This window comes from Mirounga leonina, unplaced genomic scaffold, assembly GCF_011800145.1.
Source record: "Mirounga leonina isolate KUSES-001 unplaced genomic scaffold, KU_Mleo_1.0 Mir_53, whole genome shotgun sequence".
In the NCBI taxonomy this organism is placed as follows: domain Eukaryota; kingdom Metazoa; phylum Chordata; class Mammalia; order Carnivora; family Phocidae; genus Mirounga; species Mirounga leonina.
Window position 1 is genome coordinate 86,974,780 of NW_023270807.1, and position 243,196 is coordinate 87,217,975.

The 243,196-nt window shown below is 40.1% G+C and overlaps 2 protein-coding genes and 2 long non-coding RNA genes across 9 annotated transcripts; all 4 read right to left on the reverse strand.

Annotated features, from left to right (window-relative positions):
• Positions 1 to 93,089: 93,089 nt before the first annotated feature.
• On the reverse strand, positions 93,090 to 94,616 carry LOC118001444. Of its 2 annotated transcripts, none has more exons than XR_004676698.1 (3): positions 94,537 to 94,616; positions 94,124 to 94,201; positions 93,090 to 93,655 (listed from the first exon to the last, which is right to left on the reverse strand). It is a non-coding gene; the product is annotated as an uncharacterized LOC118001444 (long non-coding RNA). The 2 variants fall into 2 exon arrangements; XR_004676697.1 differs by lacking the exon at positions 94,537 to 94,616 and adding an exon at positions 94,365 to 94,453.
• Positions 94,617 to 117,410: 22,794 nt separating this feature from the next.
• On the reverse strand, positions 117,411 to 118,892 carry LOC118000814. The gene is made up of 2 exons (XR_004676569.1): positions 118,691 to 118,892; positions 117,411 to 118,487 (listed from the first exon to the last, which is right to left on the reverse strand). It is a non-coding gene; the product is annotated as an uncharacterized LOC118000814 (long non-coding RNA).
• A 2,293-nt stretch (positions 118,893 to 121,185) lies between these two features.
• Positions 121,186 to 144,171, reverse strand: ALDH8A1 (aldehyde dehydrogenase 8 family member A1). The gene is made up of 7 exons (XM_034990717.1): positions 142,755 to 144,171; positions 138,074 to 138,221; positions 136,618 to 136,773; positions 134,878 to 135,027; positions 130,514 to 130,770; positions 126,684 to 126,845; positions 121,186 to 121,807 (listed from the first exon to the last, which is right to left on the reverse strand). The coding sequence occupies exons 1-7, from the start codon at positions 142,986 to 142,988 to the stop codon at positions 121,355 to 121,357; spliced, it is 1,560 nt and encodes a 519-aa protein (XP_034846608.1). The 5' UTR covers positions 142,989 to 144,171; the 3' UTR covers positions 121,186 to 121,354.
• Positions 144,172 to 152,964: 8,793 nt separating this feature from the next.
• Positions 152,965 to 239,180, reverse strand: HBS1L (HBS1 like translational GTPase). Of its 5 annotated transcripts, XM_034990718.1 has the most exons (18): positions 238,968 to 239,180; positions 235,024 to 235,089; positions 227,535 to 227,663; positions 226,835 to 227,029; positions 188,744 to 188,852; positions 184,006 to 184,265; positions 183,378 to 183,543; positions 180,347 to 180,464; positions 175,750 to 175,896; positions 173,820 to 173,894; positions 173,147 to 173,264; positions 172,446 to 172,514; positions 169,542 to 169,646; positions 165,188 to 165,278; positions 164,660 to 164,768; positions 157,484 to 157,584; positions 154,709 to 154,853; positions 152,965 to 153,625 (listed from the first exon to the last, which is right to left on the reverse strand). In XM_034990718.1, exons 1-18 carry the CDS (start codon positions 239,008 to 239,010, stop codon positions 153,614 to 153,616), a joined length of 2,058 nt encoding a protein of 685 aa, XP_034846609.1. In that variant the 5' UTR covers positions 239,011 to 239,180; the 3' UTR covers positions 152,965 to 153,613. The 5 variants fall into 5 exon arrangements, with proteins under 5 accessions (XP_034846609.1, XP_034846610.1, XP_034846612.1 ...); XM_034990719.1 differs by lacking the exon at positions 227,535 to 227,663 and having other exon boundaries at positions 238,968 to 239,159; XM_034990721.1 differs by lacking the exons at positions 226,835 to 227,029; positions 227,535 to 227,663 and having other exon boundaries at positions 238,968 to 239,159.
• Between the last annotated feature and the right edge of the window lie 4,016 nt (positions 239,181 to 243,196).

Sequence of the window (243,196 nt, forward strand, 5' to 3'; positions counted from 1 at the left end):
CATCCAAGTCTGAAATAGTGGGGCAATGAGGTTCCGACAGGACACCAGCCAAGTGAGACGAGGGAGGAGGCAACTGGGAGGATCTGAAAAATCATACAAGGTCTGTGCTCCAATAGAGAGGAGGCCAAGCCCCAAAGCAGCACTGTTTATAAAGACAGTTGCAAGCAGGCTTCAAAGTCTCATTGCAGGTCCACGTGTGATCCCAGGCATCCAAAACTTGACTGCTCAGAGACTGGAAGCTCAGAGTCAGATCTGATTTTTTTAAAGTAAAGCAATGTGACATCGCTTCTCATTGACATGTGTTATCAACAATACTAGGAAAAACGTAGCGTAATCACATAACATATAGCAACTGCTCATTTTACTAATCCAAATTTCTTCCAAATTCATTAACTTTCCCAAAATTTTGTCTAAGTCTACTGACAAAGAATTTTGTTGACATTTCTCACTTGGAATTTGAAAGGAGGGAGCAAAAATATCATGAACTTACCTGTGTCTGTTTCTATCCTCACCTTCACTTAACTTTGAGAAGTTACTCCTGCTTTCTAAAGAGCAGTGACTTAGTTCACATTCCACCAACAACTTAATACATACAAGATATTGTATTAAACATTGTCACTTACATTATTTTATTTGATCCTCATAACAATCCCTTGTGGTAGTAATAATAGCCTACATTTTATAGACTCAAAATGTAGAAACCAGAGTCTTAGAGAGATTGAATTGTTCAAAGTCACTTCACTGGTAAAATAGCAAAGACAGATCTTGGAGAAGACACAAGAACCAAAAATAATAAATCATTAATGTTCCTGAAAATATCAAAGTCAAGAAAACACTAAGAACTACATAAACTATTTTCATTTACCTACTATGAACCTTAAGAAATAGTTAATACCTTTATGAATCTTAAGAAAAATTAATAACTTTGTACCCAATATGTCATTAATCATGTGAGACTCTTTTTCCCTCTCAGTGAGACATTAGCATTATTTTTTTAAATAGAATTAGCACTAAGTCACAGATTTTTTAATATTCTAATTAATAAATCCATCACCTGGGGAATTCAAATGTATATCACAACCAGACTCGGGAATTGAAATTTTAGAATTTGATCAAGTTTAATGTTCCTCATTTGCTGCAGATAAATCTGGCATTAAGTGAAACAACCATGTCTCTTCAGCATGCCTCCCTATTTTTCAGTATTTATTGCATAAGTACCTTGTGTCATATTATGGGCTTGATTGAAAATATTCATCATTATTGGATATGATGCTTAAAATGGAGATTTGTTTTCTTTTTTCACGTTTGCTTAGAAAGGGCAGTCACAAACACATGAATGGATCTGAGCATAACAATGAATCATAGAACACAAGGACTATCATTAATATTTAGCACAAGTGGAGCAGGTCCATTTGCATAATTACCTACCATCATTTTTGTCTTGCAACTTTGACATAACACAGAGCAGTCACTGGAATGTTTTTGTTTGTTTGTTTGTTTTTAGAAAATGTCTTCAACTGTAATAAGAACATCTTGGAACTGGCTTAGAGATGCCCTTCAGAGTAGAGCATTTGACCTTTCAGAAAGCAAGACAGGATTTTCATTTTTATATGGATAAGTCTGAGAAAATGACTGCATTATTCGTCAGCACCAACTCTATCACACTTCTTGCTCAACTATCGAAGGTTTTGAGCAAACACAGACAATGTATTAAATTCAGCATATTGTGGGGTGCCTGAGTGGCTCAGTCTTTAAGTGTCTGCCTTCGGCTCAGGTCATGGTCCCGGGGTCCTGGGATCGAGCCCCGCATCGGGCTCCCAGCTCAGCGGGAAGCCTGCTTCTCCCTCTCCACCTTCCCCTGCTTGGGTTCCCTCTCTCTCTGTGTTTCTCTCTGTCAAATAAATAACTAAAATATTTTTTAAAAATACAGCATATTGCTCTGTCCCAAATCCATAAAAAGAGTATTCACTTGAAGCAATTTATGCCATATTGTCCAAACACACACAGAAAACCCAACTCCTCTCTGGTCCCAGGGTCCTGATGCGTTTGTGATAAAGCAAGGAATCTGCTTCTTTCTTTTCTAGTTTTCTGATGAGTATTTACCATGAATGGTATGGAAACAAAGAACATGAAAAACAAAGCCAATAAAGTTTTTGAAATACAGTGTCAAAAGCCTCTTTTTGATCATTGCCTCTGTGGAACAGCCAGGGTGATTTTTCTATAATATAAATCTGATCCCATTACTCTCCTGATTAAAGCCATTTGATAGCTTCCCACTTCTCTTTTCTAGCCAAATCCCAGCTTATTTCTGGCCATAGGCCTTTGAATGAAGATTCTAGTCCTTCTGCCTACCTGACATCCCACAGTACCCCGGCCTCTTTCTTACTTTTGGTCCTTGGCGTTACTTTTGGTGTTTCCCATGCATCCAATGCCCTTTCCCCCACCTCACTTGTTGAGTCTCTGCTTCTGCAGGTCATGGCTTAGATGTTACAGTCTTCTGGATGTCTTGCATGAGCTTTCTCCTCTATGTGCTTCGAAAGTGTCCTCTGTGAAATACAGCATAATCCAGTAGCATATAGACTTTCTTGTCTGTTTCCTTCTCACTTTCTCCCTATAGACTGTAAGTCTCTTGAAGACAAGAACTGGCAGTTGCAGCATGTTATAACCCCAGGGTCTGGCTTAATGCCTCAAATAGAGTAGCCTTTCATTTATTGAGTGGATGAATGAAAATCTTACCAACCTCAAACTAGCTATAAGTGATTAATGTGTGACAGGGCAACCTTTTTTATTGTTATTAATCTGTGACAGACAAATTATATGCTATTTTTAATCTCTGCTATTTTTAATCAGATATAAGCTGATTTGCTTGGCTGATTTGGAGGATGAACGGTTGAGTATTCCTCTCCCCAGACTCCCATGGACTGAAGTAGGATTAGGTATGTGACTTTGAGACGTTATTTCACCTTTCTGTGCCGGAGTGTCCTCAACTGTAAAATGAAGATGCTTACAAATGCTTCCTCACGGTGTTGTTGGGAAGATGAAATATTTATAAAGCATGAATGATGCTCAGCGCTGGGCCAGGCAGAGTAAAAATACCATAAATGTTTGCCATGGTAATTAGTGCTTGTTGAGCCCAACTGACTGCTGGTAACTTATGTTTTATTTGGAGGTTTTCATCTAGACAATTATCTTACCGTCCTTTCTCCTCATTTCCTCTTCAATGAAATGACAGCATTGAAACAGACCCTGTCTGAGGTACTTTCAGCTCTAAAACTGCTTGTAAAATGTGTGCAGAGAACTGTGCGTTTGTAATAACCCGGTGTGAAAAGGTGGGCAGGGTGGGAGAGGGGGATGGAAGGCAGCAAAGATGGATATAAAGAACAAGGAAGGAGTCAGTTCTGAAACAGTTTCCAAAGCACAATTAAGGGGAAACAAAGGCAGGAAAGATGGTCAAACGAACAAACAAAAAACATGGCGTTTTTATTTCTTCCTGTCAACTGTTTCAGATACCAGAGAGGAGATGCTCCCCATGGTAACTTTTGCCTTTGTATATCCCTAAGGCCAGTTCTATGCACAGAAGCAGAGGAGAGCATCGCTGATCTCTAGTCTCACCATGGAAGGAGCAGAAGAGAACCTAAATTGTGGAACTTACAAAACCACCATCTAATTAAGCCAAGTCATTAAGGATTGCATTTGGCTGCACAGGATAGAAACCAACTGGAGCACTCAAACATACAGGATGCTATTGCTTTCATTTTATAAGGACACTAAAGGTGAACGGTCAAGGCTGAGATAACTGTTCAGGGAACCAAGCTCCTCCTATATCATGCTCTGTCACCCTTAACTTGTGACCTTTGGCTTTATGATCACAAGATCGCTGCCGCACCTTCGGGTATAAAGCTGTCATTCCAGGTAGGAAGAAGAGGGAAGGGCTGAGGACAAGAGACACACACCAGCTGACATTTTCCCCCTTTTATTAGAAAAAGTAGTATAATTTCCTGGAAGCTCCACCAGTAAGCTTTCTTTTGCATTTGATTGGCTAAAAGTGGGTTCCTTCCATGATGAGACTAAAGTTGCAAGTAATTCTGGGTTCACTGCCACTCTAAACCAAAGCATGGAATTCTTTTACCAAAGAAGATAGAGAGAAAAAACGTGGTATAAGGAACTAGCATGTCCACCACTTGCCTCCTAGTCAATAAGATAAATTAGGCCTGACTAGCACACAACGAAACATATACTATATGTGTTAATTCGATGGCAGCTGAAAGTAGATTAAGAGACAACACTCTTAGAAATTAAGCAGGTCTAACCTGCCCTCCCCTTCTACTCATTGGTCTCCCTTCCAACTCCTGCCCTTTGCCTAAAAAGAAAGTTCTGTTTAGCACATCAAAAAATCTATTACCACTGAGCCAAAAACTTTGCAAATACATCTATATGCCATGTTATCTAACATTTTTCAAGTTAACAACTTTCAAGTTTTTCTACTCATTTCATCAGATCTTCATAGCACATTTCTATGTTAAATTTGTCACATTGTTTCTCAATTTCTCTTTGCCTTCTACCACCACTATTCTGAGGGCGAGAGAAGTAAATGTGCCCAATCCTTAGGTCCTTAGAGATTCCAGATTGTGGTTTACCACAAGTACTTCTGTATCTTTTCAATAGCTTGTGATACATAGTTTAAAATACAGGATGGCTCAGCATAGACAATGCACAGGATATACAGAGGAGATCTCTGGAATTAAAAATACTCTGTTGACTTTAAAAAGAAAAGAAGTGAGAAAACATGAAAGTCAACAAGTTTCCGATGTGTAGACATGCATCTAACTCAAAATATTTGTACAAGTTATCTAGGAGATACTCAAAATATAACCAGAGGAGATAGTCCTAAATATCTAAGGCTTTAAATTTTCTAAAACAAGAAAATACCCAGGAAACTGAAAGCCAGAGTTCTTGTACCAAAAATTGCCTTTCAACTCAGAAAGTCAAAATAACATCATGAAAACAGGAAAAAGGCTTGGTGTAATCAGCTGAAAGGTAAGAAGAGAATCTGCCAGCTTACCCTCATATTTGGGGTTATTGATCATTTCCAAATAATTTAAGCAAAATTTCCTGTGCAGATCAGATTCTCTGGACTTCAGGGATTATCCAACAGGCTTCAAGTGTTTCTTTACACAATCAAGAAAATTATGTGAAGGGTGAAGAGGTGATAATCACATAGTAACTGGGATCAGGATTTTAGCCTAGGAATAAGGCAATATATTTTATCATTGTTGCAAATCAGTTCCACTAATATAGGTAAAAGTTTCAGATTGATAAAAAGACAAGCAACCATAAAACCAGAGTTTGAGACCTGGACAGACACAAGTTACAAAACCATTCAAACCACTCCTAGTCAGTCTATACCAAGATACACATCCTTGAGCACAAGAGATGTGCTCTGACCTCATGCCTTCAAGGACAAAGAATTGTTTGCTCTTGTTTTTGTTCTTGCTGTTGCTGTTGTTGTTGTTGTTTATTAACCTTTGAATGTTCTCTTGGACTGCTTGCTAAGTACCACGTTTTTAGTTTCTCATTCCATATTCTGGAGGCAAAGTGGATCTGCCGTGAAAACATAATTAGCTAAGTTCCAGGATCAGTTAAAGAAACTAATAACACATTTGTCCAATGCACATGCCAGTATGGCTGGTTGAAACCAGCATCAAGGAAATCATAGAGCTTACTCTGTTAATACAAGTAGGAAAACAAACAAACAAACAATGGGAGCTAACAGTTAAGCCACTAGCCTATTGGAAAGGATACATTTAAACAGGACCAAAAGAAATGCCAATCAGTGAGAACAAAAATCTGAAATTGTTTGACAATTGGCTGAAAAAAACAGAATATACCAGTATATGCAAATGATAGACTCTCTCCTTGCACCTTACCAGATTCCCCCTCGAAAATATAACAAGGTAAATTTTAAACCCCACATCAACATCAATTTTCTGCTGCCAATCTATTGATTCTCACTGTGAAAGATAGTATTCACTACATTTCCCAGGTTTCTTTGCAGTGAGGTAGAAATCATAGGACTGAGCCTCCACCAATGGGGAGGTGAGTTGAAGTGGTATGTCCCTGCTGGTCCAAGGCAATTAAAATGTTTGTGAGTTGTCCACACTCCCTCTCTGCTATCCATGTGGCTGAAAGCCAAGCCCTCCAACATGACAGAGCTTCAAGATGAAAGCCGCCCAGATCCCTGAGTCTGTTGGAAGAGAGGCTCTGAGCACACCTACCTGACTTGTCTCATCCTCTTTCAAGAGCTGGACAGAATTGAATTGCAGTTAGGTTTGAACGTACTTAAATGGGTTCTCACATTTCTCTTCACTTAACGGAATAAATGGTCACATTGTTGAAAGCACAAATCTCCTTTTCTTTTTTTTTCTCTCTTTTTAAGAAAAGAGCAAAAGAAGCCAACAATTTGGCAAGTGAAAAAACAGATTAAATGCCTTTTGTCCTAAAACGATTGAAAAATAATAATTTCTTCTTTTGATGACTTAATAGCATGACTGGTCATATATATTTAAAAAAAATATTCCATTAGTTCATTCAGCAAATATCATTAAACCCCACTGAGTGTCAGCCAGCGTTCTAGGCATTCGGCCCGCATCAGAGAACAAAACAAAGGCCCTGCCCTGAAGGAGCATGCATTTCTGCCAGTGGTCAAATTATCTTAAATCAACTCCCCTTTTAAAACTTTTTCTCTTGATTAAATATTTTAAGAAAGAAGCTATTTCTCCAACAGTTCAAATTTTATGCTCAGTATAATCTTTATCAAATGGCATTATCCACCACGTTTCTACCTCCAAAGAGAAATCTTGCTAAATGTGTGTACCTCTTGATTTTCTATGAAATCAGAACTTTGGCTTAGAGTGGTTATAACCATTTATATTTTCTGACCAAAAAGTCTTTAAAAGCGAGTGCTATTGTTGGTTCCCATAGGTGTTCTTTTCCATGAAGATGTGATAGGAGCCCATGTTGTCAAAGAAATTGAAACAAGTAAGGAGTTTGGGAGATTAGTTATGTGCTTTCCTTATGGGTATTTGAAGAAGGAAAGGGAAGATGGCTCCCACTGTAACACACTCCTTTGCACATGACTATCAAACCTGTCAGGTCACATTTTAATGTACTTAATAACTTCCTCATGTTCTCAATCCTGTTACCAAACTTGCGTATCTCTTTCAATATGGACGGATTCAAATGACCTGGTAGGTGAGTTCACGTACATGAAATTGGCTGTCTGGTAAGACTGGAAATCATAGACTTGCTCTTGACCTCAAATGGTAAGTCCTCAGAGACATTTTTGCCTTACTTCACAGTTCAAGAAAATGGATAAAAGCAATAGAATCATTAACACAACAGATAATCCAGAATTGGGTACCTGATCTTTTGAGGCACATTACTACTTGACTTTATTTGTATAGGTTAATATTAAGATTAGAAAGCTATTGAATTCAGACGATGCATGTTTATATATATATGTGTGTGTGTGTGTGTGTGTATGTGTTTTCCCGGGGATTGTGGCAGAAAGTAGATATTGGAGGAGGTGATGGAGGGAAGCAAAGGTGGAATGCTATAATATTAATAATATTCTCCAGTTATGGGTGTTTACTGTATGCCAGATATTTTATTTCTGCTATCTCATTTAACCCTAAACATTTCTCACTTTTTAGATGAATGAATAGGAGAAAAGTTAAACCTCAGAGAAATAAAACAAGCTCTGGACTCTAAAGCATCTAGCTAATAATTGACAGGGCTGGTATTTGAATCTTGGTCTGACACGATAGCCAATATACTTTCAAATATGCCATCAATCCTTGCATTGCAAGCTCATCTGGGCCAAGATAATTCCCACAAAAGAGAACACAAACCTGGGCAATTGGTCATGGTTGCCTAAGGATATAGACTTTTGGTGAGACGAGGGTTAAAGGTAATGTCACTCTGTAAGGCTAAGTGACAGGCAAACTTACAAGGTGGTGGAAGAATAATCAAGCACTACAAGGTGTCCAAACAGGAGACTCAATGGGATAGAATTACATAAAACTTGAGTCATTATTGGTATGGCATAACTCTTGGAACCTCCAACCTCCTTAAAACAGCATCTTATTCTCCTTTCTAAAGAAGCCCTACACCTGCATTGCTCTGAGTTCAAGGCTTTCCTAGGGAGTCCAGAGGTAAAAACAGACCCCTCTTTTCATTTGAATTCCAGCATTTTAATGGGAACCTAAACCTGCTCAACAGGTTCCGAAGATGTAAAAAGCCCAGCAACAGCAGGACCCTTGACACCATTTTTAAACCCCTATTCAAAATAACCCTCATCCTTGCCTTTCCCTTGATACTCATAGGAAAAGGTAGCTGCAGATCCTCTATAGTAGATAACTACTCTCTGCTATCCAAGAAGCTGGGATGCGCTCCCATACCAGAAGGTTGACTTTTCTACAGCATTCATTAGAATTTAAAGGACCAATTAATTACCATCCTCTCTCTAGGTTTGTAACAAACTGAGAAACATACACAAGATTCAAAGGAAAGATCAGAAGGTGGGTTTTATTGCTGGTGGATCTGGACTGGGAACAATCTTTGGACCCAGTGCCAAAGAGGCTTAGTAATATAAAGCCTCACCAAGTACACTGATTTTCCAGACCAGTCTGCCCTACCAGCAGAAACTTCCCAGGAACTTCGACAGATGGAGAACCTTTCCACCCCTTGGCAGGGCACCTATAAGAGGAGAGGGCAAAAGGGGCGGCCACCTGCATACCACAAGTGGACTCTGCCCCCCATATCTCCCTTGACAAGATGGTCATGGGTGAATAATTGTCATATTCTGGCTACTTCACCAATTAGATAAATCCCTCTTCCTCCCATGGGTGGACTAAGTAATGGAGAAAAAGGCCAAAGTTTAGTGCCTGGGTACTCAAAGTATATCCTTGGGCTAGCATGATGACCTGAAGCTTCTTGGAAATGCCCCCATCCTTACTGAATTACAATCCATGTGGTTTTTTTTGTTTTTTGTTTATTGTTTTTAATTTTTTTTTTTTAAGATTTTATTTATTTGAGAGAGAGAGAATGAGAGACAGAGAGCATGAGAGAAAGGAGGGTCAGAGGGAGAAGCAGACTCCTTGCTGAGCAGGGAGCCCAATGTGGGACTCGATCCCGGGACTCCAGGATCATGACCTGAGCCGAAGGCAGTCGCTTAACCAACTGAGCCACCCAGGCGCCCCTACAATCCATGTTTTAACAAAGTCCCTGGGTGAGTCATAGACACGTGACTGTTTGAGAAGTGGTGCTTAACCGAAGTGCTGTCCCAGAAATCCCAGGACAGGGCAAAAGCATTTCTCAAACAGAACCTTAAGTGAGGTGGCCAGGGTGGCCAAAGGCCATCTTCAACACTTCATAGTGAATTTCACTTGATGCAGGTAACGTAGGATTTTTAACAAATATTAGGAATTTTAAACTAGAGCTAGAGTTTCAATTGCCTCGAACTAAATGAATTAAGTAAGTTCCTGATCTGTCTCTAGTGGGCCTTTGTTGAGGCAAAGACAAGGAAGAGGTCAACAGAATATAATGATTGCATTTCTTCACTTAAAAGCCCTCAGTTTCAAACATTTTAAAAACTGAGAATCACTATCAAATGGAAGGATCTAAAAGAAAATTCCTGCTTCGTGTCCATCATATGGAGAGTTCTTGTGTCCAATTTCTGGCTTCAGTGAATCCATACCATGTGTTTATTTTATAGGCAGCTTAGAGTTGGACATAGTCTTGATGGTGGGGTGCCTGAGTGGTTCAGTCAGTTAGCGTCAACTCCTGATTTCAGCTCAGATCATGATCTCAGGGTTGTGAGCCCCACCCTGGGCTCGCACACTGAGCATGGAGCCTGCTTAAGATTCTCTCCTTCCCTCACCCTCTGCCTTCTCCCAACCTCTCTAAAAAAAAAAAAAAAAAAAAATCTCTTGATGGCAAGTTTAGTGCTTATTGGCAGATTTTATCATATATAAGTGAACCTCAATTATTTACTCACTTCTTTAATAATCCAAATATTTCATTTAACTTTCTATCCCACAGCATGTTCAGAAATGCTATCAGTTTTGTGACTTTCACATATAACCATAACCAAAGAGTAATTTTAACCATGTTTTTTGGTCTCTCCCTCCGATGCTAATGGAAAATTCTTGCCAGCAGGAGGCTCACCCCATGGCCATGATCTGCCCTGTTTGAAACATTTCAATCTCAGGTTGCAAGGGTTGTTTTTAGAACTCCTCTCAGGGCTTAGCGGAAGACACCCTGCTTTGCCAACAACATAGTCTACTCTCTTTCCTCTAGTCTGTACTCCTTGGGAGCTATTGATACTTCTTCCTGACCATCGGTGGCATAGAGTAATAGATGGGAGGATCAAGTCTTCATGGCTGGTGCTGCCTATTAAAGAGAGAGAGAGATTGGAAAGAGTGTTTAGTTGATAAGAAAGGAAATCTCTAACTCTTGCTACCCAGAACTGAACTGGTATAAACTGGCACATTCAAAAGAAGCTGTTCAGTTTACTTAACATTCCTCTCAGTTCCCTGTTAAGTGTTCAAAACATTCTGATATTGTTTATGGCCCTTTCCCACACAGTCTGATGAAAACCAGTCGATAGCAGGGTGCCAAATATCATATGATATATAACTTTTTTTGGTAATAGTATATATTTACACAGAACCTGTTAGCATATCACTGCAAGGCATTTTCACAATAAACTATTTTAGAAGCACACTGGAAAAAGAAGATGAATATGTAATTTTGATTTATTAAATGCTCTTTCTTCTTAAAATGAAAATGTCAAAGGCCCAGATTATCTGGGGGAGAAAAATCATTTTCCATATGTGCTGTTCACTCTGTGTCAATTTTTCTTTGTTCTCAGACAAATTTCACCTTGGAAGCTCTCTCGGCATAGCACAAAGAAAATTTTGTATTTACTCACCAATTATCTGATTTATTATATCAATACAGTCTGTTTGGATAACACAGGGTCCGAAGAGTCTTTTGAATGGTGATTTGAATCAGTACTCAGGAAACTAAAGGCATGCCATGAACTTGAATAAGTGGAGTGCGGTACTACATTATTTGTATTAGTTGTCTGGGTATTTCTGGGGAATGTATCCTTTTCCATTTCATCTCTCGTATAAATGAAGTTAAGTCACCTATGCCAAGCTTTTTTAAAGTGTAAGATGATTGCTTATTATACTGAGATAATTTTGTATAGAGAGAAAACTATTTTTAGCAATAGTAACGAATGCTAATGGTCCATCTTCAAGTACTTTGAGATAATGTATTTCACTTCTCTTTGAGCAGCTACTTCACTAAAGCTGTTACATAGTTTACTGCCATTTCTTGCTGGCCTTTGTAAGCAAACATTGTTATCATGGTTTCATTTAACTATACATTTGACAAAAATACCCTCCAAAGAAAAAGCTATTCTTATTGTAGCCAAGTCCATTTATGATAATAACTAACTATTATTAGTGATGTCAGAGGAATAATGCAGAATGTTATGTTTGAGCAGAATTTTATTATAGCTTACTAAGGGGCGTACGTCCATTTTCTCATTTGCTTTTCACAATAATGCTGTGAGATAAGCAAGTTGGGTAGCACTATTCCTTTTTTTTTTTTTTTTTTTTTTTACTGTTTGAGAAACAAGCTCAGAGAGGTGATAGAATCAGCCCAAAGTCATACAGTTAATGATAGATTTGGACAAAACCCCAGGTCTTCTGGCTCCTTGTCCAAGTCTATGGGGTTGTGACAAAGGCCCAGGGAGACATTTCTCACATGATGATTGCAAAAGCCCTAGAGAAATTAAAACATTCTGGTTCTGCTTTGGAAATTTCCTAACCAGATTACCATGGAATCTTCTTTAAGATAAAGTAGATGTGTCAGAAAAAGGAAATTTTGCAATTCTTATGTAACCTTTTAACATATACACAAGATGAGACTCACTGTAACTTAGAAAAATAATACCTTAAGGCTCCCTGCTCAGCAGGGAGTCTGCTTCTCCCTCTGACCCTCCTCCCTCTCATGCTCTCTGTCTCTCATTCTCTCTCTCGCAAATAAATAAAATCTTAAAAAAAAAAAATTAAAGAAAAATAATACCTTAGACTTATGCAACCTTTTATATTTCACAAAGTAATTATAGATATGTTACATCATTTAATGTTTATGATAATCCTATTGTTCGATAGAGCAGATGGAGAAACTGAGTCTCAGTGTGATTAAGTCATTTGCCCAATGTTTCCAGGTAGCAGAGGTAGGGCCAGAACCCTGATACTCTAATTTCAAGGATGATGATCTTTTCATTGTCCCATAGCTTGTTATCACCTTATAAAAGGGGGAGCCTAATAGAATTAATTAGGCTTACGGTCTGTTCTGTGATTTTACTTATCCCTTCTACTCAGATCTTTCTTGTGCCACTAGGCGACAATCAAACACCTTGTAACAAAGTTGATAGCATGAAAAAGTTCAGCAAGGGAAAATAATCCTATAGGTAGCCCTCCAAAGGGAGTGAGCTACTAACCATATTTTTAGTCCTCTGCTCTGAATTGTCATGGCTTTCTACTCAAAGTTCTTCCTTGAATCATACTGTGATAGACATTTTGCTATACTGTTTTTGGAGACGGCCCAAATCTCACACTCATTTGATAGGGGGATTCAGAAACTTAATTCCTAAGTATCTTATGAATTAATTTTCACTGACAACCCCATTAAAAATGCCTGATTTGGGGGCACGTGCATGGCTCAGTAGGTTAGGCAACCAACTCTTGATTTCAACTCAGGTAATGATCTCAGGGTCCTGGGATTGAACCCCACTTTGGGCTCCATGCTCAGCGGGGAGTCTGCTTGAGGATTCTCTCCCTCTGCCCCTCCCCCCTGCTCATGTATGTTCTCCCATTTTCTCTCTCTCTCTCAAATAAATAAATAAATCTTTTTAAAAAATGCCTGATTTGGAAAAAAAAAATGGTACTTGAGAAAGATTATCACAGCCTACATTCAAGCTTCATTTCTTCATTTGTTTTTCTTTAGTCCTCAAATGTGGTCTGTGACAATTTACAGCTGATAACAGTCTAAAAGTGATCAAGGAATATAACACATTCAAAATAACTTGTACAGTGCTCTAAAATAATGCAGACTTAGGCCATAAAGAGAAAATACTTGTATCTCAATATATAGAAGGGGAAGTTTTCAGGCATTATCTTATCCATAAATAAGGGTTTGAGGCAAACAAGACATAATCAAAGAATGCAAAAAAGAATGTTTCAAATGTCTTTTCTGGCTTGTTTTCCAAATAGTGTCAGCATGCAGAAAGAACATCTACTCTACAGACGATAAACTTGTTAATCAGGTTCCTGCAATAAAGCTTATCTGTATGAGTACATGACTCATTCAAAAAATTCTGATGTAATAACCCTACATGTTAGTTTTATTTTCCCAGTAATCTTAATTATCAGTTTTACTGCTATGTTTTTAACTGTCAGTATACAATGTGAAAAAAAAGGGGGGGGAAGGGGTTTGGAAAACTGTAACTTTCTTGAATTTTAAGGAATTTTATTATTAAATTTTCTCAAAACATTTTTCCCCCTCCTTAACGGTACCTGTTAGCTTACAGCCCTGTTAGTATTTGGTCTCATAGTATTCACTACCAGCTTCCAATCACATTCACAAGCAATTTGGTTGCAAGATGATCCAGTTTTGGCAGGCTATGGGCTGCTACCAGCCTTACCTAAGCCAACCAGAGACCAAACTGTATATTTGGGAAAAAAATTCAAAGGAAAGCATATTGCTTCTCTTCATTTCAAGAAGAGGTATTCTCAAATCTCTCAAAAGTTTTCTTCCATCAATCATCTATTCAATACTTCATTCAAGCATTCATTGAGCACCTACTATATGCCAGGCCAGCCTTAGCCTAAGAAATAGAATACTGAATTAACTACAATTTTGCCTTCTAGACCCTTCACCTCATCCCACACTGATACACCACTTTGCAAAGAGCTGCCAATCCAATGGAAGAGAAAACAGTTAATTACAATGCCATTTCATGAGCACAAATGGGAATATGAGCAGTAATATGATTAGAGCAAAATTAAGTTGAACTTGAAGTATGATCTTAGAATATTTAGAGATGTTCTATATCTAGAATATATAGAGAATTTATTTATATAATTTAGAGAACTTCTCAGAAAAAAAAGATGCTAGTAGGAATCATCTTGAATGATGCATGGCTTAATATTTTTGTAACATTTCACCTGTAAAAATGTTTATTAATTTTATTTTTTGATGCAGAAAGCAGCCAAAAGCCAAAATCATTAGTTATTTTATTACATTTTCCTATTCTTTTAGAATGCTTAAAATTCCCTACATATGGCAAATTCTCTCCCTTTCCTAAGAAAATGAAGAAAGTTTAATTTAAAATTAAAATTATTTTATCTAAATCTGTTTTGTAATAACTCAATTTTGTTTGAAGACTGACATTCTTTTTTTTATGAGTTTTAATATGAGGTAAGAAATGACAGCAAGTGTGTGTGTGAGATCTTCTTATAAAAGCAAGAATGCCTGGTCTAACTCAGTGCCATGAAGAAAATACTTTCATCTGGGTAGTGAGCTTGGTTCATCCAAAGTTGAGGTAAAAGCCAGCCTTAGCCAATGCTTGGTGTTTTGTTGTTGTTGTTTTTAAGATTTTATTTATTTATTTGAGAAAGAGAGAGAGCACATGAGTGGGGAGAGGGGGCAGAAGGAGAGGGACAAGCAGACTCCCCACTGAGTGTGGAGCCCTACACAGGGCTCGATCCCAGAGCCTGAGATCATGACATGAGCCGAAGGCAGACACTTAACCGACTGAGCCACCCAGGCGCCCCAATGCTTGGTTCTTTTCATCATCATCTTATTTCTCATGTTTATTCTCTCCCTCATCCTCTTCCTCATCACCTCCATCAACATCATCATCGCCTTTTATTCAAAACTTTGCTAACTCCAGGCACTGTGCTGGATCCCTTAGACCCAATCCTCACATCAACCCCTCCAGGGAACTGATACTTCAAGGGATGAAACAAACTGCCTGTGTGGCTGGCTAGCTAGAAGGATAGAACTGGAATTGGAATGAAGCCAGGCCCTTCCCACTGGTTCTTAGTGGAGCCAAGCTGCCCTCTCTCTAGGCCCAGCTATAGGACAGTCCACATGCAGGGTGTTAGGGTGGCTTCATTGAGCGCACTGGGCCAGCAAGCCCCACCTCCCAGCAGTGTGATGACTGTGGCCCTGTGCTTGCTTCTGCATCTGCTGGGGCCACTATGAGAGCAGTCTGGGAGAAGAGGAGCGTGTCCTCAGAGAAGGTCATCCTTAATCCTTCAATGGCTTTTCTGTGTCTCTCCGATGCAAAGACTGATTTTGCTTGAGCCCTCATGTTCCCTCTAACTGATTCTTTCTTCCTCTTACTTTTTAAAAGAAAACTTAATTTTGCAGATCAGATGGTGTAACTTAATAGGAACCTAAGAGGTAACTGCAGATGGTCAGAAGGTGCCAGGAGTGGTTTCTACGGGCTCCTCTCCCTCCAGTCCTGTAAAAGACATCACCACCTGTTATCAGGGAGCAGCTCAATAAAAAATTCCATGATTGGAATTAAATTGCTTTCGCTTCACTACAATTACTTCTTTTGTTGGGAAAAGTATATTCAAGTCATGCAGTTTATTGGATTTTTACCAATCTCTTCAACACTTAGGTACTTTTGTATAATGTGTGCTAGATAGGAGGTAAGCGTTAGAAGGAAAATGTGCTGAGTTTTTTCAGTCCAGATTTTAACACTGAAATTATTAGCAATTCCTCTGTATGAAAAGTCTATAAAATTTCATTAAATATAATCCAAAAAGAAGAAAAAATGAAACTTTGTAAGTTTCCTGATCAAGTCACATACCCATTTTCAGACATATTGACTAAAATTAGAAATCACATTCTAAATATTTACCATGGGCGAGGTGATTCAATGCTAATGAGTATTCCTATAGCCCGAAGGGTACCAACTAGGTTTATCTGCTGTGGAAAACAACTTCTACATTTAGTATCTGGCACTTTATTGAAAAGGAAAATATTTAAACTTTATAAATCACTGGGATACCTATTTCAACTCTTGCTGCTTCCCATTTGGCTTCTTTTGATTGATACGGTATAGTTGTACATAAATTACTGTATCTCTCAAAAAGGTTGTTCTCAGGAAGGTGATGGGGATATTCAGTCTGATGGCTCTCAGATATTTTTAATCAAACTGTTTTTGTAATACCCTTCTATTAAATTTTGAAGCCAATGAGCTGTGAACTTTAATGCCCTTAAAGATTTGAGCCAAAATGACACACTGGCAATTTCCAAATCAGTGATGGTTTCATCAATATGTAATAGCATCACTGGGCCATCCATATTTTAAAGAATTCTGGCAATAAATTTCACCAGTTTAATCTCTAAACTGAAGAAAAATGATTACTTTTGTTAGAACTACCAGGCAGATCCGAAAGGTAAAATATTAGGAAATTTAAAAAGTAAAGAGTATTGGGCGCCTGGGTGGCTCAGTCAGTTAAGCGACTGCCTTCGGCTCAGGTCATGATCCTGGAGTCCCGGGATGGAGTCCCGGGATCAAGTCCCACATCGGGCTCCCTGCTCAGCAGAGGGTCTACTTCTCCCTCTGCCCTCTTCCCTCTCGTGCTCTCTGTCTCTCATTCTCTCTCTGTCAAATAAATAAATAAAAATCTTTAAAAAGTAAAGAGTATTTGTTGTAGAAATAAGCAGAGAGTAATAATAAAGGTGATAATACTGCTAATAAATATGCAAAATTGAAATCAAATGGTCAATGTTTTATATTACTAGAAATCTAATTGAAGAATGCAACAAACTAGGTCTTTTCATTAATAATATTGTATTCCCTTTCTCCTGAATCCATTTATACAAACATTTGTCAAGTACTTGCAACATGTCAGATCAGGTGCTGGGAATAAACAGGAAAAAACACAGCATGCATGTCAGAACTATTCTACAATTATTTTGGTTGCACCATACTTCAATTTGGGGAGAGGGGAGATAATTTTTTAAAAATCAGAACAACTAAAAATATTCTTTTTTTTTTTTTTTAAGATTTTATTTATTTATTTGACAGAGAGAGAATGAGTGACAGAGAGCATGAGAGGGAGGAGGGTCAGAGGGAGAAGCAGACTCCCCGCCGAGCAGGGAGCCCGATGCGGGACCCGATCCTGGGACTCCAGGATCATGACCTGAGCCGAAGGCAGTCGCTTAACCAACTGAGCCACCCAGGCGCCCTAAAAATATTCTTAATATGTAACATCTACCAGATAATCTTAATGAGTTATCAAGTAGGTTCCTGGATTACTTCCCTTGTTTCACATTATTGAAAATACCTAAAATATGGGACACTTGATGCAAATGAATTCTAGCCATCATCTCCTCTTTGCCACACTCACTCAGGTTTCCATACCGTTCCATAAACTTCTGACTGGTTGAGCCAGGTGACAATCTTGTGCACAAAACTTCATGGGGTAGGCCTCTCAGCATCCTTAATAAGAAGCAGGGTACTGACCTCACCAAGATTAACCCAATATGAAATCTCCCCTAAATAAGGAAGGTGCTTCATTTTCTAGACAGCTAAAAACACAACAAATGATCACCTCACTTTCTCACCTTTGGCTGCCTGATGTCCTTATAAGCTTTTATGCCCAAACCATTCCTTCAAAAATAATAAGTAACTAATAAATGTTTCTACTAAATATAATGCAACTTGGCCTTAGTACCGTTGCAGGATATAAAATCAGTATACAAAAGTCAGTTGCATTTCTATTAACCAACACTGAGATAGCTGAAAAAGAAATAAAGAAAACAACCCCATTCATAATAGCATCAAAAACAATAAAATACTTAGAAATAAATTTAACCAAGGAGGTGAAATATCTATATACTGAAAACTATAAGATTTTGATGAAAGAAATGGAAAAAAGACATAAATAAATGAAAAGATAGCCCATGTTCATGGATTGGAAGAATTAATACTGTCAAAATGTCCATACTATCCAAAGCCATCTACCAAGTCAATGCAATCCCTACCAAAATTCCAATGGCATTTTGTACAAAAATAGAAAAAAATCCTGAAATTTGTATGGAACCACAAAAGATCCCAAACAGTCAAAGCAATCCTGAGGAAAAGAATAAAGCTGGATTTAATCACAGGTTCTAATTTCAGACAATACCACAAAGCTATATAATAATCAAAACAGTATGGTATTGTCATAAAAAAGACACAGAGACCAATGGAATAGAATCAAGAACCCAGAAATAAACCATGAATATGTTCAATTAATATTTGACAAGTGAGCCAAGAACAATCAGTCAATGAGGAAAAGATAGTCTCTTAACTAATTGGTGTTGGGAAAACTGGATATCCACTTGCAAAAGAATGAAACCGGACCCCTATCTTACACCATTCACAAAAATTAACTTGAAATGGATTAAAGACTTAATTATAAGACCTGAAATCATAAAAGTCCTAGAAAAAAAAACATAAGGAAAGTCCTCCTTGACACTGGTCTTGGCAATGATCTTTTGGATATGACACCAAAAGCACAAGAAATAAAAGCAAAACTAAATAATTAAGTGGGACTACATCAAACTAAAAAGCTTTTACACAGCAAAAGAAACAATCAACAAAATGAAAAGGCAACCTACAGAATGGGAGAAAATATTTGTAAATCATAAATCTGATAAGGGGCTTATATCCAAACTATATTTTAAAACTCATACAATTCAAGAGCAAACAAACATTCTGATTAAAAAATAAGCAAAAGACAGGAATAGATATTTTTCCAAAGAAAATATACAAATGGCCCACAGCTAAATGCAAAGATGATCAATACCACTAATCATCAGGAAAATGCAAATCAAAATCACAATGAAATATCACCAGACACCCGTTAGGATAACTATTCTCAAAAAGACAAGAGACAACAAGTGCTGGTGAAAATGTGGAGAAAAGGGAACCTTTGTGCACTCTTGGTGAATATAAATTGGTGGAGCCACTGTGAAAAACAGTATGGGGTTCCCTCAAAAAATTAAACATAGAACTATCATATTATCCTGTAATCCTACTTCTGGGTATATAGCCAAAAGAAATGAAATCACTATTTTGAAAAGATGTCTGCACCCATATGTTTATTAAAACATTATTTACAATAGCCAAGACATGGAAACAATCTAAATGTCCATCGACAGATGGATGGATAAAGAAAATATCACACACACACACACACACACACACACACACACACAAACACCGGAACATTATCCAGCCATTAAAAAGAAATTCTGTTATTTGGACAACGTGGGTGAACTTTGCCCCATTATATTAAGTGAAATAAGTCAGACAAAGGAAGACAAATACTATATGCTGCCACTTATATTTATATGTGGAATTTACAAAACTGAACTCAAAGAAACAGAGAGTAGATTGATGGTTGCCAGGGGTGGGCATCAGGGGGAAATGGGTGAAAGTTGTCAAAGGGTACCAACTTCCAGTTATAAGACAAGTAAGTTCTGGGGATCCAATGTACAGCATGGTGACTATAATTACTAAGAGGTTAAATCTTTAAATTTCTCACCACACATACATACCAAAAAGGTAACTATATGAGGTGATAGATGCGTTAACTAACCTTATTGTGGTAATCATTTTCCAGTATACATGTATATCAAATCATCACATTGTACACCTTAAACTTACACAATATTATGTGTCAATTATAACTCAATAAAACTGGAGAAAAACATTTTAAAAAGAAGGGCTCAGATAGTCAGGTGAGAGACTAAGCTTTCAATTTAGTGGAAATACTATTGTGTCTCTTAGGATCTGAGATCACAAAATCTATTGAGCCCAGAGTTACAGAGATTAGATGAAAGACCTTTGTAGGTGGTATATCACTAAGAGTTTCATGTAAGGAACCACCTCAACTTACATCCCTTGTACACACACATGTCTTCTGTTTCTAAAAGAATAGAACCATGTACTATTTGCTGATTCATAGTATATGCTGCATCAAGCAAGACAAACACTAACTCGGCAAGACAATATCTTCCATCTGGTGTTTTAAGGTTTTCAGGAAGCTTTTTGATTGTTCTCAGAGGCCATAAGGTACATAAGAACTATGAACCTGCATCAGCTTTACATCTTTTTCTATGTAGTGAGTTCCTGGATCAAAAACAAAGCCTATGGGACACCGAGAATACATAGAAAACATTTGGTTAGTATATGATAGGACTCTAAAAGGCCAAAAAGGCAAATCTAAATCCAGAATAATTGCATATAGAAAGAGGATAAATTGAAGGAGACCTCATTATGGCTGGTTAAGGAATGGGAAGAGAACTAAAAGCTGATGGGCTAAGGGACAAGAAGCTGCCAGACTGGCCCTACTACAAGGAAGTAAGCTTACCATCCATATCCATGTTCAAGAAATTCGGCAACCTATGGATACCGGTACCACTTCCCAAGGGGCCCTAGACCTGGCAGTTGGGCTACAGGAGTGTCTCTTGCCAGAAGCACATTCAGAAATCAAGCAGGAAGAACCATGGGAGTCTCAGGGGCTGTCCCATTTGTTATAGAGCCCAGACTATAGCTGAGTATTTGGGGAACAAGATCATATCCTCAAAAAAGAGGCTAGACCCTAACAAGGGCTCAGGAGCTCAGAGCCAGAATTAAGTATGTCCTCTGAAGAAATTTACCCCAACCTACTCAGTAAGTGACTTCAAGTGACAAGACTTTTCCAGACCACACCTGGTGGTGAGGCCAGGGCTACCAAGGCAGAGCAGGGCTGGGAAAAGGAAGGATTAACACCACTTTTATTTATAGTTCACTTGTGCTTATTAAATTCTCCCCCATTGTGTCTTTCATTTCTTCTCACTCTGCCTCAGCATTTTCTGTAAGAGTGCCCCACTGCCCTGTGCTCAGGAATGGATAAGGCCCTCAATATGAATTTTCCAGCCTTGGTCATCTTTGCATGCTCAGAAGAGTTTAATAATAGGACTTGTCCATAAACTTACTCAACTATTTATTGAACTGCATTCCTTTCATGGTAGTAAGACAAAGTAACAAGGATTTACTTTCTAGAGCCACATGCAATCACTCTGATATAAAGTACTATTGTAAAGGTTGGCCATTTTGACATAAATATAACCGTTCAGACTCACGGAGAGAATTTTATACATGGAGTGGTGTTGCAATTGCTAAGGCAGCTGTATTCTTTCTGGAGAATAGTAAAGATTCTTTGAAGCATTCAAAAATATATAGTCACTGTGCATGTTAGCTCTGCCCTTCAAATAACAAAAGGCCTTTTGATAAGAGTTCTAAGCTACAAGTGTTTCTATGGATGCCTGAGGATAATGGGCAGAGATTCACACTCCTGCATTTACTGACTCATCTCTTTTGTGATTCTTCCCAGTGAACAAAGAAGAATGCAAGTAGACATGAAGTGAACATATACTGAGTCATGTGGGGGACATTTTTGCCTAATTTTCAAAGAAATGGTTTAACGCACTGAGTTCAAATACAAGGAATTGTGGGAGTTAAATGGGTAAGTACCCATGGATGTATTCAACCCAAATTTGAGTCATGGAATCCAACAAAATTCATATTACACTTTTGTTTTCGGTCAAAGAGAATCAAATTATAGCTTTGTAAACTTCTGAGGTCTTTTCAAATTAAATCACCTATTAAAAAGGAGCGAAAAGAAAGAGTTGAATAAATGCCAAAGTAAAATCTTACCAAAAAAACCCATTTTAATAGCAAGCAAACAAAGCAACCGTTTCTGAATCTCTGCTAATCACTTGTTAATCAAATCCCTTACTATGGCCTTTATGACTGCAGGATCTGGGCTTTGACCCACACACCAGCTTCATCCATCACTTTCCTTCTGCCAGACAAGCCACCTTCAGTTTCTCAACTTTGCTAAATGTGTTTTACATTTTGAACCTTCACACACTATGTTTTCTTTGCCCTAGAAAATTCTTTCTCCCCACCCTCTCCTTACATAACTGGCTCTTTTTAATCCTTGAGACCTCAGCTTAAACACAATTTCCTAAGGGAGATCTTCCAAAAATTTTGATTCAAAGCCATCCCCACACCAGCAGGCTTTTTATGGAAACTGACAAGATGATTGTAAAATGTATATGGAGATGCAAAGATCCAACAATACCCAAGAAAGAATCTTAAAGATGTACAAAGTACTAATGATAAAAAAAAAAAGTGGTAGATTGAAATCTAATAAAATAAAAATTTCCCTTCATTTAATGATACCATTAAGACTGAAAAAGCAAGTCACAAATATGTGTGTGTGTTTGTGTAGTCTTGTGTCCAAAGTATGTAAAGAATTCCTACAAATCCATAAGAAAAAGAAAACCCAGGAAAAAAATGGGCAAAAGACTTGAACAAGCACTCCACAGGACAAAATAAACAAATGACCAATTAACACCTGAAAAGTTGCTCAACATCATTTGTCAACAGGGAAATGCAAATTAAAATCACAATAAGAAAAAGAAATATGCAAATCCTTGAACATAGCTAAAATTTAAAACTCTGATAATATCAAATGTTACTAAGTATGTGAAAACAATTAGAACTCTCATTAATTGTTGGTAGGAGTATAAACTGGTACAAATCACTTTGAAAAATAAATTTGAGGGGCGCCTGGGTGGCTCAGTCATTAAGCATCTGCCTTCGGCTCAGGTCATGATCCCAGGGTCCTGGGATCCAGCCCCGCATCGGGCTCCCTGCTCAGCGGGAAGCCTGCTTCTCCCTCTCCCACTCCCCCTGCTTATGTTCCCTCTCTCACTGTGTCTCTCTCTGTCAAATAAATAAATAAAATCTTTTAATAAATAAATAAATAAATAAATAAATAAATAAATAAATAAATTTGACACATGTACTACAGCTGAATATAAACATATACTACAATCCAGCAATTTCTCTTCTAGGTATATAAACAAGAGAAATGTATACATATGCTTCTTATACAGCATGGAAAAATGTACATAGCAGCACTGCTCATAGTAGCCCCAAATTGGAAACTACCCAAGCATCCATCAACAATAGAATGTTAAATAAAATGTGGCATATGCATACAATGGAATCCCGAAGTGTGATGAAAATGAACAAATTGCCCGCAAAAACACAGAGAAATGTCACAAACTTAATGCTGAGTGAAATAAGCCAGACACAAAAGAGTACATGCTGTATGCTTCCTTTTACATAAATTGAGAAACAGGCAAATGAATCTTGGGATGGAAGTCAGGATCGCTGTTCTTGTAGGAGAGGAGGGGCCGCACACAGGCTTCCTGGGGGCTTCTACAGTAGTGGAGAAATGTCTGCCCACATTGAGGACTTTTTGTAAGGCAGCATTATAGAACCATTCAAAGAATTATTTCTCCCTTTGTACATTTTATTTCCATTTCTTTCTTCTCCATTTCCATGTGGTTATTAACCAAATTATTTACAGTTCAGAGCTTCCAAAACAGTGCCAAGGACAAATTCCGGACACATGCTGAGCTCAGGACATGGGTGAATATATTTCCCAGTAAAAGTTGAACTTTCCTTTAAAGAATACGATCCTAGCTGGCCGGTTAGCTCAGTTGGTTAGAGCGTGGTGCTAATAAAGAATATGATCCTATATCTAAAACAAAATGAAACAAAAAATATGCACACACTCATACACCCAAAAACATATGTAGAAATCACTAAACAGGTAAGACAAATTTGCCACTAAATTACAGCTTATAAAGACATAAACAACTTAAAGTGGACTAATAGTGGACATCTGTTGTCTATCTAACCCCATTTTCTCTTTTCTTCTGATAAAAGTACACATTTTGGTACATATGATTTATGTGGTTTTGGGGGGTTTTTTTGTTTTGTTTTGTTTTGTTTTGTTTTATTTATTTATTTGACACAGACACAGCGAGAGAGGGAACACAAGCAGGGGGAGTGGGAGAGGGAGAAGCAGGCTTCCCGAGGAGCAGGGAGCCTGATGTAGGACTACATCCCAGGACCCTGGGACCAGGACCTGAGCCGAAGGCAGACGCTTAATGACTGAGCCAACCAGGTGCCCCAGTTTATGTGGTTTTAATGAGGCTGACCATACCCATTCTCAGTCTCCAGTAGGAGAGGCCAGAGTGAGCCTTCGCCTTTTCATTATGATTGATTCAGGAATAAATCTATGACCCAAGCAGGATCAACCAGGGGTTTTTGCTGAGATTTCCTACATAGAAGTAGTATGAGAAAGGGAAGTTTAGTGTGGGAAGTTTAGGGAGTGGCCTATAGCCATATTTCCTAACCATAAAAAAGAAGCCATTTTGGGGGGTGGGGTGGGAGGGATGGGGTGACTGGGTGATAGACACTGGGGAGGGTATGTGCTCTGGTAAGCGCTGTGAATTGTGCAAGACTTGAATTTCAGATCTGTACCTCTGAAACAAATAATGCAATATATGTTAAGAAGAAGAAGAAGAAGAAGGAGGAGGAGGAGGAGGAGGAGGAGAAGGAGAAGAAGAAGAAGAAGAAGAAGAAGAAGAAGAAGAAGAAGAAGAAGAAGAAGAAGAAGAAGAAGAAGAAGAAGAAGAAGAAGAAGAAGAAGAAGAAGAAGAAGAAGAAGAAGAAGGTAGCGGGAGGGGAAGAATGAAGCGGGGGAAATCGGAGGGGTAGACGAACCATGAGAGATGATGGACTCTGAAAAACAAACAGGGTTCTAGAGGGGAGGGGGGTGGGAGGATGGGTTAGCCTGGTGGTGGGTATTTAGGAGGGCACATTCTGCATGGAGCACTGGGTGTTGTGCACAAACAATGAATCATGGAACACTTCATCTAAAACTAATGATGTAATGTATGGGGATTAACATAAGAATAAAAAAAAAGAAGCCATTTTATTTATTTATTTATTTATTTATTTATTTATTTATTTATTTATTTATTTTTAAAGAGTTTGTTTATTTATTTGAGAGACAGAGAGCACGAGTGGGGGGGGGCGGTGCAGAGGAAAAAGCAGACTCTCTGCTGAGCAGGCAGCCTGACGCATGGGGCTTGATCCCAGGACCCTGAGATCATGACCTGAGCCAAAGGCAGACGCTAACCATCTGAGCCATCCAGGTGCCCCAGAAGCCATTTTATTTGGATAATAGATAAAAATAAGGCCAATACATAAAAAGGAAGTCAAGAGAAGCAGGAGGGAGACAGACCTCTGAGAACAGACTTGGGACCCTGGATTCCTAACATTTCTTTTTCTGCTTTCTAATGCTTATATTGGGTTTCTGTTATTTGCGGCTAAAAGTCTCTATTATAGACCAAAAAACAAATATACCAAAACTCACTCTGGGAAAATTAAAGATATTTGCCTGTGTATACAGTTAAATAGATCTTAGACAGTTTTTAAAGATTTTCCAGATAGTTTAAGACACTATTAAGACAAATTATTTACATTGAGTTGTTTTGATGATGTCTGTCAAGTCTTTCACACTCAATTCTTTTAGATAAACTCTAAATGATTTATTCAAAAAATACATAAGTTCTTTGCATACCTACTAGAGTCCTTTTAAACATTTTACTGATCAATAGTATCTCCATCAATAGAAATTTGTGGGAGGAAGAGGGACAAAATTCAAACCAACCATTTCCACGGTTTTTATTAACTTTTTTAAAACAGTGGGTCAAAAGAGAATACCATGAGATGAAATTTAGGGATTTTGCTTACCCATTATATTAGACATGGTAAATTTTTCACATAACTTCATTTAGGGTGCTTATCATAGATTCCCCAATCAATGTAATTTCCTCTGCAACACTAATATTTGGAAAAATCAGGTATTTTAAAACATCTTCTATGTTATGGGTTGTCCTAAGAAAAGCATATGTATTTCTGGTCATTTTAAGGGATCCTTTTAAAATTATTGGCATATGACTTTGGCTTCTTTGATATAGAAGATCAATTTCTGCCATCCAATAACCTACCATCTGGTTTGTGAAGAGATATCTTCTCAATGTGTTGTGAATAATCATCAAGGTAAAAAATAGTAATTGTTCCGAAGAACAGAGCCATGGGCAGCATCACAGGAAGCATGCCTGGCTTGAAGTGTATAACTGCTCTCTGCTAGAAAGAAAGGGAGGCAAGAGAGTGGTGGGATATTAAATTTAGAACCCAGGAAACATGGAATTCACTTGTGTGTATCTAAAAGAGAAGAGAATATAGTAAAAATATCCTTGAGTATTGAGAATTAACCCCTGTGATCTAAGCCCACACTCAAGAAATAACCTTAAGAAATTTGAACTAAAAAATTCTTGCATTCTCCATGCTCACAATCACTGAGAATTTTTACCCCTGGTTGGGACCAAAACAGGAACAAATAAACAACCATTTGAAGTCGTCCAAACTCTTGAGAAGCAACTCAAAATACGTAACCCGGGGAGGGTTACTTCTGCACATCAATCATGTTTGTCAAGAAGCAAACATATATCGTATTAATCTAGTCAAGACAAATAACTTACTTTACCTTACAGCCGTAAGCTTGGAAACCACAGCATTTCTCCCTGCCAAAGTCCTGACATGTATATACAAGTGTCTATGTGTGTAATATTTCATTATTAACCATTTATGTTTTCTTTCTATTTTTTATCAACTATAAAGAATGGTTTTCAAAAATTAAGAGGAAAATACAACACTTCCATGAGTCACAGCAATCCATCTTCAAACAATATAAATCGAATAACACATGAGTCATCCACCGAGTGAGTCAGTCAAATCCGGGGCTAGGCTAAGCTGGTGATTCATCATTAAACTGAATACATATTCATGTTTTTCTCATCACTTGAAGGCAAACACAAGAGATTAAGTTATTTCTTAAATGCATCTTCTTGACAAACACATCAAACTCACAAATGAAAATGGTAATGTCGTTCGGTGCCAAGTTTGCCTGAAGTAAATCAAATACCTCTGCACCACACACACTGAGTCGGTTAAAACTCAGTGATCTCACACAGGAGAGAAACCTCAAATGCCAAGTCTTGGCCTTTTAACACATCAGGGGCTTATCAGGGTGTCCGAAATAAGGAGGAGGAAGCACTGAGTTCCTGTTACCTTCTTGTGCAATGTGGGCAACTCACTCTATCTCCCTGAACCCCATCTTCATCACAGTGGTGCAAATCAGCCTACATGTCCCATCAGGTTAGGGTGAAGATTGGGCATAGAGGTTGCTATCTATTCCCTCAAAGGGAAAAGAAAAAAGAGAAGCATCTCTATGCTGGCCCTGTCCCAATGCCTATAATTCCCATTTATTACTGCCTTTGAATTAAGGCATTCATTCTCAACCCTGCTTTGTGCTAGAAACCCCCCGGGGAGCTTTTTAAAATATCATTACCTGGGGCGCCTGCCTGGTTCAGTCAGAAGAGCACGTGACTCTTGATCTTTGGGTCGTGGGCTCAAGCCTCCCATTGGGTATAAAGATTACTAAAAAAAATAAATATATAAATGTAAAAAATAAAAGAAAGAAAAGGTAGCTGTTTAAAATAAATAAATAAATAAATATCATTACCTGAGCCACATCCCAAACCAACTAAATTCCAGTTTTTGGAGGCTGGGCTTAGGCACTCCCCAGTGATTTTTTTTTTTTTTAAGTTACCCAGGCAATTCTGATGTACAGCCAGGGTTGGGAACCATGAGAACAGTTGGTCGTATAGTGTGGATTCCACACCAGCAGTTTTTGTTATCACCTGGGAACTTGTTAGAAATGAAATTCTGGGGCCCGGCCTCTGACATACTGAGTCAGACACATTGGGGGCAGGATTCAGCAATCTGATCAACATTTTAACAAGCCCTCTAGGGGATGCTGATGTAAGCTAAGCTTCTAGGAGCCTGCAATGGAATAAGGTACTAAAGATTCCAGTTAAAACTCAGTGATCTCTAGAAATGGTAGCGTATTAAAGTGCTGGGCTGACATGAGCACTTTCCACGGCATTAACTTACCATTTTAATATCGGACTCATTTAACCTGCTCCTGAAAGAAGGTGACAGAGGATATGTAAGCTGAGAAGAAAACAAAAGTAGAAAGGGAGAATCTAACCAGTGCTGTCCAGTACAAATATAATGTGAGCCACAGAGGCAGACCACTATGTAATGTAAAGTTACCTGCTTCCACATTAAAAAAGAAAAGGAAACAGGTAAAATGACAGTAAGTAATATATTGATTTAACCTAACGTCTCCAAATGTTGTCATGTCAACGTTAATCAATATAAAAGTACCTGATGTTTTACATTCTGTTTTCATACTAAGTCTTCAAAACCTGGTATGTTTTTTACACTTAAAGCACATCTCAGTTTGGGCTAGCTACATTTCAAGCACTCGGTAAGCACATGTGGCCAGTGACTCTCATATTGGATAGTACACCACTCGATCGGTGCTTCTCAAACTTTAATGTGCAGGTGAATTACCTAGAAATCTTGGAAATGCACATTCTGATTTAGGTCTAGGATGGGACTGGAGATTCTCTTTTCTTTTAAGTTCCCAGGCCCAGCCAACTACATAATTTGTTGGGTCAAATGCAAAACGAAAATGCCAAGCACCTTGCTATTATCAAAAAGACAAGAAATAACTAGTATTGGTAAGGATGTAGAGGAAAAGGAACCCTTTCTGCACCTCTGGTAGGAATGTAAATTAGTGCGACCACGATAGAAACAGTAAGGAGGTTCCACCAAAAATTAAACACAGAAATACCATAAATCTAGCAATTCCATTTCTAGGTATTGATCCAAAGGAATTGAAAACACTAACTCAAAAAGACATGCACCCCTATGTTCATTGCAGCATTATTCACAATTGCCAAGATAAGGTAGCAACCTAAGTATCAAATGATAGATGAATGGATAAAGATGTGGTATACATACACAATGGAATATTACTTGGCCAAAAAAAGAATGAAATCTTGCCTTTTGCAACAAGATGGATGGACCTAGAGGATATTATGCTCAGTGAAATAAGACAGACAGAGAAAGACAAATACCATATGATTTCACTTACATTTGGAATCTAAAAAACAAAACAAACGAACAAAACAAAACAGTAACAGACTCATAGATACAGGGAACAAACTGGTCCCCAGAGGGAAGGGGTGTGAGTGTATGGAGGAAATAAATGAATAGGATCAAGAGGTTCAATCTTCCAGTCATAAAATAAATAAGACACAGGGATGCAATGCACAGCCTAGAGAATATAGTCACTAATAATACAACAACTTGGTATGTTGACAGATGGCAAACTAGACATGGTGACAACCATTTCATAATGTATCTAAATATCACTTGTAACTAATACAATGTACACTTGTAACTAATACAATGTTGTCTGTCAATTACTCTTCAATTTAAAAACAAAAAGGAAAAAAGAAAATGCAGAGCTCCTTGTTTAAAAAACAGGGGAAAATTACCTTTGAGGGTACTAATATGTAGAATTTTCTCCTTTCTTCTGTGGTCCCCCCTATACCTGCCATGGTATGTTTTATTTGCTATTTAAGTCCCACCCCCTGGGGCATGGGTGGGATGGGGAGGCGGGGAGGGATACTCAGGGATTGAGAGCAGACCTCCCACTCTGGAATCTGTCATGTGCAAATGTGCCTCTTTATCCAGCACCCTTTTTGTTGTTGTTGTTGTTGTTGTTGTTGTTGTTGTTGTTGTTCTTTTTGTTGGAAAACCTGGAACTCTATATACAGAAGGTGTGAAACTATGAAAATAACTCTGATCTTCCCTTCAGACAAATTACAGGTTTTGAATTAGGTTGACTATAGAAATAAGAAAACAAAATACTCCTACGACTTCCAACATTTTATACCACCAAAGTAGGGGGGTTTTTTGCTTCTGTAGGGGAGATAAATTGCCTCTTTCAAACCTCAGGCCCCTTACTTCCAAGAAAAGGAGGCAGGAATCTGAGAATCCTGGCAGTTTGGCTCAGAGACAAATGAGCTGCCCTCTTAAATAGTGGGAGTTGTCAAGAGAAACACATCAGGGAACTCTGACTTTTTCTTCCCAGCCTCCTTCTCCTGACATGATGATCCAAAAACACACAGGACCCGGCCATTTGTCAGAAATGGTACAGGAAAATGACCCATGAGAATAATCCAAAACTCCTATTCTCGCTTTTTTATTAACTGATGGACAAGCTTCCTTAAATCACAAAGGTTCTGAGATGACCTAAAAGTAATATATGCCACATAAGAATAAAATGAAAATAAACACCAAGAAAGATACAAATTGGATTATATTGTTCGAATCAGAGGGAAAAAATAGGACTCCAATTCATAAGCCAAGGGGTCCAACAGAGTAGCAATAGTTTGGTTCTGCAGTGTTTCTGAGCTTCTTGCCACCCAAAGTGAAAATGGAAATATTATCAGTTACATTATTTTCATTGTCCATGAGGAGAAAAACACCAGTTTCCTAGAGAGAGCAAAACATATTCAGTACTTAAGTCTAAAAGAAATTACTCAGCTGGATGCTAAGAATCATGATGGACAGTGTCCTCGATAATATTAGTCAGGGTTGGGGGGAAGATGCCAAAACAGTCTGTTTTGGCTGGTCCTTGTGACTTCTTTCAGTAAAAGGCAAACGCACAACTGAGAATATAAAATGGAAATAATACATCTATACTCCCTGCCAATTCATATCTCTGATTCAATTCCATATCTGGTGTTTCGTGTAGAAAACCACAGTGCATAGTACGTGTTTTTCCACAACTGGGCTTGATAATCGGTGCGGACAGAGAGCAGGTAGACACAGAAGTCAAGACATAGAGGTTTTGCTGGTCAGCATCGTACAATCTCTTTGAGGAGACAAGGTCCACGGTTGATTGGTTATGTGACACTTGGTCAAGCTGCAACAGAAACAGAATTAATAGGCATGGTCCATGATTAAGGAAACAGGATCCCATGGGAAGACCAAATCCTTAAAACCTGTCCTAACTGCTCATGCGGCTGGAAACCATCTTCACCTTCCATCTTTTGGGAAGAAAGTCATTCCTTTCTTTATATGTAGGGTAGAAGTTGGGTAATGCCAAGGACAGTAGGCATTGCCAACCCTTCCCCAGTACAGTGGCTGGTGGCCTCCCGAGACCAGGTGCAGACCTTCTAGATTCATGTAAATGATTCAGCCTATAAATAAAATGTCAGCCTGGCCAGCGTGGAGCTACCAATGCTAAAGAAGTTATTAAACAGAGCCCTGAGACATTACCAAAGAGCTCACCGTAACATATGTAGCTACTGCTTACGCCCTCATTTCAGCACTAAATCAATGCCTCTTACAGACATAGCGTCATTAAGAACTGGAGAGAAATATCAGTAAAGGGTCTACCACTAAAATTAATGACAAATTCCTTTATTGCATTATTAGTTTATAGACCTTCGAAATCAAGGTATACAGATTAGTGGGTGAAACAAGAGGGATAGGTGAACAGTAAAGAGATGGTGGGCATGGGCTTGGATATCAGGAGAAAGGGAAAGTGAAGTTTTGGCAGCCTGAAGAGAAAAATTGATACTGGGAATGTAAATGTGATGAATTTAAAGCTCTAAAATCCTCTGAGACTATGATCATAAAGGAAGTCATAAATTTTAGTCCTCAAATCAACTTTCTCATGTCTGTCTTAGGTATGAAAAATTCTGCCTGACCACTTCCATTTATTGTAAAGTTTATATATAAACTCTGGAATTTAAACAAAATATCATCACTTTTATGTACTTAGAATTTATCATTTTGCCATAAAATTGGAACTCTAATTTCCTGAGAATTTATGGAAGACGTTTTTAAGATCCCATGGAAGGGTTAAAGTATGTGTTTACAGCCACTCTTCTTTTAATTAGATTTTTTTATCATTTTTTTTATTTGGGCTGTTCCAGTAGTTATTTTTTAATTACATTTTTTACTGCTACTGCTCATTTTAATGCACTGAATGTTATTCCTAATGAAAGGAAAGCAGTTTAATATCATCTGAAACTCGGTGGAGTCTTTGTAAAGTTAATTTTTCTCCAAGGATGGATCTTAAAAAGGCCTCAACCTCACAGCCTTGGAGCCAAAGTTAGGTCAGTTTCACTTGGATGCTCAGTGACCCACAAAGAGGATTACCACCAACTTTATGGGGCAAAGCAATATTGCCTGACTCTAATAAAATTCTTACCGTCCATCCAAGTCTGCAGCAATGGAGTTCATCCTCACTCTCCTCTTTCCAACTTCATAGCAGAGAGAATAGTAGGTTTCCATGGAGCCTTGCCTGTTCTATCCAGGACCTGGCATTGCTATGAAATCAGCCCCCCTGTTTCTCGACTCTCCGGGGAAATATGTGTCTGACACTTTCCCTCTGTAGCCCATGTCACGGTTTGTAATCATAGACCGGTACAATTATTTAATCAGTCTCTGTTTCTTCCAACCTGACCTATGTGCCAAAAGGGTGAGCAGAGTGTTTCATTTTCACACCATCGTGCCCTGTGCTGGTCAAGCACTTGCCAAGCATACAATGAATGTTTGTTGACTAAAAAATGAAAATTTAAGCTGGGAACATTATAGCAAGTATCATGATGTCTATCTCACCCTTAATCCAAATGGTGGAAACTAAGAGAGAGTTGGTCGTGATTCTCACTTATAATTTGCTTACCTTTTTTAAATTATATTTTAGATGATATTTTAGTGAAAATCGTTTAGTTAGAAAGGGGTGCTCTGATTTAGTGAGCACTTAGTGTGCTAACCACTATTTGGTAAACAGTGAACAGGAGGAAGCCCCACATAATGCGAAGAAGTGCATTAGCTAAGGAATAAAAACAAGGAAGTAGGACACGGAGACCTGACCCCGAGGAGCCCAGGGGCTTGACAGGGCAATAGGCCTCACAATCAAATTATATCCAATATTGAGAGATTGCTTTTTCACTCTGGGATTGTGCCCACCCTGGAGAATGCCAGAGACTCTCTGATCTTTTCCTCATCTCCTTAACCTTCTCTCTCTCATTTTCTACCTCCTTACACCCAAAACTGGGGGGAGCTAAGGCATAACAAGGGAGACCCCTTTAATGAAGAGCTCGTATGTTCCTGTTTCCTGCCTTAAATTCTCAACAGAGGACCTTGACATTTTCCCTCTTTGATTCTTTTTCCAGTATATATAAAGGAGAATCCCCCCTCAATCTTCAGTCATTTATGTGATAGTTTTTTGGGTTTTTTTTTTTTTTAATGATTAGGTTGTCAAAACTTTAGAATACTTTTCTCACTCCAGGAGAATAAAAAAACCCAGCTAGGGAGTCAGTCGCTCACGTTCATTTAACCTTTCCTACTCTAGAAGAGAAAGGCAGTTTGCAGGGGGGAATTGCGAAGTCAGATCACTCCTTTCTGAAGGGCAGCCATGTCCTCACGGCCTCAGAAAACTCTCCTTCCCCGTGTCCTCACCCTCACGCCAGGGGACAGAGGCACGGTGGGCACATATCGGGTCAATCTTGCAGTCCCTGAGAAGGTGGATTCTGTTGAAGGCGAGGGTGAGGAAGGAGGAGGGGACACTAATGTCACAAACGTGCTACTTTTACGGGGAAGCTTATTCTGTTTTAAACGTTGGGAAGTTGTGTTCGAATCCGTTCATTTGTACGCATTGGTGTACGCTCTCATATGCAATTACTGACCCACACTTTATACCCAACGCTTTGTTTCTGATTCACACTGTCCATTTCTCGGATGGGTTTGAATGCAGTATTCCCTGTCTTAAATGAAGGGGGGGAAGGTGACTCTCTTCTGCCTGGCCCACGTTCCCCACTCTGTGCTCTTTGGCCAGGTTCCCAGGTGCATCTGGCATTCGGTTCTTATGCTGATCACAGCACATTCTGCCCACTTAGCCCTGCACTTTTCATATGAAGATTTCCAGATTTCCAAATTACCTTTCCCTTCCCATTCTCCCCCGCCCATTCTCTCTGTACCCAGATCTGAGATAGCCAGCAAGCTGATTTACAGACATGATAAGCTGAGAAGAGCCAAAGGAGCCTCCTCTGGAAGTTTATATTGGAAACCAGATTCAATGTCTTTAGCACAGAGAAACCACGCTCTAAGGGGGACATTTCAAGGAGTATCGGGTAGGAAGGTGCCCTCAGTCAGGGAAGGTGGAAGGCTAACTAACAATGGGGACTATTGCATGGGGGGAGGGGGGCACAATCCTTGGAATACACAAATACACAGAAGATCAGTTTACTTAGTAGTACATATAAAACTCATGGAACAAAACAAAACAAAGCCAAAAATTGAAATGAGCATTTGGTAAATGCGACCAAAGCAAGCAAATGAGAGCTGTTTTGGCTAATGGTGTTCCCTACACTTTATGTCAGGGGGTGAAAGGGTGCAGCCACCCCCAAATGAATACAGCTTCCCATACTCCAACAGCTGCATACTCACTGCTCAACACTTCAACCACAGCGCCCTTAAATCCTGGTCACTGAAACCTTAAATTCCTCCTCAACATATGCTTTTTCTTAAGACCTGGATCTTAATGTAGGTGGTTTGAACTCTGTTTATGAACTTAAGCTACAGAGAAACTCCCAATTTTCCATCCTCTGAGGGCATGCTAACTTATTTTCCTTTTCCCTTTTCCCTTTCCTCAGTGAATTTTCCCAGTAATCCTTAGGGAGAGGTGGGGGTTACTTTAAATAGCCTGAGAATTACTTGGATTTTCATCTCTCAGTGATCTTTAGCCATGAAGTTAATCATTACTCTTAAAGAAGGTCACTATGACTTAGAATTGGCAATAGAACTGAACTTTTTCTCAAAAGAACCTAAACCCTTCAAACCCGGCCAAGTTTTGCAGCAATCCAAAAAGCTTTCCCTTAGTCAGCAGTGGGAGGCAGGTGACAGGAATGGGCAGGCCCAGGTGAGGTCGCAGTGAGCTAGTTACGGGCCAAGGAATACCAGGGAAAACAGCACCACGGTTATTCCAAGACAGGCCTCATTTTTGTCTTAAGGACAAATAGTGGCCTAGCAGGGGCTTCCTATTTCTTCTTTGCCACAATGCCTCTATCTAACCTCTTCCTCTTCTTCCGCTTTTTTATACAGAAGAAAACATCAGTGATGAACGAACATATCGTATTTTTAATATTTTAGTTTGCCAAACACATATGCTGAGGTAAATGCTCCTGGTGTCAGACATCTTCCCCTCTCTCCAGTTCGGCATCCCCCCAGCCCCCAAATCTCCCCCAGCCTCTCCCTCCAGTGTCCCTGTCTCTTCTTCTCCCTGCCACTGAGATTTGGTCTTAGGTGGCATCTTACCACCTAACCACCACTGACCCAGGGTCTTTCCACCTAACTACTCATTCCTAGGAGGATCAGTCTCAGAGCCACATCAAAAAGCCAGTTTTTAAGAAAGCTTCAGGAAGTCTCCCAAACAAGACGGTTTGATGCAAACAGGAATCAGTTTTCTATATAAATGACTTATGGAGGCAGAGAAATCAAAAAGTTCTAGCTTAGGCATCAGTGTGGGCAGAAGAGGAATCCACCCCTGGGAACAAATGGTCACTGGAGTATGAATTGCCCACCTGCAGTTGTGACAGTCTCGAGAAAGAGCAAGGATAGGCAGAGGGTCACCACCGTAGCTGCATGTGTACTTGGGGTTCCATTTCATTCCACAATATCAAGAGCTGTCCGTGTGCCTGGCACCACAATGTACGCCAGATAAACAAGATATACCTGTTTCCTGTCCTCACAGAGCTTGCTGTTTAATGGGTAAGAGACACAATGTGATATGGCCGAGAAGAGTGATGTTGGGTCCATTGGAGGATTCCTACCCAGTCACAGGGAAGACTTCTGGAAGAGGTGCCATCTCAGCTGGGGCCTGAAAGCTGGGCAGGAGTTATTCAAACAAAACTGAGGACTGGGAGAGAAGGGAAGAGTTTAATCTTGACCTTCTAGAACCCTGTGAAGGATGTGTAACTGGCTCTACCTTCCTGGGAAGATAATCAAGCCTCATTGGGGTGAAAGACCCAAGGTCTCAAATCCAGTCAGTGGTGGGTATGGGCTTGGTCCTCAGGACAATCGAAGCCCAAGGCTGGGCCGGTTCCTTGCGCCACACCAGGCCTCTAGCTGCACCTCACCTCGCTACCTGTTCCCAGCCCTCAGAGAAGCACCTGAAAGGATGGAAGTGTCTGGTCAGAAAGGAGGGCAGGACAACGCTGACCTGTGGGGGTTTTATCACAGAGCAGCCAGGTCTCAGCAGGGATGTGTGTCCTTCAGATCACCTCAGGGTTCCTGTACAAGGACAAGCTCTGGTGTCCAAGCCACACACAGTACGTAAATTTGTTCCTGAAAAAGTGCATGCAAATGATTTTTAAAAGCCAAAGAGAAGCTTTATTTACAACAGGCCTGTCCCAAGTACCTTTAAAGCAAAGGCTTGTAAACACTGTAACATAGCCTTTCTCTTAAAATGAGGCACACCTGGAACCCTGGGAGCTGGCTTTTCCTAGCACAGCAAATCTCAGGAGATCAGAGATGGCCAGAGGCAGTTGGGGGAAAAAAAAGACCTTGATAAAACAGTTGGCTCTCATCCTGGCCCCATTCATAGGCCGGAACAACTCTGAGGAGAAAATTAAGTGACTGACGTAAATGTTCATCCCTAAGTATATTTATTTAAATCCTGAATGGCAAAAGGCAAACAGTGTAGATATTAATGAAGAAATAAGACAAACATTTGACTTTTTTTCTTTACTCAATGATAATAACCTTGTTTGAAAGCCTGCCTGCCAGATCTGAGGCCAGCTTCTTGCAGGTCAGACAGTGGCCTTTCCAGGCGACGGAAATTTCCTTTTTACGTAGCGATGATGGGGATGATACATCCAAGACACGTAGAGGTGGGGGAGACCTCTCTACCAGAAGTCTGTTGGCGGCTGTGCAGTTAACAAAAAGGAACACACCAGTTGCTTTACTTTTCATTCAGAGCCCAGAACATCGGCTTACAGCTCTGCTAGCCAAGCAAGGCAACGGAGCCTTCAGAAGGTTCTGGTTGTGTTTCAAGGGGGGTTAGGTCATGGTGTAATGTGTGCAAGACTCATACACCTGCTGACCGCCTTCGATATTTCTGAAGCCACCGGAAGGCTTCATTTCGGTAAGGCCACTTGGAAAGTTCAATAAGCCCTCTATTGAAGGAATCACTTCAGGCTGCGGCCCTGTTGGCCACTAGGGGCCTGCCGATGTGAGCCTGGCTCCAGACAACCCAGTTGCTTGTTCGTTCTCCTTTCCACAAAACACTTTCTCTTCCAACAGAAATGAGGATTCACCCTCACCAACGCTCACCAACGAGGAGTTTCAACTCCCCTAAACCTGAAAAAAAGATGTTCTTTAGACATGTCTATTTCAGTGTCTTTAGAATAAAGACATTCTTTAGTTCTGCCATTCCAATCCATCCTGGATTTCCCATATGTCTCTGTTCTTGAAGAAATCTGATCTGAATTCCTCCTCTATCAGTTCTTCTCTCTTCCTCTCTCCCTCCCCTCGCCCACCACCACCACCACCAGGGTAAGTCAATGAGCTAAGACCATGCCTGCTACTTATTCAGTTTGGAGGGTTCACATGTTGAATATCATATCCTGGGGCTGACATCTGGTCTGAAGAGTTTTATTAAAGAGCCTCCACCCTGTCCCCCACTCCAGCCCCCAAAGCACATTGGAGCCCTTGACCGAAGAATAATAAGAATGCCCAGTGTCATTTTAGCTCTCACATTTTAACTTTAACTCACTTCTCATTTTTAACAAGACAGAGATAGCCTCTGGAGATAAATGCAGATGTGAGCATAGGAGGGAACTAGCACATAATAACCACCATTTTGCCCCTGTTGCCTCTCCCAGCCTAGGGTAGTGGTCAAGAACACCGACTCTGGGCCCAAGTTGCCCAAGTTCATACCCCCAAACCATACTTTCTAGCATTGAGAACTTGGCCACTTTACTTGGCCTCTGCACCTCTTGGTCCTCATCTGTAAACTAGGGAAAGAAATAGAGCCAGTCTCTTAGGGCTGCCAGGAGGATTATATGATTTAGTATGTGTCAAGCACTTAGCACATGGCAATCCACAGTAAACACTGACTATTACTACACCAGGGGAGACAAGGGCTGATCTCAGCCAGTAAAGGTTGCTGTTTTCCAAATTTAAAAAAGAAAAAAAAAAAAAAAAAGACCAGAAAAGCAGAATTTAAACAGTTCATCTTTTTTTTTTTTTTTACATGTTTTCTTTTAGTTTAATGTTGCGTTAGAGGCATGGAAAGCATTTTGAGGTTTGTGCTCTAGAAAAGCTATGCGTGGTTCAGAGACTTTTACAAAGTAAATATAAAGTTGGATGGATCCTCCATCTGTGGATGTGAAGAGACTAGAAACCAGGCTGATTCTCCAGAGATTTCCTTGTGAAAGATGAATTATCCAGCCAGATCACGAGCCCTGGTAACCTATAAATAAATCTCCTTCTTCAAATCACTGTGTTAGAAGATAGCCTTTTATGTTGTGGCTTTTCATAAAAATTAATTGATGTTGTTACATCTCTAGAATCCATCATCCGAAGAAAAAAAGGCTTCATCTATAACTTGTCCCCATATTTACATCTTGTCCCTGTCTAAATGGTATTAAATGTGGAGTCGCAGGGTAAGAATCAATGCAAATGCAATCTGCAAGTACGAGAAAGCACCATGCCTGTTAGACAGTGAGTGCCCAGATTAAATGTTGAATGAATTGCTGAATGAATGAATGAATGAATGAATGAATGAATGAATGAAACAGTTCAACAGTGAAGCAATGAGCTGTTTTAGCAGAAAGCATATTTCACTTGGGAATAGTAAGAGATGACTTTCCAGATAATATTTAACCTAAGAGTTATTATTTCCGCATATAAAGCCAGGAGGTTATGGAAACCTCTCCCCTCAGTAACCATAGTACAATTTCACAGAGATTGACAGGTATTGGATAGCAGACATCTGAGCAAAAGACACCTATGGCATCAATCTACCTTGCAAAGAGTTGCATTTGCAGCATTCACAATATCTGCTCATTTCAAGCGGTAAGACAACACCTTGTTTAACTAGTAATTCAGTTTTTCTGAAATTAAGAATATTAAACCCTGACATTTCTAAGCCAATGTTTAAAAGCAAGACTCTAGGACCTGTTCTTGGATGCGATTTCCTTCTGTCTCCAACCTACGCTGTCAAGCTTTGGGATGTGGATAAGCTGTAAAAGTCCTAGCTTCCCCATTTTATATGCCTGAGCCTGACCTTGAGAGGCTCTCTGTTACTGCTATTCTGGCTACTAGCCAGGTCAACAGTTCAACTCAACAAACATTTTATTACTCTGTGATGGGCTCAGGCTCCCCTCATGTGCTCTTCTTTGGACCCTCTGAGAAGCATTGACTTTGACCCCTTCCCACCTAAAGACAAATGCCAGGCCACCTGGTCAACCAAAGAGCCCTACCCTTGGCTCCACAGGGTCAAAGTCTTCAGTGATCAAGCTTCTCTGTCTTGCTGGGACACCCCAAATATTCTGCCTGAAATGCATACATAACATACATTGATCCATGTCATCTCAAAACTTGTCTCACATTGTTACCTTCTTCTGATCTGAAAATTCCAGTCTCTGGCATCGTCAGTAACTGGTATGATTCTTCTCTAGACTCTGGGTCCCCATAACCTGCTTGACTCTTCTTAGTATATCTAGAGGTGATGCTTATCTTACCTTTGTGGATTCAGAGAGGAAAAAAAATGCTTTAGTTCAGAGTCTTCTTACAAAGATCATCTGCTCCTTTTTCTGTGTGTGATTCTCCCCCTATTTCTTTTACAAAAATTCTCCCAGGAATGAAAGGCCATCACAGCTGTCTATAGCTGGAGAAGAACCTTATGACATTTTTTAACATCTATCAACATTGTTCTGCTGCATCCAGTATTATGGATCACATGTAGGAAGATGGAGAAGTAACTTCTGAAATGCATAGTAGAACCACCAATAAAAATGGAAGGGTCTATAATATTTGAATTTTTCCAGCCAAAATTATAATTATCTCTCAATAAATAATGAAATAATGTGCTAGTCCATGTTCTGGGTAGGCTTCCCACTTGTTTTGTGCCGTCATATGCAAGAATGCAAATACCACAAGAGGCAGAGGAATCTCCTAAGGGAGGCTTTGAAACAGAAACAGGTGCTAACATCTGCCATTAATGTGCATAGAAGGAAACTGAAATCAAATAGATTTTCTTGGAATTTCAGATTGGCTACCTCAAGGTGTGTATGAACTAATTTGGCATTGTTGGAAGACCAACAATATGAAGATCCTAAGGAGGCAAGACCGGCCTTTCATTAATAATGGTGACTCATTAAAAGCAAGATGCTTACTTAAAACATTCCACAAGAATGCTATGGAAACCTCTTCTACATGCTACTCAAAGTTTAATACTTAACCACATCATGGTCCAGTGCCTTCAGGTCTGTCCTGCCCTACAGCATGTACCCAAGTTTCTCATAAATTAATGGGTCATTCATCACACTAGAGCTCACCCAATTCCCTAGAATTCAGGATTTACTGCTAACATTCTCACTCTTCCACAAAATTAATATAGCACTATTAGGACCCAGTGTACTCTGAAAACATCCAGCAATCATAATTCCACATTTAAACATTTGAATCTAAGAAATATTAATTAAAAAGATAAAAGGTAGAGTAAAAGAGACCACTGTATATAGTTCTAATTAATCTATCTTAACTATTTCCCATTTCCAAACACTTGAGATAGTGACTCAAAATAAATCAAGTATTTAGAAGAGTAGGAAAGAAATGACCTTTTAATAAAGACTTGTTTTTTCCAGCAGCTTTTCATAAGCTATCCAATTTAATTCTCCCAAAGACCCTGCAAGGTATGCATTACTATCCTTACTTTACAGGCAATGAAATTGAAGCTCAGGGAAATTACCCCAACTTAAATTTACTAAATGGATATATAAGCACTAAAAGCTACATATAGAATCAGGATTCAAATTCAGGAACACCCAACCCAGAACTTTTCCACTAAACACATATTGCCTTCCTAAAACCAATTGATAGTACCATTATTAGAACCATCAATCAATATTTTCCCTTTCATGTGAATAATAAAATTAAATATACATTACTGACAGTGCTCACTCTTAAAGGAGAAATTTTCAAAAACCAGTAGTTCTACACCTGGCTAATCACCAAAATTACCTGGAGAGCACTTAAAATATTTCCTAGGCCCTATTGCAGAACTACTGAGTCAGAATCTCTGAAGAGGGGCCCAGGAATCTCCATAAGTAGAATGCTCTCAAGACAATTTTCATAATCAGTCAATTAGGGAAACATTGATCCCTACTGCAGTAGAAACAAACTTGGAGACACACACATTATACTTTTTCAAAGTATTATAACATTCTTTGTTTCATCTCATCCTCATAAACACCTGCTGGGCAGGATGTGGGGCAGATATTTTTATCCTCCTTAGATACAAGCAGAAACCAAGTTCAATAAGGGCGGGAAACTTGAATTATCTTCTTCCAACTTCCTAGGTAAAAATGGATCATCTAGAAAAACCAAACTGGGTTTGGATATACAGCATTAAGAATATAAATGTCACTGTATTTCCCTCCATCTTCTCCTTTCTCTGGGATAATTGGTTGGATAGTGTTAGAGGATGGAAAGTATCCTCACAAAATTCATATGTGGATTTCCTAACCTCAGTACTTCAGGTTATAACCTTATTTGGAAGTAGGGTTGTTGCAGATGTAATTAGTTAAGATGAGGTCAAACTGGAGTAGGGTGGGCCCCTGATCTAATATAACTAGTGTCCTTATAAGAAGGAAAAATTTGGACACACATGGACATACAGAGAATACCATATGAGGATGAAGGCAGAAATTGGGATGACTCTATAAACCAAAGAGATGCTAAAGATTGCCAGCAAACCAACAAAATCAGAGGAAGGAACAGATTCTCCTTCACAATCTCAAAAGGAACCAACCTTGTTGACACCTTGATCTTAGACATCTAGCCTCCAGAACTGTGAGACAATAAATTTTGTAGTTTAAACCATCCAGTTGATGGTACTTTGTTATAGCGCCCCTAGGAAATTAACAGATAGGAAATAACTCCCACCTCCATGAACAGATTTCCAGTTAATATTTCCATTAGAGGAAAAAATCCAATAAATAAGTTTACTTATCAAAATATTTTTGAAAGGCAATTGTGATCGTCATAGTGCTTGGAAGATGTAAGTATCTCTACAATGAATTAACTCAAAGAATAGCTTGCTCAATGTAATTTTTTTCTTATTTGGTGTCTTGAAGAACAATACTAGCAAAAGAATGAAAATGTAGAAAAAGATGTCCTTACATATCCTACCCTTAACATTTTTCTCCCTACTATTTAGTAGAAAAACATCAATGTATAGGTCTCTACCATGGTCAAGGGAGTTGTATAATATAGATAATCATGAACCAAAGCTTCACTCCACTTACCCCCAATGTACCCTGCCACTCCCAGGCTTCTGTGATAACAGGACTCCATGTTTGTTCCTATCTCCCACTCGGGGGTGTAGAAGTAGTTACTCTTTGATTATATAGTAAACATCACATGATGGGTCCCAAAGTCTATGTAGATGTTTCAGAAAGAATTTTGCCTCAGGATACAAATTATTTAATAAAATAAATTGAACCTAACGTATCTTGGTTCAAACAAAAATACTCCAGAGTAAGAGCTGGAGGGGTTTGTCAAATATTTGTCAAGTTCTCTCTCTCTCCCTCAGATAGCTCTGTATGGCTTCTTTGCAACCACACACCCATTGCTTTGGTTGACAAGTCCTTTGGATTGATTTCTCTTCGGATAATAAGCATATTTTCCAGTGTTTAATAAAAATGTTTTGTAAAACCAGCATTTTATGCATACGTGATAATTCACATTATATAACCTATTTTGAAGACACATCTTATGAGCGATTTTTATGATGCAAGTGATTTTTATGATAAGCTATGTAACCAATTAATAACACCTACAGTGTACAAAGATGATGTCAACATAGCTAGTGTTCAGTCGATTATGTAACATTTCCAAATACCTGAATGTTTGGCATTATGTTGACCAAATATACATGTGCTTTCTTTTAGTTTGACATATCATAGTCATGTTGTATTTTAAAGGAACCCAATATGAATTACTAAATCAAAAACACAGTTCACCCAATTCAGTGTTTGATCTCAAATGATGACATAGCAGGGAGGCTGCATAGGAGTCTCAGAACCTGGCTTGAAGTACAAACACTCTCATAATATCACTTCAATCCAGAGTACATTCATACTATTTAATGCTTTATACTTACCTGTGTAATGACAGATCAAGCCTAAATTAGGAGAGCATGTAGAAGAAAAAAACAAAAGAAATAATTTGGAATTATGCCACTGATTTAACACACAGTCCACTGAACAAAGTAAAACTTTCCCATGGAAGAACATAGTCCATGTGTATACAAGTGCAGTTAAATCAAACAGAATTACATTTTTGGGTCCTGGCTGATTCACTGCTGCTTATCTACAAAGCCACAGGATGGCAATAGAGAAATTCCTGTTGTGCAACTATTGTCCAAATGGTTTTATGGAAAAAAAATGTGGCCAAATCCTTTGGTTCTAGTCCAATTTGCCTGTGATCTGGTCATATTCAAGTTTTGGGGAAGCCCATGCTCACGCTGACTACAAGTGCATATAACCATAGTCTTTCATGATCTGACTCTCTCTTTTCAGCCTCCATTCCCACCCTGTCAGTAACCCCTCCCTTCCTCCACTCTCTGGCCTTTAAAAATTAAATAAATAATGGGGGATCTACCAGGAACCAGGAACTATTCTGTGTCCTGGAATTATAAGAGAGATAAACAAAAATATCGCTTCTCCATAGAGTTTCCATTGTAATGAAGGAACACTGAACCTAGACAAGTAAATGTATAATGCGTGCGGTAAAGATGGCCTTTTGTCCACCAACATTTCCAGAGCAGAGTTGTCACTGGCAGGCAGAGGCCCTGCCCCTACATTTCACAGCCTCCCTTGCATCTGTGCCCACATCACTAACTTTTTCCAATATCATATGAACAGAAGTAATGTGTATCATTTCCAGGACAGGGTTTTTAAGAACCTGCTATGCCTTCTCCACTTATTACTCTTCCCCTGGTTCCTGCTGCACACAGAAGACTCTGAGGTCCTGAAAACAGAGCCTCAAGATGAAAAGATCCAGGCACCTGAATCCCAGGTGAAGGTAAACCACCCACTATCTAGAATGTTAGCATTGAATTGTTAAGGGAGTGTGTGTGATGCACCTGGAATATAGTAAGTTACAGAACTGTTGGGACTAATATTTACAGAGTTTATCATTAATCTAACTATTATAGTATATCAGGTGCCATAACGCTATTGAGAAAAATAATCCACAGATGGAGAATGAGGAAGGCAACAGGGAAAGAATTGTTAATTTAAACAGAGTGATTGAGGAAGACCTCGGTGATAAAGTTGCATGAGCAGAGACTGCAAGTGAGGGAACAAGTCTAGGGAAGCTCTTGGGAGAAGTTTTTCAGAAAGAAGGAGTAGTGAGAGCAAGGTTCTGAGAGGGGAACATGCCTGCTATGTCCAGGGAACGTGCACGATGTGAGTGTTCAGGATGCCTGAAGTAGAGGAAACCATGGGGTTTCTGGTAGGAGTTGAGGTCAGAAAGGAAACAGGGGGACCAATTGTATAGGGCTTCACAGGACATTATAAGATCTTTGGATGTTATTCTGAATGAGATGGCATGTTATTGGGAAATTTTGAACAGGAGAGTGACAAGATATTATTTACATTGTGCAAGGATCACTCTGGATGTTGAGTGGAGATTATGTTGTGTAGAGGTGGAAGCAGTTAGGAGACTGTTGCAAAAATCCAGGTGAGAGACACTGATGGCTTAGACTAGGGTCATGGCAGTGGAGGTTACAAGAAATGGTCAGATGTTTGGGGATGTGGGGTCAAGAGAGAGTTATTTTTTTAAGATGGGAGCTATTATAATTTATTTCATGTTTTAATGGAGATGATTCAGTAGAGAGGGGGAAATCAATAATAGAGTAAAGGAACAGAAGAATTGATGGAGCCATGATCCCAAAGAGGAGGAAGGACATGGGCAAGGGCAAGGGAGCTAGCTTTTCACAGGACCTGGGTTGGCAGTTCATCCAGAGCAAGAGGAAGGAAACAATCCTACGGGCTCAGATCCTGGCTTCTGAGTAGATGTGATGTGGGAGCATGTGAGACTCTCTTCTGATTATTTCTGTTTTCTCATTGAAACAAAAGGCTAAGTCATCCACTGAGAGTGAGGATGAAAGTGTGCTATTCTGAGGAGAGAGTAAAAGGTGAACAATGGTCATTTGGGAGGGGGTGGAGTGAACGGTTAAGAAAATGTGCTAAGCTACAGGGTATTTACCCCAAAGATACAAATGTAGTGGTCCAAAGGGGCACATGCACCCCAATGTTTATAGCAGCAATGTCCACAATAGCCAAACTATGGAAAGAGCCTAGATGTTCATCAACAGATGAATGGATAAAGAAGATGTGATATATATATGTATATGTGTGTGTGTGTGTGTGTGTATATATATATATACACACACACACACACACAATGGAATATTATGCAGCCATCAAAAACAATGAAATCTTGCCATTTGCAACGATGTGGATGGAACTAGAGGGTATCATGCTGAGCTAAATAAGTCAATCAGAGAAAGACAAGTATCAAATGATCTCACTGATATGAGGAATTTGAGAAACAAGACAGAGGATCATAGGGGAAGGGAGGGGAAAAATGAAACAAGACAAAACTGGAGAGGGAGACAAACCTTAAGAGACTCTTAATTTCAGGAAATAAACTGAAGGTTGCTGGAGTGGAGGAGGGTGGGAGGGATGGGGTGGCTGAGTGATGGACATTGGGGAGGGTAGGTACTATGGTGATCGCTGTGAATTGTGTAAGACTGATGACTCGCAGACCTGTATCCCTGAAACAAATAATACATTATATGTTAATAAAAAAATTTTTTTTAAAAAAAGAAAGAAATTGTGCTAAGACCGCCAGGCTACTCTGAGTGCTCCCTTGAGTTCAGTGATCCCACAGAGTCCCAGAGCCCATGGACATGAGTTTTTCTCCAGCTAAGAGCAGCTGCTCAAGCAGAGGGTGGAGTAGGCAGACTTAGAGCTAACCAAGGTTGAGAGTCATTGAGTCTTTAAGACAAAGTTAGAGAAGGGCAGTGGAGTTGAGGGTTTATACCAGGAAATGATGCTAATGATGGCTCATGGAATTTAGTTCAGACAATTGAGGACACTAGGGGAGTGAGACAGTGAATATCTGTGGAGGTTGATGGATTCCTGCCCCTGGTGTGATCAAAGAATTACTGAGGTCCAGATACTAGAGGCAGCAATTTGGAAGCATCAGAACTGGGTTGGAAGGAGTGTGGTTATTGGCAATGAGGCAGCCATATCAGACTGCTTACCATTCCCATTCCCTGAGGTTCAGGGCATTTCAAACTACCTTTCAATTTGCACTTGCTATGCCTTCTTGTTGGAATAATTCTGAATCTCCTCTTTGGTCCTTACTCATTTTCAGGGCGCAGATCAGATGATACCTCCTCGTGCAGCTCCTCTGATCCCCCAAGTCATAATTAATTGCCTTAGCCACTGTGCTCACATCATGGGTCTTACCTTCCATATGAAGCTCATCACACTGCATCATCCTATCTGTTTACAAGTCTGACTCCCACAGCTTGTGATCTTGAAGAGGATGGGATAATATTCTACTCACCCCCACATTCCCAAGTGATGGCGAGAGGTTGGCCCTAATCGTTTAATCACCAGGGGCCGCAGGCATGCTTGCCCTACTCTAGTCCATTTTCCAGACTCCAGTCAAAGTGATTTCCTTAAAAGCATAAATCAGATCATGTTATTCCCCCTGCTTAGAACCCTTAATAGACTTTCCAATTGCTCTTAAGATAAAGACCAAATTCTTTCCATGGTGCACGTGGACCTGCGGGACGGAGTTTGAGCTCACCTCTCCGGCTTCGTTGCTCACCATTTTCCCTCTGCCCTTTACACTCCAGCTACCCTGGCTTCTCAGTACTTCCAAAGTGTGCCATGTTGCTTGCTGAAATCAGGGGCTTCTCATGTTCATTTCCCTCAATCTGCCACCTTTTGTACCTTTCAGATGTGAGTTCAAATAGCACCCCCTCGGGGATGTCTTTCCTAACCCCTAGCTCAGTGGGGATGACTTTTACATACTCCCCAAATACCCTGTGCTTTTCTCATAGCACTTGGTGGCATTTGTAATTACATAGTCACGTGGATGGTTATTTAGATTAACATTTGCTCTCATTCTAGTCTGCAAGGCCCATGAAGACAAAAATCACCTGGCTTTGCTCCTTACTGTGTTCATAGCACCTACCACCACTCCAGACACATAAAAGTACTTCATAAATATTTCTTCACTGAATAACTTTATTAAAGTACTAAATCAATGGTTCTGAAGTTTTTCTTAATATTCTGTAAAATATAGCCAATTTGGTTCTCCAAGCACTTAAATTTTCTGTACGAATAGAAAACACAATCAAGGGGTGCCTGGGTGGCTCAGTGGGTTAAGCATCTACCTTCGGTTCAGGTCATGATCCCAGGGTTCATGTCAGGCTCCCTGCTCAGCAGGGAGTCTGCTTCTCCCTTTCCCTCTGCCCCTCACCCCGCTCATGCTCTCTCAAATAAATAAATAAAATCTTTAAAAAAATAACAGAAGAAAACACAAATTCGCACACACACACAACCAGTTGTAATGAGTTTTCACACATCTTTAAAATACATAACCAGACACGAGAGTTCATGGCTTATAATTTATAAGCCATACATAATTATTAAAATGAAGACAATATGTAGGTGGCTATACCAAAGGGCTATTCCCTCTTGAATGAGTTATCAGGAAATCTTGCTGCACTGAATATTTCAGGATATACCCCAAGGTTAGAATCAATGCTCACTGGAGTTTTCCTGCATAAAAATGTCAATATAACGCAAGGCAAGTGTGTGTACATTTGTGTGTGTGTATTTAATTAAGAGCCATTTCCTAAGTCTATTGCATAAAATGGAAAGTGGACTCTAGTTGTCTACTTTCCATATCTTAATGGAATTTTTCAGATCATAAGCACTAGTGTAGTAAGAAAAAAATACATAATGTCTTTAGGGAAAATCCTCATTTGTTCATTTTGTTTCTCTTACACCCTAGAAATATAAATACGATGCAACTAAAATGTGCAAAATAGGCAAAATAATAGGTATCTATAACTAAATCTATTTCTCTTTTTTAAGTTGATTTTCAATGAAGAAAACCAATGAGAATACAAGAATCCCTTAAATCATGTTCTTTTTATTTAAAAAAAATTCCTAGGAACTACTTTGGAGAACTAGTTTAACTTTTATTATAGAAAATTTTAAACAGCAAAGACAGTATAATGAACTCCCTTGACCAACCACCAAGCTTCCATAATTGTCAATCCTCTGCCACTATTTTTCCTCTGAAAAAAAATGTATGGAAGGTGAAATACTGGTAAATTCAAAAAGTTGTTTAAAGTTGCCCGAAACGCCTCCTCATTCTTCATCTCCACCACTAGCACCTCCCTGACCCACCAGCTTTTTGTGAAACAAGATGGACCATGCAGCCATCATCACGTCAGATAGAAGAGGATTTTTCAGGGACCTCTTCAAGAGGGTCCCCTAGTTAGAACATCTTCAAAATAACTCCACTCTTTAGCACAAGATTCATATCAGAAGCATCTTGAGATGACTCTGACATGAATATATTCAAGACCAGTTTTAGAAATTGATGAGCTCCTCACAGTCTGACATAGACATGCTCGTGGCTCATAAGCTCTTGTTGCCCAGGTTGCTCTACAAATCCATGCAAAATGCAGGCCACACGCAGCTGTTAAAACTTACAAATATACTTCCTTTTTATGATGCTGAGTTTGAAGGTAAGTTGGTAATGTTACTTGTTTTTATGTTTAAGGATGATCTCATAATTTATATACTTTGTTTTATATTTTAGGAATTATTCTGAACCCTGGCTATTATACTGATTTTTTAATAGCTTTTGGCCAAGCACATGAAAAATTTGTCTTAACTAATGGAAGACAGAAATGAATATTTGAATCACCCAGCTTTAAAGTAACTCAGGGAGGAGGCGCCTGGGTGGCTCAGTCGGTTAAGCATCAGCCTTCGGCTCAGGCCATGATCCTGGGGTCCTAAGATTGAACCCCACATCAGACTCCCTGCTCAGTGGGAAACCTGATTCTCCCTCCCCCTCACCTGCTCCCCTTGCTTGTGCTCTCTTGCTCTCAAATAAATAAATAAAATCTTTTAAAAAATAAAATAAAATAACTCAGGGAGTAAATATATTTTCTGCATTGTTCCAAGGGTAAAGAGAGGTCATTGGACCTTATTTTGAACTCAGCCTAGCATCCTTATTTTGAACTTGGTCCAGATAAAAATGGTCCTGCTCTGACCTTGAAGTCCACACCAATGGCTGGGCTGTACACCCTGCACTCCAGATCCTAGTGACTAAATCCCTGGCAGGCGCCCAGTCTCCTCGCCACTAACGTTGAGTGTTGTGCCTCAGACTCAGCACTCTCACAGCTCCCTGATGCTTTCTTTTGATTAAATGCATCTGCAGAGATGACCTGCACTGATACCCACTTACCCGTACCTTCATTTGAGCTGTTAGAGCCTTTCAAGCTCAAGGTGCTCCTGTCCTTACCCATTAGAAATTACTGATTTGGTATTCACTTTCTTGAGTTGCTACTGAAAATTTCTTCTTATTTAAATCCTTACTACAACACACAACTGAGCTTTCAACACCTCTTGAAGTCTCTCCAGACTTTGCAGATATACCCCAAGCACCTGCGTCTTGGATAACATGAGGCTTAGAAAGTCCCAAGCCCTAGAGAGGGTCCTTCCAACATCTGCTTGTTTATTCATCCATTACTGGGAATATGTGCAAGGCACGAGATGCTCACTGTTCTCCACCTGACTCTCTAGCAGCAACATGACCTCTTTGCCATAGACTTTCTCGTGGCCTTCTGAGTGAGGCTGAGGCCATGCTGCTTTGTCCGGAAGATAACCTTTCAAGTGGCTAGCTGTTGCCATTTCCACAGCTGTCCAGAAACGACACCTAATGTGGCAGGTGTCCCTCCAAGCATTCCCCAGGAATGTCAGCCCCCCACCGCCACCCTAACCTTGCAATCTCCCCTCTCAGAGCATCAAATCCGCTTGGTCCTAGTGGACTGGGGCACATTCTTTATCTCCCTGAACCTCTGGAAGTGAACACATTTTCCAATATACATGGGAGGGCAGAGTGTGATGATTCAAACAGCCAGTGTGGATGGAGTGCCCCCCATGGTCTAGAGGTGCGGTCGGGCTGCCTTCCTTCCAGGAACGCAGGTCCTGGTGGGAGGGGGGCACCAACCAGGGATCGGGAGTGGATTCTGAGTAACACTGTTCTTTATCTTTTCTCAAGACTGCAAAGAACACAATAAGCACACTGAACTCTCTATCTGGAATGTGAGCCAAAGAGCAACCACAGAACTTTGTCCTCTTCCAGGCTTTGACTCCCTCCCAGCCACAGAAGTCATTGTCCCCAAACCTCTTGGTCCCCGTTGAGGGAAAGAACCAGGCAAGGCGGCAGGTTGCTGGTTTTCTGGAGCTCTGAGTCCTGGCTGAAACAATCTCTGTCACCTGAAGTGTTCCCTCTAGCTCACACGCTTAGAAAGCATTGCCAAGTACATATAGATTTCTTGGATGATTTTCAATTACTAAGAGAAGGTACCAATTGTTAAAGAAAACTAAAAAATACCCAAAATGACTGTGAAATCTTTTCATTCCCCGCTCTTTAGGTAATTTGTTCTGATTGCCACTATTTCAAAAGACAAGATTACACACCAGGGAGGCAGAAAGATAAAAAAGGGAAATCTGTTCCCCCGCTGAGGCCCTATCAGAGCTCAGCTCGTGTTTGGAAGCAAAGGCAAATTTTTTTCCGCCCTAATGAAACCTTGTTAACTCTGAACACTGCAGCTGAACTGATCTACTGAGAGGACTTGCTGGGTCATTGGGAGGTTATTAGGTTATCAGAGGTCACTGCCATTCTTGGCTTTCTTCTTAAAGGAAGAGAACTTAAATATTTACTAAAAATTATTCTCCTTTTGGTATATAAGGAGAGTGGGAGAACAAAATTGAGGCCCATCATCTTTTTCAGATAAAAATCCATATCACCCACCTTTGTAAGATACAGACTAGAACATGTGAGTTTTCAAACCTTGATTCTCACCCCCCCACACACCCCATTTTGCCAATTCTAATAGTCAGGAATTGTCTTGTCTTACTAGGAGAGTGTTTTAACTATTTTTTGTAGGGTCAGGGTATGCTATTTTATTTACAATGAATACAGTCACCATAAGAAACAGCAGACAAATGACCTTCAAGACTCGCCAGAAAGAGTAGTGAACGCTTCTGGGTGTTAAAATTTTCTGGGCTCCACTAAGGGTAAGCAGGAGGCAGAGACATGGAGCTGAATACTTCCTCTGGATTGGGGGAAGGAAGGGGCACAATTACAGCATTTGATCTCCCACCATATTCTCGCCTTGGAGTTGAATTCCCATACAACTGAAAACATCTGAAGAAAACACAGAGCAAGCACGGCTTTCTAGACCCCCGTTCCAAGAGTAGGCAAGAGAAATAGCTCAAACACAACAGCTGGGAGTTCCATGTCATCCATTTATTCAGTGATCCTGGACATTTTAGCAGGGCTTTCAGAATTCATGTGTCATATATAATAAGAGCCTACATAAGAAAATGTAGTGCAGAGCTGACCTGGAGGACAAGTACATAGTTCTAGAACGTCAGCCTCTCAAAAGGAATGATAACAGAAAAAATAAGATTCCCCCTCCCCACCCCCCAAGAAGCTTATGCTTAGATATCAGACAGGAAAAGTAAAGGATAGAACTGTACAGCCTCTAAGATTCTTTCTAGGTCTATAATTCTTTGAGTACAGACCTAAGATTTAACATGAGATTCTTGTTTAGGCCCAGGAAGTATACCAATTCACACAGGCGTGCCACTGTGCATTTGATATAGTATGTAATTATCTAAATGAGATTTGGCTCAATAAAAATATTTGTGTAAAAAGAGCGTGCTTACATAGAAGGCATCTCTAAAGTTTGAATTTTAAAAATAAACAACTGATCCAAAAAGTCATTGAAGAGGCTTCAGAAATCACCAGTCTGGGATTTCTTTGTTTTACAAATGAAGACTCCTTGGAAAACTCAGAGGTTCCTTGCCTCCAGGTCTCTTAGTGAGGGGCAGAGAAGGAACCAGATCCCAGGCCAAGCCCCAGCTCTGGCCTCTGCAGTGTAGGGCCTCGAGGGGGACAAGTTGCTTTTCCCTAATGAGGAAACAGCGTCATCTAGTGGCAATTTATCAAAGTCATCTAAATGAGCTCTGATTCAACCCTCCTATCCTGCTCACCCATTTCTGCTGTTCCTGGCTGCCCAAGACAACACTTTGGGACATTTTCCCTTCCCTAGATTTTCCAAAGCCCAAACGTTTCTCAGCAGGACACTTCCTACAAACCCCTTGCTCATTTGTATTTCTCAGGCTTCTCATGCCAAGCTTTCAACAGGCATCAGGAATCCTTCACCTCAGGTACCATCCCCAGGTGATGTCCTTTGAGTGTTTCCTGATTCAAGTGTTCAGCAAAATAACACTCTTACCCATGATTTCAGGCCTTCTGCCAATTGATGTGTTTAATCAGAGAAATTTCCTCCTTTCTTCCGAAGATCTGGGTTATGCATTTCATTCAGGCGTGCTGATAAAACACTTGCTTTTCCCCTCCTACTGACAGATAAAGGACTTTTTTGTTGCCTTTGAAATAGTTCTGGGTATTGCTCAGGACAGTTCTGTGAATAAGCATGTAGACTAGTTTCAGTCAAGTACATCTATTCATTCATCTTTCATGTTCTCAACCATTTACTAATCTCTTAACAGATTCCAGAGGCCAGACATGTCCCCTGACCTCAGGACCCTACCTTTGGAGGTGAAAAATAAAATATATCAACAAATAATTGCCCTGTATGACAAATGCTGTATTATTAGTAAGCTCAAAGGGAAGGGGAAAATCATTCTGCTGAGGCTAGCACGAGGAATGGCAGAGCAAAAGTGCAGAGTCAGGAAAGTACATGGTATAATAAAGGGTCAGCAAAGAGTCTACCATATTCACAAAAAAGAGCCCAAGAAGAAAAATGGGAAGTGATGTGACAAAGCAGTTAAGAATTAGAACACAAAGATGCTTAGATGCTATCCTCGGGAGCGGGGGCTTTATATGCAATGAGATACCATCACATTATGTGCCACAACAAAAAGACTGTTTTGAGATCTCCAAGAAACAAAGTCCTTTATTTATTCCAGCCATTTTGAAGTTTCCTAAAATGGCACGCTCACTGAAGAGCTGGTGTAACTGAGACTCTGGATGAGAATTATTTGTCACGTTAGGGCAAAAACTCAGACCTATTGAATCTCAATCCATTTTTTTTTTAATAAAGAGCTAATCAAAAGCATGAGATACTTATTAGGAAAATAAAATAATTTTAAATTAGAAACTTTCTGGGGTTTCTTCCAATTTCGTTCTTGTATAAATCCTCTGAAAGCACATTTAAATATTCACAATGTTTCCTTCTAATCATATCATCTTCATTCACCATGTGCTGGCTTTATAAATGAAAAACTAATTTGATAGGCATTCTATTTTGAAACAGTCATAAGAGAAATAGAAACTTTTCAGACTAAAAGATGTGATAAAGGAGAACAAGGCAAATGTAAACCACCACGAGCTAAAGAATAAAAGACGGAGAAAGGTCATCTTAAGCATCAGAGAAGCACCGCTGTGTAAAGATTTCTAGAAAAGTCTATTTCCCTTGGCTTTGTGAAGACACCCGTCCCATTGGTGTTAGAGGAAAAGATAGAATGCCAGTAAGTATCATTACAAGACAATCTTGGCAACCAATTCTAAGTTGGTAATTAAGAGGTCAACGTTTCTTTTCAAGAATTTTGTTTCTGAACTAGCACCAAGGTTTTCTGTTTTGCTTATACAAATAGTCGATCTACCTACTGAAATCTTGACTCAAAAGATAACCCCGCTAATCCTGCTATTGTTTCTTTTATCAACTATGCTCATTGAAGTGTCAGGTCTTACAAAGCTCTTCTCCATTTTCCCGACCTTTACGATAGATAATAGGAGATATGTGTCTGAGCTGACATTCTTCTCCAAATGAATGCCACACATTTCACATAGAGCTAAAAGCTCAAGTCATATGATACAGTGCATTGGCCAATGCTGTTACCATAGTATTTTATGTTGAGGCAGACATTCCATTCATCAAATGAACACCCAGTGGGACTGCCATGCTTCAGAAGCTGCCAGACCACAAAGAATAACTGGACTTACTCAGCTTCTCCTTGGCCCAGCTCAAGAGTCAACTTGTAGATTTGGGCGTGTCATTTCTAAATTCCCCTCCCAGAAAAGTAGTATCCAAGTGGACCACAGGGAGGTGAGAATAACCTACAGCCAGGCTGCCTCCCAGCTTCCCACTCTACTAGGACCAGCTCCCTTGGCACTCTGCCCCTCTCAGAGCTGCCTCAGAGGCCTGAAGCCGGGAATATGTAGACGTCGGCCTGTGGCCATGTTGGCTCACCTCCGTCAGTTGTAAACAGAGCCAGACCATGGAAGCCTCAGCTGTAGAATTTCTTCTCCATACTTGGGCTTCCAAGAGAGGGTATCTGCTCTATGGTTTTCACTGCCTAACAAATAAGAAATGAAAACTGTAAACATTCAAAAGAGAATGTGGGACTGAGGGTAGTGAGATTCTGTGTCTGTTGATAGCCCTGGCCCTACATGATAGCACATGACAAGGCAGAGCCTCCACACCTCAAGGATGGCTGTGACAGGATGGGTGTCATTGCTAAGTAGAATAGTTCACATTCACTGGGACAGCCTTTTGTGAGAAACATTTGTGGGAAATGAGTTCAACTGAACAACTGTAAAAAAAAAAAAAAAAATCCAAACGTAAATGGACATCTACCACGACCCTAGCACTGTGATCAATGTCCTGTTCTCAAACTTAGAGGTCATATACAGCAAAAAAAAAAAAAAGCAATCTGGCCTAGAGTCTGAATCTACTGATCTACTCCAGAAGACTTGGTGTTTATAAACAGACTAGGAGAAAGGGGTAGAGGGAACCAGAGTCCTTAGGGCACAGAAACAAAGGGATGAATTCCAGAAATTATTAGATGTCTTTGATTGACCTCAGCAGGATGACCATTCTAGAACAGCTGACATTCCACCTGTCTGCCATTATATGGCCTGCTTACCTATACAAAATATGGCCCCAAAACACTACTCAATCAAGTCTGATAGCATATTTCTCAGGGGTAATCTGGAAGGGGATTGTAGTATCTCAGCTCTCTGCAAATTATAGATTTTATAGATTACCACCTGATTTTATAAATAAATTTTATAGGAATACAACCACACCCACCATTTACATATTCTCTCTATGGCTGCTTTTGTTCTATAACATCAGAACTAAGTAGTTGCCAGAAAGAAAGTATGGCCCATAAAGCCTAAGATATTAATTATCTGGCTCTTTTTGGAAAGTTTGCCAACCCCTACAATGGCTGACAGACTATGTGAACCAAGTTTATGAAATGTTAGGAAGGCATTCTCAAGTACATCATGGCCCTTCAGACCAGGAGGTCCTATGCCAAACATTAGGCATTGAAGACTCTCAAGGGCAAGCAACCTCACAAGCTGCATGTTTGCTTTAAGAGATGGAGCGCATGATGAACCCCCTCCATGAGCTGGCACTCACATATTTGTGGAAGGCATCAATATCAGACTCAGAAGAGTATATCCACTAGCAGAAAATCCAGCCAGAGTATAGTGTCATTTCACAATAGCACTTGGGACAACCAGTCAATTTTTCTTCCTCTACAACTTATGAGAGACATGCTTGACCAGGATACCCTGGCATGATAATTTCAGTGAGGGTGGAAGCTGCCTGGAGACAGAAGCATCGTTGATGACAGAGGCAAGGATATGGTTTTCCACAAGATAGCTGGGACATTGGAGGGATAAGACAGAAGCATGGGCTGCTCGTGATTAAATCCTGCAACATAGTTTCCCCACAGACCACTGGTTTCCTCACACAGGAGGTAATGGGGTCCATGGCTACCAGCAGGTAGAAACAAAGTCTGACCAGACTTTGGTCAATGATGCTACTATTGTTTCAATGCAATGGGACACACCTCTTCCTGACACTAAGAACTGGGGTATGACCAGGGCAGGAACCATGGAAGTGGGGGAAACTCCAAGGGCTAAGCAATGAAAAAGGGACCCTTACCCAGCAGAGACTGGCCACCCAGCATAGCAAGGGGTCCCTATTTTGGGTGTCAGAAGGCTGTGGGCACTTGTAGCCAGCAAGAAAACCCCTTGTAAGAGGAGAAGGAGCAGGGAATCACCATGCCAAGAGGGAGAAAGGGGGTCAGGAAAAAGGGGTCATCACGTTCTCATTATGTGAGCTTTGGAAAAGCTGGGAAGAAGGGGGCATTGGACCACTCTCTCCGAAGTTTTCAGGAGGTCTTCCCAGGGCTTTACTTGTGGTCCCAGTTTGCATTCAATTTTTATTTCAAGGCTTCATGCCATGGTAATGCATCTGTGCATCCCTGATGGAGCCTGCAGCTGGTATGGTTAGCCATCTCTTGTCAAGGTGAGCCACGGCATTTTGTAGTATTGGAAGCAGCTGGCTGCCCTGTAACTGTTAGGTGCTGGTAAGCCCCTGGCAGCATGAGTTCTATCTTCCTCTCTGGCTCCAGCACAGAAGGGTGGGGACTACATGCCTTGGGTTCCCTTGAGCTTAGAGTACTCAGCTACGCGCAGAACCAGCCAGGTTGAAGGGACTCCAGGCAAGGAATGCTACAACAGCTGCCACAGCCCCAGGCAGTAAATTATGATAAATTCACACAACTGGTGATTCAGGGATTGAACATCTGAACTTCCCTCCTGGACAAGCAAGAGTCCAGCTTGCCAGACACAGGCTATGTAGGGCCAGCAGTGACTTGGTCCTGACCCACAAATCATAGAGCTAAGGAAGACCAGGGCCAAACCAAACACCAAGCAGGCAGTCCATGTGAAACAGCAATTGAAATGGCCAAGGTAGAAACGTGATCCTTAAACATTCAAGGCAAGAGGTTAGAAATCAGACACCAGACGCTGGAAGATAGAGCTAGGAGAGCCTTCCAACCTCTGGGGCAAACCTGTGGCCTCCTCCATAGATGAATGGGCAGGCTCTTAGGGGCAGGGCAAGCCAGATATCTGGGTGAATCATGATCTGCTAAACCTACCTGACATCCTGGGTGTTAGTAGTAAAACTAGTTTCCAGGAGAGGCTGTTATGTGATTTTGGAGAAAATTCTGGACTGTGAATTGGGCTATCTGAGACCTTTCCATACTTACCAGGGACTCTGCATGTCTCACTAAACAAAGAACTTCTGAACCCCGTCTTCATGGTTTCTGACACAGAGATTCAGCCTCATGGGGAAGCTTCACAGAAGATGCAGTCAAGAGTGTCTAAAGGTCAGCTGGAGTGAGCTCCTTGGAGACTTGCTTTTTATTACTGAGCTGTAAGGTTTTATATGTGCATCCAAGGTTCAGATTCTGTTGGTGAAAGATTCAACATACTTTCTTTGCAAAAGGAGTCAGAAAACCTCCCTCTGCCTGTGCCCTCTTGGGGGATTAGGTCCCCCAACTTCCAATCTGTGGTCTCTTCCAGGACTAATATCCTGTGATTATTCATAAATCAATCTGTAGGTTATGATGGAGCATGCTGGCAAAAGCCAGGCCCATATGGGCTTGTACAATTCCCCTAAAATCAATTATTAATGAAGTCTTTGGCTGGCAGATGTTGTATACAAGGACTGGTCTGGTGCCCACAATGTAATCTTCTGTTCCCATGAACAAATCAAGGCTATTGTGATCAATAAAGCCTTGTTAAACATTAGTAAGGGAGTGGGCAAAATGGTGCAGAGTTAATAATCTATTACCCATGCTACTGTTCTTCCCTTGATCCAAAATGCCCCTTTCTTCCTCTGTTGGATCTTGCTTGTAGCACTTGCTTGCACTAAATATACCCTTACCTCTAAAATTAGGCACTATTCATTTATTTATGTTAAAATTCAAAGTTATTTCACATTGATTTCCCGAATAAGCTCCAGTTTTGTTACCAGAGTAGTAATTAGGAGTTTAACCAGCTCAAAAAAACTGGAAAACTTGGTGTTTTAGATGGAACCTACATGTTAACTAGAGTGTTTATTGGCTCATCACGAAAGCAATTCGTTGAACAAGAGTATCGTGCATTTCGTTATCTGTTTAGTCAGAAAAATCATTGTCCACTAATGGAAGAAAAAATTCTCTGGTTAGTCGGTCTGTATTCGGTCTCACAGACTACTGAGGGTTAACTCGGACCAGCCTTCTTAGTAGACTCTCATTCTTCAGGACTCCACAATCCGAATGTGTGGTTACTTGAATTCTGTTCAAGATGCAGGGTGAACTTAGTATATGCAAGCGTCCCGGTGACATAAAAAGTAGCCAACCAATAGAGAGAGGTTCCCTGTGTCGGGCCTTGGTCTAACGGCTCTACAGATACGTCTTGTTGAATCCTTACCACAACCCTATGAGATGCATTCTACTACCCCCCATCTTATACATGTGGAAATTGAGAAGTTAAGTACCTTGTCTCCTAAATAGTAAACCCAGCCAGCCTAGTTCTAGAGCCCCAGAACTTAGACAACGCCTTCCTAATGTACATTTTTTTTTTAAGATTTTATTTATTTATTTGACAGAGAGAGAGCAGGAGAGCATAGGTAGGGGAAGCAGCAGAGGGAGAGGGAGAAGCAAGCCCCCTGCTGAGCAGGGAGCCCGATGCGGGACTCTATCCCAGGACCCTGGGATCATGACCTGAGCCGAAGGCAGTCGCTTAACCAACTGAGCCACCCAGGTGCCCCCAGATCAGGGTTTTAATAACATCATCTGTGATAGAAATCAGCTCCAAAAAATTTAGAAACCAGCGGCTTTCTTTTTTTTTTTTTTTTAAGATTTTATTTATTTATTTGACAGAGAGAGAGAGCGAGAGCAGGAACACAAGCAGGGGGAGTAGGAGAGGGAGAAGCAGACTCCCTGCTGAGCAGGGAGCCTGATGCTGGGCTCGATCCCAGGGCCCTGGGATCATGACCTGAGCCGAAGGCAGACGCTTAACCGACTGAGCCACCCAGGCTCCCTAATGTACATTTTCACTTTGTTTTTGTAAAGTGCCTATTATAAACGAATCTTTACACATTTAGAGGCCCAGAGATTTTGTGTTATCTAACAGACTCAGACTATCTTTGTGCTGAAAGTCTCCACATAGAGCATCCTGTCCAGTCGCCACCGCATCGCCACCCCCCCAGAGGGAGCAGCTGCCCTCTCTCTGCTCATCCCCAGGGATGGGAACTCACTAGATCCTTCAGCACTCCTACTTCCAAGAGCTCGGATCATTAGAAGGAGCTTCCTTTCCTTAAGCTGAAATATACTTTTTTTTATAATTCTACCTGTTGGGCAGAACTCCACTCTCTGAAGCCACAGTGAAGACACGTAACCCCTTGCTCATAGTACCCTTCAAATATTTACAAGAGCAGTTACACACCATCCTAAATTTTATCCTTCCTGGCCCCTTGCTCATCACGCAAGTGCCACTATTTCGAGATCCAATTATCCTGGTCATTCTTCAATGGGCTTTCTAAGTTTGGGGCCAATCTCATTTGAAAGGTAGGGCCTACAAACAAAGACAGTTGTCAGAAGCCCTAAAGGGGCCTCCAGGAATGCCCTACATCTATAGGACGCTTCCCGATGTGCACTTAGAGGCCTGCCCTGCAAAACTGCTAGGCTCCTCCCCACCCTCCTCCCCCTCCCCCCACCCTCCTCACTCACATCTGAGGGGTAACCCACCTCCAGTCCAGAGGGAACCTTTCTTCATATTAAGCTCACATCAAATCAAACTTCCCCAATTGTATATATTTTTAAGCTGTCTTTTTAAACACAATGTAGGATTTAATATTTATCACTAATGAATGGATCCTTCTCTAAGTCCACAGAAAGAGATCCACAGAGACAAAGACAGGGTGATATTACTGTGTTCAGTCCACCCACAGATCGTTTCTATGGACAGTAAAAAATTCAAATGGCCTGTTAATTAGTTCACAGATACAATGAGATATTTTAGAAGGGATAAAGTAAAAAATGCAGTATTAACACAGACCTAAACTGGACCCTAAAATATAAAAAAGGCCAACTGAAGTGAAAGGTCTGGCAGCTTTCAGAGCCTGGGGCTCTTTTCCTATATGGTTTCCCTTGTGGAAAAGTGATCAGTTAGAGGCTATAATTTTAGACATTTGTGGACACAAGAGTCAGCCCAAATGTTAGAGAGGCCACCCCAAAGTTTGTGGTCTGTGGGGTCACGGTTGTGTCATATGTAACACTGTTTCCAAGAATAACAGGTTGAATGTGGGAAAACTCATTAATTGATCTGCTCATGAGGGCTAAAATTCTAACCAAAAAGCAAGACAGAAAACTAGGCTTATAGACAATAAAGTATTCCTCCATGACAGTAGTACCAATGAACTTACAACTCAAAAGGAAGAAAACAATTTTTCATATTTTAGACAATTGTTCTTTATGTTTCATAAACTTTGTTTACATAATTCATAGCTACATAATCAAGATCCCACACACAAACGACAATGGATTTTATCTGTGCATACCAAAGGGGTTTAAAATATTTGAAGTAGTGTATTTTAAGATGTGTTTTTTTTTTTTCCTTCCAAATCTTTTCATATTCTTTATATCACAAAACAGATTTCAAGTTTAAAAATCAACAAAGAAAAAAAATGGAGCATAGATTTTTTTATTATGTTATGTTAATCACCATACATTACATCATTAGTTTTTGATGGAGCATAGATTTTAAATAATAAAGAATAAACTGCCTACCATTTAGAACAACAACCCCCTTCTCCTCTCCCCCTTCCCCCCCCCCCGCCTTTTTTTTTGGCCGCAGGATAGAACTGGCTTGTTGCAAAGCCAAGAGCTAACACTAAATTATGGTGTTAGTGGTTTTTATTAGATATTTTGAACTTTAGTGAGACAATATGAAATGTGAAAGATACATTACAGAAAAGATCTTACTATTGTGTAGACCATTCTCGGTATCAAAGGCATCTAGGTATCTAGCTGACCTTAGATGCCTGTAACTCCTACTATCCCCGAACAAGAGGGAAACTGAGTCAAATACAATTGCCTTTCCAAGGACACTTAAGAGGTTTGTGGAGAAATTATAATGTGCATCTATTATTTTCTGACACCTCATTGTCTTTCTTCAAGGACATTTTGAATAAGGAGTTAATAAAGCTTAACATTCCCTTGTTGAAATAATGAAAGGAACAAGATCACCACCACTGCTGAGCTGATAATCAGGAATGAGTGGTGGGACAGGAGAGAGGCAGCTTTTCCCATGTGTCCCACAGTGATATCGACTAAGACATCAATCTCCTTGGCAAAGATGGACAACCTCTGTTTTCTGTTTCCCTGGGGCACGGCGGCATCAGTGTCTACGCCATCCCACTGGTCACAGTAATAAAAAGGAAGAAAAATGAGAGTAGTACTTAACACACATGATTTATTATAATCATTTAATACAGTGCTCATAAATGTAGCTGGAAAAAAGGAAAACTGTCTTGCTATTATCTAGAGAATTTAATGATCATCACATGGAGGAAAAGATGTACTGAAAATTCATGGTATTTAACAAAAGGGATAGAAGCAGAGCACTTTTCCCTAGAACGGTCTGTCCGTGGGCAGAGAAAGAAAGAAAGAAAGAAAGAAAGGAAGAAAGAAAGAAAGAAAGAAGGAAGGAAGGAAGGAAGGAAGGAAGGAAGGAAGGAAAGAAAGAAAGAAAGAAAGAAAGAAAGAAAGAAAGAAAGAAAGAAGAAAAAGAAAGAAAGAAAAAGAAAGAAAGAAAGAAAGAAAGAAAGAAAGAAAGAAAGAAGGAAGGAAGGAAGGAAAGAAAGAAAGAAAGAAAGAAAGAAAGAAAGAAAGAAAGAAAGAAAGAAACAAGGAAGGAAGGAAGGAAAGAAAGAAAGAAAGAAAGAAAGAAAGAAGAAAGAAAAAATATATATATAAATTTTCTTTCTTATATATATCTCTCTCTCTCTCAGGAAAACAGCACATAACAGATAATACACATATATAAACAGACATAAACATATATCAGAAAAACAGCAATGCATATATGTTTGTACTTCCTATTTAAGGTTGTCCAGCTTTCTACTCTCACTTGTTCTGTCAACCTTCCCTCAACATCTATACCTACTAACTCCACAGGAGCATTTCATTTTAGATACATTTAAGTATCTGAACACTGTCCTAAAGACGCAAATCAGAAGTAGATTGCAAATGCAGCTAGCAAAGCTCTTATTTCCAAAAAAAAATTCGTGGACCCAAAAGTGGTAATATATATATACATATGTGTGTGTGTGTGTCCTAGTCATCTCTTCATATTTAACAAATACATCTCCTTGAGATGAGTGACCTATGAGAAGTTTTGTTTGCTGTCCAAATGATTTAGGGCCCAGGAAGGAATGCCGTCGGGGGAGTTCTTGGCAGGGGTTTCTGAGTACAAAACACAAAAGCACACAATAGGAGTCGGAAAATATTTGGAAAACTCAAAAACAACAGCTTGTGTTCATTCTCGGCGGACCCGTCACTCCTCACCTGCCCGAGACGGAAGGCGGAAGGCAGCGAGGCTCCCGGGACAGGTGGTTTCCTCCAAATCCACTGTTAAGGGGAACCTGGACCATGGCGGGTGAGATGTCTGTTTATCAGGAAACAGAAATCGGTGGCGGTGAAAGCGATCTCATCTGCAGTTAAAGAGCAATCGGGCACAATATACCAGATTTACCAATTTGCGTCTGCTGACGTCATCCACATCTCCCAAGATCGGAACAAACAGGACACAGAACAAACAGAACCGCGCGAAGAAACACCCTGTAACGCAGGACGGCAGCCACGCACGTAGAGTTAACAAAACATATCGCAGGGGTTACTGACATTTAGACTAGTGATTTCAGAGGTAATAAAGCTCCAGAGCTCTTTGGGAAATTCGCACTGTAAGCCCGGTGCTGGAACAAATAAGCGTAGAGGTGCTGTGGTCCGCTGAGCAGAGAGCTGGCCCAGAACTCGGCCTGCTCAGGACTCTCTCGTTCGCAGCGGAGGCGTCGGGGGCCCTAAGACGGAGGAACGTGGGTCAAAGAGCCATTGGTTTAGAGAGATTGACCTGGTCAAAAGGATGGTTGAAACATATGCCTACAACATATGCAAAAAAATAAATAAATAAAATTAAAGAAGGTTTTAAGGGAATGATTTTAGGCAATTAAATGAGTACTTAAAAAAAAAAAATTCTCCAGCCTACAATTGTCTCTGGATCATTATTACTCATGAAGAAATAAAACCACATGCCCCAAGCTCAGTTAATGGCACCAACCTCCAGTTTTCTTCCACATCTCTATGCTGGGCCCACATTTCTTCGCTACCATGTTGTTTGTTCTACCCTGGAGTGTCTCCCAGACCCACCCCTTCTCCATCTCCATTGACCCAGCAGCTGTCCCAACTCAGGCCCTCATCAGTTCTCCCCCCAGATTCTAAGGTGCCCATTCTGCAAGCCAACAACCTTGATCCCTCACTCACTTGCTTACACTCGCTCCTCGAGCGCTCCAGTGTTTAGGGAGTCAAGCCCACACTGCTCGGAGTAGCCCAGATCCGTCTGCACTGGACCCTGGCTATCTCTCCAGGTCTCCCTCCGCTTGGAGAGAGCCTTCTCCCCCCGCACTCCATGAACCCTTTGTATTCATGCTCTGGGTGCTTTAAATGCCCTTCAGTCAAGGCATTTCCACAACCTCAAGTCATTCTCCTTCCTCCCTTATCTGCTCCGAGTCTACACATCCTTCAAGACTCAGCTCCTATGTCCTCTTGTAAAGTGTCCTCAAATGTAGTAGAAACTTCCTTCTTCATGCTATTTACACGTTACATAAAAGCCCTTTCATAGCATATATCTCATTGTATTTAATCCTCTATTAACCAGTTTGCTTCACTCCCCTATCCTGTGTAGCTCTTCAAGGATAGGAGATATTTTTCTTCACCTTTTCATCCCAAGAGTTAAGCTGGGGCTTAGCAGCACTCAATACATGTTCAAAGGCGAAATGAATGAGGGAATGAATGAATACAGGTGCTGGAGAAATCCAGGCACGGAGTTTACCGGGTAAAAAGTAAAGACTTACATCAATTCACTTTAGTGCAGCTGATGGGTAAGTTCAGCCCTGACCCTGGTTCCACACTTGGTTCATTCATGTGCGTACGCATTCAGTTAACAAACATTGGTTGAGTGTCTGCGTGTTTCAGGTGCTGTACCAGGCCCGGGAGTTCCACAGATAAAATCTGCTTGCGACTCTCAAGGAATTTAGAGCCCAGAGGAGGTGCCAGATGGGTGAAACATCAGCACCATAAAGAGCCGTGGGAGCTACAGTGGGGAAGAGGCAGCAAGTTGGGGGCCGAAGAAGGGCACAAGTATCCCGCCGGGGAGGCTTCCTTGTGGAAGTGCAGCCTGGGGAACAGCCTGAAAGGTAGCATGAGGACAAGTCAGAGGAAGGCGTAGCCAACCAAGGGAGACGGCTCATGTCAACGCCATGCAGGTGAACAAGTGGGAGACAGTTAAGAGAAATGGACATCATTTAAGGAAAAATTATTACAAACCCAGGTACTAGAAGTCAGGCCTGTATTCAAATTTCAATACTCTACCTATGTGACCTTGGGAGCACTACACCTGCTGCAAAAGGGAAGTAATGATAGTATCCCCCTGATAGGAGTGTTGTGAACATTAAGCACAGTTAAGTGAAAAGTAAGTGAATTAGTATTTGGAAGGTCCTTGGCACAGTATCTAGAACACAATGACGGTTGATTGCAGGAACTACAGCACAAAGGCATAGTCCAAGACGTGTCTACATAGGCAGGCCTGGCTCCCCTGCAGGAGCATCTACATCATGTCATGGAGAGTGGACTTCAACCTGTAGTCACTGATAGAGAGTCATAGAAGAACTTTAAGTAATAAAGTGCAAAATAATCAGATCTGCATTCCAAGCTCTCATCCTGTGTGAAGGACGTAGTTATAAGTAGCACAGGATGATTGACAAGAGCTGGACCGAGACAGCAGCTGGGGGATGGCGGGGCGGCTGTTACAGATGTAGGACAGCAGGACTTGGTCCCCTGCAGTTGGTGGGGACACAAAGGAGAAGGTTGAAGATGACCCTTCGATTTCCAGCAGAAGTGACTGAAGAGAGGAAACCTGTAGCCAAGAAAGGAAGCACAGGAAGCAGAACCAATTGGAGGGGAAATAAGAGTTTCATCTGAGATGAAGAGTTTCTCAGGCTCTGGGAAGCAGAGCCACGATGGGCTACTAGAAGATGAATGTGGTGCAGGCTGCGCTCAGATGTGGGAAGCGATGGCATATTATTTACTGTGACTTGAAGCTAAGGAAAGAGATCTGTTCATCTGGGAGAGCAAATAAAGTCTGAAGAGAGGAGAAATGAAGGAAAAGAAGAGGAACTTTCAAAGGACAGGCCAAGGAGAAAAGGGACAGAGAAATTACTGTCTTTCAGTGACTAAGTCATGGGGACAAATATCTTACGAATAAATCCTCTTAAGAAGAGACTTCAAGTCAATTTCAAAGATGACTAGAAGAAATACATTCTGTAGCTCCATAGCCAGTTATATTGAGAAAAGACCTTAGAAGGATGATTGTTTTGGGGTCAGCCATAAAATGGCTTTTAAATTGTCGTAGTATCAGAGAATAGATCTGAATAGAGCAAATTTTAGCCCTCATTTTAAGAGTGAGGGTAGCCATGTTTCATGTAGAGATCCTAAGATAATTCTAGAAATAAACCGAATGCCCTAAACTATTTTATTAATATACTTCTATATTTATATCTTACTAATATACTTCATTTAGCTAGTGATCAAAGAAAGTGGTGGAGTATTGAAATGGTTCAAATACGTGAAGTATATGAAGAATGTTGACCTCTAGAGTATTTTAAACAGGGGATAACCATAAATATTCAAGTTATGGGGGGACAATGAAGAAGGGAAAATTGGGTTCATCAGTGGGTAGATCATAAGAAAAAGCAATATATATAAAATATTCCAGAAAAATTTTTTCATATTCTCTCACATAGAAGCTAAATATGATTGAATCAACATGTTCTGTTGCATTAAAGATGTCCTAGTACTATAAACACACATGATATGTAATAAATAAGTGATGATTTTTATTGCACATTTGTATGTTAAAGTGGTCTGCAGATTTTAATTCTGACTTATGCTGGCCGCCCACTTCTCCATCCTCCCCTCCAAAGAGTCACTCTCCTATCATATCCCCCAATTTTATTGTCTATTGCCTTTACATATTTACACTATGAAGTTATCGGCTCATTTATTTGTTTCTATTTCTCTTTCCCCTCCCGTAAGAATAAAAGCTTCATGAAATGGAAGAAATTTGTCAATTTTGTCCACCATTGTATTCCCATCTGTTAGCAAACTACCTAATGCATAGTAGGAACTCAATAAAGGTGCGTTGAGGGCGCCTGGGTGGCTCAGTTGGTTGAGCGACTGCCTTCGGCTCAGGTCATGATCCTGGAGTCCCGGGATCGAGTCCCGCATCAGGCTCCCTGCTCGGCAGGGAGTCTGCTTCTCCCTCTGACCCTCCCCCCTCTCATGTGCTCTCTGTCTCTCTCATTCTCTCTGTCTCAAATAAATAAATAAAATCTTTAAAAAAAAAAAAGGTGCGTTGAAAGAAATGAATAAGGAGGGTTCTTTTAATTCAGTTGTTATCAAAGAGGACTTCCCTGACCACTCTATCTCACATACCACCCCTCAACACTCCCAGTATCTTTGCCTACTTAATTTTTCTCTTAGCATTCATCCTCTGATATATTTTGTATTTCTTTGTTGGTTTTTGTCCGTCTCCCTCTGATTAGCTCACCGGCAGCAGGCTGTTATGTTCCCCTGTGCACATATCCCCCATTTCAGAACAGTGCCTGGCATGGAGAAAGCTCTCGAAAGAAGTGTATAAATAAGTGAATATAAATTCATATCTGGATGACACATTGTAACTATGACATACATTGAGTTCTTTCCAAATGTGTACATTCTTTTTCTCCCACCCTGTGATTAAGTAATGTCATTATCATCTCCATTCTATTAATTCTATTACATACACATCCCTTTGGCATTGTAAGTCTGGTGACACTTGTGTTCAGTGTCCTTTTCCCCTTGTCCCATGCTCTGCCCTTGCCCTCTCCTCTCCCCCGCACCCCCACTCAAGCACCCACGGCATCGTGCTATCTCCCATCTCCCAGAACTTTAGGTCCAGGCAGGAGCCGCTACCCTGGATTTTGCATTCTTCCGTCATAATTTACCTCTCCATTTCTCAGGGTAATGACAACTATGATAAGCAACGGTGTGTTCCCTACACTAAAGTCACCCCATAATTTAATCCCCATGACAACCCTATAGAGTAGCGTATTAGCATCACCCTCATTATAAGCGAGGAAACAACAAGCCCCAGTAACTTGGATAATTTGTAGAGATAATACGATTTTTTGAAGGCCCCGTTGCTAACCCCCCATGTCCTTTCCACCATCCCAATTGCCAATTGTCAAAGACAAACTAAGGTGGCTGTAGCTGGGGATGGCTTAGGGTGCTCTTTCTCTTGAGGTGCTGGGAAGGGAAATGCTCATTTCACATGGCATTGCTGGAAACCCAATACCTCAATGCAAAGGAGTGTGTCTCTAATGGTGCGATCTGTGGGCACCTTGGCAGATTTGTGAGAGACACAATCTTGAGCAGGGACACATGTAAGGCAGCTTCCTTGTAATCTCTCTATGTGAGAAACCACCTTACAGCCATCTTGACGGGCCCGGCAGAAAATAGAGCAGAAGGCAGGTGTTGTGATGCTCTACGTCCCTGGCTGAGCCAGATTATCCTCCAGGCACACGAGAGTCTCGTTAGAATAGACTGGCCAGTGTGAGCCCTGAGCACTTCCCACGTTATGGAAGATTTCTATATTTCAGTGAAATCCAGCCCCACACTCTGAAGCCATCAGTCCTACTTCTACTTTATTCATGGAAGGTCTTGTTTTGTTGGAACATCATTTTTCAATAAGGCCTAAGCAAAGAAGACTAAAGGAACAATCCAAATATTAGTGGGTACTAGACCTTGCTTGTCTCCTCTCAAATTAAGGCTCTGTCTGCACAAGAATTACCCAAAGGGTCATTCTTTTTTTTTTTTTTTTGAAGATTTTATTTATTTATTTGACAGAGAGAAACACAGTGAGAGAGGGATCACAAGCAGGGGAAGTGGGAGAGGGAGAAGCAGGCTTCCTGCGGAGCAGGGAGCCTGATGCGGGGCTCGATCCCAGGACCCTGGGATCATGACCTGAGCCGAAGGCAGGCGCTTAACGACTGAGCCACCCAGGTGCCCACCAAAGAGTCATTCTTAACCAGCTCTTTAATGTCACATGGGTGCAAACTCCTTCCAAAAAAAAAAAAAAAAAAAAAAACTAGACATAACTTCTGGAATAACATTATACAAGCACTGTATGGTCAGAAGCTCTTTGAAGTATCACAACACACTTATGAGGTAAGTTCTGTTTTCTTAATCCTTCATTTTACAAATGATGAAACTAAGCCCAGAGAGATTAAGCAACTCGCCCAAGGTCACACAGCTAATGGACACCAAGGCCAGGATTTGAATCTAGGTAGTCCGATGACATCAGAATTCCAAATCTTAACCCCACTACACTTAACATTATACACATATTATTGATGCTAAGTGGTTAGTAAGCATTTTGCCTTACGTTTATTATTCATTTTATAGCTTTTATTCCTAACTGCCCCATGCATGGATTTTATTTATTGGTGAGAATTCCGGGAAGATGGGAAGGGAGAAGACAGAATATGAAGCAACTAAGTAAATTTCCCAGCTTGACAGCTCTTGGATTTCAGATAAGAACTTGCACAATCCCATATGTTTCAAAATACCGAGTGTCTTATCGCCTGAGCTGCCGGCTTTCCATATTACCAACAAGCCTACTTTTAAAATGTGTTTGTTTTAAAGTGGCCACTGAAGAGGAAATCTCCTGAATGAGTTCTAGATAAAGCTCAAGGTCACTCAGCTCTGCAGAGACATAAGGTGGCTGCACTGGGAACAGATTCAGAGGAAAATGGTCAGATGAATTCACACACTTTGAACAGGAAATACGCTTGAATGATGAGAGAGGGAAGAGTCAGCTTTCTTCCCTGGAGAGGCCTTGAATGACATTCTAGCCTCAGCCCCATCCTGAAGGCAGAGAACAAGACATACTTGGGACTCTGAGAACGTGAACATCTAAAACGGATGGGGCTAGTTGATACCGACTTGTGCGTTCAGCCGGGCAGTTTCTTGATCCATCTTTAGGACCCCCTTCTAAGCACCCAGTGCCATGCTCAGAGTCAAACACTCCATGGTGAGCAAAGAGGAATTGCCCTCCTATAGTTTACCATTTTGGGTTGTTGACAGAATTTAACCAAATAATCTCACACATGAATATATCATATCATCACAAATGCAAACAAGTGCTATGAGGCAAAGAAACTGGACTGTGAGAAAATGGAAAAAAGGCCTCTTGGAAAAAATGACACTTTACTAGAAACATGAGCAGATGTTGACCCCAGGGGGTTGGACTTCCAGGCAGAGGGAAGAGCATGTACAAAAGTCCTGTGGTAGCAAGCCCACCACTGGCCCAGAAGCATCTTTGTGCAAGTTAGAAAAAAGGTACTTCTCCTCAAGACCCTTTGCTTCTTTGAAAAGTTGTCATAATTTGCTAATTTTGCTAGAACAAGATTTTTTACTGTCACCTTTCAGAGACCCTGTTTATCCAATTCTACATTATCTGGACTATTAATGGCACAACCACTTGCTGCCCAACAGTATAGTGACTAGTCGTACTTGGCTCCCGAGCACTCAAAATGTGGCTAGTCTAAGGTGAGATGTGCTCTAGGTATGAAATACACTCTGGATTTCAAAGATTTAGTGTGAGAAAATACAGAATGCCTCAAGTCACCTTATGTTTATTAATTGCATGTTGAAATTGCACCGTTTAAATATATCGGGTCAGGTGAAGTATGTTACTACTTCTGCTTGCTTCTTTTTACAGTTTTTAATGAGGCTACAAGACAATTTAAAATTACACGTGTGGCTCATGTTTGTGGCTCGCATGACATCTCTAGTGGACAACGCTGACACACCCTTTGGTGGAGTGTCCTGTGTGCTACCTGGCAAACCATACTGTGTGCCCCATGTGGCAGGAAAGGACACGATGAGCACGGGGCAGTGAAAGGAGGTCAGAGTCATTGTCCGGCAGAGGGCAAAGGGCAGAGCTGTGTAAGATAAGACAGAGGCCAGGTCACACCAAGTCCTGTCTTCTAAGCCTGGAAAGTTCAATAAGGTTCATCCTTCACTTCCTGTTTATGGATGCCTCCCTTGCTTTGAAGTTTGTCTAATCAGTGATTTATTTTAAAAGCATTTATGGAGCACCTACTGTGTGCTGGGAGCTATCCATACAAAGGTGAACAAGATAATCTCTACTGAGAAGGAGCCCACCATCTGTGGGAGATGCAGGCAAGCGAGCGCATCATTCAGGGGAGTGGGAAAAGTCCTGAAGACTCTGAGCCCTCATGCAAAATAATTGCACGCTGTTGACGATGAGCAGCTGGGTAACAGACTGTGGAGAACTCAGCAGAGACCTGCACAGCCCTCCTGAGAAAAGGCCTCCGTGTGTGCCTTCCCGCTGGGGGGCTCTCCCTCCGCAGGACAGCATGCTGGACGCATGTCACCTGGGAAAATGGAACTTACCTCGCCACTGGTCCTGGACGCCGCTCAGTGTCCTTGGGTGGATGCTTCATTTCAGTAGGAGGCATGCGCAATTCTCTGCAGCATTCTGGATCCGTATGATTCATGGCTCTTACTGTACCTTCTAATCAGAGGAGAAACCAAACCAGTAACTTTGAGGATTCAGCAGAAATGTGCTAGTGAAGTCTTCGCTTGAGGACACTGAGGACTGATGGTGGGTAAACCAAAGAGGAGGAATCCCGGAGACCCAAGCCTAAGGGATGTGGAGCCTGGAGCCAATCTCTTGTCCCCACTGCCACTCGTATTAGAATGAATTCAAAGAGCAGTCCTGAATAATAATAACAATCTCAACCATATGAACTCTATAATAGACGCTGTGCTAAGTCACATGCATTTATTATCTCATTTTACCCTTATGAAATGGGTGGAAATGTACCTGTTTGACAAGCGGGAAAATGGATCTAGAAGGGCTGGGTGCAGAAGAGAAGGGTTTCTCTGTAGCCCCAGAGAGGATTGTCGTGCACCTGCTGCACATATATGAATGTCTCGGGCCTTATAAAGCATCCCCGGCAGATCCCTTGCTTCCTGCAGGCTTCCACCCGGACAGGCTGTAAGAGCAGGGTGCTTAGGAATGGGGAGGAATGAGCAGGGAGGCTGGGAAGGAGGTATCCCCTCATCCTGATGCAGGCAGGTGTGACTTCCTTCACCCATGAGAGGGAATTTGTTAAAACGGGAAGGAGACCAGACTCGGAACTAGACCAGTATGCTGGATTCTCAGGGCTTGTACTCACTTGTTAGCAGTTTCGATACAGTCCTGTCAGCTCTCTGAAAATGGTTCCTAATCCATAAAATGCAGAGTTAACATCGATTAGCCCTAATCACCCTACTACCTTGAACAATCTGTAATCCATGAACAAGTACAGCTGAACCGGGGCTTCTCGAGAGGCTGTGAAACAAACAAGCTGTGGTTCTGGACTCAGGCTCCGTCTCTCGAACAATGCATCTCTGGTTTCGATCTTTAAATATTCTTGACTCTTGAAACGCATTTTCCTTTTGTTAAACTTTCTCACTAAGAAATTAATGATAAATTATATGGAAAGATTCTTTTCAGAGATACGCAAAACTGGCTTAAGAATGAGCAACATTGAGCTCTGGACCCAGCTAAGGCCCAGTGATCTTGAACAGACACCTGTCACTTTTCCCTGTGTGTCAAATGGGAACCATACTGAACCCACTGAAGTAATGAAGGAAGCACACTCCGAAGCACATGAGGGTTGAGACAAATATTCAGCATACTTTAAATGCTTTAAGTGCTAATGGATCGGACTGAAATATCTAGATTTAATATGAGTTGGGGGCATGGTACATGCCTTGTGCTGGCTCTTCTCTAAGTGCTTTGCCCTTGCCAGGCCATTTAAACCCCACACTACCACCATAGTATAGGGTGTGGTGATTGTCCCGTCTTACACTCAAGGAGCAGCACAGAGAAGCTCAATAAAACTGTCCAAGGGAGGGGCGCCTGGGTGGCTCAGTTGGTTAAGCAACTGCCTTCGGCTCAGGTCATGATCCTGGAGTCCTGGGATCGAGTCCCGCATCGGGCTCCCCGCTCAGCGGGGAGTCTGCTTCTCCCTCTGACCCTCCTCCTTCTCATGCTCTCTCTCTCAAATAAATAAAATCTTTAAAAAAAAAAAAAAACTGTCCAAGGGCACCCGGCCACTAAGTGGTCAGACTGGACAATGGGTTCTTACCCACTACTCTATCTCGTCTCTCAGTCCACATGGCCTAGAGCTCTGGATGTTAAGTATGTTCCTACGTTTCACTTGTTAAGCAAAAAAAAAAAAAAAGATTCTAAAGATAAATTAGAACACTGGAAATTAAATTATATTTCTTTAAGTATTCGATCCAACGGAAAGTAGCTAGATCTTTATTTCTATGTATTATTGACTTAAAGTTGGGATCCTTTTAAGATATCCAAGGTGACTCATTTTTCTTTCATTCAGAGATCAGTATGTCTGATTTTTTTTTTTTTATTTTATTATGTTATGTTAATCACCATACATTACATCATTAGTTTTTGATGTAGTGTTCCATGATTTTTAAAAGCATAAAGCAGGACGGAAAATTGTTTTGAAGCTTATTTCTTACCAAAGACCCAAAGCGGATGGTGTTACTTGCACACATTAACCCTCAAGGTCAAGTGCATTGAGACAGCTTGCCAGTATTGCAACAGAAATGAGCGCCAAGCTGCCTCCATCCCACCCACTGAGAGCATCTGGAGAGGCAGAGGTGTGTCTGCACAAACCAATCTGCAGCAAGAGACGCCTGTGTGCCCAGCTCTGAACGAATAGTGGCCGGGGTGGGCTGACGTTAACTGTGGGGGTGGCACGTCAGCCAGGTGGGCTAATCTGTTGAGGCAGATGATCTTTGCTGTGGGCCGAGCCTGTGCCAACATTTCAAGTGGGCCACCCTGAGCTCCTGCACTCACGTAGCCTCACCAGATTTTTGTTTTGGTACGGTTTGCGTTGGGTTGTTTTTGTTTGGTTGGTTTTTTGTTTTTGTTTTTTTAGTATTCTACAGTAACCTCGCTAGAATCCAGACAGGAGCGCAGCCCTGGAGTCCAGATGCAGACTCTAGAGCCAGACTGCCTAGTAGGGAGCCTAGCTCTGCCGTGCCCCAGCTGTGCGACCTTGACCAAGTCACCCAACCTCCCTGTGCCTCAGTGCCCTCATCTGTAAAATGTGGGGAATGATAGCACCCAGCTGGGTGGGGTGCATTGAGGATGAACAGGGTGAAGAACAATGGCTGGGGCACGGTGAACACCAGCTGCAGGCCCTGTCACCGCCAATGACACTTTTCATCAGTCCTCATCTTAAGATGATAGACTGTAGGAGCACCTCGGTGGCTCAGTCGGTTCAGCGTCTGACTCTTGGCTTCAGCTCAGGTCATGATCTCAGGATCTTGAGATCCAGCCCCATGTTGTCACGCTCTGCACTCAGCAGGGAATCTGCTTGAGATTCTCTCCTTCTGTCCCTCTCCTACTCTCTAAAATAAATAAATAAATCTTTAAAAAAATAGAAAAGGTGACGCACTGTACACTAATTTTTTTGAGATATAATTTACGTAACATAAAATTCACCATTTCAAAGTATATTTTCTGTGTTGTGCAACCATCCCCACTGTTTAATCCAAGGTGTTTTTAATTTGCAAAAGAAACCCTCCCCAAAGCAGTCACTCCCCATCCCCCTTCCCATCTTCCCACACCAAGGAATCCACTTTCTGGCTCTGTGGAGTTGCCTATTCAGGAAATTTCATATAAATGGAATCTTAAAATATGTGGCCTTTGGCAAAGATGATTTTATAAAAGAAGCCTTTACACTTCGGAAGGGAAATAAGAGGATCCCACCACCATCCCTCCCCAAAATAATAACGTGTCAGCTGCATCTGCTTGCAGTAACAGCTTCTCAGCAGGCTGTGGGGAGGGGGCTCAGCTTGATGTGGGGATCTGAAATGGTTTAGGCTTGAAGCTCATTTTCCATCCCACATCTCACGCCAGAGACACAAGGCAGCAACCCATTTCATTGTGCTGTCCCCCTTCTTTCCTAGTCTGTCTGCCAAGATCTGCAGAGTTCCCCTGATGACTCCATCTTATTACCAACCCACTTTCTCCCCTGACAGGAGGCCCACTCCTCCAGACCTGACCTGGAGGAGCAGCTTATGATAGCTTCGTAAGATGACCAACTGTTCCTCAAGCTCACAGAAATCCAGGCTGAGAACCCGCATGGGCTTAAATACATGGCAGCAGTTCTTGCTTTAAAATATACTGAGGCCGGAGACGCCTGGGTGGCTCAGTAGGTTAAGCAGCCAACTCTTGATTTCGGCTCAGGGTCTTGGGATTGAGTCCTGAGCCGGGCTCTGCACTCAGTGGAGAGTCTGCTTGAGATTCATTCCCTCTCTCTCAAAAAGTAAATAAATCTTTTTTTAAAAAATAAAATATCCTGAGGCTGTCCTTTGGCTTGAGGGGTGCCATTTAATCGCTTATGAGGAAGAAAACTTCAGCATTGCTCTTAGAAATAAATGATACAGAATAAAGGATGTCCCATTCCCATTTCCAGTTTGAGAAGAAAACAAAGGTACATTTCATTAGTGTCTCAAATCCTTGAGGTCTTATGGCAGAGACTCCCAAGATGGAGGGAGGACGTGGATGTGCATGTCCAGCCTCGGGTTCACAGAGGAGGGCGGCATCCACCTCTGGGCTCTCCCAGTCTAACGGGGACTGGTGGGGCTACTTGTGTTTCTTTGTCCCGCTCTTCTTCAAATATAAAACACTGATGACCCCGTGACCCCGCCAGCTCTAAGAATCAACCAAAGTTTCTCTCACTAATTAATTAATGTGAGAATGTCACAACCACATGAAGTCTCTGTGCTAAGCACTTTGTCGTGGTCAGACTGAAGTCCAAGGAAGGAAAGATTAAGTGGTAACTTCTGGTCTGCCGAGCTCCTGCTCATCAGATCCGACTTTGAGAATTGAATAATAGAGTCCAGAATGCCACTGGTTCGGTCAGACGAGGATATGATTGAAATGGAAAGTGTTTTTTTAATGTCACGATGGGAATACAGAACAAAGATGTATGTATCACCCTTGCTCTTGGATTGTTGGCACCCCGGCCACGTTCTAACATCTTTTTAGGAAAACCAACATCCTTCTGAAGGCTGTAAGCTCCAAGCCCACTAACTGTCAAGCCGCAGAAAGGAGCACAGAACACAAACTGTGGAACTCCACCCCAGTCACAGAGAGCTGATTATAAAACGGCCCTTGTAGTGTCAGGCCCGTTGCTAACAGGTCACTCGCCTGCCTTTTCCTATTGGCTGACTTGGAAAAGGTTCCTTTGTTACCTGAGTGGACTCTGCCTTGTATACCAGTGGCCAAGAGCACCACGGCCCGTGTGGTTTCTCTGATGACGTGATTCCTCAGGCCGACTGCGATTTCTTTCTTCTAGATCAGCCCTTTTTATCAAAGGACCCAGTGATGATCTCTGCACATTCATTCCTTTCCAACACCAAGCCTATCAATAGCAGTGAGGTCACATTACACTCTGGCCCCGGCCGAAAAGGACTAAGAAGCCTGCTGAATGTACTGCACCCACTTCTAAAGCTGGGACTTGCCCAGCTTTAACTTTAACTTTCTCTAGAGCCCAGACTCCAAAGCACTCTGTAAACGTTCGGGAACAGATCTGAAAATCACACATGTGTTTAAACTGCCTTTGGGGATTAAATGCAACTTGCATTTCCAGTTTATAAACGGTGACTTAGATCAATAGAACTCATAAACTAAAAGCAGCCCTAATCCATTTGGGCCTCTTTTCTATCCCCAGATTTTCACATGATTTTGTTTCCCAGTCCATTTGAGCAAAACAAGATAGATCAGCTTTCACCGTAGTCAAAATATTTTTCATGAGCTGACAAGAAATTCTCCTCGTGAGGCAGATGAGAGGGCGTCCATGATGTCAAAACAAGGTCAAGCAACCTTGAAGGTCAACAAATGGTTCTCGGCGGGTTGATTTGAACATCTCTCCTCTTTAATTGTAACAAACACAATTTTTAGTCTTCTAAGAATTGTCTTACTGCAACTGCCCAAAATTGAAAATCTCACTCCCTTTGCTTACGGTCCTAAGTTTCCTTCTCTTGGAGGAGCCCAGGTGGGCTGTGTCAGAGTGACCGTTGTCAGAGGAGAAGGAATTCGAGTCAGAGAAGACTTCACTCCGGGTCTGAAGTCAGTCCGTCAACAATATTTATTGAACCTCCACCGACTGACACCCAATTTGCCATCTGCAGGGAGGCTGCTGTGGTTGCTGCTGGGAAAACAAAACACAAAGGTTCTCCTTGAATCCCGCAAGGACACGGCTTGTGGGTGGGTGTTGCTGTTTACCCTGGAGCAGGTGGTGGGATTTTATGTAAAGCCGGCTCCTTTCTTCAAGGAATCAGGATAATCATTTTTTACTGAGTATCAGATAATTGTCAACAATCCTACAGTAAAGGTCAACAGAGGAAAAGCGCGAAGCACCAAATTGCCTCTTAATGGGGTGTCCATGACTCTGCTATTCTCAGTACTTAGAAACTCCTTAATCAGTTTTCTCCCTCTTGGGGGGGTGGGGGGGGGAAGGCCCCTGTTAATGTTACTTGCAAGCACTGGAGTGATTTAATTTCATTATTTTAAGAGTATTTCCAAGAGGGGTAGCATTTATAATTTGAAACTAAGCTAAATGCTTGCATGCATGTTTTTTTGCTGAGATCACAGATGTTGCCTTTTGTTTTTTAAAGCAAAGAATGCACTGAAAAATGGACAACCAACCAGGCATCTAAAGATTTTTTCTTCTTTTTTTTTTTTAAGATTTTATCTTTATTTATTTATTTGAGAGAGAGAATGAGAGACAGAGAGCACGAGAGGGAAGAGGGTCAGAGGGAGAAGCAGAACCCCCGCTGAGCAGGGAGCCCGATGCGGGACTTGATCCCGGGACTCCAGGATCATGACCTGAGCCGAAGGCAGTCGCTTAACCAACTGAGCCACCCAGGCGCCCCATTTTTTCTTTTTTTAATTCGAGAGAGAGAGAGAAAACACAAGCAGGGAGAGGGAAAGAAGCAGACTCCCTGCTGAGCTTGGAGCCCAATGCAGGGCTTGATCTCACAACCCTAAGATCACCACCTGAGCCAACACCAAGAGTCAGACACGTAACCGACTGAGCCACCCAGGAGCTCCACAACCAGGCTTCTAACACAAAATGACACTTGATAGATCCATTAGGCCAGGCTTTCTCAGCCTTGGGACTATTGTCATTTGGGGCCAGAGAGTTCTTTGACAAGAACTCCCTTGTGCACTGTGGACTACTTAGCAGCATCCTTGCCTCTCTCTCCTAGATGCCCGTTGTGACAGACAGAAGTGTCTCTAGACATTGCCACATACACTCGAAATCCCTCCTGGTTGACACCCACTGATTTAGATGAAAAGATGTTTGGAGATTTTCTTGTTGTTTGTTGGGAGGGAGGTGGGAGGGTGTAGAAATTTAACCTGCTAAAGGATCTGAAACCCATTTCTAGTAATCAAAACATTTTCAATTCTAGAAACAAAGGAAAAGTGAGATTTGTACAGAAAGCTAGGAGTTTCTAAGCCAGAGCCTCTGTTAACACAACACAGTCTTGTTCTGCAAGCTTCTAAGGAACAATTGACTTATCTGAAAGAATGAAATAAATTGTACTTATCCTTCTCTTGATACCGTGTTTCCTATACTCAGTAATCAACTGAATAGTAATTAAAGCCAAATTCTAGACCAAATAATAAAGCTGGTCCAGTTTTTTGCTTTTGGTATTCTAGAACATATTGCTGACAGAAATGAGAAAGACTAAATCATTAATTTCTTGGGCTTCTGCTCTAATCCCACAAAGCTGATGGCTGGTTTGTGACTTTCTGAATATATCTGTACCCCTCATAAAATGTATGATTGTGTTTCATTTTGTGTGTTATAGATATAACAGGTAAGATTCTATATCCAAGGGTTTTGGCAGATCAAATGTTCTCTTTATATCACCTTGTGATCCTTCCCTCCCATCCCAGCACAGGCACACATTTTTCTGAGATTTATTAATCTAGCTTTGATTTGCTGTAACTATTAGTTCTTTCCTATGACAGCAGTTCTTTTTTTTTTTTAAAGATTTTATTTATTTATTTGACAGAGAGAGACACAGCGAGAGAGGGAACACAAACGGGGGGTGGGAGAGGGAGAAGCAGACTCCCCGCCGAGCAGGGAGCCCGATGCGGGACTCGATCCCAGGACCCCAGGATCATGACCTGAGCCGAAGGCAGACGCTTAACCGACTGAGCCACCCAGGCGCCCGACAGTAGTTCTCTTTTAAAAAAAAAATCAGGGAATCTCTCCTTTACCAACCCTTTAGACAGAAACCTAACTTGGGAAATAAGACTCTTCTCTCCCTCTTCCCCTGGAAGCTATTCTTGCAGTGTTTGAAACTACTGACAGAGAGAAGAGGATTAAACTTTTGAATCTACAGTTATTATAGACAACACAAAGTACAGTACTGTAAGCAAGGTTCATGAGGATTTTAAGGTCAAAAGGACTACCTTTATATGTGGCAAGTTCTCAATTAGCTTCAGAAAAAATCATAGATTCTAAGATAGACATAGGCTAACATTATAAGGAAGAACAATTCTCTTAGGTTCTTAAAAGAGCAAAAACGACTGCAGTGAAAATTCTGTTTATTGTACAGAGCTATTATTCCATGTGCTTCAGTTAGAAGTCCTCATTAAATATCAGTTCTCTGCTGTGAGAAGCCACCTCTCAATTCAAAACCTCACAGGAACTACACTGAATTCCTATCTTGCTAATCCATGGCCCATCTACCTAGTTTTTAGTAGCTCTCCAGCCCCCCACCTCCTCAATCACCCAGGCCACGTACTGTGCTTTGGAATTCTCTACAGAGGCTCTATCTGATGGGAATTTCCACCTCCTAGTCTCCATCAAGTCAACTGCCATGTTGTTCTGTTTTATTTTTAATTTAACTTCAAATTCACCTGATGTCTATCCTGAGAATTTCTCTCTGTAAAGAGCTCTACCTCCTTTTAGGGCACTTGGACTTTCTGCATTGAGCTGAACTAAATCATTGCCTTGCCTTTTTATTCTCCTCAAGTTGTTCCAATGAGTAGGTGAGTCACAGGGTCACCCCTAAAGGACAAATTCCCCAAGGACAAGACCCTATTTTTTCTCCTTCATTCCCTACCTTTTGGCTATAAGACATACAATAACTTCAAATAATGCTTGCTAAAATAGAATTGCATATATAGTTACAAAAACAAATAAACAATGGATTATTATGAACCCAGTCATAAACAGGCCAGTCATGGGAATAATAACTCACTCAGTTGAGAATAGAGTATTTATGGTTAATTTTACATAACAACCTGACTAAGCCACAGGGTGTCCAGATGTTTGGCCAAACATTATTCTGGATGTTTCTGTGAGGATCTTTTAGGATGAGATTAACATTCAAATCCGTATGCTGAGTAAAGCCAATTAGACTTTATAATGTGCGTGAGCCTCATCCAATCAGCTGAAGATCTCACTAGAACAAAAGTCTGACCCTGCTCCAAGTATGAGAGAATTCTCCTGCCTGATGGACTTTATAAACTTGGACATCAGCTCTGCAGATTTTGGACTTGACAGTCTCCATAATAGCATAAGCCAACTCGTTACAATTAATTAATTAATTAGAATATGAATGTGAACCTGTTGGTCTGTTTGTCTGGAGAGCCCTGAGTAAATGAAGAAGAGTTACTAACTATTACTGGACCCTATGTGAGCGTGATAGATAGGTCTGTAAACTTAACTCAGTCCCTGAAAAAAGAGCAACAGAAACAATGTATGAGCAACTTCAGCTTTTTAGCCCAAGAGGGACTACCAACATCATAGGAGGAAAATGACACACAGGTCTACGGGTCACCATAGCCACAGGGGCAGAAATGGACTTGGCTTTGTGGGACTTGAAGCTCAGATCATGTGTGCTGGGGGGAGGGAGGCTTTTTTAAGAAAAAGAATCTGAGGGCGCCTGGGTGGCTCAATCGTTAAGCGTCTGCCTTCGGCTCAGGTCATGATCCCGGGGTCCTGGGATCAAGTCCCACATCGGGCTCTCCCTGCTCAGCGGGAAGCCTGCTTCTCCCTCTCCCACTCCCCCTGCTTGTGTTCCTGTTCTCGCTGTCTCTCTCTGTCATATAAATAAATAAAATATTTTAAAAAAAAAAAAGAATCTGAAATAATAAAATTCTTCATAAATATATAAATTCAGGTGGACACATTATTTGGGGACCTTCCACAGGCTTGGAAAGAGCTCATCTAAGGGACAGACCCTGAAGTTTAAGTTTCATTTACTTTATGGTAAATCCATTTCTGCACAGGAAAATTGAGCTGGATGACCCAGAATCCTCCACCTAAAGATTCTGGCTCAGTGCTTACCCAGCTTCAAAGTTGAGGAAGAAAGAAAAACAGAAGGGAGAATGAGAGCCACTGACAAATTTTGACAACTAACTTTTGAAATTATTTCCAGACTGAAATAAAGTAGCAGATGCCCTCCTAAAATAAAAACAAGTCACAAGTAAAAAAGATATATACATTTTTACAAAGAAAAAAAATCCCCTAAATAAATAAAATATGGTTCGTAGATACAAATAAAATGGCAACTGCTTACAATCCTGGCAGATTGTCAATTTCTAGTCAAATGAATGCTAGGGGTATAGACAGTGACTTCATCTCAAATCTGAGACAAGGGCACTAAAATTGGCTCACTTCAAAGTTGCTCAAGCAAATAAATATAACCATTCACATGCTGTATGTGTTGATAAATTCAAGCTGTGGGGGTAAAGAATGCTAGTTTCTTGTTTTTAATGCTTACAATGAAAATAATGGGATTGTTTTCTGGAAAGTCCTAAGGGCTAATAAATGTTATGTTTATACCATGAAAAGACAGTTTAAAAGTTTTGTTTACCTGAGGCTGGGAATTCATTCTGGTGAAAATTGACCCTACCTCTTCAAGAAACAGCATGCTTCCATCCAAATTTCTTCTGAATTTAACACAGGTTATTTCAACTGTGATGGGGAAATAGCTATTTTGTTCTCTGCTGTGGCCATATAGCTTCTTATAGATTCCATTTCTTCATTTTGATCCTCAGAATCTTAATTTATGAATGAAGGATTCACGACTACCAAAACTAGTCACAGATCTTGCCTTTATTACTTCCAAAGATGAGGTGTTCTGGGGCGGGTAAAGACAACATGGCTTATTCCAAGGGACCTCGTTTCTCTGTTCTTGCTGATGAGCTAGTACAGAATGGAAGATTGCCAGGTCCTCTTCTCATCAGCTTTGACCAGCACAACCACCATCACCAAAGAAGAGCAGGCAAGCCCTACTTCTCTCCATGGGAATGTAAAAATGGTGGGCGCTATGTTGGGAAAGGTGATACCATTGAGGAGTGAGGTGTTTATCTTTGTTATAAACCGCCCTGGGATAAACCTAAACGATGGAAGGCTGGCCACGTTTCTGTGCTCCTTACACACTTCAGATGTTCTTTTCACTTGTTCACCATCCCAGAGCCTAAAGGAAAAAGAGCAAGTGTGCAGACCCAGAGCTTCAGGAACAGGAAGGAAGGACTGAAGGAAAATACAAGTGAACTTTAGCGCAGTGATTACAAAGCCATTAGAAATGATGACATATTGCCCCTTAGAACGTCCCCTCACTTCAGTGTCATTACAAGTCCTTTGCTTGAACCAGCCCTTCCCCTGCCTCGGAATAATGTGTATGGTGGACTTATAAAGTAATGACCTTGTTCCATACACCCCACAGACTGTGTGTATATGTGTGCATGCACGTGCATGTGTGTATACATGCATACATGCATACAGATGTATATATCCACACACATACATACAGCATATGCCATCGATTCCCATTATTAATGGTAATTTTGTTCTATAAAATCACCGCAAATGCCAAATTCGTAAATACCGAAGCATTGCTCCAAAGGAGAAATACAGGGTATACAAGGTTAAATTCCTGCAAGCTTCTGGTCACTTTTTCATCAACAGATCAACAGATCAATATATAACATTGTTATATATTGTTGTTGACTCATTAACATTGAACTCACAGCCAACAGCACTATAACTCACAACTGAATAAAGCTTATCGAACACATGTATCTTCTCTGAAAGGCACATCAGCCTTCCTGTGCTTGGAAACATTAGCACTTTAGCACTAAGTTTGGGGGCTGTTTTAAACAGCAAAATCATCAACAAAAAGCACAAAAACATGGCAATAAACAGAGAGTGCAAAGGACACTTGTTTATAGTATGGGAGCTAAAACAGAAGGCAGAACGTTGCCTTTGTTCACCCTCAGTTGGGATGTGAACAATGAGCCACTCAAATTTGTCACCCCTCCATGCATGTCCGTATATGACAATGAAAGCACTGTTACTATCAATTTTGGGGTTACAAATAAATTTTAGTGAATAGGTGAACTCACAAATATAGTATCTGAGAAAAATGAGGGTTACCTGTGTCTGTGTGTATTCATAAAATTGGTGTAATTACCTTATAGTTTTACTATGATTCAATCAATATTTATTGATACCTATGATTGGCTACCAGGTTCTGTGGTGGATGCTCAGAGTACAAAAAAATATATAACTTACAATAGCTTTCCTTAAGGAGTGCATAGATTATTGGGAATCAAACACTTATATATAAAATGATAAAGCCAGAAGAAAGCCAGTGTTGACTGAGTGATGGAGATAATGCATGTTATAAAAAGTTATACAGACTTTATTCCTGTTACGGATATTTCATTAATTATTTTCTATATAGTCTTTGTAGGGAAAATAAATTAAGAGTTTAGATCTGTACCATCCAATTATGGTAGGTACTAGCCACATGTGGCTATTTAAATTAAAATTGAATTAAATTAAAATAAATTAAATTAAATATTCAGTTCTTCAGTCTCACTAGCCACATGTCAAGTGCTTAAGGGTGACATGTGGTGAGTGATTACCATATTGGACGGTGTAGCTACATAACATTTTCATCAACACAGAAAGTTCTGTTGGACAGTGCTCATTCAGATTTTCTAATTTATTCGTGTGGAAAACCAATGAGGGAATCCCCAAAGGCAGAAAATTTCCCATTTGGAATTATTAAAACTATAAATTATATAGAATATTTTAGGGTTTACCCTTACACAATGTGAAAAGGAGAGTTTTAAGCTTATCATTTCTTGTACGTCGGTAATATTTTATGGTGGCAGCCCAGAAACATTGTGAACTTTCGACGAAGTCTTCAGATAACAGTAATATAAGCAATTTCCTGACACTGAGTGCTCAATGAGGGCTTATTACATATCAAAAATGAACATATTCCATGTTTCTGTCTCCCTCATTTGTTAGTTAATTCTCTCAGAGAGGCATGAAAGTTCACATGTACTGTATGAATCCTGGAGAATGAAGCAGAAGACACATGTTTAATCACAATTCCATCAGTTCCTCACTATATAAACTTCACCACACAACGATCAAGAACTTGGGATAGAATTGTGCTTTATTCACTTCTATGAATTTCCCCCAGAAACTTCCAAATGTCTTCCCACCTACTCTGGGTCTCCCAAACTTGGTAGCTTCTCCAACACAGATTCCCCAGGCTATCAGCATAGGAAAGGCCACCATTTTGTGAGGGCACGAGGACAGTCCCCTCAAGGCCTCAGCACTCAGACTTTAACCAGGAATAAGACACAGATTCACTCCATTTTCACAGCTGCAAATAGAAAAGAGCATTCCATAACATGTCAGTGCCCATCCCACCTTTTCATTTCCAATTCTCCCCTCATTCCCACACCAGCTTCAGAGATATTTCTCCTGTCTGGGGGAGACAGGGGAAAAGAAACAATGGTTCACTTCCAATATCTTTCTATCTTGCACTTGGACCTTTAGCTTTTAAGTTTAGAAGATCAAGAACTTGCTGTCGCTGTTCTCAAGTACAATCCCGACAACTTCCCCAAATCCCCCAACCGCAGTGAGGTATGGGCAAAAGAAGAAAAGAGCATCGAGGTTGATTTCTCAAGTTTATTATCCCACCACAGACATCAGCCTATAGAGTGAAAGTTTTTTAAACAGATTAGTTTTCAGTCTTACTTGAACCAGGATATCAGGTTGTCCCAATTCCTGAGCAATTTCCTATCCCATTATCATCAGTAGTCAGAAAGGATATAAAGAAGGAACTAACCTAGAGCCAGAAATGCCTATTTGATCAGATCAACATGACAAATATGGCCATGGTCTATAGTTCAACCTTGGATACTTCTTTCATGCCCTGATCTACATCATACTTCTTTTTAAAAAATTACTTCGTTGAGTCCTGAACTTCTAAATTTACTTTCAGAGACTGCTTGAGGAAAGACGCTAGAGAAATGGAGTTTATACTCCTGAAACCTGTAAGAAATATCGCCTTCCACCCCGTGCTTTAAAAAATAATCTGACACACCAAGAGGCTGAATTTTTTTCTTAATCTCCATTATTCAAGAGATGTTACCAACCTCCGATAGATTTAGTTTTTAGAAAGGAATAATGCAGATTTCATATGTGATTAAATTAAAGCATGCTAAGAGACTCAGGGAAACTGCCTCAACTAGCAGTAAGAATTTAACAACTGCTCTAGAAACAAGCGTTCTTCAAAAGAAAGAATAAAAATTTTTAAACTAAGTCCTGAGTGTAAACTTTCTGAGTATGCAATTTTTTGTTCTGAAAAATGCTTTTAGCACAACTAGCGTTTTTCCAGTAACAGAACACAGCTGTACAGTTAGTTGTAAGCCCTCACCTAGGCCATAAAAAGTGATTTTCATTCAAAAATAGGAGACAACAAATTCAGTAAGCAAATTTAAAATATGATAGTAGCAACCTTTTCATTTTACTGGTTTCTGGTAAGACGATTCACTCCAAGGATGAATTCCATCTCCAGGTATTATATATATCGTGTCGGAAACAACAGATTGAGATGTGATCAGTAGTTTCAGTGAGGAGATAGTCTGATTCTTCATTTTCCTCACTTGTAAATTACAGATGGGCAGAGTTCATTTCGGGTGACAATCTGGCAAAGGAGGAAAAGCTGCTGTCTCACCAAATTTGATTTTGTGTGTCTGTGTCTGTGTGCGTGTGTGCTGCTAAGCAGGTAGACTAGAAGGACATTTTCATGTGCTTCTTTTTTGCTTAGACTCCGCCCATGCGGTATTGGGTTTACAACCTTTGAGGTCTCTGAGCCTGCAGTGACCACTACGTGCAGGAGAAAGAACTCAGGTGCGCACAGGTCTCTTCCAGAGGCTCCTGGGAGTACATATCATTTCTACTTCTGTGTTACTGGAGTCCATTACACTTGGCATCCTTTGGAGTATGATCTTAATGCCTACCATGGACGATTTTCTCTTAAAGAATGTATAAAACATTATAGTAACAAGGCAGACATTTTAGGGGGTGATTTTTTTTTTTTTTTTTAAGATTTTGTTTATTTGACAGAGAGAGAGAGAGCACAAGCCGGGGGAGCAGCAGAGGGAGAGGGAGAAGCAGGCTTCCCGCTGAGCAGGGAGCCCGATGCAGGACTCGATCCCAGGACCCTGGGAGCATGACCTGATCCGAAGGCAGATGCTTAACCGATTGAGCCACCCAGGCGGTACTTTGGGGTGACTTTATACTGATACAAGTCTCTCATATTTACCTAGCATATCTACCTAGTGTACATACCTGGAGTATTTGACTCTCTTCCTCTGTAGGACAAAATCATTTTGAGTACAAATATGAAATGAAATAAATAATAGTAATAATAGTCAGAAAATAAATCCAGAGAGTTAAAAATGTCTTTTATTGAATTTTGTATATATAATCATGCCAATAAAAATTAAAGAAGTGATTTGAATAAAGCTGAAACATCCATAGAAGTTAAAATTTTACTTCTAAATCATACCATCAGTGTTTTATTTTCTTCATTTTTTCATTTGGTTGTGAACAATTAACAATTAAGAAGAAGAAGAAAGGGGCGTCTGGGTGGCTCAGTCGGTTAAGCGGCTGCCTTCGGCTCAGGTCGTGATCCCAGGGTCCTGGGATCGAGTCCCACATTGGGCTTCTTGCTTGGCAGACACCCTGCTTCTCCCTCTCCCTCTGCCTGCCATTCCCCCTACTTGTTTTCTCTCTCTCTGACAAAAATAAATAAATAAATAAAATCTTAAAAAATAAATAAATAAATAAAAATTAAAAAAGAAGAAGAAAATTCTATTTTAAAGCTATTAGTCAAATTCAGAAAACTATATCATGTAGGATGAAATGTGTACCTACCAAACAAAAACAATATACCCCGCAGGCAGCACTGTTTGCTGTTTCTCATTTAAACGCAAATAAATACAAAGTGGTGACAAAGAATAAAGAATTGAAACAATTCAAATTCTGCTTCTCCCTCTTCATAACCTCTGTACCTCATTGTTTATTTCAAATCTACTACTTCAATGCAAGGAGTGTGTAGTACTCGAGGGGTTGGAGACACAAACTTTGTCAGGAGCGAGCTCCAACAAATCCAAACTACTGTGAACTTCATCTAGAAAAAGCATGTGTGGGGCGCCTGGGTGGCTCAGTTGGTTGAGCGACTGCCTTCGGCTCAGGTCATGATCCTGGAGTCCCGGGATTGAGCCCCGCATCGGGCTCCCTGCTCGGCGGGAAGCCTGCTTCTCCCTCTCCCACTCCCCCTGCTTGTGTTCCCTCTCTCGCTGTGTCTCTTTCTGTCAAATAAATAAAATCTTTAAAAAAAAAAAAAAAAGAAAAAGCATGTGTGCTAAACCCACCTATGTTGGGGGCCAATGAGATCCCTGGAAATCCTCCAAATTAATTTCCATGTACAATATAATGTTTATTAAAGGACAAGTAATAAATACTTGTGAATTTAGAGCTAATATATGTATATATTATTAAAACTTAGTAGTAAGCATAAAAATTGTTTGAAACTTAAACCAACAACAGATTTTTTTCCAAGGAGCATTTCATCACTGACATTGTTTAGAATTGCTAGCACATGGTGATGATAAAAAGCAGGCTGACCTATCGTCAGTTTTATTACTGTTTTTAAATTCTCTATACACAATGCACTTCCATATTGCTGCACAGAGAGCTGATTGCTCCTAGCAGCCCAAACTCAGAACGCCACCGGCCGCGACTAACGGATTTAAAACAGCATGTAACTACAGAAACTGAATTTGCACACAAGTTCAAAAATACTGGAATAAATTCCCAAAGGGATAAATTCCCACTGGATTTTTACAGTTTCATTTAATGATATAACATGTAGGGGATCATGGCAGGCACTTCAAGAGGTTTGGAATTAACTGAAAATTTAGCTAGTTTTCCATAATAACTTACAGTACTCCTTTCATCCCAGAATTTCTCTGAACGCTTTTGAAACCTATTTATATTTTCATCACGGCCCCCATTAGAGGGTTAGAAGTACTGTACCTTTATATCTGCTATTTATTTACTACTTCTACTTTTTGTTCTCGTTAGACATTATTCTTTCAAGCTTTAACGGCAATCTTGTGGGTTCTGGATTCCAACATTCAGTTATGTAATCTTGGTCACATTTCAGGAGTATATTCAGAGAATATACCATGTGCCTGGTATATTCAGGAGTATATTCAGTATATTAGCTCCCAGATCTAAAATTATTTTTAGATAATTTTTTCACCTCTACCTCACATTGCTAATTAGACATAAAACTGAACTGAGAAAGGAGAAAAGCCAGCCCCCAGCCATAACTCAGGTTTATTTGCAAAAACACGCCAACACGTTCCATAGTTTAGAGACTGTGACGATGTACCAGGACCCCAGAATCACGAGGCTGCCTCCAATTAGCATTTTAAACCTGGAATGATTGAACAGCAGTTGTCCCCTCCACCGAAAACACAAACACACCTGTGCTTCCTATTTATGTTCACCTGCTAACTAATTAATACCCTCATTTGTCGCATACTGACTTTCCCGACAAACAACTTTACTATGTCTAATATTTTAACCTATTACGTTCCCACTGTAATACCAAAGTGTTTGTCCCAATCTGTCTATAGCTGGATATAAACAATGGGAGGCTGGAGCCGGCTTGTACAAGCTCCCAAGAGCTGATGCTTAAGGAACATCTCTCCCCAATTTACATTCAGTGATGTCACTCTGGTGGTTTGAAATCGGCCATGGTGGAAGTATTTACACCACAGAAAATGACAAATGCCACAAATCAGGAACCCCCTTCACCAAGAGAGTAGTTTTTAATTTTTTTTAAAGATTTTTATTTATTTATTTGAGAGAGAATGAGAGAGCGAGCACATGAGAGGGGGGAGGGTCAGAGGGAGGAGCAGACTCCCTGCCGAGCAGGGAGCCCGATGCGGGACTCGATCCCGGGACTCCAGGATCACGATCTGAGCCGAAGGCAGTCGCTTAACCAACTGAGCCACCCAGGCGCCCCGAGAGCTAGTTTTTAAACACTTACCAGCATACCCCTGGAGATATATATATATATATATGTTTGTTTGTTTGTTTTGTTTTGTTTTGTTTTATTACATCTGTTAATGTCACAGAGGGAACCTCATCCCTACTCCTTCCTAGCCTGGCTTGCATGTGCCTGGGAAGCCACAAGAACGCATGTGCATGAATGATTAAAAAGGTACAAGAGTTCACTGAGAGATGAGCGATGGTGACCTAGACTCTATTTCCTCTCCATAAAGTAGCAGAAGGAGAAAGGATACCAAAGTTTTCCAGAATACATGCTATTGCTTTAGTTAGCTAGTATAAGAAAGCAAATGTCCTCTGAGCCATGAGTGTGGTCAGTGAGGATCCTACTGGCATATTCAAAGGTTTAACTGAGAGAACAGTTTAATGAAGACTATTTGCAAAGTGGCAGGTAGCATTAAAAGAAATGATGAGGAATGATGAAGCAGCAGAAGGATGGGAGCAATTACTACTCCTAAGCCTGAAGGAAAAAGGGAGGAGGTAAGTCTTCCTGGAACCAACACAGGCAGAGAACTGGGACAAGGCCTGCAGGGACCTGGGGAGATAAATACCAGACCTCTCTCTATGCCTCCCTCCCTCCCTCCCTATTCATGGTTCCCATTGGCCACACCAACCAGAAAGCAGAGGGCAAGAGTTCAGGTGACAGGGTCCACTGAGGTCATGTCCCAGGGTTAGAGCAGGGCACCCAAAAGCAGAGGATAAAGCTGGGGAATGGATACGAAGGTAAATAACCCTCCCGGGCTCCTAGGCTCTCCTTTCGCTTCATTCTGCCTTCCCTCCTCTACCTCCCTGTCGTCCCCAAACAAGTAGGGAAGACAATCGCTTAGCTATGCTCTCACATGCTTTTAAAAAAATAAAAAGATGTTTTTTTTTTCATTCTGATGAAAAGAAGTACCCTGAGAGAGAAAGAAGGGGTTTGGAAGAGCTTAGCCTACCATGGCTGTAATTCCAAACAGAACTCCAATCGCAAAGCATTTTTCACATTTTACTTAGAAAAGCCATATAGATTTAAAAGTGAAGAGTAGAAGGACGGTGTCCATGGTGTCAACTCTGGAACCATCCTCAACAGGTGAAAGGTAGCTAAGACAGACCCTTCTTTGACACAGAGGAGCAGTGCTGTTCCAACCATTTTGCAGAGCTTGACAAAGGGACGATTAGGCCAGAATCTGAATCTCTCTGCCTGAATGTGTGAAGGACGTTTTCTTTACTCCCGCTCTCCACGGACTTACGGATGAGCCATTGCAGCTTCCACGTCCCTCCTCCAGGTGCAGAGATAAAGAAGATGCATTTTACGATCATAAAAACCGTTCCCATGTGCTAGCCCTAACACTCAGTAAATGCTTGGTAAAATTGTAACAGCAACCAACTCGGGCGAAAGAATCTCCAGACTACGCAGGCGCTCCCACTCACGCCCTTGGGTCGTGTCTTCATCGGCTGAGGCCACTCACAGTCCTACAGGCTAAGGGCTTCAACAACAGAAATGTATTTCCTCGCTGTTCTGGAAGCTGGAAGCCCAAGATCAAGGCAGGGTTGGTTTCTTCTGAAGCCTCTCCCCTTGGTTTGTGGGGGGCCGCCTTGTCCCCGTGTCTGCCCATGGCCTTCCCTCTGTACGAGGCTGTGCCCTGATCTCTTCCTATGAGGACACTAGTCAGATTAGATTAGAACCCACCCTCACGGCCTCTTTTTAACTTAATCACCTGTTTAAGATTTTTTTTTTTTTTTATTTGAGACAGAGAGAATGAGAGAGAGAGAGCACATGAGAGGGGGGAGGGTCAGAGGCAGAAGCAGACTCCCCGCCTGAGCAGGGAGCCCGATGCGGGACTCGATCCAGGGACTCCAGGACCATGACCTGAGCCGAAGGCAGTCGCTCAACCAACTGAGCCACCCAGGCGCCCTGGGTTTATTTCTTTTTTTAAAAAAGATTTTATTTATTTATTTGAGAGAGAGTGAGCACAAGAGAGGGGAGCAGGAGAGGGAGGAGCAGACTCCCCGCCGAGCAGGGAGCCCGATGCGGGACTCGATCCCGGGACTCCAGGATCACGACCTGAGCCGAAGGCAGTCGCTTAACCAACTGAGCCACCCAGGCGCCCTTAATCACCTGTTTAAAGATCCTGTCTCCAAATACAGTCACAGTCTGAGGTACTGGGGATTAGGACTTCAACATATGAATTTGGAGGGGGACGTAATCAGCCCCTAAGCTGATTGATTGATTGATTTCCTTTCTCCCACCCCACGTGTGCCGCAACCTCCTCCAGAGAGGAAATTTTTGCCCTGGTCACCCACTCAAAATGAATCATTCTTTGGTTCCTGTCTTTCAGTCCACGCTTTCTACTTTCAAGCATCATAGGCAAATTATCCAACAAGTTAGAAACTGCAATTTGGTTTTTTCAATTTGTAAGTATTATCAATCTCCCAGGTAACAGAAACCTTCTGAAGACAATGCTGTTAGTGAAATTTAAAAAAAAAAAAAGGGACTAGCATGGCAAGAATCTTTAAAGCTGGAAATGGGAATGTATGAGGGACAGTGAAGATTTGCACTTGGCTTCCAATAAAGACAAGCATGGATGGTCCCAGTGCAGGACCTGGTACCTGGTGAACTCTGAAGCCTCATCACTTCTCTCCTGCATGAGGGGAGATGTCCGTAGACCCGCCCACCATCCCGGATAGTCAGGCTCTAGCGACTGAGAAGGGTGAGAGAAGCACCCGCACGGCACACCAGCCTGTTTGGGAGCCCTGGTCTGCTGCTGGGTGATGTCCATGGCCAAGCAGGGCTCCCATGGGTCTCAGTCACGTTTCCGGTTCCTCCGTGTTTGGGCTCTGCATGTGCCCAGCTGTCCTGGGGTCCTTATGGTTTTCCTTAGCCATAAGAGCTTCAAATGCAAGAACTGCATATTTAACCTCCTGAAGGGTGAAGAGAAAAATCAAGCATGGTCTTTTAATAATTTAAATGTTATGATTATGATAAAGACTGTGATGTGTAGTGTAATCCTGGTTGGTAACAGTGAGGTCTCCCGAGACTTGCCTTTCTTTAGGCTCAAAGTCATTCATTCATCCCTAAACTGAAAATATACCACCCCTACTTGCCAACACACTCACATTTTCTTGTACACACACACACACACGTACCTTGTGTTAACCCTGATTCCCCCTATGACTACACTCCCTAGTGCCCTTTATTCTAACTGCCTGGTTTCCAAAATAAAACTGGGAGTCACCCTAAATCCGTCCCTCCCCCACTCCATCAGCATTGGGCAGTTACCATTGCTGTGGTCTACGTCCTTTCCAACCCTGAAGCCCATCCACTTCTCTCCCCACCGCCAGCACCCGGCACTGTGCGATTTAATCACCCAAATCGCTGCCTTGTCTCTTCCCTCAAGGTACAGACCTGACTTCACATAATCTCTGTGCCTTAGGCCCTGACAACATAGTGCCTGGCACCTAGCAGGTCTTCAATCATGTTTGCTAAATGGATGATTTTCTGATACAACCTCTTCATGCATTTGCAAGAACATATGGCCGCCCAGGTGGTAGGACAAATGGAGGGCAGGAGTGATTTAAACCCACCTCCCTCCCAACATGATCTAATGCCAGAAATCTCCACTTGCAGAATAGACATAACTCCTGAGCTAAAGCATTATGTTCCCAGGAGGCCTGTGTTTAAAAATCAAATACGTCCCCTAAGACAAGAATTATCACATCATATCAATTTATTTGGTCAATCAGCGAGGTTCTGAATGGGACACAAGACAAATGAGTTTTGACAGCTGGTTAGGTCAAGTGAGATCCATGGCATAAGACGTTACCCCATGCAGGGACTGGATCTGAAGGAAAATCACCAAAATAAAATGCAGCGTTTAGGCTTTGCCTCTAGAATTAGATACATCATAAGAGAGAAAAGCCAATCGTTCATGTTTGAGTGAGAAACAGAGGAGCTGTACTTCCGGTCTCGGGCATCGCTTCCACCAACAGCGATAATTCTCATTCTAGACATGAATCTAATAAAATCATGGGTCTGGATTTCCTGGAATTTTTCTGACTCTGAATATGGACTTGTTCCCCAAACTTTCCGTGTTCCCCGTGCCCTCCTGAAAGGGTCGTTTCGGTGATGTCAGCGGAGGGAACGCACGGAGATGGTGCCCCCTCACTGCCCCGGACGGGACAGCCGAGCTGGGTCAAGATTTAGCCTCAGCCAGAGAAGAGAGCGCGGAATTCACCTTTTAATTTATGGCCTGAGTCAAAATAGGATGAAACGAGAATTAATACAATAATCCAGTTGGCCACATCTTATTTCTAAAAGTGCCCTAAACCACTGTAAATCATCTCAGGATCTACCAGATGTCGCTGGTGATTAGAGTTCCTGCAAGTTCACTGGGCTTCCTCCCCCTTCCCTCCCCCTCCCTCTCCTTCCCCCCATTCTTTCCCCACTGCTCCCCCTCCCTCTGCTCCCCCAACTCCTTCTCCCTCCCTCCCTCTCCTCCCTCCTCCCCCTCCCTCTGCTCTCCCAACTCCATCCCCCTTCCTCTGGCCCCCCCATCCCTCCTCCCTCTCTCCCACTCCTCCCCCTCGCTGGCTCCCTCTCTCTCTCCCTCCCTCCCTCTCCTCCCATTCTTGTTTTCTTTCCCTTCCTTCTTTCCCTACCTTCCTTCCTTCCCTCCCTTCCTTCCCTTCTGTTTCTCCTTCCCTCCCTTCCTTCTTACCTTCTTTTCCTTCTTCATTTCCTTCCATCCTTCATTTATTCAACAAATGCTTGTTGAGGGCTTACCTCAGGTCAGATGCTACAAAGAAGAACGAGAGAAATAATTGTACAAAATCTGTTACACACACACACACTCACTCACACTGGCTCACACACTCTCCTATTTGGGGACTGCCCCTGGCCGCTTCTCGGACTGAAATCAATGCGGACTGTTGTCCCACTGCCCTAGGGGCACCTCATACCTGCGGTCAGGTGGCATTCTAACCTCCACCACGGGATGGGACTGCCAAGACGACTGGGAGGACATCTGAGTTTGACTCCTGACTTTGCCTTTGATTTGACAAATGACCTTGACCAGGGATCTGGGCTAGAAGATCCGCACTGAAGAAAGGAAGGGTGGACTTAGATGCCTACCCAAGTTCCTCAACTGACTACAAGATCTGAAAGATCCTCGGTGTGTGAAGGGCTCAGGGATCACCAGGAACGGGGTCTTCCAAGGTCAGAAATGGGAAAATGAAAGCCATAAAAAAAAAAAAAAAGAAAGAAAGAAAGCCATAAAAAAATAAGTAGGTAAAGACCTGGCTCTTTGAAATCCTTGCCTATCAAGGAATATATAACAAATGTAAGCAAGTCTTATTTCCGGTAGCATAAAATATTCAAACTTCTTTTCTGGGTCAGGCCTTTGCAGGAGCAAAGTGAATGAGCCGGAGGCCAGAGGGCGGATCATGAAAAATTTCCGCAGAGAAGCAGCGCCACCTGCTGCCGTTAAGTGGTGCTGCACTTGGTAAATATAAATCACCAATCTCCAGTGTGGGGCTTCCCTGAATATGGAATTAGGGGCATCAATTTTAATCAGAAGCTGAGCTTTTAAACTTTGACAAGACCACCAGGCTGTGGAAAGATTTCTCCACAGGTTAATTTTAGCCATGGTTTAGAGTTACTTTTGCATCAAACTCTTCAGCCATGCTACATATCTTTCTTTATAAATCAGCCTTGATGATATGTACTCATATAAGCCACTTAGTCAAAATCTGTTATTCCGAGTACATGGCTAGGCTCAAAGATCTAAAGTGTCCTTTAGTTCAGACTCCATTAATCAATCAACCAACCAGTCAGATCTCCAAATCTCCCTCCAGCTCTAAAATTCAGCCTCCTGGAGAAAATCGTGTATCTGTTGAGTTCTATCGAACATGGGACATTTCATATACTGAGAGATAGAGAGACGTGTAAGACACATTCCTGACCTGTCATTGTGGAGAATTGGCATAAAAATATACACAAGTAAATAGCAATTATAACAAGTAAATAATCATGATGGTCAACAAAGAAAATATGTCCCAGGGTAGAATGGACCATAGTTGCTTTGTGAGCCAGGGCTTTGGGCAGGCAGCCAGAGAGGCTTTTATAGAGGAAAACTGTCTTGAGCTGCAGCTGCAGAATTACTAGGATTTGGATAAATTCAGGGATGATGGGAAAAATGCGCAAGCACAAACCATGGAGGCAGAAAACATGTTAAAAGTTTCTGGCTAAAAAGAAAAGGAAAAACCGTGAAATGCCAGATACTTGAGAAATACCAGGAAGATTAACTTAACCTGAGTAAGACTTTTCAGAATAGAATGAGATAAGGCAGGAAAGGGAAATTGAGACATGATTAGATATTTCGTAAATGCGAGGATAGGGAGTTTGAGCTTGTTCCTGTAAGCAACCGAAAAGCACTGTAGATTTCTGGGAAAGAAAATAAAACGATCCAAAGTGTGTTTTAAGAAGACTCACCTAGCAATCAGATACAGGATGGAATGATTCTAAGATGTGAAAAGATGCCCTGAATGTGTAAAAAACACAGAGCTGAAGAAGGAGGGTTTTCAAGGTCACAGATGTGTACCTAAAAGCAGAAAAGGAATCTAGCTCTGTGATAGTTTTCTGTATCAAGGAATACATAATAACTTAAAATTATTCTGAATATCAAACCCAGAGGATGCCCACTATATGGTAAAGAGAAGAAAAGAAGTCACACGCACACCAAAAAAAAAAAAAAAAAGCCAAAAAGGAGCTACTGTAGAGGGAAAAGGATCCCGACCCAAAGCCTAAGACAAGCAATAGCAATGTTAAGTCTCCGGAAATACCTAGAAGGATAAGAACTGGAAAAGAACTGGTTAAACATGGTTACACATTGTAGATAAAGCATAAATAATGAATGAATGAACTGATCTGTTACTTGTTTAATATTTTGTCATTATTCGGGTTTGGGCAGGAAAGAAGCTTGGAAACTATCTCCCTCTTGACGCAGTCACAATTTGTGCTACATCCTCCCAAATAGCTTTCCAACTTCAGGGTTGTGTCCAGTGACCGGAGCTCACTCCCATGCTAGGTGGACCATCCAGAGATTTCTGTGAACACTCAGACGCAGGTATTGGATCTCACTCCCATGCCTCCCAATGCCTGTTCTTTTCCCTAAGGCTAGATATAACCACAATCATTCCAGATAGTCTATTTTGCCAATGTCTTTCTAGAACACTGAGCACACTGCTCTAGAAATGCCCTAAAAATCAGAGCGCCAAACAGGAGAGTAACATCTCCCTGCTTCAGTCCACAGAGCAGAGCCTGTGGTACACTGAGCTGGGGTCTGCGATGGACTCACGGCTGGGATTCTTTTTATTAGCTCCCCCAAATGAGCAAGGTCACCTTAGTCCTGTACTTGGGCCTTTGACTGTACTAAACCTACAGCATATGCTCTTATGTTATTCCCTATAGTTTTTTTTCCTTTTAGACAGCATTTCAGCTCAGACCTAGCACTGGATTTGGTACCTGGTAAATATTTAATAAATATTTAATGTTCCAATTTAGCATTTTAAGTTTGGCTGCTTTGCTATTCCACCAATCACTAACTTTTTTCATTTCTTCCCCTTACATTCTATCTCCCCATAAAAATCTGAGTTTGTTTAGGGCAACGATTATGTCTTAGCATGCCCATTTCACCAAAACCTGGCACAGCAATTGACATGAGCTAATGAATTCATTTTTAAAATAGTAGTGCAAATTCGTGATGGATTAGACAACATATTATAAAATGAATGTTCTATTTCCATTAGAAATATTATCTCAGAGATGTATTTTTATGGTGCTACTAAAATGACAGCAGGTAGATTTTCTTCTTGTTTCTATTACTTATTAAAACCATACCTGTACTTAAGAGTCAATTAACTTGTATCTCCATACAATGGAATATGATTCAACAGTTTAAAAAAAGGACAAACTACAGATATGTGCTGTGCCATGGACGAGCTCCAGAAATACTATGCTTAGTGAAAAAAAGCCAGACAAAAGAGACCACATGTTATGTGATTCTATTTATACAAAATATCCAGAAAAGGCAAAGCTATGAAGACAAAAAATAGATTCATGGTGGTTTGGGGGCGGGGTGGGGCAGAGTAGGGGGACAGTGGAGATTAGCAATAAATGTATATATTGGGGTGACAAAAAGATTTTAAAACAGACCCATGGCGCAGATTGCACAACTTGGTAAATTTACTAAAAAATAACTTGAAGGGGGTGAATATACCATATGCAAAATATTCCATGACAATATTTTTTAAGTCAGTTTAGGTCTCTAAAAGTTTTTCAACATTCTTAAGGCTGCATGAAGTTCCAAGCAGACATGAACATCTTTTATGGGCAAGGTGGTTTTTGAATGCAGAGAGCACAGAGGCATTTGAGGAGCACAGTACCCCCTAAATAAATCATTAATGGACCCTCTATTATATCTAGATTGAAATTTCCAACCAGCATCTGCAACACTGTAAAGATTTTGTCTCCACAAGACGCTAGTAAAATGTGCTCTGGGTTGGGGGCGCCTGGGTTGTTCAGTCGTTAAGCGTCTGCCTTCAGCTCAAGTAATGATACCGGGGTCCTGGGATCCAGTCCCACGTCGAGCCCCGCATCTGGGTCCCTGCTCAGCAGGGAGCCTGCTTCTCCCTCTCCCACTCCCCTGGCTTGTGTTCCCTCTCTTGCTGTGTCTCTATCAAATAAATAAATAAAATCTTAAAAAAAAAAAGCTAGTTAATACAGTGGGTCCCCAGGACATGAGAGATATAGCGTTCTAATTTTGATTAAAGGTAAGTACAACATTTACAAAAACAAGAACACCATTATAAAACTAGATCTCTTATTCTGTCCAAAGTGACTACTTCTTAGCATAATTCTTACTTGTACTTGTTGTATGCTTGAAAGACTTTCTTCCCACTCTGAGTTCCGTTATAAGGACTCCCTTCTGTTATGCTTTGTGTGTGTCCTGTCCCTCAGGAGAGACAGACATGTTTCAGGAAGGGAAAACTGGGGAGGAAAAGCCCAAATCATCATGCCACCGACGTAAATAAACTTAGGGTGTTCACACTGCTTGGTTGCCTTTTCCGTTTTTCACATTACACCACAAACATCTCTCCTTGAATCAGAACTCGTGTTTTGTTTCGACAGTAGCTCTCCCACCTAGAATTCACACCATTTTGCTATTCTGGATGGAGAGGGGTGTGAGGTGCTGGGATCCCCCCACCTCAGGCTGCCCGAGATCAAGGCATAAGACCCCTGAGCTCCGCAGAACACAGTTGGAAGGGTGATGATCACAACATCCGCATTCGTGGCTGAGTAGCATTTTATTTATGGATGAACGGTGACTTTTCAAACGTTATTTCCTCTGTAGGGCACAGAGTTTATGCCCAGTCTTCATTATTTTAAATAAGATTGTAGTAAGCAGCATGTAGCTAAATCATTATGCGTATTCAGGATATTTTCTGAAATAAATTCCTAAAAGTGTTACTGCTGGCTCAAATATATGCATCTATGTATACAGATTGAAAAATTACACTCTAAAAACTTTGTACTGGTGAACTCTTAGCAGCAGACTATGCGAGTGTTTGCTTCCTTAGCCATTGGAGAGTCTTTTTTAAAATTCCTCTCAAAAACTAAACTGAGCTAAACTAAACTAAACTAAACTAAAATAAAATAAAATAAAATAAAATAAAATAAAAACCCCTGTCAATTTGAAAGGTGGAGAATTATATTCAGTGTTCAAATTTACAACTACTCGAATACTCATGAGGCTGGATAATTTTTCTATATTCAGTAGCCATGTGTGTTGCTATGTTGTTCTATCTTTAACTCTTGGGGTTTTTTTTTAATTTTTTTTTTCTCAAAATCTTTGAGAAGAAAGCTTGAGCTCACTTTCTGCTCTCCTGGAGCTCAGTCTCAAAGTAGAGTTTGTTTGTTTGTTTGTTTGTTTGTTTGTTTGTTAAACATTTTATTTATTTATTTGAGAGAGAGCAAAAGTGAGAGAGATCACGGAGGGAGAGGGAGAAGCAGACTCCTCACTGAGCAGGGAGCCCAATGTGGGGCTCGATCCCAGGACCCTGGGATCGTGACCTGAGCCAAAGGCAGGTATTTAACCGACTGAGCCACCCAGGTGCCCCTTAGAGTCGAGTTTGGAGCCCAACTACTGGCCATCAAAGCAGACCGCAGGGTTGTAATTCAGGTCAGAGGCAGTTCTGGATCATTCTCCATCACTTTCAAGCAGTTGACGGGCTCCTGAAGCAGTCAAATTTCTTGGATACAGATAGCCCTTGGATACATAATTTCATAGAAAACTTCAAAGAGTTCTCTATGCCATTTCTGAAGCTCAGAGATCTTGGAGGCTGTAATCAGGTAAGTACCTCCCTATTAAACCAAGTGTCACTCTTGCAATAGAACTTTGCAAGATACATTTAAATCACAATGAAGTCTTGTGTAAAGTTAAAGAGGAGTCGAGAATGTGGCAGCCAGGCTCACCTCTGAGCAGTCCTCAGGATTCCCTTATCACTGACTACTCAATTTCCTTCCCTCCCTCCTTCCTTTTTTCCTTCTTTCATTCCTTTTTTCCTTCTTTCCTTCCTTCCTTCCTTCCTTCCTTCTTTGCCTCCTCCCCACCCTCCTTCCCCTCTTTCTTTCTGCCTTTAGCCTCCTTGGGAATACCTGTACAAGGTATTGTGGGATTTCAAAATAAGAAAGTAAGACAATAAGCTCTGTTCCAAAGGTGTGCATAGGACATGCATTCAGAAAATAATTTAAGAATTAGCTCTTTCCTTTTGAAAGAAAAATCTTTCAAAGTTTTGATACTTGTACTTTCTACAACCTAGTAAAAAGATACTCAAAAGTGGAATATTAATGTTTAAATTTTTGTATACACAAAGTTAACAAATGTTTGCTTTAAAAACTTAAGCAATATAAAACAAAGAGTAAAAGTGGCCCCGTGCATGCACAATAACATGGAAAAAAGACACATATGCCCCATTCCCCAGAGTAAGCATGAGTGTGCCCCTGCAAACATGTTTCCATGTACTCACACATCTGTAACATCTATGTAGCAAAATGCTGCATGAGCCTTCTCCTTTAGTCTTGACATCTCAGCTAAATCTCCAAAGCTAAGGCCAGTCGTCTCAACAAAGCCACACATTGTAAATAGTGTTGAGGACCTGCCCCAACTCCCTTCAACTTTGTAGAGTTGGCCAAACTGGTCCTTCTACCCTTACCCCACCACTCCATCCATCCTCCAGGAGCAGAAGGTCAGGCTCATGGCAGGAGAAAGGGAGTCGTCATCTGGGTAGTCAAGTGTAAGCCTGGGGAAAGATCTTTTGGCAGGAACAGGGATATTGGCCTCCAGTCCCCACCCCAATCCATATAAGGGGGGTTCCGTGAGCACCAGTCCTAGGGAAGGAGCGTGTCAACTTGAATGCTTACTCAACCATGGGACTGCATGAAAAAGCTTGTTCGGAGTCCCTTAGCCTATGAGCACACAAAGCCGGGAACCTGCTTTTCACCTCTTACCTACTGCTGAGAGGCCACTAAGCCTGCCGGTGATGGCAGAGCAAGGAGAGAGGACAGAGCAGAGCAAGGGGCCCACCACCGTCAGCACAGCAGTGAGATGTGATCTGAGTCCTGGGGATTAGGAAAATACCGGTGCAAATATTGAAACACCATCATTTAATGGGTTGGCAAAAATTTTTTTTTAATTCAGAAAATTTTGTATTGACAACAGTCGGTGGGAAAGGGCATTCTCAGCCATTATATCTAGGACTGCAAATTTAAATATCTTCTTTAGAGAAAAATTGGTAGAATCTATCAAAATCTTAAAGACATGATGCCTTTTCACCTGGTAACTCCACTTCCAGCAGTCTATCTTACAAAAACAACCACAATATTCTTCCAAGGCTGTTGGGAGACTGAAGATATCCAGACAAGGACTTGCACTAAGGGAATGGCAGTGGGGATGAAGAGGAGGAGGTGGGCATGAGAGATAGCTAATAGGTAGAATTAACAGGATTTAGAGGCTGTCGTGGATTGGATTTTGTCCCTCAGAGAGATACATTGAAGTCCCAAGTACCCATGAATGTGACCTTATTGGGAAATAAAGTCTTCGTAGATGTAGTCAAGTTTAGGTAAGGTCACATTAGTTGTGGTGAGTCCTAAATCCAGTATGACTGGTGTCTCATAGAAGAGGAGAAGAGACAGAGGCAGAGGAGAATGTCACGTGATGACGGAGACAGAGGTTAGAGTGTTGCGTCTACGAACCAAGAGATGCCGAGATTATCAGAAACTAAGAGGAAGGCATGGAACAGATTCTTCCCTAAACCTTCAGACAGAACACGGGCCTGGAGATATCTTGATTCTGGACCCCTTCAGATTCTGTAAGAGAATAAATTGCTGTTGGTTTAAGCAACAACGTTTATGGTCATTTAAGGCAGCCCGAGAAGCTAATAGAGGCCAGTTGGTGTAAGTGGTCCAGAGGATGGAGGAATCAAATGTGACTTAGACGTTTCAGGTTTTGGCCAGTGGGTAGATGCTGGTGCTGTGAACTGAGGTAATGGGTGTAGAACACATACAAGCAGGAGCAGCTGGGTCGGGGCATGGCATGCGTAATGGGGTCAGTGTTTTCCACGGTAAATCATCTCCCCAGGGCCCACCTACCTGGATATATCTGGTCAGCATTTAGAATGAAAAGGCGAGGAGATCAAAAATAGCCTGAAGGTATAGGTGAGCGAGTCTGGAGAAATGTCAAATTTGTTTGAAAAACATCTGTATTCAGACTGGAACCAACACGGGGAGTTCTGGGAACCAGGTCCATTTCCTATCCAGCCTCAAGCTGACTCTCTAGGGCTAATGTGGGTCTGCTCTGGCTCTCTGGGTGCGCGTGGAAGCCAGACAGCCGGCACCCCAGAGTGTGTGGAATGTCCTGCGGGAAGAGCAAGTGAGTGGCAAGATGGGGGTGAGCCTGCCCTTAATGAGTGGGACAGCCCCCGCCAGGGTGCTCACACCTCAGAGCCTCCATTTCTCACTGTGAAGCGGCAATGGGAGATCCGTAAAGGAATGTGAGAACTGAAGTAAGCTCAGTCAGTTCAAGCAGTTTATTTTACAGAGAAGGAAAATCAGACAGAGAAGTTAAGTGATTTATTCAAGGTCACAAACAATTGGGTTTCAGAGCTAGAACTGGAAAGTGCTCTTTTCATTGCACATTTCTAAGGTCTCTTTCAGCCTTTAGATCCTATGCTTATAAAAGCAATTTATAAATAGAATGGGGTGATAGAAGTTTCTAAATAGCACCACACAGCAAACATGGCTATTTAAAGAGAGAACGAATTAGAATTCATCAATCTCACAATTCCAAGGTCCCATGTGAATTTTGTGCATTGGAGCAAACCCCGTGTGGCAGATCATTTGAATGCAGGAGGTCAGTCAGGTAGATAGCTTCTTCTGTTCTTCAAGAACATTCAAGAACACTGTCAAAACCCTTTCATTACAAACATTTGCATGTTGGATTTTCACCGATGTTCCCTGTCACACAGCAAGTGGGTTGGCTGAAAATTTTCCCTAACATGCCCCCACCCCAGCTCAAAAAGGAAAATGTAGCAATAGCAGCCTTGCCCTAAAGTAAATACCTAGAAATTGTGGAAAATAGCAATGGGCTGCTTTGCCAGGTGATGTATTCCCGGAAAATGAGCATCCCTCCGGTCAAACTACAGCAGGCTCCAGGGTCTGAGCTGGACTTTGAACGTGCCTGACAAATGAAGGGGAGGGACTAGACAGGACATGCCTGAGGGTAATGCACCTGCAACTGCCACCTCCAGATGTGATCATAGACCAAGGTCAGCTGCTGCGGGAAGCTGCCAGCTGTAGGGCAGGAAGCTTATTCCTGGACAGAGAAAGGCAGTATTCTCCCTCTCCCCTCTCCCACTTCTCTTCCTCTCTTCCTCTTTTCTTTCCCTCAGGCCATCCAGTTTCCCCCTCCTCTGCCTTTTCTTTGTCTTCATTCTTCTTCTCTTTCTGCTCCTCTTTCTATCTCTTTCATAGTTTGCCCTTTATCATACCTCTTTCCCTGAATCCTCAACCCCAGCTCTGGTCTACCACTGGATACATGGAAATGAAGTCACTTTAAATCAATACAAGTCAATCATTTCAATGCCTTAAAAAGACCAGTCCCATAGTAATGAGTGGGGTCTGTCCTTTCCTCCTAAAAAGCTATAGTGAGTCTAGATGGTCATGAGCTGGCTACCAGAAGATCACCAGCGCAAGGAGACACCAGGTTCCATAAAGGCAGCACCATCTTGGTTCCCTGGTTCTGCAGATGTCCAAGTATCAAAATCATCAGAATTTAGTAACAGAAATTCCCAACTCTATTCCCAGTTGAGATGGTAAACTGAGCATTGTAAGGAAGCATCCCTTCTACTTCCAACACATAGAATGGGTAGAAATACCAGATTAAAAAATATATATCGATATCGATATAGATACATCACAGCCAAATTCAAAAGAAGGAAAATCTTTGGAACAAGACCTTTGAGGACATAGCTGTGAGAAGGTATTGAAGCCAGGTGTGTTGGGAGGAGATATGTTCCAGAGGACTGAAGTTCTAGAGGTGAATCCCCAAGCCCTACTCAGCAGGTGGTTAGAACTAGGCTCCTTACAGACAGCCAAGGGTGAAAAAGCCAAGTGCCTGTTGGGTGCCCAGAACACTCTACCCAAAAGTTTTAGGGTACCTACCAGCATTTCTTCCAATAACCTTTAAAGTTGATCAAGTTATAACTCTAATGGACTCTCTCTGAAGGTTTTCATCTAGAGAAATGACAGAACCAGAGGAATCTTGCAACCAAACCTGCTTTAATCCTATTTTTTTGCATCTCAGTTTAGAAAATAAGCAGTTGACATAGAAATAGATGATTGGCTTCTAATGTCAAATCTTTGGAATTTGGCCTGAAATCAGTCATCCTTTTATTTGCCCAAACCCTGTACTAGACATAGGTCATACGTATCCAACAGGCACCCCTTGTTGGTTTTTATGGACATAAATAAGAGCTCCATTGTTGGCAGGCCATTTAGAGACTCCCAGCTGGAAACACTGGCTGCTTCATTGGTTAAGGATATGTCTGAGCCCTTCACTGAGGGCTATGAAATATTAATAGAGGAGCATCCCAGAAGGGTGATCTAGGCTCATTTAGATTCTGTAGCATGTATAGAAACAGCTGTCCTGCTCACCTTTTTATTCTAACCCTTGCCTTCCATCTTCGAGAGCCACCTCCAGAATACCTACTAACCTAAGAAAGTGGTGGTCTCCACCTCTCATCCAGATCACAGAAATATGGATTTACAAAGGGCTTTTCTTTCCCTCACATAGTAAGTCTGTCGTCTGTGTAGAATCTTACAAGCTCACAAAAATATTTTCATAGGACAACCCAGTTCCTACGTGATAGGTAAGGGTTTTTATCCAGCAATGAGAAAAGAGGCTCAGGAGGTTTGGTGACCTGTTCAAGGTTACACAGAAGAACTGGAACTTGAGTCCAGCTTTCTGGTCCCTACACCAGGTGCCCAAGTGGCCTTTCCTTCCAAAGACCATGACCTTCCCACTCTCTCTGTCTTGACACTGGTTGACATTGGCTATCTTGCACTCTTTTTTTTTTTTATTGTGACAAAATATACAAACCATAAAATGTATCATTTTAATCATTTTTAAGTGTGCAGTTCAGCAGCATGAACTATATTCACATTGTTGTGCACCATCACCACCATCCACCTCCAGAATTTTTTCCCACCCAAACTGAAATTCTGTCCCCATTAAACAATAATTCCTCATTTCCCCTTCCCCCCAGCCCCTGGCAACCACAAATCTACTTTCTGTCTCTATAAATTAGACATAGGACGTCATATAAGTAGAATCACACACTATTCACCCTTCTGCATCTGGCTTATGTCACTTAGCAGAATGTTTCCAAGGCTTATCCATATTGTTGCATGTATCAGAATTTCAATCATTTTTAAGGCTGAATAATAGTCCGTTGTATGTAAACACCACATTTGGTTCACTCGTTCATCTGTTGATAGTTCCCTGAACTCTTACTTCCTTCTTTGGGAAACAGCACTGTGATTTTCCTTTGAGAAATTTCCTCTTCCCATTGGGTAAAGTCTGCAGGAAGCTTGAAGATGCTCTGGCCGGGGGCACCTGGGCAACTCAGTCAAGTGTCCAACTCTTGATTTCTGCTCAGGTCATGATCCCAAGGTTGTGAGATCGAGCCCCAGGTTGGCTCCACACTGGGCGTGGAGCCTGCTTAAGATTCTCCCTCTCCCTCCCTCTAAAAAAAAAAAAAAAAAAAAAGATGCTCTGGGCTGGGAACAACTAGCAAGCAGATGCTCTCTCCTAGAATTGAAACCCAAGCAATATGACAAATAAAATAAAAATGGAACGGTTTTTTAAAACATAGCTATCACCAAGCAAAACTAAGTAGTAGTTTTGGCTACATAGAAATGTTTGTTTGTATTTATTCCCAAGCCCTGGCTTCCAGCTTCCCCTCTGATTATGTGATTTACACAACAGCCGATACTAGATCCTGCTGCTAGAAATCAAAGAACCCTAACATTCATCGAAACCAAATAAATGGTACCCCACTTCCACAGCCTCCATTCTGGCTATGGGCGTGAGTTATTTTCCCCTAAAAGAATGTGTTCAGGGTTTATTTTTATATTATTTATTTACATAGATTTGTGTCGACAGGCTACAGAGTGTAGGGGGTAGGGAGAAGGAGTAACAGGCTAGGGGTTTTCTGCCATGTTTTTGCCCAATAGATGAACTTGAGTTTCCTTCAGGAATCGACTGATTTTCATTTTTGCCTGGGCCTATTGTGTAAGGACTTGATCGTCAGTATTCAGAGGTGTTATAACTCCCTCCAGTCTGGTGTCCCCAGATGCCCTGGGGGGCATTGATATGTGTTTACAGAATGATCTCTTTTCATCAATGCTCTACAATACCAAGTACGACAGTCATGCTCCCGTTTTTGCCTACCAAAAAACTCCTATTTCTCTCAAAATATCTATTCACTCAATAAATAATTGTTGAACACCTGAAATATACCAGACACTGGGGTTGCTAGGGTCTAGGGATCCAGCAGCTAACAGGACAGACATACTCTCTGTCCTTGTGAAGCTCACCTTCTTGTGGGAGAGAGACCAAAGGTAATGTACTAATCAAGCAAAACTCTGTAAAATGCTAACTCAGCTAAGCACTCTGAGAAATTCTGAAGGAGGATGTCACCTAGTCAGGGTTGCAGATAAGGCTTTGGCGGGAGGGGGGGGGGTTGGCGGTGGTGATTGAAATGAGTTTCAGAAGATGTGTAGAATAAATAGGGGCTGCCTAAGTGGAACAGCAGGGGGCTGAGGGTTTGGGCAGAAGAATAGGCAGCACAGGCAAAAGTTCTACCTTTGGAAACATCCTGGCATCTCTGTCTCAGAAAATGGCAGTTCTTCCATTCTTATTTTACCTAATAGTTTTCATATGGATTTTTTTTAATGCTTTAATGTACCCTATCTAATGTTGAGTTCACAACAGCCGTGTTAGACTGGTTTTGGCTGGGTCCCAGCTTCTGAAGCCCACTTCTCCATCCACTTCCTTCCCATCTTCCACGCATGCGCCATCCACTGGAACCTTAGCTAAACAGGCCCAGCCCCTCTGGGAAGAGCATCTTCTAGGCTGAAAAATAGGGGATTAAAGGAGCTTCTGGCTCAAGTCAATGGGTTGGGTCGTTTCACCCTGACCTTGTGTCTCAGTTCTGATAACCAGGTCACTGAGATAAGACTCTGTTTTGCCTGCAGGCCTGGTGACTGCTCCCCTTCTGGGTAACCTTCCTGCTGCCCCCAGCACTGTCTGGCATGAGGGTTCTGTCTTGTTTTTTCCTATCTCCCTGTTGGGAATCAGAGGCCTTCTTGGGAATTCCAGGAGGCCCTCTCTGTCTATAACAACATGCCCTGAGGCCACTCCCTGCTCGCCAGAGTTTGGGAACTTCTACTCTGCATTTCCAAAGATAACAGGTGAGCCCAGGTGGGACAGGTGCCTTTCGGCTCCCAGGTGCTTGCAGTGACTTCCCCCTGGTGGTCATTGCCACACCGTGCTCTCACTTCCTAGCCCAGTGGTCCTGGAAATCTGGCCCTTCAGCACTAGCCCCACTCCTTTTGGGGACACGCAGTGCAGGGTCCTGGCTCTCTCTAGTCTCCTGCAGTTAACCAGGCCATCCCCAGTCATACCAGACCGTAGACTGAACCACAGCCGGGCCACCACCCTGCCCTCTAATCCAGAGCTCTTCATACTCCATCCACATCCTATAACTATTAAATAAAACTATCTATGTTAACTTGGACTTGTGAACTCTGACTCATATGTAAAAACTAACTTGTGATTAGACAAGGATTTTCTTTTCATTACTTGCGGAGCACTGTTATCGTCACTATGCATTTCCTTGGCTGGTCAAGAAGCATTTGTAACGATGCCATCTTTAGTTTGTCATTCACACTGTCTACAGACTGACGGAGACCATGAGCCATAAACCAAGAGGCCAGGATCCATGATGATTAGATCATTGTGTACAAACAGATCCCAAATCGCACGCACACACGTCCCCTCCCTGAGGTGGGGCCAGGATTCCAGTGGGGAAGATTATAGATTGCTGTAGTTCTTTGCTCAGCACTCAGGGCATGGGTCTCCTGCCCCGGGCTCTCCCACCCCAGGATACTCAAGGCGGCAGGGAGGGAAACAGCATCGAGTCTTCCCAGCACGGAGCAGCCCTGTGGAAGGAAACCCCTAGCTCACGAGGAGCTCCTATTTCCACCCTGCCCCCCATTTTAGCAATCCTTGTTCCCAGAGAGCACGTCATTGTGTGTTAGCTCATACATAGGGTTGACACTAAGGATGACTAGGCAAACTGGACTTTTCCCCTGTCCCTGCTCCCTGGCACAACTTGAAGAGGAGACGAGTGTTTCCTAACATGTCCCCCTTGCCTGCCACCTGACCAGAACAACCATTTCCTTGAAAACTGCACAGGTTGCAGGGAGGCCAAGCTCCGAAAATGCGCCAGGGAACATTAACTGTCACCCCACCTCGCATGATGTCTCAGAATCTGTAACCTAATACACATCCCCATAATCTTAACACTTCATCTTGCTTAGCAATCCTCGGTGACAGAGATGCCTGCACAGATCGCCAGGGAGCCCATGATAGGAGCTCTGAGGACAGGCTGTTCTGACCGTATCTGAGAAACACCTAAGGATGGGGGAGGTGGAGGGAGGTGAGGTGGGGAATGTTTGATGATGCAGATATATTAAAAAAAAAAAAAATCCAGAGTTAGCACATTAATAAAACATACCCAAAAATAAAAAGAAGAAGGAGGGGGAAGGATAAGGAGGAAGAGGAGGTGAGAAAGGAATGCCAATGAGACCAAGCAAGGAGCCCCCTCCTCCGCCCTCTGGGGTGAAGGGCTCACGTGGGCCTTACACTCACCATGACAGTTGTCATTGCAAGCCCTCAACCTGGTTCCACAGAGTTTAATAATGTTTTCTTTTTAAATGATCAACCCCCATCTGCTCCACTTTGGCCAGCAGATGTCACCAGGATGGGCAAAGCTCCGGACACAAATAAAGATGGGAGTTGTGGTCCTGGTTCCCCCCACGGAGACCGAATGCAGCTCATGAATGTCATTCTGACTGGGGAGGATTGGGGGCTGGGGATAGCTAGTCTAAATTCCGGTTTCCTTTAAAGCTTAAAGCTGCTTGCCTGTTGCTTCAGCAGTGCCCAGACCTTGGTGAAGGACTCCCTCTGAGCCACCGAGGGTGCCATCAGTCTGTCCAAGGCAGCATTTCCATCCACCAGAAGGCACACAGCACTGACAGCCCAGGGTGTCTGCAAAGGCCCGAATAGGATCAAACAGGATTTAGGCACGGTGTGCCCCCAGATCTGGCCGGTTCAAATATGGGCAGTGTTTCAGCACTCAAACAGTGGGCGGTAGCTTTAGAAATATTTGCACTTTGAAATTCCAGGCTGACATTTTTAAGGTAAACCCTGCTGGAGAAATGTAACAGTTTGCCAACATAGGCTCGAAAGGATTGAAGACATTGTTAAAAGAAAGGAAGTGTTTCTTACAAAACATTTGCTTTCAGGGATGTGATTATTTAATCCAGGAAAGCTATGCTCCTTTAAAATCAAGCCAAGAATACATACCTGAATGGGGAAACTCCATGCTATAAAATAAAAATCTAAGAGGGCAACCAAAGGTTAACAGGAGATCAGAAATTCCTGGAAGAAAGAAAGTAAAGCTGTGAAATTCATCGTGAACCATAGCTCCAGCGAAGAGAGTAAGTGATACCAAATTAAACAGAGATTAGCAGGACCAGGATGCATTGCTTCTGTTATCCTCCCTAATGCACTTGGCTTCTTTAACGCACTGGACGTGGCTCACTCACAACAACCTCATGCTCCACAGAGACACAAGATGTATCCGTTTAGAAGCAATTCTCTTTTGTAAGTGCTAGAAAGCTCACCCATGCCTGAAGAATGGAGTCATCCTCCAGAAAAGGGCAACATCATCACAATAATGTTTTATTAAAAGTGCCTCCATGCTCAAAAATACATTTCCTTTCCTAGATTCCAGTCTGCCTCTTTCCCACCAGTCCATGGAACTCTGTGCTCTTCCGGACCGACATTTTCCCACGAGGAAAATACCAACTCGTGATAGTTTCTACCTTGCGTTATATGTTATTTATTTATCCGAGTTTGTGTTATGTAATTTTCCTTCCATTCTTCAGTTGTTCTTCTCTCATGCTCCCTCACTTGGAAGCTCTGGGAAGGGACACGCTAAGAATCTGCTTTTCTTTTGTGCTCCATTGTATTATCCTACAAATACTATGGACATTTGAAATACTCATTGGATATTCTACGTATCACACATTAAAAATGAAATGCTTTAGGAAATCTTTGCTCTGAGTTATTATTGAGCAGATTCCTTTCAGATACAATACTTTGAGGAAAATACAAAAAATGTCCATTTCCATTCTACACTCATGACCTGAACTTCCTGTCCACTTTATCATGACAGACTAATAAGAGTTGGTAGAGTCCTGGTGGGTTAGTGCCATCCTTTTCTATAGACCTTCTTAATATGATAACACCACCCACTGGAACTCGCCTTTTTCATTTCTTCTCTAGAATAAGCCTGGAACCCCAAAGTGGGGAATTTATCCTAGCACTTCCATTTATCCCCATTCATACATTGCTCTGTGAGTACATAGAGTCTTGAGGATCCTCCTGGAGCTTAGAAACCCCAGTTACCCACAGTATCTCATCACTTTTCCTCCAGCTGGGCATGTTTTTCTCCCCAATTTTTTCTCACTCAAGCACAACATCCAAATACTCACTTAGACTGTCATGGTTATTTTTTTCTTTCTTTAAGAGGTGGGAAATATATGAAATAAAGGGGATCAGGATATGCCACCCTCTTGCCATAGTCACGGGCGTGCGTAGATTCAAGGAAGGAAGCATAGACTTCGAGGTGGGCAGGATTCTGAGATGATCCCACTTAGTCAATCAAACATGAACCTAGGTACTGCCATGAAGGGACTCTGGAGAAGTAATTAAGGTTTCTAATGTGTTGACCTTAAGATAGGGAGATTATGATTATGGTGGACCTGACATAATCACATAAGCTCTTTAAAAGCAGTTTTTTCGGGCTGGTCATAGAGGAGGAAGTCAGAGATCTGAAGCACAAGAAGATTTTGACATGCCATTGCGGCTTGAAGATGAGGGGCATGTGGCCAGGACTGTCAGTGGCCACTAGGAGACGAGAGCCACCAAGAAAAAGGGGACCTCTGTCCTCCAGCTGCAAAGAAGTGAGTTTTTCCAAGAACAAAGAAAAAAAAATGTGAACAGATTCCCCCCAGAGTCTCCAGATTAAAGTCAGCTGGCTGATACCTTGATCTCAGCCTTGCGAGACACTTCCTAGAGACCCCAGTCACACGTGCAGAGCTGTGAGCTAATAAAGGGGTGCTGTTTTAAGCTTCAAAAAAAAAATACTACTTTGGTATAATGATTATTTTGGACTGAATGCACTTGAGAAAAAGCAGACACAGGAAGTGTTCTCTGCCCTCCTCTCATCCACCTAAAAGCTGACCATAAATTCCCCTTTTGAAGGTGTCCCCTGCCCTTGCCCATCCCAGGAAGACAAGAGCAATCCTTATCACTGGAAACGGACACAGGACCTAGGCAAGTCTCCATAAATGAACTTTACTAAATACCCTCATCTAACATTAGTTTTCCCCGTTTGTTTACTTTCCCACAATTTATCACCCCTTGAAGCCCAAACCCCCTTTCCTGCATTTAGTCTCTTCTTCACAAGGTGTTACCCTTTATTTGAATGGTATATAATTCCCCAACCCCAAGTCTAACAGCTATTTTGGGTTTTCATTTGGGGGGGCAGGGGAGCCCCCATGCATGTAAAATTAAAAATAAAATCTGTAGGGGTGCCTGGGTGGCTCAGTCATTAAGCATCTGCCTTCGGCTCAGGTCATGGTCCCAGGGTCCTGGGATCGAGCCCCGCATCGGGCTCCCTGCTCGGCAGGGAGTCTGCTTCTCCCTCTCCCACTCCCCCTTCTTGTGTTCCCGCTCTCGCTACGTCTCTCTGTCAAATAAATAAACAAAATCTTTAAAAAATAAATAAATCTTTATCTTTAAAAAATAAATAAATAAAACCTGTATGCTTTTTCTCTTGTTAATCTGTCCTTTGTAAGTTTAATTTACAGGCCACAGGGACAGAACATAAAAAGGTAGAGGAAATATTTTCCTGCCTTACAGAAATAAGATGAAAAACATGTTCACCTAATTTTTGTTTCTTGGGAGTGGATCAAATTCAAAACTTTATACCTGCCATAATAACAGAACTACCACAGGAATAAAATTTAAAAAGGGGGGGGGGGATGGCTTCAGGGTTTTTAAGAACTAAAGGTAGAAGTTGTAGCTGACATGTCCAAGCAGTGGCCCCAGAGACTTTTCTGGCCTCTCATGTCGTCTCTTCGTTAAATGGCCAAATCATCCTACTAGAAGGCTTCATTTTATAAGATACGAACTCATTGCTTTAGTGAGTTTAATCCAAAACACTCAAGTCAGTACATTTGATTTTAAATTCTTATAAAAATGTTCGTTCTTGTTCCCGCCTGACCTTTTTCTTATTAGATTGATTTACTGGCACCTACTGTCACTCTCAAGTTTTCAACTGTGTTTTCTACTCTTTCAGATCCCAGGCACACACTTTGGAGAGCATTTAGAAAAGTCTAGAATTTATTCCAGAAGCTATAAGGCAGTGACACGAGCATTGCCTTCCAGTCATACTTGTAGCCTAGATTTCTGGGGAGTGGTGCTCAAGGGGCCACATTTAATGAACTCTGAATACACTAGAACAGTGAGTGCACTGGGCCAGGCCGCACCTGTCTGAGTGGTACCTGAGGGCCCCGGCTCCATCCCTCAATTCCTCACCGCCTGAGCCACAGCCCTCAGCCAAGAAACAAGAACCTGGCATCAGATTCTGTGCTGTGGGATGAGCCAGGACACCTGGCTTTTGTACTCTTTTTCCTTTTTTTAATTTTTAAGTTTTTATTTAAATTCCAGTGAACATACAGTGTAATATTAAATTCAGGTGCATATTGTATTTTTGTTTGTGGGATGAATGTGCTACTCAGAAATCAGTAAAGATTAGCATGATTATTACCACTTGGCTTCAGCCTCATCATAAACAAGTGTGTTATTTCCCTAGGACGCAAGACAGTTCAAATTAAGATTGGTACAGCAAACGCATATTCACTCTCCACTCTGTCTAAGGCACTGATCTGCCATAGGGATCAAAGAAATCTTGGCATGACTAATATGAGAATCCAATCCCTGATTTCCAGGAGCTGGCACTTTCTGGAGAATGGAAGAGGGTTGGAACTTATTTTCAGAGCACTTTATGTGAAACATGGAGATGATGTTTATATCGGTTTCAAAATATGTCAATCACTGAAAAAGAAAAAGAAGACTGGGCCACCCAAAGCCCTTCAGAGCTTAAAAATTAGATGTTGCTCACTGTGTGATTGACCTCAATCAAAATAGGATGTAAAAAGCTATCTATTGCTGCCAAGATTTAAATCACTTTTCCAAAATGGGTTTGCCAAAACAAAAGGAGGTGTTTTCTACAGCAATGTGCTGAACAATCCCAAGTAATCATGGTATTTTTTTTTTTTTAGGTCTCTGCAGCTATCTGCTTCTCTGCTTATGATAGCAAAGCATAATGAACAGTCCAAAGGCAGAAATAGCAACACTCACCTTATCATGCCAAGGGATGTCATATTCTTTCTATAAACAATACGGTGCAAAGGTTCAGGAAGAGTGAGAAATCTGACCTGCAGCGATTTTTCCACGACTCATCATTTTGGATAGTTACAAGAAATCAAGAGAAGGGATTTTCTTGCCTAATTATTTCTAACCTTAAGTTCAGGGATTTAGTCTTTCTCAAGATTAGAAGGCACGAAACACATCCTGAGGAAAGGGTGCAGTACATTTTCTGCAAATACTGTCCAGGCGCTGTGAACTCTCTCCCTTTATTTAGGATATCAGAGGAAGGAGCAGGACAGGGGAGGAGGCTCAGTCCGCTCAGCTCAGAGTAGGTGCTTCCAAAAGCACTTTTATGTTGCTGCCGTGGGGACCAGGACGATAGCCATTCCGATGATGGAGCTCAGTCTGACTGCAGACCACAAACAGCCCAAGTCTCAGCCAGTGGCCTCGGGATCCCAGAAAGTTATAAATAACCCCTCAGAACTGCTTTCTGGTGATTTATTACTACAAACTGAGAGAGTGCCTTTCCCCAAAGACCGAAAATTAATGCAAAAAGGACACAAGAAGCGTGTATTTTGGTGCACTTCACACATCAGAGAAATAGTTCCAAAACCTCCAGAAGGGATAAATAGGCTGATCGTCAAGTTTTTACCTATGAAAATCTGATTTCTCCTATTTAGGATTTTGTGCACTCTGGGAGCTTATTTCCCAGCGGCAGAGCCTGTGATCTGATATGTGGACACCTTGATGAGATGCCGGCCTAGAGATCGGCTCCCACTCAGACAGGTGGCACCTGGCGCGAGAGCCCCCAACAAAAGTGACACAGAATCAGTGACTGCTCCCCCACCCCTCACCCCACACCACCTCGCAGGAGCACCACCTGTGCTTGGAGTCCTCCGGAAAAGGGGTTTCCACCCTCTCCCACCATCCACTACTTCTGAGCTTGAAACATTAAAATAAAGTACTTCTAATTTTATGTATAAACTCAAATGGTAATTAAGGCCCTTTTCTCCCCTGTATCTTGTCCTCAGTGGATATAGAGGCCAGCTGCTTACTATCTGTGGGAGGGAAGTCCAAAATAGTTACTAGAATTTGCAATTATCTTTCATTGTCCTCAGAATACCCCTCTCTCTCTGATGCTTGTCTATTTCTGTACTTCCAGTTCCCCTCGGAGGGAGTGTTTGCTGTAAGATCTTTGGCAATCCATTTAACCTCTTTGTGCCTCAGTGGTCCATCGGGAAATAGGGAGTTGCACAGGATGATCTCAGGATCCCTGGCAATGCTACCTTGCTATGATTCAATGACCTCACTGGTCCTTCATATTCCGAGGAGTATTTTTCAGTGCATTATTGGAAATCGTTGAGTCACACTGGAATGGCAATTACAAGATGAGGTTGGAGTATGATGATACCTCCTGAAAAAAGATTGGTCTGAGGAATGTGGATGAGGAATGCCATGAGGTGTGGGAAGGGAAAGTGTAATCCGAGTGAGGACATGACATATCCTTTGCTAACGGGCAACATTAGGCAAATTCCCAGTGCTTAATGAATGGCCGTGTGCAATCAGAAATAGGACTCTTCCCAGAAAAGGTTGCCTATCATATCTTTGGCAGAAGCCTCAGAATAAGTGAGTCTGATGCTTTGCACAGGCCCTGGGGTGAGTCAGCACTGATTGGGGTCCTGACAAGCATGGCAGCCAATACTGACGACGTGAATGCTTAGACCGGTTAGGCTAATGACCACGAGGACACGTTCCAGAAGGCTTGCTTTAGACACCCATGAACAAAATGTCTTCCTAAAGCTACACCCTGAAACCCTCATTGGAAAAGCCTGAAGTGAGGGTCTTGTCCATGCAACATCCTAGGGGTGGGTCCCCCTACCTTTAATGTAGGTCACAGGAGCCGCAGTCATCGCCGGGAAAAGGACACAGGCAATTCCCAGCAGATAAGCAAATCCAAAGCCAAAAAGGACTACAGCCTTTGACATTTTCTTTTAAAAGTCTCAGCTCAGGCTTAGGGGAAATACAGTATGGATGGCCTGAGGCAGGTGAATTACCCTGGACTGCCCCTCACCCTCCATGCACAAGCCATGGGAAGGAGGTTCTCCTGGGGTCTGCCTCTCTGGAACGCCCTGCTGAGCAGACTGGCCACACCAGGGGCACCGGAGGAGTCTTCCTCCCTTGACCTGACCTGGGGCAGGTTTCCCAGGTTCTCCACAATCAGGCTGAGCCTCCAGGACACCAGGAGAATCTCAGATCTCTCAAGGCAACCAGGGCTCAGGGGGGCTCAGAGGGCCAGGGGCTTAGAATACCCTGGACAGTGTAGAGCACATTCTCCCAATTCCCACATGTATAAAAAAGCATCACTCGCTGGAAGAGCTTTTAAATATATATGCTATTATTTACAAAAGGCTGCTCATAACATGTTAAAAAAATAAACTCTAAAGGTCCCTCGTGATTTAAATGAAACTCTCTCCGTTATGCTAAATACCCCTTTGCCTGGCCATAGTTCTACTTCTCAGAAGCAACCTTTTTTTTTTAGGTCAGAGAGAGAGCACAAGCAGGGGGAGGGGCAGAGGGAGAAGCAGACTCCCCGCTGAGCAGGGAGCCCAATGAGGGACTCGATCCCAGCACCCTGGGTCATGACCTGAGCTGAAGGCAGACGCTTAACCAACTGAGCCACCCAGTTGTTCCAGAAGCAACCATTTTTAAACAGTTTTGGTTGGAGGTCTTCTATACCACAGAACTAATCCGTATGTGTGTGCCTGTGTTTCTGGTCTTATCAACATCAAATAATACATATCCGCTTCCTATGAGGAAAGGTGTGTGCATTTAACACCTGAGCTCACCTGCATTTCACCTGTTAATGTCACTAATTTTTGTTAGTGACATTAACATTTTGAGATCTTGAATGGGTACATGCATCACTTTAAATAATCTGCCTCAATCCTTGCTCTTGATTCATTGCCTTCTGGCATCATGGGCCCACTCCCCGTGCTGTAAGATGAGGAAAGTAGATCCCCACAGGCTAGCCTCTGGCTCACCCTTTCCTCTTCCTGACTTCAATCATATCTGTTGAGTTTTATTTCTGAGCTGGGTGATGGGTGCTCGGGTGTTTGCTATGGTCCCATCATCCCGGCTTGAACCTCTGTACTGTTCTGTCATTTTAAGTTAGTTTTCTGTACTTTGTAGCTCAACTTTAAAAACTGAAAGCCAGTGAGAGACATTCATAATATTAAGATTATATAAATACTAATTGCAGAACCAAGTAGCATGGGGATGCCTGGGTGGCTCAGTGGGTTAAGCATCTGCCTTAGGCTCAGGTCATGATCCCAGGGTCCTGGGATAGAGTCCCACATTGGCCTCCTTGCTCAGAGGGAAGCCTGCTTCTCCCTCTGCCTGCCACTCCCCCAGCTTGTGTGCTCTCTCTCTCTCTCTCTGGCAAATCAATCAAGAATTTTTTTTTTTTTTTTTAAAGAACCAAGTGGTATGTAAGGCCCATAAAGATAGAAATGTGACTTTATGTCACAAAAAATATCCATCCAAAAAATAATGGAAAAATGCATTCCCTTTATTTACACCCTTTCTCTTTTTCCAAGTCATGTCACACTTCAGTTCGTTTCATCTTATCAACACTTCTGAATAGTTTTAGTTCCCTTTATTCAAATGGAGAGGATAAACATAGGTGGACCTTTTGACAGACTGAACATCTTCCAGATTGTTACACATTTTATTAATCAGTGTTCATCAATCACCACCCCCTGTCTACTGTGTTCTACTTTGGGCCAACTGCTTTCTAGGTCCATTTGCTGCTGATAATTTGAAATTTCTTTTCATTTTGTTCCTCAGCAGTTCTGCTGTTTGTGGATTCGTTTTTCCTTCTCCTAAGGTATATCCCAAGTCACCCAAGGAAAAGTAAACAGGAGAAACTTCCTGAGTCATTGGCTCATTTTGCCTGGATCTTTGAGTAACAGGCTAGCTGGCTATAACATTTAGGTTCAAAATAATGTTTCCTGAGAACTTTGAAATCTTGCTCTCCTGTCTTCCAAAATCAGTATTATTAATGGAAAATGTATGATGACAACCTTAGGCTTGTATTTGTGGTTTGGGGGGGGTTGGGGGGCGGAGCTTGCAGGTATCCTGGTAATTCTCTCTGCAAGCTTTATGTTAGGAATTTTTAAATTTCAGCAGAATAGCTCCAGGCACATGGTGAGTGTTTTTCATCGGAAAGTTTTTTGGTTCAGAGATACTCATTTTTATCATTTATTTGCTTCTCTACCTCTGTTCTCTCACCTCAGATGAATTACACTATTACCAGCTTTCTGGATCTACCCTCCATCTCGACTTCTTTCTTATATTTTCCCTTTCTGTCATTCTCTGCATCCTGAGCTACTCTCTTCAACTTGACCTTCCAGATTAGTACGCTAGCTGTCAGCCAAACCAATGATTCAATTCTTTTGATTTTTCATTTTATTTGGGGAGCCAATGTTTCATTTTCAAGGCCTCTCTCGTGTCCCTGGCTCCCTCCTTCTGCATAGCCGCGCGCTGTGGTGACGAACATGCTGGGCGCTCAACTCTCTGGGACGAATTCAGCGTTCAACATCTTCTTTGATCTTTTTCTCCCCGGGTGAGTTGCTCTTTCACCAAATTGTTCACGATCCTTGGTTGACCAGTAATAACGCTGAATAAAAAGCGTACTGGTTGATTATTACAGGTAGTCGGCAAAGTTACTTTCTGTGGTTTGGAAGGGCAGTTTACCTGCACCACCCCTCCCTGGATGGGGGGCTAGCCCTACATGTCCGTGTGGGCAGGTCAGAGACAGGCTTCTTTCGAGGCAGTGTGCACCCTCCTCCCAAGGAGCAACGGAAGGAGGACTTTCTTTACCTGCGCGGCGAGACGCTTTAGGGGATGTCTCTCCTGGGCGGAGCTGCCTTTCCTTCTACCTCCTCCGCGCTGCAAGGGGGGGCCTCTGATTCCTTGACACGCCAAGTACGAGCGGGCCCACCCGCACCTCCTGGATCTGCATCCGCCTGCGACCCGGAGACCTCGGGGACTGCGCAGCCCCGCTAGGCACGCCCCGAGGCTCGGCTCCCGGAAGTCCCCGAAGTCCCCGCCCCCGCCCCCTCCGCGCCGGCTCTCGCTCGGGGCCCCCGGAGCCCGCACCGCCGCGGCGCGGCCACGAGGAGGGGCCCTACGCGCTCCCGGCTTCCTGCGCGCGGGCGCCAGGCTGTCCGTCACTAGGAGGCACTTTCCCTTTGGGGCCTGTAGTTCCTGCGCGTGAAAGACGGTAGCAAACACGCGAGCACCCGTCACCCGGCTCAGAAATAAAACTCGGCAGATACGAGTGAAGCCGTCGTGCAGCCCCTCTGAGCGCTTTCCTGAGCGGCCCCGAGTCCGGCAGGCAGGCAGGGGAGCCGGGGCCTTGCGGCCACCCAGGCCCGGCCCTGCTCTGCCGGACCCTGTCGTCGCGCCGGCACAGACCCACAGGGCACCTAAGCTGACGCGGGGCCTGAGACCGTGTGGGACGGCCTGGGAGGGGAAGGTCTTGGAACTAAGCCCCGCACACACACCCCAGGCCGGCTAGACTAGAACAAACGAAAAAAGGCCCCGTGGGTGCCAAGACATCAAGCCACTGGTGTTCACAACTGAGAGCTGCGCCGGTGTTGGCGTGAGGAAGAACGGCATCTGGTCAAACAGACGTCAGCGAGACTGCCACATGTGCCGGGAGAAGCTTCGGAAGATCCAAAGAGGCACAGACGAGGGAAATGGCATCCAGAATGTCTGTCTGTCAGTAGGAAGCAGTCCCCTCCGCAAGACAGGATCCAGAGCCCGACAAGAAGGGACAGGAGCAGGGCCAACTCCATGTCCTAGAGAACAGTCTTGGAGGCAGAACACAAGGCGGCGGCGGGGGGGGGGGGGGGGGGGGCGCTCGAGGGGGGTATTGAGGCACAGGGAGCAAAGACCTTCAGTCACCAGAATGTGGAATCAAGACGTGGCTCAGGTCTCAGAAATAAGGATGAGCTTGGGCTAGACCACGTACAAGAACAAAGATGTGGGTTCTTAGAGACTAGGAGCTGCTCAAATTCCTCCTACTGACTCTTGGAATTGATCCTAGATTTAACTAATGAAGACTCCGGGACCTGAGCTGAAGAACAGGGCAGGTGAGAAAAGGAGAGGGGAGGGGAGGGAGAAGCTAAGAACCAGATATGATCCAATACCATTGCTTGACCTCAAAAGGGCTTATGTTTTTCAGCATTTGTGAACAAGCCAACATATCCGAAAACCTACACAAACGGTGAAGACTATTTTGTCCCCCCTCCGACCCAACCCCTATCCCCATACACCATGCTACAAATACCCCAGAGCACCGGGAAGACTTCATTCCATTCCTGGAAATTGTTTTGCGCACCTTCTGTGTGCCAGGCACTGTGCTGGGAATGGAGACTTTGGGGGGATTAGCACCTGCCTGGGCCTTCAGGCAATTCCTGTCCAGCTGGGCAGTCAGCCATGCAAACAGATGGTTTCAGTTGGTGTAGGAAGGGCTGTGCCTGAGGAGTTCCTGGCTTGCATGGATGAGTGGGGCAGGGGAGAGGGGGAGAGGGAGGGAGACATAGAGAGGAGACCCAACACGATGTATTCCATAAACCATAAGTATGTGGCTGCTTCTGGAGCAGAACCCAAGGCAAGTGTGAGGTAGTCAGAGATCGTGGTTTTGGATACTGAGAGCCAGCCCTGGGTTCAAATCCTTCCTCTGCCCCATACCATTCGTGTGACCTTGAACATGCTACTTTAATCTCTGTAAACCTCGCTTTTCTCCTCTGATCATTAGGGGATCCAGAAAAAAGCCATGAGAAATACCTTTATTACTTTGCATAAAGTCCATACCCCTAAGAGGATAGGGATAAAGAGGAATAAAGGATAATTGAAGAAGAAGACCTATGTCATACTGGCTACTAAAATTGCTTAACATTTATTCTTTTAGGATTAGTGGGTTGTAAGCCTCACGAGAGACAGACACGAAGAATTGGAATTGATTAGACTCCAGAGTAGAAATGGATCAAACTATTCCCACTTCTTGCTTCAGGTTTCCTCCAAAAGTAGTCATTATTTTAATTTTCTTTGTCCTTGTACAGATGTATTTAGTGGGACCTACCATATAGGCCTGCTCTGACAAATTCCATGTATATTTATCATTTACATTCATATATATATATTTAAAAATGAAAAAAAATGATTATCTGTAAATTCCCAAGAATTCAATCAAAATGATGAAAAAAATCTAGAGTGAAGACAACAACAGAGAAGGAGCCTTACAATTATTTGGCTTCCTTTTTGTGCCTTCCTGCTCAGAAGTCTCTTCTTTGACTTCACAGTGAAAATAGACATCCTCTCTGACAATGAATAAAAGTACGAACTACTGAGGATAAGGTAGAGAAAACCCACGGAGCCAAGATATGGCTGGATTTTATGCCGGCACATCTGCTCACTGCATTGGACTGATTTTCTGCAGCCAGGAATGGACCATAACAGCTTCTCCACTGGTCAAGGTCAGTGTTTAATGGTGATGGTTTTGATTTCAGTGAAAAATTCATAAGAGTCCTTGGCTCCTTCTCGACCTACCCCAGAACTCTTCATCCCCCCAAAAGGCAGGTTGAGCTCTCTGATGAGCCAGCAGTTGGTCCAGACCAAGCCTGACTGCAACTTCTTAGCCACCCGGTGGATACGGCCCACGTTGCTGGACCACACTGTGGCTGCCAGTCCGTATTTAACGCTGTTGGCTCTTTGAATCACTTCCTCTTCACTATCAAAGGGGACAACACATGTCACTGGCCCAAATATCTCTTCCTTCATGCAGCAAGATTCATCCTTAATGTCTGTTATCACTGTGGGAAGCATAAAGTATCCTGCTTGATTCCTGCGGGGGAGGCTCAATGTGTCCACCCCCTCACCACACAGAATCTGGGCCCCTTCCATCCGGGCTTTTTTGATGTAATTTCTGACCTGGGTGGGTGAAAACCATGATTAGCAACATCTTACCATTTGACTTGACACAAAGCAGCAGAAAATTCAATATTTTTGAATCATCTAGGAAATATGTAGAAGGCCTTTGCTAAGAAATCTAAAGTTGATTATCTTATTGCTCAACTGCAAAGCCTGAGGGCAGAAGTGCTCTGACCATCATTTGGGCATCCAGCCCTCATACAGAAGAGGAGAGTAATTTCTTTACTATCTAAGTTCCAGGCACATAGATAAATGCTTTTCATACATTCTCATTTAATTCTCTCAAAACTGTATTAGCTACATATTATTATCCCCTATTTGCTGATGATAAAATTGAGCCTCAAAAAGGGTAGATGGTTCATACAATGAATAAACAGGAAAGCTAGAATTCACACTCAGGTATATTCAGTAGTTAAATACACAAAAGAATAGTTCCTCACTTTTGGGGGGGCTCTGTCCCTTGCAGAACATGGGAAGTTGAATGGTGCATAAGATTTCATGAAAGGCCAAGATGCTCTTCAATAGCTAGGCTTCCAGAACAAATCATTTCTAACTTCTAGTCTCACTACTGATTATGTTCTGAAAATACATCTAGTTAATACAGAATAGCTAACTATAATGGGAAATAAATTATGTAAAAAGTAAACCCAATAACTCGGAGACAGTGACAGATGTTTATTAACAATGGTTGTAGAAATGACCTATTATAAAATGATACGTACGTTTATATATGGAAATTTTGTTGCAGTCACAATGATACCTTATCCTACCCCTGAGGGGTATTATAAGTATAGGAGAAGTAGAAAAGTCATCCCAAAAATTAGAAGTACAGAACAACAGTTAGGCAGTACATCAAAGGCAGGGGAAATTTTGAAGTCATACTTTGGATCCCTGCTTATCAAATATTTATCTGAGCATTCTGCCCCAGGATTAGGTAAGTACTCCATTGTAGAACTATATTCAATGTAGAGCTATGTGTTTTCCATGTAAAAATAAAAAAGTAATGTTGTTTTATTATTGATTTTGTTCTAAGTTATAGAACACTTAATAAGCCGTGAAGTCAAAGACTTCTAAAAAATATATTATTTGGAACAGCTTCGTATTCCGCTCTGTTATACATTTTCCCCCAACATGCCCAATGATCTCAAAGCTCTCCCAGAAAAGCCCTAGTCTAGTTTGTGGGTAGAGAGTAAATTAGGTCTGGACTTCTCTTTCCCCTATTCTCTTACTCCTCTTGAAACAACGCACTCAGATTAATTAAAAGATGCCAAAGGCAGCATAGCGCGTGAACAGGGGAAGTCGAGGCAAAGATCTCCGGGGCGCCTGCTGAACACAGGACCAGAACTTTTTTCCGTGATTCAAACACGGAGTGGCTTTAGATGATCTCATCTATATGGAATCTCATGATTATCTCTTAGAGACTCTTGGATAATAAAATATGAAGGAAAGTGTCAGTTTTCAAATTGTGAACTTTTCAAAATTTTTAACGTATAAGATGACTCACACTAAACTAAATTTATTTTCTGGATGATAGAATGATATCTATACTAGCATCTCAGGAACTGAGATTTTCAGGAAAATATGGAAAAAAGAAAATGTTATGACTGGTAATATGCCCTAAAATGTAATAAATTATTACTACAAAACTTTCTCTGAGAGCAGAGAGCAGTTAGTACTTCATAGCTTTGCCCCTAAAATCTGAGCACAGAGGTCAGATGGGCGGGCAGGGGAGCCCAAGTGTTCAAATCCCAGAGCCTCCACTTGCTCACCGAGGGATTTTCGATGCTCAGTTTCCCCTCTGAAAAATGGGATTAAGATTCCCACGTATTCGTAAGCTTAGATAAAATGTATGTAAAATATTTAGCGTAATGCCTGGCTTGCAGTAAGTCTTTTGAATGCCAGTCACCAACTGGTGCTGCTGATGAAGAAGGTGATGGTATAACACGCCATCTGACGCTTACGAGCTGGGAGACTTCAGACACGAGCCCACCCGGCAAAAGAAGATAGCAACCTGCAAAAGCGGACCTTTGCTAACGGCCTGCAGCCTGCCCCATTGGGGAATGCACCTGTGAACGTGCCCTGCGCTCTGCCAGCCTCACTGTAAACACTCAGAATTCCATCTCCGATTTCCTGCATCTTGGGACAGGTTGGCATCTAGCCCGAGCTCTGGACAGCCACATGGAAAAGCATTCGAGGAGGTAAAAAGAAGAACTAAAGCAAAAACAAAAAGCAACCTGTGAAACAGGCAGAGAGCCTTTTCTTCACTCCTTGAGGACAGAGTCACCTGCATCACTGGGAGGCGGGCGAGTCTCTCTCACCCACATAGGAGCAAGCTGCATCTCTGTGAGGTTCTGCGCCCTTTGCCATGACGGAACAGCTTCTACATATTCTAACTGGACTCTTCTGGCACTGCCTCGCCATCTATCGTGACAACCACACAGTAGTAAGATGGACACAAAGACCCCAGGCTCTGCAGGGCTAGTTTGCTTCAAAGAAGACACAGACAAACTGCAGAGGAGAAGTGGAATACAAAGATGACCGCCAGGCCTCCTTGGACGCAGGAGAAAGGCCAGAAAGCTTTCTGGGCAGAGGCGAGGAAAGATGACTACCAGTGGAACGTGTCCACTCCCTCCTTGATCTCCAAAGCATCACACCAAACCGAAAAGAGTCCCACTGCAACGGCCACACTTACAGGGCCCTAGCTGCTTCCATTAGCTCTCTCTCTCAAGGGCCGAGATACGCAGGGCCTCCCCACAAGAATGGATCCGCGAGCCACCCGTCGTGGGTCCACTTGGTGGGAGACTCAGAGGGGGGAGCCGTGACTCCCTGCATCTGGGCACTCGTGCTCAGGGCGGAACAGTGAGGATGGCAGACGTCGAGGAACCCTCAGAGCCTCAGCAGGACAGCCCTGGGGCTTCACATGGGGGAGGCAAAGTAAGCCCACCTGAGGGGCGCTCTCCTCTAGCGGGGAGAGATCCAGTCTGTAGGACCACAAAACAAGAGAGCTGCATTGACCGCAGCAAGTTTACACGTGGTGGACTAATAGGAATACATCTTTAGTGCTCTTCCCTAGAAAAAGAAAAAGAAAATGCATTGGCCAATGATGAATTATTTTGAAAATTTTAACTGTGTGTACAAAATCTTTCTCCTTAAAAGCAGTAGAGCCATGGAGCGTTCTGAGATGAGTACAGAGTAATTAATTGTACTTTATTTTAATAAGCAAGTGGCTGAAAAATTATTTTCTATAAGGATCAAGAAGAAGGTCAAGGGAAGTTGATTGAAAAGTCTGCAGTTCGGCTCATAGTCACGTGCTACCGTTGGTTTCTTAGTGCAGACAAGTGTATCCTGGACACAGAAAACGTTAGTAAAAGGGAAAGTTGCATGAGTGGATATAGAAACTCTCTGCCTTATCTTTGAGATTTTTCTATAAATCTTAAGTTATTCCAAAATAGAAAGTTTATTTCTTTTCTTAGTTATCTGACTGAGATGGAAAACATATGATGGTAAAAATACATGGGAGTTTTAAAAAAACTTCTGTTTGAAAGATAAATCTGGGCTTATGTTTGAATGTGGTCAGAAAAAAAACCTGCTAACTGTAAGCATCAGCATTTTCAGAGTTATTCATGGCACCTAAGTATACTACATTGAAATGACAGTAAGCAAACAAAATCCAACCAACATGTTAAATAAACGCTTGTCTTTCCAGCATAATTTGGTTTCATAAAAGATGGCATTTCTGGGCTAAGATACGTGAGGGAGAGGATGACACCAGGCCTAAAACCTTGTCAATGTTTCAAGTCTTAAAAAAAAATCAAATATAATTTGTGGTTTAGATCTATTAGGATTCTTGGCTTTTTTTTTTTTTTTAATATTTTATTTATTTGAGAGAGAGAGAGCATGAGGAGGGGAGGGTCAAAAGGAGAAGCAGACTCCCCGCTGAGCAGGGAGCCCAGACACGGGACTCGATCCCAGGACCCCAGGATCATGACCTGAGCTGAAGGCAGTGACTTAACCAACTGAGCCACCAGGCACCCAGGATTCTTGGCTTTTGTCCACAACCTGCAGGAGTGTTTCACACCCTCTCCTCCCTACTGAACCCTCCGAACCTTCTCCCCTCCTCACCCTGCTTCCTAGTTCACTGAGAAAACAGAAGAAATAGAGCCCCCCAAAAGTGTTAAAGTTAAAATGTAGTAAATCCCCCAAATCTGTGCAGTGTCAAAGATTTCTACAGACTTAGGTAAAGGCTCTGTCCCTCACTGGCCAACTGATGGGGGCATATTTTCCATGGTGGGTCTCAGTTACCATGGCTAAAAACAAGGTCCTCCAGCTCCAACATTCTATGACTTATCTTAGGAGTCACATCAGGTAATCCATTAAGACGACCTTAAAGGCCTAAATTCCATAAACCAGCCAGAGGCCATCAATGGCTTCTCCCACGTAGACCACCACTAACCCTACCCACTAAGGACCATGTAATTGGATCGTGCCTCTTGGCAAGTCCAGAATTCCATCTGCTGTAAGCCACAGGCAGAACCCTTTCCACTGGGAACTTTTATCAATGGAAATTCCTGCTGCCCTTGGTCCACATCATTCTTATCAGCTGACCCTTATGTTTTGAAATTTGTCTTCCTCGCTCTCGATGGGCTCTCCATGCTGACTTCTCACATTCATTCATTCCATGTAGATGCTGCTTTAACCTGGGTTACATTTGTGTATTCATATCTAACATTTGTAGATTCTGTATCCAGAGGCCATTTCCTACAGGTCGGAATTTTTTTAAGAATAGGGTAGTAATTAACAACATTTCAAAGCATGACTGTGTGCTGTGCTCTACACTGAGCTTCTCCCCAAACTTCCATCGTGGAGATTTACTTACTTTCTCCAAATGAGCTTTACTTATTAGAGCTCCCATGCTGGCCGACGGATCAGAGGGAATGCCAACTTTCCACATTCTGGTAGCTTCTACGAACTTCTCCAGAAATTCACTATAGATGCTCTTCTGGACAAAGATTCTGCTGGTACAGAGGCAGATTTCACCCTGTCAAGAATGACGCGTGAGGACAACAACAAGACACAGTCCTTCATGGGCAGGTCACCCTGCATTTCTGAGCACCTACCTGCCCGTAGCACGGGTCTCAGCCATGGGAGACACTGATCAACAAAACAAAGTCCCACCACAGGGAACACACAGTCTTTTTTTTTTTTTTTAAAGATTTTATTTATTTATTTGAGAGAGAGAGAATGAGAGAGAGCACATGAGAGGGGGGAGGGTCAGAGGGAGAAGCAGACCCCCCGCCGAGCAGGGAGCCCGATGCGGGACTCGATCCAGGGACTCTAGGATCATGACCTGAGCGGAAGGCAGTCGCTTAACCAACTGAGCCACCCAGGCGCCCGGGGAACACACAGTCTTGTGGGGAAGTCAGACAACAGCACAAGTAAATGTGCTCAATCAATAATATAATTTCAGGTCATGAGCAAAGTGATACAAGAAAATTAAGCAGAGGATGGGAATAGAAATCAATGGAAAAGTGCCACTTTTAGTCCCTTTTAGTAGAGGGAGTTCCAGAAGGCCCTTGTGAAGAGGGGGTATTTGAATTGACACTCGATTGATGGGGAGGGGCTAGCTGAGCTCCAGGCAACACGGAGGAAGGCAATGCTCAGCAGGCGGGGTAGAGCGGCTTCTTGCCGCAGGAGCGTGCTTGCTGTGGTGTGGTGTGTGAGGCGAGGCAAGAAGGCGAGCAGGGCTGAGACCGGGAGTGGAGGCAGGAATGCAGGAAGGGAGGGTAGGAAAGGAGGGCAGGAGGTGAGGAGCAAGGCCACACCACGCCGAGTCCCACAGGCTCACAAGGAGTTTGCATCTTGCTCCCGGTATCATGAAAAGTCCATGGAAGGCTTTAAGCTGCAGCATGATATGACCAGATTTCCATTGTTAAATGATCGTTCCGGCAGCTGTGTGGAGAATAGAATGGAAGGGAACGAGAGTGGGATCTACAAGAGTAGAGTTCAGAGAGTATTCCAGAAGTCCAGGTAAGTGGAGGTAGCTTGGACCAGGGCGGGACCAGCGGAGATGAGCAAAGTGATAGGTGTCCACCGACGTCACCAGATTCGTAAAGGGACTCAGGAGCCCAAGGTGCAAGAAGACTGGTATCAGTGCTCTCGGAAGTGAGGGGTTCCAGGATATATTAGAATAATTGAGCCAACAAGATGGGTTGATGGATTAGTGAGACAGAAGGTTGGGGTAAGAACAAGGTTGAGTCCCAGGTTTTTGATGGAGCCGCAGAGCAGATAGTAGTGCTCTGCCCCCGAAAAGCAAGCCCAAGGGAGAGGAGTGGTATTGCAGGGAAAGGAGAGGGAGGGAAATCAACAGTTCTGCTTTGCACAGGTTAAGGTTCCGATGCCTAATAGACATCCGAATAGAGATACTGTAGGTTCTGGGCAGAGGTGCTAACAGGAACCTGAGTGAAAAATGATCCTTACTATCGTTTGAATATAACATGAGATCATTTACAAACCACAGTCTAGACATCTCAAAGCATTATGTATGTATGGTAAGTATATATCTACGTAAATAACAATTTTCACCACATTTATATTTGATCTTCACAACCATCCAAAGGATGGAATATTTCTAATTATTTTGACAGTTGGGCAAAGGTGTATTGTCCAAATTAAATCATCATTGTTTTGAAACAAAAAATTCTCTCTGCAACCCAAGATCACTGTAAGAACCATCTGCATATCTGGCTTGGGAAATCTCTAGACATAAGTGCCCTCTGCCGTGTGGGAAGGGAGGGTGTGGTAAAGAGAGTTGAGGGGTTACCCAGTCAGGGTTTTCCGGATTACTTGGTGCCAGGAAAGCATAGGTAATGCTAGGGTCTCTAGTGGCATGACTTTCAAGGAAATGAGAAAAGGGAAATTATTTATTGCATGCCAGGCACCGTGCAGGGTGCTCTTCTCATAATAATTCTGTGATCCAGTAGTTTTCCCAGCTTACAATTAGGAAATGGAGCTTTGAACAAACACAAGCCCAAGGCCACCAGGCACAAGAAGTTTCAACTTCAGTCTGAGTGATGTGGAAGTCCACATTCATTTCTTCTGTGTCCCACAGCGTGTCGAAGTGTGAGTGTGCCCCCAGTCAAAGGAGACTACGCGTGACAGAGATGTTTCAAAGTGGCCCATTATGTTCAACTGAGGAAGAAGTGTTCACTACATGGGACTCATCTCTCGGTTAAGGAAAAAGAAACGAGCCCCTCTAGTTTGCCTAAAGTCTGTTTGTTGTCTTGAATTAGCTAGTTGGGTTCCTGTCCTCTTCCCCACTGACATTTAAAATAGCCCCAAGAGGAAGGTTCTTTCAGCAATTTCAAGTTCTGGCACAGTCCTGGTAGCCAAGAAGCTACAGTCCATCTCCACACTCAGAGTGCATTTTCTCTCATGCAGAGTTCACCCAATGTCCTCTCAGCTGATTCTCAGTCCACAGCTTGTCCCCACTCCCCATGCTGTCACCATAAGCCACCCAAATGCTTGATTTAACTGTTCATTTTGATACTTGATCCTTGTTTATTTTAATGATTAAAATAGCTGTATCATAAAATTACAAATCTATTTTCTAAAATCTAAAATTTAAGTCTATTGATCCAGAAAAACTCTCTTTATAGATACAGACGTACTTGTATATAGAGATATAGAGAGAGGTACAGAGCAAAGCCGCTTTCTCTAAGAATTACTGCGAGAGAAATAATTACAATATAATGATCACGAAAATAACCACTGTCAGGAATGGTTTTCATTCTACAACTCACAAAATCGCTAATGGAAAGCATCATTATTACTTTCATGATTTCACAGGCAAAGAAATGAAGGTTCAAAAGGTTATGGCAACTTGGGCAAGTTAAAGATATATCTCATTTCACTCATCTTTCTTTCTATGGTGGTTCTAACTCTTTAGTTAATTCTTTTTTCGCTGCTAAAATTTTTAAAAAGCAGGCCCTTTGGAGAAAATCATTCAGTATTTGTGCACACCTGCTCTACCCTAAGCCTGATCCTGGGCATTAAAGATCAAATGCGGCCCCAAGGCAGACACAGGTGCCCTTTTTGTGAGGCTTACAGTTTGGTCTGTCTGGGTCAGTGTTCCTAACCCTTTGGGATACTGTGGCCTTGAAGAATCTGCTGAGAACTGAGGCCTCCAGAAAAACACCTGTCACATAATTTCAGGAGATGCAAAGTTGCCCGTGACTCCGTGACATCCATGACTCCAACATCAGAAACGTTCTCTAGACTGGTTTAGGCATTTATTTCTAAATGTGTGCTGCATTTGGGATGCTTTTGGGGGAGCACAAGGTTTACTGGAGATAGGACATTTAGACAGCAAGAAGAGAATGGGGGTGACTCTATGAATAAAGGGATGAAAAAGCTTGGAGAAGCAAACAATCAATCATTTTGCCCATGGCTGGTACCTGATAAAGCTCAAGAACTGGAGCTTGCCCAACAGAAGCTATGATTCTACAAGAACCACAGGTGGACACTGAGACAAAACAGAGTCAGTGGAATAACACAATGTCACAATCTCCTTTCCCTGAAATAGCACCAGATTAACCCACTCACTCCTGGCTTGGCACTGTGATGAAACAGATCCAGCCTAACTGGGTCACAGAGTTTAAAAACAAACAAACAAACTCAAAACAAAACAAACCAATACAGAGGACACACCTGGTTGGCGAAGCTGGACTTGACAGTCGTTGGAATGCACTCTTCCAGGTTGGCGTCCTCAAAGATGATAGCGGGATTCTTGCCCCCCAGCTCCAGGGAGAGCTTCTTGCAGTGGGGAGCACTCAGCTGTGTGATCCGCTCGGCTGTGGGCTGGCTCCCCGTGAAGGAAATGAGGGGTACCTCCGGATGGGACACCAGGGCCTCGCCGACCCTGGGCCCTGTCCCAAACACAATATTTACCACACCTGGTGGGACACCTGGACAGGAAACAGAACAGTCTCCAGGTCTGTATCCAGATAGGATACAGAAACAGTAACAGAAATTACAACAGCAATTCTTCTCAGTATGTTGAGAATTTCGGGTGACATTGAGGTTTTCCTTGAAAGTGCAGTAGCTTGAATGGGGAGGGAGTAGACTTTTATGGCTGCCTCTAGTTTAAAAGCAAAGCAAAGACTATGGCGCCACCTCCACCTCTAGTGCCCCCTAGGTGGGATTTCTCCAGGTGCTTTGCCTTAGAAAAATGAAGAGTGGAACATTCTAATTAATTCATTCCATAATATTAACTAGGCATCAGAGGCTGAGAGCATAGAGATATCCTCAGGCAGGCCAAGCCCTGTAAGGTAGGAGAACCCTGCTCCAAGTTGGCATTCAGGAGTCACAATTCAGTGTGAAAATGTGAAGTGGAGGGAAGAAGAGATTGACTGTGAGCATTGAAGGTAAGATTGAAGGTGAGCATTGAGTTAAAGGTCCCTGTGTCCCATGATATGGACATACACTCTAGGACTGACTTAAAGTGCCAAGTACACCCTAAAACAGGTGCCCCCATCTTTCTAGCATGAGACCCTAGTGCCTTACATTTGCGTGTATTTTTTTTATGTGTTTATGGCTTTACTTGTTTATTACCTAGCCAACACTGGCAGGTGTGCAATCCAAGGGCAAAAATGGTGTCTGTGTTCTGCTCCTCACAGTCCCCACTGTGCCTTGGCCCTAGTTTGCCAGATAGATTAATACCAGTAAATGTTCACATTCACTGTAGGCCAATCATTCCTGGAAGCGATTTAGATCTCCCAGCAACTGGATGAGGTAGGGAGGATTAATATCCTCACCTTATCCAAACTGAGGCAAAGTGAAGTCAAATAGCAGCCACTAGGAGGCAAAACCCAGTGTAGATGGTTAACAAATAATTAAGTGAATGAATGAATAAAGTCTTCGTGTACATTATCCAAATCAGAAATGGTCCTTGACTCTGGAAAGCTTTATGTGTCCAGAAAGAAAATCTGTGAGCCATTGTGTGCCATTGTGTTGTGTCCAGGAAGCTCTTAGGGTTTGTCTGGAGGTTAGCTGAGTTTATTCCCCATATTTCTTCAGCCTCGAAGTACAGCAAATGCATAAAACCTCCAATGTGTAAGGTTTTTGAACTACCTTCCCTGCTCCCACTATCTTTCCCTGTCCAGGTTGGACATTCTGTCCTGAATAGAAACACACTCTGTTGGATTAAAACCATCTCTTCCAGAATATGCTTTTAAAGTATAAATAACAAGTTCTCATTGATGATCCACTATCATCCAGAACACCTTCCCACTGAGCCAGAACCTTAGCCTGATCACTTGAGGGGACAAACGAGGCCCTCTTCAGCTGAGCCTTGGAGACAGGTGTGGAGATCAGTGACTCATGGTGGTATCTGGCAGAGCTTCACCTCCAGTGGCCCCGCCTTTACACACATGTGCAGACTTCTTAAAATCTAGCTTGGGTCGGTCCTGTATCACAGGTCACTGCCATGGAGGGGAGGTCCAAGGCCAGGCACCATGTGAGAGCAGCTGAGCCCCACATTGGGGCAAAGAGGAGGCTCAGGAGAGGGGCCCTCACAGTGGTCAGTGGGGGAGAAACAAGGACAAGTTTCCCACCATTTGCAGGGTGGGGTCCTGCATCTCCATCAGACAGTGGGCATGTGAATATTTGCCCAATATTTTCTGATTGGGGTTTGGGGGCAAGAGAAGGTGGGCTATGGGGCTTTATAAATCCTGAAGGCAAAAATGGATCAAATCACTTCTAATGTATACAACAGCATTTTAACGAAGAGTGAAGAAAACTTAGAAACACCACATAGGTATCACCCCGGGAAAATGAGTTCATTTCAGCAGGCCAATTGCCTTCTACACAATGACATTAACGCTTTACATTTCCTTGAACTTCGGTGTTAATATGTTAAGAGCTACCTACTGGCCATTATTTCTCAGCACCACTTTGCCATTTGATGGAGACAGTAATGAAATTTTTCTAGAGACATCTGCCCTCTGCCCTTAAGATATGACAGTTATCAGAGAAAGAAGGCACTACATCGGCAAATAGCAATTTGGTAAAACTCAGAGTAAATGGCTAACAGACATCACAGGGCATAAAGTCCCTCCACCAGGGACAAAGATGTGGCAGAGTGGCAGCAAGCTTCCATTGGGCAAAACAAAACTAGGAAGGGCCAGAAATCTGCTTTCAGTGGACACTCCAGGAATGAGGCATACATATGGTACCCCCAAGAAGAAATGAATACTCTAGAATTATAAAAGAGGTACTCACTGTATACTTTTTAAAATGATTTTACTGCACAGGAAGGTCATCTGTCAAGTCTGTTTGAATGCTCAGGACTCAAGGATTGGCTCTTTAAATATCCAGAATGCACCAGCAGGTCATGTTAGCTTTCTTTTTCTTACACTATTAAACGTTTCTCGTACAGATTCTCAATCCAAATGGAGAAACTGAGGGCTTAAGACAGGTGCAATTTGAGCCTTACACTCTCCGTGGTGGCCAGAGGAAGAAAGTTTAGCAAAGCCAGCAGAGGCAGGGAAGGAGGGAAGAACTGTCTTGGTATAACAAGCTTATTCATTCACAAGAAATAAGATCAATGCTGTGTAAATACATGGAAATGTAAAACTCTTGTGTACACCAGGTGCTGGGTGTATGGAAGGGGAGAGTGCTTAGGGAAGAGAAATCATCATAGATCAAGATGTGGTTGACTTCAAAAGAGAGTGGTTCTGGGAACACAGCTCTGTGGCACCACCCCACCTGCATGGCTGCCCTCCCCAACATAGATCACAGCAGAGCATCGGCCCCACTTCTGACCACTCCAGGGAATCTATAGTCAACAGACAGGGAGGAAAGGCCCTGCACCTCTGTAGACACTAGCCACTTAATTTTGCAAAGAACAGCATTAGAATGTGATCCCTCATGTAAAGAAGGAATGACACCTGTGGGACATGGGAGAGGTAGGCACATTTCTATCATAACCCTCCAGAAGCCTAGGGCATCCATAAATGTCACCCAAAGGCTGAAGCTGGGAGGCCTCATTCCTCTGTACAATACAAGGGAAATGGGAAGCTAGACTAGGGTCATAAGGCCACACAGTTCAACCTGCCATCTAAATCCTAGAGTAAAGAACTGGCCCAACTTTTTTGGAAGCCAATATGTATGTTTTTGCTTGGAGAGATAAGGTATCCAGAAGAGGGAGATATGGGTTCTTTCCAACCACCTACCTTATGGATTGGGTGAGCCCAGTGCTACCTTTTCTGTGGGCTTTAAGGAAGTACAAACAGCAGAGACTGACAGACAGAAAGACAGCCACCCATCATCCCAACCCAGGGTGTGTATGAAGACCTGAGCTCAGGGACCTAATAGCAAGGGGCTTTCTTGTAGGTTGCAAGTTAGGGTCCCCTGACACCCTCCAACCCTGGTGCGGTATCTGTGCCCATGCTGAGTTATACCCCAGAATGTACCCAGGAACATACCTTGAATGTGGCCATGACGCTGTTGACATAAAGAAGACATGGAGCCGTATTGTATCAGCTTCCACACATTGGCTCCAAATGCAGGGAAAACTGAGGGAGGTGTATTCAAATCTCCTGAAAATGGCTATTTCTAGCAGGTATCGTATAACCATACAAACCAGAGAAGTCCCTAACAGTAGTCTTATTTGCATCAAGGTTAACATGTGGTTCAAATATAAGATTTAAATTGACCACTGAAGACAATCCCAGGAGCAGACTGGTATCTGAGCTGACTGAGTTCGTTAAGCCTGCTGTCACTTCACAGTTGTGAAGTGCCTGCCAACCCCCCTGCCGGGGGAACCACTCCTGCAGCGGCACGGACAGGGGTGAAGAGAGGAAGCAGTGTGATCCAACCCTGTGCATGAAGGGGATTTCTCATAAAAGGATCAGAGAGAGGAAAACCAAAGATGTCGATGGAATCAATTTTGCTCTGAGCAGATTTCTATCCAAAACAACTTCTCAAGTGTCAGGATGCTGAGGTGGCTGAAGCGCATAAAATGTGCAACCCCAAAGCCAATCCTGTGCCTCTCCAGACCCAACGCTCATTACCTGCTCTCTCCAGGAGTTTGCACATCATCCATGCAGTCACCGAAGTCAGCTCGCTGGGCTTGGCTATCACCGTATTGCCAGCAGCAATGGCTGGTGCCACCTTCCAGGTCAGCAAGTAGAGTGGCAAATTCCAGGGGCTGATCAGACCGGCTACAAGAGGAGAACAGAAACACTGCCACCAATGGCAGGCCCCTCAAACTAGACTGGCCAAATTGGGTTTATTAACATGGAACTCCTTCACCCTGCATAAAGCTTTGGCTTACTTGTAGCCAACTTCGGGGAAATAACTCTAAAATGTATTACAAGCAACTGTGTCTTTGAAAACTATAAATCAATACAATTTACTCTTTTCTTGATGATGTACCAATTGTATTTATGAACAAGGGCAATGTAAGCGCCAGGGCCAAGAGGCTGTCACCTGTTACCAAACAGTTTCTGAATGTGATGAGTTTTGAGATTTATAGACTGACCTTCACATTTTTTTTAAACTTCTCTCTCCTTCTTCATCATCAAATTGTCTAGCTACTATTTCTTTTAAGTTTTTCCATCACTGTTTCTAACCTGTTGTGGATTAAGACATAAAATCTCAAGCTTTTTAGAATTATTGGTAAAATAAGAGCAAATGGGTTCTGAGTCTGTCCTGTGGAAGCCTTCCTTTTAGTAAAGCCAATGAATTTTGATTCATAGACTATGAGATCCATTTTGGTTAGCCAGAGGACTTTTTAATAAAAAATTCTCTCTAGATTCTCACCTCTTTCATGACCAGATAGGACTGCTAAATAAGTAACAGAACCAGCATCTAGAACGTGTCCCCATGCGATATTCTGAAACCAACCAGGTTTCCAACCATAAAGCATGACAAAAAAAAAAAAAAAAAAAAAAATCTACCTTATGAATTTGTAAATGGATTCATCTTATTTTATACCCCTCCCTTAAAATCTATGCTGTGAAAGTAAACATATATTCTATATGATTATATTTCTCGTTAGAAAATCTTTTCTTTAGAGGATAACAGAATATTTTTTCAGCATTATTCATTCAAGAGGGAGGTTTGAGCTTTTACAATTCCTTCAAAATATGATTTCCAAAGGGTTCAAATAACCAAGGTGGTAATATGTCCCATTTTCGTTCCTTTTAATTTATTTATCCTGTCATAAAATGTAACTAATAAATACGGGTATTTGGTGGTTGGAGGAACAGTGACCTCTAGTGGATATTTTGAGTCATTGCTCATGTTTACATGTCCTCCAAAAGAAAGCAGGAAGCAGCTAATTCAGAGTGCCCTACACTTACTAATTTATTTAATTCTCACTAAAATATATAAATATAAAATTAAACTATGCTCCCAGTTTTTCAGGTAAGAATCCCGAAGTATACAAATATTATGAACCTGGCCCTGCACATATCCAAAATCCATGCTATTAACTTCAAGACTCTCTGGAAATAAACTTTTTTTTTTTTTTTTAATTGTGGGGGGCGGGGGAATCTTCGTATGTGAATCTCCTCCCAGCATTATTCTTTTCCTGGTAATTTCCTGAGAACAATGTTCTAGGAATATGCAGGTAATGTGACAAAAGGAAAATAAACCAGAAATAGATTTTTGAGGCCCATTAATTTTCGGTCAAAGTATAAGTCCGCTCTTTCCTTTCTCTTGGTCTGTTCCTTTGGATGAGCTCTGTAGAACTGAGGGAGCATCCCTACGCACCCCCGCAGACCAGGCTTTCCCTGAGCAGCACCTACCGATCCCCACAGGGGCCCGCACCGTGTAGTGCAGACAGCCCACGTGGTCCATCTGCGTGCACTCTGATGTGTGGTGCAGGATGGAGGAGGCGAAGAACCGGAAGTTCTGCACAGACCGGGGAATGTCCATGGTTCTTGCCAGTGTTATGGTTTTCCCTGTAAGAAGTCAACGACAGAAAGCACGGTCGGCATACCTCACCAGGGACAGTGGAGACACGATCACGCATGGATCCCAGTTCACGCTCACGGAGCCTTGGTTCTTTCCAGCCTGAGACTTCATCCCCTGACGACACAGACAGCTGATTGTGGTTTCACAGAACCATGAAATAATTAGGTGTGACGTTATCAGATAAAATCGAGTGAAATAATCTATGCTTTATGGGCTGAACAGTTCAGGGCTATCATGAACCCGCCAGATGCTACCACTCTGCTCACATCAGCTCTTTCAATTCAAAATCACCAAGCTTTGTACATGCTACAAAGGGGTTGGAGTAATGGGTGTTAAGACAGCTGTATCTGCATGACACAATAAAACCACTTTGACGAACATCACAAACAGTGATGTATACTAAATGTCTCCCCAACACATGGTGGAGTCCTTAAGATGGGCACGTGGCAGAACGGCTGAGGGGACCCCGAGGATGCTGTGTGGCACTCGCTTACTCACCATGTGCCCCATGCACGCCCTAGCTCCTGGATTGAACAAAAGGAGAAACATAGCTTTTCTGGATTGTTCCTTAGTTGTCTTGGGTGATTCAGGGGGACTCCCAGTGTCAGCAGCACCAACAGGAAACATCTTCTTCTTAAGGGTTTGGACTCAGGCTGCTTCCTAACTTTAAGCTGATTTATAGCATGTATATGACTTTAAAAGATCTCGGGTTTTCCTAACAGATATTACTGCAAGGATTTATGGACATTTACTACATTACCCATGCCTCTGGGAAGGAGATAAAAATTGGGAAGCTGTGTGAAGAGTGCAGTACTGACATATCCGATTCTTTCTAAATAACGTGACTGTAATGGCTCTTCAGTTACTTTTGCTTTGAAACGATCTGCCTAGAACTGGTGGAGAATTGCATGATCGGCCCTCTTCCTCTCTCCGCACATCCACGCCCTTTGCCAAAAACCTTGGCAGTGCCTTCCACCAAATGGACAAAGTGTATTTATGTCCTTGGCCCTGGAACTTGGACTCAACTGTGACCTGCTTGGACCATCAGAGTGGGGGAGTCGGCCAGATGCAAGCCTCCTGGGTGGTTTTTCTTTCCAACTCCACCTCTGCCATGAGAATCTCGGGTGCGGGCTAGCCTGATGGGGCCGGGGGGCGCTAATACGGAGGAAGTACCCGAGTCCCAGCCCTTGTGGTTAAGAGGCAAGAGGTCTGCAAGAGGTCACCTGACCAGCTGGAAGGAGGGTACGTGTCCCTGGCGCTGCACTTTGCATTGAGCCCCGCACTCACCTTGGTCCCTGGATTCCGCCTGCGCCAGTTCCTCCAGGGACTGCTCCAGCAGATCGGCCAGCCGGTGCAGCACCTGCGAGCGCTCCTGCGGGCTCCGGGCCGCCCAGCCGGGGAAGGCTGCTCTGGCCGCCTCCACCGCGGCGTCAATCTTTGAGGACCAAGAGGAAGAGGGTCACCTTAAGACTATTGCTCCTGGGGCGCCTGGGTGGCTCAGTCATTGAGCGTCTGCTTTCAGCTCAGGTCATGATCCCAGCATCCTGGGATCAAGCCCCGCATCGGGCTCCCTGCTCAGCGGGAAGCCCGCTTCTCCCTCTCCCACTCCCCCTGCTTGTGTTCCCTCTCTCGCTGTGTCTCTCTCTGTCAAATAAATAAATAAAATCTTAAAAAAAAAAAAAAAAAAAAGACTATTGCTCCTGAGGTTGGATGAATCCAGAATCCACAGGTCCACCCACACTTAATTTTTTTCTGACTGGTTTCAAATATTCAATACTTCCTCCTGCCAAGTTACCTGCAAAATCAGTGAATCAGGGGCCCCACAAAAACAAAGAAGAATGCTCCATTTCGACCAGGGTATTCAGATGCGGCCATCAGAAAGAAGCTATTTGAATTTTAATAGACGCACATTTTCAATCATGTCAAAATACAAAAATTTTTTTGAATAGCGTAGGAGAGCTCACTTCATGTGGATGTGTAGAATCTCTCAGCTTTTAATCCAGATCCAACATATCTGATAAAGTCTAATTTTTTTTTTAAGATTTTATTCATTTGACAGAGAGAGACACAGCTAGAGAGGGAACACAAGCAGGGGGAGTGGGAGAGGGAGAAGCAGGCTTCCCGCGGAGCAGGGAGCCCGATGTGGGGCTCGATCCCAGGACCCTGGGATCATGACCTGAGCCAAAGGCAGACACTTAACCAACTGAGCCACTCAGGCGCCCAGCAAAGGCTTTTATTTTTTATTTATTTTTAAAGATTTTATTTATTTATTTGACAAGAGAGAGACACAGCGAGAGAAGGAACACAAGCAGGGGGAGTGGGAGAGGGAGAAGCAGCCTTCCTGCGGAGCAGGGAGCCCGACTCAGGGCTGGATCCCAGGACCCTGGGATCATGACCCGAGCTGAAGGCAGACGCTTAAGGACTGAGCCACCCAGGTGCCCCAAGTCTAAAATTTTGTTTGAAATCGTATCCTCAGATTGTCATTTCCACTCAGAATGACTAATCATAATAGTCATTGACTAATTTTTGTATATAAAGGAATATGCTAAACACACAAATTATGTCATTGAACCTGTTTTAAAATTCTGTACCATGACTTTGCTATGCCCATTTTGCGGATGAGGAAACTGAGGCACGGAGAACTCAAGTAACCTGGCAGAGTCACACAGCTAGTAAGTGGCCGCATCAGGGTTCAAGCCCGGCTCTCTGTGCCTCCAAGACCACAGCTGGCCTGCTACGGCAGAGCCACGGTCCCCGTGCCCCGCCTGGCGCTGCCCAGTGACAGAGGCCTCGGTGGGGATGGAGGGCATCTGTGTGGGAACAGATAGCTTGCAGACCTGGTTTTGGAGCAAATCCAAAAGGAAACACTATCTGGAAAGGTTCAGGCAAGGCCAATTCCTGCAAGACAAAATGAGTCTTCGGATCTTCAGCAAAGTCAAAGCAACGTCTTTCCCAGAGATAACAAATCCCTAGCCTGTGTCTCAGCCCTCTCCCCTCTCACACGCATGACAAGACTTTATAATCACTCACAGCTTTCACTCACCCCGGGCCCAGGCCCTGCCTCAAAATCCTTTTCCAGGGGCGCCTGGGTGGCTCAGTTGGTTAAGCGACTGCCTTCGGCTCAGGTCATGATCCTGGAGTCCCGGGATTGAGTCCCGCATCGGGCTCCCTGCTCGGCAGGGAGCCTGCTTCTGCCTCTGACCCTCCCCCCTCTCATGCTCTCTTTCTCTCATTCTCTCTCTCAAAAAAAAAAAAAAAAAAAAAGAATCCTTTTCCACAGGCTTTAGGCAACCACGAGCATCTTTCTCGCCATCACGGGACCTGATAATTCAGCCGCCTCTCCCCCAAAATCTGATCCACGCTCCTCCTCTGTTTTCTTTATAACCAGAGTCACTTCCAGCTGAGCTGAATAAAGGATGAAATGATCCTCATCTTAATTATAAATTTGTGGAAAAGTGGTGTTTTCGGTTGGAAAGCCGAATCTCCACTGTGGACCCACAGACAGGATGAAGGAAGAGCGTGGGCTGTGGTGTTCTCCACCAGAAGTTGCAGCCTCCCCGAGGCCTGGCGGCCAGCCAACAAGAGAAGGGTTCCTTCCTCCCGTGCTCAGAGTAAAATCTCATCTTCCTGAGGTGGTCGACGTGAAATCTAAGCTTTTTGCTATGCAGAAAACTCAAGTCCAGTCATCCTAAGTTGGCTTATGTCTGTGTAATATAGAATACGTATTAATGTATATGAGCAAAAGCTAATACCTAGAAAGCTTTTACTATATGCCAAACACTAAAGGCTTCACATCTATCAGTCTGTTTCATCCTCAGAACCACACTAGAAGACAGGTATTACTGTTATTCCCATTTGATAGGTAAGGAGACTGAGGCACAAGGAAGTTCAGCTCTAAGTCAAGACAGTAGATACTAAGGGATGCAGCTGGTCTTTGAAGACAGGCGATCTGACTCTGGTCTGTGCTTATGGACTGCAAAGCTACCATGTAAATGCCACCACAAATGTGTGTGTGTGTATGTGTGTGGCCACTGATCTAGGCATCAGAGATGAGAATGTTAGCTCACTGTCGTCTGTGGAATAAGGATGATGAGAGAGTCTTATTTGTAGGTTGTTATGACTCACATTGGGGGTAATTTGTGTTAGACGGCTTAGTGAACGCAGAGCACAGAGCAAAACCTGTTAGCAGCACCAGCAACACTTTCTGTAAGAGACTTTCTACAAAATTGGGCATGCAGCTTGTATGTTGATGATATTTTTCAAGCCGGCAAAAACTGGGACTTGCGGGATCAGAGAGCATATTTGCAATTTAAATTGCTGGGAAATCCAAAATATTTATTTCTCTACTAGCAGATGCAGCCATACCAAATTCTATCCTCTGAAAAGGCATGAGCCATTAGCCACAGAACTAAATTTGTCCTATTTGTCCTTTTTTTACTGCACTTTGGGAAAACACTTCGAGACCAGGAGGATTGGATAACACAAAGCTGGATTTCCCACATCTGTCCCAGGTCATTTGAAACAAACAAAATTGTGGGTTACAGTTTAACCAACAGATTAGCCAATGTTTGCAAATTTTTGTGCACAAGTCTAAAGGTTTTTTTAATGCAAGACAGGTTTAAAATATAGTTAACAAAAGAGAAATAATAGCTTAGTATATATGAAGGCTTATTTACGTATACTTATTTGTATATGAAGGCTACAGTTATCTTTTAAATAATCTAGTTCTTTGTGCCTTAAAAAATAAAATCCATTAGGCTTTAGATGAGCATACATACATCAGCCACATTCATCACTCCAGACACATTTACATTGTCAATGTAATAAACTGATAACTAATTAAATATATCTCCAACATCTTATAGAACTTCTCAAATAAAATTCTAATGTTTGTGCCATTAAGCACTTTGAGTAAGAAAAAGGATGGTCTTAAATTTCACTGCAAAAATATATGGGAATTTGATCTTGCATTTCATCATTCAAGTGATCAGTTTTACTTCACTAGATATTTTAAAGACATAAGGCATTTTTAGAGGATAATATAAAATAAATCCCTGGATTTTTCACTTCTGCTCGTTTTAGTGGAGTAACAAGTTGGTTTTTTTTTGTTTTTTTTTTTTAGAAATCCATGAATATACTGGCAAAGTTAGGCAGCACTTGGTAAAGAAAAAGAAACAGAAACACTGATCATTCTTAACAAATAATACTTTTTACTAAACCCCTAATAAGGAATGGCTGAGAAATGCAGCTGTGTGTTAAGTTGCCTGATTAATTGCTTGCTTCTGCACAAAGTCATGGGCTTTGTTCCAGGCATAGATATCCCCTTCTGAAAGTTCACAGGAGGTCACTTCGCTTTTCTATTAGCACCTGTTTTCGCTAACCGCAAGAAATACGAAGAGGATTTTCACTTCTGTGAAAAAAAGCCATTTCCAGACTTAGTATTTCTTTCCCAAATGCAAAGTGGCATAATGTGAACTTTCTGAAAATGGGGGATACTCTTCACTTTATGCCATTTCAAAAGATGTCCTAAGAACACTCTCCTTTTGGATAGCGAGGGAATCCTGCATCCTAAAAGTCCCATTACAAAGCAAACCTTCCCAGAACTCAAATCTTCCTCCTGCCAGCGTTTAACAATTCTACACCTTTTCCCCAACTCCCTTTGCTCCTAGAAAAGTAAGTGACATGAAATCCATCAACACAGGAAGTACATTTCCATCTTCCCTAGGTGAATATACTCACCTCTTCTCTCTCTCTTTTTTTTTTTTTTTTTTTTTAAGATTTATTTATTTATTTGAGAGAAAGAAAGGGAGGGGGAGGCGCCAAGGGGAAGGGAGAAAGAGCCTTTGAGCAGACTCCGCACCGAGCACAAGCCCAGTGCGGGGCTCGATTCCATGCCCCTGAGATCAGCAGGACCTGAGCGAAACCAAGGGATGCTCAATGCGCTGCCCCAGCCAGGTGCACCACTCACCTCTTCTTTTCCACTGTTTGGCACTCTGCAGTATACATCCCCCGTAGACGGATCATAAGAATCGATATAGGAGTTACAAGGTACAAACATTCCATTAATGAAGTTTTCCAGTGTCAGAAGTGCCTTTGTTCCAGCCATGGTGGAGACAACTTCTGCCTTTCTCCCTTCGGTTCCCCCGCACAGTTCCCTACCCTGAGTGAGCTCCGTCCTCACCTCCAGCCCCAAAGTCCTCATTTGCCAATCAGTGGAAGTGGGAGGTGGCCTGACACTCAGGACTATGTTCCAGTCTCCAAACTCTGAGCAAAGAGTATTTGGGAGTATTTCACAGACTTCCAGTACATTATGAGAAAGGGATAATAATATGGTAAGCTAACATCAGCTTGTGTCCATGGCCCTTTGAAATGTCAGAAGGCACCTCTGTGTCTCCTTTTATTGGGTTCACACTATAAACTGTTTACTGCTCAAACATGGAGGGCCAGACCCTGAAGCAAGTCCTTGACATGAATTTGCTCATTTATTCCACACAACAATCCTATATAAAGTGAATGTCATTAAATCTCCTGTACAGTACAAGGAACTGAGCCTCAAGAAGTTAATTTGTCCAAAATCGCAGTTAGTAAGGAATGAACTTTAATCCGTTTATCTCCAAATCATGTGATTTCCCTCAACACATCACAGCCCTCACCCCACAGAGGTGATTGAAGACAGACTCCCTCTTTCCATCTCTCATCTGTTTCTCTTGACCGTGGCTGCCTTCTCCGTGAACAGTCCCTCCATCCCAAAACCAGCAGCTCACATTCTCCCAGCTGTGCCACTCCAGTAAGGACACAAGCCAGTCTATGCATGGATATAGGAAACACACGGGGATGCATAGCCACGATGCATGTGAGAATTTCTATAAACTGGTAAGGGAAATGGACAATCCAACTGAAAAAAAATAAGCAAAGGCTATAAAAAAAGCAATTCATAGCAAAAGAGATGCAATTGGCTAATGAAGGCATGAGAGGTACTCCGCCTCATTGTTAATCAAGGGAACGTGAAATACAAAGAGGTGCCCTGATTCCCCAAAGTAGAAAACATTTTAAAAGATCTCTACTCTCTGCTCTGTGTGCGGATGTGGAAAAGCAGGTGCTCTCCTACTCCGCTGACGGGAGGCTTCACAGAACCCGGCTTAGGGCAGTCTGGCCGTGTCAGCATTTTAAATGTGCCCACGTTGAGGCTAGTAATTCTTCTTCTCAGAATCTCTCCCACTGAATTTCTTGCTCCAGTGCAAGTAGGTAAGTCACAAGGCATCGCTTTTTATGGTAATTTCAAAATCGGAAACAAGAGAAATGCATACCAACTGACAATTATTATAATGAGTCGTGATACCCAGATAAGGAATGTTATTTAGCCATTGGAAGATGTACTGTTAAGTGAAAAAAGAAAGTTAGTGGATAATATACACAACAGGATCTCCTTGGACGCCTGCTGGAGGGGGATGAAAGTGGGGAAATGAGGGTTTCTTCCTTTTTTTACTCCATGTGTTTTTTTTTTTTTTTTAATTTCTTCCAGCGATCTGGTTTTTGTTTTTTTTTTTTTAAAGATTTTGTTTATTTATTCGTGAGAGACACAGAGAAAGAGAGAGAGAGGCAGAGGGAGAAGCAGGCTCCCAAGGAGGAGGGAGCCCGATGCGGGGCTTGATCCCAGGACCCCGGGATCATGACCCAAGCCGAAGGCAGACGCTTAACCATCTGAGCCACCCAGGCGCCCCTACTCCATGTGGTTTTAAATTTCTTGAATACGATATGGTGACTCTATATCAATATGTAACTTTTGTAGTTAAAATTTAGTCAGATGTGAGATATCGATATTCTAAATTCATTGGTCATTTGGGACATTTGCTGGTTGTGCACGTCCTCAGGCCCTCCCCACTCCCGCCTTCATTGGTATCTCTCTAAGAATCTCCAAAATTCTTGCAGATCGCAGATGCAAAGCAAGAGACTCTCTGTTCCCTGAGCAATGAAGCTTCAGGCCTCTCTGCAAATCTAAAACTGACCTATGATGGCCTGCTGAACAAAGGACCAACCCCCCTGGTCTTTTCTCCTTTGCAACTCAAAGCCTCTGCAGAAACTTTGGCATTAGAACTCATTTTATTTAACAGGTCCAAATTCTTGAGGCTCCTTCTCCCTACCCAGTAAGAAGCAGGGAAGAAGTTTAAAGACGAAAATTTTTTTTTCTCAGCCTAAAATTCTTAACCTTTCCTTTTCCAGGTGACTTTTCTTTTTCCTTTCCCTCGTGTTAGTGATTTGGGGTCATTTGGATGTGCCTTTGTTAAATACCTGGTTACACATAAATAAAAAGATACATACATGGACAAATACAACACTGCACACAGCCAAGGGTCTGTTCCAGAACACAGAAACTATGTGGGTGTTTCAAAGTCTATACAAGGAAATGGTTACAATGGGTTAGAAGGCTGAGAGAGGGGCGGCTCCGGCTGAGGGACCCAGGCAACAGTAACACCTAGTACCAGGGAAGAGAGGCCGCCATGTCTGAGACGGGGCGGGCGCACAGAGGAGCGGTAGCTGTAGATATTCTACAGCAGCTCTGGCGGGCCTGTGGGAATGCTGTTACTGGCAGGGCGGGGAAGGGGTGGGGGGCTGCTGCAGGAGCTATCCGCTGTGGCTGCAGAGATGCTGACAGGGACTGGAGACAGAAGGTAGCATCTCCACCCCCCACCCCCAGGCTCTTCCTAGTGCCTCCCATTGGCAGAAAGCCCGCTGACAAGAGATGTGAGCAATACGGTTTGCAGACCCCAGCCCTGGCCCCACAGAACAAAGTAGCGGGCAGCCTAGAGCAGAGAGACCTGGGGGAAATACCCAGCCCAGACAGACAGACTTTCCCCAGCTTGTGTCCCTGGGTCTCTCACTCTCAGCTTCTAGTGTCTTCTTTGCTCCTTCTGAATCTCCCAGAAGCCCACTCTTATCCCAAGCACCCATGCTCAGAGATAAGCATCACCCTCTCTTTCCCTCACCCACTTCACTGAGATTTCTCTCACCCAAGCTATTGAGAAAGAAAATCTGATTATGTGACAGAAGCAACTGAGACTAATGCGGGTTGATTAATCAGATTTCTTTGTCTTTTTGTATAGTTCATAATAATCCGAAAGATTCCAAGCAGAGGAGTCCCTAAGGGAGAGTTTTTTAAAGAAAGGGACTTTCTAAGGACACCATGGCGGTGGAGTTCTCTGCCACATAATAGCAGAATAGTGTGAGAAACTGGACCCAGTACTTTTTTTTTTTTTAAGGTTTTATTTATTTGAAAGAGAGAAAGACAGCTAGAGAACACAAGCAGGGGGAGTGGGAGAGGGAGAAGCAGGCTTCCCGCTGAGCAGGGAGCCTGTTGCGGGGCTCGATCCGAGGACCCTGGGATCATGACCTGAGCCGAAGGTAGACGCTTAACGACTGAGCCACCCAGGCGCCCCTGGACCTAGTACTTCTAAAAAGTGCTTCATGCTTCTCAAAACTTCCCCACACAGGAATAGGCCCAGCCTCTGAGCTGACATGGGTATTAGTCATAGTTGCATCTTTGTGCCACTTGCCGTTCAAGCTTGACCTGGTCCATTTTGGCGTAATTCAATGGCCCTTCACCTTCCTTCTCCCTCTGTCCTCCCAGGCCTTTTCTGTCCATACTGCAACCACTGACCCCCGCATGCAGGCCAACCACAGATCTGACTCTGGAACCAGAGCTCAGTTGAAGTGGGAGACACTTCCTGAGGACATAGCATCCAGCCTCACTTTGACCTGAGCCCTAACCTGCCTTCACGCCCTTCCCTCAAAACGTGGGACCAGTCATCTTTTGCCTTGTTTCCCTTAAGGAGACATAAAATCCTATATCCAGGCCTCAGAATAGAGACCCTACTCCCTTGTGGTTCCACCTGCCTCACTGTACCTTTGGATGAATTCTCTGGACTGGTTCACCTGCTCTCCAGGGCGTGTTCCGCCGAGCGCTGATCTATTCTTGTCATGCCCCTGGAGTAGCATTCAAGTGTGTTTCCATTAGCAGCAACCACATCTGCCCCCACCACACATACACCCCAGTGGATGGATTAGTGCCAGTCCTGCACAGTGAGAATAGAGGACCCAAGACTGTAAGCTCAACTGACAAAAATTATAAACATGATAAACGGAGCATACTCATATTCTGAAGAACTAATAGTTCTGGAATATTTCGGAAGAGGATAGGGTGTTTTCACCTCATTGACAAAAATTATTCCTTTTGGAAGGGGTAGGCATTCGCTGATTTAGAGAGCTCTCACGTGTTTTTGGAGCTCTGAACTACCCAGGGCGGCTGCAGTACCAGGAAGCACAGGGTGTTTGTCACGTGAGCACCTGCCATATGCCAGAAGCCACAGCCAAACATAGAGGCACTTGATGCCAGGAGAAGTCACCTTCATTCAACTCAGGGAGACAGCGCGCTAAACAAGCCACAGTGTAGTAGCCTGTGGGCACCCCGGGGGTGTGCACTATGCTCAGCAGAAACTCCAGAGAGGGAATGGAGAGCTCCGCCCGAGTTCACTGAAGGAATCAGAGGATGGAACTTGGGAGATGGATAAGGAAGGATGGGAAGGCAGTTACCAGGCAGACAAGAAGTGGGTAATTCCAGGCAGAGAGAATACCTATTCAGGACCCCACCTCCCTTCTGTCTCCACAAGAACCTTGACCAGCAGACTATCTCCTATCTGACCCTTTGTCCTCCACTCTCCTGGTTCTGCAGCCTTTCAATGAGCCCGTCTGTCCACTATAATATCGGATCATGTGACCAGTGTGGAGGAAAGCAGAAGCCTGGCAGTGAAGGCGTGTACCTTCTCCAACAGGAGAACATTGCTCCGACAATCACAAAATTAAACCCAGTTAATGGGGTGCCGAATTGATATTAGAAAGGCCACAAGCTATTTTGCGTCCCCATATATAGGTATGATTTAAATGACCTATTTATGTTGTTTTACACTATTATTTCTACCTATTTAAGTGATTTCTGTGTGAGAAAAAGTTGCTTCTGAGAGCTAGAAGCTGGCCTGGCCCTCATAGGCAGGCCACGGTGTTCTTCTATCAAACATTAACAATTCCTAAGTCTCTGACATCAGACCAGGTCGCGCTCTGTGATCCCGATGAAGTGGGATCCTATAATCACACCTGAACGAAAACCCAAGTACTGTGTAAACCTTAAAAATGATGAAACTACCCCCTCTTGTGGCTAACTTGGGTGACTGCCACCACTCTGCCTTGTTCCATTGCCCCCTACCTCTTAGATAAACGTGGGTCCCCCAGCTGCAGAATTACTCCCTTTCTGACAGCACCCAATCCGGAAGAAACCCTTGCTCACTTGAGCCCTCCTCAAAATTACTTCCCCCTCCACATGCCAAGTCCTTTAACAAGCTCTCCTTACACCTTCTTCCTGAGCACCGAGTCCTCTATGGCGTGTGGTCTCTCTTGCTGCAGCAAGCATCAACAGAAGTATGTGCCCTGGTGGTCTTTGATGACATCCACAAATGATGGGCACCAACATACGCTTGCTGCAGAATATTCTACCACGACTTCCCTAATCTTAAAGGTTTGAACTACTTCCATGATCTGAGCATTTTGTATCCTGCCTCCCCACTTCCTTACCCCTCTCCCACGAGGCCATCTTACCCTCACCTGTGAACAACACACAGCTGAGTAATGAGTTCATGGGTTGCAATCCCTCTTACTTAAAGTTTTATATATTTAGCTCCTGTGTCCCTGTGTCTTTTAAAATTCAGTGCTGCAGGGAAGCCTGGGTGGCTCAGTCAGTGAGTGTCTGCCTTCAGCTCAGGTCATGATCCCAGGGTCCTGGAATCGAGTCCCGCATTGGACTCCTTTCTCAGTGGGAAGTCTGCTTCTCCCTCTGCCTGCCACTCCCCCCACCCCGATAAACAAGTAAATAAAATCTATAAATAATAAAGAAAATAAAATCTAGTTCTGCAGAAGACTGGGGTTCATTTTTTGTTTGAAGATGACTTTTTGGGGAACTTTGTTTTGTTCCCAAGATTTGTTTTAATCTTAGAATATAAAAGCTTTAACAGAAAAAATGTCGTTGTAATCCCTTTGTGATGTTTTGCATAAAAACGTTATACTCTCTTCATGTGCAATCTTGGGGTCTGTTTATCATTTTCATCTATCTGTACTCTAGGAGTGGAGTCCAAGGACAACTTCCAGATCATCAATTCACTGTCTGCAATTAGTATCTATTTTTACAGGCTTCGGTGAGCATTTGGATGTTGCTATTATGATTTGGGTTCCCGTGCCATCTCGTCTAACCTATCCTGGTTCTCTTCTCAACCCAGCCAATCTCCTATATGTCACAGATACCATGTGCAGTTAAAGAAAACTTCTGTTACCTACAACGCACAGGAAAGAAAGGTTTTTGCCTCCACCTGCTCAGAACCCTACGTGTACTTCCGATTTTTCCACAGGCCTGTGACCATGTTTCATAGTCATCTTTAAAAGAATTCTATGTAAGCCCAGTGTCGGCGAGCAAGAATGCATCAAGTTCCCTCGGCCATCTCACAGTCCACATGGGTGCTGCTAGAATCCCTGGCAGCCAGTTGATTTCTTGCCCCGATTCTGAAATGTAAGCACATCTGAATCACGAGGCTCCCAAGGCTTGCCCCAGCTCAGGAGAGACTCCAAAGTGGGGCTGTAGTTTCACAGACAAGAGGACAGACAGAAGCAGTGCTAAAGTTTGCTTCCCTAAGTTTTCTTTTTCCTTCACTATATAAACAGCCCCTGCACATACAGCATTAGAATACAAATAAAAACTTGTCATTTTCGGACAATGCAGGCCATCAGGAAATTAAAATCATTCATGTTGCTACCACCAGCATTAATTTTTTCACTCATTGAACAATCATATGTGCTAGGGACTAATACCGATAATGAAATAATAAACACAAAAGGTCTCTTTCCTCATGGGGCCTATATTTCAGTAGGAGAAAATAGTGAATTGTACAAATAAATGTGAAATTGCAGGCCTGAAAGTGTTCCAGGGAGAGGAAAGGGGTCCTCTGAAAGCACACAGTAACCCATCCTCTGTGACTGCGAGCAGAGCCCAGGGGCTCCCTGGGAAAGTGAGGAAGAACTGGTACATAAGAGCTGAGCCTCACGCTTCACCTGGTATTCCAATTAATCCTTATATGCAGTTATATGCTTCATCTCATCCCCAGGGTTTTCTAAAATCTTGAATAGCTTTGGCATTTTCAAAGAACCAGACTGTAAATTATTCAGCCATTCCACTTCTTCTAAGACCTCTGATATAGAAGGGCTTTCGACAGCTCAAACAAGGGTTACCGTTGGACTCACCTTGCCACTTGGACCCATCCCTCATGTCAGCGGGACACTGCTGGCTTGTGTCAGCTCTGGTCCTACTGCGAAGCTTCTCATTCGTGTGCCTCTTCTTCCTGGAGGCGGGTGGCTTCTTAAGAATGGTTCTCACTGTTGGTGGGATTTTAAATGTTGCTAGTTTGGAGGCCTTTAAAAGCTGCCCTCTTGGGTGATTTTGCCAAAGCAAAACAGGCCTCCCCTCTTCCCCCACTAATTTCTAAATGGGCAGGAGGGAGACTGTGATTTACAGGCTGAATTACTTTGACTCAAGAGAATTTTTTATGGAAGTAAAATTTTACTTGAGCACTAATGGCTCTCCCTCCTCATCTAGACTCTTCTGCGTTGTCCTTAGGGTACATTCTTGCTGGATGCTTTCACATCATTAATTGTCCTTTGTAGTTTATGGTACTGAGAACCCCACCCCCGCTCCCGGCTGGGATGTCAGCCCAATGAAGCTCCCTTCTGTGCCTAAGAACATGGCAAGCTCATGTTGAGGAAGGAAGAAATGTTTTTCCATTAATATATCTCTGTGGATATTTTAGAGGAAAACTAGAAAGTGACGACCCAGTAATTTTTATTGGGTCTTCTTCTGGAAGGGGTTGTGTGTGTGTGTGTGTGTGTGTTTCAGCTGTATAATCTTGATGAACTCCTATAGATCAGGAATGTGCTAGGGACATTCAAATAATTTTGCATTTTAACATCATTTTTTAAAAGCTACTCATATTTTTTTGAAAAATCTTGTTACATTATAAAATAAAAAGATCACAGAGGGGCCCAAATACTGTCATAAATAATGAACATGTGGAAAAAAACACTAACAAGAAAAAACATGGATCTATGTTTTTTAAGCCCAGTTACTCTAGAGGCAACTGAGCAGTAGAGACTTACAAAGACTTGAAATCAGAGAACAGAGCCATTCGTGTGAACAAAGAGTAAAACCACACATAGGAAGAAGAAACACAGTATGGGCAGCAAAGTAACCCCAAATGGACATACTATTATTAGTATGGGTGGAAATTTCAAGGGGAGGATTTCCACCAAAGCCAACCCTGGGCATGCTTGCTGTATGTCTTGTCCCTAACCCCAATCTCCCACTGCCAGCACACCTGTCTCACAGGTGGTCCCCTTAATGTCACCACCCCCTTCAGCAACAACCAGTTGTAAACATAATGTAAATAAAAAGACCGCACCTTATCACAATTTAAGAAGGAAGAAATAAACTCATTTCTACTACTGCTACTACCATTTGTCTTATGCTATATCCTTATTTAAAGTTAATTCTATCATGACCTTGTACACACGGTGGAGGTTTCTTGTTCTTGCCCCCAGCCCTACCAGGTCTCAATCCATTTCCCCTTCCTAAAAACACCCTGAATTTCCTTCCCAGGAATCTCAGCTATGTGCTGTGGGTGATCCACTTCACACTCAACTACAAGGATGCCCCAAGCAAAGAAATTAAACTCAATTATAGTCAATGATAAGATGTTTCTAAAACTTCTCGAAAACACATGTTCTTTAAACCTGCCCTTGACCCTTGATGAAGGCTCTGAAGATCTAGGTGTGGAACTGCAGGGGGTTTTGTACGGAGTCTGAGGGGCGAAACCAACACTGGGGAAGGCAAAGTAGAGATGAGTCTTTGCTCACACTGTGAGCTGCTCAATCTACGCAGAGTCAAAGCAAGTCTACTGCTAGTCTTTCTTTTTTGCTTAAGTCACTTCAAGTTTTGTCAGACTTACCAGTTAAATTCCTGATTAACATAATACATAAATAAAACACTTTCTTACCTTAGCAAGTTTACTCTGAAGTAACAACTACTCAAATACTTCTCAGTAAAGAAATGTATTATAGGGGTGTCTTCCCTTTGTGATCATTCACCAAGCAGCACATTTACACTCTGTGTGTTTTAGCATATGGATGTATATTGTTCCACAGAATAATAAAAGAAATGCTGTTGTATATGGTAAGTCATCAACATACAAATCACACCATTTCCCAACAAAAAAAGCTTATCATACAGTCTATCAGATCAGAGTCCCAGGCTCAGCTGAGCACGAATTCTACTCTAAAGCAACTTGTACTCAGGAGGCAGCTCAACGAGTACCTGTTAACTAAGCACACCTTGGAGTTTGCTGTTGAAACTTCAAAGAAACACATGACTTTTACTCACAGGGGACTTGCAGGCTATAAGGTATGCAAGATGAAGTCATCCCATATGTAACAGGAGGGGTGCCTGACTGGCTCAGTCGGTTAAGCATCCGACTCTTGACTTCGACTCAGGTCATCACCTCAGGCTGATGAGATCGAGCCCTGTGCTGGGCTCCATGCTGGCCATGGAGTCTGCTTAAGATTCTCTCTCCCTCTGCCCTTCCCCTCCTCTAAATAAATAAATAAATAAGAGAATAAGAGAAATAAAATTATGATTAGAAATGGAGGAGATGGGGTCGCCTGGGTGGCTCAGTTGTTAAGTGTCTGCCCTCGGCTCAGGTCATGATGCCAGGGTCCTGGGATCGAGCCCCGCATCGGGCTCCCTGCTCAGCGGGGAGTCTGCTTCTCCCTCTCCCACACCCCTGCTTGTGTTCCTGCTCTCGCTGTCTCTCTCTGTCAAATAAATAAATAAATAATCTTTAAAAAAAAAAAAAATGGAGGAGGTGAAATTTGATCTGCTACTAGGGGGGAAAAAAAAAAACAAAAAAAAAAACAAGAATTCATGTGAAAGAGCCGAGAAACTTAGATGAAACAGATCCCATAAAATCCCCAAGTCATTCTTAGCAATGGTGGTAGAGAATCTCATAAACAGAATCTAAGAAACAAAACACAGTCTGCTGTTATGCTCAAACTAAGGCATTTTATTAGCTGTCTTTACACACCTTAAATAATATCTTGGTTACCAAAAGGACAGTTTCCACTAATTCCAAATTAAGCTTTCAAAGGTTCATTTGTTGGAGGAAGAATATTCTTATGCTCAACACAAAATACTTTTCCTATAACTTTCAGGAAATCTTTTCTTAGTTAACTAAAAAAAAAAAATTGCTCAGGTTAAATATTAACTGCCTCAACAACCCAATTTAGTTATTTTTCCTTAAAATGTGTGCAGTAGAGTTGAACACTGTAAACATTTTGTGGTTTGGCTGGAAGTAGAGTTCATTTCATGATGACTGAATGTCTTCTAATACATATTTCTGATAGTTTCCATAAATCTCAGCAAAGTAAATCCATTCACTAACATTTCAAAGGGAAAGCTGGTTTTTTAAATGAAAGTGTAACATTAGCCTTTCTTTGCCATTTGGCAACTTGAAATTTTTGCAGGAGTGATGATTAATACTTCTTTGCAGCTGATTATATCGTTTTAAGTTTCTCTCTCATTTAAAAAAATAACCAATTGCACATTGTTCCTTTAACTGAACAACTGGATTCTTTAAAAACAGAGGTTAGCTATTTCATTGCATTTGGAAACATGGTAGAAATTCTGACTCATCATTCTTTTATCTGTAAAAGAAAAAAAAGAAAAGGTGCTATAACTTAATCTGTCACATTTTAAGAAAAACAAAAAGGAAAATGGCAGTGATATAATCATTATGTCAAGATGAAACTTTTCTTTTTTCCTGTTACTTTTTCCCTTCCCCAGTCATGCTATTTCTGAGATTTACTACAATCTCTCCATTATTTTCCACAAGAAACTCATCTTATTTCTAGAATGCTCTTTCAGAAAGAATGCCTTGGCAGACTGTGATGTTGATGACAGTGCATTGGGTAACAGTCACTGAATGCCAATTACTGTGCCAAGTGCTTTGTGAGAGCCTTTCACTTCACAGCTATGGGAGGGAGGTTCTACTACCCTGTTTTTACAGGCGAATGAACTGAATGGACTTGTGCTGCTAGGAATCAGTGGGTAGCTGAGCGCCACAGCCTTTTGGCAGGATGCACGCATAACTGAACTTTGATGCAACATAAAGCTCTACATTCAAAGTAGACATCCCATTAAATGAACTGAATAATTTGTATGCAGAAAACAATCATATGAAGTATTCGTTAAAAATATAATATTTCTAAGATTTATATTAATAGTGATTATGTGGAAGAACATTTAAATTACTGAAGTTTGCCTCTGGCTATTTTCGCCAAACTCAACTGCACCTTACATTATACAACAGGTCCCTTTCCGAAACATTAATTGAACTTTCTGAGTGGATCATTTCAAATGCAAGGAGAACCAGTTATTTAAAAAAAAAAAAAGTAAGGCGGGCTCTTCTAGTAAATGGAATCAGCTCCCCCAACTGTTTGACTCTTAAAGACTGTGTTCGCATAATGTGGATTGCTTACTTACACACCTATTTTTCAACGAGCTGACTTTAATTCTGAGAAACATTTTTCATGGAGAGGACAGTTCAGAAGTCTCCCCATGAAAAGTTCTAAAACCAAATATTTTCTTGCCATCATTTAAAAGAAATGTTAATATAAATTTTAAAATCTGTGCTCCCCTTCAGGCATGAGCCCTCAGGAATTCTTCCTGCAGAGCAGTAAAGACAAGACACGTGCACACACAGGCAAAGGCAACGCCCTCCACAGTACCTCCGTGACCACGCCCCCCGCGATCGTGGAGCCCCCGTAGCGCAGCATGAACCTCCCCAGCTCTTTAAAGTCTCTGTACAGCTCCAGAGCCACCGGGCGCTGTGTCTGCAGCTCCACCAAGGCACTCTGGCCTTTAGTCAACAGCCTAGCACACAAAAGGTGGGTGGGGAACAGGGATGGACCATACAGGTGAATAAAGGCAGTAACAGACTGAAAAATAAATACTTCACATTCGATCAACAAATCAACCTTCAAAAACTTAAAAAGAAAAAAAAAAAGTTTTTAAAAATGAAAATATATGCCTTTGTATTTTTCTGGGTTAGCTGAAAGAAATGAGAGGAGTGATTCTGGATAGAAGAAATATTAACTGGTTCATTTTATATATATATATGTATGTATGTATATATGTATTTTTTAAACCAATCTTCCAAATACAACTCTTGAAGGACCTTATAACCTAAAATGTTCAAGGACCCTCCACCAAAGCCTTCCCTTTTTTCCTCATGCAGTTGAGAGGTTCAATTAATAAGGAAAGTAAAGAATTTTCATTTTAAAAGAGGGATACAATGTAAAATGCTAACTGGTGGATTATGTGTTAGAAGTTACCTAGGACAATCTCCTAGTGCCAAAAGACTACTCTAAATTTCTCTCTTTCCCTCCCTTCTCTCTCTCACACACAGGAATAGTGATTCTCTAACAGGGGTTCAGAATAAAATCACGTAAGAGTTTTCCACAATATGATGTTTGTAGGAAATGAAGGTGGGGGGACTGGGGACATGAGCCTGACTGTAAGCAGTTTCATACAAATACATAAAAATCCTTGTGTGTGGGCTCATCTAAACTTACTGAAAGACTAGAACCCAAAAGGGGGCACTCTGAAAAGGTTCTCTAACTTAATTTTGATGTGCTCTAGAAGGACAGAAGATAGCAATTATAGACTCTCCTGAAAAATTAGTTCAGGGACAGACAGGTAAGAATAAGCCAAACAAGTTTCTAAAAGAGTATTCCAAAATTTCCAAATACTGGTTTTGGACAATTTCAGTCCAAAGCCCCATTCCTAAGAAAGGAGAGCATCTAATATATTCATTATTTGCACTTAATTTTGTTTTTAGAAAGCTCGATTCCATTCCACATAAAACAACTGAATCTACAATATACCTGAAGTGGAAATGAAGCAGAGAGACCAAATGGTGTTGGTGCAAAATAAGAGAAAAGCTACAAATAAGGGGCCAGGGAAAATTAACATGAGAATATATTAAAACCTAGTATCACTGAGCAAGGACTTTGTAGCAGAAGCAGGGAGGGGAAAATTCAGGATTAGACATGATGAGTCAATTCTAGATTGAGAATTCTCCGAATCACTTGTGTGGGTCCAATAACCTGGCTCCTGCCAAAAATAATAAATAATGTATGTGAACCAACGGACTAGGTTAAAATCCTGACTGCCCCTTGCTAGCTCCGTGAACCTGAACATGTTATATAACCTCTCTACACCTCAGTTTCCTTATCTGAAAAATGGGGACAAGAGTACATGCTTCATAGGGTTGCTGAGAATATAAATCATGCGAAAGCAGTCTAGGAAATAGTGCTCCTCAAGAAATGTTAGCCATTAGTTACAATTCTCAGAACATGATGCCACACTCATGCCAGAAGCTAAAGACTCAGGTTAAAAATGAAGAACTATCAGTGACTACACTGAAAAATGCACAGAACTGTTGAGTCACTATGCTGCACACCTGAAATTAATAGAACATTGTATGTTAACCACAGTTCAGTCAGTTCTTCAAACTTATCTTAAAAAATAAAAAAAAGAACTATTAAAGAACTATCTTTCAGAGAGAGATTAAGTAGCCCTTTCTTCCTAACTAATGGAGAAACAGGCATGGGTTCAGAGAAGTGTGAAGACCCTCTCTCCTACTCGCAGCCGACCTATTAATCCACTAACCAACTTTGGTCTCTTACACAGGTGCAAATGAAGAGGAACACCCAAAGACTGAAAAAAGGGGATTTTGGGTGGGATTCCCCATAGGGTTGAAGTGAGGAAAACCCCAAAGCTGAAGCAGCCAAGCCAAACTGTGGTCAGCCTTTATTGAAGTAGGGTAAGAAACTTAAGTTTCTCAGGAAGCACTTCCTTCTGAAAAATCCCAACCTTGTCCCAACCAAAGGAAACTGTCCACATCTAAGCCTGGATATTAATGGGAATCAGAGGGAAACAACATGGTGGTGATCACCTCAGCTTAAAGCTCCAAGTGGATTCTGAGCAGAAAGAAAATAATTTCTAGAAGCTACACAGTACTATGTAATTCACTTTCTTCCTGGAGTGTTCTTAGCATAAAGAATGATTCTCATTAAGCGGGTGACAAGATAGTTAAGAGGACCACTCAGCTGGAATTTGGAACTAGTGGCTAGGCATAATTCAAACTCATTCTTTAAAATGTAGAACTGATTTTTTTTAAGTGCCCTTTATTTTTACATCATCAGCATCTAGGGCTTGATATCTATATCTATATCTATATACTTAATTTTTATATACAGTTCACACCCTACTGCCCCCACCCACAACAGAAATTATATCTAGCATTCATACCTAGACAGGAGCTTAAACATGTGTTTTGTGTTCCTTTTAATCTAGTTTTTGAAAAAAAAAAAAAGATTTCTGGCCCAAGTAAAAATAGACTTTACTTATCACAAACAGAAATATTACAAAAATGAATTAATCAGTAAAAAAATCTGCTGAATTGCTTGTATTCACTATTTGTGCATTAAAACACTCACTTTGGCTTCTTCTTTGTGACTTCACCTGTGCTTTTGTTTAAGACACTAATCAGTCGTTTAATAACGGCAGGTTCACTGACAGTCTGGTAGTGTAACAGCACCTAAAACAAAAAATTGTCATGTCAAAAAATACTTCACCGTACATCTGTGGCCTTTTATTCTGACAGTCACATCTCATCACATTTTGACAGCCAGCACTCCCGCCTGGACCTTCCAGGGTCTCCAGCTGCTTCCTCTAAGTCCCACACTCCGATCAGGGTGTTCTCTAATTTACTAAGGGAAAAAGGTCATGGAGCCAGTTCAAGTTTCTCCTCCACCACCTTACTGTGTGAACCTTAGTAGATCATACAACGTTCCTTACAGGACTGTGAAGAGAACTGAACAGGATCAGAGACACTGCCCAGGAGACGAGATGCTCAACAGATGCAAATTACTCCATCATAAAAATGAGGGAAGGTGGATCATGTCATATTCAGCAGTACTTAATGTATTCATTGTTGGATAATGAGAATAAGAGACTATGTGACAGTGTAGACAGGCTTTGAAGCCAGGCCTGACTCTACCCTTTCCAGGTGTATGATTTGGGGCAAGTCCTTGAAAAGCCCTTTACCCCCAACACCTCCAGCCTCAGGTTCCTTACCACTGAGGAAAATCAGATGATGTTATTTTGAAGTGGTGCCTAGCACAAGGTAAATATTCAGTTAATTGATGACCCTGGATATTTGCTATTACTGTTCATGTTTTATGTGTAAGGAAGTTTAATATCAAAAAGACTAAGTAAGGGGTGCCTGGGTGGCTCAGTCGTTAAGCGTCTGCCTTCGGCTCAGGTCATGATCCCAGGGTCCTGGGATCGAGGCCTGCATTGGATTCCCTGCTCGGCGAGGGGCCTGCTTCTCCCTCTCCCACTCCCCCTGCTTGTATACTCTCTCTGTCAAATAAATAAATAAAATCTTAAAAAAAAAAAAGTCTACGTAACTTAATGTGGCCATGGTGACATATTTCAGAGGTGAATTTTATGCTGAGGTCAACTGGAGTCTGAGTCAGACTGGCTATTCTCATGCAAATAATAAGCACCAAGTGTGCAACATGTCTACAGTAGGGTATAGTGGGAAGACCAAATACTAAGGAAGTGGCAAAGCTAAAGTATAACTCGTTTGAAATACCATTTTACGCTCTTTGCTTGAAGAAAAACACTGACACTTCTACTATGAAATTTCCTGGCTGAAACAATTTGCACGTTCAGAAAATAGAAATACCAGGGGGACTTGTGGATGCACAATCCTGGACTCTGTAACTTTCTAAAAACCAAGTCGTTCAATCAGCACTTGGTTAATTCTGTCTACTTGTCTCTCCAGAACAATGCTGCCCCCAGTCCAGGACCATCCTCTCTTATCCGAGTTAAAATGCAGGCTCCTTCCTGATCTCTCTGCCACCACTCTTGTCCCCTCCCACCCATTCTTCCTATGTCTACCCGACTGATTTTCTAAAAGACAGATTTAATGGTATATCCTTGCTTTTTAAAACCACAGAAACTTTAATTCCACTACAAGGCACCAAGACTCTTCTCAACCTGACTGTCACTTACTTCTCCAGCCTCATCTCTCTCCATCCCTCTCGCATTCTCTGCTCCAGACACACAGAGCTTCCACTCCCTACATGAACCAAGTCCGTTCTAACCTTTAGGCTTTTACACATCTTATGCTTCTGGCCAGAACACACCAGCTGCATTTGGCTAATTCTTACTCATCCTACTCTACCTCTCTTAGAGTAAAGCATCACTTCTTACAAGAAGCTTGAACCCCTAGTCTGAGCTAGATCCCTTCCTTTGTGTTCTGTAATCCCACACCATAACATCTCACCTTTATTGTAACTGCTGTTTTAAGTGTCTGTCATCCCATGTAAATATAAACTTTGTAAGACCGGTGCCAGATATTTAATCAGCGCTCAGTAAATACTTGTGAAATAAATAAAAGAATAAAGGAATAAGAACACCTAAAACATATGGAGGAAATCAGTCAAGTGGTGTTCCTTTGTTTTTTTAAGGCACAACTGAACCTCCATTACTCTGCAAAGGCAAATTAGTTTTGGGTTTTTGGGTTTTTTTGGGTTTTGTTTTTTGTTTTTGTTTTATATTGTTTTTTGTTGTTTTTATCAATGGCATTTAACCATTATAAACTGGAAACATTCCAGAAAAATTTAACAACCAACTCCTAGGGGGAAAAAAACCTTCCATAATGCATGGTAAAGTCACATTTGTGCGTCCAAAGGATTCAGGGGTCAAATAGCACCAATGTATAACATAAATGTAGGTCTACATATCTAAGAAACATTTCTTTTGCAACGAATAGGTAAGTAAGCAGAAGTCCCTTACTTGGCTCGAGTGTAACTAAGAAGTAGGTACTGGTCTCCATCCATGGCTTGCCAAATTTGAAAGAATAGAGGCACATGAACCTAGTTAAGTTTCCTACCCTATTTGTGAGCTATGTGTAGGTTCCATCCAATGAAGTGGATGAAGAATGGGTTGTGCCAGTATGGAGTAAGTTTTGTTTTTTATCTCTACACCATCTTACAGGTAGTAGCTCAAAAACAAAAAACAAAAAACCCCTGTGGAACACACGAGTGAAAAAAATCTACATACAAATAAGTGGAAAGTAATTATATATTATCTTAACATTTAATTCATATTATATATAACCAAAGTCACCTATAATTCAAAGCAGTCTACAGCATAACGTAAAAGGAAAAGAAAGTACTCAATTTCAAAGTGGAAAGTAGTGAGTATGAGTCGTGGCTTAATCACTTCTTGTCCAGATAGCCATCACCCCCAAGTCTCCTATTCCTCATCCTTAAGTGCAGACAACACTAACACAAGTGCACAATCTTATCTGCAATTCCAAAATCCTAAGGACTGAAAACCCAAGTTTTTCCTAATTCTGCTATAAACCTATTTAAGTAGTAAAACAGCACTTGAAGTAAGGCAATTTACAGTCCTTATTTTTTTCACTTAGCATTAGTATTAATAAGCTGTGGTACAGAATGATTAGTATGTTTGATTACAGGGTGTTGCCCCACTCTCTGTCAGGGGTTTTACATAACATACATGCATCACATCACCTTTCTTTTATCTGAATATTTCTGCATTCTGAAACACACCAGCTTGAAGAGTTGCAGATAAGGGTTGGGACTCTACTTCATGTGCAGTTGTGAAAATAAAATTATAAACTATAATGAGCTACATAATCTGTTAGGTGGCAAAATAAGCCAAATTATTATTTTCCTTACACCTCCAGGTAACCCTTATTATAAAATTATTAATGCATATACAGTCAATTAGTTTACAACAAGGATGCCAAGACCACTCAATAGAGAAAGGACAGTCTTTACAACAAATGGTGCTGGGAAAACTGGATATCCACATGCAAAAGAATGAAGATGAAGCCTTACTTTACCCATGTACAAAAAATTGACTCAAAATGGATCAAAGACCCAAACAAAAGAACTAAAACTATGAAACTCATAGAAGAAAATAGAGGGGGAAGTGTCCTTGATGTTGAATCTGGCAGTGATGACAGGACCTCATCAAAATTAAAAACTTCTGTACATCAAACAGCACTATTAAACGATCAAGAAGACAACCCACAGAATGAAGAAAATATCTGCAAATCATGTATCCGACAAGGGATTAATACCCAAAATACATAAAGAAGTGAAAAGATGCTCAACATCACTAGCTATTAGGGAAGTGCAAATCAAAAGCACAACGAGATACCATTTCACGCTGAGTTTGCCTATTATAAACAAACAAACAACAAAAATCACCCCCCACCCAACACTAACAAGTGTTGATGAGGAAGTGGAGAAATCAGAACAGCTGTGCAGTGCTGGCAGGAACACAAACTGGTGCAGCTACCGCAGAAAACAGTTTGGTGGTTCCACAAAAAGTTCAACACGGAATGACCATATGATCCAACAATTCCACTCCTAGGTATACACCGGAAAGAATGGAACCTGGGGGCTCAAACAGATACTTGTATGCCAATGTTCAACTGCCCAAAGACGTAAACAAGCCAAATGTCCATCAACAGATGAATGGATAAACAGGTGGCGTATACATACAAAGGAATAGCATTCAACCTTAAAAAGAAATGAAATTCTGATACATGCTACAACACTGATGAACTCTGACAACATTATGCTATGCTAAGTGAAGTAAGTCAGACCCAAAAGGGCAAAATTGTATGATTCCACTTACAGGAGGCACCTGGAATACGCAAACTCAGAGAGAAAACAAAATAGTGGTTACCAGGGGAAAAGGAGAAGGGATAATAGGGAGCTATTGTTTAATGGGTACAGAGCTTCAGTAGGGGATGAGGAAAAAGCTCTGGAGATGGATGGTGTTGATGACCCCACAATGTGAGTGTACTTAATGCCACTGAGCTGGACACTTAAAAATCATTAAAATAGTAAATTTTATGTTACAAAATATTTTACCACAATAAAAAACACATGAATTTAAAGTCTAACCCATTCTTCTATTTTTTTCTTCTTAAATCGAGTTTACCATATAAACCAAGAGACACATATTTCTGTAGTGTTAAGAAATTAGTCCCTTGGAGCGCCTGGGTGGCTCGGTTGTTAAGCGTCTGCCTTTGGCTCCGGTCATGATCCCAGGGTCCTGGGATGGAGCTCCCTGCTCAGTGGGAAGCCTGCTTCTCCCTCTCCCGCTCCCCCTGCCTGTGTTCCCTGTCTCACTGTCTCTCTCTCTCTGTCAAATAAATAAATAAAATCTTAAAAAAAAAAAAAAATTGTCCCTAAATAGTAAATTTTAATTGCTTAGGGAGCCTTTTCTTGGTTTAAAAACAAAACAAAAACTGAAGGTTTCTTCCCACAAGAGGTAGATTAAATGACAAAACACAACTGTTTTTTCTGAAACAAATTTCATCCGGGTATTCGTGAATCAATATATGCAGGTGGAATCGCATAAAAGCAGCACTGACAAACTTTCAATTCATACATATTTTTAAGAAACTACAGTACACAGGAAGACAGTATTACTATTGAAAGTAACTACTGACCTCTTGACCTCTCTGCCTCTCCAATGGCAAAAAAATTATTGCTGCATGAGTAAAAACACGCAGTAACCAACCTCTCCGGCTTCTCCCCATTGGACATACTGCTTTCTAAGAACGAGGGCCATTCATTCATAGCAAATTAGCTGTAGTTTCTTGCTTATCAAACATGAATTCTAGATATTTAAGAATTAAATATTTTCGGGGCGCCTGGGTGGCTCAGATGGTTAAGCGTCTGCCTTCAGCTCAGGTCATGATCCCAGGGTCCTGGATCGAGTCCCGCATCGGGCTCCCTGCTCAGTGGGAAGCCTGCTTCTCCCTCTGCCTCTGCCTCTCTCTCTCTCTCTCTGATTCTCATGAATAAATAAATAAAACATTAAAAAAAAAATTAAATATTTTCAACTATAACCATTTTTTTGGGAGAGAAACTTATACTCCTTTTTTAGCATGTGGGGGAAATGGAAATGGATTATAAAACTATAATACTTCAACAGTATCTTATAATTTTTATCTGATCAAATTTACATAGAAATAATTATAAAGGATTATAATCAAAGCACATGGTTATCTCAAATAAAGGTGTATAAGTATAAAATGAATTTAAATGAGCTAAATAAATTTATTCCCAACCTCTAAAACATTATCACTAACTAAATTAAGTTTAAAGGTCAATTACTATTATTGTCTTATTTTTTATTGCAATAATGCATCAAATGATGAAAACAACCTGTTTGTATTTTCAAAGGCAAGCTATTTAATTCCACTGAGAAACATTTTTTGTCGTGCAAATCTGTACTATATAGGCTGATCAAGAAAAGAAAAGCCTAATGGGGAAAACGTCATCTGTTAAGCGGCAAAAACAAAGTATTAAACTATAAGCAGAGTATGGCCCCCAAACATATGGAAAAAAATTACACATAAGAGAAGGAATTCATGCAATTCACAAGTAGTATGTCTTCTGGCTAAGTAACATTACAGTATAAAATCCCCCCCCTCCCATAAATGTGTATGTTCAAATGATGCTGGGAAATAATAATCTATCAAACTAACCTCACAGCTTGCAGGGTTTGAATGTATTGCTTCAGCCCAATTAAAGTTAATTCTATGGCAAGCATCCCTAGAATATACTCATAAATACCAAACATGCACACGTAAAAAATCACTAAAATGTAAAGTGTAGAGACAGTTATGTATTATGTAATTATATTCTTATCTTTTATTTGTGTGTTTCGAAAGTTTTATATAATAATGTATTACTTTTATGATAGGAAAGCACTATAAATAAGCATATTAAAGCAAGAACAGAAAGACACAATCTGCGATTAGTCAGATACCCTCTAGAACACAATAAAAAAGTATCTACCATTTTCCCTAGATGAGTTTGACTATTACCATTAGTTTGTATCCTATTGATTATTTCTTCTTAATGCCTCTTTGAGAAAAATCCCCAGGCTCAATGACCAAAATAAAAAAATAAAAATGACTTTCAAAGTCTAATGTCATGTTTTTCTGGATTAGAATATTAAGGATTTTTTTTTATTATGTTATGTTAATCACCATACATTACATCATTAGTTTTTGATGTAGTGTTCCATGATTCAGTGTTTGCATAGAACACCCAGTGCTCCATGCAGTACGTGCCCTCTTTAATACCCATCACCAGGCTAACCCATCCCCCCACCTCCCTCCCCTCTAGAACCCTCAGTTTGTTTCTCAGAGTCCACAGTCTCTCATGGTTCGTCTCCCCCTGATTTCACCCTCTTCATTTTTCCCTTCCTACGATCTTCTTTTTATTTTTTTAACATATAATGTATTATTTGTTTCAGAGGTACAGGTCTGTGATTCAACAGTCTTACACAGTTCACAGCGCTCACCATAGCACATACCGTCCCCAGTGTCTGTCACCCAGCCACCCCATCCCTCCCACCCCCACCACTCCAGCAACCCTCAGTTTGTTCCCGGAGATTAAGAATTCCTCGTATCAGTGAGATCAGAATATTAAGATGTTAGTTGAAAATAACTACAGCATTCTCACTTGTAAAGTAAGTTACTACTTTTTAGGATGAAGTTACTTTGAAGTGACAATAACAAACATTTCAAAACTTACAGGAAATCCTTTAGTGATAGGAATTTCAATATTAAAGATGAGGATTCGAGCTCTGAAACGAGTGCAAGCTTTAATGGGTTCTTTGGGGCCACAAAATATGCAGCCAACACTGCAACAAAACAAAACAAAAGAGAGAGAGAGAGAAGGTAGTTGGAGGAAAGATAAACATACATTCAATAGCAGTACCTCCAAAACCGTTTACAAAGAAACAATCAAGTAAATTGGGGAGTTTTTCTAAATACTCCCTTTTGGGTTAAAGCATAGCTTTATACCACTATTAACCTTACACCATTTTTAACATTATAGCTTTCATTCAAAGGACGTGTCAAGTACACGTGCTGATATGTATTAATTTCAGTTTTAAATAGGTTTTGCTCATCATTCTTATGCTTCTACAAGTGCCTATTTTTGGCGAAATGAAATTCGAAATTATACTCATTCTTTCAGTTTAGCGAGTGAACAGCAAAATCTATGTTTTGAGGTCCTATATCTAAAACAATGGTCGCTTAAACTCATTTTCTCACTCACTTGATCTTGATGATATCCATCCCAACCAACGTAAGACTAACATGATCACCTGCTGCCGCCCAGTCGACGGGTTCATCGTGCAGAGTGATTCCTGGAAATGAGTAAGAACCAAAGCATACAGTGAAACACCTCAATATCAAACCATAACAACCAAGAGAGTCTGGCTTATTTATGCCTCATCAGTCACTACTCATCATTTTCAATATGAATGGATTGAGAATGAGAAGTGTAACTGTGAGCGTTGAGGAAAACACACTTCCTCTAAACTTGACTCTTCTAGAACACCACCCTAAACATAAAGTAATTCCTATTATTCCAAAAAAGGCCGATTTCAGCTTAATCAATCAAAATTTTAAAACTCATTTATACAACCAGTATATTCATTAAACACACCCCATTCAAATAGTTCATTTATATTAATATTAATAGCTGCATGAATAACAATGCAGTTCAAATGACTTGATAACATAAAATACGGGACTAAGGAAGGTGTCCAGTAGTATTTTATTCTCTTGAACTTTGCTTTTAATTAGACAACCACCTAAACAGTCACCTGAGTTCTCTGAGTAACCCTCAGGGCATCAGTGCTCAGTCAGATGGGCTCTTCACAGGCCCCTTCACTACTCCTGGCTCAAAAGAAATGCTTCCCAGAGAGATGAACAATGATAACTAATTACATGAAAAGTGTAGGAAATTTAATTTAAAAATGGTCCCAGGTGTTGCTATATACCTTTATTACCTAGGGATAATCCTGAAGAACAATTACAAAGGGCATTACGCAGCTCCCTTATTCAAAAGCTTTTAAAAGGTATCTCATATTTTCTGATATTTTCTGATTCTAAGGGGCAATTAATGGGGCAAGTTCCTTTCCACTAGAACTTTGATGAAGACAGTACACAGGCCAATACAGTACACAGGCCAGAAAATGAATTTTCTATTCATTTCACCACTGTGAAATAGTTCTGGATTGAGATGTTTTTAGTAAATTGTAACTCATCCATATCTTTCTCAAAATACTTTTCCCATGTAGCATACTCTTAACAAACTTTTTTTTTTTTTTTTGAAGATTTTATTTATTTGACAGAGAGAGACACAGTGAGAGAGGAAACACAAGCAGGGGCAGTGGGAGAGGGAGAAGCAGGCTTCCAGCTGAGCAGGGAGCCTGATGCGGGGCTTGATCCCAAGACCCTGAGACCATGACCTGAGCTGAAGGCAGACGCCTAACGACTGAGCCACCCAGGCGCCCCACTCTTAGGAAACTCTTAAGCTTAAGTTTCTTTTAGACTTTTTATGAGTTCAAGGAAAACTTTAAGAGCTCTGAGACAACCTACAGTTTTATTTAAAATTTTATGTATGTACACATCTGCATTAATCTAAAAGGGGCCATAACTTTCACCAAGGCATCAGAGAGGTTCCTGACTCCAAAAAATGTAACAATTACGATATTAAGAAATGTTTGTTAAATTTTCAACTAATTAAATTTAGTTTTAAAATGTAAACTTAAAGTGACCATATCTGATTTTTGCTCTGAAATGTGGAACATTGTCTGAAGCCAGGGGCTAGCTACTTACATACAACAGAGACTGCCTTTAGCTTAAGATTCTCAAGAGCTTTCATACTAGGAGTTCAATTAGCAATATAAAATTTTTTAGAGGCAATCTATCATCTGATTTTCTCCCTCCAAAGATGTTACAATGTCCTATATATGATATTCATCTTCTTAAGGACCTTCTTCATTGGACAGACATCACACAAAGAAGTTCTTTTATAACAATCCATGAACCTGATATGTTAATAAAATGAAAACTTAATTTAGAATTTCCATTTGTTGGTAGATTTAGTTACTTCTCTCTTTTAGGATACTAGTGGTTAGTGACAAAATTGTTCAGATAGAAAGGTGCACTGAAAAATCAAGTAAATCAAGCAAAAGCAAGAGTTAGAAATTGAGGACTGAGAACCTCCAAGTTGGGTTACAAGAGTGGCTGTCAAGGAGTTGGGTATGATCTCAGGTGCTTCTGATACAGCTTCCCCTTAAGATTAAAGACAAATGGTTAGAGTTTTTCTGGTGAGGAAGGGACAGGATGGAGAGAGGAAAACAATGTAGTACTTCCAGAGGTAAATTATGATTTTGGAGGTTACAAAAGAGCCAATCTGTAAGGTCCATAATAATTTTAGGATCATGGTTTTAATTCATGTCTATTGATTATTTTAAAAATTCCTATTCTTGGGGCGCCTGGGTGGCTCAGTCGTTAAGCGTCTGCCTTCGGCTCAGGTCATGATCCCAGGGTCCTGGGATCGAGCCCCGCATCGGGCTCCCTGCTCAGTGGGAAGCCTGCTTCTCCCTCTCCCACTCCCCCTGCTTGTGTTCCCTCTCTCGCTGTCTCTCTCTCTCTGTCAAATAAATAAATAAAATCTTAAAAAAAAAAAAATTCCTATTCTTGGGGCGCCTGGGTGGCTCAGTCGTTAAGCATCTGACTTCGGCTCAGGTCATGATCTCAGGGTCCTGGGATCAAGCCCCACATCGGGCTCCCTACTCAGTGGGAAGCCTGCTTCTCCCTCTCCCACTCCCCCTGCTTGTGTTCCCTCTCTCGCTGTGCCTCTCTCTGTCAAATAAATAAATAAAATCTTTTAAAAAAAATAAAAATAAAAAAAATAAAAATTCCTATTCTCAAGAAAGCTCATTAATGTACAAATAAATTAGTATTTCAAAAGTGTAGCTCTTGATCACTTTAAAAAACAAAAACAGAGATCTGAACTTGCAAACAATAGGTCAATGGAATATGATTCTTTTATAAAAAGCACACATTACTGGGGCGCCCGGGTGCCTCAGTCAGCTGAGCGGCCGACTCTTGGTTTCGACTCAGGTCATGATCTCACGCTTGTGAGATCAAGCCTCCTGTGGGGCTACGCACTCAGTGAGGAGTCTGCTTGAGATTCTCTCTCCCTCTGCCACTCCCCCTGCTCGTGCTCTCGTGCTCTCTCTAAAATAAATAAATCTTAAAAAAAAAAAACCACGTGCATTGCTTTTTATCTAAACAGAATTTTCATGATCCCTAGGCTGGCAAGAAAGAAAAAAGTTAAAGTGGAAGTAACTTTGGCTTTCATTCCCTTATTCATCTTTAAATTTAGTTTAAACTCTGTTACCTAAACAGATACTCATTAATTTCTTATAATCTTTAAGAAATCAGCTTATAAAGTAAGCAAATTAATTCAAACAAAATGTACATTCAAACTTAAAAACCAGTCAGGTACCAACTCTGGATATAAACTATAAATAAGAGTAACAGAGGAGGGGTGCCTGGGTGGCTCAGTCGGTTAAGCACCTGACTCTTGGTTTCAGCTCAGGTTGTGATCTCAGGGTTGTGAGATCGAGACCTGCACTGGGCTCCATGCTCAGCAGGGAGTCAGCTTGGTATTCTCTTTCCCTTTCCGTCTGCCACTCCCACTCATTCTCTCCCTCTCTCTCAAAATAAATAAATATTTTAAAAAAAAGAGTTACAGAGGAAAAGTACTGACATCTTAAACTTTTTAACATTCTCAGTATACTTTAGCTTAAAATTGTTATAAATTATTACTCTATAGTATAAAATAGATCATCAATTTTATGTTGAAGTTGGAAGCTAGATTAAGATAAGTACAGAATTTAAAAAAATTAAAAAAAAATAAAAAAAAGGTAAGTACAGAATTATAAACTTTTAAGCAGAATTAGGAAAGAACGCATACACTTGCAAGGACAAAGGATTCGAAGAGAGAAATAGTTATTGGTCATTATGAAAGGCCATATATTACAGGTGGGAAAGCAGTAATTGCGGCACATTAGCTCAATTTCTCTTTTCAACATTAGGATTCTCTGCATTTGCATCTTATTTTCTTAGGTCTTTGTGCAAAAAAACTTTTTTGGTATAAACATGATCAAAACTGTTAACTTATAGTAATTCTGAAATACACATTTCAAAACAACACGGTGCAGCAAGCAGTCTGCTTTGTTATTGCCTGTTTAGTGCCAGGATGGGGCCAGATTTAATTTCTGCTACTGCATACTATTTTAAATGTATCTGTCAGGTGTCTATACATCTGGTTAAATCCTAACCAAGCTTTTAGAATCAGTGTCAGAAAAAATAAAAAGAAATGCTACCACAGTTAGAATGTTCTATGTACATTTATATACACACAGTCACAACAGAAAAAATCGTTTAATGTTTTCACATTTTTATCTTCAACAGTTAGTATCACTTTGACAGTCAGTTACAATTTCACTAAGAGGTTATTTACTCGAGTTAATAACTAAACTACTTTTAAAAATCTGCTGTCTCAACTTAAAGGTTTTTAGCAAAAGAATCTTGCAGAGGAATACCTTTTGCAGTACAAGTTTCATTAGGAGGCATTGCTAGTAGTCGGTCACCGGTCTGGATATAACCAGCTTCAATTTTACCAGTTACACAAAATCCAGATCCTTGATCTGCAAAACATGCCCAAATCTTACAATTCATATAGCAATGTTATCTGAGGATCACTGCTGTCAGCTACAGTTAGTTCCCTAGGAGTTACATAGAACTGGTAGTAAAAAGCACATCAAGCAGTGATCATTTCATAATTTTTAACACACCTACTAAATACAGCGTACCACATTCCACTCTAGACTTTCTTATAAATAAAAATATTCATGTTATAAAAAGTGAAATTCATTCCTTTTTCAAATATTTACTGAGTGCTTACTAAGTACCAGGTCATGTGCTAACCTCTAGGGATAAAAAGATGAAATATAAGCCCCTACCCATAAAGGGGTTCACTCCAGTGAAGAAAAAGACAAAAACAATTATACTGTCCAGAGACAAATATTATTTAGAGTGTACAGTGAAAATAGAAAAAGGTACACCAAAGAATCCATGATGAGGGGGAATGACTACACTTTAGCTGGGCACTCAGAAGGAGAAAGAACAGGGGTTTACCAGGTACTTGTGTATATGGGTAGTGGGAAGAAGGAAAACACTGCTGACCCAGGATACTGTTTGTGCAAAGGCACAGAGTCATAACTGCATGTGAGATGTGCTAAGACCAATGTGTCATTTATATGACATGTTTATGGGACCACATGGAGTAAGGAGGAAAAGGCAAGACATGAGGCAACAGGGATAGGAAGGGACAAATGATAAAGGGGCCTCATAAATCATGGTCAGAGCTGGAATTTCATCCTCAGTTAAAGAACAGGAAGCCAGTAAAGAATAGTGAACAGAGAAGTGACATGATGGTATCTCTGTGTCAGAGAGGAGGGGAGGTGGACTGAAATGCACACACTGCAGACAGGAAGTAAACTCAAGAATTTGGGAATAAAGTAGATATTTGGGTGATAAGGCAGATGACAGATAACGGCAAAAAGGGAAATGGCAAAAAGGGAGAAGTCTAAGATGATGGTGCATTAAATGTGAGACAGGAAATTAAGGAACAAGAGCCGTGTAGGCTTGGTGAAAGTGAAGTGTCTACAAGACATACAGGTGGGAGAAGATGCATCCCAGGGGACACCAATCACATCAAATTCCATGAGAATGGGACCCCGGGAGCACACTCCCTGTGGAGATGTCCAGCAGTAGTTAGCACATGTATCCAGAGAGTGAGAACAGGCCTGAGCTGGAGATACAGATTTGGGAAGCATCAGGATGCAGGAGGTAGATGAGCCATGGATGTCTGTCTGAAAACAGCATGTAGATTGAGAAAAAGACTGAAGCAACAGAACACCAGTTAGGAGACAGAAAAAGAGGAGCCCTCAAAGAAGACACAGAGAAGTCAGAGAAATAGGATAGCAGGAGATGGTGGGTCACAGAAACCAAGGGAGAAAAGTTTCAAGGTGGATATGGCTATCAGTCTCAGAAGCAATGCCAAATTCAAGTAAGGTGCAAGTAAGACAGAACTGAAAAATGTGTATTGACTTTGGCAACCAAAGGGTCATTTGGTAACCTGAGTTACCAACTTTGGTTGCCAAAGTCAATGCTGACAGGGAGGAGTGTAAGCAGAAGCCAGGAAGCAGCCAACGAGAGAGAGAACAGAAGGTGAAAAAGCAGAGTCAGCAAATATTGTTAATCAAAGCATTATTTTTGTATTTTGTATTTTAAATAGGTAACAGGCATTTTAAAAAGCATTACCATATTTCTTCTACTACTAGAATTGGGAAGCTAATAATAGTGATGATTCATTTCAATTTCATTGAATGATTTTTTGGGAAGCATCTTCATTCATCCATTTATTAAACGTTTATTAAGCATGTACTACGTGCCAGGCACTGAGCTAGGTCCCGCAGATAAAGACAGAAGAGACAGTACTCGCTCTTAAGGACTTCACAATCTAAGTTAAATAAAAGGTACAGAAACAATTATAATGCCACACAAACAATGCAATGACAGAGGATACAGAGAACACAGAGGGGCACCATAGGGTACGTGCATGGGTGAGCCCATCAGGTACCAATTTATTGCTGCTCCGTTCTGAACCCACTCTGCACTGATCGCTCAGTGATAATGGAGATCTGGGAGACCACAGACATCTATACTGTACTGATTATTCCAACATATATACTATACCCTTTTATTTATTAAGATCTTTATTCCATTTCTATTTTATAGCTTTCTAAAGAGGGTCTTGTACACATTAAATTGGGTGTACCCTTAGGGATTTAATACAACACCTTCTCCAGCACGGCCTCCTAAGTTTTTCTTTCTTTGCATACAGTTTGCCCTCCGGTACCAGACAGAGTTTCCTTTCATCTTACAGTCACTCTTTTATCATATTCATATTTCTTTATATTAAACTTCTCTTTTTACCAATGTATGGTATCTATCTCTTGACTGGACCCAGACCACTACAGATGGGTAGGAGATGGACAAGTGAAGAAAAAGAAGAGCAGAGTACTGGGTAGCCAGAGTGGCAACAAAGACTCCATGTGGTTAAGAAATAGTTAACAATCCAGTTTGGCTGAAGGATACAGAAACTAAAGAGATCCGATGAGAGGAAAAACACAGGAGGCTACGAAGAGAAAGGATAAGGGGCTCCACATCTGGAGGAGGAGCATGAGCTGGGGAAATGACATAAACTGAAGCAAACTGAAGAGTTTCCTGGGCAGGGGAGCTAAAGAACTAGAACTATGCACTTCAAGATTAATTTGGCAACGATCCTTACACTGGCACATGAAGACAGTGTAATAATTTCGTCTAAGGAGAAAATGAAAAACCAGGGCCAGAATGAACAGCACCGTAGAAGGAGGACTTACCTTTGAAAACATCAGCCACACATAATCTAAAAGGCTTATCAATAGATCTCTGAGGAGGCTTGAAGGAATCTGGAAAAAATGGCAAAAAAAAAAAAAAAAACAAGGTTTAATTTAAAAGTAATTTTTGACTCAGGTCCAATCGGCCCATTATAGTCCCAACTCTCCTAGAAAATAATTTTCTTTTATAATTACTAATAGCAAATTGACTCTCATTCATATAACACTTGGTAGTTTATAAAATGTTTTCATACATGTTATCTCATTTAAGATCAACAATAGTCTGTGGGTTAGGTAGGATAGGCACAAGCCTCAATTAAATGAAGAAAATTGAGTATTATTTTAAATACTATAGGTGATTTCAAAACTACTACACTACCTCTTCTGATTATAAATCCTATGCTTTTTCACACACATCACTGTCTCCCATCAAGAACTCTAAATAAGGGGGCGCCTGGGTGGCTCAGTCAGTTAAGCGTCTGCCTTCGGCTCAGGTCATGATCCCAGGGTCCTGGGATCGAGCCCCTCATCGGGCTCCCTGCTCCGCGGGAAGCCTGCTTCTCCCTCTCCCTCTCCCCCTGCCTGTGTTCCCTCTCTCGCTGTGTCTCTCTCTGTCAAATAAATAAATAAAATTTAAAAAAAAAAAGAACTCTAAATAACATCAAGCTTACAATGCATCAAAATTAGTATGGCAGTATACTTACCAATTTGTTCTAATAAACATAGTCCTTTATACCATTTTGTGAGTTCACTCGATTGAGATCTTGTGATTAGATTTTCACCACTGAGACCACTTGTAGGGATAAAAGCTACATCACTTTCCTATTAAAAAGGATTGAATATATGAAACTTAATACAACGCTACTTTCAAAAAGTTAAAAGGCTCACTATTACCATGCTGCACCAAGTGTGCAAATGCGACAATGTACTTTTTTAAAAGCAGCAGAAATCATAGAACCAACAGTTTTCAACTGTTTTGATTTTGTGGGAAACTTACAAATTTGTTCCAAAACACTCAAGCATTTTTACCTGGTAACATAGGCATATTTCATTTACATTTTGCTAGAGAAATTCCTCTCCACTAGTTTCCACTGCAGTGGAAGTGTAGTTTCCATTCCTCTATAACCTCCCTACACTTATCCACCTAATTTAATAACTGCAGAAAAGTCTTTTATTTTTGTTAAATCCAAACCAATTTATAAACTTTGCAATTTTCTTATGGTGAAGTAACCCAAAGAACCTAAGATATACATGATACGAGGCAGAAATAAAAACAAACGAAAATAAACATACTTAAGAACACCAAAGTATTAGGTTTTTCTCCCATATCAGTAAGATGAGACTTAAGATAACTAAATAAATTTAAAATTATCTTACCTTAAAACCTGCTTGCTTAAGAAAGTGCCCAAGCTTTCCAGTAATCTCTTGAAACCTTTCTTGTTGCCAGTTAACCTGATAAAGATTCAATTTTTAAAACTATGCTTCAGACCATGCTATATGTAAAATTTAAATTTCTGCAATAAAATATAAAAAAATCAAGACTATAAAATATAAATATAAAATCTATTCAATATGAAATCTATTAAAATTTAAACTCAGAATATGAAACCTTACTATTAATGTGATCTAAAAATAACTTTTCCTACAATAGAAAGCCTAGAAACAAACTCCAATATAGATAGAACTTTTTGTATATGCTATAAGTGATTTCAAATGTAAGCAGACAGAGTAAATAATTTATTAAACTGCGCTCAGACCAACTACTGTAAGTAAAATAAAATTATTGATACACAGCCCCCCAAGCCAAATAGATTAAAAATGTGTATGTGATATGAACTCTGCATGCTGTAGTATTCAGGGGTAAGTGTAACAACGTGTAACTTACTTGGAAATTCTTGTCAAAATAAGATGAATTAATGGATGGACACAGGGTAGATAGAAAAAGATGCAATCAAGTACGTAGGAGAATCTTAAGTAGTGGGTATAATATGGTATTTTTTGTAAAATTCTTTCTACTATTCTTTTCTTTTTTCTATTCTCTGTATTTTAATTTTTTCATACTAAAATACTAGGGAAAAATAAAAGGTAGGTGTAATAATGATACTGTAAAAGAACTATGTAGAAAAATGTAGGTGAATAAGTATCTGATCTCAGGGTAAGCAAATACCTAAGCATAAAAAAACAATCAAAAGGAAATATTTATAAATTTGAATATATGTCAAAAACACACAAAATGAAAAGTAAAGAAAATGAAAAGCAAAATAACAAATTGGGAAAAATATATAAGACAAGATAAAGGATTAATATCTTTAATAAATAAATTATACTTAAAAATTGGTAAGAAAAGTTTTGAAAATGAGCAAATTATATAAATAATTCCAAAATTAAAAACATAAATGATTAATAAATATACAAAGTATATTTAAATATTTAAGATTTGTTGAAAAGTTAACAAAAAAAGAAACATGTTTTGCATATCAAATTAGAAAATAATCATTTAATAACAGCAGTGTTGATAAGTGTTTGGGAAAATGCATATACTCTATGTGCTCAGAGTAAATAACTAGAACTTTTCTTGAAGGCATTTTGACCATATATATAGCAAGTCTTAAAAATGCATATGCCCTTAGGCCCAGAAATTTCCAAAGAATAAGCTATTTCTAAATACACACACACACACACATACACACACACACACACCTGGAAATATTCACAAATAGGGGATTATTTGAGTAAGTTACATATATTTTTAAAACAGACTAGAAAAAAGCTGTAAAAACAACCTGTTCATACAAAAGTTAATTACTTGGAAACATGCACAAGAACATTATCATTTTTTTAAAAAGGAGATAACAAAACAAATTATAACACATCGTTATGAAGAAAAATATTTTCACCTATAAAAATAAACAGGATGGATGCACAAAACGAAAAGTTAAGATTTCGGGGGAAAAAGGGGAGCTGGAAATATAAGTTATTTCAGATTTCTTTATACTAAATCAAATTGTGTATTATTTTATAACTAAAAGATTTTTTCTTTTTTTTTATTTAAATCCAATCAGCCAACATATAGTACATCATTAGTTTTTGGGTAAGATTTTTAAAATTAATGTTGAAAGTGAGAGAAGACATCTTTTTTGCTTAAAAATTACTTGTATCTCATTTAATATGAGGATCACGAATTAATTCTTTTAAATATGGCCACCAGACTTATAAGATGTACACTAGTCACCTCTGAGGTCATCGATATGGCAGGATATCATCTTAACATCTGAAATGAAGTGAATGCTCATTCGCCTTCAAATACCTGATCCATCTTATTGACCGCAACCGCAAGCTGTGTGACTCCAAGAGAACGAACCAAAAGGCCATGTTCCCGTGTTTGTCCCCCAGTCTCAAATCCAGCTTCAAACTCTCCCCTGCTGGCGTCTACAACTAAAACGGCTACATCCGCCTAAGAAAGAAGAAATAATCAAAACTAGGAATAACATCACAGCATTTTAATTCAAAGAACAGGTAAGTCGATTAATTGTGGTCAGATTTTAAAGGCAGACTCTAACCTGAACACCAAACCCCAAAGCAAATCAAACAAAAGACTTACACAGATGGATTAAATTTAAATATAAAAAAAATACTAGCATGTGGCCAAAAATAATGACATAAAGAATAAAAAAATTCCCATATTTGATTACATAACAAAATATCTAGGCAAAGGAGGAAATACATAAACACAGTTAAAACATAAGTAAACAGGGACAGATATTTGTAAAAGTTATAATCTTAATATGAATTTTACTAAAACAGGGAAAAAAGACACAGCTCTGTGGAAAAATAGTTAAGGGGTACAAGCAAACAATTTGCTAAAGAAATACAAATGGCCGAGAACCATGAAAAAATTCAAATTCACCAGAAACCAAAAAAAAAAAAAAAAAAAAGGCATTAAAAGCACATGAACATACTCTTTCCTTATCCCACTTTTAGAAATCACATAAGCCAGACTTAAAAGACAATGATTTACTACAGGCAAGAGTGTAGTGAGACCAGCATTCTTCTGCACCGCCTGTTTAAGGGAGGAAGCTTTCTGGAGGGCATTTTCACAGTAAGTATCAAGAGCCTTAAAATTATACTTATATTTTGCTTCCCATCACTTCGACTTCCTGGAATTTATCCTAGAGAATTATAAATCAACAAAGATGTCTTCCAGAGTACTATTTATAAGGAAGAAAAACTGTGAATAAATGAGTTATGCAAAAAGAGCACATTCACCCTTTATGGCAGAGAAAAAGAATCTTGACTTAACAAGGGTTCCTAATCTTTCTGGAGCATTTTGAGAATCAGGTGAAAGACATTTTTCCTCTCACACTCCATTTATACACAAAAAAGGGAAGGAAAAAAGCTAACCTTAGGCTTGGGTCCTTTTCCTCTTTAGCCTTATTGACACTAGTTTTACGGGTTCCCACTATTCTTTTGTGTTGATGCTTTTTTTTTTTTTAATTTTATTTATTTATTTGTTTGAAAGAGAGAGAGAGAGAGAGCAGAAGCAGGGGGCAGCAGCAGGCAGAGGGAGAAGCAGGCTTCCCGCTGAGCAGGGAGCCAGATACGGGACTCGATCCCAGGACCACGAGATCATGACCTGAGCCGAAAGGCAGACACTTAACCGCTTAACTGACTGAACCACCCATGCGCCCGTGTTGATACTTCTTTATGTGACTCCACTTGCATCATGTGGATGCAGTCTTTGAAAATTTGCAGAGAATGGTTTGTGCACTTTCATCCATCAACTATTTCTGTTGATGCACTGTCAGGACATTCTTGAAAGGAGCACTCTTGCATTTTCCCCTTTTGCAGTTTTTGCCTCGCAGGCCTACCTGTTTTTATAGAAATTTGCTTTTCTCTAATCCAGGATGTAATAATGAACTCCAGCAGTCCCCTCCTGAGCTAGCTCAGACTGGTACTGGATAATCGCTCTCTGGAGGGTCCTCTTACATTCCATCCACAGGAAGTGCTCTGGCCTTGTGGTCTGAACAGAGTCCATAATAGCTTTCCTCTTCCTTGTTTCCTCAATGACATTTTAAGTTTGTGCTATCCAGTCTTTAAAGAATTTCACAGACTTTGCCATATAATGTTTACCATAATGAGTAATAAAACAGTCATAAAGTAAGTAAAGAATTTATTAGATACTTTGCTCTGAACAGAACTTTACATTGGAAGTATCAACCACATACTTTGGTGGGGCAATTTACATTATGATTTCTGCTCTTTTTTCCTTTTATTCTTACCCAAATATTCCTGCCTTTCTTCTCGTCTTAAGAGCTCAGCATTCATTTCCAATCCTTCATGACTTGAAACGTTGAACCCTAACTTCTTCAATGAGATCCAGTTCTTTGAACAAGAATTCTTGGTTAAGAGCACAAATTGGAGCAATCCATTTGAAAACTGACTCTGTTTCACTCACGTGTACTCGCTAACAGGCCTTACACCTCACCTCAGGCAAATTGCTTAATCTTGCTGGGTATCATTTTACTTGTATGTAAGTGCTGAATCACTAAATTGTACACCTGAAACTACTATTACACTGTATGTTAACGAACTAGAATTTAAATAAAAACTTTAAAAAGAAAAAGAGAGCACTTGGTTGTGAGGAGCGCCAGGTGTTTTATGGAAGTGTGGAATGACAATATTGTAGACCTGAAAATAATATTACACTGTATCTTAACTAACTGGAATTTAAATGAAAACTTAAAAGAAGAAAAAAAATTTGCTCACTTCACAGAAACAACGAAGAATAAGTGTAGTTTATATAAAGCACCCAGCCCTGACCTTCCAAATCCTAGACTCAATAACTGTAAATCTCCTTCTAATCAGGTTTTGCTGATAACTGTCAAATTATATTTATTTTCTTAGGTTAAAATCTGAAATTCACTGGGATGCCTGGGTGGCTCAATCGGTTAAGCATCTGCCTTCGGCTCAGGTCATGATTCCAGGGTCCTGGGGTCGAGTTCCGCATCGGGTTCCCTGCTCAGCAGAGAGCCTGCTTCTTGTTCTCCCTCTGCTGCACCCCCATTTGTGCTCTCTCTCTCTCTGTCATATAAACAAAATCTAAAATAAAAAAAAAATTTTTTTGAAATTCACTGAATTGACATTAAGATATCGAAGGCAGTAAGTATTCTTCCTAATTTTCTTTATTATCATCTCCAAAAAATTCCAGGGCAATTTCTCTATTTTTTCATGCAGCAGCTTGTCTTTGGGAGCTCAAATGCCTACACGTTTTTAAGGAAGCCTCTTCGGCACTACAAAGAGATCTTTCCTTATCACATATACTGTGTATATTCTTCTTGTAGTACATTTGTGTTAGCCTTTCGTCTTTACATGTTTTACCTTCCTACGTGATTTCCTTGAGGAGAAGCCCCATACCCCACATTTTTCTTTGTATCCCTAAAAGCCTACCCCAGTATTTTGCAGGCTAAGTTCCCTAATATGTTGAGCCCATTTCTTCATTTGTCATATAATAGAATTCAATTGATAATTTCTGAAATCCTTTCCTATGCTAATTCCATTAGGAGTTTGGAAAAAACAATCTTTATGATTATTCTAGATTCTAAGATTCTAGGATTCAAAGACATTTTACTATAACTGCTTGATGTTTGCCTCTCCCATTAAACTACCAAAATGTGCTTCTTAGTTCATATCCCTATACTGCCTACCATAGTGCTTGGCACACAGCAGACATTCAGCAAGTATTCATCGAATGAAAACAAATACACACACACACACACAATGAAACAAAGGGAAAAATATATTGTATCCTTTGGTAAATGCAATGAGAAGTACATTAATTTAAAAAAGGGATGGGGCACCTGGATGGCTCAGTTGGTAGAACATGCAACTCTTGGTCTCGGAGTTGTGGGTTCGAGCCCCACCGTGGGTGGAGAGATTACTTAAAAATAAAATCTTAAAAAAAAGTAAAATAAAACAGGAATAATATGCACCTTCATTATAAGGATTAAACTAAATGTATACAAAACACCTCATACACTGTCTAGCCCATATCTGGTACTCAGTCAAGAGTGATAATTATTTTTCAATCTTCAATATCTTGTTCAGTCCATGGATCTTAAATTAATATTCTGAAATTATGTATCAACTTCCTAAAATAGAATATTTTCTCATTTATCTTTAAATATATTCTAATTTATTTATATAACATCCTTTTTAGGTTGACAAATGCTCATATTAACATTCCCTTTAAATAGATGTTAAGAACTCAGAAAATGGCCAATTGCTTAAGTCACACTTTTTGCCAGACACAGGCAAACTTTTGAACTCTTTATATTTTCCAATAATCATCTTTTATTAAAAAAAATCCATGTCCTCTATAGGCAGTGCTATTTTCATTGTTTTAATTATTTAAAGTTATTGTCTTTGATTTTTTTCCATATCCTTAAGAACCATGTAATTCTACAAATTGCAACTATTTTTTAATTCTACAGAGAAAGTAAATAAACCACAGGGGCAAAACTCCCAAGCTTCACTGTTTCTGCACAAATCAGCGCTTTTAAAAGATACAGGCCCTGACTATAAATACAGCAAAAAGGCAGATATTGAAATATTCACTCCAACTTATTAATATAATATAAAGCTATATCTCATCCAGTACTTTACCATTATTTTTACTATAATAAATTCATAGCTTTTATACATTTGCTTCTATATAATAATTAGAAAAACTTTTATATGGTACCAATAAGATCATAAAAATACAATCTTTATTTTTTCAAAACTTTTCAAAAGTTAAAATTTTTTATTTCAAAATATTTTAAAAGTTGTAATCCTAGAATTATAAGCTCAGCATCAGGAAACTGTATGTACAATCAGTGTAGTATAATTCAGGAAATATCTGGTACCTGGGCTGCTCCTGTAATCATATTTGGAATGAAATCCTTATGGCCTGGAGCATCCATTAATGTAATAACTTTGGTAGTGGTCTCAAACTTTGTCATACCAACGTCCATTGTTACTCCCCTTAAAGAAAACATAAAATGGTTAGAACGCACTATAGAAATAATCAGTGCTATGGACTAAATTACTTAATAATATAGGCTAAATGACAGTCTAACTTCTTAAGAAATAAGGGGAATTTTATTACACTGTTTACTATTTTGACGAATTAAGCTATCAATTGGGGCTAGAATCTCTGCTGTAACAAAATTTCACATGTATGGCTTTAAAATAAGGCTGTGGATGCAGCACGAGCTTAATCAAAATGCTGGATATTTCCCATTTCTCTCTTTTTTTTTTTTCCTTTTGGTAAAAGGCTAGGTAGACTGTGAGCAAAGAAAGATAATATAGGGACACCTCTGGAGGAGGAAACAGTAAATACTGCACATGAGAAGGTAACGTGGAGCATGACCACTATCGGGAGGAAGTTTTCCTCATCTTCATATGTAGATGCTTCACTAATTATAAAAATAAACATAAAACTTTCATTTGCAAGGTAGGTCAGTACATTACACATTTAGAAAAAAAGAAATATCAAAGGAAGAGAGCAAATTTTTTAAAAACTGCGAGAGATAAACAGTAGTTTGTTTCCCATTCCGTTTTGTCCTTCTTGGAGACCAACACAGTGCTTCTTCTTAGCCACAAAAATGTAGGTTCGGCTTGTAAGAAAGCCCAGGGAGAGTCTACAAAGGTACTGAGTGTTTCCAGAAATCAGGAAAGGGAAATCGGGTGGGCAATAAACTGGGTAATCATCATCCTGATTTGCCCCAAACAGTCCAGAATAAGGAATGAGCACTCCCTTTTACTATCAAGTGTTCTGACAATGATAATAATTTATGTGTCTCCCTTAGCAGAGCGAGTGGTAAGGTAACTGTGGGTCTCCTTGATCAAGTCATTCTAGCTTAAACAATGGGCCATTTGACTTGGTGAAAATGATGCTTAATTCTCTCTAATAATCTTCAAAAAATTGCCTAGAATACTGACGAACCAAGACTTATTCTGAGCTCCTCCCTAAGACTGCTTTGACCAGAATACACTCTTGAGCCAGCTCTGGTCTGCATTTGTAACCCTAAGGATATATAAATGTCACTCATTTTACTAATTTCTGTTCAACACCTGAGAATAGACGATTTATAAATATTTAACGTGGTAGGATAAGTAACATACTGTATTTTTGAAATGCTATTAAGGAACATACAGTGGTGAGTTAAAACTCTCATTATGTATCTAGAAGCATCTGCTATCTACAGAACCAAAGAATATTCTAAATTTGCATCATGCTGAGCAACAGAAAACTACCAGCAGCAAAAATGTAACAGCCAACCAGTAGATGTATTATCAAAAATAAAAAATAAAAATAAAAACCCCACTAAAATTATTGACTATTCTAGGAATTAGATAATTAGCTCACTTGCCAGCTCAGCTCACATATTAAGTAAATTCAAACAAGTTATTCTAACTTAAATTTTACTGTTCTCAATCTCTTTACCTACTTAGCAGATGACACAAATATAACTAAAGAGCCATATATTTTAATAATCTGCTTGGTAAGCTGGTAGATGGAAATTATTTAGTCTTCTAACACTGACATCATACAAAAATTCTACTGTTTTCCAATATTCATTTTCCAAAAATTTGCAACCAACTAATTTTCCTTACGAGGCTGGAAAACAAGTTTATGATGCGATATAGAATAAAAAAGACCACCTACAAGGAAAAAAAAAAAAACCCACCATGATATAAAATTCTGTTGATCAGAAGAGCTAAGGAATATTGTGACCCTTTATTGAGAAATACCTTATGTATTATAATGTAGACTATTCAAGACTCCCCAAGAAAATAAATACACACTTTTTATAAAGTATAAAAATCCAAATATATTCTCTAATCATACTCAGAAAGAAGACAGGGAACATGGGATAATTTCTTGGTTGATTTAGGACTTTCAGAGGACTTCAGAGTCCTTAGTCATTATTTTGACGCAGTTGATATACCTGCCATTTCACCTATTAGCTGTCCCCTTCCTTTCCTGACAAAGGTGCTAGTGGCTCCCCCCGCCTGGACAGTTCTGACATGATACATACCAACATTCTAAAAAGACCTCAAAAGAAATACTTTGGCGGCACCTGGGTGGCTCAGTCGTTGAGCGTCTGCCTTAGGCTCAGGTCATGATCCCAGGGTCCTGGGATCGAGCCCCGCAGGAAGCCTGCTTCTCCCTCCCCCACATCCCCTGCTTGTGTTCCCTCTCTCGCTGTGTCTCTCTCTGTCAAATAAATAAAATCTTATAAAAGAAAAGAAAAGAAATACTTTGGCCAGAGGTATATGAGTAGCTGTTCTCTCCTGCAGAGTTAGCACTGGGCACAGCAATAGACTAGATTAAATTTCTATGGTAGGAAGTAGGTTTAATTACTAGTTTGTTGACTCTATCTCATATAAAAACATACTACAGAAAGTATAAAGATGAATTAAGTCTGATAATTTAAATTTACTGGTCATTTTAATTCCAGACAGAAGACAGTTTACTACAAAAAGTTACCTGTCCTTAAAGTTACCTTATATAAAATTTAGTCTTATTCATAATTTTAATTCAAAATCAAGTCAATTTGACATATACTTAGGAAAGGGACAACTGAAACTTCTCCCACAGAATAAGTAACTAAGGTTTTTTACTGCCTTTTTCTGTGTATGGTTTTTATTTGTTTGTTTGTTTATAAACACTCTTTTCAACTATTCTCATAGAATTTGGAAGAGTAGAAAATGTATATAGATATAATGGAACCTATAATAAAAATATTCCCCTGATAATTAAAAGTTTTCTCTAAAAGAAGTTTCTAGAATATTCCATGGCATGTTTCATACATATTCAACACATACTACATACTTATTTAAAAGATTATATATCATTTCAAACTGAAAATTTTGAAATATAGTGACTACCTTTCCCTTTCTTCGCCAGTCTCATCCAAGACCCATGCATATGCAAACGAAGCTTTGCCAGCCTTTTTAGACTCTTGTTCATACTTATGCATAGTTCTTTTGTTTACATTACCCAGAAGATAAAGCATATGGCCCATCAGAGTACTTTTCCCAGCATCAACATGACCTACGGAAAATTGATTCAGGATTAATACTTGGTACATTTTCAGACGCTGTTCACATTGAGGCATTGCATGAATATGTAATCCAATAGTTCATGTCAGTGTTTAGAGTAATAAATACCAATGTTTATCAAATGACAGTTAAAATAAGTGGAGAAAAAAAGAGTGTCTTTTTAGAGAGGGGGGACATTTCCTTGACTTTTGGACATTCAAAGTGTCAATAAGACGTGGCATTTTGGAAACATTCACAAAATTAAAATGCCACAAGCAAGTCTAATGACCTCCTTGGTAACTTGGCATTATTTCCCAAGGGTGACCAGAAAGCATTATGATGCGATGCCTCCTTGCTTGTGTCCATTTACACCCAGACAGAAACTCAGAGCGGGAACGAGTGTCCATGCTGCCACCAGGAAGTGGCCAGGCTAAGGCAGAGGCGACCAGGCACCCAGAGGAACAAAGGACATTACCGATGACCACCAAGTTGAGGAGCTGCTTCCCGCCCTGCCGCTTCTCCAGTTCCGCTTTGACATCTATTTGCTGCCTCAGCTTGCCAGACTTTTTCACCAGCGTTGGTGCTGAACTCTGCTCTTCTGATGTTTGAATGGTGTGGGATGGAAGAACTGATTTAGAAACAGTGTCAAGAACATCAGAAGCAGCAATGCCAGTTCCTTCACTAAGATGTCCTTTTTGAGGTGTGTGGAAACTGTGACCATTTTCTTCAGTTACTCTACAGAAAACAGAGATAGGAAAAAAAGTGTTTAAACCAACTCAACTGACATCCTATAAGGTCAGAAGGGCAGAGGAGTTGTCTCTTCTTATTCCTTACACTTGCAGACCAAAAATGATCTCTGCTAAGTGGCTAGTCTATCAAGGTGGAAATGATAAGTTAGCTAGACCCAAACCACGTAAATACAGATGTGGAGGATCCCAGGAGAAAAACAGTCCAGCAAACACTGAGATAAGAAGAAAATATCCTGTAAAATAACAGAATTCAGGGCCATAGCCTTAGCCATATAGTCCTATCAAAACAGATGGCATAATGGAGATATTTTGTAAAACCTGGAACTAAATGTGTTCCTAAAGATAAAGTAGTATTTTAAAAAAATAGTTTCATCCCTAACTCATTCTTCCAACAGGACAGAGACTTAACAATCTTTTTTGCTCAAACACTATCCTTAAGGGAGATAACTCTGTCTACATTTTCTTAATACTTTCAGCAAAGAAGTTTTTAATTCATTAATTCAACTAATACTTGATTTTCTAAAAACTACAACTTCTACTAGGCATTGATGCTGAGAAGAAAAGATGGAGATGAGAAATTTATCTACTAATCCCAAAAGCTTACAATCTAGTGAGGGACTCAAATATATAAAGTAGAAACCAGGCCATCTAGCATAACTTACTTGCTCTTTGATAATGATGATGCCCCCAAAAGTAAACACTGACCTTAGTTCATTAGCTCTTTGACCAATATCTACAGAAACTGTATCAGTGCTATCTAACCCATGAACAGCTATCAGCAATGTGATCGAATCAACCAGCCTACGATATACTTTACACTCCTTTCAGTGACACAGATAAATAGAAACAGGACAAAGAACAGGTTAAATTGCAAGTTATTAAGAATGAAACCAATCCTATTCAATTCAATTTGGAACTGACAAAGAATTACATACAAAAAGCAGTTTCTGTGAGAATAGTACATTATTTTCTTCTTGTCCACTGTACAAAAAACAGACTCATTTTTCCCTCTCAGGGCACTTTTATGTGCTGAACACTGACCCTTCATCCTAGTCCTCAGGAAAGAGTCCCATTAGTTATATTTGCAACTGCATTAAAAACCTCATACCCACTCCCCTTTTCTCTTGCTTTTGTAAATCCCTATTAACAATTTTGGTGTTCTTTGCTAACACCACATAGGCAGATTGGCTTCATCTAGATCCACAGGGAAAAAAATTTAAGTATGTGGAAACAGTCCAGTTCTTTTAAAGGATTCTAACAGGTTAAATTAAGTGAAATCTTAGACTATAATTTGCAAACATTCGAATGACCACAGCTAGTTCTAAAACCAAAACATGACAACTCTGCATTTAGACAAGCTGAAAAAAACCCTACAAATTATAACAAAAGTGTTCAACCAAAATAACTAGACATGGGCTCTGATTCTGCTCAGACCTGGGAGAAATCACAATTCTGATTTCAAATCTCTGTTTTTAGTTACAGAAGCTTTTCTTCAAAGGAAAGTTAAGTCCAGTGCAGAGAAGAGAGCCAAGCAGAATGGCTATGGCTGACAGCAGGTAGGGCCCTGAAGCTCAGCTGGCCCAGCAGTTGAAGGGATTCACAAAGCATGGCTCTGACTTGATCGTTTCATTTACAACTCAGTAAAATGAAAGGTTTGCTTTTCTCTTGGTTTTATGAAAACATTCAAATAAATCCTAGGTAAAATACAAATTAGTTCACTAAACTGTACAGTGTTAGAAGGAAGTGACCGAAGTAATTAGAAAAGCATCCTAGGTAAGTTTGTGCTTATTAAAAACTTCTACATATTACAAGGTGAAATTCAGTATTTTAAGGTTTTGAAAAATCTCTAGGATGAGACCTAAAAAGGCTGTAACTACTAACGGATATGAAAAAAAGAGTAAGTTGGTTGAATTTTTTTCAAGTGCTTTCTGATGCAATTTTGTAAACTTATCTATTATTATAAAATGACTACTCTGGTGTTTTTCCTAAACCATCTTTCCAAAAGTAGGAATATTTCTACATGAATCTACAGGCTTAACTTTTCTTCTTCATTTATTTAAATGAGACTGGGAAGCTAATTTAAATTTAAGAGTTTTTGTTCTCTATGCAAGGTTCTAACCATTTATACTTTTTCTAGAAAGGTATTTACCATCTTTAATATTAGTGAAGAAAAAGTTTGCTGTTTTAGTTTCTTCTAAGCAATGCATCACCCCTTTTTCATGAGCTGCCATTGGGAATCACACTATGTAGGTATTTATGATGCTGAAATCTTGACTCAGAAGTGTTTCATTAATCAAATCAGAATAACAGCCTAAGTATTATCCTTAGTATAAACTTCCTAAAAAATCCTATATAAGTATTTGACACAAATATAGCTTGGTCCTTAAGCAATATTATGCATTTCTGAGTATCCTGATCTGTACCTACAGACCTCTCATGTACTGATGACTTCTCTCCTAGAGCTGTAACAAAATATTGACTCACAGGCTGTTTTTCACCTTTACATTTTTCCAAGTTGGTTTGTTTGTTTTAAGATTTTATTTATGTATTTGACAGAGAGAGCCAGAGAGCACAAGCAGAGTAAACAATAGAAGGAGCGGGAGAAGAAGGTCCCCGCTGAGCAGGGAGCCCCATGACTCATCCCATGACCCTGAGACCATGACCTGAGCCGAAGGCAGACGCTTAACCAACTGAGCCACCCAGGCGCCCCTCCAAATTTATTTTTAAAATAAAATGTATTTCCCCAAGGACTCTGATCAATAAATAAACTATTCTATGAGAAGAAATATGATGATGAACATTAATGGTCCTTGTCCTCATGAAGCATATAGTCTTGTAAGGTTCTGAAAGGCTTGCATTACACTTGTGAAGTACAACAGAGTTAGGTTGTCAAGAATTATTTACTTGTACTTATTATTTTTTTCTTGATCATTTATTATCCATTATTTTTTATAATTACTTCCACAGATAACTATGCACTTACATCTAATATGATACATTAATTTGGGCTTATTTGCCCTAAAATTTCCAAAATCTTTTGCAGTAAGATTATAAAATTCTTAGAATAAGGGATTGCGCATTCTATTTTTTTTTTTTCTCTCAATGGAAATAATCCCATTATAGGATTAAATGGTTCCCAAGACATAAGAATAATAAAGAAATTTATGATTCTAACTAACCCAACCCCAACTCAGAGAGACAAGACATATATTAAGCTTTTGGTAATTAAATGAGGACTCAAAATTATTGTAATGGGATACATTTACCCAAATTAAAATGTCATTCATTTTAATTCATTAAATGTCACTCATTAAAATTTCATTCATCCATTCAACATACACTGAACACTTACTCTGTCCTGGATATGGAGTTCCTTCCTTCACTGAATTGGAATCTAAACAAAGTATTGCTTTTATAAAATAAAAAAAATTGAACTAAGTGATCATGAAGATTCTTCACAACCAAGACTCATGAAACTTCCATTAATTTAGATAGACGAATGTTGTAAGGGAGAAAAAAATAAGGCTGCTTAGTTTTTATTTCTTGAAATTTAAAAAAATCCTCTATTTTTTGTTTATATTTGATAACAGTGATTCTTATCTATCTAAATGACAGACAAAATATATGTAATTTGTAAGTAATGGATTTAAGTTAACTGTGCTGTTAAGCCTCAAGCAACCGATTTCCCTTGCCTACAAAACTCTTGGGAGGATCCTCGAGATTATAAGAACAAGTAAGTGCTACTAATGTAGCATCTATGATTTCTTACCAGATTTGAAATTCTAGGTATGTTTCATTTTATATTTTGTGCCTTTGTTCTAGTGATCCATTTAATTCAACCTGAAAATCTAAAAGAGTTTAAAGATTACAGTTATTGAGCACCTGGATGGCTCAGTTGTTAAGTGTCTGCCTTCAGCTCAGATCATGATCCCAAACTCCTGGGATCCAGCCCCACAGCGGGCTCCCTGCTCAGCGGGAAACCTGCTTCCCCCCTCTCCCACTTCCCCTGCTTGTGTTCCCTATCTCACTGTCTCGCTCTCTGTCAAATAAATAAATAAAATCTTAAAAAAAAAAGTAAAGATCATAGTTAGAAGAAAATTTTTAATTAATGATTACATGATTCGCCAACCACATTTAATTCCCACACACTGCTTACCTACGCCATCTAGTGGTAGAAGGATTCCCTAGCTCAGAGTGCTAGATTTCACTAAATAGAGGGTTTTTGCTAAAAATTAATTAATATGAGGAAACTGACAGTGTATTAGATTAAGTAACATGCATATTTAGTATCAAGCCTAATTTCTCATCCCCTTCTTTGTACCTTGTCACACTGAGGACCCATGATACTTCAACCTTACTGACACATCATGCAAAATTTATTAAAATAGATTCTCTTTCTTATAGTCGAGTGGAAGACAATACCAATTTCCAAAAAAAAAGATGGGGAAGGGCTTAAGAACTTACCCAGGCACTTCGAATCCCATAGTTTGCTTCTTTCCAGACACAGTCATTTTAGCAACTTTTGGCACAATTTCAGATTCACTTCGAGATGACTGGGAGTCTACTGATTTTCCTAATTAGAGAGTAAAATGTAAAAGGCTAATTAATTAAGGCTGATTTCTAAAAAATTTGTTACACATTATATATTACATAAATATATAACATGATAATTAAGTTTTATAGAATTTATATCTTTATACATATTCTTTTCTCTAAAAAAACTTAAGTGAAAATTAAAATGTTGAAATTCTTTTGTCACCCTATATTCTGGGAAATCCCCTACTATTGGGACTCTGCTATGCTTAACCTCCACCAAATCTCTTCCTAATTTTGAACTGACTCTTAAGTTTCAGTATTAAGAGGCCACAAGGTGGTTTCTGCACTGAGCCTAGCTCTGACAGAATACCTAGGCCCTAGGTCCCTGTCTCCTACCACGCCCTTTCACACTACTAAAATTGTTTGGTCAGTTAGCAGATGGCTAAGCTATTTTTAATCCCGTGATACCTATAAACTGATGAGCAAGTTAAGAGGCTGCTGAATTGTGCTGGACACTATATATTTTACTTGCGCACAATACTAGGCTTAGTAAGATATTTGATATCTAACAAGAATATGGGGGAAGAGGTCAATACAGAAAGAGTGAATTAAGAACAAGATCAATTATGAGGGGCTCCTGGGTGGCTCAGTCGTTAAGCATCTGCCTTCGGCTCAGGTCATGATCCCAGGGTCCTGGGATCAAGCCCCGCATTGGGCTCCCTGCTCGGCAGGAAGCCTGCTTCTCCCTCTCCCACTCCCCCTGCTTGTGTTCCCTCTCTTGCTGTGTCTCTCTCTGTCAAATAAATAAATAAAATCTGAAAAAAAAAAAAAAAAGAACAAGATCAATTATGAGCTAGATCAAAGACTTTTATGCATCTGATCCTTTAAAAAATATACCTGTGATTCATGGAATTCTTTAGAATGTATCTTTATAATTTTCAGTAATATTACCAGTCCACTTAAAACTGGAAACTGCACATTACACTGGTAAATATATATACATAAATTACTTTTTAAATTGGAAAAGATAAATTAATGTATATAATGCATACAAAATGTTTACTATTTGCCTTCTATATGCCAAGCACTATGTTGGAAATATAATGGTGAACAAAAGCAGACATAATCTCTGTGCTTAGAGAGCTTACATCTAATGGAGAAAGTGCACTAACTGACCAAAAATAAAACTGTTGTTAGTGTTAGAATGTGTACATGGTGTCATAAGGTTTGGTGATAGGGCACACAAATTAGAGAGCTTCCTCGGGAAAGTTAAGAGTTGAGCAATGATGCAAAAATGAGTAGGAATGACCTACAAAGAAAGGAAGAGTACTGTGAACAGAGAGAGTAGTTTGCACAGCGACTATTGTGGGAGGCAGCACGGGACCTCAGAGGAAGTAAAAGCAGAAGGGAAAGGGAACATAGCTCACTAACTGAGGCTAAAGCTGGGGCAGTGGTCAGGCCATGCCACACAGATCCTAACACTTGTTCTAACAAAATCGGAAGCCACCAAAACGATATAAGCGACAGGAAGAAGAAAGAGGGGAGAAGACAGAGTCAAGCTCAAGGAGAAGTGCGAGCTGGAGCATCTATCTGTGATTCATCAGCACATAATTAGTAGTTGAAGGCACAGACCTAAGTGAGATCACAGAGCAAGTGAATATAGAGTAAGAACAGAAGTAGTCCTAGGACAGGGCCTTGAAAGAAATCCAGCCTTTAATCACAAGATAGAGGACACTGAGCCTGCAAAAGGGTAACTGAGGAAGGCGGGTGGGGGTGCCAAGGAAACCAGGGGAAGAGTGTTTGATGGAGCTGGCACCACCCGAGTCTGGGGAAACATTCACTAGTGACATGATCGTTTCAAATAAAGGTCATTGGTAGAGTTAGTAAGAGCCATCTGAGAGAAGTGAGAGAAGGAAAAGCAAGAATGGGTTAAAAAAAAAAAATGAAGATGAGAAAACAGAGGAAGTACCTGGCCACAATCTCTTATTTGTAATTCCAAAACCCGAAAGCTCTGGAAAATTAAGGTTTTTGCTTTATTTTAATTTGGAAGCAAAACCTGACCTGGACTGACATGAAGGCTATTTGTAGCCCTTATTTATCCCACTTAGAGTGAAAAACCATACATTTCAAGGTCAGAAATCATCATGTGATGATCACAGGGTGCTGCCCCCCATCCCACTGAGGTTATCATACCATAGGTAGTACGTACATGGTAATGCTTTCCTAAATCTCAAAACTTCTGATTTCTGAGTTAAATATGGTCCCAAAGGCTTTAGATGAGAGATTACAGATATGTGCAAATGACTCACTTAAAAAGTTTGACTGGGAGGGCTATGGTAGAATGGTAGGAAAAGAGTCAGCTGATAGGATAGAACTGAGAGGGACTGGTTGAAAAAATTAGGAAGAGAAAAGATCACATTAGATATTTTAGAATTCCTGAAGGCAGAAAGGGATGGGATGTGAAGCACAGGCTGAGTCTAAAAACTAAGATAGGCGAAGGGCTCTTTTGACTGTAATAGGAAGTAGGTTTGTGTGTTGAGGAGGTGGAAGATGAAAATTCCTAATGGTTAGCTTCTATTTTCACTGTAACAAGGAGCCAGTTACCTGGTGAGACTGAGGGTGAACAAGGAAAGTAAAAAGACCGGTGAAGCAAACAGTTTTCAATAATTGTTGCACAAAGGGGAATTGTTGGACAGTATTGAAGGCCCACTTAAGATCTATGATAACACCTAAAACTAATGTAACATTTGGGTCAACTAAAATAAAAACATCTTTTAAAAAGATCTATGATAATACATTTATAAGGGAATCAATCTGCCTTTCTTTGTGACCCGATCTCATCTAGCAATTTAGGAACAGGCACAGAGAAGACATTAAGTGCTTCATTCAGGGTTACCCAACAGGTGCAAGGAGAAAGCAAAGAAATAAGGCAGTTAAAGGTATTGGCAAAATGGGAGGAAAAGTTATTGAGATTTTTTTTTCCCGATATGGACCTCAGTTTTCCCAGAGTAAAGTAGGTAGAATTATACCTACTCTGCATGGTTGTTATGAAGGCAAAAGAGCATGTAAGCACCTAACAGGAGAGCATGCGAGAGTGAGTGCCCATAGCAGGGCCAGATTGGCTTTCTAGAATGCAGATCTCTAAACATTAGAAGTGGCTGGTATTAAGTGCAAGTAATAGAGAGTAAACTGAGGTTATTGTCCAAAAAAGAGATCGAAGATACCTTGCAAAAGCAACAGAGATCATCTCATGTCTTCAAAATGTAAACTCTTAGGGGTTAATCATTAATCACGAATCCGAAGTGGGATTAAACAAATAAAATGACAAAGGAAGAGTACTAACGCACTGGGATAAAGAGAAGAGGTCCATAGGTCAAGAGAAGTGGTCGTGGTCAGAACAGGACTGTGAATTCGCAATTCTGGAGGAGGGGAATTAGAGTGAATTGCTGAGGAGGTGAAGGTCACTGGAAATCAAGTGGTCAAGGAACTCAAAGTCCAGGTGTAGCATTTGTTGGTGTTTTTCCACATCGATGCACAAGTAAGCTATGATCATCAAGAGCTGAGGGTGAGAAGAAAACTGTAAGCCAGATGCCAGTATTCAATGACTAAAGAGGACATGAGGTTGCTCAGTAAATGATAGCAGTGAGAGGATTAACGAACAGATGATTTTGGCAAAAGACAGGAATTTCAAAGGAGCAAAAACTTCAGGAAAAAAAAAAGGATGGAGGAATAATGGGATGGAAAAGGCAAAAAGAACAAAGTTGACGTTCCAGACCCTGAGGTTTGAGAGAACATAAGTGAAGTAAGGCAAGGAGTGGAAAAACCACTCAGAAAACAGATTGAGAATTACAGAGGGGTTTGATTTTTATGAAAAAAGCAGTTCCAGAGTTATAGCAAAAGTAGAGAGGAGTCACAGATGAGACAGGGATAAAAAAGGAGGACACACAGCACTGATGATGGTGATGATGATGGTGGTGGTGGTGTCTGTAGGTAGGGAGGACATCATAAGACAGGAAAAGAGGCATGGTGGATTTTGGCCTCTGTCAAAAGAATAGGGGGAAAAAACCCATAAAGCACAGAATGTCTCGATCCAGGCTAGCCAGGACTAATTCTCACTTCTTACACATTTAGTACATTGAAAAACTGTAATTTTGACTTAAAAAAAAAAAACTAAAATTAAAATGACAAAGAAGGTCTTAAAAGTACAAAAATCACAATATGATCCTATATTTCTGGGGATATAATAAATATATATTCTTTTCATTTCTAGTGATTATCTATAAGACATCAAACACAAGATGCAGTATTTCAAAAATTCAATTAAATGAAAGCCTTTTTTTTCTCAGGGTAAAATAAGTCTAGTATTATAGATCTGAATATCACCCATTAAAGCAGTAGTTCTGAAATCTTTTTATTTAGGTCACACACACCTCCCTTTGAAAAAGCTCACAAAAACAATGGGACATGCTTGCCAGAAAAATGTACCAAACACATAAAATTTTGCATGCTATTTCAAGGGGTTCAATAATTCCAACTCTAGAACCCTCCCTTTGAGAGATAAACTTGACTTGGGCTATTTTGGAAATATGTTAATTTCAATTTTGTGTTATCCACAAAGAAAAAAGATACACTCAGTAAATTTTCCACTGAGCTGTTGTCAACAGCAATGTGATACACTTCCACTTATCCAACCACATTACAAAGTTCCTCTCATAATCACCATCACACTGATGCCAGGCAAAATCTACAAATAGGTCAGAAGTGAACTAATAACTAAAATAACCAGTCACGGATCACTAAGAGATACATATGAGTATTTGAATCCTCCATCACATAAAAATATGAAATGTTTACTCTGTTCTCCAATCTTCCCCAACCAACTAGAAATTCACTCACTGCATAATAACCTCAAAAAACTGAGCATTAAATTTTCAGGAAGCCCCCAAAAATGTCAGTATGGAATGAATACTTGCAGAGAAAAAAAGGGGAGATTCTGGTTCCTGCTCTGCCACTAGTTAGCTACTACTCCCTTACACCTTAAGCAGTTCCCTTAATTTCGCTAGCTTCAGTTTTCTCATCTACAGATCTTCCTCAACCTACAGTGGGGTCAAGTCCCAATAAAGCCATCATAAGCTGAAAGTATCATAAGCTGAAAATGCATTTAATACACCTAACCTACAGAACTTCACAGCTTAGCCTAGCCTACTTTAAATATGCTCAGAACATTTACATTGGCCTACAGTTGGGAAAACTCATCTAATGCAAAGCCTGCTTTTTAGTAAAGTGTTGAATACTGTACTGAAAGTGAAAAACAGAATGGCTGTGTGGGTACAGAATGGCTGTAAGCATATTGGCTGTTGACCCCCATGATCAGGTGACTGATTGGAAGCTGCAGCTCACAGCCACTGCCCAGCATCATGAGGGAAGATCGCATCACATTAAAATCTGCGTAAAGATCAAAATTCAAAAATTCAAGGTACGGTTGCTACTGAATGCGTATGACGCCAGCACCACTGTGAAGTCAAAACATCTAAGTAGAACCATTGTAAGTGGGGGACCGCCTGTTACAATGAAATAAATGATTTCTAGTCCAGTATATGTCTCTGACTCCCAAACCACTGAAATGATTTTCAAATCAAATAGCCCATTAGGAGGTAAAAGTAAAATGTGCCATTCCAAAGGAAAATAATCAATGTCCTCCCTCAAGTCATGTAAAACCCAATCACAAAAAGATATGCATTCTGAAGATTCACATATTAGTGACTAGTGTTCAGTCTCTAGGAGGACGGAGAGAATCGATCATCATTTTGATTTTTCATTCGGATGAAAAAAACAGCTTATCCAGTTGATCAAGCCTAACCTGCTTATTTTATAGATCAAAAAATGACACAAGGAAATAAAGTGACTTCACAGTAAGTGGCAAGACCCACACTTAATCATCTCACCCTACCTGTCCAATTCATCATTCTCATACTCCAGTTATCTCTAAAGCAAAGCCTTCTTTTGTCCCTGTAGTTATTCCTTGACGGGCTGCTTCCTCCAGGGCTCCACTGCTTCCTTTCCAGACTGAGATCTAAAGAGCAGTGTCTAAGTTTTCTCTTAAATACAAAATTATCTAGGCCCCTTGTCCTGAAGATCTTTTTCATTGTGTATGCCTTTGTAAAGGATACAAAGCTCAATTTCCCCAGCACCACACAACTGTCATACTCTTCCTGAATTTACTGAAAACGTAAGCTTGCATATCCACGAGATCCACCTGCCTCTGATTTACTCCTTTGGTCTTAAAGCACACTCAATAATAGACAACCAGCTGTTGGGAGGGTAGAAACTGTCTTATACATATGTTCACATAGTCCACAGCACATAACAACAGTGTTCTGCCCACAACAAACATTTAATAGAGTTTATTGATTAACCCCTAAGAGTTTACATTTTGAAGATATGAAATGATCTCTATTGCTTTTGCAAGTTATCTTCGATCTCTTCTTTGGACAATAACCTCAGTTTACTCTCTACTACTTGCACTTAATACCAGCCACTTCCTAATGTTTGGAGATCTGCATTCTAGAAAGTCAATCTGGCCCTGCTATGGGCACTCTCGCATGCTCTCCTGCTAGGTGCTTACATGCTCTTTTGCCTTCATAACAACCATGCAGAGTAGGTATAATTCTACCTACTTTACTTTAAGAAAACTGAGGTCCATATCAGTTGATCTGACAAAGGCTATACAACCTTGGCCTGTGATATAACTGGGTTTAAAAAAAAAGATATGAGGGCGCCTGGGTGGCTCAGTTGGTTAAGCGATTGCCTTCGGCTCAGGTCATGATCCTGGAGTCCCAGGATCGAGTCCCGCATCGGGCTCCCTGCTCAGCAGGGAGTCTGCTTCTCCCTCTGACCCTCCCCCATCTCATGCTCTATCTCATTCTCTCTCTCAAATAAATAAATAAAATCTTTAAAAAAAATAAAAAATTTTAAAAAATTAAAAAAGATATGAATCGCACGGTGGCTATTCACAAAGGGCTTATACACTACCCTGAGAGTTAATTATAAAAGTGGTAGAGATGAGTTAAAGAAACAATAAGCAAGAGAATTCAAAGTATGCACCTAATTAGGAAGTCTCAACAAATGAAATCTGACATGACCCTGAAAAAGAAAGAGGAGGCAAAACTAATTTGAGAAAAAGCCTATTTAAGGGTCCAGGTAAAAAAATCTGAAAAAGATTGGGTTTTGTCATAGACCAACAGTAACACAAAAGTGTACTTTACCTTTAGATTGAGCCCAGGTTTTTGGTTCTTTTGTTTTTTGGGTTTTTTGGTTTTTTTTGTTTTTTTTTAATTTGCTTAAGTGTCATGCAACTTTCAAGAGTACATAACAAAAACAACAACAACAAAAAGAATGATCCAGTAGTACAAAATCCAAAGGGACTATTTTGGGAAGAAACAAGCCAAGGTGATGCTGAAGTTCATCTGGAAGAGTAAATGTGAGAGAATGACCAATAAAATTTTTAAATTAAGAATAATAATAGGGGACTTGAACTACCAGATATCAAGACCTTCTCCTATAAAGCTGGAGTAAATTAAAATGGGGCATAAGAATAGCTTGATGAATGAGAATAGAGCAACTGCAAATGTACCAATAGGAATATATTTATATTTTTTATACATAAGAATAGCATTTGAGTATATAGAAAAATATGTAAGAATATATGGAGTGTTACAAATAGAAATTCAAAATATGCAAAGTGATATTTCAAATCAGTGGGAAAAAGATGGGTTATTCCATGTTGTTGGGAATATTGGCCATTCATTTGAAAGAAATGTTCTATCATATGTCTATGGTGTATCATATATAAATTCTTTGTTGATCAAAGATATTAATATAAAGAAGAAAAATATAAAAACGTATTTATAGGGGTGCCTAGGTGGCTCAGTCAGTTAAGCGTCTATCTTCAGGTCAGGTCATGATCCCACGGTCCTGAGATAGAGCCCCACAACCACAACAGGCTCCCTGCTCAGCAGGAAGCCTGTTTCTCCCTTCCTCTCTGCCCCTCCCCCCTGCTTGTGGTGCTCTCTCTCTCTCCCCCTCTCAAATAAAATCTTTTAAAAATGCATTTCCTTTAAAAATATGTATTTATAGGGGCACCTGGGTGGCTCAGGTGGTTGAGCGACTGCCTTCGGCTCAGGTCATGATCCTGGAGTCCCAGGATCGAGTCCCGCATCGGGCTCCCTGCTCAGCAGGGAGTCTGCTTCTCCCTCTGACCCTCCTACCTCTCATGCTCTCTGTCTCTCATTCTCTCTCTCGCAAATAAATAAAATCTTAAAAAAAAAAAAAATTAAAAAAAATATGTATTTATAACAGTTAAGTAAGACTAACAAGTTTTATATAAAAATTTTAAAATTTCTCCATGATTAAAGATACCACAAGGAAACAAAGTATGTAGGGAAATATATACAAGGGGTTAAGATATATAGTAAAAGAGCTCCTACAAACCAACAAGAGAAAACAGCTCAGAAAGAAAAAAGTGAACAATAAAAGAACCAGGTCAAGATACACAAGTCAAAGAAAGGTATAGCAGAGGAAAGGGGAGACACGAATGGGAGGGGGACTGAGGGAGAGGAAGAGGGAGGACAGAGGGGGAGAGAGGACAGAAGAAAAAGTAGAAATATTTCTACTTTTTTATTAGCATCTAGAGTTGCCAAGGGAAAGAGGAAGAAGAGTGCTATCTGACCCTGTTGGCAAGAGCACAGCCTGGTGTACTTTTGGCAGAGAAAAGTGTGATAAAATAAAAAATTTTACTATGTACATTATATTTCTGGCAGTGTGTTCTACAGAAATATTAACAGGACTGTGCAACAGTGTATGAACAAGATTGTTTCCTGTGGTGCTGTCTGTAATGGCAAAAAAAAGGTGGGTGTACATCAATAAGGGAGTGGTTAAACAAATTACAATGCATCTAAACAATTCAGATATAAAAGTGTAAACCTATACTCATGAAAAGGAAACCATGACACACACATTGTGGAAAAAGTAACTGCAATATTAAATAGCAAAGATGCTATATCACTATATTCTTGGCATTAAAAAGTCCACAAGAATGGAAGTGAACTTTTAAAAGTGATTATGTCTAGAGAGTGATATTAAAAAGGAAATAACTTTCATTTCTAAAATTTATATACTTCTGTGATACAACTATATTATTTTATAATTAAAAATGTTTAAGGGAAGGGGCACCTGGGTGGCTCAGTCCCTTAAGCATCTAATTTCAGCTCAGGTCACAATCTCAGAGTCCCAGGATCCAGCCTGCGTAGGGCTCCGTACTCAGCAGGGAGTCTGCTGCCCCACCCCCAGTTTGTGTGCTCTCTCTAATAAATAAAATTTTTTTAAAAATGTTGAAATGAAAAGCATACAAATTAAAACAAATATTTCAAAACACTAAAAACTTCTTTCTACAGTATTCTTCAGAGATGCTCTTGATTTTTCTTAAAAGTTAATAAAGTAAAATCCTCCTTGACAGTAACACGTAGAATCAGCATACCACAACCCAAGCCCTTTCCATCAATGATCCTGAAGGCCACACTACTGAAAAGTCTGTGTTTGGAAACAAAAGTGCAAAGTTCATCCAGTCAGCCATTCAATGGCAACTATATATTCAGAATGCGCTACCAAGCTGAAAGAAATGCTCTCAACAGTTTTGCCTTTTGTGTTCGGCAAACCCCTTGTTTCCACTCTGAAGCTCCTTGACTGAAGCTCCTGCAAATTTTGTATTTCTCTATTTCTCCAACCTAAATATTTGATACTTTATATCATTTATACCTGTTTGCTGGTGGCTGAACTGAACAAACAGAATCATTTCCTGGCAGCTCTTTCTATGCTCTGACAAATTTCTAAAGGAGGAAGGGTGAAAACTAAAAGGGGATTATCAATGTAACTTCTCTGAAAGATATCATGGTAAAAATCTACCCCGCATGCCTCAGGTGCTCTAGAGCAGAATTTCCCAGCCGTGGTACTCCCGATAGTTGGGGCAGGAAATTTCTCTGCTGGGAGAGCTGACGCCCCCACCACAGGATGTTTAGCAGCATCCCCAAAGTGTCTACAGACATAGCCAAGTGTCCCCTTGTGGTCCAAAATCATCCCCCGTTGAGTACTGCTCTAGTTATTAGAAAAAGCATTAAATACATATTTTATACCCTATAAGCACCATCTCAAATGCATAGATCATCTCCTAACTCATCCTCTTGCCCAGAAAATGATCAGCTGCTTTATCCTGTCCAATCAAGCTTGAAACCCCACAGTTGATTTCTGATTCCCCCTTTTCTCAAAACCTCCATATACAATTAATACTAACTCTATTTACTTTTTCCTCATCAACATTTCTCAAATTTCTCCTTTTCTTTCCTTTGCCATCTATGTAGGTCAGGCCCTTAGGATCTCATGGCCGATTTACCTTTCAAGACTCATCTCTTCCCTACTACTCCCGTAAGTGGACTCGAATTTTCTGGCACAAATACACTCTTGTTTTCTCACATCCATGGCCATGGCCCAAGCTATTTCCATGTTCATGCAAATGCCATTATTTTCATGAAAATTATTAATACAAGGAAGCCAAGGCTTCTTGATAATGCAGGAATCACAGAAGCCAACTTCAGCACTGATGATCAAAGACTCTCAGATTCACCCTACAAAGATTTACTGACAGCCTATGAGGTAGAAACACCGGTGTCCTCTGTGTAACTGGCAACAGAATAAAGTACCTGTAGATACAGTTGCACACTTTCATGTTCCCACAGGAGAACCCCCATAACCACTCCATGTCAAAATCCTCCAATTTACCATTCAGAGTTTGGTAAAGTAGGTAAGACATGGACTCTGCTGCAAAACAGCCTAGGTGCAATCCAGGCTCTGCTACTAACAATGTGACTTCCAGTGAGTTATTTAACTTCTTTCTGTGCCTAGGTTCCTTACCTACAAAATAACAATAATAGAATCTACCTGATAGACAGATGTTACAAGATTTAAATAAGTCAATACACGTAAAGTGCTTAGAGCAACGCCTGACATATATTAAGTATTCAGTGCTGCAGAGTAATGCCAGAAAGCAGCATAGTCTGTGAGTCTCTGATATCACCAAAATATCAACTTCCTTTTCCTCATTTGATACCAGGGAGTCCACAGACACTATTACTCTGGCAATCACAAATTAATTAATGATGGGGAGAAGAAATATGCCAACTGTGTGACACTGTGCTAGGTACTAGGATAAACAGATGACATAATAATAATGACCTAATTCCTATCCTCAAGAAACAGAAGTCTACTAGAGGTAACACACATATTACCACGTGAACTGCGACAATGCAGGCACAATGAGTGTACAGGAAAGGTGCTGAACCACCCACACTGAAAGAATTAGGCAAGGTTTCCTTTAAAACATTCCTAATGAATCTTGGAGGACAAAATAAGGAAAAGGGGATTGGGAAATAAGACACAATGCCTGAAACATATATGACTGCTGGCAGATCAGCATGGCTGGGACATAGGGAAAGAGGTTAATGGGTAAGACGTAAGAAAAGCAGGAAACACATTTAGGGCCACGTATAACATTTAGGAATTTAACTTGACTTTGAAATATAAGAAGACCCACTAACAGAATTAAAGTATTGGAGTAAAATATCAGAGCTTTTAAAAAATCTACTCTGACCACAGCATGGAAAATGGACTGTGAAGTCAAGACTGGAGAGAGAACAGAAGACTTGTCCCAATACGTGTAAGAAATGTTATGCACTGACCAAACAGAATGATGGAGACAACGAAAGGGATATCCAAACTATTACAGGGTAAAATCAGAACTACTTGATGCCTGGATGTATGTAGGCAGGTGAGACAAGTAACAGTTCCCAAATTTTCCAGCAAGGAAGAAAGAGCAGATGGTTATGTCATTACCAAACAGAAAACACATTCCCGAGAACTAAAAGAAATCTGCTATCAGGGTCTTGCTTCTCTTGATTGGTCCTTTCATCAAGTCAAAATTACAACAGTCCATAGAGAAACTGCTTCCTCCTAAATAGACGGGGATTGCCACCAAATTATTTTTTTAAACACTGCTTAGATACTATCTCGAGTCTTTAGAGTTTTGCAAGTTAAATTATAACATGTTCTTGGCACTGGTGACACAAAGATGAGTAACGGTCTCTGTTTTCAGGTAACTTTCATTCTAAATGTGATGAACATGTAGACAGACATGACTGAAAGAAAATACAAACAAAGAAATTAAAGAGAATTTTGCAGGAGACAAGTGCTATGACTACAGTTGAGCAAGTACCATAGCACAGGGAGTGAGTAAGAGGAAACAGGCAGGGGAAGAAAATACATCCATACATCGTGATGATGAATTAAATGTCAGGGAGGCAAAAAATCGAGATCTTAATCCCAAGGACTCTAAATTAGATATGAATATAGAACACATTGTGTCTGAGATTCTTTCAAGGCAAAGAGAAATTGGGTAGAAACCTGGATAAACACAGGAAGCAAGTTACGACCTGGGAACTGATGAGGGAGCTTACAGAAAGGGAAGGCTGAAAAGGCAGGCAGGCAGGCAATGGAGGAACTCAGACTAATAAAGGGGTAGGCAGAAAATAAGCATTCGCATTTCTTGTAGAATCCTTACATGGAATCTAGATTCATGGAGTCAGGTAATTTTGTGGGCTGTATTTTTAGAAGTCATGTGGTCTAGTCCCTCATTTTACAAATGAAAAATTTAAGTAGATTTCTAAAGATCACATGCCTATATTAATGGAAATTTTGCTTCTTTTCTCTGGGCTGCTTCCAAGGCACATTCCCCTTTCCCCTGTTTCTGGATGCACCTCCTCCAAACTTCATGAGCTTGATTTTCCCAAGATTATTGAACCAAGTTTATTCTGAAGTTAAATGTATACAGGGCGCCTGGGTGGCTCAGTTGGTTGAGCGACTGCCTTCGGCTCAGGTCATGATCCTGGAGTCCCTGGATCGAGTCCCACATTGGGCTCCCTGCTCGGTGAGGAGCCTGCTTCTCCCTCTAACCCTCCCCCATCTCATGTACTCTCTCTCTCTCTCATTCTCACTCTCTCAAATAAATAAATAAATCTTTAAAAAAAAAAAAAGTATACAGAAACTGCTCAGTCAAGTGTCTCTATAAACTGTTAATGCTTTGTCAAGATCATGATTTTGTGATTTTAGTGAGGTTAATCATTAGTATCTTCTCAAATGCTTCAGATAAGTTGTTAAAATCAGTAATTCTGATTTCCTTTAATGTTTGCATTTCAAAATCCCCAAAGAATCTATTTGGTTAGAGCCTAGTAGTTAAATCATTCTCTGCTTACCAAAGAAGTTTCTGTTTGATACAATTTTAAATTCCAATGGGAAACTGGAAGGGTAGGCTAGTCTTCCCCTAATAACAAACACATGCATACTAACTCCTTAACCTTTTGCTGATGCTGATTTTAGGAGGGGAAAGTGACATTTAGGCTCTAAAGCATACCTCATGGCATAAGGCTATCAATTTTAGGTCATACATGATACTCCCAAATTCTTACCAATGATAACTCCAGACCAAAATGATATGACTTGAAGTCAAAAACCTTTATTGTATATCCTCATACAGCATATGTTGTTTTCTGACTATACTGTAAAATATCAATATAAAGTATGTGCCTTACCTCTCCAACTAACCTATGAGCTCCAGAAGGGACTTTTTGATGTTTTCCACAACATCCAGTCCAGTGCCTGGTACATACATACTAGGCACTCAAATATTTAATAAGATTACATAATTTTATAGATGGAAAAAAATAACATATTCTCTAAGCCAGTGATTCTCAGCTTGGGAGGAGAAGGTGGATGGAAAGAACAAGACCATCCTTGCCCCTCTTCCTTTGAAAATCCTTGTCAGGGCGCCTGGGTGGCTCAGTTGGTTAAGCGACTGCCTTCAGCTCAGGTCATGGTCCTGGAGTCCCTGGATCGAGTCCCGCATCTGGCTCCCTGCTCGGCAGGGAGTCTGCTTCTCCCTCTGACCCTCCCCCCTCTCATGTGCTCGCTCTCTCTCATTCTCTCTCTCTCAAATAAATAAAAGCTTTAAAAAAAAAGAAAGAAAACCCTTGTCACTGGAAGATACTGATGCTGACAAAGTGTTGTATCTCTCAGATGTCCTGAGACAGAAAAATAACTGAGAATAAGAAAAAAAAAAAAAAAAAGACGATAGCAGGAGGGGAAGAATGAAGGGGGGTAAATCGGAGGGGGAGACAAACCATGAGAGACGATGGACTCTGAAAAACAAACTGAGGGTTCTAGAGGGGAAGGGGGTGGGAGGATGGTTAGCCTGGTGATGGGTATTAAAGAGGGCACATTCTGCATGGAGCACTGGGTGTTATGCACAAACACTGAATCATGGAACACTACATCAAAAACTAATGATGTAATGTATGGTGATTAACATAACAATAAAAAATTTAAAAAATAAATAAGTAAGCAGTTTAAAAAAAATTTTATCGGGTATAAAAATAATTTTATAAATGAAGAAGTGAGGTGAGTTAAGTTAAACAATTTGACCAACCCAGATTAACATTCTTTGCAAATTATAACCACCTACCTCTTGCTGACTGGTTTCAGGTTCATAACTAAAAAGATGTTTGGAGATCTGCCTCAAGTCAGGAAATTAGTTCAGATGACCTTGGTTCCTGCCCTCATAATCTTATTTTTAAAAATAACTAGTTAGCCTATTCAGTGAGAATCTCTCCCACATATATATATAATTCATCTCTAAATAATATCAACTGTAAAAGTTTTTAACATTTTAATACTATCAGGCACATCAAATAGGGTACTAGTTAATGAAAACTGTTATCTAGGAAATAATACTCTTAAACCTAATTAAAAATAACCAAGGTGTGTTTGGTTTTTCCCCATGAAAAATCCATAACTAAACATGAGAAATATTACAAATGTTCAAAATGTAGGCTTGTTTACCTGATAGCATTAATTTCAAATCTGAATAGTACCTATAAAGATGTAAAAACTCTATTGTTTTAAATTAAAAATGCTTTTCACGATTTTTTAATCAATGTTTTTCAAGTATTCTCTGAATCAAACTGGGATATAAAAATTGATTCTACATTTAAAAATGTGTGCACAGACAGGGGCACCTGGATGGCTCAGTCGTTAAGTGTCTGCCTTCAGCTCAGGTCATGATCCCAGGGTCATTGGGTCGAGCCCCACATCGGGCTCCCTGCTCAGCGGGAAGCCTGCTTCTCCCTCTCCCACTTCCCCTGCTTGTGGTTCCCTCTCTCGCTGTCTCTCTCTCTCTCTCTCTGTCAAATAAATAAATAAATAAATAATCTTTAAAAAAAAAATGTGTGCACAGACATATAAAATGTAAAGAAGGAAAATATCGGATACAAAATTGTGTGTATAATAATTGTATATAAAAACCTTAATAAGATAAAGAATAAATATGCATAGGAAAAAATTGAAAAAAAATATGGCAAAACACAAAAGTATTGTCTTTGGGTAAGAAAATCATGAGTGACTTCTCCCCTTTTTCTAATTAAGGATATACTACTTTGATATTGAGAAAAATAGGAGGTGAGTAGGTGATTTGAAAGATTTCAAAAGGAGAAATTCCTTGTATTTAGAAGGTTAAGATAGAAACATTCAAAATAAATCTATAACAGACTCCTAATGTAAGAAAAATTTACAATTTAAAGTCATTCGGATCAAAACACCTTGAGTTTAAAAAACATTTAAGATTACTTAGAAAGAAAAGGGTGTTGGGGGGGGGGGGAGTTCCAGGTAAGTATACTTTTTGCTATCAGTCATTATTGTTCCAAAGAATGTTTCAAATACACCAGTACATATACGTACACTCACACACGAAAATAAGATTTTTCAAAAATTTCAAAGAAACCAGTGTCAAATTTTCAATGAAAAACTACTTCAGATGAAATCATTTCAGTGAATCTGACTACATACTTAAATTCTAGTTACTAGATGTACATTCAAAAAGTACATCAACTAGGTTACAGAGAATAAACCACTTCCTTCAATATTACAGCTGCACTGTGATTTATTCAGTATGAATTATTTTTTCACTTTAAAATAGCTTTTATATAGGGCACCTGGGTGGCTCAGATGGTTGAGCGTCTGCCTTCGGCTCAGGTCATGATCCCAGCGTCCTGGGATCGAGTCCCGCATCGGGCTCCCTGCTCCTTGGGAGCCTGCTTCTCCCTCTGCCTCTCTCTCTCTCTCTCTGTCTCTCATGAATAAATAAATAAAATCTTTAAAAAAATAAATAAATAAAATAAAATAAAATAGCTTTTATATAGCAAAATTTGCCTCATCAAATCCACCATGCACCACCACCTGCTATCACATGGAAGAAAAAGTTTTACCCCAAAATATTCATTGGGATCAGATTTCAACATAAATATTGCTGAGCCAGCAATCTTTAAAAATTAAAAAACTTTAGATGAATAGATTTCAACCTGTATATTACTTTAGATTATATACCTTCAAGTAGCATCCACAAAATTTAAAATCTAATATATGTAATGAATTTAAATTATGGAATTTATGGAATTAATCATTCCATAGCAATAAAATTCTTGCTACTTCAAGAGTTAAGGAATAAAGACAATACTACATTACTAATAATTTTCCTTTTAACAAAGCCATTTACATTTTGTTAATATTGCTGTGATAAAAATTTTGTTAGACCAGAATTAGGAACAAAGCCTTTTTATTTTATAGAATAAAATTGTATATTTCAAAAAATATATCAATATCCCTAACCATTCTTTCCTAGACCTCTCACTTATTCTAAACTCTCCCTAAGAAACCTCATCTATATTCCTATCCCTGGGATTATCTACCCTTGAGACTCTCCCTAACAAATCTTAATACTTCGAAGTACATCTTAAATTTAGGCATGTGGGGCGCCTGGGTGGCTCAGTTGGTTAAGCGACTGCTCAGGTCATGATCCTGGAGTCCCTGGATCGAGTCCCGCATTAGGCTCCCTGCTCGGCAGGGAGCCTGCTTCTCCCTCTGACCCTCCCCCCTCTCATGTGCTCTCTCTCTCTCATTCTCTCTGTCTCAAATAAATAAATAAAATCTTTAAAAAAAAAAAATTTAGGCATGAATGTATATTTGAGAAACACTTTTTCAACAATGCAGAATAACTAAATTTAATGAGTTCCTACTATGTGCCAAGACATGCTATAACAGCTTAATATATGACTTCATTTAACATCGTAACTACCCTAAAAAATAAGAACTATTATTATCCTAATTTTGCAAATGAGAAATTTATGACATACAAAGTTAAGTAATTTGCTGAAGGCATACAGCTAATAAGTGGTTCAAATGGAATATAAATCCAAGCAATCTACACAAGTACCTGTGCTCTTCTCCAAATTACTGTGGAAACTAAGAGTGACAATCAACTTTCAGTCATAAAATCAGAAAAACACTAAACATTTGGACAGAGGAAAAGGCACAGAGGAAAAGTCTCATAGTACAGATATGAGCTGAAATAAGGCAAAAAAGTTTACAAGAACCTTGTTGAAAACTTCAAGAAAGAGGTCCAACTTAAAAAGAGATGGTAAGTAAAAATTAAACAGTATTAATGAAATTTAAAAGGCATTAAATTTCATTAATATTCTCATTATCTAGGTGTTGTTCACACTGTTTTATTTTAATGACTGTAAAATACAAACATATGCACACATACCCCGGCCTACATAGGTTCAACTTAATCCTTATTTCCACCTAGTCTTCAATTTCTTTCCTAAATTCTACCTTTGGGATCTTCCAAGAACATGGTCTTAAAGACAGGAAGAGGCTACTGCACTGAATAATCCTAAAAAAAATGAAGTTTTAAAAGGATATACAAAAGGTCATATACTAACTGCTGACATCATCATGAATTCATATGTGGGACCAAGAATCATTCCCAAATGATTTAAGAAGACCTGGTAATATCGAACATTACCCATATCCAGAAATAACTCCCTGATAACAAATGTAATGAATTTTAAAACAATTAGTAAAAGGAAGAAGAAACAGGAAACCAGCACTGTTTTAAGAGACTATTATATGGCAGAAGCTGGATTAAATAAATCACAATATATTTGAAGTAGATAACATTATGGCCATTTTAAAGAAAGTCTCAGAAAAATCCAGTCAACCAAAGTCATGCAGATAACAAATGACAGAGCTAGTTTGCAAAACAATACTGATCTAATCTGAGAGCTACTATCCCCTCTTACTATACCACACACTACTGACATAAAAGCTGATGCACTGAAAATCTGGAAGAAAATAAAGTTTGACCCTTCTTTACACACCACACAAAAATAAATTTTAGAAGAATTAGAAGTCAAACATAAAAAAATTCATATAATTCCCCCAAAAGAGAATTTAGAATGTTTATAACCTAGAGTTTTTTGAGGGGGTGATGGTTTAAATCCAAGACTGGAACCTACTAAGTTAAAAAGACAGAGTGACATAAAGTTTTTAAATTTTTCTATAGAAAAAGAGATGATAAAGAAAATAAAGACTGGGAAAATTATTTACAATGCATAGGACTAAAAAAATTTCTCTCTCAGACACTGGCCTTAGCCACATATTTATGGCTATGTCTCCTTAGGCAAGGGAAACAAAAACAAAAATAAACTATTAGGACTACACCAAAGTAACAGTGAAGGAAACCATAAACAAAATGAAAAAGAAACCTACTGAATGGGAGAAGATATTTGCAAATGATGATATCCAATAAGGGGTTAATATCCAAAATATATAAAGAACTCACATAACACCAAAAAACAGTCTGATTAAAAAACAGGCAGAAGACCTGAATAGACATTTTTCCAAAGAAGACATGCAAATGGCCAACAGACACATGAAAAGATGCTCAACATCACTCATGATTAGGGAAATGCAAATCAAAACCACAACGAAGCATCACTTCACACCTGTCAGAATGGCTAGTATCCAAAAGATAAGACATATCAAGTGTTGGCAAGGATACGGAGAAAAGGGAACCCTTGTGCACAGGGAATGCAAACTGGTACAACCACTGTGGAGAACAGTATGGAGGCTCCTCAAAAAATTAAAAATAGAAATACCGTATGATACAAAACAAACACATTAATTTGAAAAGATTTATGCACCACGATGTGTACTGCAGCATTATTTACAATAGCCAAGATATAAAAACAACCGAAGTGTTCATCAATCGATGAATGGATAAAGATGTGATACACACACACACACACACACAGAGGAATATTACTCAACCATAATAAATGAATGAAATCTTGCTATATGCAACGACATGGATAGACCTAGAGAAAGTTATGCTAAGTGAACTAAGTCAGAGAAAAGATAAATACCACATGATTTCAACTTATATGTGGAAATCTAAAAAACAAATGAATAAAAAAAACCTCTCAGATACAAAAGTTGCCAGAGGGGAGGTGGGTGGGGAAGAAAGGTGAAGGAAATTAAGAGGTACAAACTTCCAGTTATAAAATAAATAGTCATGGAGATGCAAAGTACAGCATAGGGAATAAAGTCAATAATAATGTCAGAGAGTGACAGATGTTGATTACACTTATCATAGTGAGCACTGAGTAATGTATAGAATTGTTGAATCATTATGTTGTACACCTGAAACTAATACAACATTGTATGTCAACTATACTTCAGTAATTTTTTCAAAAATTAGTATCTGTAATATAAAGACTTCAAATTAATAAGGACAACCTAATTAAAAATGGGCAAAGGATACAATTAGCAATCCACAGAACAAGTTCAAATGGCAAATGAATATATGAACATACTTGACTTCATTAATGATCATAAAAATGCAAAATAAAGGAACAATGAATACATTAACTTCTCACTTGTCAGACTGTCCAAAATCAAGAAAAGTACTAATACCTACTGCTGGAAAAGGGATGAACCATAATAACTTTCATAAAGCAATGGCCATACCTATTTAAAACAAACCATACACCTTTCAATATAGCAATCCCGCTACAGGAGATCTATCTCATAACATCAAAAGCCCTGGTTTGTAAGGATATGTTTGCAGATGTTCTATAAACAGCGCTGTTCATAGAAACAAAAATTGGAAATAAAATGAATGTCCTTCAATAAGGCAAATTTTTAATAAATTGTAGCATAGCCACATCATGGAATATCATAAAATCACCAAAAAGAGTAAGTTGGAAATATCCTAGCTGACAATGTATTATAAGGAAAATGAAATTATAGTATTTTAATAAAACATTAATGAAAAATCCCTGTATGTGTGTCTGTTTTTACATATTATGTGAAAATAAAGAAATACATAGAAGAATCTCTAACAGGCTGTTAAAAATGGCTAAGTAGAGAGAAGAGCCAAAGTGGCTTATATGAAAACATCATGAAGGATGAAAAAAAAAAGCCTAAAAAAGTCAGCAGCTGGAGGGCACTTGTAATGAGCACTGGGTACTATATGCAACTGATGAATCACTGAACTCTACCACTGAAAATAATGATACACTATGTTAACTGATCTTTAAAAAGTCAGAAGTCATTTAAGCACCCCAATGCATTAGACTTTAATATAATCACCTTTTAGCTGCACTCGTTCCTTAGTTGGTAGTGAAAGAGCACTTCATTTCTTTGAACTAAGACAGTCAGCACTTGGTGAGAATTTTCTATGTGCCATACACTGTGCCAACAGCACATCATGGACTATTTTACTTATAGAAACTTCTAAGTTGGGCGCCTGGGTGGCTTAGTCGTTAAGCGTCTGCCTTCGGCTCAGGTCATGATCCCAGGGTCCTGGGATCGAGTCCCACATCAGGCTCCCTGCTCAGCAGGAAGCCTGCTTCTCGCTCTCCCACTCCCCCTGCTTGTGTTCCTGCTCTCACTATCTCTCTCTCTGTCAACAAAATAAATAAAATCTTAAAAAAAAAAAAAAGAAAGAAAGAAATTTCTAAGTTAGGTACTGTTTTCTCTCTCTTTTTTTTTTTTAAAGATTTTATTTATTTATTTGAGACAGAGAGAATGAGAGAGAGCACATGAGAGGGGGGAGGGTCAGAGGGAGAAGCAGGCTCCCCGCCGAGCAGGGAGCCCGATGTGGGACTCGATCCCGGGACTCCAGGATCATAACCTGAGCCGAAGGCAGTCGCTTAACCAACTGAGCCACTCAGGCGCCCTAGGTACTGTTTTCTCAAGAATAAGTGGTATTTTATACAATGCCAACCTACATAACAGCGTGCACAATGCAGCACAGATAAAACTTTCAGGAACTCATAGGTGACCATCATCACAGCAAGCCTCCCAAAAATGGCATAAGAAAGTCACCATCTTTGACTCTTATCCACTCTATTAATGAAAGAAAGCTTTAATACAAATATATAATCCATCAGTGAAATATAATTATCCTTTATAAAATAACATTAGAAATGTTATTATGATTAAAAATTAAATGTTAAGTATTAGTACAACCTTTCTAAAGGGTAACTTCATAATATGTAGCAAAAGCATTAAAAATGCCCATACCTTTTTAACCAGCTACTCTATCCACTACTACTCTATAAATATCTTTTATAACAGAATTGAAAAAACACACAAATGTACAAAATGTTTGCTGAAGCACTTTTTGTAATAATAAATTGAAAACTTAAGTTCCTAGAGTAAGTGATGAAACAACAGAATACTATGAAAACCTGAATTTGCTGGCATACAAAAAAAAGTCTATGGATGGTTGCTAGAGGCAGGGGGAGGGGAAAATAAAGAGTACAGAGTTTCAGTTTTGCAAGATGAAAAAGTTCTGGAGACTGGTTTCAAAATACTGTGAATATATTTAACATTACTGAACTGTACACTTAAAAATGGTTAACCTGGTTGCCTCCATGCCTTGACTATTGTGGATAAGGCTGCAATAAACATGGGAGTGCATTAAAAAAATGGTTAATATGGTAAACTTTATGTTATGTGTATTTTACCCTAATTAAAAAAAAATTGAACAAATTTTTTAAAAATTGAAAAATTTAAAAATTTTAACGTATATATAGCACATGATTAAGTTAAAATGTGTTTAAAAAGTGATGTGTGGTTTCATAAAAAAAAAAGATATTCTTTGCATACAGAAACAGGTACACAAACAATGTGTAAAAGAGAGAAAGACACTGGCATTAGCATGTACTAGTTTTGTGGCCTAGAGCAAGATGTTTAGTCATTTTTTTTTTTTTAAGATTTTATTTATTTATTTGACAGAGAAAGACACAGCGAGAGAGGGAACACAAACGGGGAGTGGGAGAGGGAGAAGCAGACTCCCCGCCGAGCAGGGAGCCCGATGCGGGACTCGATCCCGGGACTCCAGGATCATGACCTGAGCCGAAGGCAGTCGCTTAACCAACTGAGTCACCCAGGCACCCCGATGTTTAGTCATTTTTGAGCTTCAGATCCTCCAGGTGTAAAACTAGGATAAAAATAATCCCTACATGGGGCACCTGGGTGGCTCAGTCGGTTGAGCGTCTACCTTCGGCTCAGGTCATGATCCCAGGGTCCTGGGATCCTGCCCTGTGCCAGGCTCCCTGCTCAGTGGAGAGCCTGCTTCTCCCTCCCCCTCACCCCCCAACCATGTGCTCTCTCTCTCTCTCTCAAATAAATAAAATCTAAAAAAAAAAAAATACCTACTCTATATGGTTATTGTGAACATTAAAGGAGACAACAGAGATAAAAAGTACAATATTCGGCATATAAGTGTTCATTAATACTGTCTGTTATTGCTTAAATGCATCAATATGCTAATAACTCAATTCTGGATAATGGGGGGTCCTGGGATTGAGTCCCACATCTGGCTCCTTCCTCAGCGGGGAGCCTGCTTCTCCCTCTCCCTGCTACTCCACCTGCATGTGCACTCTCTCTCTCTCTCTGTCAAATAAATAAATACTCTTAAAGAAAAAAAAAGATTTTAAATCAAACAGAATTGGTGCTCAAGAAATGGAAGACCACAAAGTGATTTAAAATTAAGTAAATGAGAAAAAGGCTTCACTTCTTAGGACTGCTCGTTTGCAAGGATTTGAAAAATGGATACCAATTCTCTATACATGAATGCCACGTCTCTTAGTTAAGTCATACTGGCAGAAAAAATACTTGAAAGTAATTTTTGAATACCTCACTGATGATAAAGCTGATTTCCTTAACAAGGGATTTAATTTTATCCTTAAAGTACTTATCAACAAACACCAAACAAGGTTAAATTACTGTAATATAAAACTTTGTTGCAAGTACCACATAACCATGAAAAAAGCACTGGAGTTCAAAAGAACTCAGTTTGAGTTACAATTTGCCTCTCAATACTCATGTGAAATTAAGTCAAATTATTTATTTTATTTAGGCCTCAGTTTCTTCCACCTAACTCACGATTCTCCTGATGACCAAGAGAATACCAGAACTACTATAAAGCTTCACGGGAAAGTCTGTGACCTAGATCTATGTCTCCAATGGCTACCACATGCTTTTGTGACAAAAATGAATATGAAAATTAAATACTGGCTAAAATGAATTTTGTCTTTTGCTTCCACTCTACTCCTTGTTGAAGTACTTAGCAATGCTTAGTATGTACATACATTAGACACTCAAAAACATACTAAAAGAATTGCCTAGGAATGACACATGAAAGTATACACCTGTAATCAGATTATTATTTCTATGGTTTAAAAAAAAAGTAATTAGGCCTAAGAGAAAACTCCATATTTAGCATTCATGCAGTTCTTATAGGGTACTGGCTCTATCAAGAAGATAAGCTGTTTTGAGAGTCTAAAGCAAATTATTTTTAAATTAAGCAATTAGTGTTTAAGTTTTTCCAGTGTAGGTGTACATACAAAGAGAATCTTAAGACCTATCTGAAAACATTCTGAACCAGATGAGTTTCTCAGTGAAATAAACCACTTCCTTTCAAAAGCCCACATAATTTTAAAGCAGAAAGTCAATTAATTCTGAAGTTTTCTGTACAAGTATAAAATTCTTCTAATTGCTTCAATAAAATTACTTAGTGATAAACTAGTGAAAAAGTTTTACAAAAAAAGATATTTTAAAGGGACATCAAAAATACTGTAGTTTAAATTAAATACGCCTATTTTAAACTCCTTACAACAAAGGATTAAAGTAAAATGAAATATGTATTTTTTTTTAAAGATTTTATTTATTTATTTGACAGAGAGAGAGACAGCGAGAGAGGGAACACAAGCAGGGGGAGTGGGAGAGGGAGAAGCAGGCTTCCCACCGAGCAGGGAGCCCAATGCGGGGCTCAATCCCAGGACCCTGGGATCATGACCTGAGCTGAAGACACTTAATGACTGAGCCACCCAGGCGCCCCTGAAATATGTATTTTAAGCACATTACTAAAAGTTCATATAAAGTGTTAACATCTCATACTAATAAGTCTTCTTTGTAATACAGACTTTTCAAATTAAAACTGGGATTTGTTTTCAGGACAAGGATAAAACACTCACAATATGCTCTACCCGAGAAGAAAGAGGAGGCTGCATCTCCTAAAAATCTAATGTCACTTTCTCTTCCATATAGTCAGGTAATGTTGAAAAGACAAATACAGCACAATAAAGAAGTAGTAAAAAAACGATCCTGTTGCAGGCGCGTTTACAACTCTGCTTTTATCTTTTTTTAATTCTTTGTACCTTCTCTAGTGAACAACCTACCATTAAGACTCAACCATACGAAAATCAGAGTATAGTTAGAAATAATATTTTAGACATTCAAACAGGAAAATACAGATATACTATACGAAGACTGCTTAATAGAGTATTAATACTATAAAACTAGCAAAGCGATGCTAGAAAATACAACCTCACTATGTAAAATTAGAGTTTATTTTCCCAATGAAGGGAAAATAAGATGAAATTCAAAGGGAAAGGAAAATGAATATAGATTTCTAAACAGTATGGGCAAGCCAATATTACTTAAGACAAACTGTACCAAAAACAGTAGCTCAACTGTAAAGTACACTATTGAAATATATTTATCCAAAGCCTCCAACACTTTTAAACAATCAGTTCTTTGAATGATTTAATTAATTTAAATGATTACTGCCCACTTTATTTGTAAGGCAATGGAAATATCAATTTTAAGAACTGTAAAAACTGTTAAATTTAAATTACGTACGATTCCTTTACCAGATTTGCAGATCAACTATTTTTCTTAATGCTTACTTTTTTTTAGGCCAACTAGTTCTCTAAAAAAAACAAATCGAATGTTAGAAAAAGCCCCAATAGCCATTAAAGAGTTAAACCTCACCTCACACAAAAATATCCATTGTGTGAAAAGCTATTTTTCTTCCAAGTTAGGTTGACTAATTATACAATTCTAAAGATAAATATTAAGATTTTTCTGCCAAGAACTTTCCTTTCAAACACTACTATATGTATTTCAATTTGGATGTTTTTGTAACAACAAAAAAAAGAGTCTGTGTTACTCAGTTTTAGAGAGTTTTCTCTCTTGGTAGATTTAAGGTAGCAAGGAAAATACCATCAGAAAACTAAAAGATTGTCCCAGGATTTTACTCCCTAAATATATGCTCTTTTAGCAGTCCACTCATATTAATGTATAACAAAATTAGACAATAACCCATTTGAAGGTCATTTATATTTGCTATTGGTGATTTTCCATATCACACATGTTAAGAAAATGAACTAAAATGTTATCCGAATTAAGGAGACACATCAACATTTAATGCATTATTTTAGACATCAGAGTTTGAATTCATTACACCATAATAAAAGGCTAATTTTCACACAAGTATTAAGTTCTCATTCCAAAATTCTGAAAGTACAAAAACTTAAAAAATTCTCTAAATGAGAAACAGATTTCCTTCTATGCTGTTCAGTGCTACGTCATGATCAAGTCAAGTTGATATGGATAGTGGAATAATTATACCTAAGCATTTAAATCTTTGATACAATGTCTGCCTTATTCATGAGTCTCTCAAATCAGTCCAGTTTTACAGTTGAAAAGGGAGTGTTTAATTTGATCAAGTGCTTTAAGGAAAAAATATCTAGTTTCTATCCCATTTTTCTCCCAAAACATACACACACACACACCTACATATGGTTGGGGGGAGGGGTTAGGAGAGAGAAAGAGAACACTAAGGATAAAAGAGAAGAAGATAAAAACACCAGGAGAAAAAGTTGGAAAACAAGCCTGCAGAACTCAGAAATACAGGGGGGGGGGGAATACTAGAGAAATAAAGACCAAACTAAAAGCAACAGAATCAGACTAGCTAGCAACATACAACACTAGAAAATGGTACAGCAATGTCTGCAAAGCCCTCCACAAAAGGAAGAGGGACCCAAAACCATTATTTGTCAATCTGTCATGCAAATATAGGCCACATAATCACTTTCATATATTCGAAAATTTGGGAAGTTATTTCACACATGAATATTTTGCAAGGAGGGGAAGGTGATCTTTCAAACCAGATGTCAAAGTCAAATTATACAAATAGAAGTCTAATCATGAGAAATCTATTTTAAAATAACTACAGTTGGTTTGAAATTAAGGAAGCTTTGAATACAGAATAAAATAAAAATGCTATAAATCTTGCCAATAAATAATATGACTAAAAATATAGGACAAAAAGAGAGAGGGGGCAAGTATGAGAAAGTGTAACTTTGCTGAGCTCAACTTTTAAATCCAGGACTCCTTAAATAACTGTTTAAAGTTAATAATTCAGTTAGTAGAAGTTTAAACATATTATAAAAGGTATAAAAAAGAACTTAAAATATAAGCAAAAATTAAGAGAAACAGAGTGGAGGTGAAGTATAAATTAATTTCTTCATCTTTCATAATGAGATCAACACATACCTTTTAGGGTTAGCAAATTTAAAAAGTTGAAGTATGTTACTGTGTTACAAAGATAGTACAAATCTCCAAGTTACCAAAGAGTATATACCACATCAAAATATAGGCCACACATCACAGAAAGCATTCTACCTATCCTATCATTCCCATAAATGAGAAAAACTCCTCTTTTACAAGTCTCTGACAAACGCAATTATACACATCTACAGGAGGCACAACTAAACCAAACTGATTCAAAACACTGAAAGCAAAAGTATGAAGAAATAGAACTTAGAGAAAGCAGCAATCATGACATTAAGCAAATTGAATTTAAGTCAAAAAGCATAAAACAAATCATAGAGGAACTTTACATTAATGAAAACTTCGAATCCACAGGAAGATCACATATCTCTGTCTATCAAAAATAGGGTAAAACCTGTAAGTAGTAAGATGAAATAAAATGCAAGGGTCTTATTATATTTTAACTTACCTCTCTCAGCTTATAACCACCAATTAAGAAAACCGAATTTAAGTAAGAATACTGAACCCTGTAACAATTTTAAAAGCAATTAACAAGGGGCACCTGGGTAGCTCAGTCAGTTAAGCCTGTCTTTGGCTCAGGTCATGATCACAGGGCCTCGGGATGGAGCCCCACGTAGGCTCCCTGCCTAGTGGGGAGTCTGCCCCTCCCTGCCACTCCTGCTCTCTCTCTCTCTCAAATAAATAAATAAAATCTTTTAAAAAATAAAAAAAAAAAGTAACAAAAAAAAGTAACGGAAATGCATCATATTTTGTATTCTTCAGACAGAATTCATACTCTTGATAAGTGCCTATGAAACCATTCTAAAACTACATTGGGCCTCAAAGAAAAACCTCAATATACTTCAATAAGTAAAGGGCACAGACCACATTCTCTGGTAAAAGTACAATGAAACCGGTAGTCATTACAAAAACAAATACAAAACTCCCACAACCTGGAAATTTTAAAATTCTTTCAGGTTCTTGGCTTAAAAAGGAAATCAAAATCAAAACTGTGAATTATCCAGAAACAGTAACTCTAAAAGAACCCAGAAAATAACAATGATTCTAAAGGAATCCATGAGCCACAGCAAATGCAGTATCCCTAGGAAAAATATAACTTCAGAGACCTAAGTAAATGAGACCGAATGTGAACAATGCAGATCTACTACAAGGTAGTGGGGAGGAATAAGGAAAGGGTGAAGCTAGGACTCCAATCTAACAATTTATTTCTTAGAGAGAGATCTGAAACTAAATGATGGGTCCACAAGTGATTGCTACGTTATTTTCTGAATTTTTCTGTCTTTGCAATCTCATAAATTAAAATTAACTTTTAAGGTAAAGAATTAAAAATGCATTTAAGTTAAATGTTCCACTCACAAAGGCAGAAAAAAAATGGAAAACAAATTTGGTAATAAACAAATAAACTCACAATTTAATGAAAAAAATACCAGTACAGCTAATTATTAATCCAGGAGCCAATCTTCAGGGAATAAAACAATGGTAATTAAAAAAAAAAAGAAGACAAAAAAAAAACAGGTAGAGGGGAAGAGTAAAGTAGAGGGGAGGAATAGCGATTGGGGTGCCTGCCTGTATGCAACTCTTGATTTTGGGGACCTAAGTTTGAGCCCCATGTGGGGTGTAGAGATTACTTAAATAAATAAAACTACCAAAAATAATTAAATAAAATAAGAATGGAGATTTAACTGCATATAAGAATCTAAAAAAAAAAATAAGACAATGTTTGCTACAATGCTAAACAAATATATTTGTCAACCTGGATGAAGATGGTTTTCTAAGAAAAACCAAACATTCAAACTGACCCTAGAATATTGAGAAAGATAAATCCTATGATGAAAGGAATAATTTCAATGCTCTTTGAAACTCTATAAAACCATCACAAAGAGAAACCAAAACCCAAACACATACATATACACACAACTGCAAATTAAATTTATGAATAGATGGAATAATCTTGAATAAAATATTAGCAAATAAAATCCATCATATTAAAAGTACAATTTACCATGACCAACTAGGATCATTCCAATATTACAAGTCTACTAGAAAATCTATTAAATAAAGCTTAATGTTTAATAATGTAATGTCAAAAGCCTTTTGCCATCTATAAAGACAGTATATTTTCTCCACAAAGCTTCTGGTAACATTAAGTATCTCAATAACAATTATAACTGGATTTTTTTCAGAAAATTTGACAAGCTGTTTCCAAGTGAGAGAATCAAGTGAGCTAACTCATGGAAACTATGAAAAAGGAAAGAAGAAACAAGATAGCCTACAAAACAATCAAAATTGTGTAATAATTGCTACAGTAATTAAAATTTGGTATTGGCATAAAACAAGACAAAGAAATGGAATGGCAGAGTCCCAAAATAGAGAAAAACTTAATGCATGTCAAAGATGGCAGTTCAAATAAGGTTAAGAAAGAAAAGGGATATGTAATTCAACAAAAGATACAATTACAAATCCAGCTGTTGGAAAGACAAAAGATGCTGGTGAAGAAACTGGATTCCTATCTCACTCCCTAATGGCAATTGAATCAAAGATTCAAAGGTGTTTAAAAAAAAAAGTAGAAGAATCTGTCAAATGTATTAGAAAAAATGAATAATGTTTTAAAAAATTATCTTGTAGTGGAACAGAACTTTCAAACAAAAACCTTTAAGATCGATGCATTTGAATGTATTAAAATTAAAATTCTGTTATAAAAACAACAAGCTGGGAATCAAAAAGAGTATTTTCCATGCATATAACAAAGGACTAATTTAACATTTAAATGCATGTGGTATGTATGCATGTGTATATACAATACATGCATTGTATGTATACACACACACACTAGAAGTCATTATGAAAGATAATAAGCAGAAAAATGGGCAAAGATTAAGAATAGACAGTTCCAAGAAAAGGAAATACAAATAGATTTAAATATACAATAAAGCAGTTACCTTTACTCTATTAAAGACATAAATAAATGAAAAAATATTTTCTAATTATCAGGTTGGTATAATACCAAAAAGAGTAATAACCATATCTGTGAGAATCTGAAGAGAAACATTGACAAACTTGTGAGAAGGAAATCAGTACAACCTCTGTTAAAGACAATTAGGTAGAAGCTATCAAAAATGTAAAGTATATTATTTTTTGGCTTAGAAATTCAACTTCTAAAATCATGGGATGTTCATTTTTGAGTCATTAGCAATAGCATCTGAAAACACTTAAAAATGAGTATCGACAAGGGCTGTTTAATGTACAACCCTATTATGGAACTCTACACCAGCTTTTGAAAAGAATGAGATTGATCTCTATATAAATGGTAAGGAAAGATCTGCAAAATGCTTTGGTAAATGATACAGTTATAGAAATGTTACATATCTTCCCATTTGTCTAAAGATACATATGTAGGTCCATATAAGTGAAATGTAAATAAAGTTTCTAGAAGAGTAATAAAAAAGAAGTGATTTTTTTACAGATTCATTTACAGTTTCCTGTAGGGAACAAGAACGTGGGACTGAATAAGAGTGACACTCCCTTTTTACTTTAAACCCTTTCCTATATTTATGAGCCAGGCATATTCTAAGCTGAGGAGACAGCAATGAACACGTAAAATCCCTGCGCCCATAGCAACTGCATGGGGGGCATGCGGATCAGTAGGGAGACAGACAGTAAAACAATAACTGTGGACACACACACACACACAATGTCAGATGATATTTAAGTGCTGTGAGGAACAATAAAGCAGGGTTACAAGGGAAAGGGACTGTATGTATTGGGGAGGGAGGTTGTAATTTTACATGGAATGGTAATAAAAGGAATACAGTGAACTAGGATGCATATGAAGGTTCCCCTACCCCAGGATTGGGACTAAAGTGATATATAAACTACAACCTGAAGGATGATTAGCCAGGGGGAGAAAAGGAGGCGGTGGCAGGGGCAAAGCACTATACAGAAGCAGAAAAAACTCAGGTGGGTTTTTTCTTGGGTGGGTTGGGGGGAGGGCTACACATGAACAGAACCCAGTTCCTAAAAAGTCTTATAAAAACAATTTAAAACATTTATACAGAGGACAGAAAATGAGAGCTAAATTTGGAAAAGTTACTCTGGCTGTAATGTGTAACGTGTTTTGGTCGAAATAACCCAAGAAGTAAAGAAACCAGACAAATGTTTCAGTAATTCTGCCCCAAACGAATGGCCTTTAAAAGGTAAAGTAGCGGGGCACCTGGGTGGCTCAGTCGTTAAGTGTCTGCCTTCGGCTCAGGTCATGATCCTAGGGTGCTGGCACTGAGTCCCCCATCAGGCTCCCTGCTCAGCAGCGGAAAGCCTGCTTCTCCCTCTGCCTGCCGCTCCCCCTGCTTGTGCTCTCCCTCTCTCTCTCCCTCTGTGTCAAATAAATAAATAAAATCTTAAAAAAAAAAAAAAAGGTAAAGTAGCAACAAGGATGGAGAATAGTGGGTCAAAAAATGTACAATCCATCCCTATTACTCAGTTTCCGTATTTGCAAATTCACCTATTCACTAAAATGTATTAGTAACCCCAAAATCACTATGTGTGGCACTTCTGCAATCATGCCCAGACAAGTTCAGGGAAGCAAAAACTTTGAATCCAATATGCACAGTCCCAGCTGAGGTCAAAAGGTGATAAGATACTCTGCCTTCTTATTTCAGCTCTCACACCATAAATAACACCCTTTTCTATCTAGTGTCACATTTTTCACATTACGATTTTAGTTGGTTATTTCGCTGTTTAAAATGGTCCCCATGAGCATGGTATGTTAAGTCCCCCAAGGTAAACATATATAAAATTCTACCTTTTGGAAAGCAAGAATTCTAAGTGACAAATATTTTAGAAGAAATTCTTTACAACCAGGTAGTTTCTTTTTTTTTTTTTTTAATTTGTTTACAGGAACATAAAAGCAGGTACCTTCAGCATAAATTATTGAAATTCCGTTCTGAAGGATCAAGCTTATCTAAAAAATCCCTATGGATAAACTGTGATGTTTTCTTATTTAAGAGAATCTCAGAATTATCATTTATTTCAATGTAGCTTTTACAAAAATGTATATATACACTCAAAATGACAAGTCTTTTACACCCTAAAAATTAAAAATACAATGTACAACTGCATACACTGAGCTTTATATAATTTTAAAAGAAAACTAGTAAAGAAATTACTATCAACCCTTCCTTGTCTGGTCAACATTCTCTTTGTTTATATAAGTAACAAAAAACTGTTAAGTCTACTACAAAAATGACTCTATAACCAATATACACTTGTAGAACACAAAACAAAAAACTTGTTGATACATAGTTCTTCCTCAACGTGTAACTGTGTACTTGTTTTTTGGTAATGGTCCACATATAAATTCAGGGTCAATTTAAAAGGTAAATAATCCCATAAGAACTCATTACTTTTAACCGTGTTTATCTTAACAGTGCTTCCTTTCACATACAAAGAAAAGCGCTGTACTAGTTTTATCTCTGGTGTGACAATCAGTTGCATGACCTGCCATTTGAATACTAAACATGAAATATAACACACTGGGAATATTTATTGCTACTTATATGAGAAGAAAAAAGGGCAAAAGAAAAGTTCAAGAAAGAAGGATTCAAAGCCGAAAAGAGGTTAGAATGCCAATTATTAAACTTGAAATAGGAAAAAGGTAAAACAAAAAAGAAAGAAAAGTTAAACAAAGTGTTATGTACACAAGTGAAACCCTAGTTCTTGGCAATTAACGGAAAGAAGAACCATAACCAAAAGAGCCAAACAAAGACTTTAGAATGCAAAAGGACAAAACATCCATGAATTATTTAAATTATTTAAATCATTCAGATCATTTAAAGACAAAAAAAAAGTGAGCAAAAATAGTAATTTTAAATGTCTTTTGTATTTTATATCACTTATAATATAATTACAGTATCATTTACATTCCTAAAGAAAAATATTAATGCACTTGATCATAATGCAAATAAAAATGGCTTTGCATCACAAAACTGATATTGGAATTAGAAAATAAACCAAAACTCTTAGCATACCTGAGCTACCAAGACAGCAGTCAGTCTACAACCAGCAGTTGGTGCAGAATATGCACTTAGTGCAAGCAATGATTGTCACTGGGAATGGTATCCATAAACAGACACTGATCTCTTTATCAATGGCCAAAAGCCAAGGGTGGAAGGGGCAAGGGGCCTTCTTGGTTCCACTCTCTGAATCTCAGAGACTGTGACACTTCCTTAGTCAACAAGGCCATATCATGCATGTGCCTGACGGACCAGTAGCCATGACAAGGGAAAGAGGGAGACCTATTTAAAAATTGTTGCCTTCCCTATCATTCTGCAACATAGTTTTTCCCCCTAAATAATCTTTTAAGTGGTAGTTACAATCCTAATCAGTCAATAAAAGTAGACCTAGTTCACTCTACAAGATCTACTATATGGCTTAAAAGTATTGTATTTCCGCTCGAAAATCTGTTGTAAAAGAAGGTAAAATAATAGTACCACTGTTCAATTTCAGTATGGGTTAAGTAAGTATTATTTGTGGATTCATGTGCAAAGTGCACCACTTGCGTAACACTTAATCTATCTGGAATTATTGTCAGTTCCAAAGAGACTCATAGAATACAACTCAATTCTAAGTGGGAGACTACCCATATATAAATCTAGTTGATGAGTCATATACTAATTTTGTAAAATTACTAAAATGTTTCATCAAGGTTTAAGAGTAGGAAAACAAAATCAGCAGTTGGGATAATCCAAACTTTAAAATCGGCCATAAAACATAATGTGATTTATATGATCTCCTAAGCATCAGCATGATGTGCACTGAAATATGCAATTAAAAATAAAACCTGAAGACATCATGAAAAAGTGGTCAAGAACAATGAAGACATAATTCTGGCTTAAGTTTTCCCACCAAAACACTGGATATAAAAACATTATACACAGCTAAAAATATTGGAATGTCATTCTGAAAATAAACCGAAACAAGAAATACAAAAAAAAAATTATCAAAAGCATAGTGAAGTAGCTGCCAGAGAAAAGTATTTCTTTACGGGGAAAGGCCAGCTATTTCATTTTCATTAAGAAATAACATTTTAGACACTATTTTTTCCTGCAAGAAATATTAATAATACACTATCAGCAAACTCTTAATGTAAAAGACTATAATTCCTAATTCCTAATTTTCCTTGGAACTCCTGATTACTAGCAACTATGAAGTGTAAATTCACATTGGTCAGATGTTATTCTTAGCATTAGTAATTCCTCTCATACTACTGATTTCCTCCCCTAAGGCAGTGGTTCTCAAATAAAAGTAACACATCAAAATCACCTACGGACCATTTTGAAAATACACATTCCCAAATGCCATCCCTCAAAGACTGACCATGTCTAGAGTGAAGCCACAGTATCTGTGTTTTGAAAAAATTCCCCCAGCGATTCTGATTGTTAGCTAAGGACCACTGCTTTAAGGTATGAATTACATACTTGTTCTAGCAATTAGAAGAGCTCTTATTTGGTCTACCATTGCTGAAACTTTGTCAGTGGAGTATACAAAGCTGTCAGTATCAAAGAGGAAAACTCGACATTACTTACGGTAAAAAAAAAAAAAAAAAAAAGGTAAGAGATCTGATAAAACTATCTGTTCAAACAACATGCAACCATACCTGAAAACACTTTCTATGTATTTATTTTAAAGTGTGCATTTAGGACAAATGGTTTTGAAAATGTATAAAAATAACTTATGTATTAATCCAACTTCAGTATATACATGGTCCCTTAAAGGATTTTCATTTTATTATCATCAAAAAATGTATTTCAACAACCTCCACAGTATTCTTAAAAGTCAGGAATTTTAAAATTTAATAGAAAAATTTTAAATATTCACCTACAGAAAAATAATGAATAGGAATGATATCACTAATATTTTAAAATATAATTACATCTCACCTACGCTATGCCACGTATCATAAGAAAAATCTTTTATCACTAAACTTTAGTAATCACAAGTGGCATTTTCATTTAAGAACGAAGCACAAAAATACTTTATAAAAGAAAATGTCTCATTGTAAAAACTTATAAAGTTGAATGCTTCAAACAAAAATATCTGAGAGGTTTGATTTCACTATATCAAGTTTCCAAATGCACTTTGTAAACATATACCCATTTTAGGCTATCAACTTAAATAAAGCCAGTTATCACTAAAAGAAGACAGAGTAAAAAAAAAAAAAAAAAAAATTTTTTTTCAGTGCAAAAATCGTATCAACTAAAGCTATCAACTGACTTAAGACAATTTTAATATAAAAATCACAACTTGAATCCCATGATATAAAGTAATTCTATAAAGACTTTAAATTAATTTAAAACAAAAGCTCTACAACAGTTATCAAGTTTTCCTTTTGTTACTATTCTCTAGTGAAAGCTTTCTTTTGATTAGCTTTTACAATGTCATCAGGAGATGCTGATTTGAAGTCAAATGGTGTTATTGCTATAAGAGGACTTATTTCTTTGTCCTTTATGTCTTGAACTTGTCTACTATAAAGAAAAGTCTTATACAGGTCAAGGGTGCGTCGCTTGCAGCTTTTCAGTGGGTAACGAAGACACAGTGTTGAAGCAAAAGCTGAAGGTCTAGCAGCAAGGGCCTTGGTCCAAGAGAGAGAAAAAGGTGGTTTCCTAGTCAAAGGGCCTTTACTGGTTTTTTTATTATCCTTAGCAGAATTGAAGCTTTTCCCTAACTTTGAACTTAAAACTTTTGTTTCTGATGTTGGAGCAACTGATTGGTCTACCGCATGTTTTGGAACAAAATCAGGGGTTTTTATAAGGACACTAAGATCAATATTTGAATCTATCCCAGGTGATCTCATTTCAGATAAACTGAGCTTAAAAGAATCCTTCTTAATCTGAGAGTTGTCTATATCAATTGTTTCTGCAATCAAATCAGAAAGTGACAAATTCTCAAGGTCTCTTGTAGGAGAAGCTTTACAAAATGCCAAAGATGACAGAGATCCTGTTAATTCTGATATTCCAGTCGAAGATGGATACCGATTTGCTAGCTGTGACAGGGGAAAGGATCCCAAACTTAGATCTGTGAAACTGGAAGATGACTGGTTACAAAGATCAGATAAAGTAAAGCACTGGCTCGGATTGTTTTCTTTGTGCTCCTGCAATAGTCCAGCTAGGGATGGACTTTCACACTGGGAAAACTGCAAACTGTCATTTTTTAAAATGTAATTCTTTGCACTTTGTTCAACTGAAGAAACACTTCCAACGTCAGTCATTTTACTAGCATTTAAATTATCATGAGCCGTATTTTCCAATGAGCTAGTTAAGAGCGAATGATCATTTAAATTTCCTATGCTGTTTTCTACTGGAATGTTTTGCAAATCAGGTAGCGAATTATTTTGAGTACATAAAGAGTTATTAGGTGTTATGTTCTTTATCATTAAGGATTTTAAATCTGGTATTTCTTTGAATGAAGAATCATCTTTGGAAACACATTCAGATTCATGAGGTCTTAACATATCAGCACCTAGATTCTTTGAAAATAGACTTTCCAGACTATCTGTGGTTGATAATCTGACTGATGGCTGACTTTTACAAAAATCTCTTGGCATATCATCAATTAGGTCAGCTGGTGACAGCTCTTTTGTTAACTTACATGATTCTAGTTTCTTTTCACTTTTAGGTCTGTCAAGTTTCTTTTTTTTATGGAGTAAATAGTGACTTGGTACAACTGAGGAATTAGGATATAATCCAGATTTTGCTACTGGACCAGAAAAATCAAAGGATTTGCTACTATGATCCAAGTGGTTTGTGGATTGAGGACAAGAGCTTTGAACATTATCAGCTGAAACTTCAGAGGAAGATAATAAGACTCCTTACCTTACAAAAGCCATTAATTTTCAGATGAATAGGTTGACATATGCAGAAGACAGTCACAGCAACCAAAAGGAAACATGAAATGAGGCATTTAATTACTAAATGTTTCTTTTGATTATAACATGAATAAAGTGATCAAATATTTGATCATTATTTAATAAAAAGTGAACACTCTAAAAAAACAGTAATAAAGGAGTTTTACCTTCCTTTAACCATCTAAAGTGACCTTCTTACTTTGTTCACTGATATATATAAATATAAGTACCAAGTTAGTCAATATTCTAATTTTCACAAATTTTATAATGTGAGGATTTAACATATTTAAAGAATCGTCAGAATTGTCAAATTCAAAATGTCTAAAAGACCAATGAAAGGAACTAGGTTCATCTTCTCCTATACTGTTAATGTATTAAAAACAAGCAAACAAATAACATTCTGTAATTTCTGGAAAAAACTATTAATAAAGATAAAATATTATAGATTCATTTTCATATGGTCAGTTGCAAGTGCCTCCCCATCAAAATTCTTTTAAAATTTAAATAGAAAATAAAAAACCACCCTTATTTCATGGTAACAGACTGCATACAACTTTGTTATGGTAAAAATCTAGGCCTCAGGATACAGGAAATATCAACCCAGTTAATAAATAACCATGCTCCTACTGGCAGATACCATACCAATTATTATAAAGATACCTCAGTTCCCTTCTTATGCCAATTAAATTCGAGAAATAACCCCAAATTCTATAAATTTAAAATTAAAGATCTGGCTTTGAAATGCAAGAACAGTATAATTATGATACTTATAATATTTAAATAAAACTAATACATTTACAAATGCTATAAACATAAAGGCATTTTTATAATTAATTGTCTGGCTATTACTTTCCATCTCCTGAGCCATCAGAGTTAAAAAAACAACAATCAAAAAACTTTCTAAGCTACTGACAAGAAGCAACAAGTGTCTTGTCTTGTTTTTATCAGATTTTATTTCCCCTATATCTTGATAGTTAAAAAAGCAGGGAAATAATTAAAAAAACAAGCTTTAACAGAGGGAAGAAAACAAAGCACTCAGCTTAAAAATTCACAAATGGGAAAATCAACTGATGATCATCAGGATTCCTGTAACATGCACAATTTTCTGCCCATTCTTCTAAACAGCTAAAGCAAAACAAAGCCTCTTTTAAAGCATTAACTGTAAGACAACTAAAAGAGAACAAGTAAAAGCATACCTTTTGCTATCTTCCCTGTAGATATTGCTCCCTCACTCTTGACCTTCCAATTCTGCATTTTATCTTGTTCCAGAATCACTGCCAAAGCCTTCTGCACATCAAACTTGTTCTTCAGAACTGCTTCAATCAAAGTGTCATCTGGCACAGCATCTCCAAGTACCTCTCTCATGTGATCAAGGCATGAATGAAGACGAGCTAGAACAGAAAATAATTAAAAGTCTGAAATGATGCCATGAAAGAACCCTCAATCTTCAAAACAAAACAAAAAAAGGATTGGAAACTATATTAGATGTCCAACTCTCCTCTTTCCCTGGCAAAAATTATTTGTAATGATTATATTTTTATCCACAATATACCTATCTTTCCCTATTAGAGCTCATGAAACAATAAACAATAAATATTGCTAAAAGAAAACAAATTACTGAAGTTTCTCTCCTAAGGAAATGAAGATCTCAGTCAAAAATTCCAGTTACTAAATAAGAGCCACACAACCAATTTTTCAACCACAGAGTTAATCATACACTCCTTGCAAAATATACTTAATAAAATGTAAATTTCCCTTGAAGATACCAGGGACATTTGTACCATCCTTACCCAGAATCACTATTAGGAACAATCACAATAAACCTGATAAATTCTGGTATATTGATCATCAATCATTTTCACACATGAAGCACAGATAAACTACTTTTTACTATACCTTGATCAATTCCACTCAGCTGATGGTTCAAAAGAGAATTGGAGGACTCTTTCGGATCTTCGTAATCGTATTCTTCTAGAGGCTCAACAAGTGAAGGTTTGTCGCGCCGTGAGTAAATAAATTGAGCAGCTAGAACAGAAAATGATGGAAGAATGCTGTAGCACAGCCCCTCCCCAGTAAGTCTTTTTTTTTTCCACCAAAGTTAAAAGAGAAATTAAAGATTCTGACCTACCACCTATGGCCATTTACCCACATTCTATAATAATGGATAATAACAAAAACGAACGAAGACAAAACATACCATACACTGCGCAGACGTCCTTAGTAACTATTTACTGGCCTCTTGCAATCATCCTCCTCCTTTCTTCCTATCTCCAACACCTTCACCAAGCTGACTTTTGCCACAGTTTCCAAACACTACCTTTCCTAACACCTCATCCCTGCCTACTACTCCATCTTCCATGCAAAATGTTCTCTTCTTTGGAACAAATATTTCAAACCATGTACCAAACTTGCTTATTTTCATAATTAAGAAAGTACTAAAAACAAGTTAATTTTCACTTTCCCAGAACTGCTAATTTTGCCTGAACCCAACAGCTGACCAAAATCATAGGCCTTAACTTTTGGACAACTCCTACTTTCAGTCCAACACTCTCTACACTGTTTGCTAGTGTCACATGCCTACCTGACTTTCAGGCTGTGCACTCTACAGCCGTGTCATCACTCAATATAGAGCTGGTATTGTAGAGTTCATTAAAAGGAAGAAAGAAAATATATGCCTGAATATCATAAATAAAATACAAGTGAGCAAAGGAGAAAATCATCACACACGCCCAAAGTGCTGACTATTCCACGTCAGCTGGGTGCCCACTGAGCTCAGTTCCTAGAGACTGTGCTCAAGTGTGAAGAAATAAAATTAAAGAATAAGAAAGATCGAAATTTTAATATAGTATTCTACAGGCAAGGTGTTACTAGGGATTTTGTATTATTTAGCTTTCTGGAAGAGCACATAACACTCAAGTCTACTGCTTAGTGTCCCTACATTTAACTTTTGTTCATGTTTTCAAGAAGGCACTATCTGTGAAAGAAAGGGAAACTACATCCAAAGTTTATAGCTACTACATATAAATAATATACAAAGAGACATTAGATAATACTATGGCTTACACAGAAGGCTGTAGCATAAGGGCTACCTAGGCACAGAACAAATCAACGATGGCCTTACAGATGAGTAGGAAAGGCAAAGAAGAAAAACTTAATGATGTATTTTAAAGGCCAAAAGGGGGTGCCTGGGTGGCTCAGTCGTTAAGCGTCTGCCTTTGGCTCAGGTCACTTTCCCACATCAGGCCTCCCTGCTCGGCGGGAAGCCTGCTTCTCCCTCTCCCACTCCCCCTGCTCCTGTTCCCTCTCTCACTGTGTCTCTCTCTGTCAAATAAATAAAATCTTTAGATAAATAAATAAATAAAAAGCCAAAAGAGTAGCATAGATAACAAGTGCTACAGAAGCACAGAAGATTAAGCAATCACTGAAGATTGACACAGTTCTAAAAAATGAAGTAAGAGCATCAGAAAAACTGAGAAAGAGGCAGAAGACATCTTGGACAAGGAGAACAAATAAAAGAGAGCTACAGAACAGCTGAGAGAATTCAATCTATTCTGCTATAAGGCATGTTACCTTCACACCAAATGGTAAAGAGGAGAATGATGAGGGTATAACATTCAAGTGCTTTGGTTTATGAGATTTCTGTTCCCCCAACACTTCAATGTTTAGTATCATCACCTTATAGCAGCAGGTACAAAGTAACACCCACCTTAGAATACGACACTGTAACTATAATGGTACTGCAATGCCAGAGAGACCCACAGCCTTCCTCTTGGCTCAGTTCGGAGGACTTGCGTCTTGCTTTGTGCATGCTTACTGCTTGGCTCTCCAAGATCTGTGATCATTTGCCTTTGCAACATTACTCATTAGTTCAACTCTTTCTCACATTTCTATTAAGCTTTTTACCTTTTTTCAAACTGTTTTTAAACTCCTATATTTACTGGAATATTTCTTTATCAGGAAGTTAAGGTATCTTTTCAAATATGCAAGCATTTTTATTAAGATTACTGTTTTTGCTAGTACTTTACAGGCTGACTGATCTGTCATGATCCTATTTTTTCCCAGATGTTCTGTTATTTTCAACAGTTTTGAAGACCATAAGGTTTTTCAAGAATACACATATTATGCTGTATATATTTCTCCCTATTTAGCCCCCTCTAGTACAAGGAGAATAGAACTATTATAGGAGGCGCCTGGGTGGCTCAGTCGGTTAAGCGGCTGGCTGCCTTCGGCTCAGGTCATGATCCCAGACTCCTGGGATCGAGCCCCGCATCGGGCTCCCCACTCAGCAGAGAGCCTGCTTCTCCCTTTCCCTCTGCCTGCCACTCTGCCTACTTGTGCTATCTCTCTGTCAAATAAATAAATTTAAAAAATAAATAATTAATTAATTAAAAAAAAAAGAACACTATTATAAATTCAGCATGGCTAAACAGAAGAGACTCTCTAAGATGACCACTATTTTCATGTTAAAATCTCAGAATGAGGATGTGTCTTACAGTCAAATGGCATCTCAACATTATGTAATACTTAGATTGACAGAAGATTTACTTTAAGTGGTACATAAAATTACAATATACCTTACATTCTGTGGCATCTTAGATTTAATAAAATGTGGTAGTACTAAAAAAAGTAAACTGGGTCACTTTGTGCCTGGTGATTTACAAATTATTTTCCTAGCTATAATAAACTACTCAGTTTAGCCTAAAAGTAACAAATATACTTTCCTCAACTTCCTCTGACAGCTTTCACCTGTGAGAAAAACCCCAAGAAAAATCAAAAATTAAGTGAGGAAAAAATCACATTATTTCCCTCAACAGTTTTCACTTAGGAAATTTGGACAGGAAAAAGAAGTTGTCAATATCCAGGCTACAACTCAACCTCAGAGGAGCTATTTTTTTTCCAGAGGGGGTGGAGGATTCCTTACCCCCGATCCACACACAAATCCAACTCAGAAACCTATACTTTGGCCACTGTTTTGGAAGCAGTGTTGGCTAGATTTGCTGGCAAGTGGGGAGGGAAGGAGGGTAGACAAATTCCCCAGGGAAAATAACTACTAGTGGGGAAAAACAGTCCAAATCTTTGAAGTTGAAATGAAAGCCCAAAAGGCAACAAATACAATAAAAGAGTAAGAAAAAAAGCAATGGAGAGAAAAGGATAAATATAAAATGCTATTCGTTTCTCAATTTAAATCACAAACTTCGATGGAAATGCTTTTTGAAAAACTGGGACACCCGCGGTGACTTTTAAAACTTAAGGCAGTTTAACAAACATAAAAGTTCAAAGAATTCAAAACCTGACTCCTACAACTGCTCCAAATTATTTCCTTAACACCTTAAAATAAAAATCATGTTAAGAGGCACTCATTAATGACACAGCTGTCTGGGCTTCTTGCTCTGGAGGTTCTGATTCAGTGATGCTGGAACTGAGGCAGGGAATCTGTATTTTTAAAATGTCTCCCAGCTGACTGGTATCATCAGCGAAGATTAGGAAACACTGGCTGACAAGTCCCCCCGTAGTCCACTCTGTACAATCATCAATTCCCTTCCGAAAATACGGCCCCCTCACTCAAAACCCTTCAGTAAGCTGACATGACACACCTACAATTAAACACTGCCTTCCACAGCTTGCCTCCTACTTCCTTTCCTAGTCCTCTCTCCTGCTGCAACTACATTAATCATGTGAGTGTTCTCAAGTAAGCCTCACATAAGAGGCCACTGCTCAAGCACTATTTTCTTCCGCTGAAGAAAGCCATTCCTCCTCCCAAATTTACCAGTCCAATCTCCCCTCCTTCCAGAAGCCTTCCCAGACTCCTTCATGCAGGACTATGGCTTCACCCGCCCGATTCACCCACAAACCGCTGTGGCATGTTTGAAGAGGACTTTTAACATGCTACCTACCTAGAACAGGGATTTTCTTACACGTTAACTGATGGACTGAATTAAGGATCACTGTTGTTTAGGTAACCACTGGAGGCCTTCTGACTGGGGTGGCTCCAGTGCCTTGATGACACACGGAACACGAAGCCGAAGTCAATTGCTGTGAAGGCCTCAGGAACAACCAGTCACGAAAGCCAACTGGGCTTTCCCAAATAATGCAACCCTTAAGCTACAGCCAATCAAATAACCTCTTTGCTTTGTTTCCGTCTTCCCTATAAAAACCTTGCCCCTAGCCCTGTTCCAGTAGAGCCCTCCTAACCACTTCCAGTTCGGGGCCACCTGATTCAAACTGATGTTTGCTCAAATAAACTCTTAAAAATTTCAATATGCTTCAGTTTATCTTTTAACACTTCTAATTTCAGTAAGCAAAACAAAACCCATAACTGTTCAAATAAAGTTATATATATAGGTTATTTTTGCCATCCCCATGGCAAAATTTTTCCTTGACATATGTCCAATATTCAATATGAAAAGTCAATCTTTCCAAAGGAAAAAAAAGCTGTAACATTTAGAAATCACCTTTCCATCACGGAAACTGGGCTTAGCAGAGTTCAAAAAAATACAAGTGCTGATGAATTTTTTAGAAATTCCAATAACTGATAAAATCACTCAATTATCAGAATTCATTAAGACCATGAATATGAGCATCTCTTCAATGACACTGGCTGTTTAAAAACAGAGAGGATCCTTCTAACACTATGGATTTTTTTTACTGAAAATCACTTGGAAAATATACCACTACAGAGGAGAAGTTTCTGATCTAATATCACTGTTTTGAAAAATTAAAAAATTCAAAACCACATGTTTTTTGTTAAAAATACAGTTTGTCACAGAAAAAAAAACTCAAAACCATTTAACTGTATCTCCTGCTTCAATAATGTCATTGACGGGGCGCCTGGGTGGCTCAGTTGTTAAGCGTCTGTCTTCAGCTCAGGTCATGGGCCCAGGGTCCTGGGATCGAGCCCCGCATCGGGCTCCCTGCTCAGCAGGAAGCCTGCTTCTCCTTCTCCCACTCCCCCTGTTTGTGTTCCCTCTCTCGCTGTGTCTCTCTCTGTCAAATAAATAAAATCTTTAAAAATAATAATAATAATAATGTCATTGACGTCCTGGAGTGTACAAAAGTAACTCAAAGAGCAAAACTGTCCTAAACATGAACCACACACAGGACACACATGAAGAGCTATGAGAGACACAAGGATAAACTGACCTCAAGAAAGCTAGACCATGAGTGCAAATCTCAGAAAAACACGCTCAGAATGTCTGACCTGGTGTACCATCAGTTCATAACACAAAATTAAGCATGATTTATCCAGATAAGCCCAGATAAATTAATGTGTTAACCTGCAAGATTAAGATGTCTTTCAGTAGTTCTTCCCTCTGTAAAGGTTCCCACCCTTGTGCAATTTCTAAATCCTGTAGACCTTAACTCCCATAATTATCTCTTGAATCTATCTCCAAATCTAATGCTACCACCCTTGTCCTAAACAAATGATTCACAAAGCAAGTATCAACATACCATGGAGGGCTTGTTAAAACAGTAGCTGTGCACCACTCTTGAGTTTCTGACTGGAACGGGGCCAAGAATTACTTTTCTAATAAATTCTCAAGTGATGTTAATGGCACATGGACCACATTTTGAGAACACTGTCATCAAATATCCCCATCTCTAGATTAGTATAATAACCTTCCAAACTAATCTATGAATATCCATTCATGTACCACCTTCAATCCAGTCTCTACTATGTAGAAGGGATTTTTTTAAAAATTCCAATCTAATTATTAAACCCACATCATCTTCTCATTTCATGAGCATGTCATGCTTTCTATTCCACTTACAATATGAGTGATGAAGTTAATGCTACCAGCTATCACTGTATCACCTCGTCAACTGTGACAATATTATTACAGGAGCCCACAAGGGTTAAAAATGGCAAGTGTCGGGGCGCCTGGGTGGCTCAGTAGTTAAGCGTCTGCCTTCGGCTCAGGTCATGATCCCGGAGTCCTGGGATCGAGTCCCGCATGGGGCTCCCTGCTCTGCGGGGAGTCTGCTTCTCCCTCTGCCTGCCGCTCCCCCTGCTTGTGTTCCCTCTCTCGCTGTGTCTCTGTCAAATAAATAAAATCTTTAAAAGTAAATAAATAAATAAATATAAATAAAAATAAAAATGGCAAGTGTCTGGGAGGTTCCTTGGACAAAATGAAATTTCTTTTATTCCTCATCCCTACAAAATGTGGCCTTGCACCCCTGCATAAGGAGCTCTTAAGGAATGCTGATGAAGCCATCTCTCAGCTTCAAACCCAGCCTTCTTTATTCTGCTTTGTGATGCTGGGGTTGCAGTCTCTAGGAAGTTCATTTCTTCGACAGCTGACTCCATTTTAGGATCAGCCAACAGAGGAGATGCTAAAGGGAGACTGAAGGCCAGGGGAGGAAAACACAAGCTCCTTTCCTTTTTGCTTCTTGCGCAGCTCCCTTTGCCCCAGCAACACTGCATGCTGCAGTAACAGCAATTAGTACCAGTGAGCAGTTTGCCCAAAACTCCCAGAACCAGCTTCCATGTGTCCCCATCCACATCCCTCAGACACCATGACCAGAAAATTCCCTCTTCAAAAGGCTGAATCCCAGCTTCACAGGGTCCTTTTGCCAACACGAGTACCAGCCATGCAGTGTCCCCCTCCTCGGAGGGCTGAGTCCCCATTCCATAGCCCTTCCTCTGAATTTCAGAGGCAAAGCAGAACCCTCTTCTCACAGGTCTAAGCCCCAACTCCAAGGACGACCTCTATAAGCTTCTAAAAGGTTGGGCCTGACCTCACCCATTTGCTCCTATAGAACTAGGTAAATGCTTCCTGAAGTCACCACCTCCTTGATATTTTGCTTGCCTTTCTTGCATTTTTTTTGTTCTTTAAAACCTGGTTAACAACTTCTTGCATTAAATTCTCTCTGACAAAATAACTAGTGCAATTTCCATCTCCTAACAGGACCCTGACTGGTAACAGTGTAACACTAGAGCAAGAGAGGAAAGGCCTTGATTAGTAAGGCTAAATGAGAAAAGTACAAATAAAGAGCTGTATGAAGAGAAGTCTCTGCGTTAACACCTCAATGTTTCTAAGAGATAAGAGATTCCTGAGTATATAAAATTAATTGTTACCCACCTTCAGAAGTTCTAGATTTTCATTACGGACTAAATTACCATTTCGGTACAATTCAGATTAATTGCAAGTTACAAAAAATATTGGAAAAAACATAGTTTTCAAAGTTTTCTTCAAATGTTTAAAACTTAGATTCTATTCATGGGTAAAGAAATTATTTTATACACATTTAAAAGTTAAAGACATCATCTTTTTAAATGTTACATAATATTATAGTCTTATGGAACACTCTAATCCTAGAATGACAATAATACTTAACATTTTTTAACACCCAAATAATGGAAATCAAATTATTTTTTTAAAGTCACCTGTTGATGGTGAAATACAATAATCATCCTCTACAGACTGGCCATAGAGATCATCATCTTCAAAATCTAAAATAAAAACACAAGAGATAAATTTTTCACAAGTTCTTTTTATATTCTTAGTTATTAACAAGGAAGCATCTGAATTCTCTCCAAACTAAACTCTCCCTCAAAATTAAAGGAGCTTAGAATGTCTACTCTTCCAAAAAATTCTAAAAATTTTACCCACAAAGTAAATACTTTCTATATTCATAGACATACATAATAGTTCTGCAGTTTTTAAGCTAATTGAATTTTATTAAAAATTTTCCAAGTTTTCACTGCATGTGATCAAAAAATGATAGTACCAGAGACCACAAACCTGAATTGTCTCTCCAGTGTAATAAGTCATCCATTCATTTTTTTCACCAAGAGCCCTTCTACGACAAAAGCATTTATTTCCCATACAACTGACGAGCACAGGGTATACAATCAGACCATGAAAACAGTTTTTCTTCATGTTGAGCTAGTTAATTTCTATAAAAACCATCTTATCCTAAATTCCCTTATGCTCTCAGTTCATGCTAATTAGACTTTTTTCCTACTGACTAAAATAAGCACTTTGCCCAGATTTTCTTAAGGCTGTTTCTTTGTCCTCGTTAAGGTTCCAGCTAAACGTCACCTATTTGCATACATCTTCCCTGACCACTCTGGTAAAGCGGCAAGCCCCGCTGCCACTTCCACTCTCTTGCACACTCCTCCAATTGATTGTCTTCAAAGCACTATGTCTGTTTCATTCCATGAAACTCTAAGCTCCTTCAGGGAAAGGCTCTGTCTTAGTCAACTACCTGGCACATGACTGGAAGTAAATTAGTTTTCCTTTTATTATAAATTAATGAATCAAACAATTTAAAACTAAAACCCGCAAAAAAAAGGTAAATATAGGGTGCCTGGGTGGGTGGCTCAGTCGGTTAAGCATCTGCCTTTGGCTCGGGTCATGATCCTGGAGTCCCAAGATCGAGTCCCACATTGGGCTCCCTGCTCGGCAGGGAGTCTGCTTCTCCCTCTGCCCCTCACCCCGCTCGTGCTCTCGCTCTCTCTCTCAAATAAATTAAATTAAGAAAAAAAATTTCTCTAAAAAGATAAATATATTTACATAAATGCATCTATTCATATGATAAACAGATTATGCAAAGGACTATTAGACGTATCTGAGAGACAACAGTGAGTGACAGGTACATTCCCAGAGCTCTATGAACCTAAAATCTAACAGGAAACACAGACACAAAAGCAGGCAATTGCAAAATTATATGACAAATGTTTGAGACATGAGAAATATAGAGTGAATTGGGATCACACATATGAACAACAAAAACAGAACTGGGAGTGGGGTGGCTAGGGAAAGATCCCCCGGAATATAATATTTAAACAAATTCCAAAGGATAGTTAGCTAGTTTCTGAGGGTATTCATATAGCAGGAGCAGCATGTTCAAGGGTTTAGACCAAATATTTATGGCAAAGAAAAATCAAATAAATGCTACTATTGGATAAAAATATGTAACAGTCTGGGGTGCCTGGGTAGCTCAGTCGGTTAAGTGTCTGCCTTCAGCACAGGTCATGATCCCAGGGTTCTGTGACTAAGCCCCACATTGGGCTCCCTGCCCAGCAGAGAGCCTGCTTCTCCCTCTCCCTCTCTGCTGTTCCCCCTGCTTGTGCACGCTCTCTTTCTCTGTCAAATAATAAAATCTTTTAAAAAATATGTGACAGTCAATAAATTATTAGATCACAATCCCAAGGAAACAATCTATTAGCAAATAATGAGCCATTTACAAAATATTATTTTTAGATATGAATGACAATAAACTTTACTAGGTCAGTTTTTCAACTAAAATTGACCCTAACAGTGCCACAATATAAAAAGATGAAGAGAATTCTTCCCTGGTATTTTTGTAAAGTGGTTCTTTTCCTCAACAAAATTCTGTAACATTTACCGCACATAAAGCATTGTTCCACGTACTGGAGTAAAGGTAACAATAAAGTAAATATAACAATAAGGTATGGACTATGCCCTCCTAGCACTTTTAAATTAGTAGCTAACTTAGCATTAGCTAAAGGCCGTCATGTAAGTACTATCCAAATTACAGAGTAGAACAAAGTGAAAGTTAAATAGAGGAACCAATAGGTTTAAAGCACATACTCTCTCTAATAACGTCATATTACTTTCGAGAATTTTCAAATTATTATTTGAAAATAATACAAAGGGGAAACTTTAACTGAGAAAAAAAGAGAAATAAACTGAATCCTTAAAATGAGTAGAACTTTCATAAGCAGGAAATGGGGATGAACCTCCTATGCTATAGGAACAGATTGTTTATGATGTCATCAATTGTTCCAAAGAAACATGAAAAAGGACAACCTGAACTGGGGTTGCCCAGGTGAGAAGATATTTAGCACTCACTCCCACAAGCCAAACACCTCTCCTCCAGGAGAAATCCTAGAAATCCTGCTTAAACTCCTCAAACCCACCCTGAATAAGGTGATCTCACTTACATAGCTCCCACAGCACCTTGGGAGTACTTTTTGTAGCATGACATACTAGAATCATCTGTTACTTGTATATTTCCCCCTTTAGATTCCCTCAAGCATCTTATTATCAGTCCCCAAAGCTTAGAGCAGTACTCTAAGCACTCAATTAATGAAGAATAAGCACTCAATTAATGTTGGTTGAAGAAATTATAAATACTTATTTAAGAAATGAGTAAGTTGCTTATTCATATTTTTTATATCATAACCTCAAAAATATCTCTCAGGCTAAAGTCATCTCTCGGGTAGCAGTGATTACATCCACTGCAACACTTAAAACGGCCTCCAATCTAAAGTGAACACCAGGAACCTAACATGTGACAGGCTGACTAGGAGACAGTCTCCAAATGTAGCACAGGGTGTTAGCTACACTGTGGTTAGGGCAATACTGATGTTCTAGAATAATCGTCCAGCAGTGCCAATAACAGCCAACATATTAAGCACACTTACATAATCTGCACTTTAAAAAGCAATACGTCTTTACTCCTTTTTTGCACTCCTTCATATTTTTTATAATTTTAGTTGGCATGATGCTTGGTGATGCCTGTAATTATCCACTGCATAGAGATATGCGCCTACCCTAAACTAATTCTAACTCCTTTTAAATTCCTAGAGAACATATGCACATTTTTTATTTCATTTTTTTTAAATCAAGAAGTATGTTCCGGAGCCCCCTTGCCTCTAATATTGCTTTTTTTTTTTCCTCCCATTCCAAAATACATTTAAATTCAGCATTATCAACCAAGAACTGGGTATACACCTCAAGATCATCTGATCCACTTATTCACTGGGCCTTTTTGATATCTCTTTTTTATCGACTCCTAAGTTTCCAATTTAAATTGAAACTCATAGAAAATAAGTTATCTGCTCAAGCCAGGTTCTGTACTAAGTATGTATAAACAGACACAAATAATTTACCACGTATATCTAAGTTACAGCCGAACAGTTGAATGTAAGCATGAAGTCAATCTATCTTTTACAAATAAGCAGTTTCATGGGCATTTTGGAAGGGGGGTCGGAAGACACTACCTAGAAGTAGACGACTGTCTACCCGACCTGGGAGGAGACAAGGGGAGGGAGAAATGATAATGCTTACGTGCACAAATATCACCATATCCCAACCTTCCCAAATGTCCTTCCCATACGAATGCGTGCAGCAACCTCCCCCTCCCTAAATAAAATCAATCCCAGACGGCAGAAATCACGACTTAAAACAATGCCATTCGCTGGCACTCACATGTATTGTTATTTTCTCCAACTGAGGCTATTCTGAGTTCCAGCCTGGCACCACTAACGAGAAACTCACAGATCGAAGTGGAAGCCAACGGGCTGCGATCCCAGCTGGAACCGCGAAAATGACGTCCCGGCATGACCCTGCCACCTACCTTCATCGTAGTTATAGCCTCGGACATTCCGATGCCGGGCCATGGCGGCGGAGAGGGCGTTCGCCACAGCCCCTTACAAAACACACGGTTTAGATACTGATAAAGCGCCAACTGCGGCCTGTACAACACATACGCGCCATCTTGACTTCCGGCAAGCCTCTTCACTGAGCGCCTGCGCACGCGCGACGTCTTATCTGAACATTGAACGACGGCAACCTCTCAGGGTCACCCGCCTCCCTGGGGCGCATGCGCAGGTATGCGCACGGAAGCTGCTTTTAGCATAGCCCCGCCCACAGACAGGTTGACTGACAGAGGGCTCAAAGGGGCGGGATCCCAGTGCCTAGTATTTGTGGATTTGTACCAAAAACTTGGAGCCTGAGTCCTTGACCTACATCGGCGTTCCAGATTATTTCCTAAATCTGGTTTGTGATAATGAAGCTGACTGTGTGCTCAGTAGAAGCAGGAAACTTATGTAACTTTCATCTTTGAGGCCTAGTTAGGCACGTAATAGGCACTCACAAACTTGTACAAGTTTGGTTTTAGAATTAGTCCAAGATTTAGAGGAGGGTAAAAGGACTCTGTTTAAATGGGTATATATGGTTTAACTGAGACCCTGGCTACAATAGGTCACCACGCCTTCGTGTGTGTAATTTATGGTTTCACGTACATGCTCCATCCTGCGTTAACATATAGTAAACTGCTGTCTGTCCTTAGCGATGCAGACACTTAACATCAGCATCATAAAGAATTCTTTGAGCGTTCATTGAACACATAATCATGTGTAACATGCTACGGGTATTAAATACAGCTTTTTAGACAGAGCCCTGGCCTTAGGTACTCTCATTTTTGGGGACACAAAGCGGAAACAAAAACACAAAGTGAATGATGCTATGTAAAAGACCAACATCATTATCATACTGAACAAATCACATTTCTGTTTTAGTCTGTGTTTTCAAAATGGTGATACTTTACATCAAATTCTAGAAATGAAAACTTACTCAACTTTATTATACATAATAAAAGGATAATGATGCAAATGCAGTTCATATTTGTAAGTGGCTTGAAATATAATTTATACACGGTCAATGCATTTGACCGTGTCTGACTACCAAGTGTTTGTTCTTAACTATCACTGATGTTTAATGTAGCTCCAAGACAAAATTATACACAAAAATAGTTGCTAATTTTATAAGGCCTAAGGGTTTTACTTTACACTTTTAGATAATTTTTATGTTGCAGCCTGTTTCTTTGTAAAATGGAGATAGTAATAGTATCTAACTCACAGAGTGCTGAATAATTATCCTTTTAAGATGATTTCACACAGATCTCAGATGCTTTAAAATATTAGGCATTATTAAAATACGGTATAACTCACTGAGGTATGAAGTGGATGAGTTATACATTGACCACATAAACAGTACTACAAAGCAATGAAGAAGAAAATATTACTTCTGCCTGAGGAATAGTATATAATTTGCCTCTGGTTCATCAATAATGCACTCTTTTAACATTCTAAACACTTTTTAGAGCCTTGACTGCATCTCCAGCAATAGAGCTTCTTCAGTAGTAAAACCTTCACTGACTTCCTCAGAAAGTGTTAGGGATTTTATTCTCTGCCCCCAGGACTCTTTAGTTGTGATTTTTGTATTGTGGTTTGATGGAAAGTACCATAACTTTGGAGTCAGATAAACCTGGATTTCAGTGCCAGTTCTGCCACTTTCTGTTAACTTTTTTGGGCTCAATTTATTCATCTGTAAAATGGATATAAAAAGATACGCCTTCAGTTTTGTGAAAAGTAAATGAAGTGGTGGATGTAAAAACAGCTGTTACATAAGTTCTGTAAGAGAAGAAAAAATCTCTGCCTTCTTTAGGTCTCTGACTCTAAGAATTAAGCTGGCATAAGAGAGATTAACAGGAGAAAAGCATAAAAGTTTAAATTTTTACACATACATGGGAGCCTTCACAAGAGGATGAAGATCCAAAGAAGTGACCAGAGCAGGAAGTTTTTATACCTTTTAAACAAAGAAACAATCAACTTGTCAAGAATTGTTAAGACAAAGGGATATGGGCTACAGGTAGTAAATTGTGGGGAAGTAACTAGGAAATGTATGGTCGGGGCAAGGGGATGCAAAACAAGTGGAAGATATTCAGTAAATTTGTACAGATCCATTTCAGCATCAGTTCCCAGTCTCTGATGATAAGGATGCTTTCTCATCCTGGTATAGGGAGGGTAACTTTCTCATGGGAAATTTGATGGCCTGTTTTATATAGAAAAGGATAGGTTTGCTATTTCTGAGGTTCCTTCAGCTCAAAACAATCAAAGTGGCATATTTTGGAATGAAAGGCTCTGGACTCCTTTAATACTCAATAAATACTAGTTCTCTACCCAACTAATTGGATAGCTTTATCTTTATTTCTCCAGCACTTAGAATGCTTGCTGAATGAACTAATGAATTAAAAAAAAATAGAGCCTTGAGAAAGACAAATACCACATGATTTCATTCATAAATGGAATCTAAAAAACAGATGAATAAACAAACAAATGAAAAGCAGAATCAGACCTGTAAATAGGGAGAACAAACTGATAGTTGCCGGGATGAGGAGAGAGATGGGCAAATGGGTGAAGGGGAGTGGGACATCAGGCTTCCAGTTATGGAACAAAAAAGTCACAAGAATAAATGGCATGCATAGGGAATATGGTCAGTGATGTTGTAATAGTATTGTATGGTGCCATATGGTAGCTACACTTGTTGGGAGCGCAGCATAATGTATAGAGCAGTTGAATCACTGTGTTGGACACCTGAAACTAATATAACATTGTGTGTCAACTGTACTCAAAATAATTTTTAAAAAATGATACAGTCTCTGGGTATATTTAACAAATATCATAAACAACTATATAAATAATTATTTTTACATGTGGTAAAAAAAGTTAAAAATGAAAATAGCATAAATAGATTACTGAAAAGTTTTTAATACCTTTCTTGAGGAATCCTTAATAAACAATAAACTACACATATTTAAAGTATACAATTTGATACATTTTGACATATGTATTTACCAGTGAACCCATTAACCCAAACAAGATAATGAACATGTCCATATTCCCAAAAGTTTCCTCATGGACTTTTATAATCTCTCTCCTGCCACCCCCCCACTCCCCCCCCCCAACACACACACACCTCTTTGCCCTGGTCCCATGCAGCAACTGATCTCTCGGTCACTATAGATTAGTTTGTATTTTCTAAAATTTTACATAGAAGAAATCATATAATACGTATTCTTTTTTATAGGTCTTCATTCGCTCAGCACAATAATTCTGAGATTCATTAGTATAGGTACTTTAATCAATAGTTCATTCCTTTTTATTGCAGAGGTGAATTCCATTGTATGGATGGATATACCACAATTCGTTTTTCCATTCACCTATTGATAGCTATTTGGGTCATTTTCAATTTTGGCTACTATAAATAGGACTACTGTGATTATCCATGTACAATTCTTTGTGTGGACATAAACTGACTTCTCCTAGGTAAGTACCTAGGAGTGGAGTGGCTGGATGATATGACAGGTTATCTCTAGCTTTTTAAGAAACTGCCAAGCTGTTTTCCCAAGTGGTTGTAACATTTTATGCTCCCATCATCTGCAAAGTTCCATTTTCTCCACATCCTAGCCATCACTGGTTATGGTCTAAAGATGTTGTGCTTATTTGACATTTCTATACCCTCTTTGGTGAAGTGTCTGTTTGAATCTTTTTGTCTATTTTTAATGAGGTGTCTGTTTTCTTATTTTTTACTTTAGAGAGTTGTTTTTATATTCTGGATACAGCTACTTTATCTGATATAATTTGTAAATATTTCTCCCAGTGTGTAACTGGTCTTTTCATTCTCTTAACGGTGTCTTTTGAATAGCAGAGGTTTTTAGGTTTGATGAAGTTCAATTCATCATTTTTTTAAAATAATGGATTATTTTAAAATATGGATACTGTATCTAAGAAATCTTTGCCTAACCCAAAGTCACAAAAATTTTCTCTTAATTTTTTAAAAAGTTTAACAGTGTGGGGTTCCACATTTAGATTTTTTTAAATCTATTTTCAGTTGATTTTTGTATATGATATAATGTTTGGATCAAAATTCACTTTTACATATATATATATATATATATATATATATATATATATATATATATATATACATGCAAATTAAAGTATTTTCTGTATGGATATTTTA

Excerpts from the sequence above, each read along its gene's own strand:
- ALDH8A1 (XM_034990717.1), bottom strand. The coding sequence starts at position 142,988 with ATGAGGACTTTGGGGCTGGAGGTGAGGACGGAGCTCACTCAGGGTAGG. Across the intron at positions 136,774-138,073 it reads GGCGGAATCCAGGGACCAAG|GGAAAACCATAACACTGGCA; the intron begins GTGAGTGCGGGG and ends GACTTCTTACAG. Across the intron at positions 130,771-134,877 it reads CAAACTCCTGGAGAGAGCAG|GTGTCCCACCAGGTGTGGTA; the intron begins GTAATGAGCGTT and ends TTTCCTGTCCAG.
- HBS1L (XM_034990718.1), bottom strand. The coding sequence starts at position 239,010 with ATGGCCCGGCATCGGAATGTCCGAGGCTATAACTACGATGAAG. Across the intron at positions 183,544-184,005 it reads CCTCAACTTGGTGGTCATCG|GTCATGTTGATGCTGGGAAA; the intron begins GTAATGTCCTTT and ends AATTTTCCGTAG. Across the intron at positions 173,895-175,749 it reads CGGTCAATAAGATGGATCAG|GTTAACTGGCAACAAGAAAG; the intron begins GTATTTGAAGGC and ends AATCTTTATCAG.